The sequence below is a fragment of the Oncorhynchus mykiss genome, chromosome 1, assembly GCF_013265735.2.
Source record: "Oncorhynchus mykiss isolate Arlee chromosome 1, USDA_OmykA_1.1, whole genome shotgun sequence".
NCBI classification, from domain to species: domain Eukaryota; kingdom Metazoa; phylum Chordata; class Actinopteri; order Salmoniformes; family Salmonidae; genus Oncorhynchus; species Oncorhynchus mykiss.
This window is the reverse complement of record NC_048565.1, coordinates 41391328-41658120: the sequence shown is the minus strand read 5'-3', so window position 1 is coordinate 41658120 and position 266793 is coordinate 41391328. Positions and strand designations below refer to the sequence as shown.

The window sequence follows — 266793 nt, the reverse complement described above, 5'->3', positions numbered from 1 at the left end:
ACTATTTGTCTGAGGGTGTCACCCAACCTGGTCCTATCCAGCAGACCCAGACATACAGTATGAACAGACTGAGATAGGGAGACACAAAACAATAAAACAATAAGAGGACAGTGAGAAATGAACAAGCCACAGCTGCAGCAGAGGCAGGCAATCTACAGGTCCAAGGCAGAATAAGGCGATAGCAGAATAAGGCGTTAACCCCAACCAACCCTTCCCAGCTCTCATCGAAAATAATCCCCAACATTCCCCATTCATTCCTAGGGATTAGGGAACAATCTGGCAATCGGCTGTACTAAAATCATGCATGCCGTAGAAGCATGTAGTCTGAAATGTCAGATGTTCCCGTACAAAGAGAGAGTTCATTGATGGCTTGTCGTACAAAGTGCATATTTTCTGATCATGTCCAGTATCTACCACAATCACACAGAAAGTGGCAGTTTGTTTTACAACATACATGTTGAAGGTGCCTCATTGCAAGTACAGTCAAATATACAAAATGCCCCCATTTAAAATACATTGCTTGCTTTGACACAATTTTACTCCACCCTCCTCTGCATATTTATCTTTTTTTTTTTTAATCCCACATTAGCCCTCTGTTAAATTAAGTGTTATAAGTGTGGTGGTCATGGTATTTTACCCTTCCAACTCCAACTCCAACCAATACAAAACAGACAACTGATCTTCCAGCATGTAGCATTCTTTGAAAAAACAAATATGCAATTCAAAATACCAGTACATATTTGAGATGGGCATTGCCTTATACAGTACAGGTATTTATAACACACGTCGAAGCATTAGGTTGTACCGTCTATCAATCAGTATGGTTGGTTGTGTGTAACAACAACCAGCACAGATCAGTTTGCCTTGAGGAACAGTATATTGTGTGACCAGGAGAAGTAGTCACTATAACACCAGACATAGCATAGTCCCTGGGCTGACTTTCCTCATGAGCGATGGAGGAACTTAGGTGTCCATGTTGGGATAGCGCAACTACAATTTGTTACTAAAACCTTCTGTTTCTTGGCTGGGGAGAGAACTTTCCCCAAAACCCCCACTGTGGTGGTAAACTACAGTGTAGTCAGTTACATACATTATTTGGTAATATTTGTACTTTTTTACTTTAAAAATTGAGTTAATTTGTTAAATTCCTTACTAGCCATGAGTGGGAATCTGTACCCAAAAATATAATAAAATGCTAGATTTAAACATGGTCATTGTTAAAGCCTAGATGGTCCCATGGAGGTCCTGGATCCAGGATTAAAGAGACTGTACGAGAATGAAAAGTCATTAGTGTGGCGGTAGCTCTATGCTTCAACTATTGGTGTCCATAACAGCGCATTTGGAAAGAGTTCAGACCCTTTGACCTTTTCCACATTTTGTTACAGCCTTATTCTAAAATGGATTAAATTTAAAAAATGTCCTCAATCTACACACAATACCCCATAATGACAAAGCAAAAACCAGTTTAGACATTTTTGCAAATGTATTAAAATTGTAAAACTAAAGTACATTATTTAGTATTCAGACCCTTTGCTATGAGACTCTAAATTCAGCTCAGGTACATTCTGTTTTCATGAAGCATCCTTGAGCTGTTTCTACAACTTGATTGGAGTGCACCGGTGTTAAATTCAATTGATTGGACATGATTTGGAAAGGCACACACCTGTTGATAAGGTCCGACAGTTAACAATGCATGTCAGAACAAAAACCAAGCCATGAGGTCAAAAGGAATTGTCCAGAGCTTCGAGACAGGATTGTGTCAAGGCACAGACCTGGGGAAGGGTACCAAAACATTTAGGCAGCAGCGACAGGGTAGCCTAGTGGTTAGAGTGTTGGACTAGTAACCGAAAGGTTGCAAGTTCAAATCCCCGAGCTGACAAGGTGTCGTTCTGCCCCCGAACAGGCAGTTAACCCACTAGGCCGTCACTGACTTGGTAAAATAAAAATTGAAGAACACAGTGGCCATCATTCTTAAAATGGAAGAAGTTTGGAACCACCAAGACTCTTCCTAGAGCTGGCCGCCGGGCCAAACTGAGCAATCGGGGACGTGACCATAGCCCTTCCTCTACCAAACAGGCCTGTATGGTAGAGTGGCCAGACGGAAGTCAATCCTTAGTAAAAGGCACATGACGCTTGGGAGTTTGCCAAAAGGCACCTAAAGAATCACAGACCATGAGAAACAAGATTCTCTGGTCTGATTAAACCAAGAATTAAGTATTTGGCCTGAATGCAAGTGTCACATCTGGAAGAAACCTGGCACCATCCCTACGGTGAAGCATGGGGGTGGCAGCATCATGCGGTGGGGATTTTTTTCCAGTGGCAAACGAACATCTCTGGAGAGACCTGAAAATAGCTGAGCAGCAACGCTCCCCATCCAACATGAAAGAGCTTGAGAGGATCTGCAGAGAATGGGAGGAACTCCCCAAATACAGGTGTGTCAAGCTTGTAGTGTCATACTCAAGACTCACGGCTGTAATCGCTGCTTCAACAAAGTACTGAGTAAAGGGTCTGAATAATCAAATAAATGTGATAATGTCAAAACTGTTTTTGCTTTGTCATTATGGGGTACTGTGTGTAGATTGAGGGGGGAAACAATTTAATCCACTTTAGAATAAGGTAACAAAATGTGTGTGTGTGTGTGGGGGGGGGGGGATCAAGGGGTCTGAATACTTTCCGAACGTACTGTATGTATGAACAGTTGAAGTCGGAAGTTTACACACTTAGGTTGGAGTTATTAAAACTGTTTTTTCAACAACTCCACAAATTTCTTGTTAACAAACTATAGATTTGGCAAGTCGGTTAGGACATCTACTTTGTGCATGACACAAGTAATTTTGCCAACAATTGTTTACAGACAGATTATTTCACTGTATCACAATTCCGGTGGGTGAGAAGTTTACATACACTAAGTTGACTGTGCCTTAAAACATCTAGGAAAATTCTAGTAAATGATGCCATGGCTTTAGAAGCTTCTGATAGGCTAATTGACACCATTTGAGTCAATTGGAGGTGTACCTGTAGATGTATTTCAAGGCCTACCTTCAAACTCAGTGCCTCATTGCTTGACATGGGAAAATCAAAAGAAATTAGCCAAGACCACAGAAAAGAAAATTGTAGACCTCCACAAGTCTGGTTCATTCTTGGGAGCAATTTCCAGACACCTGAAGGTACCACGTTCATCTGTACAAACAATAGTACACAAGTATAAACACCATGAGACCAAGCAGCCGTCAGACCGCTCAGGAAGGAGATGCGTTCTGTCTCCTAGAGATGAACGTACTTTGGTGCGAAAAGCGCAAATCAATCCCAGAACAACAGCAAAGGACCTTGTGAAGATGCTGGAGGAAACGGGTACAAAAGTATCTATATCCACAGTAAAACGTGTCTTATATCGCCATATCCTGAAAGGCCGCTCAGCAAGGAGAAGCCACTGCTCCAAAACCACCATTAAAAAGCCAGACTACGGTTTGCAACTGCACATGGGGACAAAGATTGTACTTTTTTGAGAAATGTCTCTGGTCCGATGAAACAAAAATAGAACTGTTTGGCCATAATGACCATCGTTATGTTTGGAGGAAAAATGGGGAGGCTTGCAAGCCAAAGAACACCATCCCAACCGTGAAGCACGGGGGTGACAGTATCATGTTGTGGGGGTGCTTTGCTGCAGGAGGGACTGGTGCACTTCACAAAATAGATGGCTTCATGAGGATGGAAAATGATGTGGGTATATTGAAGCAACATCTCAAGACATCAGTCAGGAAGTTAAAGCTTGGTCACAAATGGGTCTTCCAAATGGACAATGACCCCAAGCATACTTCTAAAGTTGTGGCAAAATGGCTTAAGGACAACAAAGTCAAGGTATTGGAGTGGCCATCACAAAGTCCTGACCTCAATCCTATAGAAAATGTGTGGTCAAAACTGAAAAAGCATGTGTGAGCAAGGAGGCCTACAAACCTGACTCAGTTGCACCTGCTCTGTCAGGAGGAATGGGCCAAAATCAACCCAATTTATTTTGGGAAGCTTGTGGAAGTCTACCTGAAAACATTTGACCCAAGTTAAACAATTTAAAGGCAATGCTACCAAATACTAATTGAGTGTATGTAAACTTCTGACCCACTGGGAATGTGATGAAAGAAATAAAAGCAGAAATAAATCATTCTCAACTATTATTCTGACATTTCACATTCTTAAAATAAAGTGGTGATCCTAACTGACCTAAGACAGGGCATTTTTACTAGGATTAAATGTCAGGAATTGTGAAAAACTGAGTTTAAATGTATTTGGCTAACGTGTATGTCAACATCTGACTTCAACTGTGTGTGTATATATATATATATATACTTAAGCAATAAGGCCTGAGGATGTGTGGTACATGGCCAATACTCCACAGCTAAGGGCTGTTAAGTGCAACGAGGCGGCCATATACCCCAAACCCGAGGTGCCTTACTGCTATTATAAAACTGGTTATCAATGTAATTAGAGAAGTAAAAACAAATGTTTTGTAATACCCATGGTATACGATCTGATATACCACAGCTGTCAGCATTCAGGGCTCGAACCACCCAGTTTATTTTGATATATAATGACTTGGGCCAATAATATCAACTTCAAAGACCATATGCACCAAAATCTCAAATTTCAATGTAACATTAATTGGAATGTGGGGGATAGCAGATGTAATATAAATGGAAAAACATTTGTAAATCTTACAAAAATCCTTCTTTTGCCATTTCTTTTTTTAAATATACAAAAATAAAATAAGGGTACTGTCATGGTTTCTTAGGCAGTACTGTTCTGTGTTCCACAGGGACATGGAGGAGAGGAAGGAAGGAAACGAGAGGGAGGGCGGCTCAAGCCCTCGGACCCCTTACGTCCATGTCAGTTCATAGGGTAGGAGGTGAATGTTGACCTCTAACCCCTCCTATCAATAAGGCAATTGGTGGTAGATGCATTGTTTTCGTATTAGAGGGGATCGTTCATGTCACAGGTATAGGAGAGGGGTCACGCCGCTGCTGGGGGCAGTGGTCGCAGGTTGTCCAGTAGTGATTGGACAGCGGGTAGGGAAAGAAGAGCCCTCCCCATGCCCCCTCCTGCACGGTAGCAGGCGTATCCCAGTACTCCTATCACCCCAGCCTTCAGCACCGTGCGCAACATCCAGCCAAAACGAGATGGAGGCGCAACACTGACAGTCACACAGAAAAGCAAAAGAAAGAGGGTCAATATTAACTCATAAAAGTTAGAAGATGCAGAAATACAATGATCCTATTGCTCTATAATATAAGTAGTAATAACTTGGTCTAGACTGCTAAGAAAGATACACACACCTCATGATCTCCTGAATGTTGAGATCCTTCTCCCAGTTCCTTTCGATGCCAGGGACATGGCCCATCCCCACCACTCCCACCACCACAGCAGGCACTTCTGTTACAAGAAACAAAGCGAATTTATCCAGCTGAAATGGCATCCATGTTCCCAAAAAACATTGGTCTGTAACAGTCCATCTATTATGCATAGATACATTAGGAGTTGAGGATAAACTTAATTGGCATCTTAGGCAGTGTGCAAAACACAGACACAATAACCCAGCTCGTCCATCTTTCAGAGTAAGGGTCCAATCAAACTGCTGACGGAAAACTATGCCAGAAAGTAAGCCTTTTCATTGATTTAATTGCAATATTGCGGAGACTACAACCAATGATATGGTAGTGTTTTACCCACGAGCAGTGTGAACAGACTAATGGAGAAACTTGTCTGTGGACTTTCTCAGGTGAAAAGTGAAACAGGCAGATGCTGCGATACTCACTCTGGGCATTGGGGGGCGCCTCCACACAGCGTGCGGCCTGGCGGAGCGTGTGTGTGAGGTAGATGTCTCGCTCAGCTACAATGGTCTGGTGGAGAGCAGGGAACTCGCCGATCATCTCTAGCATCGTCTGCTCCAGCAGGTCCTTCTGTTTGCACTTCTCAACGTCCTCCTTACTGACACACAACAACAACAAACATATTGCAATAACAAAAGCATTGCACCAACTGGGTTTAACCAAGTCCCCAAATTAATTCCCAATAGCTTGCCATCATTTGTATTCAGGTAAATAAATTAAGCCCTATATAAATTAAATCTATTATTAAATTGGATATTACTAAATACAGTACCACCCTAATAATATTTCTGCTCTAATATTACTACATACTAACCAAAGGAAATACTGAGAGGAAGTGTATAGCGGAGTAAGCTGTGGACTTAACCTAGACACTAGAGAGGAGTAACTGTCAGGTTATTGTACCTGATGGGGTCTGACAGGAAGCACAGGCCCCAGGCCAGTCTGGCTTTCTGCCACAGACTGAGAGCAGCGATGGCCCGTTTGAATGTCACCGGGATAGGCCGGTCCCCCAGGTGGAACTTGCAGAAGGGCACTCGGCCCGCCTGGGTGGAGAGAAGAGAGAGGGAGGGTCTTTGCATAAAACGTTACTAATACTGTACCTAGTGGGTAACAGGTAAGAGGGTGTTAAGTTCAGTATGTTATGCTGTGTGAGATAAGAACATTAGTGTGTATTTGAATGTATTTGTGACCTTGACCTGACACCTTGTGCGAGAACAAACCTGTGACCCTTATCAAGATGAACTATTTTTAGTGAGTGCGTGAATGTCTCACCTGTTTGAAGGCCTCCCTAAACTCCCCTCCAGGAGCCATGCCCAGCTGCTCTGTGATGTGAGCCGACACTTTGAGCAGCAGGATCTGCATCAGGCCAGACATCACTCCATTCTGTGAGGACATAATAAAGAGGGGGAAGGACAGATAGGAGAAAGCTGTATGTAGTTCTGTCTTTGAGCTGTTCTTGTCTAATGATGTTCTATATTATGTCATTCTGTATTATGTTTCATGTTTTGTGTGGACCCCAGGAAGAGGTTACAACAGCTAATAGGGGATCCTAATAAAATACCAAATACCAATACCAAAGAGACAAAACGGTGAACTGTAAGTTATCATCCAATCTATCCTCTCTTCTAGCAGAGCAATTAAAACATATACAAGCTCAGATCTCAATATCTTGTTCTATGCTAACAGATAATAGATAACTGAGCATGGAAAGGGGTCCTTTCATTACTCATCCCCCTGGTCTTGGAATTCCCTCCAAGCCAACCTAAAAGTCTAGGACCTGGTGTTCATGGATGAGTTCAAAGGACAAATAGATGAACAGGTTGTTGAGACATGTAGTTGTTTCCATTTGTCACCCGATGTCACTAGTTTGCGTTGCCTCATGTAAGGAAGCATGCTGTGTTACTTCACACGCGAATGCCTGCACGTACGCACACACACCCACTGTTTGTTTGCTGTTGTATTTGTGCTGTTGCCAGTGTCTTCTGTCTGCGTTGTCCATTTTGTCTCACATTGAGGTGTTTAAAAAAAAAATCCTAGCCCCCCCCCCATAGGAGGCATTTCACTTCTTGTCAGGCCATAATTGTAAATAAGAATTTGTTCTTAATTGACTTGCCTGCTTAAATACAATAGCACTGCCGTTTTGTTATTTCAACAAAACTGATTCTATAGGGCACATACTGTTAACATGTTCAATATTTATTTTATTTTTATTTAACCAGGTAGGCCAGTTGAGAACAAGTTCTCATTTACAACTGCGACCTCGCCAAATTAAAGCAAAGCACTGCGCACAGAGTTACACATGGGATAAAACAAACGCACAGTCACAATAACACAATAGAAAAATCTATATACAGTGTGTGTGTGTTCACAAACTGTATACAGTGTGTGAAAATGTAGTAAGATTAGGGAGGTAAGGCTATAAATAGGCCATAGTGGCAAAATAATTACAATTTAGCAATTAACACTGGAGTGAGAGCGCAGAAGATGAATGTGCAAGTATAGATAATGGGGTGCAAAGGATCAAACAAATTAATAACAATATGGGGATGAGGTAGTTGGGTGGGCTATTTATGGATGGGCTGCGTACAGGTGCAATGATCGGTAAGCTGCTCTGACAGCTGATGCTTAAAGTTAGTGAGGGAGATAGAAGTCTCCAGCTTCAGTGATGTTTGCAATTCGTTCCTGTCATTGGCAGCAGAGAACTGGAAGGAAATGCGGCCAAAGGAGGAGTTGGCTTTCGGGATGACCAGTGAAATATACCTGCTGGAGCACGTGCTACGGGTGGGTGCTGCTATGGTGACCAGTGACCTGAGATAAGGCAGGCATTTACCTAGCAAAGACTTATAGATGACCTGGAGCCAGTGGGTTTGGCAACTAATATGTAGCGAGGGCCAGCCAACGAGAGCATACAGGTCGCAGTGTTGGGTAGTATATGGGGCTTTGGTGACAAAACGGACAGCACTGTGATAGCAAATTGGAGGCTATTTTGTAAGTGATATCGCCGAAGTCAAGGTTCGGTAGGATAGTCAGTTTTACGAGGGTATGTTTGGCAGCATGAGTGAAGGAGGCTTTGTTGCGAAATAGGAAGCCGATACTATATTTAAACTATATTTATAGAAACCAAGGCTGTTGTGTCTGCCGATAAGAATGTGGTGATTGACAGAGTCGAAAGCGTTGGCCAGTTCGATAAAGATGGCTGCACAGAATAGTCTTTTATTGATGGCGTTTATATCGTTTAGGACCTTGAGCGTGGCTGAGGTGCACCCATGACCCGCTCGGAAACCAGATTGCATAGCGGAGAAGGTGGGATTCGAAATGGTCGGTGATCTGTTTGTTAACTTGGCTTTTGAAGACTTTAGAAAGGCAGGTTAGGATAGATATACGTCTGTAACAGTTTGGGTCCACTAGCAAGCGTTAGAAAAATGCTTCTTGAAATTCTCGATTATCGTAGATGTATTGGTGGTGATACATCTTTTTTCTTTTTTTTTTACTCATTTCAGGGCAAAAAAAAAGCCAAACTGCCCCCCCCCCCATAGTCGTACCTGTTTGATGGCCTGCTGGACCTTGTCCAGATTAATGTCTTTTGCCTCCTTCAGCAGTGTCTTTTCATCCATCTTCAGCATGGACACCCTGTACTGGCACAGCTCCACCACCACCACGTCTGGCTGCACTGCACGGATCGTCTGCGGGAGGGGAAGAGATGGGGGAGAAGGCAAACAAAGGGGACAGGGGAGAAAGGGGGAGGAGAGAGTGGGAGGATGAGGAGAGGAGGAAAACAGGGAAAGGGGGTAGAAGGAGAGGACAGGAAGGGGACAAAGGGGAGCAAGGGCGGTAAGAGAGAGAAAGCCAAAGGTAGAAGTACAAGACTGACAATAGCATGGATTTTGCCTGAGGGAACAAAACAAACAGGAGTCCAGGAAACCAAGACATGTAAGGGGGATGTCATAGTAATTTGTTCTTAACTTACTTGACTGGTTGAAAAAAGGTTAAATAGATAGTTCTGATTGGCAGATTTCAAAATACTTTTTATTCAATCATCTCTGAAGGACAATCATTTAGAAAATGTATGAATCCCATGAATTTGAACGAACTCAACAGAGGCCATTCCAGGAGATACCTATGACAATCATTTAAGGCCGGTTTCCCAGACACAGATTCTGTCTAATTCAAAAATGTACTTGAATGGAGATTCCTCATTCGGCATACTTTTTTAGGAAGGCCAGACAAAATTGATTCACTATTTAACAGATTTCCCCCCCCAAAAAGCGAGGCGAGCAATTTAAAAAATATATAATTAGGTGGATAAGGAATAACAGTACTTTACCACATTGTCCTAGGCTATATGGACATGAACAATAGTATAAATATTCAATTTGACTGATTTTCAGATTATTAATGAACATTATTCACATAGGATGTATAATAGAATGCAATATTCTATCATATTCAAAAATGATTAAAAAAAAAAAAAAGTTGTATGAATGTATCAGTTCATTAATCATCTACTTAACTGTATAGCCTAACAAATTCAAGAAAGATTGACAATAAATAATTGTAATCAAATTAAAATGTTGATACATAATAATGAGTTAATTACCTGAATGCATCTCTATAGCCTAGGCGTTAACAAAATATTCATACAAATATGATTGGGCCTCTCATAGACTAGTAGGCCTTGTAGAAAGAGGGTCAATCAAGTTAGGTCTATCAAATGAATGTAGCATTGGAAAAAATGTATAAATCCAGCCATAGAGTATAACCTATCATCATCAAAATCAATCAGAAGCATACATTTATATAGATCAAGCGTGACTAAATTCGTGACTAAATTCGAGCCCAGTAAATTTGCTCACCGTATACTCCTTCAATTGTCTCATCTGGCTGCCACGAAAAACCCCACCTGCTGATCTGCACAAAGTGTGTGCGTGCCACTGGCAATGTACTTTGCTGGACATGCTCGCTGTTGTCAGCAGCGCATCATCACTTCAAACGCGTGGTGTTATCGGTTGGCCTACTACTACTACTGGTAGTACCGGTAAAATGTAAGTTATGAATCGCAAATCACCATACAGCTGATACTTCGATTTCATCAATCATTTTGACTTCAATTTGGTTGTCCAAAACACTATCAGCTTGCACTGCCTTTGCTGATGAATGCCCTGATCTCTGGCCATTCAATTAGTTAAGTTACATTGTTGTTTCGTCTATTAAATCACTTCTTATTCATCTGATAATGATGCAATAACCATGAATTTAACCAACTGTTTGTTTATAATGAGGGACGTCCCACGTTTAACCTGGACACATAAATAGTAGGAATTTATGCTGGCTTTAGCCTTGGCTGCGTGAGAGAGAAATTAAACATCTGCATGTCGCCTGCAGGTGCGAGTGTGTGTGTATTTCACTGTCCAATCAGAGGCTCAAACATGATCTGAGCGCATGATCTGAGGCTGTTTGGTCTCTTGGGTATCAACTTGGGAAAGCCTCAAGGGAGAGCGGACAGTGCATAAAGACAAAGAGACGCATAGATTGGCCAAAAAAATAACATATATATATATATATATATACATATATATATATACACATATAAACACACATATATATACACATATATATATATACACACACACATATATACACACACACACACACACACACACACACACACACACACACACACACACACACACATATATATATATATATATATATACACACACATACATATACATATACACATACATATACATATATACACATATACATATATATATATGTATATATATTTTTTTTTCAGTGTGGAGGAAAGTGAGGCGGGGCATCCGTTAAACAGTAATTCAAATTTGTCCGGCCAAACTGGCTAGGATAAGCTGTGTCAAGGAAAACAGCCCTTAATGCTTGCATGTCAGATTTGTTGTGCTCACCGTGGCCACGTCCTTCTTGCTGCTGTCACTGAAGTGGGCAGTGCCTACCAAGTAGAGCAGGCTGCCATCCGGGGCAGTCAGCCGGGTGACTGTTTCAGGGAGTTCTGGGGAAGACTGGCGCCGCTGGGCACGCACCTGCCATAGCAGCTCCACCGCCTCAGAGTCCGCTATAAAGGAACCAGCCAGGGAGAGGTGGAAGGGGAGAGAAATAGAGCAAGTAAGAGCAAAAGACAAAGGCAAGAACGGAAAGAACCTTTAGTTCCTACATCACTGAATTGGATGGCAGGAAAGACAACATACTATGCCAAAGGAATGTGATTGTCAGATATGGGTAGAGTGAACAGTGCATGTTGTAGCCTACTGAAATAAAAGGTTACAAACAAGTTAGAACAGACTTTCAAATATAACATCGCTGTGGGAGGACTTCACAGACATTAAGAGAACATGGATAGTAGTGTCAAAGCTTGGAAAGTAAAGGACGGCTCCCCCTTTTCTCACACATGGGCATTGTGAACAATATAAGCTTTTGGTGCCAAGCAGACGGAGAGAAAAGTAAATACATTTTACGTAAATAAGGGTACTCACAGAGTCCAGGGGGACGACTAGGCAGTGACTCTTCTTCAGACGCATCTTCAGAGGGACCTACCAAGTCATCCTAAAAAAAAAGTTAAAAAGCATATGTAGTCATTAAGTCATTCTAAAAGTGTACATGTCAATGAACACATTTTGTCAATGTGCTCAAGGGCTTAGTAGCCAGATTTATTGTGACACTGATCCTTAGACAATTAACATCAAGGCTAGTACAGGAGTGGGACAAAATTCTAAGAATGTTTGTTTTGCTTAATGTATTATGATCAGCATAGAGCTGTGTTCTTCAAATAACACAGCTGTATGGGACATAACAGATGTGTGTGAAGCTGTACTCTGTGTGCCTTTTTAAAATGATCAAAATAACAGCTGTCAAAGCATTATGCAGTGACCCATGTCCAGCAGTCCCCAAACTTACCTCGGAGTTGTTGTCTTGGTCCATGATTCAGTCTTTAAGAGCTGGGCAAAAACTAAAGCAATGTCCCACCTTCCTTACTGAAAAGGAAAGCAAAACAGGAGGAAAGAGTATGATCAAATGTATGAATACATTTAGCCAAATTCATCAAGTAGGTTTGTTGACCAAAATTGCTTTTCTCTGCAATGCTATCAGCTGTGATGCTTATTTTGTGACTAAGCTAAGGCCCCAATGCAAGTTCCTCAATTGCTGACGTTTGCTAACTAGATATATGTGCAGTGTACTAAACCATAAATAAACTACCCATTCTCACTAGTTAGCTACCATCAGCATATGGCGATAAAGTTAGTTGGAAAATAAAACCGTCTAGTTAACGTTACCTGTCACAGGTAGCTAATTCTAGTAGGTAAGACAATTTGTGAGCCAGGTTTTACTGTGACAGGTACGTTATAGTGTATAGACAAATATCATGAGCAAACTGCCTAACGTTAGCTTAGTGGCCCCTTTTTAGAGCCCGGTCATGGCTAAACGCTCTCCTGCTGCTGCATGTAGCTGCGTACTTCAACACGATTACATCACCTTCACACAAAAGTGTTGACATAGCTAGCTATTTTGCTAGCTAACCACATGCTACAAAGTCAAGTTAGCTAGCTAAAGCCGTCAAACCTGCTGGTTAGAGACAAAACATTAACACCCTTAGCTGATATTCCCCTCGTTTCCACATATTATATAGCTAGCTAGACAAACTAGCTAACATTATTCATTAAGTTAGCAAGTTGGCCAAAGCTAACTACTTGCCGACTAGCAGCTAGCTTACTACTCGCCGAATAGCAGCTAGCTTACTACTAGCTAACAGCTGACATATCGGTTAACTGTCTAACTGCTGCTAACTACTTGGCAAACAATGTCATATCAATTTGTAATTAACATATAATAACTACAGCTTACAATGTTATACATTAATAAAATAAAACTTACAAGTTAGCCAACCTGTGCTCTCACCTGCACTTCGACCAATGATGTGTTCGACTCGTTTGTTAACGTTGTCTTCTGGTACTTGTAGTTCAATTGAGATTTGAGTGCGTTGTGGTAATCAGTGGTGAAAAGCACCCTATTGTCATACTTGAGTAAAAGTAAAGATAACTTAATAGAAAATGACTAAAGTAAAAGTGAAAGTCACCCAGAAAAATATTGCTTGAGTAAAAGTCTAAAAGTATTTGGTTTTAAATATACTTAAGTATCAAAAGAAAAATTATAAATTATTTCAAATTGCTTATAATTAGCACAAGACATATTTTTTACATATAGCCTGGTGCACACCACAACTCACAGACCTCATTTACAAACAAAGCATTTGTGTTAGTGAGTCCTCCAGATCAGAGGCAGTAGGGATAACACGCAGACATGCTCAGTCCCCTACTGTACAGTCATGGCCAAAAGTTTTGAGGACACAAATATTCATTTTCACAAAGTCTGCTGCCTCAGTTTGAATGATGGCAATTTGCATATACTCCAGAATGTTATGAAGAGTGATCAGATGAATTGCAATTAATTGCTCACTGACAATTTTGCCTAAGAACACAGCCATGAATAAAGAATGGTACCAACACATCCTCCGAGAGCAACTTCTACCAACCATCCAGGAACAGTTTGGTGACGAACAATGCCTTTTCCAGCATACACCTTGCCATAAGGCAAAAGTGATAACTAAGTGGCTCGGGGAACAAAATATGAATATTTTGGGTCCATGGCCAGGAAACTCCCCAGACCTTAATCCCATTGAGAACTTGTGGTCAATCCTCAAGAGGCGGGTGGACAAACAAAAACCCACAAATTCTGACAAACTCCAAGCATTGATTATGCAAGAATGGGATGCCATCAGCCAGGATGTGGCCCAGAAGTTAATTGACAGCATGCCAGGGCGGATTGCAGAGGTCTTGAAAAAGAAGGGTCAACACTGCAAATATGGACTCTTTGCATCAACTTCATGTAATTGTCAATAAAAGCCTTTGACACTTATGAAATGCATGTAATTATACTTTAGTATTCCATAGTAACCTCTGACAAAAATATTAAAGACATCAAAATTTGTGAAAATTCATATTTGTGTCATTCTCAACACTTTTGGCCACGACTGTACTTCCTGTTCACTCATGACTGCATGGCCAGGCACGACTCCAACACCATCAATAAGTTTGCCGATGACACAACAGTGGTAGGCCTGATCACCGACGACAAGACAGCCTATAGGAAGGTCAGAGACCTGGCCCGTGAGGTGCCAAGACAACAACCTCTCCCTCAACGTGATCAAGACAAAGGAGACGGCTGTGGACCTCAGGAAAAGGAGGACCGATCGCGTCCCCATTCTCATTGACGGGACTGTAGTTGAGTTGTTTGAGATCTTCAAGTTCCTTGGGAGTCCACATAACCAACAAACTACCGTGATCCAACACACCAAGACAGTCGTGAAGAGGGTACGACAAAGCCTAGTCCCCCTCAGGAGACCGAAAAGATTTGGCATGGGTCCTCAGATCCTCAAAAAGTTATACAGCTGCACCATCGAGAGCATCCTGACTGGTTGCATCACTGCCTGGTATGGCAACTGCTCGGCCTCCGACCACAAGGCATTACAGAGGGTAGTGCGTACGGCCCAGTACATCACTGGGGCCAAGCTTCCTGCCATCCAAGACCTCTATACCAGGCAGTGTCAGAGGAAGGCCCTAAAAATTGGCAAAGACTCCAGCCACCCTAGTCATAGACTGTTCTCTCTGCTACCGCATGGCAAGCGATACCAGAGCGCCAAGTCTAGGTCCAAAAGGTTTAACAGCTTCTACCCCCAAACCATATGAGTCTTGAACACCTAATCAAGTGGCTACCTAGACTATTTGCATTGCCCCGCCCCCCCCCGCATCTTTTACGCTGCTGCTACTCTTTGTTCTGTTTATTATTTATGCATAGTCACTTTAATAACTCTACCTACATGTACATATTCCCTCGACTAACCGCTGCCCCCACACATTGACTCTGTACCAGTACCCTCTGTATATAGCCTTGTTATTGTCACGAACGTCGTCAGGGTGGAACGACCGGACCAAGGTGCAGCATGGTGAGCGTACATTTATTTTTATTTATAAATGTCACCAACAAACCAAAGAATACCACAACCGTGACACTTACTTTGGCTACACAGGCCACTAACAAAGTCAACTACCCACAACAAAGGTGGCAAAAGAGGCTGACTAAGTATGATTCCCAATCAGAGACAACGATAGACAGCTGTCCCTGATTGAGAACCATACCCGGCCAAAACATAGACATAGAAAACATAGAAATAAAGAAACTAGAATCCCCACCCTAGTCACACCCTGCCCTAACCAAAATAGAGAATAAAAGCCTCTCTATGGCCAGGGCGTGACAGTTATTTTACTGCTGCTCTTTAATTACTTGTTACTTTAATTTTTTTGTTTTTACTTATCTATTTTTTACTTAACACTTATTTTTCTTAAAACTGCATTGTTGATTAAGGGCTTGTAAAGTCTACACCTGTTGTATTCGGCACATGTGACAAATACAATTTGATTTGACCAGGGATGTTCTCTTGATAAGTAAGTGAATTGGACCATTTTCCTGTCCTGCTAAGCATTGAACATGCAACAAGTACTTTTGGGTGTCAGAGAAAATGTATGAAGTAAAAAGTACATTATTTTCTTTAGGAATGTAGTGGAGTAAAAGTAAAAGTTGTCAAAAATATAAATAGTAAAGTAAAGTACAGATACCTTAAAAAACTGCTTAAGTAGCACTTTAAAGTATTTTTACTTAAGTACTTTACACTACTGGTGGTAATATAGATTTGTAGTTCTTATTATTTTGTTGTGCAAACCAACGGCCATATAATTATATTTATATGCATATGCTATTAATTGCAAAAACATTTATACAAGGAACTCTTCAACTTTTATCTTAACAAAAAACTTTTATTACACAGACTACATCATCACCAGAAACACCACCCAACATTGCCTCAAGAAGTAGTTTTGTATCTTTCACCTGTTTTACTTGGACTAGGATTTTGGGTGGATAAACTGTTCATAGATCTGTGCCCAAGGAGATCTACCCAGACAGAGCCTCCAGGAACAAAACTGTTTCTTTACCCAATCTGAGGTCCCCAACCCAAAAAAACGGTGAGGAGCACTGCTCTATCGACATGCTCACACTCATAAACTTGTGCTACATATTTAAAGTGCTTTTGAATGCATTAGTGTGCTAAGTACATCAAGGGGATAGTGTGCTAACCACTGGTCATAAATAATATCTTATTAGGTAGCCTACCCAGGCAGGTAGTTTCCCAAACCATGTATTTAGTGCATGTTAGACTGTGAACATATCAACACATATCTCATTTGAAAGTGAACTTTGCATTGTCACAAACAGTGTAAGTAAAACATTTGATTTATAAGTGTTCTAAGCCTTCCTCTTGTCACATACCAGTGAGATATTCTAAGGTTTCTAATATATTTTACATGCACATCATATGGCCCTTTTATACAGAGACATGTTTTATTGCCCAAGATGACAGATTCACAGCATTAAGGAATCCTCAGTGTGTTCATTCAGAATACATGCTTGTTGTAGATTGTTCTGCCATCACTGTTCAGTTTAGGTTACCAATTGCTCAGATATACGATTGATGTTGGTTGCTACACATCCCCCCCTTGTTAACTGCATCATACCTAGTGAAAGGTGCTATTATATGCTAATAACAATTCTACTAACTACAGTACTCTACTTCTCATTCGTTAACTTCAGGGGGCATTGTTTTTGGTGAGTAATGAGCAACCACAATAACCAAGTCTTACTGACGCGGCATTGGACATGGGGTGTTGTTGTTGCTCTCAATGTGGTGGTGCGTGGCAACGTAGGCCTATGGTGAAAAGGTAGGACAGTCAAAAGCAAAGCATTCAGATGCTGTGCATTTTATTGTGTACAATGCTTTCTATATCTACGTATAACTTCCCTTATTCTTCATAACTTCCACAAGAAGAGCTGGATATGACTGTAATGTCCAGCACTCTCCCTGAATGAGTCCAGGTTTCAGTTGAAATGCAGTGCTGGCGTAAAGACCACTGCACATTGAAAGGTCATGAAAACAGTCACTTCTAATGACGTTGAGAGGTGGCAGGTTTGGAATACCTTTCGTAGATCCATAGCATGGAGATTTTAACTTGAATGTTGGCAATAATGCATATGCTTGCCTATATTAATTAAAGTGAAGGTGTTTCTGAATTTGACATTTTTTGTTAACACACGAAAATCCATCCTATGACTTCCCTTGTGGATGGATCAGCGAACCTTACCTAATAAGTGCACTAGTGGTGTGAGAGGAACCCATTAAAAGGTGCAATCTGTAACTTTCATTCCCAGTCAAAAGTACTTTAAAAGGTGCAATCTGTAACTTTCATTCCCAGTCAAAAGTACTGCCCATGCATTTGTTTGTATGGGAACTTAAACGAATGCAACCATTTGTTATTATTTTTTGCTTCCGGGCTAAATGTGCAAATGGTAAAATGTAAGTTGCATATTGCACCTTTAAGGAGCCCAGTCTTCTATAAGGTAGGTGCGTTCTCACTTTGCCTCCTCTCTCTGTCTTCTGTATGGTCAAATGACACTGATTAACTAATGGAATATTTATGTGTGAGCACACCACAACAACTGAGATAGGGCTACATACAGTCTATAGATTATTTATAGTATGTAAACATTTTTAAACTTGTGAGCGTAAACATTATTGCCACAAACAACATGATGTGATATTTTGCATATATTGCAGTGCAGATTTTTTTTAAGTATATTGCATTGGCTTTCAGTACACTTCGATAGAGGGACCATAAGCAATAGTATGAATGTTTTATAAACATATTTTCATAATGTGGCTGTTGGTGAAGCAGTCTTTATGGAATTCTATACTGAACAAAAATAAGCGCAAGATGTTAAGTGTTGGTCCCATGTTTCATGAACTGAAATAAAAGATGCCAGAATTTTTCCATACGCACAAACAGCTTTTTTCACTCAAATTTTGTGCACAAATATGTTTACATCCTGGTTAGTGAACATGCCTTCTTTGCCAAGATAATCCATCCATCTGACAGGTGTGGCATATCAAGAAGCTGATTAAACAGCATGATCATTACACAGGTGCACTTTGTGCTGGGGACAATAAAAGGCCACTCTAAAATATGCAGTTTTGTCACACAACACAATGCCACAGATGTTTCAAGTTTTGAGGGAGGGTGCAACTGGCATGCTGACTGCAGGAATGTCCACCAGAGCTGTTGCCAGAGAATTGAATGTTAATTTCTCTACCATAAGCCGCCTCCAACGCTGTTTTAAAAAAATTGGCAGTACATCAAACCGGCTTCACAACTGCTGACTATGTGTAACCACGCCAGCCAGGGACCTCCACATCTGGCATATCCAGACAGCTGATGAAACTGAGGAGTGTTCCTGTCTTAAAAAAAAAGCTTTTGTGGGGAAAAACTCTTTCTGATTGGCTGGGCTTGGGCCTGGCTCCCCAGTGGGTGGGCTTTGCTCCCAAGTAGGTGGGCTTATGGCTTCCCAGGCCAACGCATGGCTGCGCCCCTTCCCAATCATGTGAAATCCATAGATTAGGGCCTAATTTATTTAAATATACTGATTTCCTTATGAACTTTGAAAATTGTTACATGTTGCATTCATATTTTTGTTCAGTATATACAGTACATCCTGAAACTATTCAGACCCCTTGACTTTTTCCACATTTTGTTACATTACAGTCTTATTCTAAACTGGACGAAACATTTTTTTTATAGTCAATCTACACACAATACCCCATAATGAAAAAGCAAAAACAGTTATTTTTATAGATATTTTTGCAAATTTATGAAAAATAAAAACAGAAATACCGTATTTACATAAGTATTCAGACCCTTTGCTATGAGACTCAAAATTGAGCTCAGGTGCATCCTGTTTCCATTGATCATCCTTGAGATGTTTCTACAACTCGATTGGAGTCCACCTGTGGTAAATTCAATTGATTGGACATAATTTGGAAAGGCACACACCTGTTTATATAAGGTCCCACAGTTGACAGTGCATGTCATAGCAAAAACCAAGCCATTAGGGCATAGAAATTGTCCTCAGAGCTCAGAAACAGGATCGGGTCGAGGCACAAATCTGGGGAAGGGTACCAAAACATGTATGCAGCATTGAAGGTCCCCAAGAACACAGTGATCTCCATCATTCTTAAATGGAAGAATTTTGGAACCACCAAGACTCTTCCTAGACCTAGTCGCCCGGCCAAACTGAGCAATCGGGGGAGAAGGGAATTGGTCAGGCAGGTGACCAAGAACCCGGTGGTCACTCTGACAGAGCACCAGAGTTCCTCTGTGGAGATGGGAAAACCTTCCAGAAGGACAACAATCTCTGCAGCCAGACGGAAGCCACTCCTCAGTGAAAGGCACATGACAGCCTGCTTGGAATTTGCCAAAAGGCACCTAAAGGACTCAGACCAGGAGAAACAGGATTCTCTGGTTTGATGAAACCAAGATTGCGTCAAAGCGTCACATCTGGAGGAAACCTGGCACCATCCCTACGGTGAAGCAAGGTGGTGGTGGCAGCATCATGCATGGAAGCAAACCGGTTAAGGGCCCAAAAAAGTGACACTTTGTTTTTGGCACTGAAACATTTAAAAAAAATCCCTGGTAGGGGGAATGGCAGGTTTTAACTAATTAATCAACAAATAATATGATCTACATGATCAGTCTCTGTGTATAAAATAAAAAGTGGTTAATGTGAACCTAACTCACAGATTTTCAAAAAAAGGAACAGAAAGCAGCCTCCCGAGTGGCAAAGTGGTCTAGAGATCCTGGTTCGGGTCCAGGCTCTGTCGCAGCCGGCCGTGACCGAATAAACCCCCCTCACCTACACACAAGTGTTACTGTCAAGTTCAACACAACAAAAGCAATATCTTGGGCTACACTAGACGGAAGCCACTCCTCAGTGAAAGGCACATGACAGCCTGCTTGGAATTTGCCAAAAGGCACCTAAAGGACTCAGACCAGGAGAAACAGGATTCTCTGGTTTGATGAAACCAAGATTGCGTCAAAGCGTCACATCTGGAGGAAACCTGGCACCATCCCTACGGTGAAGCAAGGTGGTGGTGGCAGCATCATGCATGGAAGCAAACCGGTTAAGGGCCCAAAAAAGTGACACTTTGTTTTTGGCACTGAAACATTTAAAAAAAATCCCTGGTAGGGGGAATGGCAGGTTTTAACTAATTAATCAACAAATAATATGATCTACATGATCAGTCTCTGTGTATAAAATAAAAAGTGGTTAATGTGAACCTAACTCACAGATTTTCAAAAAAAGGAACAGAAAGCAGCCTCCCGAGTGGCAAAGTGGTCTAGAGATCCTGGTTCGGGTCCAGGCTCTGTCGCAGCCGGCCGTGACCGAATAAACCCCCCTCACCTACACACAAGTGTTACTGTCAAGTTCAACACAACAAAAGCAATATCTTGGGCTACACTGTACATTACTACTACATTGTACACTTTCTGCCTGTGGACATCTGTTCTACAATGTGTCAGCAGAGCATGATACTCTTTGTTGGCAGAAGTGAGCTCTTTCAGGCAGAGAGTACACCTGGCATACCCCTTTTTATCCACTGTATTGAAAAAATGAGAAAGAAGGAAAGTGTGTGGTGTTCCTTTCACCTCTATAGTGGCATCCAGCTTAAGCCAGGCCCAGCTCCAGCTTCACTTGATCCCTGAATGCACTTGTATAACAAGAAATGCCTCATTTTCACCTAATTCTCTCATTCTGAAAATTAACCACATACTGTAGAGAGAAAACATTAGTTCACAGATAGTAGTTAGTTCGTTAGCTAGTTAACTACTCACACAGATTACCAGGGTCCAGTGGGCAACTAACAAGTTATAACTTGAGGAATGGCAAGAAGTTGTATAACGTTACCAGTTAATACTAGAGCGAATTGGTTAGGTCACTAAAGTTAGCTCATCTGATGTTGTAACATTAGCTACCGTTAACATTAGTTGCCTGACTTTATTAGCCAGCTAATTTTCACACCATAAACTCAATGATTTGATCAGTTAAGTTGGCTAATGTTGCTCACCATTTCTCTGGCTAGCTAACAGAGAATTCGATCCAGCTAATAAGATACTTAACAATGCTAACAATACTTGTTCTACCACACTTTCTCCCTCACCTCAAACTTTCGAAATGCCAGTTGTTTTTCGGTTACAGCTCATGAAGTACGCTTCATCACATTCTCACCTACCTCTTCGTTATGGGTCAGGGGACGCGCTGGTGTAAATGAGCAGCCGTTCCGCTCTCCGTTGTCTTTCCAGAGCGCGCGCTGATGCTGTAACAAGCAAATTGGTTCTCTCTTCAGTCGCGTGCTGCAGTATGTTGTTATGTGAACGATTGGCTGAGCCTTGGATACAGCCAGTGTTGCTCCAAACGTGCATCACCCCCGCTAAAAACGTTTCTCATTGGATCTACACAAATCACGAAGGCAAACTATTTTGTATTCAAAACGGCGAATTTAACCGAAATGTGACTGTTTGGCATCCTTGATCATGCTGTGGGTATGTTTTTCAGCGGTAGGGACTGGGAAACTAGTCAGGATCGAGGGAAAGATGAACAGAGCAAAGTACAATCCTTGATGAAAACCTGCTCCAGAGTGCTCAGGACCTCAGACTGGGGCGAAGGATCACCTTCCAACAGGACAACGACCCTAAGCACACAGCCAAGACAACGCAGGAGTGGCTTTGGGATAAGTCTCTGAATGTCCTTGAGTTTCCCAGCCAGAGCCCAGACTTGAACCAGATCAAACATCTCTGGAGAGATCTGAAAATAGCTGTGCAGCGACACTCCCCATCCGATCTGAAAGAGCTTGAGAGGATCTGCAGAGAAGAATGGGAGAAACTACCCAAATACAGGTGTGCCAAGCTTGCAGTGTCATCCCGAGAAGACTCGAGGCTGTAACCTCTGCCAAAGGTGCTTCAAGAAAGTACTGAGTAAATGGTCTGAATACTTACACTACCGTTCAAGAGTTTGGGGTCACTTAGAAATGTACTTGTTTTCCATGAGAACATACATGAAATTAGATGCAAAATGAATAGGAAATATAGTCAAGACGTTGACAAGGTTATAAATAATGATTTTTAATTAAAAATAATAATTGTGTCCTTCAAACTTTGCTTTTGTCAAAGAATCCTCCATTTGCAGCAATTACAGCCTTGCAGACCTTTGGCATTCTAGTTGTCAATTTGTTGAGGTAATCTGAAGATATTTCACCCCATGCTTCCAGAAGCACCTCCCACAAATTGGATTGGATTGATGGGCACTTCTTACGGTTAAGCTTCTCCCACAACAGCTCAATAGGGTTGCGATCCGGTGACTGTGCTGGCCACTCCATTAGAGACAGAATACCCTAAATGGTTCTTGCAAAGTTTGGAGCTGTGCTTTGGGTCATTGTCCTGTTGTAGGAGGAAATTGGCTCCAATTAAGCGCAGTCCACAGGGTATGGCATGGCGTTGCAAAATGGAGTGATAGCCTTCCTTCTTCAAGATCCCTTTTACCCTGTACAAATCTCCCACTTTACCATCACCAAAGCACCCCCAGACCATCAAATTGCCTCCAACATGCTTGACAGTTGGCGTCAAGCACTCCTCCAGCATCTTTTCATATTTTTTTTTGCGTCTCACGAATGTTCTTTGTGATCTGAACACCCCAAACACAGATTCGTCTGTCCATAACACTTTTTTCCAATCTTCCTCTGTCCAGTGTCTGTGTTCTTTTGCCCATCTTAATCTTCTATTTTTATGGGTCAGTCTGAGAAATGGCTTTTTCTGCCTAGAAGGCCAGCATCCCAAAGTCGCCTCTTCACCGTTGACGTTGAGACTGGTGTTTTGAAGGTACTATTTAATAAAGCTGCCAGGTGAGGACTTGAGGCGTCTGTGTCTCAAACTAGACACTCTACTGTACTTGTCCTCTTGCTCAGTTGTGCAGCGGGGCCTCCCACTCCTCTTTCTATTCTGATTAGAGACAGTTTGCATTGATCTGTGAAGGGAGTAGTACACAGCGTCGTACGAGATCTTCAGTTTCTTGGCAATTTCTCGCATGGAATAGTCTTCATTTCTCAGAACAAGAACAGACTGACAAGTTTCAGAAGAAAGGCCATTTTGAGCCTGTAATCGAACCCACAAATGCTGATGCTCCAGATACTCAACTAGTCTAAAAGCCAGATTTATTGCTTCTTTAATCAGGATAACAGTTTTCAGCTGTGCTAACATAATTGCAAAAGGGTTTTCTATACGCCTATGTACAGTTGAAGTCAGGAGTTTACATACACTTAGGTTGGTATCATTAAAACTAATTTTTCAATGACACACAAATTTCGTGTTAACAAACTATAGTTTTGGCAAGTCGGTTAGCACATCTCTGTCTGTAAATAATTTCTAACAATTATTTACAGTCAGATTATTTTACTGTATCACAATTCCAGTGGGTCAGACATTTACATACACTAAGTTGACTGTGCCTTTAAACAGCTTGGAAAATTCCAGAAAATTATGTCATGACTTTAGAAGCTTCTGATAGGCTAATTGACATCATTTGAGTCAATTGGAGGTGTACCTGTGGATGTATTTCAATGCCTACCTTCAAATTCACTGCCTCTTTGCTTGAGATCATGGTAAAATCAAAAGAAATCAGCCAAGACCTCAGAAATCAAAATTGTAGACCTCCACAAGTCTGGTTCATTCTTGGGAGAAATTTCCAAATGCCTGAAGGTACCACGGTCATCTGTACAAACAATAGTATGCAAGTATAAACACCATGGGACAACGCAGCCGTCATACCGCTCAGAATGGAGACTAATTCTGTCTCCTAGAGATGAATGTACTTTGGTGCAAAAAGTGCAAATCAATCCCAGAACAACAGCAAAGGACCTTGTGAAGATGCTGGAGGAAACGGGTGCAAAAGTATCTATATCCACAGTAAAACGAGTCTTATATCGACATAACCTGAAAGGCCACTCGGCAAAGAAGAAGCCACTGCTCCAAAACTACCATAAAAAAGCCAGACTACGGTTTGCAACTGCACATGGGGACAAAAAAGCATACTTTTTGGAGAAATGTCCTCTGGTCTGATGAAGCAAAAATAGAACTGTTTGGCCATAACGACCATCGTTATGTTTGGAGGGAAAAGGGGGAGGCTTGCAAGCCGAAGAACACCATCCCAACAGTGAAACATGGGGGTGGCAGCATCATGTGGTGGGGGTGCTTTGCTGCAGGAGGAGCTGGTGCACTTCACAAAATAGATGGCTTCATGAGAAAGGAAAAGTATATGAATATATTGAAGCAACATCAGTCAGGAAGTTAAAGCTTGGTTGCAAATGGGTCTTCCAAATGGACAATGACCCCAAGCATACTTCTAAAGTTGTGGAAAAATGGCTTAAGGACAACAAAGTCAAGGTATTGGAGTGGCCATCACAAAGCCTTGACCTCAATCCCATAGAAAATTTGTGGGCAGAACTGAAAAAGCGTGTGTGAGCAAGGAGGCCTACAAACCTGACTCAGTTACACCAGCTCTGTCAGGAGGAATGGGACAAAATTCATCCAACTTATTGTGGGAAGCTTGTGGAAGGCTACCCGAAACCTTTGACCCAAGTTAAACAATTTAAAGGCAACGCTATCAAATACTGATTGAGTGTATGTAAACTTCTGACCCATAGGGAATGTGATGAAAGAAATAAAAGCTGAAATAAATAATTCTCAACTATTATTCTGACATTTCACATTCTTAAAATAAAGTGGTGATCCTAACTGACCTAAAACAGGGAATTTTTACTAGGATTAAATGTCAGGAATTGTGAAAAACTGAGTTTAAATTTATTTGGCTAAGGTGTATGTAAACTTCCGACTTCAACTGTAGATATTCCATTAAAAATCAGCCGTTTCCAGCTACAATAGTCATTAGCTACAATAGCTACAATAGTCAATCGTCAGGTGTGATTTACAACATTAACAATGTCTACACTGTATTTCTGATCAATGTGATCTTATTTTAATGGACAAAAAAAATAGCTTTTCTTTCAAAAACAATTACATTTCTAAGTGACCACAAACTTTTGAGCGGTAGTGTACGTAAATGTGATTTTCATTATTTATTTTTTATACATTTGCAAAAAAATTTTTTCAAACTGTTTTTGCTTAGTCATTATGTGGTATTGTGTGTTGATTGATGGGGAAAAAACGATTTAATCCATTTTAGAATAAGGCTGTAACGTAACAAAATGTGGAAAAAGTAAAGGGCCCTGATTACTCTCCGAATGGACTATAGATTGTGTGCTTTTCAAAAATGTGTTTAAAAAGCTTCAAACCGTATGTCTTCCCTATTCTCTTTCTTATATTTTTCATTAAGAGCTGCTTCCTCTCCAAGTCAAGAACATGACCAACAAATGCTCCATTCAACTGTGCAGGATCTACAAAGGTAATGCTCCTGTGTGCATTTCACCGAAGTCTTCATGTGTGGAGAGAGTAACAGCAGTCAGATGACTATGGGTAGATCAGAACACATTGAACCACTATCCTCTCTTATGCTCCATCTTGTTAAATCTTCAACACTCCAGCTAAAAATTCTGGTTCAGCACCATCAGCACTCGCACTCAGTGCCTTCACCAGAGGAGTAGTGAGGTATGAGCACAGCATAACTAGGGGTTAGGGGGACAATGTGGTTTTTGGCTATAGGTGGGATGGGATGTGTGTGTCTCCTCCTCAACACTCCCCAGCAGAGATCAGTTCCCCCCCGGGTCTCTCAGACAGTCTGGCCCCCTGGCCTCTAGCCTCCTCTTCCTCCATACTGAGTAGCTGATGCATACTGAGCAGCTGGTGGGAAGGGATCCGAGTGAAGACTGCAGGCTGGGCATCTTCAGGCTCCTCTTGCTCGATCAGGGGTTCTATAAGGTGGCGGTCAGCGAGAAATGGTGGGTTAGGGCTGGGAGTGGCACCGTTCATATAGGTGCTGGTGGGGACGGTCATTGTAGAGAAGACTGTGTTGGTGGATTCTGGAGTGCGATCTTTCTTTTCTAAAGAGAGAGAGAGAGAAAACAGAACGGTACACAGGCCCAGAATTTTTCCAGACCACATGACCTAACCCGGAAAAACATTAGACCCTAGTTATAGCCTACTTGTACACTCTTAGAAAAAAAGGTGTGATCTAGAACTTTAAAGGGTTCTTCAGCTGTCCCCATAGGAGAACACTTTGAGGAACCCCTTTGGTTCCAGGTTAAAAAAAAGGTTTCAATCTGGAACCTAAAAGGAACCCTTTTGAACCCTTTTTTCTAAGAGTGTAGCCCAGGGATCATCAACTACATTCAACCGTGGGCCAATTGAAGCCCAAACAGATATGTTTTTTTTTTGTTGAATTTTACCCCTTTTTCTCCCCAATTTCGTGGAATCCAATTGTTTAGTGGCTACTATCTTGTCTCATCGCTACAACTCCCGTACGGGCTCGGGAGAGATGAAGGTTGAAAGTCATGCGTCCTCCGATACACAACCCAACCAAGCCGCACTGCTTCTTAACACAGAACGCATCCAACCCGGAAGCCAGCCGCACCAATGCGCCGGAGGAAACACCGTGCACCTGGCCACCTTGGTTAGCGCACACTGCGCCCAGCCCGCCACAGGAGTCGCTGGTGCGCGATGAGACAAGGACACCCCTACCGACCAAGCCCTCCCGGTCGCGGCCGGTTACGACAGAGCCTGGGCGCGAACCCAGGGAGTCTGATGGCAGTACAGCGCCCTTAACCACTGCGCCACCCGGGAGGCCCCCCCAAACAGATATGTTTGACTAACACATAACCAACTCAAACCTTGCTTACATTTGTATACAATCACTGATTTCACAGGTTTCTAAGATTAAAATCACTGATTTCACAGGTTTCTAAGATTAAAATCACTGATTTCACAGGTTTCTAAGATTAAAATCACTGATTTCCTGGTGTTTTTACAGTCTTATGTCCAACAATGAAAATTATTCACACCATTATTATTATTATTTATTGAAGTTTTTGCTCAGAAAACTTGAGGGGCCAAGTAAAATCACCCATGGGTCGCCAGTTGGGCAATCTTGGTGTAGCTTATAAGGATTAATTGGTAATGAAAAACTCTGGGTTCTATATATTGCAAATAAACCTCACCATTCCATTAAGTGAAGTGTTCTGTTAGTGGGCTATTTTTCACCTTTTTCTCCTTGATCTAAAACGTCAACCAGATTCAGAGGACACAGGAGTATATATAGAATATAGTTTTGTTGCCTTGGTGACAGATCCCTCCTGAGATTAGGCATGGCAATCTTACCTGTGATAGAAGCGGAGACATGGACAATGGTGTGTGTGCCCTCGATGAACACCGAGTCCAGGGTGTGGTCTGGGGGTAGAGGCTCTGTGCTGACTGTCTCTACTTTGGTGGGCTTACGGATGGTCAGCATGTACGGGTGGACATCCAGGGAAAAGTTGCGACTATGCTTTTTCTCCAGCGTGCTCATATCTGCAGTTGGCATTCAACAGATTCAACAGATATGGTCAGCGGAGATGGAACACAACAGTGGGACTGAATCGTGCACAAATTGCACAACTTTATGAACAGCATGTGACATTCCAGAAGCAAATGTTTTAGTCAAATATACAAAATAGAGTCCTATAGCAAAATTCTGAGTAACCATAAACGTTACCTTCATTTACCCTAATTTTCTACAGTAATGTCACTGCTCTCAGTACAGTACCTTTAGCAGAGTACTGTGTGCTCTTGCTTAAAGGAGCGACGTAGCTCTCTGCCACTGTTTTCCTCCTCACCAGTTTGGGCTTCTCAGGCTTAATGCTGTTCTCCAAACGCGTCATTGTCAGAGGTTCCTTCACAATGGACATGGACAATTAGTACAATTATCCCAAGTAGGAATAGATTATTAAAGGGATAGTTCACTTTTTGTAGGTTTTCCTTACCTAAGGTTTTCCCCGACTTAGTAAGGGTTACCTCAGGTTTTAACAAACTTAAAAACAATTTGGATGAAATGACATCACCCTAATAAATTTGCAAAAAAGCTCAAACTTAAAAAGTGAACAATCCCTTTAACAGATATAATATTGTTAGTTCTGATTGAAACCGATTGGGTTCTCTGCCTTTAGAGAGTTCTAATTGAGTACACATCTCTTGCTGAGAGCCTAATTTCTCTATGGGCCTTTCAATCGGAAAAGGCCCATGTCAAGTCTTCACAATAAAAGCGGATAAGAATATCGCTGATATTGCTCTGGTCCACTGAGTACAACCCACTGTACAGTAAGTGGTACTTTGGTTTTTCAGCACAGTGGGTGAAGACTATTTTACTGCTTATATTAATTTAAATTATTATCCTCCGGTATTAATCTGAAGGAAATCCACAGGTATCTTGAGGCCGGGCAAGTTACAAGATTAACAAGTTAATTTGGGTCTAAAATCTGGAATCTTCTCTTTTCTTTTGGTGGTAATTAGTCATAACATAAATAAACTTACTAGGTGTAATTTACCTTTAGACAAACATATAGTGTTTCCAGCCTATTATAAGTGGCCAAAATATGCAGACCTTTGACAGGCAACATTTAGGCCTAGTGTATGGGGTCCTACCTTAAAGGGCTGCGGGAGAGGGTTGGAGCTGGGGATCCACTTCATCTTCTTGCGTGGTCGTTTGATGACCAGTGGCTCCCCTCCCAGCTCCCCTACCCCCAGGAGAGAGGGGTCCATATTGGGATCTAGGGTCTGGATGCCTGAGTCCCTCACTGTGGGCGTGACATCTTGGTTAGACTGGGCCAGCGCGGCCAGCAGCTGCCTCACCACGTTGTCATACATGAGGTCGCTCTCATTGGTGATGAAGTCCAGGCGGTTGAGTGACTTAATGTGGTCACGGTTCTCGTTACAGAACATGGCCAGAATGTTGATGTCGCAGAACTGGGACTTCTGCCAGCGCCTCCGCGTCTTGATGCCCACTTTGTGCAGTTTGTCGAACACAAAGTTGGACTTGCGCACCACAAACAGGTGCAGCAGGTTGACCAGGATGACGAGGTTCATGGTGCTCAGCAGGGCGATGTCCACGGCGGCCATGATCCTCTGCAGCTGCACGGCCGGCAGTTTGCAGTTGACGCTGAGCCTCAGCTCTGGGATGCTGCTGGTGTCTGGAGGCTCCCCCAGGGCACAGCTGAACTCGTTCTGGCGCTGGCGGTGCCAGTAGGCGCTCAGGTAGGAGATGGGGATAGAGCTGAGGCAGATGATGGCCAGGTGGCGCCCCAGGTACAGCTTGGCCAGGAAGTTGCTCTGGCCTCGTCTCTCCAGGTACTTCTCAAACAGGTTCTGCTCGGGGCTCTTCTCCTTCTCCGCATTCTCAATGATCTCACGTCTCTCTTTCTCAGTGATACCCGGTCCTTTAGACTGGATCTGCTTCTCGATTTTAGGGGCCCGGCCCTCAGCTGCCCGGTGGTAGCAGTTGTCGATCTCGTGAAGCAGAAAGTTGAGCTCGGAGGTAAGTCTTGTGGAGGCCATGAACTCCCAGCCGAGAGCAGGGATGTACATGATGCCAGCAAAGGCCAGAAGAGCATAGGGCAGGAACTTGTGCTCGAACAGCGAAGGTCGAAGTTCAGGCTCCACCCCGGGCACGGCGTCATGCAGCTCTGTCCAACAGTAGCCTCGCGCGTACAGGGCCTGGTCACGGGTGAAGTTGTGAGGCGTGTAGCAGTAGATTGACTCCTCTGAGAGGGAAAAGATGGAGAGAATTAGTTGTCATAATGAGACATTACAACATGACTGATGTTTATGGACGTTTGTCATCTCTACAGTAAGTGAATGAAATTAATATACAATTAGTTCAATTGAATTGCCAAACTTTTTACAGTCAGTCCTTATAAGAATGATGTTCATTCTATTGATGTTTCTTATGTGGGGGGGAAATACCATTGATCCATTTCATCATACAGTACCAGTCAAAAGTTTTGACACACCTACTCATTCAAGGGTTTTCTTTATTTTTGCTATTTTTTACATTGTAGAAAAATAGGGAAGACATGAAAACTATGAAATAACACATATGGAATCATGTACTAACCAAAAACGTGTTAAACAAATCTAAATATTTGTTATATTTCAGATTCTTCAAAGTAGCCACCCTTTGACTTGATGACAGATTTGCACAAGCTTGGCATTCTCTCAACCAGCTTCACCTGGAATGCTTTTCCAACGGTCTTGAAGGAGTTCCCACATATGCTGAGCACTTGTTGCCTGCTTTTCCTTCCCTCTGCGTTCCAACTCATCCCAAACCATCTCAATTGGGTAGAGCTCAGGTGATTGTGGAGGCCAGGTCATCTGATGCAGCACTCCATCAATCTCCTTATTGGTCAAATAGCCCTCACACAGCCTGGAGGTGTGTTGAGTCATTGTCCTGTTGAAAAACAAATGATAGTCCCACTAAGCGCATACCAGATGGGATGGCGTATCGCTGCAGAATGCTATGGTAACCATGCTGGTTAAGTGTGCCTTGAATTCTAAACAATGACACCAGCAAAGCACCCCACACCATCACACCTCCTCTTCCATGCTTTACGGTGGGAACCACACATGAAGAGATCATCCGTTCACCTACTCTGCGTCTCACAAAGACACGGCAGTTGGAACCAAAAATCTCAAATTTGGACTCATCAGACCAAATGACAGATTTCTACCAGTCTAATGTCCATTGCTCATGTTTCTTGGCCCAATCAAGTCTCTTCTTATTATTGGTGTCCTTTAGTAGTGGTTTCTTTGCAGCAATTTGATCATGAAGGCCTGGTTCACAGTCTCCTCTGAACAGTTTATGTTGAGATGTGTCTGTTACTTGAACTCTGTGAAGCATTTATTTGGGCTGCAATCTAAGGTGCAGTTAACTCTAATGAACTTATCCTCTGCAGCAGAGGTAACTCTGGGTCTTCCTTTCCAGTGGCGGTCCTCATGACAGCCAGTTTCATCATAGTGCTTGGTGTTTGTGACTGCACTTGAATAACCTTTCAAAGTTCTTGCCATTTTCCCGGATTGACTGACCTTCATGTCTTAAAGTAATAATGGGCTGTCATTTCTCTTTGCTTAATTGATCTGTTCTTGCAATAATATGGACTTGGTCTTTTACCAAATAAGGCTATCTTCTATATATCACCCCACCTTGTCACAACAAAACTGATTGGCTCAAATGCATTAAGAAGGAAAGAAATTCCACAAATGTACTTTTAGCAAGGCACACCTGTTAATTGAAATGCATTCCAGGTGACTACCTCATGAAGCTGGTTGAGAGAATGCCAAGAGTGTGCAAAGCTGTCATCAAGGCAAAGGAGAATCTCCAATATAAAATATATTTTGATTTGTTTATCACTTGTTTGGTTACTACATGATCCCATATGTGTTATTTCATAGTTTTGATTTCTTCACTATTATTGTACAATGTAGAAAACAGTAAAAATAAAGAAAAACCCTGGAATGAGTAAGTGTGTCCACACTGTTGGTACTGTATGTCTGAAGAGCTCTCAGGTTTCATTCATCTCTGGAAGACAAGGATTGCCTCGTCCATCTGATACAGACCACAGTACCCTCCAAGCTCCTCATTCAGCTCAGGGCCTTGGGTCTGAATCCGGTCCTGTCTAACTGGGTCCTGAACTTCCTGAAGGGCCGCCCCCAGGTGGTGAAGGTAGGAAACAACACCTCCACTTCACTGATCCTCATCACAGGGGCCCCACAAGGGTGTGTACTCAGCCACCTCCTGTACTCCCTGTTCCCCCATGACTGCGTGGCCACACACGTCTCCAACTCAATCATCAAGTTTGCAGACGACTCAACCATAGTAGGCCTGATAAGCAACAATGATGAGACAGCCTACAGAGAGGTGGTGAGGGACCTGGCAGAGTGGTGCCAGGAAAATAACCTCTCCCTCAATGTCAACAACCGTGTACTTCAGGAAAAAGCAGAGGAATCACACACTTATCCACATTGACGACTGCAGTGGAGAAGGTGGAAAGCTTCAATTTCCTCGCCATACAGATCACTGTCGATCTGAAATGGTCCACCCACACAGACAGTGTGGTGAAGAAGACGCAACAGTGCCTCTTCAACCTCAGGAGGCTGAAGAAATGTGGCTTGGCCCCTAAGACCCTCACAAACTTTTACGGATGCACAATTGAGAGCATCCTATTGGGCTGTATCACCACCTGGCATGGCAACTGCACCGTCTGCAACAGCAGGGCTCTCCAGATGTCACAGGAAGGCCAAACAGATCATCAAGGACATCAACCACCCGAGTCACGGCCTGTTCACCCCGCTATCATCCAGAAGGAGAGGTCAGTACAGGTGCATCAAAGCTGGGACCGAGAGACTGAAAATCAGCTTGTATCTCAAGGCCATCAGACTGTTAAATAGCCATCATTAGCCGGCTACCACCCGGTTACTCAACCCTGCACCGTAGAGGCTGCTGCCCTATATACATAGACATGGAATAACTGGTCACTTTAATAATAGAACACTAGTCAATTAAAAATAATGTTCACATACAGCTTTACTCATTTCATATTATATACTGTATTCTATTCTACTGTATTTTAGTCAATGCCACTCCGACATTGCTCGTCCTAATATTTATATATTTCTTAATTCCATTCTTCTACTTTTAGATTTGTGTGTAATGTTGTCAATTGTTAGATACTACTGCACTGTTGGAGCTAGAAACACAAGCATTTAGCTACACCCACAATAACATCTGCTAAATATGTGTATGTGACCAATACAATTTGATTTGATAGTGCTGATTCATGGTATTAAACCGAATGCAGAGGAGACTGAGGAGGAGGCATCACTTCAAGCCACACTTGTATTCCATCCACTCTTTCCCTGTTATGCTGAGCACGGTAGCAGCAAGGCCATTCGGCTGCCGGCTGCCGGCTGCCGGCTGCCGACTGCCGACTGCCAAGGTCTGGGTGGTTCAGGGGCAGATCTGTCCCTGAGGCGCACTTGTGACTTTCATTTAATGAGTGTTGGACCGAGCATGACAACATTGCACACTGAGTGCAGAGCGCTGAGTCAGGTGGCTGGGGGACGAGTACTGTGTCTGGGAAAAGGCTGTTTTTCGGGCTTGACAACTTTTATTTTATTGTTCTTTATTGTTCTTCCACCTATATTAGGAGAGTTAAATCCACCAGAATGTGCACAATTTGAGGGCACTAACCAAGTCCATCAATACAATAAGTGTGTACAATTTGAGGGCACTAACCAAGGACATCAATACAATAAGTATTGCATTGTACTTAAATGTAATATTGTGCACATTGCACTGCTGTCATCGGTTGCTGCCATGGCACTTCAGATGTGTGTGCGGCCTATCGAATGAGTCCTATGGGTGACCCATGTTTTCGAGTTTTGGGGAGGAGCAGTGCAGAAAATGCAGAAATGGGCTCCGCCCAACACTATGTGAAATGCTCAGTCACAGCTGGTTGGTGCTGCTATGCAGACAGCCTGACTCAGCATTAAGCTACGCCCCCACCTTCCTCTCCTCTCCCTCTCTGTTCACCAGTGGCCCAGCCTAATGTCTGCACTGATCTTTCTCACATCAAACACCAAATACATTGCATACTAACCCTCAACTCCCCAGGTCTCTCTATGGTGTTCAATCATTCTGACAAAAATAACATAGAGCACCCTTGCATGTTTGACATTCTGAATGCCAATGTTGTTGGGGCTTTGTCTGTGAGAGCTACCTTTGTTGTTGTTTTTTCTATATACCAATGTCATAGCATGAATAACATGAAGCTACTACAGCTGACTACTACAGTATGTGTGCTCTGGTTCAGTGTTAAGTGAGAGGCTGATGTGATGAGTCAACAACAACACATTAGGACAGAACGTTCCCAGCCTGCTGTGTGTGTTTGGGGTTTGCAGCACAGCACTGTCACAGCCCCCTCTATGGGCACTCTGCCAGACCTGGGTTCAAATACTACTCTAAATCTTAAATGCTATTAGCGTTTGCTCTGGTCTGCCTGCTGTGCCAAATGGGTGGGGTTTGTACTGTTGCAACTATTCTACTGGTTCAATTACCACAGACAAGCTCAATCAAGCACAGTATTTCAAATGCTTTCAAATAGTATTTGAACCCAGATCTGCCGTCTGGCCGACCCACTGACCTGCGAAATTCCTTGTGAAGACGAGTGTGACAAGCAGGATGGGGATAATGACGGTGCCGATGGTGACGACGCGGTCAAATGGTAGCTCTAGTTTGAGCTGGACCATGAGGCCGGCCAGCATGCCTCCCTTCTCATCCTGGGAAGAGCCAGGCAGAATCAGCTCCTTCAGCTTCTCCCCCGCCAGCAGAGCCGTGGCCATGTCTAAGTTCTGCTCGAGGATGTTCTGCATCCGGCCTGAGAAGACAACTGGCGCCCCCTCCTCCTAGCTACCTCCACCCACACACACTGGGCTACTTCCACACACACAGGACTGGCTGTCTCCGGGCCAGACCTGGTTATGTGGCTATGTAAAGTCAGTAATGGCTGTGTCTTGATGGATAGTCTCTTGGGTGTCTTGGGATTTTCACTGACTGTGAGTGGGACCTCCCACCTTTTGCCCCGTCCTCCTAGCTACCTTTACTCACACAGGACAGTCTGGGGTATGTTCACTGAGAGTGAGTGGGACAAACAACGCTCTCTGACTGTCTCTTCCAACATTGAGAAAGGACGTTAGGTTCAGTCAGTGGTTTTCAGTGTGTTCCAGTTGTGCTGTGTACATTCTGTGATTTTGTCCACACACAGTGTCAGGTTGAAGAGAGGACATATGATCTTTCTCTTAGTTCTCAACGAGTGTGGTTCCTCGCAGATGAGTTTGTAAGTTTGTACCGTGCCCAGAGCAACAGGGATACCTCCTGTCCTTCTTCCTGTGAAAGACAGATTGGCAATTAGTTTGATTTAAACATACAAAATGTTGGCCTTTTTTTTTCCAAAAAGAGACTGAAAAGATAAAACACAAGCTTAGTGAACATTAAAAAGAGTTGAAGTAAGTTATCTCGTTAGGATAATCTCTATAATCAGAGAAGCACACAGGTACACCATTTGTCTCATCCAGTGTTCATCCATATATATTTGTTATTTTATTTAACCAGCCAAGTCAGTTAAGAACAAATTCTTATTGACAAAAACAGCCTACCCTGGACCAATTGTGCTCTGCCCAATGGGACTTCCAATCACAGCCGGATGTGAAACAGCCTGGATTTGAACCAGGGACTACAGTGACACCTCTTGTACTGAAATGTAGTACCTTAGCCTGCTGCGCCACTTGGGAGCCATATTATCTATATGATATAAATAATAGTATTACTATGTGTCACCTTGTGTGACTATGTTCCTTAAATACCCACTTGGTAGTAGTAGGGGCTCAAGTACAGTGAAATGCCTTTCTTGCAAGCTCTAAACCCAACAATGCAGTAATCAATATCAATGTAGTACTAAACATAACATAAGGTAGAACAAAAAAACTGAAGAAATAAGTAAGCTATATACAGGGTCTGTTCCAAGATCATATTTACAATGTGCAGGGATACTGGAGTGATATAGGTAGATACTGTATGTAAGGTGAATAGGCATCAGGTATATGTGATAAACAGAGTAGCAGCAGCGTATATGATGATTGTATGTGAGTGTGTGTGTGAATGTGTGCAGACTCAGTATAAATGTGTGTGCATGTTATGTGTGTGTGAGCAAATGAAGTGAGTGTGTGAGTGTGTGTGTGTGTGTGTGTGTGTGTGTGTGTGTGTGTGTGTGTGTGTGTGTGTGTGTGTGTGTGTGTGTGTGTGTGTGTGTACAAGGGTCAACTCAGATAGTCCGAGAAGACATTTTGTTAGCTAGTTAGCAGTCTTATGGCTTGGGAGCCTGTTGGTGTCAGACTTCATACACCGCAACTGCTTGCCATGCAGTGGCAGAGAGAACAGTCTATGGTTTGGGTGGCTAGAGTCTTTAACAATATTCCGGGCCTTCCTTTCACACCGCCTGATATAGAGGTCCTGGATGGCAGGGAGATCGGCCCCAATGATGTACTTGGCTGTGCGTACCACCCTCTGTAGCCCCATGCGATCAAGGGTGGTGCTGTTGCCATACCAAGCAGTGATGAAGCCAGTCAAGATGCTCTCAATGATGCAGCTGTAAACCTTTTACAGAATTTGAAAGAAGTAGTCTGTAAGTAGCTCAGTAGTCTGAAGGGCAAAGTCACCCTCTATGATGAGAAAGAGGACCTTGGAAAGCCTTACAAAGCTTTTCTGCACCGCCGAGTACAAGGGCATATGTTTATTCCCAAACAAAAAAATGATTATTTTTTTATATACAGTGCCTTGCGAAAGTATTCGGCCCCCTTGAACTTTGCGACCCTTTGCCACATTTCAGGCTTCAAACATAAAGATATAAAACTGTATTTTTTTGTGAAGAATCAACAACAAGTGGGACACAATCATGAAGTGGAACGACATTTATTGGATATTTCAAACTTTTTTAACAAATCAAAAACTGAAAAATTGGGCGTGCAAAATTATTCAGCCCCCTTAAGTTAATACTTTGTAGCGCCACCTTTTGCTGCGATTACAGCTGTAAGTCGCTTGGGGTATGTCTCTATCAGTTTTGCACATCGAGAGACTGAAATTTTTTCCCATTCCTCCTTGCAAAACAGCTCGAGCTCAGTGAGGTTGGATGGAGAGCATTTGTGAACAGCAGTTTTCAGTTCTTTCCACAGATTCTCGATTGGATTCAGGTCTGGACTTTGACTTGGCCATTCTAACACCTGGATATGTTTATTTTTGAACCATTCCATTGTAGATTTTGCTTTATGTTTTGGATCATTGTCTTGTTGGAAGACAAATCTCCGTCCCAGTCTCAGGTCTTTTGCAGACTCCATCAGGTTTTCTTCCAGAATGGTCCTGTATTTGGCTCCATCCATCTTCCCATCAATTTTAACCATCTTCCCTGTCCCTGCTGAAGAAAAGCAGGCCCAAACCATGATGCTGCCACGACCATGTTTGACAGTGGGGGTGGTGTGTTCAGCTGTGTTGCTTTTACGCCAAACATAACGTTTTGCATTGTTGCCAAAAAGTTCAATTTTGGTTTCATCTGACCAGAGCACCTTCTTCCACATGTTTGGTGTGTCTCCCAGGTGGCTTGTGGCAAACTTTAAACAACATTTTTTATGGATATCTTTAAGAAATGGCTTTCTTCTTGCCACTCTTCCATAAAGGCCAGATTTGTGCAATATACAACTGATTGTTGTCCTATGGACAGAGTCTCCCACCTCAGCTGTAGATCTCTGCAGTTCATCCAGAGTGATCATGGGCCTCTTGGCTGCATCTCTGATCAGTCTTCTCCTTGTATGAGCTGAAAGTTTAGAGGGACGGCCAGCTCTTGGTAGATTTGCAGTGGTCTGATACTCCTTCCATTTCAATATTATCGCTTGCACAGTGCTCCTTGGGATGTTTAAAGCTTGGGAAATCTTTTTGTATCCAAATCCGGCTTTAAACTTCTTCACAACAGTATCTCGGACCTGCCTGGTGTGTTCCTTGTTCTTCATGATGCTCTCTGCGCTTTTAACGGACCTCTGAGACTATCACAGTGCAGGTGCATTTATACGGAGACTTGATTACACACAGGTGGATTGTATTTATCCTCATTAGTCATTTAGGTCAACATTGGATCATTCAGAGATCCTCACTGAACTTCTGGAGAGAGTTTGCTGCACTGAAAGTAAAGGGGCTGAATAATTTTGCACGCCCAATTTTTCAGTTTTTGCTTTGTTAAAAAAGTTTGAAATATCCAATAAATGTCGTTCCACTTCATGATTGTGTCCCACTTGTTGTTGATTCTTCACAAAAAAATACAGTTTTATATCTTTATGTTTGAAGCCTGAAATGTGGCAAAAGGTCGCAAAGTTCAAGGGGGCCGAATACTTTCGCAAGGAACTGTATCTGTTTGTTTAAAGTCACCAGAGAATATTATCAGATTGCGATTTATATCATGTTATTGTTTGTCATATGACATATGCTCATATTCTGGTCATTCAGAGAGCAAACCCCCATGCACATCGAGGGGGCCGCAGCGGATAGACTCAAAAGCTTCAAGTTCCTCGGTGTGCACATCAATGACAACCTGAAATGGTTCCTTTTCACACAGACAGCATGGTGACGAAGATGCAACAGCACCTCTTCAACCTCAGGAGGCTGAAAAAATTTGGCTTGGCCTCTTAGACCCTCAAACTTTTACAGATGCACCACTGAGAACATCCTGTGGGGGTGGATCACCACCTGGTACGGCGGTCATCAAGGACATCAGCAACCCGAGCCACGGTCTGTTCACCCTGCTGCCAACCAGAAGGAGGAGACAGTGCAGGTGCATGAAAGCCGGGACCGAGCGACTGAGAAATAGCTTCTATCTACGTCCAGTACCCTCCCCTGAACCTTAGTCACTATTCTAGCCTGCCCCTTAGAGACTGCTGCCCTATGTACATAGAGAACACTGGTCACTTTAATAATGTTTACATACTTTCTTCCACTTTATATGTATATGTGATATTCTAGTGGCTCATACTACATAACTTATTTTTATGTGTGTTTTGTTAATTAATTATTTATTGGTATGTATTTTTTAATTGCTAGGTATTACTGCACTGTTGGAGCCAGAAACACAAGCATTTCGCTGCACTTGCAATAACATCTGCAATTATGTGTACGTGACCAATAAACTTTGATTTGATTTGAAATTATTTCCCCTGGAGCTGTGAGGATGGATGTCAAATGTCAGACTCCAGGACACCTGTCAGGGATGCCTCTTAATGCTTTGTGTGTGTGTGTGTGTGTGTGTGTGTGTGTGTGTGTGTGTGTGTGTGTGTGTGTGTGTGTGTGTGTGTGTGTGTGTGTGTGTGTGCAGGTGTGTGTGTGCAGGTGTGTGTGTGTGTGTGCAGGTGTGTGTGTGTGTGCAGGTGTGTGTGTGTGCAGGTGTGTGTGCAGGTGTGCGTGTGTGTGTGTGTGCAGGTGTGCATGCATGCGTTTGTGTACGCCCCATTGCCACTGCTGCACTCTGCAAGTGAGGAGGGGGTTGCTGCTGCTGCATGCACACTACAGGAAGGTTACGTGAATGTCCTTCAAGAGGATTGTGATCACATTGTCCCGGCTCACCCCACCGCAAACACCCCTCCCCTCTCTTTCTCTCCATCTTACTTTCTCTACCTCTCTTTCCATCTCTTTCTCATCATTCACACAGAAGCTTGCCCATTCATTCTGCAGATATAGGGGAAGAGAGACTGTAATGATTATATTGTGAAAGGACAGAGGGACGGGAAACATGTCTACTTACTGGATTGTTTGAATCATGACTTACTCCATAAAATGGCTTCCCGGACCCTCCCCTCCCTGCCCCTAGCTGAGACCAATCATTAATATTCTAACAATTTGGTTTTCATAGAATTCTGCTCTATTATGCCCTCCAATAATAGCGTTTCTACTTTTTTACTGTTGAATGCTATGAAGCGTTACATTTTTCAGCGTATGCATGATACAATTTATGATGACAAATGGAATGTATCGGAGCGTAACATACTGCAATATGTAGAATAGAATGAAGTTCATCTACTGTAAAAGTATCTGAAATAAATCACTGTGAGATAAACTGTCAACTTGTCAAGCCGCAAGTAATGAAACATTAGTCATGGGTAGCGACAGTGCTGACTTGTAAGGATGAATAGATAACATGCTTTTACTAATTTTGAAGATACAGGTGTAAGGTGAAGTTGCCTCTAGACGCGGATCTGGGGTCAGTTTAGCATTTTCCCAACTAATAGTTAAGGTTAGGATTGGGGGACGGGAAGTTGATCTTAGATCTGTACCTACTAGAGGAAACTTCACCCCGGAGCGAAGATGCAGATGCATCACGGAAGAGAAAGCCCTGAGACAGAGGTGAAAGGGCGGCTTCAACTTGGGCACAAAAAAATAAAACAGTATTTTCTTTAGGCTACTGGTGTAGGCCACATTTATGACCTGATGATTCTTGTAAATGTTTGTCCCACAAGTCCAAATATCTGGTTTACAACCAACAGTTGCCAATTGTAAATCAATGTAGTCTTGTCGGGGACAATATCACATTTCAAACACTCAGCTTCTGGCAGTGGTGAGCCCTTGGCAAAAGTCCTACAACAGTTTATGCCCCACAGTTGAATTTTTTTTTAAAGGGATGCCCACATTCACTAGCTACTGTAAACCACATGTTTGGTTATGGCTGTCCCTGTTTTATAGACAGTCGCTGCTGGTGTAGACTCACTTTTGCTGAAGCTGTTAACACAATTCACTGTATGTTTTAAAGGAAAATGAGTGGAACTGTGTGATCTTTCAAGTACTCTCACCGGTCCTCCTCATTTTGAGCATTAGTGAACATCCATTCCGAATGTGATCCTCAATTTATAGATTGGCCTCCTTCCAAAAAGAACAAACTACTCGTCATAAAGTTGTCATAAAGTGAGCATGGGGAATGGTGTAATCTTAGGTCAACAATGTCTGCAGTATAACACCAATTCAATCTGTTATAGGCTAGCATTCTTCAAGTGCACAAATAACAGGTTGAGCCAACTTAAAAAGATAGTTATCCCTGCAAACAATAGCGATTAGGCTACCCCTACTACACCAAATGCAACCCCCTTGCTAAACGAAAGGCTCCAATAACATAACAATGAAGCCATTGTGGTTATAATTATATGCTACTTACTGGCTATAATATGATATTACAGGGTTTCCTCTACTAGTCTAGTGACATTTCCCAAGAGTTATTCTCAAACATGCCGCACTGTTGGTTTGACTAGTCCTCCACAGGCTATTGGCTACTTTACATCAAAGGAGCAGTACACGAAACACTGCTTGCTCTAAGTCACGCCGTTTCAGCGTGGAGCGGTGGACAGCTCCTGAAATGTAGATGGGATGCTGAAGAGCTGAGTGTGAGTCTGAGAAGGGTGTAGTAAGGACTCGTACTAGACTTTCAGCTCTGTGAGATTCAATAGGCTACCTGTATTAGCTGCAGTCCACCTGTCCATATTGGTGACAGGCACAGGAAATTCAGCGTCCATCTATAAGGAAAATATATCAGCCCGAGAATTTACTGTGGATTCAAATTCGCCCATTTACACAAAGAGAGGAAATAATGTACTCACCGGTCCTGTGCATCCTCGGCCTGCTAAGAGTTAATCTGCAGTGCGGGCGAGCCGCTACAGCGTCTATCAGGGCACACCGGTTTGTTCCGCCTTTACCCCTCCTCACCCTCCCCTCCCGGTTTTGTCTCTCCTCTCTTCAGAACCAAAGACGCAATAATGCATTAGGATTCAACTAATTATTGCTTCCACGCCCCTTGCCCAAATTGAAACGACAAAATACTGATTTAGATATATTTGACTGTGTTGTGAAAACCCGGACAACGGGTTGTGATCTTCAGATAGGGAAACAAGCGCGAAACCTTGGATGTACTCTAAACGGGATCCTTGGGACGTCCAAACTCTGACGTCACCCCAGTGAAGTTTAAATTTAAAATAGTTAAGTTTAGTCTCATTTATTAGGGTCCCCATTAGCTACTGCACATGCAGCAGCTACTCTTCATGGGTTCCACATAAAACGTAGGCTATAAATATATGACAAAGTATATTATAGACACGACAACATAAGATATTAAATTAAATTCAAAATATTTAAAACAAATAAGAGTTATCTATTGGAAAGACACCAAGAAACAACAAAAATACTATTTACACACAATTCCTATATTCATATTTGTATATACAGTACAGTTAAATTCGATATTTAGAAAGAGGAGAGGCGCTGTGATACAATATGTTTTTTATCTGTTTTTTTTTAAGATACACTTGCTCTCTGCCCAAGTAACATCTGGTGGCAGAACTTTCCATGATAACATGGCGCTATACAGAATTTAGCGATGCATTATCTGTTTTGTTTTGTTTTGGGTACAGTGAAGAAACCCATAGTGGCATGTCTGGTGGAGTATGTACAGTATGTTTGTTTGAAGTGCATGATTGCAGATTATACACGTGGTTAGGAATTTTCAACACATACATGTTTCTTAAAAATAATAGAAGAGAAGTAGTCCATTTCTCCTCAACCCCCAACCATGAAAGACTGTCATGCATGTTGTTGATGTCAGTTCTGTATGTGTAGTTAAGGGCAGCTGGGCTCTGTTTTGAGCCAGCTGCATCATTGCTAGGTCTTTCTTTGCTGTACCTGACCATATTGCTGGACACAGTATCAAGATGGGACAAGATTAGAGCCTGAAATCTAATACAGCTCCAACTATCGTCTTATTATCCATTTAGTTTAGCTATTTAATTTAGCCATTTAAGATCGGGGTTAAGGTTAGATAAGGGTTATGGTCAAGGTTATGGTAGGGGGTTAGGGTTTAGGGTAGGGACGTCCCAAGGATTCCGGATAGCACCAACCTTAAGGATTTCCTCATTCACCGGTAGGCTACGCTACTGTATGGAGCAGTCTCTGTCTGGCGTTTCAGGATGAGCGGGAGCAGTCAGTCAGTCAGTCAACCAATCTTTCCTTGTTATGTAGGCATTATAACCCCCCAGACTCATAATTTGAGCAGGTCTGTGTGGACAGATCGCATAAGCGCGCCGGTGGGAGAACAGCCAGCAGCTAGACAGGGGACACTGCCATAACTCGCCTCAACCCCAATCATGCCCCCCACCAGCAGCTGTGTTTTTGCTCAGGGGTGTACTGCGTCTGGATGTTATATGAAGGCAGTTTCTGGCAAGACAGGTCAGATCAATACAAGCCAGCAAGTGGCTCGGCAAACGCGCTGCGAAGCCAAAGCGGGCCACTCCAGACTCCGTTCAGCGACATGTTAGATTACTAGCCGGTTTTCGCCGGTTAGGTGGCGCTCCTCACGACTGCTTCCAAATATAGGGTTTCCTCTCCGCCACTGCAGCGTCGCAATGGTGACCGAAGAAACAAATGTGTTGTCACAAGTGGCAGTGGCTTGAGGCAATGTTCTTATTTTTTATGGATTTGGCTTTACATAGAAAAGTTTAATCTATGTTTTGATCGATCTGCTGGTGAGATCTGCATGCACGTTTGATGAATAGGCTAGGCTATCTTTCACGCACCCGCACCCTGTCTTTGGTGCTTAAACAACAAAGAGGACATCAAGTTGGAATAGGCTATGATTTATACTGAACAAAAATGTAAATGCAACATTTAAAGTGTTGGTCCCATGTTTCATGAGATGAAATAAAATAAAAAAATCCCAGAAATGTTCCATACACACAAAAAGCTTATTTCTCTAACATTTTGTGACAAATTTGTTTACATCCCCGTTAGTGAGTATTTCTCATTTGCCAAGATAATCCATCCACCTGACAGGTGTGGAATATCAAGAAGCTGATTAAACAGCATGATCATTACACCACCTGTGTAATGTAACCAAGAACACCAAGGTAACCTGCTTAAATGACTCCCGACCCTTAGCACCAACCCAAAGCACTTCATGGTCTGTAGCCATAGGTCATGGCTCACATCAATACCATCATCCCAGGAACCCTAGACCCAGTCCAATTTGCATACCGCCCCAACAGATCCACAGATGATGCAATCTCTATTGCACACCACACTGCCCCCACCCACTTGGACAAAAGGAACACCTTCATGATAATGCTGTTCATTGACTACTGCTCAGCATTCAACACCATAGTGCCCTCAAAGCTCATCACTAAGCTAAGGACCCTGAGACTAAACACCTCCCTCTGCAACTGGATCCTGGCCCACTCATGGCTGCGCCCCTGCCCAGTCATGTGAAATCCATAGATTAGGGCATAATGAATTCATTTCAATTGACTGATTTCCTTATATGAACTGTAACTCAGTAAAATCATTGAAATTGTTGCATGTTGCGTTTATATATTTGCTCATTTTAGATGAAAACAAATGGTACAGTAATTCACAGCATTTCCAGACATTAATCGAAGGAAGGAACTCAAGTGTTTTCCCACCAACACTTCCCCACCAACAACCAAATTTGTTTTCTCAAAGTCGCATATGACACCACTGTTTGCTAAACATTGTATCCCAACTTAGAAAGCTGAGTTGAGTATTTTGTGTCATTCGTATATTGTGACCAGAAAGACAAGTCAAAAGCATAGTCTTCTTGGTGCTTCAGCACGTGCCAGACAGAAAAGGGGGATTGATACATGTGATCGTTCACAAAATGTTGAAGTGACATGATGGTGTATAAATTGTTTTATTTGTCGACATGACAGGAATACAATCACCAACTGTATCTAAAGGACACAATAGTTTTATAGTAAAAAACTGAAGGTCTGTTGTATATGTAAATCTCCATGTAAATATCAATTAGACCTAAAGCTCTATATGTAAAGATAACTACATACAGACAAAGACTGAAATAATACTGTGCCGCAAATACAATACAAGGAGGCATGAGAGTACTCAATTGTCTACAGATTGTACACAGTAAGGAGATTGTTATAGCATGTTTTAAAATGTAGACCTCAGAGATATGTGAATGCTTATGACGTCACACACTTCCTACTGTATCCTTCCTCTCCAGCCCCTCACTCTTTTGTCTTCCCCCTGTCCTTGCTCCTTTTCTTTTTATTTTCTCTGACAGGGAAACTGACTGACGGTATTCATTATTCATTTTTTCTTCCTCTCCCTTGTCTGTCTTTTCTGTTTTGTCCTCCTTCTCCTCCTCCTCTGTTCACTGTGCCATTTGGACCACAACCGCCTTCCAGGCCTTGTCTTTGTCAAACTCCCGCAGTGTTCCATTGGATGCTTGTTGCTGAGTGAGCAAGATGGAGGGAGGGAAGAGGGAAGAGGGGATGGATAGGAAAGGAGAGGAGAGAGACAGTTATACAGTACTTTGTCACTGCGGTCTGCACACCATCAATGCACAACATACTGTTTTTCCATGAATGACCAGCTTAGACATAGGCATCACTCCTCCTCACACATTACTGACATTTTCAGAGAGCTGGTGCATCTCTCACCTCAGTATGTCAAAGTATCAGTGACTCTTCGTCAGTTACTCTTCATCAGTGAATCTTCATCAGTGAGTCATAGAGCACAACATCTCATCTGCTAAAGATATGTGTGTGTGTGTGTCTGTGTGCATGCGTGCGTGTTTGAGAGAGAGACAGCAAGAGGGAGAAAGAGAGAGAAAGAGAGAGAGAGACTGTATGCAGTATGATAGGAGAGTACAATAGGAGAGTGTTGGTCCTAGTTCATGTCTATGGGAGTCTGCATGGCTGTGTGAACAGTATGTGTGTGTACCTCTGAGTGGAAGGCTGGGAGCTGCAGGCTGTCATCCCACTCTGGACCCCCCATGCGGAGCTGGCTCTTGTAGGAGGCACAGTGCACCACGGTGGCCAGAGTCAGAACTGCCTGCACCAGCAGCAGCGCCATCAGAATCAGCAGCAGGATCTCATACGATTGCTAAGGACACACACATACATGTTGTATTGGTACATCATCTAAGTTACAACCACAGAATCATTCTTGAGCATGTCGCATGTTCCTTTGTCAAAACTTTGGGATTCACTCACTATCTGAGTTATAACCACCACATGAAAAGCTCTGTATGATTTTATATTTCATTGAATTTCTCGATGGTCATTAGTTATATCTTGAGCATGTTTGTCAAAAACGGACAATGACTTTGAGCTGGAGGCTTCCCCGAGGCAATCCTTCTGAGCTCATCCTATTTACACAGACTCTACCTACTGTGTCACAGAGCACTAGGCAGCTCACCTTGGCTGTAGGCACCTCATGCAGGAAGATGTCAATGAAACTGAGCACACTGCAGGAGAGGAAGCCTGAGGCTGAGAAGAGCAGTGGGGACGTCACACTGCTGATGGCAATCAGCATCTCCACCTGAGAGGCGGCGGCGGGATAAATAGTCTTCAGTGAGGTATTGGTTGAGCGTGACACCTGTCCAGAATACATAACCTTTAAAAACTCACCAGACATTTGTTGGGGTATTCTGCCACGACATGGCTGGCAATGGCACTGGGGAAACACTGCAGAGACAGGGACCAAAATAGAGGCACAAGTGATTCAGTCTCTTACCCATTAATGAGTCACAGACAGATTATTGGGTCATGAATGAAGACTGGGATGTGTCTGCAAACAATTAGCCTCTTTGGTGGGTACAACACTTTTTGGAACCACTGTTATATAGGCCCAATGTAACACCGGCAGCTTAACTCACAGCCACTAAGATCCAGAAGAAGGTGACAGACAGGTATGGACCAGGGAGCAAGACGTCCATGTTGAGAGCGATGATACCGCCAAACACAGCCGAGATTCCTACTATCACCTCAATCACCTGTCAGAAAACAGCAGTGACCATTGGGATGCCGTATCAATGCTGGTGCACTGTGCTGAACAACAATGTAGCCGGCGTACGTGTGGTGTTTCAATGTACAAACATTAGAGCCACTGTTAAGAGTACATAGTAGAATGTGTAATAATGTATCTCATTCATGAACACAGAAACTCAGTGTCTATGTGCTCACAGAGTAGGCCTTTAGAAGTCGGGTGGGAAAGACGGCCGGTGTCAGAACCACAGGACCGTCATATGTCACGGGCTGAGGGAGAGAAAGGGAGGGAGAAGGAGGCGATACAAAGTGGGGGAGAGGGAGAATCAGAGAGAGAGAATGGGAAGAGAGAGGACATACAGTGCGGAGGGAGGGGAAGAGAGAGGACATACAGTGTGGAGGGGGAGAGAGGACATACAGTTTGGAGGGGGAGAGAGGACATACAGTGCAGAGGGAGGGGGAGAGAGAGGACATACAGTGTGGAGGGGGAGAGAGAGGACATACAGTGTGGAGGGGGAGAGAGAGGACATACAGTGTGGAGGGGGAGAGAGAGGACATACAGTGTGGAGGGGGAGAGAGAGGACATACAGTGCGGAGGGAGGGGAAGAGAGGACATACAGTGTGGAGGGGGAGAGAGGACATACAGTGCAGAGGGAGGGGGAGAGAGAGGACATACAGTGTGGAGGGGGAGAGAGAGGACATACAGTGTGGAGGGGGAGAGAGAGGACATACAGTGTGGAGGGGGAGAGAGAGGACATACAGTGCGGAGGGAGGGGAAGAGAGAGGACATACAGTGCAGAGGGAGGGGGAGAGAGAGGACATACAGTGTGGAGGGGGAGAGAGAGGACATACAGTGCAGAGGGAGGGGGAGAGAGAGGACATACAGTGTGGAGGGGGAGAGAGAGGACATACAGTGCAGAGGGAGGGGGAGAGAGAGGACATACAGTGCGGAGGGATGGGGAGAGAGAGGACATACAGTGCGGAGGGAGGGGGAGAGAGAGGACATACAGTGTGGAGGGGAGAGAGAGGACATACAGTGTGGAGGGGGAGAGAGAGGACATACAGTGTGGAGGGGGAGAGAGAGGACATACAGTGCGGAGGGAGGGGGAGAGAGAGGACATACAGTGTGGAGGGAGGGGGAGAGAGAGGACATACAGTGCGGAGGGAGGAGGAGAGAGAGGACATTGAGTGCGGAGGGAGGGGGAGAGAGAGCACATACAGTGCGGAGAGAGGACATACAGTGCGGAGGGAGGGGGAGAGAGAGGACATACAGTGCGGAGGGAGGGGGAGAGAGAGGACATACAGTGCGGAGAGAGGACATATAGTGCAGAGGGAGGGGGAGAGAGAGGACATACAGTGTGGAGGGAAGGGGAGAGAGAGGACATACAGTGCGGAGGGAGGGGGAGAGAGAGGACATACAGTGCGGAGGGAGGACATACAGTGCGGAGGGAGGGGGAGAGAGAGGACATACAGTGCGGAGAGAGGACATACAGTGCGGAGGGAGGGGGAGAGAGAGGACATACAGTGCGGAGAGAGGACATACAGTGTGGAGGGAAGGGGAGAAAGAGGACATACAGTGCGGAGGGAGGGGGAGAGAGAGGACATACAGTGCGGAGGGAGGGGGAGAGAGAGGACATACAGTGCGGAGGGAGGGGGAGAGAGAGGGATGGCATGTTATAATGACATGCAGACAAACAATCCTACACAGCACAGTATAAGAGAAATAAGAGTACAGCCAACACATGCACATACTGTATATACTGTATACTGTTTCCCAGCTTTAACAATAACACACACACCTTCCTGTGGCTACAGCAGTCCTCTGCAGAGCGTGCAGACAGGATGACTGTACTGGCCATCAGCACCTCCAGCAGAATCAGCAGGATGAGGTTAAAGTTGATCTGAACAGTGGCGGGCCATGGGAGAGAAACAGAGGAGGGAAGAGAGATTGTCAGAGACAGGTAGAGAGATTCATTCAACATCTGTATCCTACAACATGCATGTGTGTGTGATTGTAATGCAATTCAGGTGTTAGCGTATCATGCAAACAAACAATGGAAGCCCCTCAAGGCTTTGCCTTAGGGCAACTACATCCAGTAGTTGTGTAGACTCACATTGACAGCAGAGGGACTCAACACCAGCTTACAGCCAAACCACACCAGGCAAGTGGTAGTCACAGCGAAGGTGGACACAAATACCACCTGGAAATCTGACACCTGTCAATCACAGATGTAATATATATTATTAGCACCTACATCAGGGACATGTTGGCAGTATTAAGGGGACATGTTGGCAGTATTAAGGGGACATGTTAACAGTATTACGAGGACATGTTAACAGTATTAAGGGGACATGTTGACAATATTACGGGGACATGTTGACAGTATTAAGGGGACATGTTGACAGTATTAAGGGGACATGTTGACAGTATTAAGGCGACATGTTAACAGTATTATGGGGACATGTTGACAGTATTAAGGGGACATGTTGACAGTATTAAGGGGACATGTTGACAGTATTAAGGGGACATGTTGAGAGTATTAAGGGGATATGTTGACAATATTATGGGGACATGTTAACAGTATTACGGGGACATGTTAACAGTATTACGGGGACATGTTAACAGTATTAAGGGGACATGTTAACAGTATTACGGGGACATGTTAACAGTATTATGGGGACATGTTGACAGTATTAAGGGGAGATGTTGACAGTATTAAGGGGACATTCTGACAGTATTAAGGGGACATGTTGACAGTATTAAGGGGACATGTTAACAGTATTAAGGGGACATTCTGACAGTATTAAGGGGACATGTTGGCAGTATTAAGGGGACATGTTGGCAGTATTAAGGGGACATGTTAACAGTATTATGGGGACATGTTGACAGTAGTAAGGGGAGATGTTGACAGTATTAAGGGGACATTCTGACAGTATTAAGGGGACATGTTGACAGTATTAAGGGGACATGTTGACAGTATTAAGGGGACATGTTAACAGTATTAAGGGGACATTCTGACAGTATTAAGGGGACATGTTGGCAGTATTAAGGGGACATGTTGGCAGTATTAAGGGGACATGTTGACAGTATTAAGGGGACATGTTGACAGTATTAAGGGGACATGTTAACAGTATTAAGGGAACATTCTGACATTATTAAGGGGACATGTTGACAGTATTAAGGGGACATGTTGACAGTGTTAAGGGGACATGTTAACAGTATTAAGGGGACATTCTGACAGTATTAAGGGACATGTTGGCAGTATTAAGTGGACATGTTGGCAGTATTACGGGGACATTCTGACAGTATTAAGGGGACATTCTTACAGTATTAAGGGGACATTCTGACAGTATTAAGGGAACATTCTGACATTATTACGGGACATGTTTACAATATTAAGGGGACATGTTTACAGTATTAAGGGGACATTCTGACAGTATTAAGGGGACATTCTGATATTATTACGGGGACATGCATACAGTATTAAGGTTAAGGGGACATGTTGACATTATTAAGGGGACATTCTGACAGTATTAAGGGGACATTCTGATATTATTACGGGGACATGTTTACAGTATTAAGGTTAAGGGGACACGTTGACATTATTACGGGGACACGTTGACATTATTACGGGGACATGTTTACAGTATTAAGAGGACATTCTGACAGCATTAGCTCAGTGGCCCCTGGACAACATTCATGCAACAAACGCACATTTGCTCATTGAGTAGCGTAAGCCTATTTGTTGTGTACTCACTGCAACATGATGGTTCTTGGCAATGGCAAAGCTGACAACTGCTGCCGGGACACTCTGAAACAAACACACACACAAATACTAATCTCACTCTGTAGCTCTCAAGCCTGGCATGCATGATTACACAAATATAGTACATACTCTCAATATTTGCTTGCCTGCAGTGCTATGCTGTTTCATAGGCACCAGGTGTTAAACGTTTTTGTAACTGGGCAGATTTGTCTTTATTTTAATGAACATGATTAGAAGCACGTGTCTCTGCTCTTGTAAGGGTTCTATTTTGAAGGTACTGTACTATCAAGTAACGATAATTATCATAATAATAACAACGATCATGAGGATCAGCCTGTTTTCAGACTCTGGTCAGCTGAGAGCCACTCACCGAGCCTGCAGCACAGCGCAGATAGTCCATGGCAGCAGGAAACACATTGCCCAGGTAGAGAGAGAAGCCTGCTGTGACCAACAGACTGCTCTGTGAACCACACACACGCGCACACACACACACCGCACAATGGTTAGCATGTAAACTGCCAAGAGGAGAGTTCACTTACCAAAAAGTTGTCTCCCCCACCCCTGTTCTCTTTTCTCTCACCCCTGTGAGGAGGTTGTACATTCCCCCTTTGAGGGATGATTTTATGCTCGTGTTTTTCTGTCTTCAAACCCGAATGTGAATGGAATAACCAGATGTATGGGCTCTCTCTAACCAATCAAGGGCATTGAGTAATCAATTACAGCAGCACTGGGTTTTTGGAATACCACATTTGTCCATCCCTTTAACTATTGACCTCCCGACCTCTCACCCCAATGAGGACGCTGTAGAGCCAGGTCCTGTAGCTGAGGCAGGGGTGCATGGGCTTCTCAGAGTGGGCAAGCTGCAGGTCACTTGCCCTCACGTCCACCGTGTAGCTCTCTGGCCGCTCCCTCTCCGCACACCCCCGCCGGCCCACCGTACCCCCGCCACCCCCCCTCTCCAGCGTGGGCATCTGGGTGTAGCTGAACTCCTCCATGGCAGACAGATCGTCCCGCTGCATCACAGTGAGAGATGAGTGACAGCGCCCCCAGATAGTCCAATGGGACGGTCACACTGGGTCTGAGGAACCTGTGTGTGTCTGGCAGAGCGGACATGAACCTGTTACTGCAGTGGGTTAAATCTTCCTGGGGTCCAAACACATTAAGGCACTTACATTACATATAAAACAAAAGATAAAACAGTACATCATATCATAACATTATTACACCACTACACATCTACAACACAAAAATGGATAATACCACCATACAGCGTTATTTCAATGTAGGTGTGTGTAGAGTACTAGCGTTTGTCTGCATATGCACGTGGCTGTACCTGTGTATGTGTCTCTTCCCAGTCCCCGCTGTTCCATGAGGGGTATTTTTATCAATTTTTTTAATCTGATTCTACTGCTTGCATCAGTTACCCGATGAGGAATAGAGTTCCATGTAGTCATGTCTCTATGTAGTACTGTGCGCCTCCCATAGTCTATTCTGGATTTGGGGATTGTGAAGAGACCTCTGGTGGCATGTCTTGTGAGGTATGCATGGGTGTCTGAGCTGTGTGCTAGTAGTTTAAACAGACAGCTCGGTACATTCAGCTTGTCAACACTTCTTACAAAAACAAGTAGTGATGAAGTCAATCTCTCCTCCACTTTGAGCCATGAGAGATTGACATGCATATCATTAATGTTAGGTCCTCCTGTACATTTAAGGGCCAGCCGTGCAACCCTGTTCTGAGCCAATTGTAATTTTCCTAAATCCCTCTTTGTGGCACCTGACCACACGACTGAACAGTAGTCCAGGTGTGACAAAACTAGGGCTTGTAGGACCTGCCTTGTTGATAGTGTTGATAAGAAGGCAGAGCAGAGCTTTATTATGGACAGACTTCTCCCCATCTTAGCTACCGTTGTATCAACATGTTTTGACCATGACCGTTTATAATCCATTGTTACTCCAAGCAGTTTAGTCATCTCAATTTACTCAATTTCCACGTTATTCATTACAATATTTGGTTGAGGTTTAGGGATGAGTGAATGATTTGTCCCAAATACAATGCTTCTAGTTTTTTTAAAATATATTTAAGACTAACTTATTCCTTGTCACCCATTCTGGTACTAACTGCAGCTCTTTGTTAATCTCTTGAAGCTAGGGGGCACTATTTTTATGTTTGGAAAAATAACGTTCCCAAAGTAAACAGCCTATTTCTCAGGACAAGATGCTAGAATATGCATATAATTGACAGATTAGGATAGAAAACACAAGTTTCCAAAACTGTCAAAATATTGTCTGTGAGTATAACAGAACTTATATTGCAGGCGAAACCCTGAGAAAAATCAAACCAGGAAGTGGCTTCTATTTTGAAAACTCCATGTTCCATAGCCTCCCATTGCTCCATTTAAAGGGATATCAACCAGATTCCTTTTCCTATCGCTTCCTCAAGGTGTCAACAGTCTTCAGACATATTTTCAGGCTTTTATTTTTAAAAATGAGCCAGAACGATAACATCACGAGTTTTGCTCGCGCAACAGACTTTGGATAGGTATTGCTTTTCCCTCTCCTACTGTGAAAGACATTTGCGGTTGATATATTATTGATTATATATTTTAAAAACAACCTGAGGATTGATGAATAAAAACGTTTGACATGTTTCTGTGGACATTACGGATATTATTTGGAATTTGTCTGCGTTGTCGTGACCGCTCTTTCCTGTGGATTTCTGAACATAACTCGCCAAACAAATGGAGGTATTTTGGATATAAAAATAATCTTTATGGAACTAAGGAGCATTTGTTGTGCAACTGGGAGTCTCGTAAGTGAAAACATCCAAAGATCATCAAAGGTAAATGATTAATTTGATTGCTTTTCTGATATTGTGACCAAGCTACCTGATGCTAAGTGTACTTAATGTTTTGTCATGCGATCGATAAACTTACACAAACGCTTGGATTGCTTTCGCTGTAAAGCATAATTTCAAAATCTGAGACGACAGGTGGATTAACAAAAGGCTAAGCTGTGTTTTGCAATATTGCACTTATGATTTCATGAATATAAATATTTTTAGTAATATTATTTGACTGAGGCGCTATGCTATTCAGCGGTTGCTGATGACAATTATCCCGCTAAAGGGATGGGTAGCGTCAAAAACTTAAGTGTTGCAGTCATTTAAGTAGATGTAGACACATTGGCTTTACTCAAAGCCAGTGGCATGTCATTAGTAAAGTGCAAAAATTTGTAAGGGGCCTAGACAGCTGCCCTGGGGAATTCATGATTCTACCTGGATTATGTTGGAGATGCTTCCATTAAAGAACACCCTCTGTGTTCTGTTAGACAGGTAACTCTTTATCCACAATATAGGGGGTGTTGGTGTAAAGCCATAACACATATGTTTTTCCAGCAGCAGACTATGATCGATAATGTCAAAAGTCACACTGAAGTCTAACAAAACAGCCCCCACAATCTTTTCATCATCAATTTATCTCAACCAATCACCAGTCATTTGAGTAAGTGCTGTGCTTGTTGAATGTCCTTCCCTATAAGCGTGCTAAAAGTTTGTTGCCAATTTGTTTACTGTAAAATAGTATTGTATCTGGTCAAACACAATTTTTTCCAAAGTTTACTAAGGGTTGGTCACAGGCTGATTGGTCGGCTATTTGAGCCAGTAAAGGGGGCTTCACTATTCTTAGGTAGCGGAATTACTTTTGCTTCCCTCCAGGCCTGAGGGCACACACTTTCTAGTAGGCTTAGATTGAAGATATGGCTAATAGGAGTGGCAATATCATGCACTATTATTCTCAGTAATTTTCCATTCAAGTTGTCAGACCCTGGTGGCTTATCATTGTTGATAGAAACATTTAAAAGGGTTCCAAAAGGGTTCTTCAGCTGTCCCCATAAGAGAACCCATTTTGGTACCCAAAGAATCCAAAAGGGTTCTACCTGCAACCAAAAATGGTTATTCAAAGGGTTCTCCTATGGGGACAGCCAATGACGTACTGGCCATCTGGAGCACCGGGAGTTTTCCCAGTGGGCCGCTTGACAATTGGGGCCCATGCAACACAAATTACCCCAGCCCCTGCTTAAATTAAAATAACCAAGTGCTGTGTGTCTGACTGGCCCATGCGACTGACTGGCCCATCTGTCAGCCTCTTTCTCCCGTGCCAATTACTTTTGGTCCAGTCCATTCTATCTTCACCTGGGCACCGCCCCTTTTCCCATCTCTGTTAATTAGGGCTCAAATCCCGTTAACGGGATCGATTTGACAACAGCCAACAATAGAAATCCCATAATTCAAATTCCTCAAACATACAAGTATTATACACCATTTTAAACATAAACTTGTTAATCCAACCACAGTGTCCGATTTCAAAAAGGCTTTACAACGAAAGCATACCATGCGGTTATGTTAGGTCAGCGCCTAGTCACAAAAAAACATCAATTTTCCAGAGGAGAGGAGTCACAAAAAGCAGAAATAGAGATAAAATGAATCACTAACCTTTGATGATCTTCATCAGATGGCACTCAGAGGACTTCATGTTACACAATACATGTATGTTTTGTTTGATAAAGTTCATATTTATATCCAAAAATCTCAGTTTACATTGGCGCGTTATGTTCAGTAATGTTTTGCCTCCGAAACATCCGGTGATTTTGCAGAGAGCCACATCAATTTACAGAAATACTGTTTTACATAGAATTAAAGATACACTTCTCCTTAATGCAACCGCTGTGTCAGATTTCAAAAAAGCTTTACGGCAAAAGCACACCATGCGATCAAAAACGTTCCATTACAGTTCGTAGAAACATGTCAAACGATGTATATAATCAATCTTTAGGATGTTTTTATCACAAATCTTCAATAATATTCCAACCGGACAATTCCTTTGTCATAAGAAAGGAAAGGGAATGGAGCTCGTGCTCATGGCCGCGCGCGTGACTAAACTAAAGGCCTCCAGCCAGACCACCGGTTGAAACAGCTCTTATTCACTCCCCTTTCACAATAGAAGCCTGAAACAACGTTCTAAAGACTGTTGACATCTAGTGGAAGCCCTAGGAAGTGCAATCTGACCCCATTTACACTGGATATTGGATAGGCAATCACTTGAAAAACTACAAACCTCAGATTTCCCCCTTCCTGGTTGGATTTTTCTCAAGTTTTTGCCTGCCATATAAGTTATGTTATACTGACAGACATTATTTTAACAGTTTTGGAAACTTTAGAGTGTTTTCTATCCAAATCTACTATGCATATTCTAGCTTCTGGGCCTGAGTAACAGGCAGTTTACTTAAGGCACGCTTTTCATCTGGACGTGAAAATACTGCCCCCTTGCATAAGAGGTTAAGTGGTGACATTTGGATAAATAGTGGAGTGGAGCAAGATGGACAAACAAAAAGAGAAAAACGTAAAGGTGGTGCTGATAAGCAGAGGGAGAAGAGGTTGAAGTCCCTTGAGGCTGATGCAGCCAAATGTTTTAAAATAACAAATTATTAATTTGGCGCCGTTACCAGTCAATCATCTCAGCCTAAAGGCACTGGCAGCAGAGAGGAGAGAGAGTAGAGAGAGCAGCCCATTGAGCCCAGCAATAGTCAAGGTTTTGCAGCTGAAGCGGTAAGACAGAAGGCAATAGGGAGAAGATAAGCAATGTTTGGGTTTAGCTAGCTGGCTATTTAGCTATATTGGGTGCCTTTTGTTAAAACAAGCGCTCGTCAATGTCACTTTTTGTGAACAGACCAATCACAGCCTGGATGGGGCTGGACATTAAAACAAGGTTGACGTACTACAGCAAACTTTCGAAATGTTGAAGTCATTGTTATGCATGAATGGTTATGATTATTGACAAGTTAGTACTTAGCATTAACAAATTAGAGACTAACCACCAATGTACAGTCGTGTCCAAAAAGTTTTGAGAATGACACAAATATTAATTTCCACAAAGTTTGCTGCTTCAGTGTCTTTAGATATTTTTTGTCAGATGTTACTATGGAATACTAAATTATAATTACAAGCATTTCATAAGTGTCAAAGGCTTTTATTGACAATTACATGAAGTTTATGCAGAGTCAATGTTTGCAGTGTTGACCCTTCTTTTTCAAGACCTCTGCAATCCACCCTGGCATGCTGTCAATTAACTTCTGGGCCACATCCTGACTGATGGCAGCCCATTCCTGCATAATCAATGCTTGGAGTTTGTCAGAATTTGTGGGTTTTTGTTTGTCCACCCGCCTCTTGAGGATTGACCACAAGTTCTCAATGGGATTAAGGTCCGGGTAGTTTCCTGGCCATTGACCCAAAATATCGAAGTTTTGTTCCCCGAGCCACTTAGTTATCACTTTTGCCTTATGGCAAGGTGCTCCATCATGCTGGAAAAGGCATTGTTCATCACCAAACTGTTCCTGGATGGTTGGGAGAAGTTGCTCTCGGAGGATGTGTTGGTACCACTCTTTATTCATGGCTGTGTTCTTAGGCAAAATTGTGAGTGAGCCCACTCCCTTGGCTGAGAAGCAACCCCACTCATGAATGGTATCAGGATGCTTTACAGTTGGCATGACACAGGACTGATGGTAGCGCTCACCTTGTCTTCCCTGGACAAGCTCCGGATGCCCCAAACAATCGGAAAGGGGATTCATCAGAGAAAATTACTTTACCCCAGTCCTCAGCAGTCCAAACCCTGTACCTTTTGCAGAATATCAGTCTGTCCCTGATGTTTTTCCTGGAGAGAAGTGGCTTCTTTGCTGCCATTCTTGACACCAGGCCATCCTCCAAAAGTCTTTGCCTCACTGTGCATGCAGATGCACTCACACCTGCCTGCTGCCATTCCTGAGAAAGCTCTGTACTGGTGGTGCCCCGATCCCGCAGCTGAATCAACTTTAGGAGACAGTCCTGGCACTTGCTGGACTTTCTTGGGCCCCATGAAGCCTTCTTCACAACAATTGAACCACTCTCCTTGAAGTTCTTGATTATCTCATAAATGGTTGATTTAGGTGCAATCTTACTGGCAGCAATATCCTTGCCTGTGAAGCCCTTTTGTGCAAAGCAATGATGACGACACGTGTTTCCTTGCAGGTAACCATGGTTGACAGAGGAAGAACAATAATTCCAAGCACCACCCTCCTTTTGAAGCTTCCAGTCTGTTCTTCGAACTCAATCAGCATGACAGAATGATCTCCAGCCTTGTCCTCGTCAACACTCACACCTGTGTTAATGAGAGAATCACTGACATGATGTCAGCTGGTCCTTTTGTGGAATGCAGTGGAAATGTTTTTTGGGGATTCAGTTAATTTGCATGGCAAAGAGGGACTTTGCAATTAATTGCAATTCATCTGATCACTCTTCATAACATTCTGGAACAAATGCAAATTGCCATCATACATACTGAGGCAGCAGACTTTGTTAAAATGTATATTTGTGTCATTCTCAAAACTTTTTGCCTTGACTGTAGACCATTTTTCTTGCACAAGGATTTAACGATGGAACAAAACCTAAAAAAATGATAAACGTTGGTTATGTATTTCTTAACAACATAGCTGTGTTCTTCCGTGAATCCTGCCAGAGGATGAACATTTGGGAGAAGGAGAGCAAGGACCAAAGACACAGACGTCTTGCTCCAATTGGAGAGACACGCTGGTGGGCTAAAGACAGTGCCTTAATTGAAAGGCTTTGGAACTTTTGGAAATCCAGATGAGGGTCTGTATGTTGATGTCCTTCTCACTCTTTCAACCATACAAGATCAGAAAAACATCAACACCATTGCATGGGTCAAGGCACAAGAATACATTGAGGGGTTGCTGAAGTATGAAACAATACTTACAGCTCAGATATTCTGGTCACCTCACCAGTCTCAAAATATCTTCAAACAAGTGGAATGGACATTCTGTCTGCGCATCGTATGGATGTGTCTACAGAGGAGCAGCTGAAAGGAACGGCAAGAGATTTTGAAAAAGTCAAGGCTGCTGCAGACACATTTGTCCAGTTGGCCAACAGAAAGTTGCAGGAACGGGATGAGGAAACAGAGCTGGAGTTAGAGATCACTCTGCCAACGTAAAGGGCTAGAAAGAAGAACCATGCCTGGAGAGATGGCACAAGATGAGACTTGGGCAGAGAGTGCATACAGGATTGGTGTCCATAATCAAATTCTGGATACAATTATAGATAGCATCCATCGGCAATTTCTGAGTAATGGCACTTTGTATGCCGTTTTGTAGTTTCATTTAAGTGATTGCCTATCCAATATGTTGTGTCTATGGGGCCAGATTGCTTCCAGCAGATGTCAATAGTCTTTAGAAAGTTGTTTGAGGCTTCTATTGTGGAAGGGTGTCAAATAAGAGCTGTTTCAACAAGTGGACTAGGCTGAGGCCAATCAGTTGTTTATTTCTCCGGATGTTTTGGAGGCACTTCTGAACATGGCATCAATGTAAACTGAGGTTTTTGGATATAAATATGAACTTGATGGAACAAAACATACATGTATTGTGTAATATTGAGTCCTGGGAGTGTCATCTGATGAAGGTCGTCAAAGGTTAGTGATTCATTTGATCTATATTTCTGCTTTTTGTGACACCTCTCTTTGGTTGGAAAATGGCTGAATGCTTTCTGTGACTAGTTGCTGACCTAACATAATGATATGTTCTGCTTTCGCCGAAAAGCCTTTTTGAAATCGGACACTGTGGTTGGATTAACAAGAAGTGTATCTTTAAAATGGTGTAAAATACTTGTATGGTTGAGGAATTTGAATTATGAGATTTCTGTTGTTTTGAATTTGGCGCCCTGCAATTACACTGGCTGTTGGCGAGGTGGGACGCTACCGTCCCGAACGACCCCAGAGAGGTCAAAATAATCGTGATTTGAAGAATACACAACCAGGACTATGGAGGACTATGGACCTGAAGGAAATGAAGACGATGTGGAGATGGTGAACAAGAGCTGTTCATCTTGCAAGGACTGTCCAGTGTGTTGCTACCGTATTCTTAGTCAGTACAACCTATTGACCGACGCATGCCTCATCCTAGGCTTTGCTTAGAAGTTCCTACTTACCCTGTCAGTAACCCAGGTAGCTTGCGAGCGGAGCTTCTCTACTCTGAAATGTATCAACAGTAGGCAAAGGAGCACTCTATCTCAACAGCACCTGGAGGCTTTTATGGTCATGGCTACTGAGTGAGAGGTTTTAACGGCCCTAGACCATGACCTGGTTATAGATGGCACTGCTGAGAGAAGTGAGCTGCTGCAGAAATGGCTAATTTAACAAGGTAGGAAATACGTTTATTTTAATTTTATTCTATGACTTGCCTACTCACCAGTCTTTTCACCCCCAAATTTCTTCCTGTATTATTAATTTTACTGGTCAGGTGGTTCCAGAGATTCTTGCCACCTTGCTGCCAATATGTGCTCCTTCCAGCCAGCCTCACCCTAAGAGCAACACATCCCCCTTGTTCTATTTCACATCTATTTTTACTAAAGTCATTGTTATAAATATTGTTCAGTAATCTTGTTTTTCATAAAGTGTGGCGTGGGTTGTGTGGATGGTGGTGTATCGCTGGGGGGTTTTGGTGGGCCGGTCTGAGTCAAAAAGTCCAGGGCCATTTTTCATTCCCAGTTTGTCCCTGGGGACAGCCGAAGAACCCTTTAAGGTTCTAGATAGACCCTTTTTTTCTAAGAGTGTAGAAACACGGGCTTTTAGGCAATTTTTTTTGTTGAATAATGTTGATTAATTATGAAAGTATGAAAAATATGACTAACATTCCACCCATGGTCATTTGACTGCAGGAAAGGGCTCCAACACTTTGTCAGAAGTACAGAATCAGTATCTGAATCAAATTATAATTTATTGTGTGACATTCAGACACTTTGAGGAATCAGAACCGGGATCAAACAATAACATCAATATCTTTGGTTCTTTAGGGAGATAAAATGGCTGCACAAATGGAAATAATAAGTTATTTCAGTAAATGATCAGTTGATAAATAAGGATTTTGCACAAAGTGTCATAAGACAAAATAGTTTTCTTTACCATTAATCTTGATTTCTTGAATCTTATTTCCAATAAAAAATATAGAAGATCAACAGGATGTATTATGAGTTATATTCATCAAAGTAGTTCAGACTAAACAACATCTGAGAGCATTATGTACCTCTGGGTGAAAATGGTGTGTAGGAAAAATAGGTATATGTTTGAGTGGATAGAAGATAAAAATGGGATATCAGGGAACAAGATCAATACAAATGGAAGTACACGCAAATAAATGTTCACATGAATCCTACAGAACTTCAAAAACAACACCCACTCCCCTCTCTCCTACAGGTCTCATCTGACTCAAACACCCCCCCCCTTTCCACCCTCTCCTTCCCCTCCTCTCATCTCCCGTTCCCTTGTCTTCCTCTCCCACTCACCTGTTTAGTTGTCCGTCTTGTAGTATCTCCCCAACTTATCTACCCACAAGATCTCTCTCAATGGACACACAGCAATTTTATAATCCCATATAGAAGACACTTGTTTTTGTCGTTCGGAAATAAGTTTCTTCCCTCTCCCCCTCTCTCTCCCTCCCTCTCCCACTCTCACCCTCCCTCTCTCTCTCACTCTCTTTAGAAGAGACAACAAAATTCTGGAGCTAGCTGTTTTCAAAGAGTGGAACAAAAACCCATGCCTCTCAGGCTGCCAGCGCGTTCTGTGCCAGAGGCATACAGCCTGTGAATGACAAAGAGGGAAGAGGAGAGGCGGAAAGGAGAGGAGGAGGGGAGAGAAACAAGGGGAGAAGGGGCTCGCGCTAGGGGCAGAGATAGATAGGGCAGACCACCTTTCCCTTCTGTCCTTCCACCCATCTACTCACACACCCAGAACATACAAACACACTTTAGCTAATACACAGTCAGGCCCAGATACTTGGTCAAACACACGGACACACACAAATTCCGTAAGGTATGGGGACAAACAGTCACACACACACACACACACACACACACACACACACACACACACACACACACACACACACACACACACACACACACACACACACACACACACACACACACACACACACACACACACAGCGAGAATAATCTCATTGTTTCAGTTAAATAACTCTGGGTTCTCCCCTCTAGAAGTTCCCCCTGCTCCTTGCCATTGCCTGACCAACAGTTGCTAGCTACACTTCACAGTCCAGTAAATCAAATTGTCCGGCAGGGCTTTAGAAAAGAGCAGACAGAGAGGCATTTGGTTCACGTGATTTCATGCCACATCTGCAACAGCTAATCTGATGGAAAGTTTCCCCATAATACTTTTCCCTAAATTACATCCTTTTGAATATAATTAGTGTTTGTTTAAAGTGTTTGTGTGTGTGTTTAAAGTGTGTGTGTGTGTGTGTGTGTGTGTGTGTGTGTTTAAAGTGTGTGTGTGTGAGAGAGAGAGAGAGAGAGAGAGAGTGTGTGTGTTCCCGCAAGCAGGGATTCCATTCAGACTCGGAACAAAGCAGTATACTCTTGGTTTAAAATTGTTCCTGGACAGCCGTTTCCATGGATACTCTTCAACAACTCCTCCACTCCTCCACCTTCCTCCGTCCCCTCTACACACACTGGACAATTCAACAAACGTAAGACACAGAATGGCTGCTCAGTCTCAGTAAAGCATAGGCCTTTAGTTCAACACAGTACCATTCTGTGTCTAAGGTCACAGCAGAGCACAGAGTTGTTGATCTATCATGTCTGAGTTTTGAAGAAGTTTGAAGCAGTGGAGAGTAGAATAGAATATCATGTAATAGAATCCTTAAATGCCCCATAGGTGAATTTGCATGGCAACATAAGTAGGCCTACATACATCTTGTGGGAGAGGACAAGTTCCTCTTAAAAACCTATCTATCCTGCAAATAGAAAAACACACAGAGGTAACTAACCTGGGGTGTCCTTATAGTCCTGCCATGTTGTACACATGAGGAGTAATGGTTTTATTTTTGATTCATTACGTTGTTTGGCAGGCCAGATACACTTGGCTGCTGCTACAGACAGACAGACAGGCAGACAGACAGGTTGGCTGGCAGACAGACAGACAGGCAGACAGACAGGTTGGCTGGCAGACAGACTGGCAGCCAGCATGGTGGCCTCAATTTGATAATAAATAACATCCAACTGCACGATGAATCTAAACAATCTGTCACATAAACAGCCAAGGGAGAAAACACTGTGGAGACGGAAAAGAGTAGAGTTGGGAGTCCATTATGCAGCAGTCCATTGATGCTATAGCACTGTTCCGTAAAGTAGAACCACAGATTCTTGACTAGAGAAGAGAAGAGCGGAGTACAATGACACGCCTGTTTCCTCTGCACTGCTGTTACAATGGCACTGATTCTCTCTTCTCCCTTTTAAACTCCATCTCTCTTCTTCGTCCGAGTGTCTCTCTCTTCTCTCTGACTGGCTGCCTCTCTCTCTCGTCTCTCTCCTTCTCGAATGCTGACTACTTATCTCTGACCACTTGTATTCTCTCCCTCTAGACACAGAGTTACTTTGCTAAGAATATCACAATCCTGTTTGTATACTGCCTTATTTACACGGTGCATTGTATGTGTTCCCAGCATTGAGTCCTGTCTATTGGGCTCCAGCAGTGCTCTGCAGACATTCTAGCACAGGATCCAAACTGATATGCCCCCTTTCGTGGAGTGAGATGATAGTGAAAGGGATCATATCACGTTGGAGACCAGGCTAAAGGCATTCACATCTAATGATCACAGATGGGTTGAACAGTTGCACAAGACAACGTTGTCAGGATTGTATTCTAAGGCTACATCCCGATTTTCCAAACTTCTCCCAAAGTGTGCACTTGCACACTCACTGTCATGGATTTAAAACCATTGGATTGGCATAAGCATTGGCTGGAGGCAGTTTCCACTACTTTTAAATCCATGACTCGAAGACTGCAAGTGCACACTGAGAGAAGGGTGGAGAATTGGAATGCAACCTAAAACTCACTCATTCTCTGTAGTACAGTGCTAAGTGTGTGGTTGTATCACAGAACCAACTCCCTAGCTGGGATCGAAGACAACCATCCAAACCTTCCGCCATGGGGGATCTAGCTAATGACAGAACACCAGAGGGCAAATCCACAGGTTCCAACAACAACTGAAAAACATTTATTTAGGTTTGAAGTTTTCACAGCAGGAAAAAGAGTTGAGATTGTTGTCGAGCCAAGAATTGTACCAGTTGAGAGAGGATTCATATAATTCTTTATATTAATCTTTATAGAGGAAGTCACACATTTACATGTGGTTTCACAATGTCTGGAAAACACAAAAGACGCTTCTCCGGTTTAAGATTTAAGACCCTGGTAATATTTTGAACCAGGCCCCTAACCATAAAATGTCTCAGAGTACGTGTGCTGATCTAGGGCCTGTTATAGCCTTTTAGATCATAATGAATAAGACGAAACAGACAGGAGGACTTGATCCTAGATCAGCACTCCCACTCTGAGACACTTTTTGAATACAGATCCAGGCCCTTCGTCGTTCTCCCCTGAAATGAAGACACCACTACACTTCTACACATTTAGAGATTCATGCTGACAGTATCAATCCTCTACCCCTCCCACTCCCTCCTACAGTCTCATGTCACTCTTAAACCAAACGGAACACAAACAAAACAGTCATTCTCGTGACATGCAACTTGAAACATACAGAACGATAACACATTGAAAAGAAGAGCGTTTTTTTTTACAGCAATATTCAATGGTGAGACGCATGAGAAGAAACATCTGTAGGATATATACATTAACTTACAGGAAGAGCCAAAGCTCTGTGTTTTATTCACAATATTTACACAGTTCTAACAGCGGATGAAGGAAGGAAATGTGTTCCTGCGTTCTCCAGCTTTCCCAAACGTAGCTTGAAGAATTTCCCAATACCTCTCTCCTTTGCATGACTCCCTTGAAAGATATGAACACATTACAAACAGTATGTCCATATATCACGTTACATTTAACAGACCTGGGTTCAAATACTATTTGAAATCGTTTTACATCCTTTTAAGAACTGGGCGATTGAGCTTCCCCGTTGCAATGGAACCAATATATTAGTCGCAAAAGTGCAAACCCCACCCATCTGACACTCCAGGAAGACTAGATTTCAAAAAGTATTTGAACCCAGGTCTGCTCTTATGTTTAGTTTGGCTAGGTCCAGTCATAAATAGACTATAAAGCTATGTAGGATTGCAGAACAATGCTAAGAAAAGTACCAACAACGATTCTGTCCAGAATACAAGTGGACAATGGCAGGTTTGACTGCAGTCTGGAGACTAATTTCAAGGAGCGAAGCAATGTTGACTGGAGCTTTACAAATGATCCCAGACACACACACTCTTCTCACTGGGTCTCAGTGATATAGTCCCACTATTGCTTTGATCAATCAGCTTTACTACAGCTCTACAGAAATTTCTGAGGTTCCAGCGCTGTCCACTTTGCCTAACTGCTCGGACCTATAGGCTCAGTAGGCTGCAGGGGAATGGCAATGACATGAGTCAGCACAGCAAGTGATTCAATAGCGTTACTGTCGATTGTGGTTCAGTACAGGTATGTATTGTACTGGGGACAATGGTGACAGATAGACAGTTCCAGTCCCAGTAGCAGCTCAATCAATCAATCAACCAACCAATCAATCAACCAATCAGACGATGGAGCCCTTGGAGGAGGACAGGTGGATGGACTGGATGCGGATGCCCAGGGTCTTCTCCAGGTCCAGCAGTACGTTTGTGGCGGGGCTGCCTGGGGGCGTGTCGTACAGCAGCGTTTTGAAGGGCTCCAGCTCGATCAGCACCACCATGTTCTTCAGGAAGTAGCCCTCGATGTAGGCAGCCAACTCTGGGGAGTCCAGGAACTGATAGAGCGAAAGGTTGGAGAACAGATGAGTGTTACCTAGTTTGAGATGTATGCCAAACCTATTCATTTTTGCTCACACGCACACACATGCCTACAGTGCGTACTGCAGCAGCACAGACAAACACAGACACCTAGCATGCAGGCAACCACAGGGATAGATTTTTACACATGATCACACGCACACCTACGGCCTCACACACACGCACACACACACACACACACACACACACACACACACACACACACACACACACACACACACACACACACACACACACACACACACACACACACACACACACACGGATAGACAGTAGACATGCACATGGCAACCCCCAAACCCAACCATCCACATATACATCCATTCTCAACTCAACTCGACCCTGTCACCTTGGTGTGGCTGTAGATCTCCACACAGGTTTCTGTGTTGATGTTCTTAGAGCAGATGACCTCACAGTGCCTCTGCAGCGCCTCCAGCTGGAAGAACTTGGCCGCTGACAGCAGCTGCACACACCAGAAAAGAGGAGTTATAGCCTGGTAGCATCTATTTGTGCTGCCTTAACTCCTGACCTATGGTCACAACGACACAAATCTGGGTCCAGGCTAGGTAAAGTATTACATGTTGTTGGACATATATTGTATTACTGCTTCTCACGAACTGTGACAAATAGAACATGAATCTTCTCATATCAGGTATCTACATTGATGCATCCATATCAGTCTAGGATTCACTGCATCGTAGAGGTTATGACTCAGCACGACTGACAATGTCCAGGAGTGAGCTACTGTACCAGTCTTACCTCCATAACCTCTGTGTTTCTGATGTGCAGATGCTCCGTCCCACCGCAGTACAGGTATTGCATCACCAGCTGTAACAGTAGTGAGAACTGACGTTTACACAACGTTCATAAAACCTAGACTCAGTCGACCTGGAAATGGATTTGTCATGGGAAATAATGTGGGTTCTTTTCTTGTTGTTGTATGAACAGTCCATTTTGAGAACGTGTCACAACATTGTATGATCTATGCAGGGCCGTGCACAGACCTTTTAAGGGGTAGGTGCTCTAACAAAAAAAAGGGCACCCAAAAAAAAGATTTTCTGCACGAACCAGACACAGACACAGCAATTATGACTTTGATTATTAAGTTACATAAAAGCAATAGATGGCCAAATATGAATGGCTAATTAAATGACCTGTGTTGGGGAGTAGTGAACTATATGTAGTTCAGCTAGTAATTGAACTACATTAGGCAGTAGCTTGGTGGTAGTTTATCTAAATTCAAATCCACTAGTGTTTTCAGTAGATAATTACCTTTTTGCCATGTAATGGTGTAGCTAACTACAGGAACTAAATAAGAGAATATGGGTAAAGTAGGTAAGAATTGACTTTCTTTTTCAGCATCAGACCTGCCTAATTCTCACTTGAAACAGAGTTGTTGTGTTTAATAGGCTAAATGGACACATTCTGTTAACATCTGACCCAAAAATGACCTGTTCATGCAATTTGTAGTCTACGACATTTCATATTTACATATTGAACATTTAAGTAGTTTGGATGTAGTGAACTACTTTTTCAAAGTACCTTTAGTTAAGTCAACTAAATGTTTCTTAAGTGTAGCTGTAGGGAATCTTAACTTCTTCCAGTGTGAAGTGATTGGTAGCTTGGTAAACTATATTTTCAGAGTAGCTTCCCCAACACTGTAAATTACACATATTTAACATCGACTTGCGGGCAGTGGGTTCAGCACAACAATAAAAGGGCACTTTAGAAACTGGAAGGGGAAAGTGGCATGTGGTCTGCACAGATAAAGCCCGACCTGTGCATGTGTCTGGATCGTTTCTGGATCTATGTATCGATATGATCAGATTGTAAGGGGAAAACAGATATCTAAGTAAACAGAACGGTCGTTTTCTCTTTGAACATACCAGGAATATGTTGTATTTGACGTGGCTGATTTCAATACATGTGTTTTCAGCAGCTGGCCTGTTCGCCAGAAGAGACTTAAACCTTGAGGAGAGGAGCGAGAAAGACAGAGATAAATGCAAACCAGATAGAGAAAATGAGGAATTAGAAACCTTATCTTGGTTGATATTACAGAATTACCGTAGTAAACATTGATTCACAATGGTTTCAATCATGGTCTTTACACTTCACCAATGAAAACCGTAATCACTGTTGTGATCAAGTCATACACTCTATGGTACAGAGTAAAACACAATGACTGAAAAAAAAACGGTGTATTTTACGGTATAGAGAAAGTAATGGTTCCCATCCATTTAAATATGATCCAGGTTTTTACAAGGCCCCTCACACATGCCACCAGATCTCCAGAACACGTCAACAGAGCATTTGTCAAGGACATCCACCATCTTGTGACAAGTCCTCACTCACTGTATGACCTATCGGGTCAATCATCCTTAATGACATGTGACAGGATCTGAAGTGAGAGTATTCTTAGGGTCCCAAAGGCCGGAGAACATGACATTATGGATCAACGCACTGACAATATAGACACAGTCTCTACACAAATCTGCAGTCAGTCATATTGTTCATCATTGTGTAGCCAATGTGCAATTGCTGTGCTTGTGTGTGTGTGTGTCAATGGTGTAAGCAGAGTACAGATGGCGCAAGTATCCAGATCTATATGGTGAAACACAAGCACATTTGAAATATAGGGATCAAATGACCTCGGCATTAATGGTTTTGAGTTATGTATGGGTAGTTGGGGACAGGAGTGTTTAGTGACCTGATCAGGAAAAGCTCTCACTTTCCCTCAGATAGATTGGGGGGAGTTTATACCTTTTCACTTACACTTATCCAATCATTTCAGATCTAGGGGCAAGGGGAAATGTAGGAATATGCCAGCATGCAGTTTAAGCCTATCCAAGATTAGAAATCATGATTGGAGAATCTCTGTTGAAAGTGTGTTTTAGTCCAGGACTAGGTTAATCTGTGTCCAGAAAACTTGCCCTGTGTGTCTGTGCCTGTCTGTGTGTGTGTGTGTGTGAGAGAGAGAGAGTGCAGTGCAGCGTTCTGACCTGCCGGAGGCGGTGAAGAGCAGGACTTTGTGGGCGTAGAAGGGCTTGCCCTCCACCAGGAAGGTCACATCTGACATATCCTTGTTGTTCAGGAAGTGAGGGTCTGGAAGGCACACAGATTCATCATGTATTCCAAGTCACTTCTGAATACCCAGTTTATTACTATCTTTAGCCACCAGATGGCACATGTCTATATTCATGTGAATCTGTGCACTATATATACAAAAGTATGAGGACACCCAGTCAAATTAGTGGATTTGGCTATTTCAGCCACACCCGTTGCTGACAGGAGTATAATATTGAGCACACCGCCATGCAATCTCCATAGACAAATATTGGCAGTAGAATGGCCTTACTGAAGAGCTCAGTGACTTTCAACGTGGTACCCTTTCCAACAAGTCAGTTCGTCAAATTTCTGCCCTGCTAGATCTGCCCCGTTCAACTGTAAGTGCTGTTATTGCGAAGTGGAAATGTCTAGGAGCAACAAAGGCTCAGCCGCGAAGTGGTAGGACATACAAGTTCACAGACAGGACCACCGAGTGCTGAAGCGCATAGTGTGTAAAAATGGTCTGTCCTCGGTTACAATACTCACTACAGAGTTCCAAATTGCCTCTGGAAGCAACCTCAGCACAAGAACTGTTCATCGAGAGCTTCATGAAATGTGTTTCCATGGCCGAGCAGCCTAAGATCACCATGCGCAATGCCAAGTGTCGCCTGGAGTAGTGTAAAGCTCACTACCATTGGACTCTGGAGCAGTGGTAACACCTTCTCTGGAGGGACGAATCACGCTTAACCATCTGGCAGTCCGATGGACGAATTCGGGTTTGGAGGATGCCAGGAGAACGCTACCTGCCCGAATGCATAGTGCCAACTGTAAAGTTTGGTGGAGGAGGAATAAGTGGCTGGGGCTGTTTTCATGGTTCGGGCTTAGCCCCTTAACTCCAATGAAGGGAAATCTTAAAGCTACAGCATACAATTAATGACATTCTAGACGATTCTGTGCTTCCAATTTTGTGGCAACATTTTGGGGAAGGCCCTTTCCTGTTTTAGCATGACAATGCCCCCGTGCACAAAGCGAGGTCCATACAGAAATAGTTTGTCGAGATTGGTGAGAGCACAGAGCCCTGACCTCAACACCATTGAACACCTTTGGGATGAATTGGAACGTCAACTACGAGGCCAAATCGCACAACATCAGTGCCCTTACCTCACTAATGCTCTTGTAGCTGAATGGAAGCAAGTCCCCACAGCAATGTTCCAACATCTAGTGGAAAGCCTTACCAACAGAGTGGTGGCTGTTATAGCAGTGAAGAGGGGACCAACTCCATATTAATACCCAGGATTTTGGAATGAGATGTTCGATGAGCAGGTGTCCACATACTATTGGTCATGTAGTGTATATGTAGAAGTCTAGCTATTGCTGCAAAGTGTCAAAATCCTAATTATAGTGCTCACCCAGGCGTGAGGTCTGTTTCCTCTTGATCTCTGTGAGTTTGGGGATGGGGTATGGCCCGTAGCACTGGGTGAAGATCACTGACAGCTGCTGGCTGATTACCTCATTCTGGAACATAACAGACAGGAGGGGTTAGACATCAGACTGGTTTTATACACTCCTACCCACAATACATGTGTATTTAGATACAACACTCCTACCCACAATACATGGGTATTTAAATACAACACTCCATACCCAGTCTCTCCCAACACCCACAATCCATTAGCTGGTCGGAGGTCAGCGCTTATGCGAGAATTTAGTTCTGGGTTCCGAGATTACTCTATACCCATCATTTAAAAGGCCTATTCATGTAGAGATATCCACTACCACATTCACTAACAAATCTTCAAATATCCCAAGTCACAAAGGCGACTAACTGATCAAGCACAGTAGCTCACAGTCAACCATTAGTAAAGGCCACTTGCAGACATCAGGTGACCCACACCCTTTATCTGTGGATGGGGTGAGTATCACACTGATGTACTGTAGCTATAATGCTGTTGTATGTGCTGTATATCCACGTGACGATGATACACATAATATGTCGGGCTTGAGTGTGAGACGTCTCCAGGGACAGAATGGGCTTCTCCTGTTGGAGGGTGTGTCTGAGTCACTGCGTTTTGTACTAGAGCCTATGGGAGAGAAGGTAGAGGGGTAGTAGCATGCACACACCCGTCTCGCACACTCGCATGCATACACGCACGCGCACACACACGCGCGCATACACAATGGACCGGTGCGCTTTATAGAACAATTCCCCTGTGTATTCAACAAATCTGCCTCCCTGCACCACGCTAGCATGACGCCTCCAACATCAATTACCAGCCACTTCACTCCACAAGGAGGTTCATGTGTTTTTTTTAACTTTCCAGGCAGAGGCTGAGCTCTCGTAGTTGTACAAACAAAAGCTATTAAAATGTGTCACATGGATACCTGATGTATACTCTCCTGAGAGACACAGTAGAACTACTGAAACATAACACAGGCAAATTCTCATATCACATCGTGAACAGAAAAACAAATGTACAAATGTTCTCTGTGTCACTCCCTCTCTGTTGTGCGTCAGCCTTCCCTTGTGTGTGTTAAACAAGGAGAACAAGGAGGTGTGAATAGACTGGCACACACTCAGTCTGGCTAGAGGAAGATGAATGTGTTCTACCTTGAAGTCACACATCATTAGCAGGGATATGACAGGACAAACAGTGACGGGGTCCCTGGGGTCTCAAAGAGATGGGGTCACTGCCTCTGCCATAGATCAACCCTGACAGGGACAAGGGCGGCTGCTGGAATGGGACAGGAGAGGGCAATGTGTGTCCATGTGTGTGAGAGAGAGAGAGAGCGAGAGAGAGAGAGAGAGAGCGAGAGAGAGAGAGAGTGTGAGAGAGAGAGAGAGAGAGAGAGAGAGAGAGAGAGCAAGCAAGCATAGGTGTGTGTGTGCTTAAGTGTATGTGTGTATTTGTGTGTGAGTGCCCATGTGCATGTGTGTATTCATCTGCTCTCTCTCTCAGCAATAATGCACACACCCTACTACATGACAGGCCAAAAGTTAAATTGGAAATGAAAGGCATTCTATTGTGAGACTCAAAATAGGAGATTCTAGTTCTAATATATTACAGAGATATTCTGTTGGATCTAATGCTGCAGTGAATCTTGAGGAGAAAAAGAGAGAAGGTGGGTTTTTCAAGAATGGGTACTAAGTTATAACCGGAGGGCATAAATCATAAATCAAGGCACTAATTGAAATGGATTGGGCCTCTGGGTGATTCTGTCAGTCACTGTGAAGCTACGGGCTGTATTACATAATCACAGGAAGACAAATAGGTTAAGTTCCAAATGGAACCCTATTCCGTATTTAGTGCACCACGTTTGACCAGGGCCCATAGAAGGAAATTAGAACAACTATAGGTTATCTCTTCAGGGTCTGGCTGTGAGGCAGAGAGAAGACATGATTATCTTCACTGTCAGGAGAGAAAAGGAGACAAAGAGGGGCACATGGAGATGGAGACACGGGACAGAGAGTGATTGTGTGTTGGGATCTGATGACAACCTTCACATTGTGAATTGCCCTTTGAAATTCCTCTAATGTGTGTATGATCTTCCTGCAAAACTAATTTCCCTACGCAACAAATTAGGTTGAAAGTTGACAGAAAGTGGAATGTGGATATGGAGAAAAGCAGAAGGCAGACAGTGACATATGCGCCCGACTCAGAGTAAGAGTGCTGATCTAGAATCAGTTTTGCCTTTCAGTTCATAATGAATAAGAGGTGGGACCTGATCCTAGATCAGCAATCGTCTGAGACACTTTTTGAATAGAGGCCTTGATATCCAGTCACCTTGCTGGCTCGTAGGATCTGAAACAAGAGTGGCAGGCCGTGGGTGATGAGCTCCTGTGTGTACTCCTCCTCCTCGATACAGCTGAACTCCTTGAGCAGGCCTTGGATCAGTGGTCTCCGGTGCTGCAGGAAACATGTCCGCAGAGACTCCAGCCAGGTGTGCAACGTCCAGGGGACTCCTGAGACACACCAAGAGGCATTATGTATTAAAAAAAAGGTTCCAAATGGGTTCTTCGGCTGTCCCCATAGGAGAACCCTTTTTGGTTCCAGGAAGAACCCTTTTTGGGTTCCAGGTAGAACCCGTTTGTAGAAAGGGTTCTACAGAACTCATTTGTAGAAAGGATTCTACATGGAAGGCAATAGGGTTCTACCTGCAACCAAAAACAGTTATTCAAATGGTTCTATGGGGACAGCCGAAGAACCCCGTAGCCCTTTCCTGCAGTCAATGACCAAAAGCGCCCTCTTTAGCCTCATGGGTGGAATGTTTAATAATTCAATAATAACGTCTTTTAAAATTTAAACTGGACGAATATCCGGTGTTTCTATGTCAAACAGTTTTGTTCTATTTCTGTCTTCTGTGAATTACAGTACCAATCAAAAGTACTCATTCAAGGGTTCTCTTTATTTTTACTATTTTCTGCATTTTAGAATAATAGTGAGGACATCAAAACTAGGAAATAACACATATGGATTCATGTAGTAACCAAAAAAGTGTTAAACAAATACAAATATTTTTTATATTTTCAGATTCTTTAAAGTAGCCACCCTGACATCTTTGCACATTCTTGGCATTCTCTCAAACAGTTTCACCTGGAATGCTGTTCCAAGAGTCTTGAAGGAGTTCCCACATATGCTAAGCACTTGTTGGCTGCTTTTCCTTCACTCTGCTGTCCAACTCATCCCAAACCATCTTGATTGGGTTGAGATCGGATGATTGTGGAGGCCAGATTGACTCCATCAATCTCCTTCTTGGTGAAATATCCCTTACACAGCCTGGAGATGTGTTGGGTCATTGTCCTGTTGAAAAACAAATGATAGTGGGACTAAGCCCAAGCCAGATGGGATGGCGTATCGCTGCAGAATGCTGTGGTTGCCATGCGGTTTAGGGGGCCTTGAATTCTAAATAAATCACAGACAGAGTCACCAGCAAAGCACCCCCACACCATCACACCTCCTCTTCCATTCTTTATGGTGGGAACCACACATGCGGAGATCCTCCATTCACCTACTCTGCTTCTCACAAAGACACAGTGGTTGGAACCAAAAATCTCAAATTTGGACTCATCAGACCAAAGGACAGATTTACACCAATCTAATGTCAATTGCTTGTGTTTCTTGGCCCAATCAAGTCTCTTCTTATTATTGGTGTCCTTTACTAGTGGTTTAACTTTGCAGCAATTTGACCATGAAGTCCTGATTCACGCAGTCTCCTCTGAACAGTTGATGTTGAGATGTGTCTGTTACTTGAAATCTGTGAAGCATTTATTTGGGCTGCAATTTCAGAGGCTGGTAACTGTAATGATCTCATCCTCTGCAGCAGAGGTAACTCTGGGTCTTCCTTTCCTGTGGCGGTCCTCATGAGAGGCAGTTTCATCATAGCGCTTGATGGTTTTTGCGACTGAACTTGAAGAAACTTGAAAGGTTCTTGACATTTTCAGAGTTTTGACTGACCTTCATGTCTTAAAGTAATAATGGGCTGTCGTTTCTCTTTGCTTATTTGAATAGTTCTTGCCATAATATGGACTTAAATAAAGCCATAAATAGGGCTATCTTCTGTATACCACCCCTAAATTGTCACAACACAACTGATTGGCTCAAACGCATTAAGAAGGAAAGAAATTCCACAAATTAACTTATTTGCACACAAGTTAATTGAAATGCATTCCAGGTGACTACCTCATGAAGCTGGTTGAGAGAATGCCAATAGTGTGCAAAGCTGTCATCAAGGCAAAGGGTGGCTACTTTGAAGAATCTCAATTATATTTTGATTTGTTTAACACCTTTCTGGTTACTACATGATTCCACATTGTTATTTCATAGTTTTGATGTCTTCACTTTTATTCTACAATGTAGAAAATAGTAAAAATTAAGAAAAACCCTTGAATGAGTAGGTGTGTCCAAACTTTTGACTGGTACTGTATCTTGTCAATAAACTACAAGATCTTTGCTTAACATTATAGACTTTAAGTGGCTGAAGTGTGAGTGATTGAAGTGAGAACACACTAAGAGAGCTCAGTGCAACTAGGAGACAAAAGGGAAACAAAACACAAGGTTGTTACACAAACAGCCAGGCCTTCATTCCAATGGGAAAACGACAACAACACAGGCAGAAAATCTACAGCTAACCTCATGTGACTGGGATGCAATGACCCCAGATTATTAGATCTCTTAGATTACAATGTATAGGGTGAGAATGCTGCTAGTACTGCACTACTGCTGCTAGTACTGCTACTACTGCTGATAGTACTGCTACTACTGCTACTACTGATGCAGTACTGCTACTACTGATGCAGTACTACTGCTACTACTGATGCAGTACTACTGATGCAGAGATGGCCGCCTCGCTTCGCGTTCCTAGGAAACTATGCAGTTTTTTGTTTTTTTACATGTTATTTCTTACATTGGTACCCCAGGTCATCTTAGGTTTCATTACATACAGTCGAGAAGAACTACTGAATAGAAGAGCAGCGTCAACTCACCATCAGTACGACCAAGAATATGACTTTCGCAAAGCGGATCCTGTGTTCTGCCTTTCACCCAGGACAACGGAATGGATCCCAGCCGGCGACCCAAAAAAACGACTTCGTAAAAGAGGGAAACGAAGCGGTCTTCTGGTCAGACTCCGGAGACGGGCACATCGCGCACCACTCCCTAGCATACTTCTCGCCAATGTCCAGTCTCTTGACAACAAGGTTGATGAAATCCGAGCAAGGGTAGCATTCCAGAGGGACATCAGAGACTGTAACGTTCTTTGCTTCACGGAAACATGGCTCACTGGAGAGACGCTATCGGAGTCGGTGCAGCCAGCTGGTTTCTCCACGCATCGCGCCGACAGAAACCAACATCTTTCTGGTAAGAAGAGGGGCGGGGGCGTATGCTTTATGGTTAACGAGACGTGGTGTGGTCACAACAACATACAGGAACTCAAGTCCTTCTGTTTACCTGATTTAGAATTCCTCACAATCAAATGTCGACCGCATTATCTACCAAGGGAATTCTCTTCGATTATAATCACAGCCGTATATATTCCCCCCCAAGCAGACACATCGATGGCTCTGAACGAACTTTATTTGACTCTTTGCAAACTGGAATCCACATATCCTGAGGCTGCATTCATTGTAGCTGGGGATTTTAACAAGGCTAATCTGAAAACAAGACTCCCTAAATTGTATCAGCATATCGATTGCGCAACCAGGGCTGGCAAAACCTTGGATCATTGCTATTCTAACTTCCGCAACGCATATAAGGCCCTCTCCCACTCTCCTTTCGGAAAAGCTGACCACGACTCCATTTTGTTGCTCCCTGCCTACAAACAGAAACTAAAACAAGAAGCTCCCGCGCTGAGGTCTGTTCAACGCTGGTGCGACCAATCTGATTCCACGCTCCAAGACTGCTTCCATCACGTGGACTGGGATATGTTTCGTATTGCGTCAGACAACAACATTGACGAATACGCTGATTCGGTGTGCGAGTTCATTAGAACGTGCGTTGAAGATGTCGTTCCCATAGCAACGATTAAAACATTCCCAAACCAGAAGCCGTGGATTGATGGCAGCATTCACGTGAAACTGAAAGCACGAACCACTGCTTTTAATCAGGGCAAGGTGACTGGAAACATGACCGAATACAAACAGTGTAGCTATTCCCTCCGCAAGGCAATCAAACAAGCTAAGCGTCAATATAGAGACAAAATAGAATCGCAATTCAACGGCTCAGACACAAGAGGTATGTGGCAGGGTCTACAGTCAATCACGGATTACAAAAAGAAAACCAGCCCAGTCACAGACCAGGATGCCTTGCTCCCAGGCAGACTAAATAACTTTTTTGCCCGCTTTGAGGACAATACAGTGCCACTGACACGGCCCGCAGCCAAAACATGCGGACTCTCCTTCACTTCAACCGAGGTAAGTAAAACATTTAAACGTGTTAACCCTCGCAAGGCTGCAGGCCCAGACGGCATCCCCAGCCGCGCCCTCAGAGCATGCGCAGACCAGCTGGCTGGTGTGTTTACGGACATATTCAATCAATCCCTATCCCAGTCTGCTGTTCCCACATGCTTCAAGAGGGCCACCATTGTTCCTGTTCCCAAGAAAGCTAAGGTAACTGAGCTAAATGACTACGGGGCGTAGCACTCACTTCCGTCATCATGAAGTGCTTTGAGAGACTAGTCAAGGACCATATCACCTCCACCCTACCCGACACCCTAGACCCACTCCAATTTGCTTACCGCCCAAATAGGTCCACAGACGATGCAATCTCAACCACACTGCACACTGCCCTAACCCATCTGGACAAGAGGAATACCTATGTGAGAATGCTGTTCATCGACTACAGCTCAGCATTTAACACCATAGTACCCTCCAAACTTGTCATCAAGCTCGAGACCCTGGGTCTCAACCCCGCCCTGTGCAACTGGGTACTGGACTTCCTGACGGGCCGCCCCCAGGTGGTGAGGGTAGGTAACAACATCTCCACCCCGCTGATCCTCAACACTGGGGCCCCACAAGGGTGCGTTCTGAGCCCTCTCCTGTACTCCCTGTTCACCCACGACTGCGTGGCCACGCACGCCTCCAACTCAATCATCAAGTTTGCGGACGACACAACAGTGGTGGGCTTGATTACCAACAACGACGAGACGGCCTACAGGGAGGAGGTGAGGGCCCTCGGAGTGTGGTGTCAGGAAAATAACCTCACACTCAACGTCAACAAAACTAAGGAGATGATTGTGGACTTCAGGAAACAGCAGAGGGAACACCCCCCTATCCACATCGATGGAACAGCAGTGGAGAGGGTAGTAAGTTTTAAGTTCCTCGGAGTACACATCACAGACAAACTGAATTGGTCCACCCACACAGACAGCATCGTGAGGAAGGCGCAGCAGCGCCTCTTCAACCTCAGGAGACTGAAGAAATTCGGCTTGTCACCAAAAGCACTCACAAACTTCTACAGATGCACAATCGAGAGCATCCTGTTGGGCTGTATCACCGCCTGGTACGGCAACTGCTCCGCCCACAACCGTAAGGCTCTCCAGAGGGTAGTGAGGTCCGCACAATGCATCACCGTGGGCAAACTACCTGCCCTCCAGGACACCTACACCACCCGATGTCACAGGAAGGCCATAAACATCATCAAGGACAACAACCACCCGAGCCATTGCCTGTTCACCCCGCTATCGTCCAGAAGGCGAGGTCAGTACAGGTGCATCAAAGCTGGGACTGAAAAACAGCTTCTATCTCAAGGTCATCAGACTGTTAAACAGCCACCACTAACATTGAGTGGCTGCTGCCAACACACTGACTCAACTCCAGCCACTTTAATAATAATAATGTTAATATAATGTTTACATACCCTACATTATTCATCTCATATGTCTACGTATATACTGTACTCTATATAATCTACTGCATCTTTATGTAATACATGTATCACATGCTAACCATGTGTATGTGACAAATAAAATTTGATTTGATTTGATTTGAATGTATATCTAGTATACTGACAAAGGCTGCACGTATCTATACTGTAACTACTGTGAAGGCCTACAGAATGTATATGTTGTTTAGAAATAATAAGACCATGGGTCTTATTAAACATCTGTAGATCGTTTCCTGTTGCAAGGTCACAGACATGCAGTTGACAACTTGACATGTTACTGATCTGGTCTATTGATTGTTTGTTGAGCCTCTATTCCAGAGGAGGCTGGTGAGGGGAGGATGGCTCATAATTATGGTTCAAATGGAGTGAATGGAAAGGAAACCATTTGTTTGATACCATTTGTTCCGTTCCAACCATTAGCCTGTCCTCCGACTTAAAGTGCCACCAGCCACCACTGATCTGTCCTATATAGATGGACTATCCCAATAAAGTGTTACCAAGTATGCACTCACCCAGGCTGCGTATGTCGATGGTGATATCCACGTGTCCGTGTTCAGAGCTGTGGTACATGGCCTCTCTCAGGGCCTTGAGCTTGGCCTTGCCTGTCCGGACCAGGTCCAGCTGGGAGGGGCTCCTCTCCTCCAGGCCCCTCTCCTCCTCTGTCCCCTCAGCCAGGATCTCCTCCAGGGACAGCACGTCCCCTTTTCCCTTCTCTGTCTGGGACAGCAACTTACGGAACACGTTCCTGTACGTGGAGGATAGCAGACAGAAATATTTGTTAGTAGTGACAGTTGTGATAATGTAGTGATAATGCAAGGTATGATGATGTCAACACAAAACTATGCAATGTGAGTGTGTGGGGAGGGGGGTGTCTGGTGTGTGTGTGTGTATGTGTGTGTGTGTGTGTGTGTGTGTGTGTGTGTGTGTGTGTGTGTGTGTTTGTATGTGTGTGTGTGAGGGTGGTTTGAAAGATGTGTTTTCTCTGTAAAGTGTTTTGATCCTACTATGGAAGTGTTACCTGTGTCCATGTGCTGCTGCTAGACTGTAGGAGTTCAAGTCTCCCTGAGGTGCTGTAGAGATGCCATTACGGTACATAGTTCCCACCATGGGGTCTGCTCCCCGCTCCAACAGCAGACTGACCAGCTCAAAGTTACCTAGGGGGAATAGAATGTTGCCTGTCAAGTTCCGGGTCAAGTTGAGCTGAGAATGTGTGTATGAGGGTGGTTTGTTGCAGATGTTGTGTGCGTGTGTCAATCATGTGCCATGCATGTGTACATGAGGCCGTAGTTGTGCTCTTGTGTGTGTGAACATTTTCGCTAGTGTGCCTACAGATGTCAAATCTTAATTTTATCACCTTTTTGTTGCTGAGAAGTGTGCAGGAAATGCAAACTTGTAGTGTATTCAAGGTTAAAAAGGCTTCAAAATGTTGTAATTTCCACTTAAAAATATCCCAATCGACTTTCCCTAATGAAAAATGTATCAACCCCTACAAGAAATGTCCATTAATTCGAATCCACATAAATATTCACATTTCCTGTTGCTTCAGGATTATTCTCCTACTGTAGCAAACTGACTCAAATTAAGATCCTACATCTGTATATCTGCAAGGTGTCTGTGTGTGTGTGTGTGTGTGCATGAGTACGCTAGATCTCCCAGAAAAAGAAAACTTATAACAGTGCTGAATTATTTCCCCAATGCAGGGCCCTAAGATTTCTCTAGGCAGGTGGTCAGCCCAAAATCCAGGACCTATTCATAACATCCCACTGCATCTTGTGGTTATTATCAGCAGGGCCATCATGATGTAGGCCACATTGGTTGTGCAAGGTCGGCTGCAGGCTGTCAGAGGCATGCTGTTCCAGTAGTGTACCTGCAGCGGAGGCCAGCTGTAGCGGGGTCTCTGTGTAGTTCTCCATGCCATCCTGTAGGGAGCCCTCTACGTTGGCCCGAGCATCCAGTAGCAGCTGTGGAGGGCAGTGGGTGAGGCAGGGTTAAGGCAAGGGGGAGAAACGGGGAGTCAGACTTATCCTCACTCTCTGAAGGGTTGGTATGAGCATCAGTGGCCCATCACCAAGATAGACTCAGACAGCACAACCTGAACCATATACTGGATAGTACAATTTTACAGCCTGGCAGAACAGATGGCTTGGGAAATGGAGTGTGAAATTATGAAACTGAAAAGCCCCCAACCAAATCTGACTGAACATTACAGGTGCTTAGGGAAAGTTCTACCCCAAAGAGCCTGAACACTAAATCTGCATTTATTCAACCACAAATCCTGTTTTTCTTCTTTCCGCCCATGTGATTTCCATGTACTTCCGAAACCCCTCGATGAGGCTATGGAAAAAGTCCTGCTACACCTTTTCATTGAACAAGTAGAGCTAATTAGTTTTAGCAGTTCAGTGGAAAGATCGTTGCGATGTTGGTCCATTGTGTTTAATGACCATTAGCAATGTGGACCAACAGATTGTCCTGTTTCCATTAAGTTAATGCAGTGTGTGCTACGTGCACTTCAGCAGGAGGAAGTAGAGAATCACACAATCGTTCAAACTAGTACATTTCATTTCAACCAGTTTCCATTGGGTTTTCAAGCTCAGGTCACTCAGCATTCAATGACATTTAATAGACATTACATACACAGGATTAGGAGAAAACACATTTTAGTTGTTATTATCACCATTTATGTCATGATAATAATAACCATGACACCAAGATTGGGGTCAGTTCCATTTATATTCAGTCAATTCAGGAAGTAAACCAAACCTCTAAATCCAATTTTTCTCAATGCTTTTCAATTAAGATTAAAAAAAAACATTTTATTCCTGAATTGTCTGAATTGAAATGGAATTTACCCCCACCCTGCATGACACTATATGATGCACAATGAGAGGTGAACAGACAGAAAACACAATGAGGTGAGAAAGGATGACATCACTACCTGCACAACAGGGACATGTCCGTGTAACACGGCGAAAGTGAGAGGTGTCCCCTGGCGCGTTTCGGGGTAGACTGAGGGGTGCTTGTGCACTGTGTTTGGCACCTGGGAAGTCATCAGGGAGGTTCAGGGAAGAGAGATATAAAGCCATTAAAATTCTAGTCTATGCAGCAAAGACAAGCAACTAAAGGAGGGTGTCTAAAGGAAGGAGAGCTGGGTCGTATTCATTAGGCACCAAACCGGGGGAGGGGAGGGGGGGTGATTGAAACAGGGAGGGTCTACTTGGACTTACAGACAATAAAAAAAGCAAACTTTTGTTTTCTGCTCGCTTTTAAAACTTTTTCCGTTGCATGCCCTAATGACTACGACCCTGAGGTAATTAGCTAGTTAGCCTGCGGCAAAAGCCGACATCCTGCAGATTTTGTTGCTAAACCAACTCAGTCGATTCTGTCTAATTCTGCTTAACAGTGTAGTACTCAGATACTTTCCACTTTTCAATCTTTTCCAGCCTTGGTCTGTCTGTCTGGAGTCCAAGGCTGACCTAAGTTGACCTAACCTCAGTAACTAGACCACATTTCCTCTCAGGCAGACAGTCAATCAGGGGTTGAGACAACAACTGGGAGCACATGAATGTGAGGCTGTGAGCAGAGACCCGTGAACGAAGCACACACAATTCCCTCGAGCAACTCTCAGAGTCTCTGAAGCGGACACTCATTTTGAGCTTTTCTCTAATTGACTTTTCTCAAATTTGCTTTGCTTTAATTTACTTTTCCTGACCTTAATTACTCTGAGGATACACAGAGGCAGAAGTAACACGTGTTTATTCTATTTGACCTGGTGTGTGCAGTTCTTCAGAAATACCGGAAGCAACAAACAGTGTCCTGTTGCTTAATCAATCAAAACAGTCACGTGCTCCATTTAACTTGATTTAGATGAATCATTATGACCTCATTGCGATGATAACGAGCGTTCAAAATAACCAATGACATAAACCATCCTCCGCCTACTGGAGTGTTGTGTTGAGTGCTTTGTTCTGGGGTTACCACTATCATGGCCGACATGAATTCTGACGTGATGGCTGGTGGGTTCCACAGTCATGAGGTGACTCAACAAGACTAGGACTAACAGGCATTGGCCACCATTACATGTAACTAGGCTACAACCAAAGATCCCCCAAAGCTTACCTGAGAAATGCCTCAAACATATAGTATTTAATGTTCTCTTTTCATTCTTTGTACCAAAGGAATAGCTAAAAGGTGAGCTTACAGTTATGTCTGTGTAATTCAACTGTAAACAGTGTGTTATTAAATTGTGTACAGTAAACAGCATGGCGGCCCGTGCCTCAAGATTATGACCGTACCCTCTTCTCACTATACATACAGCATGGCAACAGGAGAGGAGTGGGGACAGATGAGGGACAACACAATCTGGGTTTTCTCCCGTCTCACAACACATAAATTGGAATGATCACGCCAAACAAGACAATGACCATAGGAGTTTGCAAGACAACACAAACAGATCTGGGAACAGGCTACATACATATCATTCTAGACAACATGGTGTTGTCATCATCACTGACCTCACTGTTGATGTCTGCTCCAGCGTCCAACAGCATCTGGACCATGGCCTCGTCCCCTCTCACACAGGCGTACATCAGAGGGGTCATTCCCTGATGTACATCAGAGGGGTCAGGGGTCGGAAGATACATTGGTCACATTACAGTTAGGGTTTTGTTTGACAGTCCAGATAGTCCAGATGTGAGTTGAATAAAGCAGATATGAAGCAGATGTCAAGGACATCATTTTTGTATGACAGTGGATGGCTGCTTTACACTGTGAGTTTGACAATCTGGGTTCGAATACGCACAGTTTCTCCTGTGCCCCACAATACTGTGTTAGCTCGTGGAGCTAAAGCCTAGGCATTACCTCGGTGAGCTAACACAATTCTTCAGGTCTTAGACAAGGTTACTACTCATCATGCGAGCGTGGTTCACCAAACTACCGCAGATACATGAGCACAAGTCAAAGCCATCAACACATGGAAACAATCCTCAGCTTGACCTGTATCTGACTTCTTGGATTTGCTTACAGCACACTTGGACTCCATGTTTGAAATTTCCCCCTCCAGCCACTTTGATTAACTACAGTAGCGTGTGGCGTTGATCACGGAAAACTCAGAGGAGTAATGTTCTGCAGCTCCCTAAGACACTGGGAACAGTGTGTTTCCAATGGGCTCCTCAGTCAGTCTAAACATCAAAGGGAGGAGGCAGTCTGGAGGGAATGAGTTGCGTTCTTCAGCTCAGAACAGCCTCAAACTAAAAACTGAAAATAAAATGTTGCTGGTTCACTAGCAACAATGTGTGTGTGTGTATACACGTTTGACTAAATTTGTGAGTACCAGACATTTTTCCAGTCCTCACTAGTATAAAAAGGCTATTTTAGTCGTAGAAGTTGTGTTTAGGGTTAGAGTTAGAATTCTGGTTAGGGTTGGAATTAGTTGTCTCATTTGCAATGGTGCCCTGAGGACAAAAATTCCATCAACACAACAACAAAAATTTAAAAAATGATTGACAGATATACTGTCACAGCTGGTAATCGTTGTCTCTAATTGGAGATCATATTTAAGTAGCTGTTTTTCCCACCTGTGTTTGTGGGATATTGTTTATGTGTAGTTGCATGTTAGCACTCCATGGTCGTCACGTTTCGTTTATTCTTTATTGTTTTGTTGTGTGGTTCACTTATTTCTAATAAAAGATGTGGAACCCAGATCACGCTGCACGTTGGTCCAAGTATGCTTCAAACGATCATGACATATACAGTTGAAGTCGGAAGTTGACATACACCGCAGCCAAATACATTTAAACTTAGTTTTTCCACAATTCCTGACATTTAATCCAAGTAAAAAATCCCTGTCTTAGGTCAGTTAGGATCATTACTTTATTTTAGGAATGTCAAATGTCAGAATAATAGTAGAGATAATTATTTATTTCAACTTTTATTTCTTTCATCACATTCCCAGTGGGTCAGAAGTTTACATACACTCAATTAGTATTTGGTAGCATTGCCTTTAAATTGTTTAACTTGGGCCAAACGTTTTGGGTAGCCTTCCACAAGCTTCCCACAATAAGTTTTGGCCCATTCCTCCTGACAGTGCTGGTGTAACTGAGTCAGTTTTGTAGGCCTCCTTGTTCGCACACACTTTTTCAGTTCTGCCCACAGTTCTGTTCTGCCCAGTTGTGTCCTCATTATGCCATCTATTTTGTGAAGTGCACCAGTCCCTCCTGCAGCAAAGCACCCCCACAACATGATGCTGCCACCCCCGTACTTCACAGTTGGGATGGTGTTCTTCGTCTTGCAAACCTCCCTCTTTTTCCTCCAAACATAACAATGGTCATTATGGCCAAACAGTTTTATTTTTGTTTCCTCAGACCAGAGGACATTTCTCCAAAAAGTACAATCTTTGTCCCCATGTGCAGTTGCAAACTGTAGTCTGTTTTTTTTTATGGCAGTTTTGGAGCAGTGGATTCTTCCTTGCTGAGCGGATTCTTCCTTTCAGGTTATGTTGATATAGGACTTGTTTTACTGTGGATATAGATACTTTTGTGCCTGTTTCCTCCATCATCTTCACAAGGACCTTTGCTGTTGTTCTGGGATTGATTTGAACTTTTTGCACCAAACTACATTCATCTCTAGGAGACAGAACGCGTCTCCTTCCTGAGCGGTATGATGGCTGCGTGGTCCCGTGTTTATACTTGCGTACTATTGTTTGTACAGATGAACGTGGCACCTTCAGGCGTTTGGAAATTGCTCCCCTGGATGAACCAGACTTGTGGAGGTCTACAATTTTTTTTCTGAGGTCTTGGCTGATTTCTTTGATTTTTCCATGATGTCAAGCAAAGAGGCACTGAGTTTTAAGGTAGGCATTGAAATACATCCACAGGTACACCTCCAATTGACTCAAATGATGTCAATTAGACTATCAGAAGCTTCTAAAGCCATGACATCATTTTCTGGAATTTTCCAAGCTGTTTAAAGGCACAGTCAACTTAGTGTATATAAACGTCTGACCCCCTGGAATTGTGATACAGTGAATTAGAAGTTAAATAATTTGTCTGTAAACAATTGTTGGAAAAAATGTATTGTGTCATGCACAAAGTAGATGTCCTAACCAACTTGCCAAAACTATAGTTTGTTAACAAGAAATTTGTGGAGTGGTTGAAAATCGAGTTTTAATGACTCCAACCTAAGTGTATGTAAACTTCCGACTTCAACTGTATGTATATTACATCAGGTTATTACAACAAGTAATAATAGTCAATTGAAACAATTGCATACTTCAATTAAATGTAACAACAGAGTTTAAAACTGCCCTATCGGCACCGGGAATCCCGGTGTAATTTGTTTTGTAAAGTATTCCCTAACTGTGGTGCCTTAAAACTAAAGGTGGATTGACCAACTTTGTGGAGACAAGCGAGATCTCAAGAGTTAATCCAGGGGGTAAGTTAACCAACCCTGCAAACATATTTTTATATTTCAACAGCGAAGTGAGATACACTACATAACCAAAAGTATGTGGGCACCTTCTCGTTTCATTCCAAAAATATGGGCATTAATATGTAGTTGGTCTCCCCTTTGCTGCTAACAGCCTCCACTCTTCCGTGAAGGCTTTCCACTAGATGTTGGAACATTGCTGTGGGGACTTGCTGCCATTCAGCCACAAGAGCATTAGTGAGATTGGCACTGATGTTGGGCGCTTAGGCCTGGCTCGCAGTTGGTGTTCTAATTCATCCCAAAGTAATTTGATGGGGTTGAGGTCAAGGCTCTGTGCAGGCCAGGCAAATGCTTCCTCACCGATCTCGACAAACCATTTCTGTGTGGACCTCGCTTTGTGCCTGGGGGCATTGTCATGCTGAAACAGGAAAGGGCCTTCCCCAAACTGTTGCCACAAACTTGCAAGCACAGATTTCTCTAAAATCTAATTCTTTGCTGTAGTGTTAAGATTTCCCTTCACGGGCCTCCCGAGTGGCACAGTGGTCTAAGGCACTGCATCATAGTGCTAGAGGCGTCACTACAGATCTGGGTGCGATCCAGGGCTGTGTCACAGTAAAGCCATGACTGGGTTACCATTGGGGCGGCACACAATTGTCTTAGTGTCGTCCGGGTTAGGGGAGGGTTTGGCCGGCAGGGATGTTCCTGTCCCATCGCGCTATAGCAACCCCTGTGGCGGGCCGGGCGCAATGCACGCTGACACGGTCACCAGTTGGACGGTGTTTCCTCCGACACATTGGTGCGGCTGGATTCCGGGTTAAGTGAGCAGTGTGTCAAGAAGAAGTGTGGCTTGGCAGGGTCGTATTTCGGAGGATGCACGGCTCTCGACCTTGGCCTCTCCTGAGTCCGTACGAGGGTGGCAGCGATTGGACAAGACTGTAACTACCAATTGGGGAGAAAAAGGGGTTACAAAAAATAAATCAAAATAGATAATTTCCCTTCACTGGAACTAAGGTGCCTCACCTGAACCATGAAAAACAGTCCAAGACCATTATTCCTCCTCAACCAAACTTTACAGTTGGCACTATGCAGTCGGGCAGGTAGCGTTCTCCTGGCATCCCCCAAACTCAGATTCGTCTGTTGGACTGCCAGATGGTGAAGCGTGATTCATCACTCCAGAGAACGCGTTTCTACTTCTCCAGAATCCAATGGTGGCGAGCTTTACACCACTCCAGCCAATACTTAGCATTGTGTCTGGTAATCTTAGGCTTGTGTGCGGGTGCTCGGCTATGGAAACCCATTTCACGAAGCTCCCGACAAACAGTTCTTGTGCTGACATTGCTTCCAGAGGCAGTTTGGAACTCGACCGTGAGTGTTACAACCGAGGACAGACAATTTTTGCTCTCTACGCGCTTCAGCACTCAGCAGTCCCATTCTGTTAGCTTGGGTGGCCTACTTGGGTGGCCACTTCGCGGCTGAGTCGTTGTTGCTCCTAGACTTTTCCACTTCACAATAACAGCACTTATAGTTGACCAGGGCTGCTCTAGCAGGACATACATTTTATAAACTGACTTGTTGGAAAGGTGGCATCGTATGACGGTGCCAAGTTGAAAGTCACTGAGGTCTTCAGTAAGGCCATTCTACTGCCAATGTTTGTCTATGTAGATTGCATGGCTGTGTGCTCAATTGTATACACCTGTCAGCAACAGCTGTGGCTAAAATAGCCAAATCCACTAATTTGAAGAGGTGTCCACATACTTTTCTATATATAGTTTATGTTGGAAGCTTGTTGAGCAGAGCTTTGTAAACAAGAATGGAGTAATGAAGGGTTCTACGGGACTTTAGTGAGGTCCAGCTCACCTTCTGATACAGGAAGCAGTGATATGTATTAAAACTTACCCTGCTGTTCATGGTGAGGCAAGATCTATTCTTAAAACAGAAGCCCACTTTATATCTTAGCTTTTTAACTCGCTCGTGAGCATGTTTTTTAAATGTTAAATCTTTATCAATCCAGACACCGAGATATTTTTGGGCGGGAACTCACTCGTTGTGAGTGCCATGAATTAGAGAACAATATTTAGTTTTGCCCGCATTAAGTAGGGATTTCTGTAATGCAACAAAATCAGATTGCAGCTCTAACAATGCCTTGTCTACAGTTAGAACAATGGTATACATAAACGTATCGTCTGCATACAGATAAATATTACAGGATTTAATACATAGACCAATATTATTTATATCAATAGTAAAGAGAACGGGTCTCAATACCGACCCCTGCGGTACACTTTTCGTAATATTGAGGAAATAGAATTGACCCCATCAGAAAGCACACTTTGTGTCCTGTCTGTTAGAATGCTCTTAAACCATTTGCACGATTCCTTGTCCAGGCCCATTTCAAAAACTTTTTGAATGAGTAGGGAATTGTCAATGGTGTCGAATTCTTTGGAAAGGTCTATAAATAGGGCAGTACAATGTTTTTTATAATCTAGCCAATTCAACACATAATCTAAAACCAGACTAGACGCATATTTAGAATAGAGTGAGAAGGTAAAAAAATTCTTAGCTGGGTCAGGGATTCTAGTACCTTGGCTAAGCAAGATAACTTTCAGCAGTAATTATGTAAATCAGAAGGATCTCCGGCCTTTATTCAGGGGGAGGACATGTGCCGCTTTCCAAATCTTAGAGAAAACACCAGCAGCAAAAATACAGGTTAAAGGTTCAACAATGAGTTGGGCAGGATTAGGGTTAAATTTAGAGTTAGGGATTAGGGGAAATAGGATTTTGAATGGGAATCAATTTTAGGTCCACAAAAAGTCCTCACAAGTATAGTAAGACGTAGCTGTGTGTGTGTGTGTTGTCCCAATGGACTGATGTGTGTAGGAGAGAGTGGGCAATACTGAGTTTCACACGTTTACCACAGAGCAGAAAAAAAGTGGCAGGTCAAATTGAGTTGAGAACATGGGTGGGTGGTTGTGGGCGTGGGCATCCATCCATGTGTATATGAGGCCGAAGGGGTGCGTGCGTTTGTGTGTGTAAGCATCTTTGCCAGTGCTTGCCTGCCTGCAAGGTGTCTGCTTGGTTTTGCGTTATGTCTGCTCTATGTTCTGTTCCCCAGGCAGTGTGCGTGTGTGTGTGTGCAGGCGCGCGTGCATGCATGCATTTGTGCATGTGTGTGTGTGTGTGTGTGTGTGTGTATGTGTGTCTAACTAACCTGTTCACTCATGCTGTTGATGCCGTCAGGCCCCAGCAGATTGACAGCCTGTTTCACCAGGTCGGTCCGGCCACAGTTGAGCATACGGAAGCCCAGGTCCTGGAGGAACTTAGCCTCTGTAGAGGCTGCATCCAGCTTGCGGGAAGCACAGAAACAGTCATCCGTCCTGGTAGGGAAATCACAGGAAAGGAAATCAATGATTCTGGACAGAAATTATTTGTGTGTTAAATGACTTGTGTCAATGTGAGGACAAATAACAACTGTATGAGAGGTGTGTGTGTGTGTTAGAGTGCGTGTGTATGTGTGTGTGTGTGTGTGCATGTGTGTGTGTGAGCGTGCACATGGGTCCATCCGTGGTAGTGTGTGTGCATGTGTCTGTTAGAGTTCCTATTGTTGAGTGTGGGTGTATCGAGCCTGCGTGCCATGTGTGTGTGTTTCCATGCCGTACTTGAGCTGGCGTGGTTCACAGTCCACCCCTGGCAGTAGCAGCCTGGCGGCCTGCCGGATGTCGTCACTGTCCACTGAGAAGCTGCGGCGATGCTCGGCTTGAGCCACCGACACCCTGATCCACTCCATCAGGGGAGGCAGCACTAGGAAAGGCCTGCAGACACATACACACGCACGCACGCGCCCGCCCGCCCGCCCGCCCACACACACACACACACACACACACACACACACACACACACACACACACACACACACACACACACACACACACACACACACAGGAGTCATCAATATCAACTATGGGCTGACTGGTACAGGTAAAAGTTGTCCTGGTTTAGATCTAGGATCTGCTTAGCTTACACAAATCTGACATTCTAACCATTGTCATTTAAAAGTGACTTTAGATCAGTGTCTTGGAGCACAGTTATGCTACTCCTTTATTCAGAGACCCTAACAGCTGGTTCCCATTGAACTGTATTTGTTCTTTAGAGGATGGAGAAACATATGAATATGTATGTGCACCTGTCAGTCATAGACATTATTACTATTAATATGAATATGAATATACATGTAATGTTAATATTGAACAATACTGATGTGACTCTAGATCACTGCATATTATCTCACACAAGATAGCTCAATGCCTTGAATGTCCAGCCGCAGCTTCGCTCCTACATGTACAGTGCCTTCGGGAAAGTATTCAGACACCTTGACTTTTTCCATATATTGGTAGGTTACAGCCTTATTTAAAATTGATTCAATTGTTGTTTTTTTCTCCTCATAAATCTACCTACAATACCCTATAATGACAAAGCAACAACAGGATTTTAGACATTTTAATAATCCAATTTTAATAATCAATAATCAATGGAAACAGGAAGCATCTGAGCTCAATTTTGAGTCTCATAGCAAAGGGTCTGAATACTTATGTAAATCAGGTATTTCTGTTTTTTATTTTTAACAAATTAGCAAAACATTCTAAAAAACTATTTTTGCTAAGTCATTATGGGGTATTGTGTGTAGATTGCTGATGATTTTTATTTACTTAATCCATTTTAGAATAAGGCTGTGGAAAAAGTGAAGGGGTCTGAATACTTTCCGAATGGCACTGTACATCTGTCATATATTTGTCACTTATAATCAGTCTGTCATTCATCAGTAGTATTCTAGCCTGAGGGAGAATCCTGCTATTTAATTATTCAAATTTTCATCACTGCACACATGCAAATATAAATGACTCCCTTCAAAGTCCTGGGAAACATGTGACCTTGAGGCACTATGACACAATCTGTACCAGCGTTTCAAAAGGCACAACACCACATCATGAAGTAGTGTATATTTTATCGGCCAATATATTCCACTACAAAACCAACAGAAAAGCTCAGACATAGTTCACAGGCTAGCTTTAAGACGTGTTTCCGACCATTCTCTTTGAAGATTTCCAATTAAGTGTAGACCTAGGCAAGGTTTTAAAACACGATTGGAATCACGCAGCTTTCCCAATTCTGCTCTACAAATCTGTTCATTAGGAACCTTTCTTTGTGGTGCTCAGAGCTGAAGCAGACTGGGGAAGGAGACCTGGAAGACACATTAGCAGTTAGTTCTCCATTACAGGGCTGTAAAGTGTAGAGCCCCGGAGGAGGCCTGCTCTGCATCAACTGTCAGCTTATTCACCCATTTCCACTTCCCCTGACGGAGGTTTCCTCATATCCTCAGGACATTCTGGTCCTGTGAGGTTATATAATGTATAGGAGCATTTCCTCACCAGGTGACCTGGCCAGGAAAAACTCCAAGCCAGTGTAAATATGAACAGTGTAGATAGACAGCTATAGATAGCTGTTTTGCCATTTTAAGAGTACACCAAAGTCTAAGGTATAGGAGGGATCTCAGAATCGACATCATGGAAATGTTGGGTAACGCATAATAGCATTCTAAAACATGGACTCCATACAGCCTATAACTTGTATTGAAATGTAATGACTATGTCCGTGAGAGCAATTTAGTAAAGCCATACGTGTTTCAATAATAATGTCCTGCTGATTCCCCCTGCATGTGATTGTTAGGGCTTAATGTACATTAACAAGCTGTCAATTGATTCTATTTAAATATTTTTCCTCTATAGGAAAACATCTGGTTAAGGGATGTGGGAGACTTGAGGCTCACTGTGAAAGCTAAATGCAGGAGGCGTGTGTCGAGTACTTCAGAATGGCTTTGGTTCACGACAGAATGAAAGTACTACCATGACATTTGTGTCTTACCCGTCTGATGAATGGATGAATGTGAATCCTAACTGTCTATCGACACCATCAACATAACAGCCCATGTACAGCGCATACGGAAAGTATTCAGATCCCTTGACTTTTTCCACATTTTGTTACGTTACAGCCTTATTCTAAAATGGATTAAATACCCCCCCCCCCCCCCATCTACACACAATACTTCATAATGACAAAGCAAAAACAGGATTTTAGAAATGTTTTCTAATTTATTAAAAATAAAAACGGAAATACCACATTTACATAAATATTCAGACCCTTTACTTAGTACTTTGGTTGAAGCACCTTTGGCAGTGATTACTGCCTCAAGTCTTCTTGGGTATGACGCTACAAGCTTGATACACCTGTGTTTGGGAAGTTTCTCCCATTCTTCTCTGCAGATCCTCTCAAGCTCTGTCAGGTTGGATGGGGAGCATTGTTGCCCAGCTATTTTCAGGTCTCTCCAGAGATGTTCAATCGGGTTCAAGTCCGGGCTCTGGCTGAGCCACACAAGGACTTTCAGAGTCTTGTCCCGAAGCCACTCCTGCGTTGTCTTGGCTGTGTGCTTAGGGTCGTTGTCCTGTTGGAAGGTGAACCATCGCCCCAGTCTAAGATCCCGAGTGCTCTGGAGCAGGTTTTCATCAAGGATCGCTCTGTACTTTGCTCTGTTCATCTTTGTGTCGATCCTGACTAGTCTCCCAGTCCTTACCGCTGAAAAACAACCCCACAGCATGATGCTGCCACCACCATGCTTCACCGTAGGGATGGTGCCATGTTTCCTCCAGATGTGATGCTTAGCATTCAGGCCAAAGAGTAATCTTGGTTTCATTAGACCAGAGAATCTTGTTTCTCATGGTCTGAGAGTCTTTAGGTGGCTTTTGGCAAACTCCAAGTCATGTGCCTTTTACTGAGAAGTGGCTTCCTTCTGGCCACCCTACCATAAAGGCCTGATTGGTAGAGTGCTGTAGAGATGGTTGTCCTTCTGGAAGGTTCTCCAATCTCCACAGAGGAACTCTCAAGCTCTATCAGAGTGACCATCAGGTTCTTGATCATCACCCTGACAAAGGCCCTTCTGCCCCGATTGCTCAGTTTGGCCAGCTCTAGGAAGGGTCTTGGTGGTTCCAAACTTCTTCCATTTAGGAATGATGGAGACCACTGCGTCCTTGGGGACCTTCAATGCTGCCGAATCATTTTTGTACCCTTCTGCCTCGACACAATCCTGCTCAATTACGAGTATCATAGCAAAGGGTCTGAATAATACTGTAAATAAGGTATTTATGTTGTTTATGCATTTGCATAATTTGCCATTGTGGGGTATTGTGTGTAGATTGCTGAATAATTTTTTATTTATTTTATCAATTTTAGAGTAAGGCTGTAACGTAAGAAAATGTGAATACTTTGAATACCCGTATATCCCATGAGGTGTGTGAGTGTGTCCGTCACTGTGTTCCTGCTGGTTTGTGTTTGTTTCTGTGTGTGCGTGTTACCTCTCTGTCTGCAGGGTAACCTTGGAGGGTTCTACGTTGGGGTTCTCCCACTCCATCTGGGGACAGTGCATGAAGTAGCAGAGGGTATAGAGCGCCTCAGGCTCCCAGTGTACTGAGCTGCTCTTCTGGTGGATGGGCGTCCCGTTGCTGTGGTTCTTCACATGCAGCGGCTGGAGGTGGTGCATGGCCCGGGAGACCAGGTCACCTGCAGTGCACAATTAAAGGATGGGGGGGGGGGGTACGCACATCCATATTAATATCAGGAGCTGGACAAAAAGAAGGTCATCAAGAAATGGAGGGAATGTCCACCTGCACACACACGCACACACACACACACATGCACACGCACACACAACACACTGTAAGGGGCGATAGATTATACTGGGAATGTCTAGACCCCATGGTGAAGAAACACCCTGAAAACAGACAGACAGACAGACAGACAGACAGACAGACAGACAGACAGACAGACAGACAGACAGACAGACAGAGTTCATAACTATCTTATCTAAAGGAGATTTTGTTGAGTAAAAACGTAGCCACGAATGGTTTCTACGAAATATGAATATTTATATACATAATACTCTCCTTGCTATTTACTCATGCTCTGCATAATCCTCCTGTACTTTAAGGGCCTGCAGTGGCACTCAAACTCTCTGCTTAAAAAGATTTCCTCATAAAATTAGAATATTCTCCAGACGCTTAGTATGCAAACACTCTTTGCCAAAAACTGTTTCCCACAAACTTTTTACTGGGCTGAAGGGACACGACATATTGCCTTCTAATGCCACACAGACGTGGAAGCCAGACAATGAGACAGCTGGGCCCAGATACAATCCCACTGAGAATCAGTAAAACTGAACGTGGGTTTCAAAGGCTGCAATATTTAACTCATTGACACAACAAGTATTAGTCCTCGCCCTTTTGCTACTGTATAGGGCAGAAACACACATTTGATATATTACTCTGCATTAGAAACATACTGTAGGCTATATACTTCTACATCTCTATCATGGCAGGACATTCTGAAACACCTGGGCTCTATCACCCCGTACACTTCTGTTACTATATATATACAGTTCCAGTCAAAAGTTTGGACACACCTACTCATTTAAGGGTTTTTCTTTATTCTGTATTTCTACATTGTAGAATAATAGTGAAGACATGAAAACTATGAAATAACACATATGGAATCATGTAGTAACCAAAAAAGTGTTAAACAAATCAAAATATACGTTATATGAGATTCTTCAAAGTAGCCACCTTTTTGCCTTGATGACAGATTTGCACACTCTTGGCATTCTCTCAACCAGCTTCATGAGGTAGTCACTTGGAATGCATTTCAATTAACAGGTGTGCCTTGTTAAAAGTTCATTTGTGGAATTTCTTTCATTCTTAATGCGTTTGAGCCAATCAGTTGTGTTGTGACAAGGTAGGGGTGGTATACAGAAGATAACCCTATTTACAGCTAAAGAGAAATGACAGTCCATCATTACATGAAGTTCAGTCAATCCGGAAAATTTCAAGAACTTTGAAAGTTTCTTTGAGTGCAGTCACAAAAACCATCAAGGGGTATGATGAAACTGGCTCTCATGAGGACCGCCACAGGAAAGGAAAACCCAGAGGTACCTCTGCTGCATAGGATACGTTCATTAGAGTTTACTGCATCTCAGATTGCAGCCCAAATAAATGCTTCACAGAGTTCAAGTAACAGACACATCTCAACATCAACTGTTCAGAGGAGACTGTGTGAATCAGGCCTTCATGGTCAAGAAACCACTACTAAAGGACACCAATAATAAGAAGAGACTTGCTTGGGCCAAGAAACACGAGCAATGGACATTAGATGACCTGGCCTCCACAATCACCCGACCTCAACCCAACTGAGATGGTATGGGATGAGTTGGACCGCAGAGTGAAGGAAAAGCAGCCAAGAAGTGCTCAGCATATGTGGGAACTCCTTCAAGACTGTTGGAAAAGCATTCCAGGTGAAGCTGGCTGAGAGAATGCCAAGAGTGTGCAAAACTGTTATCAAGGCAAATGGTGGCTACTTTGAAGAATCTCAAATATAACATATATTTTGATATGTTTAACACTTTTTTGGTTACTACATGATTCCATATGTGTTATTTCATAGTTTTGATGTCTTCACTGTTATTCTACAATGTAGAAAAAAAAGAAGAAAAAAAGAAGAAAAACCCTTGAATGAGTAGGTGTGTCCAAACCTTTGACTGGTACTGTATACAACAGAAAAACACATCTTATGTATATAATATTATTATGCATCAGACAAACATACTGTATATTTTCCTGATATAGAATGACATTGTGCTAGTCTTTGTCAACCAAGTAATACTGTAATGGCACGTTCCATTGGTTTCACATCCACACATAAGGGTCTGTTCCCCAATCACAGCACATTGCATTCAATTAAAGACTAAAGAGTGTTCTTTCAGAAGGATCTATTTCTCACCAAACTCATTCAGTGGAAACAACAAGTAGCAGTTGTACAAAGATGCTTCTATGGGGACAGTCATTCAAAGAGACAAACGGCTTGTTTAGCATCATAATTGTGCGGCGTGACTTCTGCCAAGATTCCATTTTGCCGAGACAATAAGAGATGTGGAGGCATCACTAAAAGGGGGGAATTGGATGCTTGGAATCAACAGTCTATCTTCCAGCCAGCAGACCTGGAAGATGTCAGTGCTCGACTGATAAGAGAAACAGTGCAGCATTGTATGGAACACTATGACATTGCACATGCATGCATAAAAGCTTACACACACATGCACGCACACACACACACACACACACACACACACACACACACACACACACACACACACACACACACACACACACACACACACACACACACACACACTAATTGTACAAATGGGAATACAGTGTAATAGTGCCCTAGTCTTGGTTTTTAGCTAACATTTCACTCCTTGACAAATGACAGGAGTGGCAAGGAGTGGAATGTAATAGCTGAACAGAGATGGCAACCAGGCTAATAGTGCCCTCATGTGTAGTGGAAGGAGTGGGGACTGAGGTGGGCAGCTCAGGGCGATGGGGTAATAGCCATTCTCATCTCTTATTGACGCTGGCATGTGACATTTCCTGGAGTGGGGTGGCGGGCGGGCGGGCAGGCAGGCAGGCAGGCAGGCAGGCGTCGGGCTGAGGACTGAGATTACTAAACCCAACAACCCAACAGCAATACTGTCTGGCACAGCACAGTGCCATAGGCTTCACAGACAATGAGCTTCTTCTAGAAGTGCAGTAAAACAACCACCCATCTGCTACAGATGGCTGAAAGTGGAGGAGAGATTGACTTCATCACTACTTGTTTTTGTAAGAAGTGTTGACGAGCTGAATGCACCGAGCTGTCTATTTAAACTACGGACACTCATGCATACCCCACAAAACATGCCACCAGAGGTCTCTTCACAATCCCCAAGTCCAGAACAGACTATGGGAGGCACACAGTACTACATAGAGCCATACCTACATGGAACTCTATTCCACATAAGATAACTGATACAAGCAGTAGAATCAGATTTTTTTTAAACAGATAAAAATACCCCTTATGGAACAGCGGGGACTGTGAAGAGACACATACAAAAGTACAGACACTCGCATACGCTTTCTATACACATGTACATTGTAATATTGTTGTATGGTGGTATTATACATTTTTGTATTGTAGATGTGTAGTGGTGTAATAATGTTATGATGTACTGTTTTATCTTTTGATTTATATGTAATGTAAGTGCCTTAATGTGTTTGGACCCCAGGAAGAGTAGCTACTGCCTTGGCGTTAGCTAATGAGGATCCCTACTAAATACAAATACAGATTCAGATGGAAATAATGAAACTAGGAGAATCTGCTAGCTTTTGTCATGTCCTCTAATAAAAGAGCTACCATTTCACCATGAACACTGGACTGTCCTTTGTGTTAGCCTCAAGAGCTAGTCTACAATGCCATTAGTCTATTCATGGGATTCAAGCCACTGCTAGTAATCAATATCTCATCCAACCACGCTCATTCTTTACATCAACAATGAGCACCGAAGTAGGAGACAGACAGGCTAGAGATAGTTCTAGTCTTATTCGTAATGCTTTTTTTCAAGTGTTCTACAGGGTACCATCCCCTTCATCGACAGGCCGAGGCTCTCTCATCAAAAGATAACTTCTCAGGAGTACAATCGCACTGCTTATATTTACAAGTGGGATTTATGAGTGTTGGCATCTGAGGGGTCAGTTACCAGCTATTCAGTGCCCACATAACAGCCAAGCCCTCATTCAAGCGTGATGTGTAATGACTATTTAATGGGGTAGAGGCTGAGAACGTCTCACTGGAGCCATGACTAAACTATTAATTTACCAGTGCTAGCTAGATAAAAATTTGAAATGGCATTGGCTATAGTTTGTCTACAACTTCTAATCAGATCTGGTCTTTGCAGTTGGAGAATGTGTAGTGTAGTCTACACATTTGCACAGGTGAAATCACAGCTATTTTGGAGGATTTGCTATCAATCAGCCAAGATCGTGTTTAATTGTGAGTGGCCTGTGTAAGTCCAGGACGCTTCTCTCCAAGGCTCTGACAGAAGCACAGGAACATAACAGCTTAAACTGTGGGTTTGATTTGCCAGAATCAAGAAAACATTGCAGTACAGTAAATCAGAGCTCATCATCATAAATGGTCTTAGTCATCATGGGCACCACTACATCACAGACTACAGTCCTTCCTTAAATGCTCTTGGGCTGAGGAGTCATACTGCAGGCTTTGAGAAGGGAACAGAGTGACCTAGCGCTGGGCCTGTCTGTGAATCCCTCAGAGACCTAAAATCACCATGCCACAGCGCTATAGATTATAGATGAACACATTTCCATTTCACACAAGCTTACAATTCACACTTGTGTGAAACAATGTCAAATATAAGCACTTACCAAATGATTGTTATTATTTTATTAGTGCATGCAGCTGAATGCAGATACAGACACACCAACATGTTGTTGCTGGAGAGTTAATAGAAGCACACACAGTGCATTGAGTGCAAGCAGAGAGGGACCCAGGACATACATTCCTACATGTGATTAACCAACAGATGGTTCTGCCTATTAGAGATCAAAATAAGATTAAAAGAAAAGAGAGGAGTGATTGCTATCTTGACAGTACAGCTGACAAACATAATGATATTATCAAGATGAGAATGTTGCTGCTTATCTGTGCCTGTGTGTACAGTACAGGAAGAATGCCAGAACATTCTCAGTCAGAGCAACCTTCAGTGCTCAAGTGCACAGATTAAAAATCCTACAGTGCAATGACACTCTGCTGCCAAAACGATTTCCTTCAGGGATCTATCTACGCGTAGTAGTAAGGTCCACTGCTGACTGTTGAGGTCTTGGCTTTACATTCACATTCAGCACCCTACTGCAAGAAGATGACCCATGTCCTGGTATGACTCGTAACTCCCAACATAACACTTGCTCTCTCAATTCAATTTGATTCAAGGGGCTTTATTGGAATGGGAAACATATGTCAACATTGCCAAAGCAAGTGAAATAAATAACGAACAAAAGTGAAATAAATCATAAAAAATGAACAGTAAACATTACACTCACAAAAGTTCCAAAATGCTAAAGACATTTAAAACAGAGTGGTGTAACGATGTGCAAATATTTTAAGTACAAAAGGAAAAATAAAGAAATATGGGTTGTATTTACAATGGTGTTTGTTCTTCACTGGTTGCCCTTCTCGCTCTCTCTCTCTTCTCTCTCCCTCTGTGAAAGGCCATTAGCAGTGTGAACTGTGGACAACCTGCACTTAGGCAGAGCTCTGCTAAATCAATGCTTGGAAGACAGAGAGGACCAACATACTGATTTCATCAACTGTGACATCAGGACAAATAAAAATGATAGAAAAAGGCCTGGGATTGATATTGACGTATCTGTATGTCCTGTGATGAATTTTAAAATGCCAAACATGACAATTCCATAACGTGTTAGCAAGAGAACAGAAACAGACTGGAACCCGGGCTAGGGCAGTACAGTATATTGATTGTAAACGCCACTGCCATGATGGTTCTGGGTGGCAAACATACAATAACATTTGGATTTGATGTCATCCCAATACAATCTAGTCACTGTACTCCATGGTCAATGTTTTTTTTTATATGACAGCATGAAATTACAACTACATTAAGACATGATGACATCACACAATCAAACCAAACAATTAGGTAGAATGTTGGAATTAGAATGGTTGATAAGAGCCAGTGTTTATTGAAACCCATTGCCATGGTGATACTAAATGATAAAAACACATTTACTTTTGAATATGATGACATCAAAATTGAATACAGCATGTTTTGAATGTAGAATGCCTGGTTGGAACTCAGTTTTGGTGGTAACATTTTGCCAGCCAGTAGTGCCTACAAGCCACTGATGCAGACCTTTGGAACATCTACATTTTTAAAAGTCTAATAAATCTATGTAATATATCCTACACCTTCACAATAAATACATGATTTATTTTAGACAGGTCTAAAGAAACATGCTATGAAGAAAATGTAGTCTATTTCAGGAGAACAGAATAGCATCCTCTGAGTTGTCCTTATGTTAGGTCCTGATCTGGCTATGCCATATGGCTGTTGGCTACACTAGTTCATTTAGCAGACACGATTTGCTTAGAATTCCAAGGCATTATTTTATATTATTTTATAGTATGAAGAAAACAATTGAACAAAGCTGAATAAAATAGAAAGGATATTTTCTCCAAACAATTTGAGGGAGTGCGCACACGCGGCTATTTTGTGTTCAGTGTTTAACAAAGAAACAGGTCCTCCTATATGCTTAATTTAGAGGTATTTATGCAACTTTAGTTGTGATACAAACCTTGGGCTATATGTTTAGATTTTTAATACATTCTAAGGCTGCATGATGCGACTCTAATGATCATTTGAAAGGCATGAGCTCCGCTTTGGTTTTTTTGAGTAGGCTGCACACAATCAGTCTCTCATTCAACATTTGACAAGCACTTGATAATACCTCAAATTTCCCAGCAGCATCCCCTTTGTGTGGCCGTAATTCCCCTTAAAAAAAAATCCATGACTTTTGCAGCCAGTGGCCGTTGTGCCCTTGGGCTGAATATACGAATTATAATTCCCTTCTCCAGGCTGCGTGCTCCGAAGCCACTCTCACTCGCATGGCTCTCTTAGATAGCTACATTTTTATTAGCCAATTCCCATCACGTGATCAGGTCTTTCTCACAGGCTACGAGTGAAGACAGACACATTGGGGACGCAACTGCGCGCGTCCTTATCCAATTCAGAGGCGCATTTTGAAGATACTGGAAGAACTGTCCACATTTACTTTTCATCAGCCAACAAGATGGGTGGCTTAATGAACAGCAAAAGCACTAGCCTATGTCAATCTACTACCCCCCATAGTACAAAAGTTGACCTCTTGTATTCTGTGCGAAAAATAAATATTCCAAACATAGTCTGGGACATTTGTGGGATGCGATAGATCCCAAATGAATACAACCACCAGCATCAACAAAAACCTTTTTTAAGCAATGAGGCTGACGCAACAAATCAAAACGTTTAGCTTGAAATGGTGATAAACTATTAGACTATTTCTTCACATTACAAGTGCAGCAATGCACACACGGCAGTAGTGCCAATGTTCCAAAATGCAATCAATTAGCGGGAAAACACCATTCTCAAAAGTGATTGCAAATGCGATTATGCATGTAATGCTTTTATTATAAAGGTGTATTTTTTGGTGAAAATTATGTTCCCCAAACTTGAAACTCACATAGTGCGTATGCTTGCCAGTTAGGCTCTACACCCCTTGTAAAGCGGATTAATGTGCTTAATTTTAAGAATTTATTTGGCCACTTTAGTTATGATGCAAACCTTATCAAAACATATAGGCCTATAGGCTAGGCTACATAAGCTGTTTCTTGCCTTACTGCACACAAGCTGGGCATTATTCATATATATATATATCATTCACAAGTGATAGGCTAATATTGTCACCCCTCAGACTGTTGATTGAAACGTGTCTTTACATGTACTAAATAATATATATGTGTGAAATTTGTTTTGATTTAGAATGGACCATTATCATACACCTCTCTCGAAAAAAAAACATGTAATCTATGGACTTAAACGCTGTTCCCCGTGGTTCATTGTCATGCTAGCCAGATAGGCTATACTCCTGTTGTAAAGAGAAGCAATGTGCTTAGTATTAGGAAAGTAGGCCTAGCCTATAGAAAGCTGATGGGATCCTCCTCTTTTTAATAGAAGCCATCACTCATGAGCTCATGGGCTCTCATGATGAATTTTTTATTAGATTTGCAATCACATTTGCATTGATGTCAGAGTGATTAGAAGGCCAATAGAGTGCTGAGTACCAGGCAGGTTTTGTAGGCTACTAATGACCATCAAAAGCATTAGATCTTGGAGAAGCCTAATTACCGTGACTAAATGATCACATGGAATTTGACTGCCCTAGTCACAACAACCCTAAGACTAGCTGTGCTCTGCTATCCAAATAATCAATTTGAGAGAATCGACCGGTATGTACCATGCAGGGGACAGGGTCACCAGTACCTTCTTCGTGTGGAGGTCTCACCCCCACAGAAGCCCACCTCAACCCCACTGAGCCCACTCTCTCAGGCCTTTGCTACAGTTCATTACTCACACAGTAAGAGCCCCTTTCTACCTAACCGACTATACTACACTATTAAATCTGTCACTGTCTAAAAAACAAATATTTTCATGACTTAATGTTCTTCAGCCTGCTGCCTCTACCTGGCGTGATGCTTCACTGCAGGTGGCGGTCCAGTCACACTCTGAGTTCTCCAGTTGTGAGAAGTACTGGGAGTGCCAGTGCAGACAGCTAGCTGGGATTCAGTACTACTACATCCATCTCTTTTTTGGTGGTGGAAAAAGCAATCACTGAGGTCATTATTTTGACATTTTTTCCTGAGGTACTTTTCACCTAGTGGTTGTATCTATATATTTCCATATGAAAATAGCTTGTGTGCTGAGTATAGGATATCCTCAGCTGTCTGCTATTGACATTTCAAAGAATAGGAGGCCATTGCTGTTTAATGTACAGAATTACATGATCAATTTCTCTTCAGAGGAGGATTTAGCTAACTTTACCTCATTTTATCAATGATTGACAGATGATTCTCTGTGTTATTGTTGAATCATGTCAGAGACGAAAGCCCGTTTTGTGGGCACTTTGACAGACTGCCATTTAAAATACACTAACGTGGATTTAATACAAAATAAATAAGACAGTACTAAGAAAGAGGACAATCAATACCTCTTAAACGGACATAAAATATCGTTGGAAAAACACTGTACCTGGGATATGCAAATTGGCTTTGCTACAGTTTAGCTACATTTAAACTAATCTGAGATGCATTCATCTGTCTTTCTTCTCTCCTCTCCCTTTCCCTCCCTCTCTCTCTCTCTCTGACAGTCTCATAGCTAGTCTGCTGACATTTCTGCTTTTCTCCATGAATCATTTGGCAGATTGAACTTTGCAAATACTGTATGCTTTACAGTCATCCGGTCTATTTACAAGATAAACATCCTGCGCTAATATTATCTTTGGAAACAAGCTTGAGACGCATCGAGAGGCATCCTTAGCCGCCGCGGCTGCATCACTGTATTTGTAGTGTCAACAGAGCTGAATGAGTCCCGGAGTGAACCCATCAATAGTCCATGTACAGAGCACTGCTGATGTGGCTTAGCGCTTTGTACGCTGGGGACTGGGACTCCATTCTGATCCAAAAGAGAATTGGATCAGTGTTCATTTTGATGATGTGTTGACGCTGGACACACAGGGTGCTTTGGGTCTCTCATTGTGTCATATGCAATAACAACGTTGGCAAAACGTCAACTGAACATCTGAAAGAGACTGCATTAGAGCCTTTCTGCATGTGTTCTTAGAATGACATGGCTCTATATATCTACACTGACTAGATTAGAGGCTGCCGTACTTCTGGACTTCACAGATTGTTTCTCGGTTAAGCATTCAGCATTCAGACAAGCATTCAGCATTCAGAGACACACCGTTCAGACTGAACGGTGTGTCTCTTCAAATTAAGGGCCCACTCACTCACCCCCAAAAATGGCAGAATGACTACAGTATTTTGAAATGCCAGGGGAAGAGATACAGTACTGTGTATGGGCCTAAGATCATTATAAATGAGATCACTATTCTCAAGTGGAAAAGATTTTTACAAAAACATATACAGTGCCTTCGGAAAGTATTCAGACCCCTTGGTCTTTTCCACATTTTGTTACAGCCTTATTCTAAAATGGATAAAATAAATCAAACAGAAAAACCTTATTTACATAAGTATTCAGACCCTTTGCTATGACACTCGAAATTGAGCTCATGTGCATCCTGTTTCCATTGATCATCCTTGAGATGTTTCTACAACTTGATTGGAGTCCAGCTGTGGTAAATTAAATTGATTGGACATGATTTGGAAAGGTACACACCTGCCTATATAAGGTCCCACAGTTGACAGTGCATGTCAGAGCAAAAACAAAGCCATGAGGTCAAAGGAATTGTCTGTAGAGCTCAGAGACAGGATTGTGTCGAGGCACAGATCTGGGGAAGGATAACCAAAACATTTCTGCAGCATTGAAGGTTCCCAAGAACACAGTGGCCTCCATCATTCTTAAATGGAAGTAGTTTGGAACCACCAAGACTCTTCCTAGCGCTGGCCACCCAGCCAAACTGAGCAATCGGGGGACAAGGGCCTTGGTCAGGGAGGTGACCAAGAACCCGATGGTAGAGCTCGAGAGTTCCTCTGTGGAGATTGGAGAACCTTCCAGAAGGACAACCATCTCTGCTGCACGCTTCAACAAAGTACTAAATAAAGGGTCTGAATACTTATGTAAATGTAATATATATACAGTGCCTTGCGAAAGTATTCGGCCCCCTTGAACTTTGCGACCTTTTGCCACATTTCAGGCTTCAAACATAAAGATATAAAACTGTATTTTTTTGTGAAGAATCAACAACAAGTGGGACACAATCATGAAGTGGAACGACATTTATTGGATATTTCAAACTTTTTGAACAAATCAAAAACTGAAAAATTGGGCGTGCAAAATTATTCAGCCCCTTTACTTTCAGTGCAGCAAACTCTCTCCAGAAGTTCAGTGAGGATCTCTGAATGATCCAATGTTGACCTAAATGACTAATGATGATAAATACAATCCACCTGTGTGTAATCAAGTCTCCGTATAAATGCACCTGCACTGTGATAGTCTCAGAGGTCCGTTAAAAGCGCAGAGAGCATCATGAAGAACAAGGAACACACCAGGCAGGTCCGAGATACTGTTGTGAAGAAGTTTAAAGCCGGATTTGGATACAAAAAGATTTCCCAAGCTTTAAACATCCCAAGGAGCACTGTGCAAGCGATAATATTGAAATGGAAGGAGTATCAGACCACTGCAAATCTACCAAGACCTGGCCGTCCCTCTAAACTTTCAGCTCATACAAGGAGAAGACTGATCAGAGATGCAGCCAAGAGGCCCATGATCACTCTGGATGAACTGCAGAGATCTACAGCTGAGGTGGGAGACTCTGTCCATAGGACAACAATCAGTCGTATATTGCACAAATCTGGCCTTTATGGAAGAGTGGCAAGAAGAAAGCCATTTCTTAAAGATATCCATAAAAAGTGTTGTTTAAAGTTTGCCACAAGCCACCTGGGAGACACACCAAACATGTGGAAGAAGTTGCTCTGGTCAGATGAAACCAAAATTGAACTTTTTGGCAACAATGCAAAACGTTATGTTTGGCGTAAAAGCAACACAGCTGAACACACCATCCCCACCGTCAAACATGGTGGTGGCAGCATCATGGGTTGGGCCTGCTTTTCTTCAGCAGGGACAGGGAAGATGGTGGATCAGAAAACACATCTCCTTCGAGTTGATCAGGCTGTTAATTGTGGAGTATTGTCCCACTCCTTTTCAATGGCTGTGCGAAGTTGCTGGATATTGGCGGGAACTGGAACACACTGTCATACACGTCGATTCAGAGCTTCACAAACATGCTTAAGGGTTGACATGTCTGGTGAACATGACGAACTGGGACATTTTCAGCTTCCAGGAATTGTGTACAGATTCTTGCGACATGGAGCCAGGCATTATCGTGCTGAAACATGAGGTGATGTGCATTCAAATTGCCATTGATAAAATGCTGTTGTGTTTGTTGTCCAAAGCTTATGCCTGCTCATACAATAACCCCACCTCCACCATGGTGCACTCTGTTCATAATGTTGACATCAGCAAACCCCTCGCCCACACGACACCATACAAGCTGTCTGCCATCTGCCCAGTACAGCTGAAACTGGGATTCATCCGTGAAGAGCACACTGCTCCAGCGTGCCATTGGCCATCGAAAGTGAGCATTTGCCCACTGAAGTCGGTTACGATGCTGAACTGCAGTCAGGTCAAGGCCCTAGTGAGGTCGACAAGCACGCAGATGAGTTTCCCTGAGATGGCTTTTGACAATTTGAAATTTGTCAAGAAATTCTTCAGTTGTGCAAACCCAGTTTCATCGGCTGTCCGGGTGGCTGGTCTCAGACGACATCGAAGATGAAGAAGCCGGATGTGGAGGTCCTGGGCTGGTTCCACTGCCAATTCTCTAATAACTGCTCAAGTGGACATTCATGCAGTCAGCATAACAATTGCACACTCCCTCAAAACATGAGACATCTGTGGCATTGTGTTGTGTGACAAAACTGCACATTTTAGAGTGGCCTTTTATTGTCCCTAGCACAAGGTGCACCTGTGTAATGACCATGCTGTTTAGTCAGTTTCTTGATATGCCACACCTGTCAGGTGGATGGATTATCTTGAAAAAGGAGAAATGCTCACTACAGGGATGTAAACAAACTTATGAACAACATTTGAGAACAATGAGCTTTTTGTGAGTATGTACATTTTCTGGGATCTTTTATTTCAGCTCATGAAACACGGGACCAACATTTGACATTTTACCTTTCTATATATTTTTTTGTGCCTTCGGAAAATATTCAGACTTTGTTACGTCACAACCTTATTTTAAAAAATGTATGTATGTATAAATATCCCTTGTCAATCTACACACAATACCCCATAATGACAAATCAAAAACAGGTTTTGAAAAATGTTTGAAGAAAAAAAAAAAAAAAAAAAATATATATATATATATATACAGTGCCTTGCGAAAGTATTCGGCCCCCTTGAACTTTGCGAACTTTTTCCACATTTCAGGCTTCAAACATAAAGATATAAAACTGTATTTTTTTGTGAAGAATCAACAACAAGTGGGACACAATCATGAAGTGGAACGACATTTATTGGATATTTCAAACTTTTTTAACAAATCAAAAACTGAAAAATTGGGCGTTCAAAATTATTCAGCCCCCTTAAGTTAATACTTTGTAGTGCCACCTTTTGCTGCGATTACAGCTGTAAGTCGCTTGGGGTATGTCTCTATCAGTTTTGCACATCGAGAGACTGAAATTTTTTCCCATTCCTCCTTGCAAAACAGCTCAAGCTCAGTGAGGTTGGATGGAGAGCATTTGTGAACAACAGTTTTCAGTTCTTTCCACAGATTCTCGATTGGATTCAGGTCTGGACTTTGACTTGGCCATTCTAACACCTGGATATGTTTATTTTTGAACCATTCCATTGTAGATTTTGCTTTATGTTTTGGATCATTGTCTTGTTGGAAGATAAATCTCCGTCCCAGTCTCAGGTCTTTTGCAGACTCCATCAGGTTTTCTTCCAGAATGGTCCTGTATTTGGCTCCATCCATCTTCCCATCAATTTTAACCATCTTCCCTGTCCCTGCTGAAGAAAAGCAGGCCCAAACCATGATGCTGCCACCACCATGTTTGACAGTGGGGATGGTGTGTTCAGTCAGCTGTGTTGCTTTTACGCCAAACATAACGTTTTGCATTGTTGCCAAAACGTTCAATTTTGGTTTCATCTGACCAGAGCACCTTCTTCCACATGTTTGGTGTGTCTCCCAGGTGGCTTGTGGCAAACTTTAAACAACACTTTATGGATATCTTTAAGAAATGGCTTTCTTTTTGCCACTCTTCCATAAAGGCCAGATTTGTGCAATATACGACTGATTGTTGTCCTATGGACAGAGTCTCCCACCTCAGCTGTTGATCTCTGCAGTTCATCCAGAGTGATCATGGGCCTCTTGGCTGCATCTCTGATCAGTCTTCTCCTTGTATGAGCTGAAAGTTTAGAGGGACGGCCAGGTCTTGGTAGATTTGCAGTGGTCTGATACTCCTTCCATTTCAATATTATCGCTTGCATAGTGCTCCTTGGGATGTTTAAAGCTTGGGAAATCTTTTTGTATCCAAATCCAGCTTTAAACTTCTTCACAACAGTGTCTCGGACCTGCCTGGTGTGTTCCTTGTTCTTCATGATGCTCTCTGCGCTTTTAACGGACCTCTGAGACTATCACAGTGCAGGTGCATTTATACGGAGACTTGATTACACACAGGTGGATTGTATTTATCATCATTAGTCATTTAGGTCAACATTGGATCATTCAGAGATCCTCACTGAACTTCTGGAGAGAGTTTGCTGCACTGAAAGTAAAGGGGCTGAATAATTTTGCACGCCCAATTTTTCAGTTTTTGATTTGTTAAAAAAGTTTGAAATATCCAATAAATGTCGTTCCACTTCATGATTGTGTCCCCAAAAAAATACAGTTTTATATCTTTATGTTTGAAGCCTGAAATGTGGCAAAAGGTCGCAAAGTTCAAGGGGGCCGAATACTTTCGCAAGGCACTGTAGCAAGCCAAGGCCATGTGAATCACTGTCTGTAGGAGCGAACCATTTTCGTGAACGAGGTGGCCAATGAGTTTAGTCAGTGAAGGGAAAAAGTATTTGCCCTCTTTCTGATTTTCTCTATCTTTGCATATTTTCAGATCTTCAACCAAAACCTAATATTAGATAAAGGGAACCTGAGTTGACAAATTACAAAAAAAATTATACTTATTTTATTTATTTCATTAAGAAAGTTATGCAACATCTAATTCCCCTGTGTGAAAAACTAATTGCCCCCTTACACTCAATAACTGGTTGTGCCCCCTTTAGCTGCAATGACTGTGTGTGACCAAATGCTTCCTGTCAGTCTATCACATCACTGTGGAAGAAATTAAGCTCACTCTTGCATGCAAAACTGTCTTAACTCAGCAACATTTGTCGGTTTTTAAGCATGAACTGCTCGTTTCAAGTCCTGCCACAACATTTCAAATGGGATTAAGTCTGGACTTTGACTAGACCATTCCAAAACTTAAAATGTGATGCTTGTTTAGCCATTTTCATGTAGACTTGATTGTGTGTTTTGGATCATTGTCTTGCTGCATGACCCAGCCGCACTTCAGCTTCAGCTCACAGACAGATGGCCTGACATTCTCCTGTAGAATTCTCTGATATAGAGCAGAATTCATGGTTCCTTCTATGCCTTAAGTCGTACAGGTGCTGATTCAGCAAAGCATTGCAAACCATCACACTAGCACCACCATGCTTGACCGTTGGTTTAAGGTTCTTACTGTGGAATGCAGTGTTTGGGTTTTCGCCAGGCATAATGGGACCCATAAACACATATATTCCTAGGTATTACTCCACTGTTGGATCTAGAAACACAAGCATTTCTCTGCAAACTTGTGTAAGCGACCAATAAGCTTGGATTTGATACGTACATCTTATTTTATTTAAAAAAAATAAAAGATTTATTTTGACAAGGAAGACATATTGAGACCTAGGTCTCTTTTCCAAATGAGCCCTGAATAATACTATATAAAATACACATTCAACACAAAATGTAAACACATTAGAATTCAAAAAGACTTACAACAGATTTCAACATGGGGAAAGAAGATCCTGAAAGCATATGTATATCTCCTTAAATTGTTTGAATAATGCATCGATTTAAAATACTCTGACATTGACTTCGTTATCAGGACTTCTGTTGGTACATCTTGAAAGGCAAATCATATTTTCATGGATGCTTCATGTGTAATTTCTCTGCTTGGGTAAAGTGAGACCTGAGTGGGCTAACTCTAACATGCTGTAACACACACACACCACACACACACACACACACACGCACATAAACACAACATATGTAAAAAGTAGTGTAAAAACCCAATCTATGTCTGAGTGTACTCACTGAGTTCTGAGATGCTGCCTACGCGTGTGGCTAGCAGGCACTGCTCGATGGAGCGTAGCTCCGACTGACTGTAGGCATGGCCCTCCCCACTCTTCCCTGACCGCTGCTGGTCCCGATGCAGAGTCAGGCTCTCTGGTAGGCTTAGCACACCTGGAGGAGGGAGAGAGAAAGGAAGGGGACAGAGAGCGAGAGAGAGCGAGAGAGAGAGAGAACAAGAGTAGGATGAAAGGGAAGAAGTGGAAGGAGAAAAGAGACAGGTGGTTAAGAACAGACAAATGCGTAAAAACAGTAGACAGTCTCATGATGGATCAATACTTATTGGATCACAAAATGGAAAATAAGCTAAAACTAGAAAATTACAATAATCCTATGCAGGAAGAATAATACAGCACAAGTGGGTACTTTTTTATTGAGGAGAAGTGACTTTTCCATCGCAGGAAAGCCTAATGTTCATTAAATATGTCAGTTTGTACTGTACTGCAACAGGTGAACGGTTTGGCCCAAAGATCATGGTCAGCCATCTTTGTGGAGGGGACATTGAGGAGTGTATTGTGTTTCTGTCTACGCAAGCAGTCACTGTGTGTGAGGAACACCACCTGGCAGTCTCTGTCGATGAGATAGGGTGTAATTGTTTGTTGTTTACAACTCGAGGCATTGGAGCAGGGAGAGGATAGACAACATTTCAGAAATGTCACATTTGACTGCCGGTGCTTCATAAGAATATTATTGCGTAGAGATAAATAAATAAAAAAAGGTTCTAAGATGATTTGTTACGATGCGGGATGGTGCCTGCTTTGATTTGACTGTCTACCAGGTAAACTCTACCTGTTGCCGAATTTCTGTCCAAACATTTGCTATTATGCTTCGTACGCGCTGGATTGGGTGTGATTCATACCCAGTTTAAAGGCGCCAATTAGGACACAGGGGTTTACTTTCTTCCTATTTTGTTACTTTGATAATATGCTGTACATGTAAGAGCTCTGTTTTATTTTAAGTTGATTGTACGGCAGTTGGATTTGGAATGCCATCACATTTATTACGGCTACTGTGATGTATTTTAGAGAGATAATGTCTCCTCTCTAGTGAAGTGAGTTGGTATGACCCAATCCGGTTACCAACTGATATTTATGCATGTCTGTTTCAGGAAGGGGGTAGACTGCTGGTGATAGTTATCTCCCTGTCTCCGTCCGCCATTTTCAATTCAAGATGCTTGTTGTGAGGCATTCTTAAGCGCAGCTCAGCGGTAAATAGATGTGATATAATGTATAGAGTGTTTGCTAAACAGTTTTTTAAAATCTAGCTTTTCTTGTTTTTGTGGATCCCATTCTGGATATTCATGTCGACTTCCACCATGGCCGTGAGACAGCTTACTTTATCACGATTCCACACTTGCTCATTGTGTTCTTTATTAAGATTTGAACCATTAGGTGGCCATGTTAAATTATAGGTCCTCATTTAAAATACGTCTATTTAGCTCTGCAGATATCGGGGTATGTGCTTATTTCTATGTTGTAACCATCCCTCTTCAGTTTGGCTCAGATGGAGTATTCTACCTAAACTAATATCGTGGAGGCAGTTTCATCATGGCTGCTGCCACAAAGCACATTAGTCATTCTCTCCTGCTCAGGGGATGATGAGGCAGATTGCTTTCCGTCCCATTTCAGACTTCCACATTTTATATTTTTCCATAGCAGCGCAGTGCTATGCTCGCCCCCCCCCCCCCCCCCCCCCACTCACACCTGCAGTGTGTCAAATTTAAAAAATGGCTGTAACCAATGGCTCTATTCTCCCTAGGCAGAGGGGAAAGTAGCTTTGGTTCAAACACTTCCTCATTCTCAATATGCAGCTAATTCAATTGACTTGCTGCCTAGCCCTGCAGTATACAGTACACTAGTCATCAGTCTCCAAGGAATAAACAGGCTTTAAGGGAATTTAGTAATCCTCCTCTGACCCATTGGACATGATTAGACTAATGTGTTACACATATTAAATTATCTGAGGCCTCTGTTTTGAGAGTCCAAACATTTCTTATTTTTTTGTTTTTCTCCTTCAGGGTCGCGATGGTCAGAATATTGAACTGATCAAACTCAGTCACCATGGAGATGGAGGGCCGTGACGCAGGTAGAACAGGTGTTGTGTGATGCAGAGCCACAGTGCACTGCTCAGTATCCGTGACCCCTCCCATTGTACACCTCTGTCAGGTACACTACCTTGGACCACGTACAAACACATGTCCCTCTAACAAAGGACACTAGACCCAGTCATCTGCTATATTAGGATAGGGTCAGATGTCTGATGCAGCACCAACCAAACCTAACTTTACAGTATCAACCAATGCCTTGGTTGGTACTACCCTTTACAGGTAGCCTGGTCCCAGATCTGTTTGTGCAAATCATGACAATGACTGTAGGTGTTGGCAATAGAGCACAACCAGATCTGGGACCAGGCTACCTTACAGTAGACCAATGGCAAAGAAACAACCAATTTTCCTTCAACAACCACCTGGGCATATCATGGATGTCTCTGAAACACCTTCTTTAATATCGTTCTAGATGACAATGTGGCCCCTTTAACTGCAGCGTGTGCGAAGCGCCAGGTAATCCAGCTTTAAGCACTTAAAGCAGTGTGGGGCTGTCCTGGCATCTCCCCAGCCCGCGCCCTCGCCCTCGCCTGCCAGCACTTTCACACCATTATATACAGTACCTAGCTAAATGGGGATCTCAGGGAGAGCTGTTAGGCTACCACATGTTCCTCCAACTTTGACGTGCAGTGATTTATCAACACACCAATCATTTGTGTGGGGAGAGTAACAACAGCCGCATTTTTATGGGGGTAAGTGTCTAGTATCGTGCACTAAAACCTAGAAAAGGCAACCCCAAGAGGACTCAGGGGGATGCTATGAGTTCCAAAAACACTAAAGTATAGGGCCTTCTCGAGTGGGGCAGCAATCTAAGGCACTGCATCGCAGTGTGAGATGTGTTACTACAGACCCAGGTTCAGTCCTGGGCTGTGCCACAACCAGCCATGGTCGGGAGGTCCATAGGACAGTGCACAATTGGCCCAGTGTCATCTGTCTTAGGGGTGGGTTTGGCCATGGGGACTTTACTTGGCTCATCGTGCCCTAGCAATTCCTTGTGTTGGGCCAGGTGCCTGCAGGCTGTCACCAGTTGAATGGTATTTCCTCTGACACCTTGGTTAGGTGGGTCATTCTTGAAATTGTGGAAAAAATGTTTTTTTATTTTTTTTTATCTAATAAATTACTGGGTGGTTATACATATGGAGTGTGTGACTCTTTGTTTTTAGAGAAAAAGGGGGGCAGGCAAGTCATAAGCTTGGCTGTGCTGGCTGGCACCCTCTTCCCAGAGGACCACAACATGCAGGACATGACCTGAACATCCACTTAGCCCATGGGTGTCCAGCCTGTGCCAGACCTGAGACTGGAGGGGAGAAGAGAAGGAGAGAAAAGGGCCAGACATACTGATGAGCGAGTTAAGACTACTTCCTGTTCTCTCTCGGGTCCCTCTGTCTGTCTCTCCATCCCTTGGCCGTCCTTCAGTCAGACCAACACAGTTCTGCTGGAGCTGGAAAGGCTTTACTCAGAAGATCATTGAAAAGTCAGGATTACCAACAGGCTCTAGAGAGTTGTTTACTGTGAAACTTGGCCAAAGTAAAGACCTGTATCAATGTCCTGAAGCACAAAACCTGTTTTCCTCAGTTTTTGAGCATGTAATTTTCCAATGTATTAATTGATTTATATGTAGGAGTGTTTGCTTGAAAAACACCTTGCAAATGTGCAAATTAGCTTTTGGCAGTAACTTCCCTGACGTTACTATGACGCAGGGTGCAGAATCATGCAGTGATGGTGCAGCACCAGCTGACAGTGAAGTGTAGGCTGCTCACAGGCTTGGCTGTGGCAAGGTGACTCACTGCATTCTAATGCAAACCAGTGAAGCAACAGCCCGCAGGGAAAAACTGCTCGAGTTCTTACACACACACCAGCCACAACCACAATACAGTACCCACTTTTTCTCTCTCTGTGCGTGACAAAAAGCCATGCCAGCACTCCTCTCCTGATGATGTCCCTGTCACCGTGCTGTGGATTAAACCTGGCAATATTCAGCCACCCATCAGAGAGCAGATGATTAACTTGTATTGTCTGAAGTTGTTGTTTTACAAATGACAGAGGATTCTGTTTTGCAATGACAGAGGTCCCTCTGACATTTGGTGGCAGCAGTGGGATCCAGTAACCGCAGGGTATCACCTATCCAACCATTGAGTGTTATAGGTTTGAAAAACCAGGCATTTGAAAATATACATTTCAGCCTTTGCATCTATATGCCTTTAACTACACTCTTACAAAAAAAGGTTCCCAAAAGGGTTCTTCGGCTGTCCACATAGGAGAATACTTTTTGGATCTAGGTAGAACCATTTTTGGTTTGAGGTAGAAGCCTTTTGGGTTCCATGTAGAACCCTCTGTGGAAAGGAACCAAAAAGGTTGTACCTGGAACTTAAAAGGGTTCTTCAAAGGGTTTAATAATATATATATTTATGTATATATATTTACCCTTTATTTAACTAGACAGTTAAGAACAAATTCTTATTTACAATGACGGCCTACCTGTGATACAGCCTGGAATTAAACCAGGGACTGTAGTGACGTAGAGGTCGACCGATTAATCGGAATGGCCGATTAATTAGGGCCGATTTCAAGTTTTCATAACAATCAGAAATCGGTATTTTTGGGTGCCGATTTGCAGATTAGAAAAAAAAATAAAAAATGTATACCTTTATTTAACTAGTTAAGAACACATTCTTATTTTCAATGACGGCCTAGGAACGGTGGGTTAACTGCCTCGTTCAGGGGCAGAACGACAGATTTTCACCTTGTCAGCTCGGGGGATCCAATCTTGCAACCTTACAGTTAACTAGTCCAACGCAATAATTACCTGCCTCTCTCTCGTTGCACTCCTGTTACGCGAATGCAGTAAGCCAAGGTAAGTTGCTAGCTAGCATTAAACTTATCTTATAAAAAACAATCAATCATAATCACTAGTTAACTACACATGGTTGATGATATTACTAGATATTATCTAGCGTGTCCTGTGTTGCATATAATCTGACTGAGCATACAAGCATACAAGTATCTAAGTATCTGACTGAGCGGTGGTAGGCAGAAGCAGGCGCGTAAACATTCATTCAAACAGCACTTTTGTGTGTTTTGCCAGCAGCTCTTCGTTGTGTGTCAAGCATTGCACTGTTTATGACTTCAAGCCTATCAACTCCCGAGATGAGGCTGGTGTAACCGAAGTGAAATGGCTAGCTAGGTAGCGCGCGCTAATAGTTTCAAACGCGCGCTAAGAGTTTCAAACGTCACTCGCTGAGCCTTCTCGTAGTTGTTCCCCTTGCTCTGCATGGGTAACGCTAATTCGATGGTGGCTGTTGCTGGTTCAGGTCCAGAGAGGAGCGAGGAGAGGGACTGGAAGCTATACTGTTACACTGGCAATACTAAAGTGCCTATAAGAACAACCAATAGTCAAAGGTTAATGAAATACAAATGGTATAGAGAGAAATAGTCCTATAATTCCTATAATAACTACAACCTAAAACTTCTTACCTGGGAATATTGAAGACTCATGTTAAAAGGAACCACCAGCTTTCATATGTTCTCATGTTCTGAGCAAGGAACTGAAATGTTAGCTTTCTTACATAGCACATATTGCACTTTTACTTTCTTCTCCAACACTTTGTTTTTGCATTATTTAAATGAAATTGAACATTTTTCATTATTTACTTGAGGCTAAATTGATTTTATTGATGTATTATTTTAAGTTAACCTCTTAGAGCTCTAGGGGCGCTATTTCATTTTTGGATAAAAAACGTTCCCGTTTTAAGCGCGATATTTTGTCACGAAAAGATGCTCGACTATGCATATTCTTGACAGTTTTGGAAAGAAAACACTCTGAAGTTTCAGAATCTGCAAAGATTTTGTCTGTAAGTGCCCCAGAACTCATTCTACAGGCGAAACCAAGATGATGCATCACCCAGGAATTAGCAGAATTTCTGAAGCTCTGTTTTCCATTCTCTCCTTATATGGCTGTGATTGCGCAAGGAATGAGCCTACACTTTCTGTCGTTCGCCCAAGGTCTTAGCAGCATTGTGACGTATTTGTAGGCATATCATTGGAAGATTGGCCATAAGAGACTACATTTTCCAGAGGTCCGCCCGGTGTCCTTTGTCTAAATTTGTGCGTAATCTTCAGGTGCAGGCATTTTCTCCTGGGATTCAGGAGAGAAAGCATGTTTCCAAGAACGATGTATCAATGAAGAGATATGTGAAAAACACCTTGAGGATTGATTCTAAACAACGTTTGCCATGTTTTCAGTCGATATTATGGAGTTAATTTGGAAAAAAGTTTGCGTTTTGAGGACTGAATTTATGGATTTTTTTTGGTAGCCAAATGTGATGTATAAAACGGAGCTATTTCTAATACACAAGGAATCTTTTTGGAAAAACTGAGCATCTGCTATCTAACTGAGAGTATCCTCATTGAAAACATCAGAAGTTCTTCAAAGGTAAATGATTTTATTTGAAGGCTTTTATGTTTTTGTTAATGTTGCGTGCTGGATGCTAACGCTAATGCTAACGCTAAATGCTAACGCGAAATGCTAACTCTAGCTAGCTACTTTTACACAAATGATTGTTTTCCTATGGTTGAGAAGCATATTTTGAAAATCTGAGATGACAGTGTTGTTTACAAAAGGCTAAGCTTGAGAGATGGCATATTTATTTCATTTCATTTGCGATTTTCATAAATAGTTAACGTTGTGTTATGCTAATGAGCTTGCTGATAGATTTACACAATCCTGGATACAGGGGTTTTTTCATAGCTAAACGTGACGCAGAAAACGGAGCGATTTGTCCTAAACAAATAATCTTTCAGGAAAAACTGAACATTTGCTATCTGAGAGTCTCCTCAATGAAAACATCTGAAGTTCTTCAAAGGTAAATGATTTTTTTGAATGCTTTTCTGTTTTTTTGTGTAAATGTTGCCAGCTGAATGCTAATGCTAAATGCTACGTTAGCCATCAATACTGTTACACAAATGATTGTTTTGCAATGGTTGAGAAGCATATTTTGAAAATCTGAGATGACAGTGTTGTTAACAAAAGGCTAAGCTTGAGAGCTAGCATATTTATTTCATTTCATTTGCGATTTTTATGAATAGTTAACGTTGCGTTATGGTAATGAGCTTGAGTCTGTATTCACGAACCCGGATCCGGGATGGGGAGATCAGAAAGGTTAAAATAAGCGCTCATTCAGTATTGTTGTAACTGTCATTATTACAAAAAAAAACAACAACAACAACTGGCCGATTAATCGGTATCGGCTTTTTTGGTCCTCCAATAATCGGTATCGCCATTGAAAAATCATAATCGGTCGACCTCTATACTAGATAGCACAATTCTTTCTAACAGTGTACCTGTGCCAAGTGACTGCTATTGCTATTCAAATAATCCACATGTGTGAGCAACTGAGTCATGAGGTTTAATGCATGAGAGAGAGAGAGAGAGAGAGAGAGAGAGAGAGAGAGAGAGAGAAAGAAAGAAAGAAAGAAAGAAAGAAAGAAAGAGGGAGAGAGAGAGAGAGAGAACAAAAGAGGGAGAGAGAGAGAGAGATCCTCCAGGCAAGCAAGTCTTTACTGAAGAATGAATACATTTATGTATACAGGAGCCCCCCCATCTCTCTATGATGAATGCTTAGTACTCAATAATAGGGTTGTTTTAAAGTGGACAGTCTCATACAGCCTCATAGAAAAGATCTGGTACATTAAAAGCAATGGTTTGGAACACTGAGTCTGTTCTACTGCAACTGGGAGTACATAGTAGTTACAGTAACTTAAAAAAAACAAAAAAACGATTACTGTTTAGTTTGTCGATGTCACTGAAACATTGACTATGAACTCATTGCTGAAGTAATCAATGTTATGAGCACACATCCATCTGAGCTACTATATAGGCTTAATAGAAGAAAAACAACAACCAAAATGTCGGGAGAAAAGCGGGAACAGAGCACGGTTACTACAGTAGGCTGAGGTGCACCATTGCAGTATGCAGTTTGACTTTCCCCATCATGTGAAGAAGTAATATCACATGCCAATGCAGTCATAACTGTCCTAGCTGTGTTGTCTATCTCTACCGCCCCCTGTCTGTAGGGCTGAATGCCTAGCATGCAGGGGCAGGAACAGGCCCTGCCTCTCTGACTTTCCCAGACTTGACTGTTGGAGTTGTGACTTCGATGTGGCTTTACCCTGCACTTAAATCTATTTTAGAGGGATGCACGGAGCCTGGTTCTCCCCCAGAAAACTCTGCAGGTCCATGGGACTAGTTTCCCTAGGTTTCGCCACAGAGCAGGGACGACACTGAAATAGAGAATTTTCTGTCTGCTAGGTCACTCTGTGCTCTGTGTACTGTGCACAATGTTGCAGGGGATTTTGAAGATGAATAATGTAACTTGTAATAATGTGAATTGTTCATGTGACTTGAACAAAATAAAAAGAGATAGAGGGCGAGAGAGAGAAAGAGAGTGAGTGAAAGAGAAAAGTCTATATGTAAAAACACATGAAAAAATAAGAATAAGGTAGAGAGAGAGAAAGACAGAGAAAAGAGAGAAAGAGACAGAGTATATCCTATTCTACCTTTACATCTTTGCAGATTCAGGGCCCTATAAAATCCGTCACGCTGAGAACGCGGACGAAATCACAGAATCCAGACATTAAAACGTAATTCAACAATATTCCAAAATGTTTTGAACTTAGTAGGAAATCTACTAAACGTACTGAATTTAATATTCAAAAAGAAATTATACTACTAATAATAATTTGCCCAAGATTATGATAAGACATTGACAAAATGGATAAGTGTTTTCCATAAACTTTCTGACGAGGCAATGGCGCAGGAATGGCCCTGTCTGTTTATGCACGTTCGTCTACCACTTTCTGTAGACGTTAGTGATGATGCTTATGTGATGACTGGTAGATGGAAAAGCATTCCCAAAAACAATGTTAACTAGCTACAAAGTACCCCATGCCTACCTGGCAGAATGATATCATGATTATTTGCATCAATCCAGTGGTGATTTGTTTAGCCAATTTTGCAACCACGTGTGCTACAGAAACACCTCTAACCAAAGCAAGTCTCTTCAAGGGTATCTACACACAAAAAATAAAATTTCGTAGAGTTTTTACCCAGACATCAAAAGTCGTTTTCTGATGTGGTTTAATCATTGTTGTGGACTTAGAACATCCAATTTGGTTGTTTTTCTATTAGAAATGTGTGACTCAAACAGGGGAAAAAAACCCAGAGAAAACTGAATTCAGGAAAAAAATCGTAATCAGGCAAAAAATTTAACAGATTTTATATGGCCCAACAGATTGTACTGTATCAAGTATGTGGACACCTGCACGTCGACCACCTCATTCCAAAATCATGGACACTAATATGGAGTTGGTCCCCCCTTTGCTGCTATAACAGCCTCCACTCTACTGGGAAGGCTTTGCACTAGATGTTGGAACATTGCAGCGGGGATTTGCTTCCATTCACCCACGAGCATTAGTGAGGTCAGGCACTGATGTTGGGCGATTAGGCCAGGCTCGCAGTTGGTGTTCCAATTCATCCCAAAGGTGTTCGATGGGGTTGAGGTCAGGGCTCTGTTCAGGCCAGTCAAGTTCTTTCACACCGATCTTGACAAACCATTTCTGTATGGACCTCGCTTTGTGCACGGAGGCATTGTTGTGCTGAAACAGGAAAGGGCAGCCCCAGACCATTATTCCTCCTCCAGTTGGCACTATGCATTAATCTGTTGGACTGCCAGATGGTGAAGCGTGATGCATCACTCCAGAGAACGAGTTTCCACTGCTTCAGAGTCCAATGGCGGCGAGCTTCACACCACTCCAGCCGACACATGGCATTGCGTATGGTGACCTTAGGTTTGTGACGTTACTTCCAGAGGCAGTTTGGAACTCGGTAGTGAGTGTTGCAACCGAGGACAGACAATTTTTACGCGCTACGTGCTCCTAGACGTTTCCACTTCACAATAACAGCACTTACAGTTGACCGAGGCAGCTCGAGCAGGGCAGAAATTTGAAGAACTGACTTGTTGGAAAGGTGGCATCCTATGACGGTGCCACGTTGAAAGTCCTTGAGCTCCTCAGTAAGGCCATTCTACTGCCAATGTTTGTCTATGGAGATCTCATGGCTGTGTGCCTGATTTTATACACCTGTCAGCAACGGGTGTGGCTGAAATCCACTAATTTGAAGGGGCATCCACATACATGTATATACGTATATAGTGTATGTCAGTAAGGGGTTAACCCTGATACTGCACGTGGTCTCCAGTGGGATACGGAGCTGGCCCACTCTGGGCTCCGACATCGCCCTGCCAGAACAGATGGTGGCCATATGTATACAGAGAGGGATCAGACATGATGGAGCTAGCCTGAGAAACAGTGATGTAGAAATTAAGAGAGAAGGGAAAGCAGAACATACAGTGCAGTAGATGACAGCTTTAGTCTCTCTCATGCGTTGATATTTGTAGTGGTAGAAATACAGCTGTGAGTGAAATGTCTAGAGTTAGAGGAGAGGAGAGGGACAGATGCCTGGGATGACTGTACAAGTGCTGGAGTATGGTCTTCGCCTGGGATACCCAGCAACCACAGTACGGTCTATGACGGCCACCGACCACAAATCTTTAATGGGTTAGTACTGTACCAGCCCCAGGAATGTGTTTGGAGTTGGAGGTTACAACCACTCTAACGGAGATAGATCACACATGCCCTGGGAGAAAAGATCTCTACACATCTCTACACACTCTGCACGTGTCTGCTTGGATAAGTAATAGAACACGGTCTAGGGAGAGAGCATTTCAACACGCTATCAGTCACACACACATATTGTAAACACGCACATACTGTACATACACACGTGCACAAGCGCACACACATTCACACGCAAGCACACGCACATATGTATGCACACACAAATGCATGCACACCACACGCGCATGCATGCCAGCACACGCACAAAGAAATTTAGACTACGACACAGAAAGAATTATGCATCAAACTGCGCATAGTAGTAGTCTATACATCCCAGTAAGGAGAAGAATGTATCGTTTTTGCTTACAGTAACGCGTTCATTTTAAACTTCCATTTAAATTTCAACCAACCAGGATCTCACACAGACACACACAAAGGGACTACCTGCACATGCACAAACACGCATCAACAAAACTCATGAATTCCACCTGTCGAGGATTCAAAGCGTTCTGCCTCTTTCAACCTTGCTGCACTGGAGGAGTGGGTTGCCACCTGGAGAGAGCCATGCGAATGAAGAATACATTCAGTCCTTTGTACCCGTTTGCAAGCCAGTACAATTTCCATTACATCTGAAAACTCCCCTACTGCTCAGTGTATAAAGGGCCAGGAAAGAAACTGAATTTGGGGGAATTGTTTAGCACTGAAAGAAGGAACTTCCAATATGCCCATATGCCGACAAATGGCAAAGGAAATGAGAGTGCATACATGTGTAACAATTTATATTCCTAAGGAATATATAGACAGTCATTTGACAATACACCAGCCATTTGATTCCAATAGTCACGAACAATTGACTTAGATGGAAAGCCTCTCTATACTTCCATACTGTCTGGTCCTAGTACACCATTCACCCAAAGCATGTTCGTCTAGTCTCCTCTCTCATCTTGACTAGCCTGTTTCCACATCTGGTTGTGCTTTCTTGCCAACTCCCATGGTCATTGTCACACCAAACAACGGCCATCGCAGTTGGCAAGACGGAGTAAACAGATATGGGGGGCCAGACTACCTCTTGACAGCATGTTGATGAGATATCCTGTCTGTTTCAATGAACAACATTCTGCGAGAAGGTTATCTAATGACTTTTCTGCGAGAAATCAATACGTCATTGCATCTCCTGTAACTAGCTATTCATCTTCAAAATGAGAACACAAAACAAACGAGTTGTATCTATATTAAATGACTGGGCCTGGGTGTGTGTGTGCATGCGTAAGTAACTGTGCCTGACTGAAGGATAACTGACGGGTAGAATGAACAGAGCAATCCCAGGCCCCTGAGCAGATTGGCCACAGCCCCGGGTGGATGGCATCACACAGAGACAGCTGACAGCCTGAGATAAACCATGAGCGTCATGATACTGACACACACACACACAAAATAAGGATGAGGTCTGATTGACACACAACAGGGACACAACCCCAACCTGCATTACGCAATTCCCTCCAATCTGAGAAGAAAAAAAAACGTTTTCTGTAAGCCCTGTTATTTTATCCTGAGGTAATAGCTAAATTGCTTTCTGTTATTCACCTCTTTTTATACCATTTCTTCTGTCAAGGGTAATACCCCTGCGTGTAATATACATGAGTCGCATGCTCCCTGCAGGATGCTTTCCAGACAATACTAGCAATCAGAGGCAGCAGAGAGAGAACAAGAAGGAAGTCACTGAGCGGGTACTATGCTCCGATCATTCCTCTGTGACTGTATCTATCCCAAAGCATGCAGATACAGCTAGACCTGTCCTGGCTATTCCTTCACTTGACATAAACCCCATCTGTTTTATCAGAGTGGACAAAGGGCAGGATGTGTGTGTGTCCGTGCCTGTGTGCGTGGTGTTGAAGGCGTTGTTATATAAAATCACAGTCCTGATGACTAGAACATATGTCTTTGAGAGGACAAATGAATCGTTGACAAATGCACTTTGCAACCCATGTAACGATATTTAACACAACACTGTGCTATAGTAATTGCTCATATTGCTCCAGAGGCTCTGGTGCAATTAAAAATATGACTAATTTCATAAAATGAGATTTGCTGCAGGGGGATATTTTCATCTGGGTCATTGTACATGGAAGACATCATATCCAGACGCTTGTTAACATTGGGACCATTCAAGTCCCACTTGAATCCATGCTGCATATGAGAATAAAATACGAATGCGATTTTTTTATTATTTTTTTTAAATTCAATTTTAACGAACAATGGAAATAGAATCCTTGTGGCGGTGGAGCTTGAGTGCTAAAGTCTAAAATGACACTCAGTAGGGCTACTCATCCAACCCAGCATGAAATGAAACCAGGGCAGTAACTACAGCATGATACTAAAATATGAATGTGAACGATCCTGCTGGATTTTCTCCTAGGACCTAAAGGAGAAACTCCTAAAGGAACAGTATAATTTCAAATCAAATCTAATTTTATTGGTCGCATACACATATTTAGCAGATGTTATTGAGGGTGTAGCGAAATGCTTGTGTTCCCAGCTCCAACAGTGCAGTAATATCTAACAGTACACACATCTCAAAGTAAAGAATTGAATGAAGAAATATAGAAATATTAGGATGAGCAATGTCAGAGTCAGGAGTACATATACATATGTGTGATGGGATGTGTAGACATTATGGACATTATTTGGATAGAATATGCAGTATATCTGAAGAATACATAGGATAGAATATGTAGTATATCTGAAGAATACATAGGATAGAATATGTAGTATATCTGAAGAATACATAGGATAGAATATGTAGTATATCTTGAGAATACATAGGATAGAATATGCAGTATATCTGAAGAATACATAGGATAGAATAGTGTATGTACATCAATAGTTGAATAGGATGGCTTTGACTAGAATACTGTATTAAACATTTGTAATGAGTAAAACAGTATGTAAACATTACTACAGTGACCAGTGTTCCATCATTAAAGTGACCAGTGTTCCATTATTAAAGTTACCAGTGTTCCATGTTTATGTACATAGGGCAGCAGTCTCTAAGGTGCAGGGTTAAGTCGGTTAGTGACAGTGACTAAGTTCAGGGCAGGGTACTGGGCGGAGGCCAGCAAGCGATGGCTATTTAACAGTCTGATATCATGACAGATGTCCAACCTCTTGATTATTCCTCTTCTATGCCGTGTTGCTATTGACTAAATGTCAGAGCAGATAGCTCAGGGTCGACAATGGAGAGGAATCCCGCCAGGAGGAGATAGCAATCAGAGGGGATGGTCCGGTGACTCGCTAGAAAGACCACCATGTGCTGAAATGTGAGATTGGGACGAGCACGACAGGAAGAGATTCATTTGTTTGGTGTCAGATGCTCCTCTGTGATAGTGTCAGAAAATGGGCAGTATGGTGTTCCCTCCCTCCCTCCCCTCTCTCTCCTCCCTCCCCTCTCTCTCCTCTTCTCATGTCTCTTTTCATCTCCTTCTCTCTACCTCTCCCCTCTATCATACGCAGGCGTCAAAGGTTAATGGAGTTAGAAATGAGAACTGGATAGAGGCACAATAAAAAAGTAATTCCCTCACAGTTTCTTTATACTCTAGGCATATCCCCCTACCTCTCATGTATATGGTAAGAGAACATATAACCCCTATTCACACACTGCAATCTACATAAATCTACATCAGAATAAGCCCTCATCCTCCTGCATTTATTTTGTATTCTCACTCACACACACATCCTATCCTGCCCCTCTCTTTTTCTCATAGACACACACACAAACAAGCACATACCACGCTCCATAACATAACACCTTGCTGTGCAAGTGATATCGATAGGGCTGGAACAATTACTATATAACCACGTAAGAAACGTTTTTTGGATGAAAACGTCATGAAAATAAAATAACCGTTATGACCGTACAAAAAAAAACTGCCAAGTATTCGTGCAGTTGAGGTCATTTCTGCGATAACGTGGACTTTTAACAACGTGATGAATTTTTGTTGCCCCTTGCTGAAACAGTCATTTTCAATATTCTTAGCAATGATTAAGGAACCCATGTAAGTATTAGCTAGGTAGCCACTTGTTGTTCTCCTATTGAAATAACTAGCTAGCCAGCTACTTAACCCGGTTACCCAAAACTAACGTTATAAGCAGCCAGCTAGCTTCATCTGGCTCGAATGGTTTGACCGGACGGGGTTCTGTGTTTGTGAAGCTAGCCACAATAGTTGAATGTGCGGTTCACCTTCAAAATAAAGGTCTCTCTTTGAAAGTGATGCAGAAGGTTACAATTGGTGGAATCATGTTATTAAACCAGTTTGGAGTGTTTGAATGTGAGGCAATGACATGGGGTATCAGTCTACTCAGTGACACCCACAGAAAACAACTGTAAATAGTTTATGCAAATATTAGCATCACAGCTCTTATTGCGGGAAATCACCTGCCCAGTCAGCCTATTGTGCATATTGACATTCATATTGCACTGTACAGCCTTACCTAAGGATTGGGGATCAATGAAATGGGGTATCAGTCTACTCAATACCCAAGTGCTTTTTTCCCAAAGTCCTCCTCAAGAGTTATCAGGCTCCAAAACATCCACGCAGTATTGTTTTTCCTCTGGAATAGTTTTTAATACACATAGCAGGTTGACTGGTACAATAAATGTGGTTCAATTCACAGTGGTTTCAGAGTGGGTGTCACTGTGTAGTCTGATATCCCATGTCATTGATCCACAATCCATAGCTAAGGCTGTATAGTGAAATACGTATGCCTCCAATGCAATTCTAAAGTTTAATACATCCAGTGTGATTTCAACAGATTTTTGTCAAATTAACAAATGATTGTCTTTTGTTAAATTTATAGAAGAACATTCCAAACTCGTTTAGCATGATCTATTCCATTATGGCATGATTCCACTATTTGTATTCATTGAGAGACTTTTATTTTGAAGGTAAACCGGAAATTCCGCTATTGTGGCTAATCCTTATTGTGGCTAGTTTCACATCGGTGGGTCTGACCACAATTATTCAAATAAGAACTGTCCTATAAATTAGGGTTATTTTAGATGATGACAGTTAGCTAGATAGTTAGCTAGCTAACTATAGCTACAGAAACAGATTATGTCGTTTTGCTTTTTTGGGGGGGAAGATCATTGTTTGCATCAAGTGGCGCAGCGGTCTAAGGCACTGCATCTCAGGGCAAGAGGCATCACTACAGTCCCTGGTTTGAATCCAGGCTGTGTCACATCCGGCCGTGATTAGGAGTCCCATAGGGTGACGCACAATTGGCCCAGCATCATCTGGGTTTGGCCGGGGTAGGTCGTCAATTGTAAATAAGAATTTGTTCTCAACTGGCTTGCCTAGTTAAATAAAAAAATACATCAGCTAGCTAGCTTTTGTATGACCAGCACTGTCCAGAGCTTGGGGAAATGTGTCTGCGCTTGTGTGGCAGCGGCAGGTGCACGAGACAAAACTTTACCAGCATCATAGCATACGTATCGGTGAATCGTTGTGACATATGAAATACAAGTGACAAGTGTGATCACTGTGTAATAACTACATAAAACATTTATGAACGTGTTAAACTATTACGTGACGTGCAGTCATATTCAGGTCCTGATTGGTCAACAAGCTTATTTGACACATCAAGTGTATCTTTTTTTGCCCCGCAAAGACCCTAATGGTGTTCCATAATTGATGGGTACATTTCCTGCTTTTACTTCCTACTTTGCTCGTATGGATCAGAGATATCGAAAGCTGGGGAGATTTTAGCATGTAAATCTTGGTGGGGCAAACTCCCCCAATTTTTTTTTGATGAATGCCAGCAAAGCCACAAAACAACACACCACTAAACAATACATTAATTGCACTATAATGGTGACAAACGGTGCCCACAAACTGTTAGGGCCTACATAAAGCTGTCCGAACAGCAGAGCCCTTATTTTCAGCACCAAGGAGTGGGTGCAGCCTTGTCTGGCAGCCAAACAGTTAATTCAGCCTCATTTACTGCCTTAAAAAAAAACATAGCTGATATGGCTGACTTGCTTAAACAAATGTGGTTTATACTGACAATTGAGATGTACAAACTGTGGCATAAGGGGATGACAAGCGGATAAGAGGCAATCCGTAATTTCTATTAAGATATTAATGAGCGAGCTAGGATGGATGTAGTCAATATAACTATTGGTTCAACACCTTTGAAATGTACAGTGACAGAATTCAGAACATGGGCCGTTCTTACAGTGTTCTCCCTGTACACCAAGTCAAAACCATAGTATAAATAAAGGGGGCATATAAGCAGACAATGAAACCTCTTACAATATTCAATGATTTCTCTAAAACAGGCTATAGGCTACATGTGCACCACCAAGTCAGAACAGTAAGCTAAGTTATAAGGTGGAAATGCTTATCCTTTTAACCCTTAAACACAGACTTGGACCACACACCCAGTCCACTGAACAGCAGACTAGTGATTGCTTTGCAACGCTTGCAGTTAGCCACTGATTCCTTCCAAACCACTCATTGTTGAATATGCGATTTCCAACTTGTAGTATATTGTTTATGTCTAATAGCCAATGAGCACCGATACGTTTTATCTATAATTTATCTTCATCATTTATTTTCATATGATCATGATTGAAAAGGATTTGCTAGTAGATTGTCAACTTTATTCATGATGATGACTGCTTGTCTTTCTTGCTAGCTAAGATTTTGAAAATATGATGTTGACATGATCAGTCCAATCAAAGCTACGGTAGATATGATGTGATTTGACGTCATTTTATCTGTGACCAATGACCTTGAGCCTTCTTGGATGAGCACTTCTAATGTAACTCTATGGCAGCATCCAAGGGGCTTGAATATTTGTGCTCTCTTTGTGGTAACGTAGTGTCCCCATGAGTGACAGAACACTGAGCCAATCACGGTGCAACTATGGAACATTACCAACCCCTAAACTCCGTATTTCCGCTGGCTGCCCCACCACCACAGAAAGCACTGAGCTAGGCTGAAACACCTGCATTTGCCTTACTCAAGAAATTAAAAAAGAGACCATGTTTGTATGCAGCTTTATTAACTCAATGATTTAAATGTTTTACATTGTTTGCAAACTGATATGTGACATTTATTAATAACAAAATAACATGCAAAACAGGCAACCATTTTTAAAATGGTATTTTATTTATTTTTTAGCTAAACAGTGGCGACACTGATCATAGGTTAAATAGGGGGTGCGTATATTTGTACTGTTTCACTTCATGTATAAGTGGGTAACCTGTATGAGTGTGAGGCGTGGAAATGTGTTTTTTGATTATTCGTCCTGGGAGAGTGGGGTCACGGCCAGGGATCAGCAATTATTGACAGTGACCCTGGAGCAATTAGGGTTAAATGCCTTGCTCAAGGGCAGATTGACAGATTTTTCACCTTATAGGCTCCGTGATTCAAACTAGCAACCTTTTGGTTACTGGCCCAACATTCTAACCATGAGGCTAACTGCCGCCCATATGGATAATGACGAGATACTTATGGATTCTCCCTAACAATTCGTTGTCAACAGAGCGAAACGTCTCTCGCCTATTCCTCTCTTAGATTAATGGATACATCATGTTATTTTAATACTTTTTTCAATATTCAATGAGGGGTGTTGACGTCAACGGCCAATGGAGAATGAGATGCAATGCTAGCCTCATGAATATGCATACACCGTCTCGAATTTCAACAGGGATAACGCTGATGTAAAGTGTTTTTCTCAAAGTTGCCAGGATGTCACGTGCATCACACTTATACTGAACAAAAGTATAAATGCAACATGTAGGTCCCATGTTTAATGAGCTGAAATAAAAGATCCCAGAAATGTTCCACATGCACAAAAAGCTTTATTTTGTGCACAAATTTTTTACACCCCTGTTAATCAGCATTTCTCCTTCCACCTGACAGGTGTGGCATATCAAGAAGCTGATTAAACAGCATGATCATTACACAGGTGCACCTTGGGGACAATAAAAGGCCACTCTAAAATGTGCAGTTTTGTCACACAACACAATGCCACACATTTTGAGGGAGAGTGCAATTGGTATTCAGACTGCAGAATGTCCACCAGAGCTGTTGCCAGAGTTGTCTACCAATGTCGTATTAGAGAATTTGGCAGTACATCCAACCGGCGTCAGAACTGCAGACCATGTGTAACCACACCAGCCCAGGACCTCCACATCCAGCTTCTTCACCTGCAGGATCGCCTGAGACCAGTCACCCGGACAGCTGATGAAACGGAGGAGTATTTCTGTCTGTAATAAAGCCCTTTTATGGGGAAAAACATCCCAGATTTGCTGGGCCTGGCTCCCCAAGTGGGTGGGCCTGTGCCCTCCCAGGCCCACCCATGGCTGCGCCCTTGCCCAGTCATGTGAAATCCATAGATTAGGGCCTATTTAATGTATTTCAATTGACTGATTTCCTTCTATGAACTGTAATTGTTGCATTATTTTTTGTTCAGTATATATCCGTATACTTATAACAACCTAAGCATTACGAAACTTCTATTAGATAAAATAAGACTCATGCATCAAAATAGCAATTCATGTTTATCTTGGCTAAATTTGTCACTTTCATTGCCCCCCATATACAAAAACTCCTTATCTGATTAATAATTAAGGGTCTGCTTAACGTAGACAGATTTTGGGCAGAGATAGGGCTCTCGCTTCGCCTCCCTCTCTCTGTATGGGTACACTCACAATAGCCGCCAGTCCACCCATTATGCCATCATTGACATGCATGAGGATGCCCGTTCTATTCATTCTATTTCTATATTTTTGCTATTCCAACAGTTATTACAGAAACAGCGGTCATTTGGCTGGCCAATTACCATTATCCGCAATTCCATGACCATCACAGCCCTAGATATTGAGGAACATATCTGCTTCTTCCTTTGGGGGAAATACCAGAAATAATCACTGATAGCAGCAGCCATGCCAACAGAGCCCAACAGAGCACAGTCAGTCCCCCACTGTTTCCTGTGTCACTACAGAAAGGAGCACGCTAGCACAATACACAAGCACAAACACACACACATGCTCACACACACAGACACGCTTTCATTCCTGAATAACCTCCTGACAGAGACATGCACAATGCTGTCTTTCTCGTCCTCTCCTCCTGCTCTTTGTGGAAGAAAAGGTAATTCAAAGCTGTGTGTGTGCGGTTTGAAAAGAGACACTCCATCTATCGTCAACCAGGGAAATAAAAGAGCTCAACTGACTGACAGAACATCTAGAGGAGAGAGCGTCTTACCTGAAAGCATTATTATCATAGAGTATTATCTTTAAAGATCAATTTTTCTTTCCCTCTCAAACGTGTGGAATCATTAGTCTTCTCCGAGTTGTTTCGGGAACTGAGAGGTAATTTGTGAGGGAACGAGATCCAAATTGGTCTGTAATTGTTTAACTCACCTAGGGTAATCTATCATTTTGATTGTGTAAAATAGCTGGGTGTAATATTGTGAACAGTGGAATTGGGCCACATTGGCAGAGAGTGATGAGACTGGGGCCTTGTGTTGCCGTTCAGTACCGCAGTCGACCTCTCCAGGGAACGACCCTGACTGTTAGGGACCACTTCCCGCCCAAATCTCTGTCACTTTCATAATGGGAGAACACCATGTGAAGGTGAAAGGGTCATCTAGATTCAACACGTCTACATGGCAGAGAATTTAGGAGTCATTTCAGAGGAAGAGCCCAGGTCAACGTCACTCTTTTGACAAAGACATGTGGAAAATGTTTCCACATAGAGGAACAATGTTGTTTTCGGGGTGACTGAATGATTGTGCCGGATGTTAAGATGATGATACACATCAGCTCATAGTTTTAAGAGTGCAGTTTGAAGTTTGGCAGCTAGTTACAGTATTGACCTCACTGTCCTTCCAACAAGTATTTCACACTGACACATTCAACTGTACAGTACACAAAGTAAAGAGGGCTGGGGATGCATAGCACCAAGAGCACAACATTAAACGTCAAACAATGACCCACACCAGCTTATTTTTCTACTACTAAGGACTACTTAGTCTAATATATACAACCAAACCAGGATTATTATTAAAGGTTAAAACCATCCTCCCCAACTGGAGTCTATTTCCTTAAACGAATCGCCCCGATAATGCCAAACCAAATATTGAAAGTATTACATTTTGGGAGCCTGCCCTGCCTTGACTACAGTCAGCTGTAGCAGTAGGTAGGTAGGGTTTTTCCCCCCTCATGTTTTCCCAACCTCTCCGCCAGGGCATACTGGCTCTGCTATGGGAACCAGGTACACTGGCACAGTGAAGGCAACTGGATGGGAAGGGCCCAGGCATACCCAAACACACACTCATGCGTGCGCACACACACACGTGCGCACATACATGCATGTGCATGAACGCACACACACCTTCTTCCTTAGCCCTGTTATTGCTTCACTTTACACAGTGCACAGTTCTACTTGGACCAGAATACACACACCCAAGGAATATGAATGTCAAAAGGGAGCCATTGTTGAACTGACTGTATAGGCCCAGTGTTGGACTAGTTCATTAGGAGTGGAGCTCCTTTTAAATACTGGACTCTTTGAGACTTGCAACGCTTCTGGAGTTGCTCTCTATAGCCCAGTGACTGGATATCAACAGCAACACGTCCATTTTTCATTAAATACATTGGCTCTCCAGTGACAAAAACTTGCTTGAAAAGGATTCTGTAGTTGTACTTCAGGCCAAAAACTACTGAACTTTCCCATGGCTACAGCTTGTACACTACTAAAGTACCACTGAAGTCACACGTCTATCAACTACTATCATCATCGTCTTCTTCATCTTCATGGATGTACATGTGTAACCGGTTTGAAATGGCTAGCTAGCTAGCGGGGTGCGCGCTAATAGCGTTTCAATCGGTGACATCACTCGCTCTGAGACCTTGAAGTAGTTGTTCCCCTTGCTCTGCAAGGGCCGTGGTTTTTGTGGCACGATGGGTAACGGTGCTTCGAGGGTGACTGTTGTAGAAGTGTGCAGAGGGTTCCTGGTTCGAGCCCGGGGTGGGGGCAAGGAGAGGGAAGGAAGCAACACTGTTACACATGTATAGTCCATCATTATCATCATCATCAGGCTAAGGGTCAGTTATAAGATGTAATTAACAGTGGTCCAGACCCCAGGCTGCTCTAGGCATTGCTGGGCCATTGTGGCCTTATAGCCCTGCATGAGCAGAGACTGGGATCTGCCAGCTCAACAAAGTTAAGCATTAAAACCCGACCTTTCAAAATGAGGCAGAGCCGTTTTGAATACATGAGGCTACAGCTAAATAGTTTTTCTGTGGGTTTGAGAAGTTGGGAACAGTCTTGGGTATTTGGCAAGGTCTTTTATTTCTTCTCCAAAACATCAAGGCAGTACTACGGTATGTAGGCTATGATACTGAAGCCCTTTTGAAATAGGAAAGGTTTGGTACAGTCAAAAGCAATGTTACAACAGTACCATTGTTACTCTTACCAATAGTTCTAGCATAAATTAAAGTTGACATCATATTTGTCGTTTTGCAGGGACTGTAAAGCACTTGTATCCTCTCCAGGGTCCGGAGAGTCAGAGCTGCTTTGCCACAGCTCCCTGTAGTAGAAAAGTGCTTAAAACCATTGGACACAAATAGATGAAGCGTTAACTTGTTTTCCAAATGTTCAGCTTGCCTCATTCCACTGCTCTCGGCCAACTACCCACATAGTACGAAACTGGGTGAGGTTTATATAAGCTATAAGGATTGGAAGTTTCTAGTAGTGGCCAAGGACGGGCGTCATTCAATGCTTGGCTGCTATTATACAAATGTTATACGATGAGCTAAAGTATGATTTGACATTGATTTATTGTGAAATTAATGAGCGTTAGATACTGGTCCTTGTACGAGTAAATGACTGTGAAAAGTGGAAATGAGGAGGATATTAACTGGCACAAGATCGACAGACAGACAGACAGACAGGCAGACAGACAGACACGGAGCAAGGTGAGTCATTCTGAAGATCACTGACATTTGGAGGCCTTGAGTGGTGCAGTAATACCTGGCCTTAGATCTATCAGAATATAAAAGCACCGTAACAACTCTACTTTTAGATAAAAAGTAAAGGACTTGTGACTTTGACAAAACCGCCCTTCCCTTTTCATTGAAGGGCTTGTTGTTCTGCTTGGTCATAATGATTTCTGTAATTGATTTTCTTGTTTGTGCTATTCATTACCCTTAACCCATTACAGCAGTCTCTTGCCTTTTTCACAATAGACACACAGATGCATTATATAATGCTGAGTCGGCTGCCAGAGAAATTACAGCCAAGCTCTTGATGGAGAATTCGCTTATGAATAGAGGGCCTCCGCCTCAAAGCCAAAGGCAGCCAGCCTTCAAGAAGGGTTTTCCAAAACACTTAGCTGCCCGATCCAATCAGAAATGCATACGTGAGTGCTTGTGTGCATGCGTGTCTACATAATAATCTGAGTGTGTTTCCATTCCAATTTACAGATGCCCCCCTGTCCATGTCCAAGGTTGCAAAATGTTGTTCACTCTCCTCATGTAGATTGATACTCACTGGCCTATATGCACCATTTGTTAAGTCTCTAACTACTTTTAACTTTTTTATGAACTTGTTCACACACACTGTAGTCCTTTCAGTTCTCACAGCCATGTCTTCTTAGTGAATAGATGATGACACAGCCTGTACAACTGTCACGGCCCATCAATATGGTATCTTCTCTCTCACCGACAAATCAACCAAGACAGACAGGATGACAAGGCTTTCTGAACTCCACAATTTGAAGCAGCAAAGTTCTCTGGTGTTTTGTCTAATACACTGTCCCATTTTGGAGCTACCATACACGGCTTCAGACAAAAATAAAAACCACTTCAGACATGCAGTCAATGTGATCTGAAGGACACAGTAAAGCGGAGATGGAGGTATCGAGTAACACAGACACCTGCGGGATGGAGCTAGCTGCTAACTACAAATAAAAGCTCTAGCTGTGAACTGCTGCACTCAGTCCTCAAGGTTAAGTAGACATTCCCACAAGACCATGGAACAAATGTTTGAAATTGGCTTGAATTTACTAAAGTATTTTTAGCATTTCCCTGGCTTACTATGTGACACAGGTTTGATTGTCTCGCTTGAGGACACAGCTCTTCTTATTCTGCCCACATATATTCAAAAGCATCTGATCAAATCTATGTTCTTGAAGATCACACACATGATCCCCATTTCAGTCAATTCAACCCACTCGCGCAGGAAGGAACAGATTGTCAGTGTTTGAAAGTCGGAATATTACCTAGCGACTTTGGAATTTATCGAGCAGCTCTTTTTTCCATGTCTCTCCTCCCAATGTGTTTTATGACCATTTAGTTCAGTCTTCTGTGAGGCCATGAAGATTGAAACTCATCAGAAATCTTCCTACACAACGGAGGATCAATCATATATCTCACATATTGTTTGCATGTCATTGTTTGCATGATACTTAGGTGCCGATTCTATATGTACTGCGATTCAATACTGCAATTTTATTGCGATTCGATTTTGCAAACATATTGCTCACCGTATGTCTGCTGTTAAGTGACGAGAGAGAGCCATGAGAAAATGAGTTATGATCAATCATGGAAATAAAAGTGCTGAAAACAAATTGGCTGCCTATTTAATACGAAGTTGGAGAACAAGCTATGAAGAAAAAATACTGGAGTTTTGGTGCAGGTACAGCCAAGGAGCACAAAATTAATATTGCAACATTGCGATATTGTCAAAACGATATGATATATCGTCCTTCGACGAACCATCAAACAGGCAAAGTGTCAATACAGGACTAAGATCGAATCATACTACACCGGCTCTGACGCTTGTAGCAGGGTTTGTAAACTATCAGAGATTACAAAGGGAAACCCAGCCACGAGCTGCCCAGTGATGCGAGCCTACCAGAAAAGCTAAATGCCCTCTATGCTCTCATGTTGAGATGAAGAGATCAACAGGAGAAAATGCAGAGAGACATGTATTGATCACCTTCCTCACGGTTGGCAGTCCTCTCCACCCACTCCTAATAAAATACGGGATTACCCTGTCAGACAGACAGAGCCAGAAGACAGCCCAGATCCCTCAGAGACAATTAATGAAAACCCATGAGGCACAGGTTGATTTAAAGCACGCCATGGTGAGAAACACATGTTCTGCCTTCCTTGCTATCTGTGGATACATGTTATAGTGTGTGTGTGTATGTGTGTGTGTGCGTGCGTGCGTGCGTGCATGCGTGTGTATGTGTGTGTGTGTGTGTGTGTGTGTATATATATATATATATATATATATGTGTTGTGTGCAGCTAGACTGATCTAGCTGACAGAGCCTTTAACCCCACTCTGCCTCTCTGCAGAACAATGCTCATACAGAAACTGGTGCTAGTTCGCCAAACCATTCAGGATTAATCCATTATGGCCCACCACAAACACTCTGTTAATGGGTTTTCATTTGACTGATGAAGAAAACAACCACAGAGGGAGCAGAGAGTGAGGCGTTACTAGGCCCTCCAAGACAATTTACTCTTGATTATGTTTTGATTATGATTGAGAAGGTCTGCTTTCCAGAATGAAATAAGACTACGCACACACTGCAATGCACTGCTCTTACTGAGGAGGATACATGATCATAATGACATTCCAGCACAGTGGAGAAAAAAAATGTGTGGCTCAGTTGGTAGAGCATGACGCTTGCACCGCAAGGGTTGTGGGTTCGATTCCTGGGCCACCTACACATAAAAATGTATGCATACATGACTGTAAGTTGCTTTGGATAAAAGCGTCTGCTAAATGACGTATATTATTACCCTAGTTGTTTATTGTTTAGATGGTATATGCAGGCAACACACGGTAATGGAGAATAACACAAGCAGTTATGGGACCAGTCCCTGGTCCTTTCTCTAGTGATCAATAACATTCATTTAGAGATACTGACTCTCTAAGCTGCCTCTGTTCATCCATATCCTGAAGCAGAAGGGGAGATGGAGGCCTGCTAATATCTGTACCAGTGGTTCAGTGGGTCATGCAAAGAAGACTCTCTACAATGACTCGTTTCATAGCCTACAGAACGTATTCACACTCCTTGAATTTTTCCACGTTTTGTTGTGTTACAAAGTGGGATTAAAATTGATTTAATTATCATTTCTTGTCAACGATCTACACAAAATCCTGTCAAAGTGGAAGAAAAATTCTAACGTTTGTAAAAAAAAAAAAAAAAAAGAATGAAAAATAAAACACAAATATATGTTAATTAGATAAGTATTCAACTCTCCGAGTCAATTCATGTTAGTATCACCTTTGGCAGCAATTACAGCTGTGTCTTTCTGGATTTTTCCCTGTCCTTAGCTCCACTCTGTTTCTATTTTATCCTGAAAACCTCTTCAGTCCTTAACAATGACAAACATAGCCATAACATGATGCAGCCACCACTATGCTGGAAAATATGGAGAGTGGTACTCAGTAATGTGTAGTATTGGATTTGCCCCCAAAACATAACACTTTGAATTCAGGACGAAATGTTAATTGATTTGCCACATGTTTTGCAGTATTACTTTAGTGCCTTTTTGCAAACAGGATGCATGATTTGGAATATTTGTATTCTGTACAGGCTTCCTTCTTTTTACTCCATCAGTTGTGGAGTAACTACAATGTTGTTGTCCTATCACAACCATTAATGCTCTGTAACAACTGATAGTTGATAGATAGCAATAATAGTGTTTAACATAGGCCTTTAACATAGGCCTAAGACATGAGGTTTTACAAGATATTCAATGCTGCAGGACTGCTTTGAGAATACTGATTGGAATATGTTCAAAGATTCATCCACCCAGGACTCATTCATCAACATTGAGGAATATACATCACCAGTCACACGCTTCATTAGGAAATGTGTTGATGATTGTGAGAGGAGAAGACTCTCTCCTTTATCCCATTACTCAACAATATGAAAGCAGACCTAATTAAATGGAACAATCTTCCCATAAATCTAACAGGTAGAATAAACCTATTCAGAATGGCACAGCTCCCAATGTTTTTATACCTGTTCTCTGTACTATCAATTACCCCACCAAAGCATTCTTTAAAAAAGTATACTCGGACACAATATACTTTATATGGGGAAATAAAACTCACAGAATAAAAAGTCAATCACATCTTCCCAAGTTTGAGGGTGGTTTTAACCTTCCAGACTTGGAATTGTATCAACTTGGCACCCAAGGCTTTTACTTGCTACATACAGTGCCTTCGGAAACTATTCAGACCCCTTGACTTTTTCCATATTTTGTTATGTTACAGACTTATTCTAAAATTGAATAAATATTTTTTTTTCTTCTTAGCAATCAACACACAATACCAATTAATGTCAAAGCAAAAACAGGTTTTCAGAATTTTTGCAAATGTATTAAAAATAAAACAGAAATACCTTATTTACATAAGTATTCAGACCCTTTGCTATGAGACTCAAAATTCAGCTCAGCTGCATCCTGTTTCCATTGATCATCCTTCAGATGTTTCCACAACTTGACTGGAGACCACCTGTGGTAAATTCAATTGATTGGACAAGATTTGGAAAGGCACACACCTGTCTATATAAGTTCCCAAAGTTGACAGTGCATGTCAGAGCAAAAACCAAACCATGAGGTCGAAGGAACTGTCCATAGAGCTCCGAGAACGGATTGTGTCAAGGCGCAAATCTGGGGAAGGGTACAAAACATTTCTGTAGCATTGAAGGTTCCCAAGAACACAGTGGCCTCCATGAATCTTAAATGGAAGAAGTTTGGAACCACCAATACTCTTCCTAGAGCTGGCCGCCCGGCCAAACTGAGCCATCGGAGCCTTGGTCAGGGAGGTGACCATGAACCCGATTGTCACTCTGACAGAGCTCTAGAGTTCCTCTGTGGAGATGGAAGAAGCTTCCAGAAGGACAACCATCTAAGCAGCACACCACCAATCAGGCCTTTATGGTAAAGAGGCCAGACGAAAGCCACTCCTCAGTAGAATGACCTTAAGCACACAGCAAAGACAACGCAGGAGTGGCTTCGGAACAAGTCTCTGTATGTCTTTGAGTGGCGCAGCCAAAGCTCAGACTGCAACCAGATCGGACATCTCTGGAGAGACCTGAAAATAGCTGTGCAACAATGCTCCCCATCCAACCTGACAGAGCTGGCCACTTCCATTCCTCTGCAGAGAAGAATGGAAGAAACTCCCCAAATACAGGTGTGCCAAGCTTGCAGCATCATACTCAAGAAGACTCGAGTCTGTAATCGCTGCCAAAGGTGCTTCAACAAAGTACAGAGTAAATGGTCTGAATACCGTATTTTTTAAATAAAAATGTTAAACATTTCAAAAAATCTGTTTTTTGCGTCGTCATTATGGGGTATTGTGTGTCGATTGATGAGAAAAATAATAATTTAATCAATATTAGAATAAGGCTGTAATGTGACAAAATGTGGAAAAAGTCAAGGGGTCTAAATACTTTCCGAATGCACTGTATAGTTAAATGCACTAAAGAGAAACAATGGTTCATATTGATGTTGCGCATTGCTCATGCCCAGAATATTTTCATGTGTCTATTTTCAAAGGATAAAGCGAAGAACATTAACAACTTCATAGTTAACACCATGGAAGAAAATAAAACGTATTCTACAAGAACCAATACCACTCCCTAAAAACACAACCCTATGGAACAATCCTTGGGTAGCTTTTCAGAATTCACCAATAAATTGGTTCACATGGAAAACTGAAGGTATAGAAACAGTAAATTACTTGGTAAAGGTATAGAAACAGTAAATGACTTGGTAAAGGTATAGAAACAGTAAATGACTTGGTAAAGGTATAGAAACCGTAAATGACTTGGTAAAGGTATAGAAACCATAAATGACTTGGTGAAGGTATAGAAACAGTAAATGACTTGGTAAAGGTATAGAAACAGTAAATGACTTGGTGAAGGTATAGAAACCGTAAATGACTTGGTAAAGGTATAGAAACAGTAAATTACTTGGTAAAGGTATAGAAACAGTAAATGACTTGGTAAAGGTATAGAAACCGTAAATGACTTGGTAAAGGTATAGAAACCATAAATGACTTGGTGAAGGTATAGAAACAGTAAATTACTTGGTAAAGGTATAGAAACAGTAAATGACTTGGTGAAGGTATAGAAACCGTAAATGACTTGGTAAAGGTATAGAAACAGTAAATTACTTGGTAAAGGTATAGAAACAGTAAATGACTTGGTGAAGGTATAGAAACCGTAAATGACTTGGTAAAGGTATAGAAACAGTAAATTACTTGGTAAAGGTATAGAAACAGTAAATGACTTGGTGAAGGTATAGAAACCGTAAATGACTTGGTAAAGGTATAGAAACAGTAAATTACTTGGTAAAGGTATAGAAACAGTAAATGACTTGGTAAAGGTATAGAAACAGTAAATGACTTGGTAAAGGTATAGAAACAGTAAATGACTTGGTAAAGGTATAGAAACCGTAAATGACTTGGTAAAGGTATAGAAACCGTAAATGACTTGGTAAAGGTATAGAAACCATAAATGACTTGGTAAAGGTATAGAAACAGTAAATGACTTGGTAAAGGTATAGAAACCGTAAATGACTTGGTAAAGGTATAGAAACAGTAAATTACTTGGTAAAGGTATAGAAACAGTAAATGACTTGGTAAAGGTATAGAAACAGTAAATGACTTGGTAAAGGTATAGAAACAGTAAATTACTTGGTAAAGGTATAGAAACAGTAAATTACTTGGTAAAGGTATAGAAACAGTAAATGACTTGGTAAAGGTATAGAAACCGTAAATGACTTGGTAAAGGTATAGAAACCATAAATGACTTGGTGAAGGTATAGAAACAGTAAATGACTTGGTAAAGGTATAGAAACAGTAAATGACTTGGTAAAGGTATAGAAACAGTAAATTACTTGGTAAAGGTATAGAAACAGTAAATGACTTGGTAAAGGTATAGAAACCGTAAATGACTTGGTAAAGGTATAGAAACCATAAATGACTTGGTGAAGGTATAGAAACAGTAAATGACTTGGTAAAGGTATAGAAACAGTAAATGACTTGGTAAAGGTATAGAAACAGTAAATGACTTGGTAAAGGTATAGAAACAGTAAATGACTTGGTAAAGGTATAGAAACAGTAAATTACTTGGTAAAGGTATAGAAACAGTAAATGACTTGGTAAAGGTATAGAAACCGTAAATGACTTGGTAAAGGTATAGAAACCATAAATGACTTGGTGAAGGTATAGAAACAGTAAATGACTTGGTAAAGGTATAGAAACAGTAAATGACTTGGTAAAGGTATAGAAACAGTAAATTACTTGGTAAAGGTATAGAAACAGTAAATGACTTGGTAAAGGTATAGAAACAGTAAATGACTTGGTAAAGGTATAGAAACAGTAAATGACTTGGTAAAGGTATAGAAACAGTAAATGACTTGGTGAAGGTATAGAAACCGCAAATGACTTGGTAATAGGAAATACATGTATTTCCATGAGTGCATTAAAAAGCAATTTTCCAATGACCAATGTAGACATTTTACATGCAACTTAAAGGTTTTATATCACAAAATTAGAGCAATCTGGAGGGAATCCAATTTAAGTTCGGAAATTATTTTCATATGATAGGTAAGTTATACAAAACCTTGCGGAGAGCCTATCCAGCTGACAATGTACGCTAAATCCAGGATCAACTAATGCATAGAATTTATTATACAAGAGACAAAATTCACAAATGATACAGCACAACGGCAGAATCATGTCTTAAGTGTAAAACTAACAATGACTCAATAATCCATGCTTTCTGGGAAAGTTATGAAGTCCAAAAGTTATGGGTGTAGTTGGAAAGTTGTCTGTCAGAATTATTACAGAATTATGTAAATTAACTTTTAATCAGTCTGTCTGCATATTTCAAGACATGGCATATGAGGGTGCAGTGAGATACCCGGTGGGTATGATGATACTTTTCTCAGCAATCGTCTTGAAAAAAATGGATACAAAAAAATGCAAATCAACCAATCCTCCATCATTAGCACAATGGAAAGGTCAAATACTTTATTATCTAAATGTTGAAAGTGTGTGGGCGACAGAGAGAAACAAAATGGTGCAGTTTGAGGCCATTTGGCGGAGAGTGATGCGGGCGCTGGAGATGGGTGTGTGAGCATGTGGGTCTGGCCAGCTGTGATGTAGTTGATGTTTGTGTGATGATGTCGTTTCTATGTTTTGTATTGTTAAAAATAAATGTACAAAAAAAAACGTATTGATGATGGTGTACCTACAATAGCGAATCGGGACATACCGCAATCAAAACCCCAGACGAACATATATTCATACCATTCATACCTTACTGCAGCATTCAATGTCAGCCCAAATGAACCCTGAGGACTCTATGGCTCTTGCATACAAGGTAAGCAGGTACGAGCTCCACAAACACATCAGGGATGCAAAAAAGACAATACAGACTCAAACTTGAATTGATGTTCAACAACTCAGACTCGTGAGGTATGTGGCAAGGACTACAGACTATCACGGACTACAAAGGCAAATCCAGCTGTGTGGTGCCCACAGAAGCCTCCCATCCAGCCGAGCTTAACGCATTCAGTGCTCCCTTTGAGGCAGACAATACAGAGCCATCCAGGAAGACTCTCGCTGCTCCAGACGACAAAGTGCTTTCGCTCTCCGAGGCTGACGTGAGGAAAACTCTCAAAAGAGTGAATTCTCATTAAGTATCCACAGAGTGTATGTTGACCAGCTGGCGGGCGTCTTCTCTGACATCTTCAATCTGTCCCTGTCCAGGCTGTGGTCCCCACCTGCTTCAAGGAGACCTCCAACATCCCAGTGCCGAAGAAAAACAAGGTGACATATCCAAATGACTATCGCCCCGTCGCACTCAACCCAGTTATCATGAAGTGCTTCGAGAGGCTGGTCATAGCCTAGATCAAGGCCAGCATGCCAGGCACAATGGACCCACTCCAATTTGCCTGCCGCTCCAACAGATCCATGGAAGACGCCATTTCCATCGCTATTCACACGGCCGTAACACATCTGGACCAGAGGAACACCTATTTGAGAATGCTTGTTCATTGACTACAGTTAAGAATTCAACACTATTGTTCCCTCTAAGCTCAACATCCATCTCAGAGCCCTGGGCCTGGACACCACCCTCTGCAACTGGATCCTGGACTTCCTGACAGGTAGAACACAGGCTGTGAGGATTGGAAACAACACCTCCTCCACACTGACTCTTAACACAGGGGTCTCCCAGGGGTGTGTCCTCAGCTCTTTGCTGTACTCCCAGTTCACTCACACCTATGTAGATTTGCACAACACCAATTCCATCATCAAGTTTGCTCAGGTTTGCTGATTGCCAATAACGACAAGTCAGCCTATAGGGAGGAGGTAAGTGAACTGGTATTGTGGTGTCAGGACAACTACAACCTCTCCTTCAACGTCAGCAAAACAAAGAAGTTGATTGTTGACTTCAGGAAGCAGAGGAGGGAACATGCCTCGATCCACATCAACAGGACTGCAGTAGAGAGTCGGCAGTTGTAAGTTCCTTAGGGTCCACATCACAGAGGACTTGATATTGTCCAACAACACCACCACTCTTATCAGAGCAACAGCGTCTCTACGTCCTAAAGTGGCTGAAGAAATGTGTGTCCTCTTCAAATACTACCGCTACACCACCTGAACGGTTGCATCATGGCCTGATACGGGAACCCCACACACACCAGCCACGAGCTGTTCACTGCCTTACCTTACGGTATCTGAGCATTAGATCTGATACCAACAGACTCAGAGACAGTTTCTGTCTACAAGCTATCAGACTGCTGAACACTTGAACTGGACTGACCACCTGCACTGACTCTCCTCACATTAGCTCACATGCACTCACTCGCATAGATATACACTCATCCACTCATCCACTCATCCACACACACACACACACACACACACACACACACACACACACACACACACACACACACACACACACACACACACACACACACACACTGCTACGAGACTCTTGTTATGATTGCAAAATACGTGTAAATATTGGACTATAATTTGGAACTTCCTGTATTTTACTTACACTAAAATGTTTATTATATTCTACTGAGCAATTACTTTATGTTCATATTCTTATCTTTAAAAAAAAGTCCCTTTTTCAGGACCCTGTCTTTCAAAGATAATTCGTTAAAATCCAAATAACTTCACAGATCTTCATTGTAAAGGGTTTAAACACTGTTTTCCATGCTTGTTCAATGAACCATAAACAATTAAGGAACATGCTCCTGTGGAACGGTCGTTAAGACACTAACATTTTACAGATGGTAGGCAATTAAGGTCACAGTTATGAAAACTTAGGACACTAAAAAGAGGCCTTTCTACAGACTCTGAAAAACACCAAAAGAAAGATGCCCAGGGTCCCTGCTCATCTGCGTGAACGTGCCTTAGGCATGCTGCAAGGAGGCATGATGACTGCAGATGTGGCCAGGGCAATACATTTCAATGTCTGTCCTGTATGATGCCGAAGACAGCGCTACAGGGATACAGGACGGACAGCTGATCGTCCTCGCAGTGGCAGACCACGAATAACAACACCTTCACAGGAACGGAACATCAGAATTATCACACCTGCGGGACAGGTACAGGAAGGCAATCAACAGCCCGAATTACACCAGGAACGCAAAATCCCTCCATCAGTGCTCAGACTGTCCACAATAGACTGAGAGGGGCTGGACTGAGGGCTTGTAAGGCCTGTTGTAAGGCAGGTCCTCACCAGACATCACCGGCAACAACGTTGCCTATGAGCACAAACCCACCATCACTGGACCAGACGGGACTGGCATAAGTGATCTTCACTGACGAGTCACGGTTTTGTCTCACCAGGGGTGATGGTCATTGAAGGAATGAGTGTTACACTGAGGCCTGCACTCTGGGGCAGGATCGATTTGGAGGTGGAGGGTCCATCATGGTCTGGGGTGGTGTGTCACAGCATCATCGGACTGAGCTTGTCATGGCAGGTATTCTCAACGCTGTGCGTTACAGGAAAGACATCCTCCTCCCTCATGTGATACCTTTCCTGCAGGCTCATCCTGACATGATCCTCCAGCATGAAAATGCCACCAGCCATACTGCTCGTTCTGTGCGTGATATCCTGCAAGACAGGAATGTCAGTGTTCTGCCACGGCCAGCGAAGAGCCTGGATCTCAATCCCATTGAGCACGTCTGGGACCTGTTGGATCGGAGGGTGAGGGCTAAGGCCATTCCCCCCAGAAATGTCCGGGAACTTGCAGGTGCCTTGGTGGAAGAGCGGAGTAACATCTCACAGCAAGAACTGAAAAATCTGGTGCAGTACATGAAGAGGAGATGCACTGCAGTACTTAATGCAGCTGGTGGCCACACCAGATACTGACTGTTACTTTGACCCCCCCCCTTATTCAGGGACACATTATTCAATTTCTGTTAGTCACATGTCTGTAGAACTTGTTCAGTTTATGTCTCAGTTGTTGAGTCTTGTTATGTTCACACAAATATTTGCGCATGTTAAGTTTGCTGAAAATAAACGTAGTTGACAGTGAGAGGACGTTTCTTTTTTGGCTGAGCTTATTTCTTATTGTTTGGGACCCTGAGATCTGACCACATGACCTGACCGTGAAAAACCGTGGGCCCTAGTAATACTCTATATAAAGCAAAAAACAAATGTACTAATAAAACAGGAGAACTTCATGATCTGTCTATAATATTTATGGTCTATTTATATAATCCACTTGTATTTTCATGAGTAGCAACAACAGTAGAAATCTCTCAAGGGTTAAAACCGACAGACAGACTTCATTGGCACACAATTGCAGCAGGATTCTAAGTCTCCACCTGTGTCATCAGAGACTACTATCTCATGAATGACAGGTAAGCCGACACCTCGGAGGAAAACGGTTCTCCACCAGAAGGCAACCACATCACTCGGGGCAGATGTTAGTTTGTGTTTGTACGTGCGTGTGTTTCTACTCCTGTTCCTACCTTCTGATAGAAGGCCCTCCCAAAGCTCTGAAAGATTCACCTAGGGATGAAACTACTCTCTCTCCCCCTCTCTGAAATGTATCTTCTCTTATTCTCAAGCAAACATCATATTCAGCAGTTTGCTTTATCCAAATCCTAATTTATGCAGAGCACATATGGTTGCAAAATTCCAGGAACTTTCAACAAATTCCCTGGTTTTCCAGAAATCCTGGTTTGAGGATTCTGGATTTCCTATATATTCCCTCCTGATTCCGTGAATCCTCTAACTAGGATTTCGTAAAAAACAGGGAATTTATTGAACGTTCACAGATTTTTGCAAACCTAAATATATATACAGTGCCTTCAGAAAGTATTCTCACCCTTTACTTTTTCCAAATGTTGTTGTGTTACAGCCTGCATTTAAAATTGATTCAATTGGGATGTTGTGTCACTGACCTAAACAACATACCCCATAATGTCAAAGTGGAATTATGTTTTAGAAATGTTTACAAATGAATAAAAACTGAAAAGCTGAAATGTCTGTAAGTATTCAACCCCTTTGTTATGGCAAGCCTAAATAAGTTCAGGAGTAAAAATGTGATTAACAAGTTACATAATAAGTTGAATGGACTCACTCTGTGTGCAATAACATGATTTTTGAATAACTACCTCATCTCTGTACCCCACACATACAATTACAGTGCCTTCAGAAAGTATTCATACCCCTTGACTCATTCCACATTTTGTTACAGCCTGAATTCAAAATGTATTAAATATATTTTTTTCTCTCACCAATCTACACACCATACCCCATAATGACAATCTGAAAACATGTTTTAGAAATGTTTGCAAATGTACTGAAAATGAAATACAGAAATATCTCATTTACATAAGTATTCACACCCCTGAGTCAATACATATTAGAACCACCTTTGGCAGCACACCTGGATTGTACTATTGTTCTTGTTCTTCAAGGTCTGTCAAGCTGGTTGTTGATCATTGCTACACAGCCATTTTCAAGTCTTGCCATAGATTTGCAAGCCAAATTAAGTCAAAACTGTAACTAGGCCACTCAGGAACATTTAATGTCATCTTGGTAAGCAATTTCAGTGTATATTTGGCCTTGTATTTTATATTATTGTCCTACTGAAAGGTGAATTTGTTTCCCAGTGTCTGTTGGAAAGCAGACTGAACCAGGTTTTCCTCTAGGATTTTGCCTGTGCTTAGCTCTATTGTTTTTATTTTTATCCCAAAAAACTCCCTAGTCCTTGCCGATGACAAGCATACCCATAACATGATGCAGCCACCACTATGCTTGAAAATTTGGAGAGTGGTACACAGTGATGTGTTGTGTTGGATTTGCCCCAAACATAACACTTTGTATTCAGGACATAAAGTTCATAAAGTTCTTTGTCAAAATGTTTTGCAGTTTTACTTTAGTGTGATGCATAACATGATGCATGTTTTGGAATATCATTATTATGTACAGGCTTCCTTCTTTTCACTCTGTAATTTAGCTTAGTATTGTGGAGTAACTACAATGTTGTCGACCCAGCCTCAGTTATCTCCCATCGCAGCCATTAAACTCTGTAATTGTTTTAAAGTCACCATTGTATTCATGATGAAATTCTTGAGCGGTTTCCTTCCTCTTCGGCAACTGAGGAATGACGCCTGTATCTTTGTAATTGATACACCATCCAAAGTGTAATTAATAACTTCACCATGCTCAAAGGGATATTCATTGTCTGCTTTTTGTTTTTTTACCATCTATCCAATAGGTGCCCTTTTTTGCTAGGCATTGGCAAATCTCCATGGTCTTTGTAGTTGAATCATTATTTGAAAATAACTGCTCGACTGAGAGAAGGGGAGAGAGCAAGAGAGCGAGAGAGAGAGTGTGAGAGAGAGAGAGAGAGAGAAAGAGAGAGAGAGAGAGAGAGAGAGAGAGAGAGAGGAGATAGAGAAAGAGAAAGAGAAAGAGAGAACGGGTGAATGAGGAGTGGTGAAGTGCCAACGGAGGAAAGAGTGAGTTTAGAGCAAAAGGGAAAATCAATGAGGTGAGGGAGAGATTGATGGCCAGTTATCAAGCATATACAGTAGAGTGAGCCAACACTGGCATAGATTTGATAGAGTCACTTTCCCTGACATTATACTGTAATATATGGAGATCTAAAATGACAGGCAACATGATTGTTAATCAGTCCCAGATCTCAGTCGACGTCTCAACTCCCTCTACAAAGCGTCTCCTCTAATGACCTTGGCAAGAAACAGGCAACTGAAGAAAAGACAAACCGATACGATCTGCAGCTTGGAACTGTGTGTCCGCAGCCCAGTGCCTGATGCCCTTTGGTGGAAAATGTGATAGTCTGCCCATAAGAAACGAGGCCAGAGGCTGGTTGCAGGAGCATATGAAATATAATCAGACCTTTGTCAGCTCCCAGCTCCATGCTACTCACTATCAGCAGGTTTTACAGCCGCACAACTCAAAAATAGGCATGGGAGCAATTCCACGGAAACAGAGTGACGCCGAAACACACTTTTTTATTTTAAAAAGTGAAAAAGTAAGTATTGGCGAACAGTATAGTACAACACAGAACAGTACAGTAGAGCTCAGTAGAGTACAGTAAAGTAAAGAAAAGTAGAACAGAGTATAGTTCAGTAGAGTAGAGTAGAGAACAGTCCAGCATTGCAAACACAGTTTGTGATAACTTGTTTTGGTTAGCGTAAAACAAGCTAGCCCTAGGACGGTTTGAATATAGGTTTAACTATTTCAACTGAACATTTTACTAAAAGCCGAAGAACACCATCCCAACCGTGAAGCATGGAATGGCAGCATCATGTTGTGGGGGTGCTTTGCTGCAGGAGGGACTGGTGCACTTCACAAAATAGATGGCATCGTGAAAAAGGAAAATGATGTGGATATATTGAAGCAACATCTCAAGACATCAGTCAGGAAGTTAAAGTTTGGTCGCAAATGGGTCTTCCAAATGGACAATGACTCCAAGCATACTTCCAAAGTTGTGGCAAAATGGCTTAAGGACATCAAAGTCAAGGTATTGGAGTGGCCATCACAAAGCCCTGACCTCAATCCTATAGAACATTTGTGGGCAGAACTGAAAAAGCAAGTGCAAGCAAGGAGGCCTACAAACCTGACTCAGTTACACCAGCACTGTCAGGAGGAATGGGCCAAAATTCACCAAACTTATTGTGAGAAACTTGTGAAAAGCTACCCAAAACGTTTGACCCAAGTTAAACAATTTAAAGGCAATGCTACCAAATACTAATTGAGTGTGTAAACTTCTGACCCACTGGGAATGTGATGGAAGAAATAATAGCTGAAATAAATCATTCTCTCTACTATTATTCTGAACTTTCCCATTCTTAAAATAAAGTGGTGATCCTAACTGACCTAAGACAAGGAATCGTTACTAGGATTAAATGTCAGGAATTGTGAAAAACTGAGTTAAAATGTATTTGGCTAATGTGCATGTAAACTTTCGACTTCAACTGTACATCGAATTAAGATGCAAAGATGTCTGCAGAAAGAAAGGGGTATCAGATATGACAACTTGAGTTTGAAAACATCTCTTTTGGTTATTGAACTACAGTAAGTGAAGTGGATCAACACCCAGTAACAGAATGACGTTAACAGAATGATATCATGGGAGACAACCTCTGTGTTGTCTCCGTGCTGCTGTTCGTTGCTACTTGGCTACATGCCAAACTTTCTCAATTTTTACTTTTAATAACCGGCTTCTGGAAAGAAACGCTGTCGGCATGCTCAACCTGTGTCGCTCATTCAGCCGATAGAAATGTTCAACTGGTTTTCCCCACTAAGCAATGAGTCTGAATCAAAGCCCGAGCCTTCCTAGGTCTCTCCACCCGTTTCGGGGTCTGAGCCGCCAAAGCCTCCCACCATTAGCTCTGACAAATTGAAAAGCCTAGTCATTGGCAACTCCATTACCCGTAATATTAGACTTAAAAATAATCAGCGCGATCATACATTATTTACCAGGCAGGGCTACCGAACTAAAGGCTAATCTGAAGACGGTGCTGGCTGAAGCTAAAACAGGCCCTCTTTCTGGGACTCACCCATATGCAGGACCAAGCCTGGCCTGCTGAGGAGTGACGTGCTCCATCCTTGCTGGAGGGGTGCTCTCATCTTATCTATCAACAGAGACAGGGCTCTATCTCCTCTAGCTCAACAATGAGATAGGGTGCAGGCCAGGCAGCAGGATGTTAGCTTGGTGGAGTCTGACCCTAGCCCAGTCAGTGTAGTCAGCTCAGTTTTGCCCATTGAGATGTGTCTGTGCCTCGATCTAAGTGTGGCAAAATTAAACATGGCAGCGTTTGCCTTAGCAATCTCATCCTCATCCATTCCTGTCATTAATGAAAGAGATTGTGATAATACCTCACATCTCAAAATAGGACTACTTAATGTTAGATCCCTCACTTCCAAGACAGTCATAGTCAATTATCTAATTGCTGATTATAAACTTGATGTGATTGGCCTGACTGAAACATGGTTCAAGCCTGATGAATTTACTGTGTTAAATGAGGCCTCTCCCCCCATTTACCCCAGTTGACCATATCCCCTGTGCAACCCACAAAGGCAGAGGTGTTGCTAACATTTATGATAGCAAATGTCAATTTACAAGAAAAAAAATACTGCGTTTTCGTCTTTTGGGGTCTAGTCATGAAATCACATTTTTGGTGACTACAATATTCACATGGAGAGGTCCATAGACCCACTCCAAAAGGCTTTAGGAGCCATCATTGACTCAGTGGGTTTTGTCCAACATGTCTCGGAACCTACTCATTTCCACAACCATACCCTGGATCTAGTTTTGTCCCATGGAATAGATACTGTGGATCTAAATGTATTCTTTATAATCAGACCACCATTTTATTATGTTTGCAATCAAAACACCGTAGTGCTGCTTTTGAAACCATCAATCACCACATTCTTTTGGAGAGATTGGAAAATCTAAATTGGTCTATGTGGATAAGTTCTTGCCTGGTTTAGCTCTTATCTATTGGAAAGATACAGTATCAGTTCGTCTCTGTGGATGCTTTATCCTCTGACAAATCAATAGTAAGTTTTGGTGTTCCTCATGGCTCTGATTTAGGACCAATTGAAAACAATTGTTTTCACTATACAAGGCCAAAAGTATGTGGATACCAGCTTGTCGAACACCTCATTCCAAAATTATGGACATTAATATAGAGTTGGTCCCCCCTTTGCTGCTATAACAGCCTACATCTGGGAAGGCTTTACACTAGATGTTGGAACAATGCTGTGGGGACATGCTTCCATTCAGCCACAAGAGCATTAGTGAGTTTGTGCACTGATGTTGGGCAATTAGGCCTGGCTCGCAGTCGGCGTTCCAATTCATCCCAAAGGTGTTCGATGGGGTTGAGGTCAGGGCTCTGTGCAGTCCAGTCAAGTTCTTCCACACCAATCTTGACAAACCATTATGGGACTCGCTTTGTGCACGGGGGAATTGTCATGCTGAAACAGGAAAGAGCCTCCCCTAAACTGTTGCCACAAAGTTGGAAGCACAGAATGTAGTTGTATGCTGTAGCGTTAAGATTTCCCTTCACTTGAAGGGGCCTTGCCCGAACCATGAAAAACATCCACCAAACTTTACAGTTGGCACTATGCATTCGGACAGGTAGCGTTCTCCTGGCATCCGCCAAACTCAGATTAGTCCGTCGGCCTGCCTGACGGTCATCACTCCAGAGAACGCATTCCACTGCTCCAGAATCCAATGGCAGCGAGCTTTACACCACTCCAGCCGACGCTTGGTACTGCGCATGGTGATCTTAGGCTTGTGTGCGGCTGCTCGGCCATAGAAACCCATTTCATGAAGCTCCTGACAAACAGTTCTTGTGCTAACGTTGCTTCCAGAGGCAGTTTGGATCTCGGTAGTGAGTATTGCAACCACTTCGAGGCTGAGCCTTTGTTGCTCCTAGAGGTTTCCACTTCACAATAACAGCACTTACAGTTGACCGGGGCAGCTCCAGCAGGGCAGAAATTTTTGTTATTGACTTGTTGGAAAGGTGTAGTCCTATGACGGTGCCACATTGAAAGTTAATGAGCACTTCAGTACGGGCTATTCTACTGCCAATGTTTGTCTATGTCACCAAAGGGTGTGGCTGAAGTAGCCAAATCCACTAATTTGAAGTAGTGTCCACATACATTTGGCCATGTAGTGTTCATTCAGAAATACAATGTCAACTTTTAGTGCTATGCAGATGACACACAGCTGTACATTTCAATGAAACATGGTAAGGCCCCAAAATTGCCTACCCTGGTAGCCTGTGCTTCAGACATAAGGAAGTGAATTACTTTTAAACTCGGACAAAACAGAGATTCTAGTTCTAGGTCCCAAGAAACAAAGAGATCTGCTGTTGATCTGACAATTCATCTCGATGGTTGTACATTCGTCTCAAATAAAAACTGTGAAGGACCTCGGCGTTACTCTGGACCCTGATCTCTCTTTTGATGAGCATATCAAAAATATTTAAAAAGCAGCTTTCAGCCCATCTTCGTAACATTTAAAAAAATATGAAACTTTTTGTCTTAAAATTATGCAGAAAAGCTAATACATGCTTTTGTCACCTCAAGATTAGACTACTGCAATGTTCCACTCTCCGGCTACCTGGATAAACAACTAAATAAACTTTAGCTAGTGCTAAATACAGCTTCTAGAATCTTGACTAGAACCCAAACATGTGATCATATTTCTCCAGTGCTAGCCTCTCTACACTGACTTCCTGTTAAGGCTAGGGCTGATTTCAAGGTTTTACTGCTAACCTACAAAGCATTACATGGACTTTTTCCTGCCTATTTCTCAGATTTCATCCAGTCGTACATATCAACACGTACGCTAGGGACACAAGACACAGACCTGCTTATTGTTCCTACAATTTCTTAGCATGCAGCTGGAGGCTTTCTCCTATAGAAGTCATGGAATGGTCTGCCAATTAATGTGAGTGACACAGACTTGGTCTCAACCTTTAAGTCTTTACTGAAGAATCATCTCTTCAGTAGGTCCTATGATTGAGTGTAGTCTGGCCCAGGGGTACGGAGGTGAACGTCAAGGCACTGGCGTGACGAACCACCCTTGCTGTCTCTGCCTGGCCGGTCCCCTCTCTCCACTGTGATTCTCTGCTTCTGACCCTATTACGGGGGCTGAGTCACTGGCTTGCTAGTGCTCTCCTATGCCATCCCTAGCAGGGGTGCATCACGACTTGCCAGGCTTATTTCGCTATACTCGACTTGAGTGGGTTGAGTCACTGATGTTAACTTCCTGTCCGGTCTTGCGCCCCCTTGGACTCGTGTGGTGGGGGAGAGCTTCATGGGCTATACTCCACCTTGTCTCAGGATAGTAAGTTGGTGGTCTGTTGATATCCCTCTGGTGTTGTGGGGGCTGTGCTCTGGGTGGTGTTATATCCTGCATATCCGAACGTCAGGACTACCTGGCCTGATGACTCCTTGCTGTCCCCAGTCCACCTGGTCGTGCTGCTGCTCCAGTTTCTGCTGTTCTGCCTGCGGCTATGTAACCCTGACCTGTTCACCGGATGTGCTACCTTGTCGTGCTACTGCTCCAGTTTCTGCTGTTCACCAGATCTGCAACCTTATCCCGGACCTGCTGTTTCGACTCTCTCTCTCTCTCTCTCTCTTTCTCTGCTGATGTAAAAAGAGCTTTATAAATACATTTGATTGATTGATTTTGTTCTGTACTATACAGAAATTCAAATTATGAATGTAATTCTCTTCTTTACCCTGAATAGGTACACAAAGGTAGGCAAATGTAATATCCTCCTTTGCATGTTTTGGTATTATTCTAATGAGCTCCGCCCCCAATCAAAACCAAATTGGAACCTATCATAGACGTCTATGTTTCACAAGTTTGGACATCACACTACAGCACAGTAGATTACAGTACAGCACAGCACAGAACAGTTGAGTTCAGTACAGTATATCACAGTTAAGTAAGGTACAGTACAGTACAGTACAGTACAGTACAGTACAGTACAGTACAGTACAGTAAAGAAAGTAAAGTATAGTACAGTACAGCACAGCACAGAACAGTTGAGCTCAGTACAGTACAGTACAGTACAGTACAGTACAGTACAGAAAATAACAGCACAGTAGAGCAAAGTAGACTACAGTACAGTAAAGAAGATTAGAGTCTAGTACAGTAGAGTACAGTCCAGTCCGGTAGAGTAAATTATATTATATTACATGATACTGTGCTCTACTGTACTGTACTGAACTGTACAGAACTATAATCTATTTTCTTTACTGTACTGTACCCTACTGTGCACTACTGTACTGTACTGTACTGTACACTACTCTACTGTGCTCTACTGTACTGTGCTCTACTGCAACTGTGGTTTGTGACTACTATGATTTCCCATTGTAGCCAATTCAATTGCAGTCATTCTGTTCCTGATTTTTTGGTCACTCTTACCGATTTGGTAACAGAGTGACGCATTTTAACCACTTAATAACTCACCTCTGTGTGTCTAAGTAAATGGTGCAATGGAGGATAGTTTGGGGTATAATACAAGCTTTTCACACAGTGTTTGGCTTAGCCCAGAGCTAAGGGAACTCTAAGCCCAGGGCTAAGCGATGTATCACACAAATTTGAAAGGATAACACCAACCGTAACCCAGGGCATAGCTAGCTGTTAACATCAACTCTTTGGGCTAGCCAAACACACAGTTTGTGATATCTTTTTGGGGTTAGTGTAAAATAAGCTATGCCTAGGACAGTTTAAACCTAGTTTAAGGATTGCCCAGGACAAAAAAAATATTTAGGAACTACTATTGCTAACGTTTTGTACTTATTCTCTGCAAAACTGGTGAATATTACAAAATGTGTAACACATTACGTAATCAGAATACTTTTATGAGTAAAGGAGTAAAGTAATGCCTTACTTTTTCAAATTGGGTAATATTATTACAGTTATTAACATGTGTAGTACTTACAGAATCAACTCTACCGGACCCAAAAATTTATAGAGGTCACACCTCTGATCTTTGCCATTGATCACTTCTGTGACAGGAAAGCCCACAGAGGCAAGTGTGCCTTCTAAACATCTCTATTGGTCCGTGTAGCCTATGTGCAGTCTATAACCAGAACTGGTGGCTCGAGAGAAAGATTTTGAAAGAAAAGATATGATAGTGCAGCACTTGTAGACTAGCACAGGAAAGCAGAGCCACAGATGAAAGGAGAAACTAGTGAGCAAACCTGAGTTAGTAAGCAGCCTATCTTTGGCTCGAGTGGCTCGCCTTGCTCCCTCTGACTGTCAAACAAATGGTGAGATGTTTTTCTTTTTCTTAAATGTAACGGAAAGTAATATAACGGGTTACTTTCCACACAAAGTAATATTGCAAAGTAACTGTAATGAGAAATATGTACTAATCCCAACACTGACTATGGCTACAAAATAACATTAGTGACACCACTAAAGACACTATGACCTCACTAGCTGGAGGCCTTCCCAAGGGTTGGCCCACAGCTGTCCATTTAGAGCTAACGATCGCTCTCCACCACTTCAACCAACGCCTTGATGAACTGAAGGGATGACCTCATCACAAAGCTGACTGACACACCAACTCGCCTGGTCTCAGATCCGTATGCGCTTTAGCCAACTTCTCTATCAGAAAAGCTGGCTAAAACACCTATTGATCTGGGACCAGGCTACTGTTTGACCAGTCGTAGACATAACAACAAGGCGTGGAGCTGGCAGGGCAAAGAGCAGTTGGAGAACAACATGTTGGATGGACACGAGCGTAGGCCAGAAACCTCACCACACAGCTGATAGGTAGAGTTTGGGATTGGACAATAAAGCCCTTTATCTATTTCCCAGAGTCAGATGAACTCTCTGATACCTTTTTATGAAGTTGAGTCCCTCATCAAGGAAGTTGGAGACAGTGTCACAAGGAACTGCTAACTAGGATTAGCGCATTAACTGGATTCCTACAGGAACAGCTAGCTGTTCCCATAGACTTCCAGTCATTGTGCAAACGCTAGTTAACAATTGCGCTAACGCAAATGACGCAGAGACATAAAAAATTGTATCCACGAGCAATGTTCCTCTAAGCTGAAGTGCGGGCTGATATTTCTTCTGCACGTGAGTCCCAGAGAGCTGTGCTTCCGCGTACCAGTGCAGAAGAAATATCAGCTCGCACAGCGAAGCACGAGATTGAACTTCAGTCAACAATCAAGAGTTTTCCAACTTATTCAACACTATCAACATTTCCCTTTACTGTGGGAATTGTGATCGAATCAACGCAATATTAGCCACTTTCAATGCAACATTTCGAAACAAAACAAAGTATGCAAGAGATTTTGCTATTGCCAGAACGCATTGGAGTAGGATTCTATTGCATTGACAAGCACAGCTCAGCCCGTACTTTACAGAGCTGTGGTAGGCCTACAGTGCATTCGGAAAGTTTTCAGACCCCTTGACTTGTTTGTTACATTACAGCCTTATTTTTAAAATGTATTAAATAAAAATGTTTCCTCATCAATCTACACACAATACCCCATAATCACAAAGCAAAAACAGGTTTTTAGACATTTTGACAAATGTATTAACAATTAAAAACAGAAATACCTTATTTAAATAACTATTCAGACCCTTTGCAATGAGACTTGAAATTGAGCTCAGGTGCATCTTGTTTCCATTGATCATCCTTCAAGTGTTTCTACAACTTGATTGGAGTCCATCTGTGGTATAATCAATTGATTGGACATGATTTGGAAATGCACACACCTATCTATATAAGGTCCAACAGTTGACAGTGCATGTCAGAGCAAAAACCAAGCCATGAGGTTGAAAACATTTCTCCAGCATTGAAGGTCCCCAAGAACACAGTGGCCTTCATCATTCTTAAATTGAAGAAGTTTGGAACCATCAAGACTCTTCCTAGACTCTGCCCAGCCAAACTGAGCAGTCAGGGGAGAAGGGCCTTGGTCAGGGAGGTGACCAAGAACCGGATGGTCACTGACAGAGCTCTAACAGGACAACTACCCTAAGCACACAACCTTGAACCCAATCGAACATCTCTGGAGAGACCTGAAAATAGCTGTGCAGCGACGCTCCCCATCCAACCTGATTTGAGAGGATCTGCAGAGAAGAATGGGAGAAACTTTCTAAATACAGGTGTGCCAAGCTTGTAGTGTCATACTCAAGAAGACTCGAGGCTGTAATCGCTGCCAAAGCTGCTTCAACAAAGTACTGAGTAAAGGGTCTGAATATGTAAATGTGATATCTCAGTTTGTTTTTAATACATTTGCAAAAATGTATAAAAACCTGTTTTTGCTTTGTCATTATGGAGAATTGTGTGTAGATTGATGAGGGAAAAAAACTATTTAATCCATTTTAGAATAAGGCTGTAATGTAACAAAATGTGGAAAAAGTCAAGGGGTCTGAATACATTCAGAATGCACTGTATTTGCAAATAGACCATTGCCATACATGGATCTGTGCCATACACTTTGAACTGGACTGTGTTTACAGCATGAGTGTTTGTGAGTAGATGCGCTTGTTTTGAGATCAAAGCAAGAGCTGCATGTAGCCACATGTGCACATTTGTTCATATTCTTTGCTAGTTAGTGAGTTATTAACCCAGTTATAGATCATTTGTAGTCAGCGTGGGGGAGCGGTTGCTTCCTACAAGAGCACCAAACATGTACATTTCTAGACATCTTTGAAAAGCCAGTTGGATAAAGACCTTTTTTTTGTCTTAAAGAGGCAGTGTTGTATTTTGAGACAGGCTTGATTAAGCCAAGTAGCCAATAGGCAGCAGAGGGTAGCATCATTTGTCTGATTCTCTGTAGTAATGGAATGGGAATATTAATGCTTTTTATTTTGTAAAGTGGTTTCTTGCATCAAACAACACAACAACATTTTAAGTCACTTCATTGTCTGAAGGACACGTGGATCAACAGGTTAATGTCAAGCCCTGCATGTTAATATGTTATTTGACACATTTTTTGTTTTTGATAATAGGCCTACATTATGATCAAACAGCCAAAATAGCCTACTTGACCACGGTCTAAAACTGTAACTTAAAGCGGGTACAGTCTCAGTGTTTACAGTGAATGCACGCTGGAAGTTGCACAGAATGTTCTCAAAGTTCAGGTTTGTGCTCAGACCTGAAATTTACTCATTGCCGAAATAAATTTAGAGGGAACACGGTCCACGAGTTTGTCTGAATATGGGGAAGTAGATAAAAGGCCTCATTGCCAAAATCCCGAACCATCCCTTTAACGGGTAGAGCATGCAGACTGTGTGGTGTAGGGGGCTATCTGATCAGGGAAAATCAGGCACTGTATAGTACAGGAATCTCTGCTGCCTGCGCTCACACTGCAAACAGAGACATCTTTGAAAAGCAGATACGTTTCAGTTGTAGGCCAATCTATTTGAGAATACTTTAGAATACTTTAGAATAAATACTTTAGAATACATCTGATCTCCCCTTTAACTTTTAGCTAGCAAGCTCAATTTAAGCTAGCCAGCTAGTTGGTTTTGGGTTCTGAGTTGAATAAATGAAAGAAAATCATGCAAATGCAGAGAGAATAGTTACTGTGGCTGATAGGGTGACCTTTCAGACAGATTCTCAACTGTGAAATTGAGCATTGCAACAAAAAAAAGTCCCCGGAAAGGAGCATGATATTTGATCCTGGTCATTATAGCTACCTGTCTGGGGTAGCTACAGTGCTCACACTGAGCCAGCTAAAAGGTAAGAATGTTCTCTCAAAAAAAAACGACCAGGGAAAATAGGGCAGTTCAAAGGGTTACACACGGACTCTTTAGTCCACTTTGTAGAAGGGAACGGTTTCTGACCTCGAGGTATCCAGGGCCATAAAACTCAAATTCTGTGCATAAATCACATTTAGAAGGGAAAGCTGCCTGTTACAAGTCTGGCATCAGGAAGGGTGCATCAGGTCGTTAACACAGGTGAGAGGTAGTAGTATAGTGTACTTTCATCTGGTCAAATTAAAAACATATCACAATTACAAGTACAAACGTACAGAAAGTACACCAATTCACTGCCATGAATATGATTTTGTCACATGAGGGTCCCTTCACACTACTTGTGGTAAAAGTCCATGCCAAAAAGTAAACCAATGAATCGCAACCTTGCACAGACACACCCCATATTCTGCTGGCTAGAACCAATTAAAATGGCTTCTTTCCTGGCGTCGTTTTTTCTGCAAGCAGTGTGAAAAGACCATAAACGATAAAGCGTGTTCCTCTTTTTATATGAGTAATGGTATCTCACCCTCTGCATCAGTAGAAGTCAAATTCAACATTGTGGGTGGTCTGGGATCCTCTATTATAGTCTCCATGATTTTCTACTCTGCTCTGTTATTGTTGTTATGTACCTCACTCTGTCCCATTGTCCTGAACAGAAAGTGTTGAATGGCCACTGTCTGCCAATGCCATTTTAGGCCATGCCCATAGTGCCCTAGGATAGAGTAAGTGTACTGTTAAAGTGGCATGTGGCCTGCCTGTATCGCACATGTCCCCACATGTGACTTCACATTGATCAGCCACACTGCAATACACATGGACTGCATCTGAAGGCCCTTCGCCCTCTGGATATAGTAGCCATTTGAGTGGTTAGACATCCAAATAAAAGTAGAATCATTGACGGTGGATCAATCTTTTCTATTGGGTTTTTGAGGTATGTAGTTGGCCTGGCTGTGACTGTGTGAGAGTTTAAATGGAAACATTTAGATGAAGAGAAGCACCGAGAGCCATTAACCCAGCTGGCTGGTGTGGTATGATGCAGCCAGCAGTTGAACTCATGGCTCTGTTTGAATCCACTCCAAAGGCTCAGAGAGCGGCTCTCCGGCGTGAATTTAAAGTCAAACAAATTAAAGTTTTTATTGATTCTAAAACTACTCCCAGGTGCCACAGTAAAATGAGTCCCTCATGGCAGGGCAGAGCAGGAGAGAGAGAGAGAGAGAGAGAGAGAGAGAGAGAGAGAGAGAGAGAGAGAGAGAGAGAGAGAGAGAGAGCGCGAGAGGAAGAGAGAGATGATAGCACTTGCAACAGTGCAAGATTTCATTAGCTCCAGGAGGCTACCACTATTTCAGTAGTGTTGTTCTGTACTAGGTCTGTTGCTCAAAGCTAGTTCAGGCTATTAATGTGAGGACTATACTGCTGAACCCATAGAGAAAAAAACTGCATTGATCTCTATGGCTGAACCAGCAATGAGTGAGCACAGGATTAAGGATCATAGAGGCAGTGTGTCACATTAATCTCCTTCCCCACAGGGAACACTAAGCTACAGGTGAGAGAGGATATGAAGGCTGTGGCTCTCTTCACAAGGACAGATGGAAACTCTTTGATTACATCTGAAGCTCACTTCCTTTCTCTCTCCTAGACACTATCTCTCTTGCCATCTCTCTCTCTCTCTCTCTCTCGCTCTCTCTATCATCTCTCACTCACTTTCTTTCTTTCATTCATTCTCTCTCCATCTCTGCAAGATTTTATTTCCACATTGGCATAAAATGTAACGTGATAAAAGGTCATTATCAAATATGTTTGTGTCTGTATAGCCTAAATGTTTATTGTTTACATATAGGAAGGCCATTAACCAACACATCACCATAATGTCACAATCACACACACAAATATTTTCATTTTTTAATCCTCGCTGTATGTGTTATTTCAAAATGTGCCCATTTATTGTTGGACTGTTTTAATACCGGCCATGAAACTCAAGTATTTTTATTATCCGGACCTATAAAGAACAAAAACGGCCTGTTTGAACAATTTACCAGAGTACGACTTCAACATATCCAGTCAAACTCAATAAATACACAGCTCTGTTGTTTCTTCTAACAGTTCACATCCAACATTACAGCGCATAAGTCTGGCATCTGCAAATTGACTGCTGTCATCACGCATGTTGCCCTTTGCCTTACGTGGCTCAGTGCCATCTTTCCTTCAATATACCAAGGGCCTGAGAACACACAATGCCAACAAGTACACAAACCAAGCCACCAAGCTTGTGGGACCCCTCTGTTGTCCCCCTCCCAGATCCCAATAGGTCCAGGGGCCACTGTGCATTAGTGACTGGCTGTTTTATCCATAGCACAGCATATTCATCTGGAAGCTATCCATCTTGTCAATTATAGCAAGTTATCAACTTATCATGATCAAAGTCATACCCTAAGAGCACTGTAATCATTAGCAGTACTGAACACATAAATACACTGGTGCTTTGGAATACTGCTCTGTTTTCAGAGCAGTCAAAGAATGGGGAAGAGTTTAGTAAAAGAGCAATCTAATTATTTGACATCACTGAGCTACCATTCCTGTGAATGCCAAGTATCCCTCCCTCTTGGACAGCATTCACTATGACATCACTGTGGTTTCGGGTCTTCTCAGACTTCCCAATCCCAGAGATGGGCTGTAATACTCTTTTAAAGACCCATCATTACGAGCAATGGAGCCATTCACTTCAGAATCAAAAGCCTATTTAATGATACTATAAATATGTGTGGGGTTTGCTGAGCATGGCTAACAAGGATAAAAAAAAACATCCAAATGAGTCAAAACACTGAGGCATGCAAAACACAGTAGGATGGTCTGGAGTGGGCTACCCAACTGTGTTTGTTTTGAATGTGGCGAGAGGTGATGATGTCATTTTGTTGGGATTCCTGGAATAGATTACATTGACTGTGTGGTACTCAAAGCATGGGTTGGGCATTACCAGTGTTTACCCACTTGGCAAAAACTGGTTGAATCAACATTGTTTCCACGTCAGTTAAACCAAAAACATCAATGTGATGACGTTGAATTCACGTGGAAAACTGATTGGATTAGCAAAAAGTCATCAACATCAGGGGATTTCAGCATTTTTTTCACCCAAGTTTGAAACATGCCGATATGTTTTGCTGATTTCATGTTGGATTCAAGTTAGTTGACAACTCAACCAAATGTAAATCAAAACTAGACATTAAACTGACATCTGTGCCCAGTGGGTACATCTTAGAAGGTGATTGACTGGGCATGTTCCATATGGCAATACAGCCATGCTGTTAAACCACTTATGCATTCTGAGACTTCTGTAACAAAACACATTTCTTTCAAGGAACTAGCGTACTCATAGCTTGCTTAATATATTGTCATTAGCTTTGTTGCTAAGTGTGGCAGTATCGAAAATAAGGCAAAACACTAGAACCAGAGAAGTTAGTGGTATACTTTCCCTTCGAAGGCAAATGAAGTGGATTGAATTTTCAAATAAAGCATTTCTTAATGGCTCCTTAATGGCGCTTGAACTCCATTGAGGCTCTGCCAGTGGCACAGAGTGAATTCAGTGGAAAGTAAAGAGCTTAATGGGCCTACTGGGCATATCTTGAGTCATTCTCCCATGATGCCTTATGATGCCTTATACTTGGCTGAGGAGATACAATATGTGATCAAAGAGAGCAGCCCATATGAGACATGATTTCAGAGAGGTATTCTATATCATTAATCCTCATATGCATGCATCGTCATTCAAATTGCAATGTAGGTGAACCCCTTGCCTCTCGGAGGCAATAAAAGCTTTAGAGTGGTATATTTTGGGATGGAGAGAGACAGGGCAGCGCAGGGAAATAAAGATCAATGTAATGTAATTCACAGCAGTCCCAACGTAATGGATGGAAATAAAAAAAGACTGTTGTCTCATATTTCTCATGTTCTCTACAATGTTTCCAGGAAAGAGATTCCAGTCAGACAAGTCAAGCTGTAAAACATTGTGCAGCAGTCCTGAAAGAAAAGAATATACTGTATACCAACCAGATTCCAGAGGTCTTTGACAAGACTGCATTGATTCAGTTCATATAGGTATACTGTATCAGTCTCTCTTATCTCTGTACTGTAGACAGACGAACAGACAGGAAAGCTACAACTGAAAAACACCCTATGATAGTTACATACCCCAAAGATAAAAAATTATGAAAAAACAACTTGTACAGTATTTTCATAGAAAGCCCAACGTTTTTATTTTGTATTTTTGTTTTGACCCCTTTTTCTCCCAATTTCGTGGTATCCAATTGGTAGTTACAGTCTTGTCTCATCACTGCAGCTCCCGTACGGACTCGGGAGAGACGTGCATCCTCCGAAACACAACCCAACCAAGACGCACTGCTTCTTGACACAATGCCCACCTAACCCGGAAGCCAGCCGCACCAATGTGTCGGAGGAAACATCGTGCACCTGGCGACCGTGTCTGAGCCCGGCCTGCCACAGGATTTGCTAGTGCGCAATGGGACAAGGACATCCCTGCCGGCCAAACCTTCCTCTAACCAGGACGACGCTGGGCCAATTGTGCGGCGCCCCATGGGTCTCCTGGTCGCGGCCGCCTGCTACAGAGCCTGGACTCAAACCCAGAATCTCTAGCGGCACAGCTAGCATTGCGATGCAGTGCCTTAGATCACTGCGCCACTCGGGAGGCCCCAGAAAGGCCAACTTCCAGTGTGACTCTACCACATGTGGAGATCTGTGGTGCAGCGCTAAGTATGTACCTGCTTACGTACCTCTGAATGAACTTTTAGCTTGTGAGGTTTTTCTCTTACTAGACACGGTTGAGCATAGTGCTGGGTGAGTGCACCAGAAGTGAACTGAGCTTGGCCGAGTGTCCCAGGACACGGTGGCTGCCACTCTGATTAATTTTCACTTCATCAAACCCTATCATCTGGGACAGCATGGCTGAGCTGGGAAGGGTTTTATGCAGGCCCCCAACCACAAAATGTACTCCTGGGATTCTGAGGTGCCAGAAGAAATGTATAATAACTATCCTCCACACCACGAAGCGTAGCTACTTCAGAGGAAATGCGTTGACAATATCTCACTATCACACCCAGAAGGAAAATAATTACTGAGAAAGCTTGACCTCGATCTTATGCCGTAATGGTTATGACTGCCTATGACGTTGATGTTATAATGTCTTATGTAGTTGTTATGGAGGCTTTATAAATCCACACTTAAGCAGCGCTTTAAGTGTTACCCTACCACTTGGACTTCTGAACCCCTTATTTAGGAGTTTAACTTTGAGTCTTTTGTAGATCCTGTCTGAGTTGATTTTCAACTGTCACTTTTCTGATGAGAATGGATGGTGGATGGGACTTTGCCAGCTGGAGGGGCTGTGACGTAGAGTGATGTATCTGTATCTGAGGTCCCTGAACATATAAAAACCACAAATTGTACAGCTCATGGTCTACGCAGTAAGATTATATACACAATTACCTTCTCTGGGGGGCATATAAATCTTCCTAAACACCCTCTCAGCCTTCACGGCGGCCTTAAACAATGTCTGGAGAACAGGCAATTCGGTTATTCCTCACATCAAGAATTCAATACGCACTGTGATGATAACAGACAGGACAGTAGGCTATGCTTTCATATTTCTTCAGCCTGCCCAGGACTGACATGCAAATTATCTTATTGCACGTTGAATTGCAACCACTAACCCTCCTCCTTTGAAAAAACATGTTACAGCAACATCAGACAAACTAATTTCACACCTCCTGGGTATTGGGACTATGCTACTGATAGTTACAATGTACTTTATTTCATTGTGGCTCTCACAATGAAATTCCTATAACTTATTGGATGAGAAGCAAATAACGCCCTGATATAAACAACATGACAGTTTGGTGAGGAAGTACAGTGGGTATCATAAGTATTCACCCACCATTGGATTTCTTCACATTAAATTGTGTTACAAAGTGGGATTAAAATGGAATATATTTTCATTTTCTGTCAATGATCTACCCAAAGATTTATCAGAAACATAACACTAATATACCTTAAATTGGATAACTATTCACCCCTCTGAGTCAATACATGTTAGAAACACCTTTGGCAGTGATTACAGCTGCATGTCTTCTTGGGAAAGAGCTTTGCATACCTGGATTGTTCAATATTTGCCAATTATTCTCTTCAAAATTATTCGAGCTCTATCAAGGTGTTGGGGATCATGGCTAGACAGCAATTTTCAAGTCTTGCCATAGATTTTCAAACAGATTTTTAAGTCAAAACTGTAACTTAGCCACTTAGGAACATTCACTGTCTTCTTGGTAAGTAACTCCAATGTAGATTTGGCCTTGTGTTGCAGGTTATTGTCCTGCTGAAAGGTGAATTCCTTTTACAGTGTCTGGTGTAAAGCAGATTTTGCCTGTGCTTAGCTTCATCCCGTTTCTTTTTATCCTGAAAAACTCCCCAGTCTTTGCCAATGTCAAGCAAACCCATACCGGGATGCATTCACCACCATGCTTGAAAATAAGGAGGCAGTTACTCAGTGATGTGTTGTGTTAGATTTGTCCCAAACATAAAGCTTTGTGTTTTGGTCAAAAACTGTATTCCTGTGCAATGTTTTTTTGCAGTATTATTCTGTATATTTGTATTCTTACTTTCAGTAGGTCATTTAGGTCATTATTGTGGAGTCACTACAATGTTGTTGATTCATCCTCAGTTTTCTCCCATCACAGCCATTGAACTCTGTAGCTGTTTTAAAATCACTAATGGCGTCATGGTGACATCCGAGCAGTTTCCTTCCTGTCCTGCAGCTCAGTTCAGAAGGACACCTTTATCAGAAGGACACCTGTATCTTTGATGTGTCTGGGTGGTTTCATACCTCATCCACAGCATTATTATTAACTTAACCATACTTAAAGAGATATTCAATGTCTCATTTGTTATTGTTACCCATCTACCAATCACTGCCCTTCTTTATGAGCCTTGCGAAAAGCTCCCTGGTCTATGTTGTTGAATCTGCGCTTGAAATTAAATGTTCAATACTAAACTGAGGAACCTTACAGATGTTGTATGTATAGGGGACAGAGGAAGGAGTAGTCATTAAAAAAATCATGTCAACCCCTACTATTTCACACAGAGTGGGTCCATGTATTGTAACTTATGTGATTTGTTAAGAAACATTTTACTCCTGAACTAATTTAGGCTTGCCTAAACAAAAGGGGTGAATACTTATGCAAGGACTGTATTTTAGTTATAACATTTTTATTTATTTATAAACATTTGTAGAATTTATTTTCACTTTGCCATTATGGAGCATTGTGTGTAGATCAATGACAAAAACAAATCACAATTAAATATGTTTCAATCCCACTTTGTAAAGCAACAAAATATAAAAAAATTAAAGGGAGGTAAATACTTAAATATTATACCCACTATCTCAGTTTTCCTCCCTTGTGGCTGGGCAAGGAGGGGGTTGGAACAGCCACCTTAACCAATCCCTCTGGGATTGTCTTTCTTTAGAGGTTTGTCTTTCTCTAGTTTTCTCCAGTGTCTAGCTTTGCTTCTGATTGCCTGACAGGCACACATCACAGCGAAACCGAGCCCATCGTTCTCTCCGTTAGAGCAGGAACTGGTCTGAACATCTATTGGACCGTTCTATTCTGAGGGGTTGGAGGGGGTTACGGAACAACAAGAGAGAGTTCTCTGAATCTGATGCTGTGGAATGTTAAACCATTGAATCGAGTACGGATCCGTTCACTTCCTGGGGGCACGCGGTTGGTTACTCAACACCCCCCACAGCCCCTCAACACGTGGTAGCCTCCGTGGGTGTAATGGACACAGTGAGGTCCACCTGACAACTCGGGACCCCCGGGAGAGAGGAGAGAGAGCACAGGAGTCAACATCAATCGTCCGCCCTAAGGACCCTCCGCCTTTGTTTTGGTTTTCACACAGCTGGAGGTGCTGAGAGAGGACAGACGGGCTGAGGGTCTATCACAATGCCCTCACACCCCATTAACACAGGAAACTGCCCTGGGGCTATGACTGTGCACATCCATATACAGGGTGTCACAATCCATCACCATCCATCCATCCTATAGGACAATGTGACGACGAGATTACATAAGAAAATAAGCATTAGACTACATGGTGCTAGTATTAGCCTACAGCCATACATTTCCAATGGTCTTTTTTGCTCTCTTCTCAAGCCGTTGTTGTTGTAGAACACAACCAGTTTAGTAGCTACCGCAAGCATAAAACACCATACCACACAACTTAGAATGGTTTAACAGTCTAGGCTGGTTGGCTGTAGTACCCTAATAATAGTACTGCAATCCCTGTCTCATTTTTACCTAAGGACCTCCTCTTCTCAGTCGCAGCCCTGTGTCCTGCCCTTCCTGCTAGACCTCTTGTTCTCCTCCTTGTCAATTGCAGGCCTGAGCTTGTGCAGTCATCTCTGCTTTTAGGCATAGGTTGGCCTACTTTTAGCCACAGATTGCAGCGCAAATAGACCAAATGGGATAGATACAGATTCCCCCCGCCAGCACGTTGCAGACAACCCCAGGAGATCACTCCAGGGTGCAGGGCTTGGTGCTCTTCTTTCTGTCTCTCATTGTTTCTCTCTTTCGCTCTCTTTCCTTCTATCTCAATCATCCTTTCTGTCTCTCTCCTTCCCTCCCCCTTCTCTCTCTGTTTCTGTCTGCCTCCCCCTATTTATCCCTCAGCTATGGATCTAGTAGCAATGCGATTCATGCACCAACCAGTCAAAGTCTGTCGCTCTTAGACTAATGTTCTGAATGAGATTACCAACTAGGAGGTGTGCAAAAGGTTATGGGGGCAGAGAAAACTATTTCACCATCTATCATAGTCTTCTGAGGACCAATCAAATAAAATAGAATGGAATAGGGAACTTCAATATAGAGGAGTATTGATCCGGCGCCTTCAGATCTGAATGTGACATTTACTAGAATGCTATGGGATAGAAGTACGGCGGTTCTGACATTTCAACACAGTCCCTATTCCCTTATCCCTGGGCCCCCTGCCGTCCTGCAAGGAATAATATTACCATAAGACATTAGGAGGAACGTTCCGGAATCACTGGAGTTCCACTGGACTAGCTAAGCGCCTTCCTTCAAACCTCATAAAAGGAAGAGACACAATTGTTAGCATTCATCACCGTAATTAGCTTGCCGCTCTTCGAATGCTTCCAACACATTGTCTTTTGTCTTCACAGATGAGCCAGACAGAGACGGCAGTCAGCTCCAAGGCCCTCAGTCAGGGACTCCATGAGAGAGAGCTTCATTAGTTTAATCGTGTGACTCGAGAGTTTTCTTCCCAGTGACTGAGCTTCACTCGCATGGGGCCACAGACAGACACAGGAACAGGAAATCTGATGAAGGTGTTCATTCATTTGGGGGACGTGAGTTAGAAAGGCTTTAACAGAGGAGTTTGTGTGTCTAATTATTCAGCTGATAATTAAAACAGCTGCACTTATTATGGCTGATAACACCATGGTAGCAAATACTGTATAAGTACAAACGACACAAAGTCACTGACTGCTCCTTTTTCACTGGTTTCCAAATATTTTTTGGGCCTCTCAAGAATACCCTATATTTCATGTCACCACTGTTACTCCAGCCTGGTCTCTAGATGTGCGATCCTGTCGGTAATTTGTTCTTACTGAACTCCCTTCCTTGATCTGTAACTCTTTTGAAGAGGACACTTCAACAGTGCAGGAAGTGAGGCAGACTTTCTCACACACTCTTTCTCACACACACACACTTTCTCACACACACACACTTTCTCTCTCTCTCACACACACACACACACACACACACACACACACACACACACACACACACACACACACACACACACACACACACACACACACACACACACACACACACACACACACACACACACACACACCTGTCTGGCTCTTCTGGTTTACACAGAGCGACATGCTGAGACAAGACCTGACACACCTGTCACAACCTAACCTGTCACCTGCTCTCCCAGTCCTGGTGAATCACTGTACATATTTAGTTTCTGCGACTGTCTGACGAGTGATACTGAAAAATCATGACAATTGACACATCATCTCATCTACAGCACAGTGGTGTGTGTCCAATAATCAGAAATATCTAGGGAGCTTTGGTCGCTCTCTGTCTCTTTCTCTCTTTCGCTCATTCTTTCTCTCTTTATCTAGCCTACCTGTGTGCCAGAAATCTGGCTTTGCATGAATACCCCTTTGCAGTCTCTCTTGAGTCCAATTATTGAAATTTCTGGACTCTGCTGAATAGATTAAGTTACTACATACAACTGCACTATATTTACTTTCCTTATTGAACATGTCCATGTAAAGCACTGAGATTCTCAAATACTCTTCATTAAATGGATCCCCCGACGCGGTTAGCCTCAGTTGCTGGGACAGCTATACTGTATCTGTTCAGGGATCCTGCCAACCATCCCGCCAAAGATTGAAGACCTGCTTGGCTTAGCAGCTAGCTTAGCTGCTAACTAGCAATCAAGCTAGCAAGGTTTCCTTGACAGCTTGAACACACCCCGCGACGTGGTTAGCCCTTGTGGCTGGGTTAACCCTTTGGCATCCAAAGTCAAGGGTGGGAGTCATGGAGAGGACAGTGTTTCTCTATTTGTATTTGTATTTGTATTTATTATGGATCTCCATTAGCTGTTGCCAAAGCAGCAGCTACTCTTCCTGGGGTCCAGCAAAATTAAGGCAGTTTATACCATTTTAAAAACATTCACAGATTTCACAACACACTGTGTGCCCTCAGGCCCCTACTCCCACCACTATCACATATCTACAGTACTAAATCCATGTGTAGTTATAGTGCGTGTGTTATCGTGTGTGTATATGTGTGTGTGAGAATGAGTGAGTGTGTATTATAGTTACAGTTGGGCTATTTCACTATACAGTATAAAGTGTGTGTGGTGTGTGTGTGTGTGTGTGTGTGTGTGTGTGTGTGTGTGTGTGTGTGTGTGTGTGTGTGTGAGAAAGATGAGGAGAGGGGTGCCATTAATTATAGTGCAATAGAGAGAATAGCTGCCTGAAGGTACTGAACTAGAGCTATGTGGTGCCAACAATGGGATGTTCCATACACATGTATACAATAAATATAAACCCGTAGACTATGAAAGCTGCCAGAAAGCATGGGAACATTGCTTACATCCACTACGACAGGCTGGTAGGAATGAGAGAGCCTCAGGGTCAGTAGCTTCAGCCCCACATCACACACACACATATTTATCTATCTCAGATAAACTACAGAGGAAAGGGCTAAAAATAGTCCATATTAATATATGAAGCCTTAGAAATAAGGCTAAAGAAATCAATAACTTGCTAACATTCATATATACTAGCCATCTCTGAAACTCAGATAATTCCTTTGATGATACAGCAGTAGCAATACAGGGCTATGGATATGGGGGAGGTGTTGCTGTATATGTGCGGCGCTATATGTGACTCATTTCAGGAAACTAGGTGTATGTCGCATGCCACTACTTCACAGGAGAGGCATTTGAACATAAACATTTTGTTTTAATCAAAATGTGTTTTTGGGGAGAAATGCCTTCTGGAACATGTGAACTTTCATGTGCCTTAATAACACATTTGTATTTAATCTGTAAATACAAATAAAATTGTTAAATTACCAGCCTAGTTGGTTTAGACGCTGAAAAAGACAGGATGGGCTGGACATGCAGCAAAATGAGTTCGGATTGGTCTGCCATGTAGCACGCTTCTGTCTATAACATGAGCTGCTCAGTATATGTAGGTATGTGTAGCTTTAAAAAAAATATATCACGAAGAACTGCAAAAAAACCTGTCTCCGGATTATATCTTCAAACAAAGGACAACCATGGCATCCATGACAGAGAGGGAGAAGTGATCATCCATGTATACAGGTAAGAGTCTAGCTACATTTTCAGATATTATATGTTTCTAATTTTTCTAAGTTAAAGTGTACTGTTAGCTAGCTAGCTAACGTTCACTGGCTGGCTGGTTTGCTAGTTAACGTTGTGTATGATCTGTGTACTAATATTATTTGTATCTCAGAGCCATTTGCATTGCAAATTATAACCTAATGTTAGCTAGCTAGCTAACATTGAACCTAGTTGGTTAGCTTTAGCTATCTGTAGATTCAAGCAGGGTAGTAACATTATGATTTGGGATTGTGGTTCATTGTTTAACTAGCTAGCTACGTTTAAACAAAAGACTCCACTGTGCAAGTAACCATTTCACTGTGCCATTTACATGTTCTGTATCCTGTGCATGTGATAAATAAACTTTGATTTGTGTTTACCAGAGACGGTAATATGAGGACCAACATGAACCTGTCACACCCTGATCTGTTTCACCTGTCTTTGTGCTTGTCTCCAGCCCCCTCCAGGTGTCGCCCATATTCCCCATTATCCCCTGTGTATGTGTACCTGTGTTCTCTGATTGTCTGTTTCCAGTTCGTTTTGTCCGTAAAACCTACCAGCGTTTGTTTCCCTGCTTCTGCCTGTTACTTGCTCCTGTTTTCTATTCCTTCCCGGTTTTGACCATTCTGCCTGCCCTAACCCTGAGAATATCTGCCATTTTGTACCTTACCCCACCATCCTGGATTATTGACCCCTGCCTGCCCTGACCCTGAGACTGCCTGCTATTCTGGACCCTTTACACCCTCTCTGGATTACTGACCCCTGCCTGCCTTGACCTGTCGTTTGCCTGCCCCTGTTGTTGTAATAAACTCTTGTTACTTCAACACTGTCTGCATCTAGGTCTTACCTAAATGGGATAGAACCGCACCAAAGTCAAATTAGAATACAACATTAGGCCAACGAGACAGTGTCCAAGTTCTAAAATTCTCAGGTAGAATGCCCTTTAATTTCGTCACACTCACAACTGTAAGCTATTTTCTTTAATTAGCTCACGATTAACTTTTAAATAATACACATTTGTTGTGAGTTTATTTTCCTGTATAATGACGTTGTCAGCTATATGATATGGTCATTATTTGAACTGGCTAGCCAGCTAACCAAAACGTTGTTTAGAAAGTTGCTTTTAGTTGCCTGGTTTGCTAGATTGACATATACTAAATGACTTTTTAAACAGATGGGTTTATTGGTGTTAAAATACACCAGTTATGCTATTTTGGACCACCTGGCTGCTGATGTCATGCAGCCTGTCGTTTTTGTGTTTAAACTTTTTCATAACGACAATGACAAGTTTGATGTTAGATGACAAAAGAATGTTCAAGATGTCACTGTAACAATTGTATACAGACATGTTGATAGATGTAGTATAAACCAGCCTTTAGTCTTGAAATATTTGGTTGTTAAGTACCCTATCGTACTCACTCTGTTTAGCACATGGCCTCACATGTGAATCCTTAAAGAGATGGATGGAGCTAAAGGGTTAAGAGGTTGTGAAACATGGTGAATGGGTGTAGACAAAGAAGAGCTCTCCAGTAGGTGTACCAAAACATTCAAGGGCCATTTTCTCAAAAGTGGGGTTACCATTTAATCAACTATCTAAGCTGAATTACTTTCCCATTGTTCCTCAACTGTAGTGTATGATATACCATTTTCTAACTCCGAGTCTCTCCTTTTATCCAATGTAAAAAACACAATTTCATATATACATAAACACCGGTCACATTATTAATGTAAAGCTTAAAGAGGATCTCATGTCAAATGTTGAAGTGTTATGGTTGCAAGTTCACCTGACTCATCTAAAGTCTCTTGTATTGGGGTGCTGCTATAGGGCACCATGTGCTAAAGTCAGTATTTGGATATGATAATGTTGTGACTAACCTTATGAAAACAAGAAGAAATGATATTACCAAACAAAGATAACCTAAAATGACATAAAACAAAATGGAGAAACACTTTTGAGTTTCAAAACCTAATTCCTCTACATCATTAATTGAAGTTGATGGGTACATTTATAACAAAACCTTTTGATATTGACAATCATTTCAATGAATATTTTACTAGTTAAATGGAAAAACTCATAAGTGAAATGACAACAATGAACAGTGAACCATCATATTTCTGTATAAAATATCTAATAATGAAAGAGAAGGATTGCTGTTTTGAATTTGGTCAAGTTAGTGTAGGAGAGGTGGAAAAACTATTGTTATCTATCAATAATGATAAGCCACCAGGTATAGACAACCTTGATTGGAGACTACTGAGAATGGTAGCAGACTGTATTGCCACCCCTATTTGCTATATCTTTAAGCAAAGCCTAAAGGAGTGTGTGTGTCCAAAGGCAGGGAAGGAAGCTTGAGTAATTTCACTTCCTAAAAATAGTAAAGCACCCTTTGCTGGCTCTAACAGCCGCCCAATCAGTTCGCTGCCCGTTCTTAGTAAGCTGATAGAGAGGATTGAGTTTGACCAAATACAATCCTATTTTTCAGAGAACAAGTTAACTACTGACTTTCAGCATGCATTTGGAGAAGGGCACTCAACTTGTACTGCACTGACTTAGATGAATGATTATTGTTTAAAATAAATTGATAATAAAATGATAGTTGGAGCTGCATTTTTAGATTTCAGGCAAGCTTTGATGTTATTGATCATACATTGTTATTGAAGAAACTCACTTGCTATGGCTTTACATCATCTTCCATCACATGGTTTATTCAATAGAATCCAGAGAGTGTTCTTCAATGGAAGCTTCTCTAACATCAGATAAAGTATGTACAGTGCGGTGTCCCTCAGGGTAGATGCCTTGGGCCTTTACTCTCTATTTTTACAAATGATTTCCCAATGGTCATACCTGAAGCTAGAATAATTATGTATGCAGATGATTCCACACTCACATGTCAGCACCCAAAGCCAGTGAGCTCACAAAAATTCTAAATAAGGAGTTACAGTCAGTGTCAGAATGGGTGATTAATAATAAACTGGTCTTAAATACATCTAGGGTGTGACTATTGAGCAAGTTGAGGAAGTTAAACTCCTAGGTAAAACATTGGATGGTCAATTGCCAAAGTTGTTGTGAAGATTGGGAGCGGCATTTTTTACACAAAAATCAACTGTACTAGTTGTTCAGGCTCTGGTCTTGTCCCATCATGATTACTGTCTGGTAATATGGTCAAGTGCAGCAAAGAAAGACCTAACAAAGCTGCCGCTGACTCAAAACAGAGCAGCACGCCTTGCCCTTAACTGCACAGACAGAACTAACATCAACAACATGCCAGTCTTTCCTGGTTGAGGGTTTATGAGAGATTAGCTGCTTCCCGTCTCGTTTTTATGGAGAATATTACTGTGACAAAAATTCCAGATTGTCTGCATAATCAAATAACATTCAGCTCAGACAAACATACGTACCCCACAATAGATGCCACCAGGGGTCTCTTCACAGTCTCCAAAATGAATTCACGGCAATGCACAGTTTTAAACAGAGCCATGATTGCATGGAACTCCCATCCATCTCCAATTACTTAAGCAAACAGCAAAATGACCATTAAAAAACGGATGAAAAAACAACCCATGGCACGGCGGGGACTGAGAGCACACACACAAAAACATAGACACAGTAACTCACACCATATTTTTGATGTATTCTTCGTCATTTTTTTTTGCATTGCTTGTTTATCATTGTATTTTAAATTTGTGTGACTTTCCTTGTCTATCAGTGTTTTGTTACTTGTCAAGTTTGCTTTTTTTGTGGACCCCAGGAAGAGTAGTTGCTGCAAAAGCTAAACAAACAAATAAAGTCTATGTTAATGACTAAGCCATAAGGCAAATATAAGGCAAAACATACAGTAAGCTGAGCAGCATTATTTAGGTTATTTAAGACAATTATAAATATAATCATAAGTGTCCTTCCCTCTCCCCTAGGGGGACACATGGATGTACTCAGCTTAAATTTAAAGCTTTTGAGTTGGTTGAGGAAAGCAGTGAAGGGCAGGAGAAGCGCTACCGACTCCTATATAACTACATGAAGGGCTATGCTGTACCTGCTCTCCATCCGTTTCCTCACAATGAGCCTTTTATTCTGTCTCTCACCGATTCTCAGCAAGGGTGAAATAAGAGTCACGCAGGAACGAGCATGTGCTTGCAATAAAAAATATCATGAAGAAAAGACATACCTTCGAGGAGTAATGCGTACCATATGTCGTCGGTACTCGACAAGGCTGGGCTAAGCTACTCAATGTCTAAGAGTGAGGGGCACAAGAGCTGCCTGAATGAATAGGGTTTCTGACAGGCTTTCCCTTTTCTTATGTTGTGTGTTTGTGTAAAAATAATATTTTTTTGCCTGTCAAAGGGACAATCCACACACACAGACCCACATGCATGCAGACTCACACACACGTACATAGTAACGTACACAGTCATGCAAGTTTTTTTTCTCTCTCTCTCTCTCTCTCTCTCTCACTCACTCTCACACACACACACACACACACACACACACACACAACACAACACAACACAACACAACACAACACAACACAACACAACACAACACAACACAGAATAAGGGGATATCTGCAAAGGCCTATGTGTCTCAGTGTGCAGACTGCAGGGTTGAAGGGATGAATGGGTTCCCAGCAAAGTCCTCCATGTCTGGACTGACAGTAATAATAGACCTCTGCCAGACATCCAGGACAGGGTCATCCAAACTCAGGGTTCTATTCATTGGGGAACACAATAGCAAAACATTTTCCAATAGGAAATAAGTAATACATTTATTATTGGACAGGTTCAGGTAGTTTCTCCCTGTTTCAGTCCATTTTCTTCAGTTGGGTGCCTAATTTAATTAAACTCAATAGATCTTTAAATAATATTTCCCAGCTTTAATTAATACTCTCAATCAAAGCAATGATACAAAGGTGCCTCATCATGAATGCACTGAGAAAGGAGTCGGAGAGATATCCTCTCTTTTCAGGAGTAATCTTATAGAAGTCATCCGACTTGAGTGGAGGGAGGTTAGAGAGTTTTCTGACTAAAGCAAGGACCAGAGCTGTTATAGTCAGTTATAGCTATCCTGTATATATAGCTAGCTGTTATAGTCAGTTATAGCTACTGCTATGGGATAGCAGTCCTTGGGAGCCGAATCATCAGTTCCACTGGGCTCTAGGAAGTGACCCAGCAAAAAAAAAGTATCATTATGTGATTTATATTTTCTCTCTCAAACAAACACTCACACACACACACACGTAACAGACAGAGCATGTCTACAGTGACATCGTTGTTCCCCGTGCCCTGAACCATCTCTACCTACGATAACACTATAAATCAGAAATCACATGGGAATGTTTATATCTCTGAGATGGTGACATGCCTGGAGCGGAGATGTTTATCTTCCATATGAACCACATCAGGCCCTATGTTGTACAGCTGATGAGTAATTTATTTCCCCTCTGCGAGGGAAGCACACATAAAGTGATTTACACAGGCTAGAATAATAGTGTCCTTATACCTATTTCACAAAGCCACAAGATAGAGCCCAAGTGCCATAGCCAAGGATTACTGGATGGATAAAACATTAAGAACACCTTCTCAAAAATCCTTCTTTAACCTGTCTCCTCCCCTTCACTTACACCGATTGAAGTGGATTTAACAAGTTACATCAATACGGGATCATAGCTTTCATGAAGTAAATTATCCTAAACCTATCAGTGGTGTCAATTAGGTATCTCATCATCGTTATTTCAGTCAATTGGTTTCAACCATCTCTGTTGTTATTGGTCTGTTTATAAACTCTCTCAACCAGTCTTGAGCTCCAAAAATTCATGAAGTATAAATACAAGGCTGCAAACAGCTGCATCCTTTTAGAAGTGACTGGATGATGGAACATAGATTAAATCAAATCAAATCAAATCAAATCAATCTTTGGATAACACATGGGTGTTCTGTATGTGTTCTGCAGCGGTGGTCCGGGTTGAATGGAGTCTGCAACGTCAGCAGGTTCCACTTTAGGATTAGCACATGCTCTGAAGATTAACCTGCTCTCTACCCACTCAAAAGCAAACCATCACATAACTGGGTCTCTGATTATCATTGTGTCCACTGACACTAAGGAGACAGTGAATCGGGTCTAATTGTATGGAACTGAACCTATGGTGTATTATGTAGTAATGGGTATTGGGTTGGCATTGCAGGTCCTCCCTGTTTCTTTCAATGGTTAGAAATAGGGTGGTGAATTTGTTGTAATCAAGACGATCGGTTGGTATCCCGGAAGCAGAGGTGGGACCAAGTCACTATTATTCGAGTCACGAGCAAGTCTCAAGTCACAAGGTCAGAGTCTCAAGTCGAGTCCCAAGTAAAACAAGTTGAATCTTGAGTCAAGTCCAAGTCGTGCGTTCTAAGAGTAAGTCAAGTTGAGTCAAGTTTTTTCAAGTCAAGTCTCAAGTCAAGTAAAAAAAAAAATCTATACATGCAATGACTTGTTCAAGTACAAATCTTGTCTATTTCTTGAGGCTACCAAACAGCACTTTTCATTGTTCTGTCTACAACACGTTTTGATTATGTAACTGTAAAATAGGGACAATGTAGCAGTGGTAAGGGCATGAAATCAGCAGAAGGCAAGGCAGGTTGACACGCTCAGAGTGCAAATTTATTTACAAGTCTTGGCATTCCAATAATGAAAGTGCAGGACTACCAAGCTTTCACCATTGAAAAGCACAGGTCATACAAAATATGCAAGTAGATTTACCAAATATACATGGGCAATAGCCCAAAAGAATTAGCCTCTGTATCAGTCTTAACCTTTCCTATCTGAACGGACACAGATGGGCTGTGTTTACACAGGCAGCCCAATTCTGATATTCTTTTCACTAATTGGTCTTTTGACTGATCAGATTAGCTCTGAAAAAAATATGATGTGAAAATATCTAATGTGATTAGTCAAAAGACAAATTAGTGGAAAAAATATCAGAAATGGGCTGCCTGTGTAGATGCAGCCTTAAAGGGAAAGACCGCACAGCCTCCTCTTAAAAAAACAGTAGCTCAACCAGGTACATATGCACCGCCCAGGACCATACAATTACCCAATTGGAATCTAAAATGCGATTTCCACATCCATTGTTACATTCCTCTTAATCAGACATTGATTATTAAATATGTCATCACCATTCATAGATGGAACAATAATTTTCTCTTTTTCAATGTACTGACTCCAAGGGATGGCGCGCTATTACGTACAACCAGAATGACAGAGACAAAGGACACTTACACACGGAACTATGAACAAACTATCGACGTAACCCGGGAAACACAAACAAAGGAAACCATACATTGAATTAAATACAAATACCTCATGACTCTTACAAACGTTCAAGTGCAGAATAAATATCACACCCACTGAGACGGTAAGAAATAATAAATGAAAGCAAGGGCGCAACTTTCACTGGGGATAGGGTGGACATTAATTTTTGTACCCCCCAGTTTTAGCATTGGAATGTGATACAAAACGAGGCGAACAGTGTGCTTTAGGACCATGCGGATGACTCCGAGGGGTCGCGTAGGCTGTTTATCAGACTGGATAAAAAAATATTATCCCCCCCACTTCGAAAACCAAAGTTGTCTCCCTGAATTAAAATGTTTCATATCAAACATGCTACATAAATGCCTAAGTGTTGTAATAAACGGTACAGAGATGGAATGATGAAATGCTAGAAATTATTGATTTACTACATATGCATTTAAACGTGTGAAAGCAACAGCAAACATTTCAACAAAAGAACAAAGCACTCTCCACTGGCGGGAGTTTGGAGAGCGCAAGTGAAGAGTTGTGTCTATGGTGCACCGTAATAATTGTCCCCCACGATGAAATCGGGGACGGGACAAAGGATTTGCAGTATTTACTTTGAGAATTTAGACACTATGATTAGGAATTAGAACAGTAATACTAATTCAATAAGCTCTCTATGGTCTGGACAAACAAAAAACTGTTGCTTAAAAACTTCTTAGGGCTGCAATCCCGTTAACGGGATGATATGACAACCGCCAGTGAAAGTGCAAGGCGCCAAATTCAAAACAACAGAAATCTCATAATTAAATTCCTCAAACATACATGTATCTCATATCGTTTTAAAGGTAATCTTGTTGTTAATCCCACCACAGTGTCCGATTTCAAATAGGCTTTACAGCGAAAGCACCACAAACGATTATGTTAGGCGACCACCAACTCACAGAAAAACCCAGCCATTTTTCCAGCCAAAAAGAGTAGTCACAAAAAGCACAAAGAGATAAAATTAATCACTAACCTTTGATGATCTTCATCAGATGACACTCATTGGACTTCATGTTACACAATACATGTATGTTTTGTTTGATAAAGTTCATATTTATATAAAAAAAATCTGAGTTTACATTGGCGCGTTACGTTCAATAGTTCCAAAAACATCCAGTGATTTGGCATAGCCACATCAATTCAACAGAAATACTCATCATAAATGTAGATGAAAATACAAGTTATACACAAGGAATTATAGATATACCTCTCCTTAATGCAACCGCTGTGTCAGATTTCCAAAAAACTTTACGGAAAAAGCAAACCATGCAATAATCTGAGACGGCGCTCAGAAAATAAATAAAATCATCCACCATGTTGGAGTCAACAGAAATCAGAAACCACATTATAAATATTCCCTTACCTTTGATGATCTTCATCAGAATGCACTCCCAGGAATCCTAGTTCCACAATAAATGCTTGATTTGTTCGATAATGTCCATTATTTATGTCCAAATAGCTACTTAGCGCGTTTAGTACAAAAATCCAGACGCTCATGCAGGTCCATCCGAACGTCGGGCGAAAACTTCAAAAAGTTATATTACAGGTCGAAGAAACTTGTCAAACTAAGTATAGAATCAATCTTTAGGGTGTTGTTATCATAAATCTTCAATAAAGTTCCAACCGGAGAATTCCTTTGTGTGTAGAGAAGCCATGAAACGCAGGTCGCTATCATGTGAATTGCACACGACCAGCCCTTGGCTCTCTGCCAGACACCTGGCTCATTCAGCTCCCATTCAGCCCCACAACACAGTAGAAGCCTCATTCATGTTTCTAAAGACGGTTGACATCTAGTGGAAGCCATAGGAAGTGCAACTTCATCCATATCCCACTGTGAATTCAATAGGGGCTGGGTTGAATACCGACCAACCTCAGATTTCTCACTTCCTGTTTGGATTTCTTCTCAGGTTTTTGCCTGCCATATGAGTTCTGTTATTCTCACAAACATCATTCAAGTTGTTTCAGAAACTTCAGAGTGTTTTCGATTCCAATACTAATAATAATATGCATATATTAGCAACTGGGACTGAGGAGCAGGCCGTTTACTCTGGGCACCTCTGGGCACCTTTCATCCAAGCTACTCAATACTGCCCCTGCAGCCATAAGACGTTTTAACAACCTGTCATCAATGTGCTCTGTGGATAATAAAAGTGATAATGTTCCCTCTAAACTAGAGGTCGACCGATTATGATTTTTCAATGCCGATACCGATACCGATTATTGTAGGACCATAAAAGCCGATACCGATTAATTTGATTATTTGTAATAATGACAATTACAACAATACTGAATGAACACTTATTTTAACTTAATATAATACATCAATAAAATCAATTTAGCCTCAAGTAAATGATGAAACATGTTCAATGTGGTTTAAATAATGCAAAAACAAAGTGTTGGAGAAGAGAGTAAAAGTGCAATATGTTCCATGTAAAATATGTGCCATGTAAGAAAGCTAATGTTTCAGTTCCTTGCTCAGAACATGAGAACATATGAAAGCTGGTGGTTCCTTTTAACATGAGTCTTCAATATTCCCAGGTAAGAAGTTTTAGGTTGTAGTTATTATAGGAATTATAGGACTATTTCCCTCTATACCATTTGTATTTCATTAACCTTTGACTATTGGATGTTCTTATAGGCACTTTAGCATTGCCAGTGTAACAGTATAGCTTCCGTTCCTCTCCTCGCTCCTCACTGGGCTCGAACTAGCAACACAACGACAATTAGTGCGCGCTAACTAGCTAGCCATTTCACTTCGGGTACACGAGCCTCATCTCCGGAGTTGATAGGCTTGAAGTCATAAACAGCGCAATGCTTGATGCACAACGAAGAGCTGCTGGCAAAACTCACGAAAGTGCTGTTCGAATGAATGTTTACGCGCCTGCTTCTGCCTACCACCGCTCAGTTAGATACTTGTATGCTCAGTCAGATTATATGCAACGCAGGACACGCTAGATAATATCTAGTAATATCATCAACCATGTGTAGTTAACTAGTGATTATGATTGATTGTTTTTTATAAGATACGTTTAATGCTAGCTAGCAACTTACCTTGGCTTACTGCATTTGCGTAACAGGCAGTCTCCTTGTGGAGTGCAACGAGAGAGAGGCAGGTCGTTATCGCGTTGGACTAGTTAACTGTAAGGTTGCAAGATTGGATCCCCCGAGCTGACAAGGTGAAAATCTGTCGTTCTGCCCCTAAACGAGGCAGTTAACCCACTGTTCCTAGGCCGTCATTGAAAATAAGAATGTGTTGTTAACTGACTTGCCTGGTTAAATAAAGATTAAATAAAGGTGTAAAAAAACAAAACAGCAAATCGGCACCCAAAAATACCGATTTCCGATTGCTATGAAAACTTGAAATCGGCCCTAATTAATCGGCCATTCCAATTAATCGGTCGACCTCTACTCTAAACTGCACATGTGCGGGCACACTGGATAGGCAAACTGTTGCCATTTTGAACCATTTCTTACTGTCTGAAGGTACAAACTTTGCCTTCCCAGCGGGCCCAGAGAGCAAATCAAGTGAACTATAGGTCTACCACTGGCGAATCGGATGGCTCAAATGACTGTCTGCAGTAATGTAGCATGCATAAAAGAAAGCTACATCAAAGTTGATACTGTGAGATTTCAAAATGTTTAAAACCATAATTAGAGAGACTGTCAATGAATACAGCAAAGAGCTACTGTTTTTATGAGTGAGTTCTTACTCAACACTGTCACCACTTTGTATTCAACACTTTTATAAGCCATAAAATGTGCATTCTTCCTATTTCCACCCAGCGCTAAAACAAGCACTAGCAGTAATGACTGAGTAGGAAAGTGTATCAATAGGTATCAATAGCGTTGTTGCTATTGTTAGCGGCTTGGGTCTTTTTTAATATCGAGGAATATTTCACTTTCTCTGTTCATAGGAGTAACAACATTAATTTGTGCATGAGGCAGAGGTGTGACTCAAGTTGAGGGCTGTTGAGAGGTGGACCCTCAGTCTGCTGCTCTCTCCATCTGCTGAGACTGACCATCAGATGCAGGCACAAAAAATAAACACAACATGCAACAATTTCATTGATTTTACTGATTTGAGGAAATCAGAATTTGAATAAATAAATTAGTCCCTAATCTATAGATTTCACATGACTGGGAACACAGATATGCATCTGTTGGTCACAGATACCTGGGCGTCACAATGGGCCTCAGGATATCGTCAACGTATGTTTGTGCATTCAAATTGACATCAATAAAATGCAATTGTGTTTGTTGTCCGTAGTTTATGTCTGCTCATAGCATAAACCCACCGCCACCATGGGAAACTCTGTTTACAAACCGCTTGCCCACATGACGCCATACACATGGTCTGCGGTTGTGAGGCTGGTTGGCTTATGGTAGAGAAATGAACATTCAATTCTCTGGTAACAGCTTGGGTGGGCATTCCTAGAGTCAGCATGCCAATTGCACGCTCCTTCAAAATTTGACACATCTGTGGATTTGTGTTGTGTGACAAAACTGCACAGTGTCCTTTTATTGTCCCCAGCACAAGGTGTACCTGTGTAATGATCATGCTGTTTAATCAGCTTCTTTATATGCCACACCTGTCAGGTGGATGGATTATCTTGGCAAAGGATATAAAGAAATGTGTGTACAAAATGGGAGAGAAATAAGCTTTTCGCACGCATGGAACATTTCTGGGATCTTTTATTTCAGTTCATGAAACATGGTTCCAACACTTTACCTGTTGCGTTTATCGTTTTGTTCAGTGTATTTCAATGTATGCTCACTCAGCTGTACCTCACAAGTAATACAACAACGGATATATTACCAGTATCTCAAATTTTGAAATATATATTTTTTAAATAGCCCGAAATACAATGCATTGGTGGGGCAATTCAAGCAAAGCCAATATGCAGTGATAATATATTGGGCCTATAGCTTACTTGTCACGCCCTGGCCTTAGTATTTTGTGTTTTCTTTATTATTTTGGTCAGGCCAGAGTGTGACATGGGTGATTTATGTGTCTTGTCTTGTCTAGGGGTTTATTAGATTTATGGGGTTGTGTTTAGTAGAGTTGTCTAGGAAAGTCTATGGTTGCCTAGAGTGGTTCTCAATCAGAGGCAGGTGTTTATCGTTGTCTCTGATTGGGAACCATATTTAGGCAGCCATATTCTTTGGGTATTTCGTGGGTGATTGTTTCCTGTCTCTGTGTTTGGACCAGTTAGGACTGTTTCGGTTTTCCATGTTTTCTTGTTTTGTATGTGTACATTGTTCACGTTATCATCTTTATTAAAGATGTTCAACCATAACCACGCTGCATTTTGGTCCTCCCCTCTTTCACCAGAAGAAAACCGTAACATTACTGTACAAACCTCATTGTTACAGTGCTGTTTTTAATTGGTTAATGGTGCATATGTTTACCTTTTTAAGTCAAGCTGACTCAGAACAGGTTGGTGACCACTCTTCTAAAGTTTTCCCTGATTACACGATTAACGTTTCCCTTTACTTGTGATTGTGATCAAAACAACGCAATATTAGCCACTTTCAATGCAACATAGCAAAACAAAACGAACTATGCAAGATATTTTGTTGTAGGAAGAACACGTCAAAGTAGAATTATATTGCATTGACAAGCACTACTCAGCCCATACTCAACACAGACCAGTGCGGAATAAACAATCAGAGCTGCAAATAGGCCTATATGTAAATAGACCATTGCCATATATGGATCTGTGCCATTTACTTTGAACTGGACAGTGCTTACAGTATGAGCAGTCGTGAGTAGATGTACTTGTTTTGAGATTAAAGCGAAAGATGCATGTAGCCACGTGTGCACATTTTGTTCTTATACTTTGCTAGTTAGTGAGTTATTAACCTAGTTATAGATAATCTGTAGTCAACAATGGGGGAGTGATTACTTTCTACAAGAGCACCAAAGTGTACATTTCTAGACATCTTTGAAAAGCGGGTCAGGTAAAAAGCTTTTTTTGACTTAAAGTGGCAGTGTTGTATTTTGAGACAGGCTTGAATAAGCTAAGCAGCCAATAGGCAGAGGGTAGCTTAATATATCTGATTATCTGTAATAATGGTATGGGAATAATAATGCATTATATTTTGCAAAGTGGTTTCTTGCATCAAACAACACAACATTTCCAGTCACCGTCTTGTCTGAAGGACAAGTGGATCAACAGGTTAATGTCAAGCCCTGCATGTTTTTTTTCAAAAGTCTCATGGAATGTAGGCAAACATTGAACAACTCACATTGGCTGCATCTGTAGGCTGAATGATAGAACAGCTATTTCCATGTTAAAATGTTATGGGATGCATTTTCTCCATTGTTTTTGATGGTACGCGACCCTGGTAGGCCTACATTATGATCTAATAGCCACAGTATCCTACATGTTCACTATTAAAACTAACTAAAGCGGGTACAGACTCAATGTTCACAGTAAACACGTGCTGGAAGTTGCACAGAATTTTCACAATGTTCAAGTTTGCGCTCAGCAAAATTTGCTCAGTGATGAGAAAAATTTGAGGGAACGTTGCTCGAGTCCACAACTCTGCCTGGAAGCCTTTCTGTTGATGTTGATCTTTAACCAGATTAGAGGTCTTATCTGACTAAATCTGCTATTTGTTGAGAGAAACAAATATAGCCAAGAAAATACGAGAGAGAGTGTTTGTGTGTGAGTGTGTGTGTGTGTGTGTGTGTGTGTGTGTGTGTGTGTGTGTGTGTGTGTGCGAACATTACTGAGAACCATTGTTCATGGTTCACTTATCATGAATCATTGAGCAGAAACCTAGAGTCTTGCTCCAACATGCCACAATATCTGAGTGAATCCTACAGGCCTCACAGTAAGATGAAATACACATTGTCACTGACAATAAGCCTAAAGCAGCATTGTAGTAAAAGTAAATGATATCATAAAAAATTATATTGTTGGCTATATTCCATTTAAAAGATATAATATAAGTAAGTTAATGTCATTTATTTTTATGCAGAACACATTTTCAACCAAAATACCTGTCTGCATGCAGAACTAGACTGTGCCTCCAAGCTACAGGAGTAATCGCTAGCAGCAAGTCTATAGAGAATGAGTGTGACAGCACAGCTTTGTCTGACTAATCGGCATTGCCACTTGTGGACCCTGACTCCCACGAGCTATATTCAGAAGTACCGATCGGTTGTTTACTTCATCATGCCAAAGCCTCTCTAAAAAAACTCCAGATTTTCCACACACCATGAGCCATTCACTATGGGTCGAATCCTAAATTAGTCAATGGGTATCAATGCGATATCAATGGGAGGCTACGTCAGAATTTTACTAGGATGCCCTCCGATGTTTCAAATCCCTGGAGGATAACTAATGTGGTCTCCCTATTGCATTTACTTGCTTGCTGGTATAGCACTGCAGACTGCAGGTTTTTCATAGGATTATACACTGAGTGTAAAAAACATTAAGAACACCTTCCTAGTATTGAGCTGCGACTACCGCTTTTGCCCCCAGAACAGCCTCAATTTGTCGGAGTATGGACTCTACAAGGTGTTGATAGAATTCCACAGGGATGCTGACCCATGTTGACTCCAGCACTTTCCACAGTTGTGTCAAATTGGCTGGATGTCCTTTAGGTGGTGGACCATTCTTGATACACACGGGAAACTGTTGAGCGTGAAAAACCCAGCAGCATTGCAGTTCTTGAAACAAACCAGTGCAAACCAGTGCCCCTGGCACCTACTACCATACCCCGTTCAAAGGCAGTTAAATATTTTGTCCTGCCCATTCACCTTCTGAAAGGCACATGTCGTGTCGTTGGCTATGCCGGATTAAGTGATATGACATGCTATTCTATAAAATAATTTCTCCATAATTAATATTACCTGATTGAGCTAATCATGTAAATGTAATTAACTAGAGAGTCGGGCACCACAAAATTATATTTATAGAGCTGTTATCTTCCGAATAAACTCTGAAAGACCTAGTAATATTTTACATCAATAGCAGTCAATATTAATCATCATCTTAATTCAGTCTCATCTGAAAGTTGTAATTTCTTGGTTATCTGCACGAACCCTGGCTCACAAGTTGAATCAGCAATACATTTGGTTTAATTATTTATTTACTAAATACCTAACTAATCACACAGAATTACACATACACAGAATTAACTCATAACTTGATTACAAATTACGTCATAAAGGAAAACGTCCCTAGCGGGCGAAATAGATATGACAGCTCGTTACACAAAAGAAAAGGGGCTGGGTTTGAGTGAAAGAGCGGGAAGACTGAGGAACAAAGGGAAGAAGCTGTGCTATCGTAAATACAGTATCTTATGCATTCTAAATTACCGCCCATTTGGAAAAGGAAAATGCAATAAATATTTACTCTGAGCTGCGCTTCGGTAGGTTGGTGGTAGATGGAAGGCCGTGTGGCCCAACCAAGTCCTTTGAAGAATGTCTCTGGTTGTCAATTGGATAAGTTGTAGTAACGTTGTTGGGTGATAGACGGGATACTCTGTCTGTTCCTTCCTAACCCTCGTTTGCATCTGCTGTTGCTAACTCAACGGCTAGGAGGTATCACTTCTGTAGTGAATAAGAGTTCAAAGTTCATACCATTAACAACCAAAGCTCACGCAGATGTTGGCTTCGTTCTGTAGTTATTATCTGAACCATTCTGACATAGGACCGTCATCCTCAAGTTCTCAGAACAGAAGGTTATATTGTCGTCAAGGGCTTATATAGGAAGGGAGAGGAGGGCGTGTTTGAAAAGTTTTATAGCCCATGTCCCTTCACAGGGGCGGGCCACTGATTGAGCAGAGCCCTATCTTATGAAATCCCAAATCTCACATTTTAGAAGCTAAAATCACATTTCATCCCATCACAAATAATTTCATATTCAAACATTTAAATTGAACAACAATTCCATGTGAATCCGATAACTCTGATGTGTAGCTTTTCCACTGTATAATTTATGTTATCTTATCATTGATGAGAATGTCTCAGATGACAACCAAACTGACATCATATTCATTAAGTACCACCGCATATGTTCCATTGGTCGGATTACCAGAATATTGTTCATTTCCCCCCACCTTCGGATGTTCCCAGAATCTCTATGTTAACCAAGGGTTTGCAAATGTAACATTAGTAGGGTAGAGAGAGGAAAAAGGGGGAAAGAGGTATTTATCACTGTCATAAACCTACCCACAGGCCAACGTCATGACACACACAAACACAATCCATGTCCCAAATGTCTCAAGGCTTAACAATCCTTAACCTGTCTCCTCCCTTTCCTCTATACTGATGTGAATTTATCAAGTGACATCAATATGGGATCATAGCGTTCAAATCAAATCAAATTGTATTAGTCACATGCGCCGAATACAACAATTTGATTACATATGCTTTCTTAAGAGACCCTAACCAAAAATGCAGTTTTAAAAAATATGGATAAGAATAAGAAATAAAAGTAACAACTAATTAAAGAGCAGCAGTAAAATAACAATAGCAAGACAACATACAGGGGGGTACCGGTAAAGAGTCAATGTGCGGGGGAACCGGTTAGTTGAGGTAATATGTACATGCATGTAGAGTTATTAAAGTGACTATTCATAGGTGTAAAAAGGGGGGGGGGGGGGGTCAATGCAAATAGTCTGGGTAGCCATTTGATTAGGTGTTCAGGAGTCTTATGGCTTGGGGGTAGAAGCTGTTTATAGAAGCCTATTGGACATAGACTTGGTGCTCCTGTACCGCTTGCCATGCGGTAGCAGAGAGAACAGTCTATGACTAGGGTGGCTGGAGTCTTTGGCAATTTTTAGGGCCTTCCTCTGACACCGCCTGGTATAGAGGTCCTGGATGGCAGGAAGCTTGGCTCCAGTGATGTACTGGGTCATTCACACTACCCTCTGTAGCGCCTTGCGGTTGGAGGCTGAGCAGTTGCCATACCAGGCAGTGATGCAACCAGTCAGGATGCTCTCGATAGTGCAGCTGTAGAACCTTTTGAGGATCTGAGGACCCATGCCAAATCTTTTCAGTCTCCTGAGGGGGAATAGGTTTTGTTGTGCCCTCTTCACGACTGTCTTGGTGTGATTGGACCATGTTAGTTTGTTGGTGATGTGGACACTAAGGAACTTGAAACTCTCAAACTGCTCCACTATGGCTCCGTCAATGAGAATGGGGGTGTGCTCGGTTCTCTTTTTCCTGTAGTCCACAATCATCTCCGTCGTCTTGATCACGTTGAGGGAGAGGAGGCTGTCCTGGCACCACACGCCCAGGTCTCTGACCTCCTCCCTATAGGCTGTCTCGTCGCTGTCAGTGATCAGGCCTACCACTGTTGTGTCATCGGCAAACTTAATGATGGTGTTAGAGTCGTGCCTGGCCCTGCAGTCGTGAGTGAACAAGGACTACAGGTGGGGACTGAGCACACACCCATGAGGGGCCTCTGTGTTGAGGATCAGCGTGGCAGATGTGTTGTTACCTACCCTTACCACCTGGGGCCTGCCCATCAGGAAGTCCAGGATCCAGTTGCAGAGGGAGGTGTTTAGTCTCAGGTCCTTAGCTTATTGATGAGCTTTGAGGGCACTATGGTGTTGAACGCAGAGCTGTAGTCAATGAATATCACTCTCACATAGGTGTTCCTTTGTGCAGGTGGGAAGGGGCAGTGTGGAGTGCAATAGAGATTGCATCATCTGTGGATCTGTTGGGGCGGTGTGCAAATTGGAGTGGGTCTAGAATTACTGGGATAATGGTGTTGATGTGAGCCATCAAAGCTATGGGTTGGTAGTCATTTAGGCAGGTTACCTTAGTGTTCTTGGGCACAGGCAGTATGGTGGTCTGCTTAAAACATGTTGGTATTACAAACTTTGACAAGGAGAGGCTGAAAATGTCAGTGAAGACACTTGCCAGTTGGTCAGTGCATGCTTGCAGTACACGTCCTGGTAATCCATCTGGCCCTGCGGCCTTGTGAATGTTGACCTGTTTAAAGGTCTTACTCACATCGGCTGCGGAAAGCGTGATCACACAGTCTTCCGGAACAGCTGTTTTATATTGCACAACCTCTAACAGGTCTAAGCGTAGGTTAAGTTGTATAGAGTTTGTTTCCCTGAAAGACGGTTTTGCTAATAAGTCTAAATTTAAATCTCACGCATGTTTCAGTGTTATTTGCCTCAAAGCGAGCATAGAAGTAGTTTAGCTCGTCTGATAGGCTCGTGTCACTGGGCAGCTCATGGCTGTGCTTCCCTTTGTAGTCTGTAATGGTTTGCAAGCCCTGCCACATCCATTGAGTGTCAGAGCCGGTGTAGTACGACTCGATCTTAGTCCTGTTTGATGGTTCATTGGAGGGCATACCGGGATTTCTTATAAGCTTGCGGGTTAGAGTCCCGCTCCTTGAAAGTGGCAGCTCTAGCCTTTAGCTCAGTGCAGATGTTGCCTGTAATCCATGGCTTCTGGTTGGGCTATGGTCACTGTGCACTTATTGACGAAGCCAGTGACTGAAGTGGTATACTCCTCAATGCCATCTGAGGATTCCCAGAACATATTCCAGTCTGTGCTAGCAAAACAATCCTGTAGCTTAGCATCTATTTCATCTGACCACTTTTTTATTGATCTAGTCACTGGTGCGTTCTTCTTTAATTTTAGCCTGTAAGCAGGAATCAGGAGGATAGAATTATGTTCAGATTTGCCAAATGGAGGGCGAGGGAGAGCTTTGTATGTGTCTCTATGTGTGGAGTAAAGGTGGTCCAGAGTTTTTTTCTTCTGGTTGCACATTTAACATGCAGATAGAAATTTGGTAAAACGGATTTAAGTTTTCCTGCATTAAAGTCCCTGGCTACTAGGAGTGCCGCCTCTGGGTGAGCGTTATTCTTGTTTTCTCGCAGTCCTGATGTCCAGAAATAATTTTCGGTCATAAGAGACGGTAGCGGCAACATTACATACAAAATAAGTTAAAAAATAAGTTACAAACAAAGCAAATAAACAAACAAAAAAAAAAAAACGGTTGGGGGCACGTAAAACATCTTCCTTCTTATTCGGCGGCATTTTCACCTGAATTCACCTGGTTAGTCTATGTCATGGAAAGAGCAGGTGTTCTTAATATTTTGTACACTAAGGTCTTCTTGGATACAATGCTGCTGATGCTCAGTTTCTATCTGTCTGGTGCACAGTGACTCTGCAGTTGCACTGGCTCCCATAGACTCTGACTGAGACAGAGTGCAATGTGCTTAATGTCAGTCTGCCAGCCGCATGTGTCATCACGCAGTGTATGAGAAAGGGAGACGGCTAAATGTTTTTCAGAAATCCTCCATGGCCTATGAATAATGTCAAAGATAAACCTTAGACACTAAATCCATCTCCACCTTGGGTTCTGGGTTGGCTGGTTTTGATCACGTCTTAGTGCTTGATCATCTGAAATAAAGTTGGCAAAAATCCCTCCTCACCTCAAATGTCTGTGAAACCACAGTACCATGTAGCATTAACATTGCCTACACTCATTATTAAACCCATTGATGCTCTCTAAGCAAGGGGCTTGTGTGAGTGTGTGTGTGTGTGTGTGTGTGTGTGTGTGTGCGCGTCAAAGTCCCCACAAGAATAGCAAACAAACAAACATTTGATCAAAGGGGTTTAGGATTAAGGTTAGAATTAGTGTTAGAATTACGTTTAGGGTTAGTTTTAGGGTTAGGTTTAGGGTTAAGGTTAGGTTTTAAGGTTTAGGGGAAATAGGATTTTGAATGGGACTGAATTGTGTCCCCACAAGATTAGTTATACAAGACTGTGTGTGTGTGTGTGGGTTTGTGTGTGTTTTTCTATGCCACAGATATCCCAGCCCCAGACATTACAGGGTCTGCTATAGTCGGGTACCATAGCAAACCCCTCTCATTCCTGTTGGACCACAATGCTTACCACAGCGCATGTCATACTGTGGACAACAGGCACCAATCTCACAGGGAAATACTGGATAAGGCACAAAGCAGCCCTGAATGGAACTTCAACCTACACATTCTCTCACAGCTGCAGTCTCCATAGACTATAGAGAAACACACCCAGACATAGCATACTAAACTGTCATAAAACATCTTATTTACTTGTGTCTAAAATGAAATAAGCCTCATGTGTCTAACTTGCACTGTAGAGAAATCCCAGCTAGTACAATTGGTTCTTTGGAAGTTGTCGGAACGTATGTTTTTGATTTCACATTGGTTGTGGAAAGGAAGCTATATGCTTCCTGACAGGTAACACTGAACGTTTTTTAAAAGTTCTGAGAACAGAAGTAAAGATTTTGCCTGTTCTGGAAAAGTTTATTTTTAGGTTGCAAGTATTTGGAATTTTTTGGTATTTTATTAGGATCCCCATTAGCTGTTGGAAAAGCAGCAGCTACTCTTCCTGGGGTCCACACCAAACATGAAACAAAATACAGAATGACATAATACAGAACATCAACAGACAAGAAGCGCTCAAGGACAGAACTACATACATACCAGGGAGGTTCTGAGAACGTTTTACTCTGGTTCCTTGAATGTTTTCCTGGGAGGTTTTATTAACGATATGAGATTAGAAATTTTAGGTTAGGTTTTTGAACAACTTCCTTAAAACTTTCTTTGAATGTTTTAATGACTTTTAATAACACTGCTAGCTTATATTTTTACTCCCAGCACAGATAGGGCATCTGGAAATTAACTTCCTTAGCTTAGGCAGCCACAGACCGACCACCAACTTCCTTAGCTTTGGAAGACACAAATGTTTTAATGTGACAGTAACATTCAAACCTAGAAACTTCTATTCTCAATCTGTGGAATCAGTCCACTGTGCCACCAGCATGGAGCTAGCGTGTCCTGTTTTATGCAGACAAAGCTCTTCATTTTAGTATTTTTAAACAGACCTAATTTCAAAGGAAACAAGCACTCATTAAGATCAGGTGTGGTCAATTAGTGGGCGCGGCAAACACACCTGAACACACTTAACAAGATAGAGAGAGTTTTGGTTTTCACATGACTGGGAATACAGATATGTATTTGTTGGTCACAGATCACTTTAAAAAAAGGTAGGGGCTTGGATCAGAAAACCAGTCAGTATCTGGTGTGACTACCATTTGCCTCATGCTATGCAACACATCTCCTTTGCATAGAGTTGATCAGGCTGTTGAATGTTGTCCCCCTGCTCTTTAATGGCTATGCGAAGTTGCTGGATATTGGCGGGAACTGGAACACGCTGTCGTACATGTCGATCCAGAGCATCCCAAATATGCTCAATGGGTGACATGTCTGGTGAGTATGCAGGCCATGGAAGAACTGAGAAATGTTCAGCTTCTAGGAATTGTTTACAGATCCTTGCGACACGGGGCCATGCATTATCATGCTGAAACATGAGGTTATGGCGGTGGATGAATGGCACGACAATGGGCCTCAGCATCTGTGTGCATTCAAATTGCTATCAATAAAATACAATTACGTTCGTTGTCCGTAGCTTATGCCTGCCCATACCATAATCCCACCGTCACCATGGGGCACTCTGTTCACAACGTTGACATCACCAAACCGCTCGCCCACATGACACCCTACACGCCGTCTGCCCAGTACAGTTGAAACTGGGATTCATCCATGAAGAGCACACTTCCCAAGCATGCCAGTGGCATCGAACGTGAGCATTTGCTCACTGAATTCGGTTACGACGACAAACTGCAGTCAGGTGAAAAAGATGGATGTGGAGGTCCTGGGCTGGTGTGGTTATACGTGGTCTGTGGTTGTGAGGCTGGTTGGATGTAAAGACAAATTCTCTAAAACAACGTTGTAGGTGGCTTATGGTAAATAAATGAACATTCATTTTCTGGCAACAGCTCTGGTGGACATTCCTGCAGTCAGCATGCCAATTGCACGCTCCCTCAAATCTTGAGACATCTGTGGCATTGTGTTGTTTGACAAAACTGCACATTTTAGAGAACTTGTCAAGAGAACATGCCTGGTCATCCCTACTGCCTCTGATCTGGCGGACTCATTAAACACAAATTCTTAGTTTGTAAATTATGTGTGAGTGTTGGAGTGTGCCCCTCACTATCCGTAAATTTAAAAAACAAGACAATCGTGCCGGTTTGTTTAACGTAAGGAATTTTAAATGATTTATACTTTTATTTTTACTTTTGATACTTAAGCATATTTTATCAATTACATTTACTTTTGATACTTAAGTAGATATAAAACCAAATACTTTTAGACTTTTACTGAAGTAGTAATTTACTGGGTGATTTTCACCTTTACTTTAGTATTTTTTTTATGAAGTTACCTTTTCTTTTATTCAAGTATGACAATTGGGTACTTTTTCCACCACTGAGGAAACGTTATGCTCAAGTACTGAAATTCCCATAGAAGAACGTTTCTTAATGTTCTCAGAACAATTTGAAAGGATACCAAAGGCAGAGAGGGGAACCCAACACCTAAGCAGAATACAGAGGCAGTATCTGCTGAAATCAACCCTTGAGGTGTGTGGGAGCAACGTGGACTCAGGGGTAGACAAAACATTGACAACGTAAGTCAGGGACACTCAAATTAGTATGATAAATTACACTTCGCCTGGTATGTATTCATTTGTGGATGTCGATCCATTTCGTATGATATGTTATGAACTGCAATTTGTATGATATGTTACGAATTACAATTTGTTGTGGCTAACGTTAGCTAGTTATCTAGACAGCTAACGCTAAAGTTAACTAAGTAGCTAACACTAGCTAGGCTAGGGGTTAAGGTTAGGGTTAAGGTTAGGAGTTAAGTTAAAGGGGTAAGGTTAGGGGAAGGGTTAGCTAACATGCTAAGTAGTCGCAAAGTAGAAAAAAGTAGTAAGTAGTTTCAAAGTTTCTAATTAGCTCAAATCCGTGATGAGATTCAAACACACAACCTTTGGGTTGCTAGACGTTTGTTTTATACAACTACCCATCCACCCCGAACAACCACCCTAGTCGTTTTTGCCTTAACTAACCTGTCTTATGTAAACATACCAAACATAACATATCATACCAATTTGAGTGTCCCGGATTTACATTTACTATGTTATGTTTAGTCTATGAGACCAGGCTGGTCGGAGGGGAGAGCCAGGGTTCCAATGTGCATATGCCTGATGTGCCAATGGAGAACAGCTACCCACTGGGCAAAACCTATTGGATTTGCAGAAAGTCATCAACATGAGGGCATTGTCTTTTTTTCACGCAACCTAAATCCAATTACATGGTGACAATTTTTTTGAAAACTAACTCTGAACTATCGTCTGTGCCCAGTGGGTAGTAGCTCAGTAAACGTGAGAACAGGGGGAAGGAATAGGATAGTTAGGATAGTAGGATAGTAGTTGTGTAAGTAAAAGTAGGGTGTGGTAGGGGTAATGGTCCCTGTGGTGGTGGTGATGGTAGGGGTAATGGTCCCTGTGGTGGTGGTGGTAGGGGTAATGGTCCCTGTGGTGGTGGTGGTAGGGGTAATGGTCCCTGTGGTGGTGGTGGTGGTAGGGGTAATGGTCCCTGTAGTGGTGGTGGTAGGGGTAATGGTCCCTGTGGTGGTGGTGATGGTAGGGGTAATGGTCCCTGTGGTGGTGGTGATGGTAGGGGTAATGGTCCCTGTGGTGGTGATGGTAGGGGTAATGGTCCCTGTGGTTGTGGTGATGGTAGGGGTAATGGTCCCTGTGGTGGTGGTGATGGTAGGGGTAATGGTCCCTGTGGTGGTGGTGATGGTAGGGATAATGGTCCCTGTGGTGGTGGTGATGGTCCCTGTGGTGGTGATGGTAGGGGTAATGGTCCCTGTGGTGGTGGTGATGGTAGGGGTAATGGTCCCTGTGGTGGTGGTGATGGTAGGGGTAATGTTCCCTGTGGTGGTGGTGGTAGGGGTAATGGTCCCTGTGGTGGTGGTGATGGTAGGGGTAATGGTAACTGTGGTGGTGTTGATGGTAGGGGTAATGGTCCCTGTGGTGTTCCAATGGCTCCCATGACATGAAATGCTTACCACATACACTTCATCAATACGACTTTATTTCACACTGGAAAGTGGGAAATGTAGAGGATTATAAAATAATATATCTTTATAATAGCTCTTTCCAATGAATGGCAGCTGTTTTTCTTTTGCTATAACATGCTGCTGTCTTGATCTTGGACATTTTAATAGTAAGATGTTAATTAAAACTAGGTTCTAGTAGTATTTACTGACCACACGACCTGACAAGGGCCTCTGAGATAGGCTATAAGGCCAAGAGTTTTCCCTGATCAGATTGCATGGTCAGGAAGAACTCTGGTCCCTATAACAAATACACTCTAACTTGCAGGACAAATACCCTCTCTCTGACCAAGGAGCCCACTCTGCCAGCACAGGGGACCACTCTATGGCTTTAGAGAGAAGGGGAGGAGGGCATGGTTGAAGAGGGGAGCGGTGGGTGGGGACAGGGAGGGGGAGTCATACTAAATGCAAAAGAAACAGGGAGATTTAATCACCACAATGGATTTGGAGTTCTGTTTATGAAAATCACCAGCGAAGGAAAATAGCTCTTGTAGCAGTAGAGATGCTATAAAGATATGCATACTGAGTCTAAGAGAGAGGCCAACATTACCATAATACTGGAATAATCACCTCAATTACTCCTACTAGGCAGAGAGAGAATGGCTGGAACAATATGAGGGGTTCCGGTTAGCATTCGGTTAAAAGGTCAACCATCACTCAGATATGTTAAATATCGTTACACATTGGAAATGAGAATGCTGTTAGGTAGGCTACATAACCTTCTACAGTTAGGCACAGTGCATTTGAGGTCTCCACTTGTCACAATTGCAATGGGTGTGATGATGTGCTAAGGACCATTGGCAGTACATGGAGCCATTTGAACTGTGCTCTTTCTCCTACCCCTTAGCTCTCTTTAAAACAGCATCAGTAGGGTCCTCTCCTCTGTCTTCAACTCAGTCCCATTCACATCACTCAGAATAACCCATGATAACACTTGCCCTGGGGCTCTGTATTACATAACCTTGTTGAAGTATGGAGCCACAGAAGCACTTTGAATGCATATATCACAGATGTAATAAAGCCTGTTATTACATTAGGTTATTATTACATTAGATTACAACTGATGAAATATATTGCAGCATGGAAGACCAATTGAGAAGTCTGAAGGCAAGAGCTTATGTTGAAATTAGATTTTTTTGTTGTTGTTGTTGAGAAACAGCCATTGCGAAAGCATGTAACGTCAGTGTCTGTTGGGGCCCCTCTATGCTTGTACGTCAGCATAGAACATTTGAATACAGTTACTCAACAATGAGGTTACCCAGGATGATCCTGACACGTCAGACAGACACGGGAACAAATACATAATTCATATGTGAGGTCATGTTATCCCTCCACCCCTGTCCAACGCAAATGTTGTATGCGAGAGTGAACTGCTAACTTGATAATGACTATATTACAGCCGGTGATATCACTTCACTGTTTTTGGCACAATAACAAATAATACGTTAAAATTACGCGCAAGGTTGATGCGTCACAGAACTTAATTAATAGGTACACAACTTACCACTCGCATTCTTCCCACAAATGAGGTGTTGATATTGCTGCAGGAACCCCCATAACTCCGAGTCGTTGTTGATGGCCTGTTCGAGGGACTCGACTGTGAACTTAGGGATCCCGTTATCTTTTTCCACGAGTGCGCTGCGCAGTGCCCGCGCGTACACCTCTCGGAAAAGACTCTCCATGCACCCTGTCAGGTAGATGGCCGCGTGCTCGTGGATCCTCACCGCAACCCGGCTGTCCACCATCCACCTGAAGAACTTCCCCACGTTAAAAATTAGTCCGCACCGGAGCGACTTTCCGCGGCTGAACTTGTCCTCAGTGCTCATGTTGTACATGGACAATGCACTGAGTGCCGCTGTGATGCAGTTCACAGAGACAGACCAAGACATGACAACCTTAACTGCACTTTGAATCTCATATTTGGTGCATTTGGCATAGCGCAAACTCAGGCGCTGCGCTTCCTTCGCGACCCTCACGAGCGCACGGCTGATGAGGACCGAGAGCCTAGCCAGGATCTCCTGTGACACGACCCCCAGTCTCAACTCTTCGTCCTTGTTTAGTGCGCTCTCTACTTCCCCGAGGCTCCATGGCACGTCCTCTAGCTCGGGTAGTTTAGCGCACTGACCGAAGCACTCCAGGTTCTCGGCGTCTTCGACCAGGACGGTGTTGACAGTGTCTAGGCTGTTGTGGCGACTGTGCATGGAGTCGGTTAAATGCCAGAAATTCGCCCCATGCGCATACGGTATATGTGCCTCGGAACAGCACAGTGAAGCACTGGAAGACCTGAAGGAGTCCGCTGCTCCACCATAACCCGAATCAAGCGTCAAATCCTCCAGGGTCCTCGTAACTGACTTATTACTACTCCTTGCCATAACTGCACCTCATACTGTAAAGAGGGCTTTGGAATTAATGGCACAAAACGTCGCCTAATAAAATTAAATGAATGCAATTAAAGCCCTAGTGCAATGTATTCTGAAGATTAAACCTTTATCCTGTTGCCTTCAATTGAAAAAACATCAACTTGCTATTCCCCAGTCCAAACTAAAACTTCAAAGTCGTTGCATCGTAGCACATCGTGCAGCTACAGTGGTCTGTATTTTACGCAGTAAGAGCCTGATAGATGGAGGCGGGGCTATGGAGAATAGAGCGCTTTAAACGGCCAATAACCTCTCGGGAAAACTGAGTTTTTGAATTAGGACCGCCTCCATCTATTAATTTAGATTAGGCTACTCAGTTCAATGTACAGCCCATAGGAGAAGTGAATATTAAATACCTATAGAATTATTTTTAATGTAATATTCTTTATTTAATTGTTAGCTTATATTGGAAAATATAACTTCATAAGGTAAGCTATGGTCGAGTTCCCCTGCATTAACCAATGGTTGCGCGCTACTTCATCGATTGTGTCATTGACTGACAGATTGCTATAATATATGATGTGGGTATTTTATACCTAAATACCTTTCCAAGCGTTGTAAAATCTGGCATGCATCAGCAAAGCCTGGGCAGAGGAACACCACAGTTATTTTATTTTCTGTAATTTGAACATGTCAAACATCATTGCTAATGGTCTGATTCTAATGGACTGGATAAACTGGATAATGTGGTTATCCACATAGTGCAGCAAATGTGTCATGCTATGGATAGTAAAGTCCCTTACACATTTTTTTCTGCCAGTAATGATGGTAACATGACTCAAGACTATTAATAATGGATGACATGCATAATGTATCCCCTCTCTGTGGTCTGCGTCCCTTACATGGAGATAGCTAGAGCTCATTGATAGGAAGACATCTGCATTCTTTGTCAAGGTCGCACGTTATACTGCATCAAATGCTAAAGATGCAGCATTTGATTGACTGTGTGTGTGTGTGTGTGCGTGTGTGTATGCGCACGCGCATGTGTGTGGATAGAGCCTTAGACAGGCTGAAAATTATAATTTTACAGGCACACACAAACTGCATGTATGAGAGAGGGAGAAAGAGAGAGACCGAGAGAGGTTGGTTACACTGTACATAATATATTATGAATGTCAACATGTGTAACAACAGAAAATGTCCCTGAGCTGATTGATAGCCCTATGCCATAGATAGCTTTGGGCGCATCTTAATATCACCTATCTCCTGAAGTCTAAATTCCCACAAATGTAAAAGCATTGGATTGGTTGATGCATGGGCTAGTGGGATGTTCCACTTGTCCGATGACTCACCCTGAATTTAACTCTGCTGCTCTATCGATTGCTACATACATTCAGTCTGAAACTGCCATCCTAGAAGTCATTTGTGCGACTTCAAAATGAGGGGCGTTGTACAAAACAAATTAATCAGCGATTGGATCATCTCTAACAAATCTAACCAATCAAAGTGTCAAAGTTGACAACATCATCACAGAGTTTCTAAACCAAGAGGCCCACGATTGTGAGAATTCCAGGAACGCTTGCGAAACCAAACAGACCAGCCCGGGGTTTGAGAAGTCAATGAGAGAAGTGAAAAATGTTTCCTTATTTGTTCATTTTTTCCAAATTTAAAGGCACAACCTAGACTCCAGGCAATGTCTTAAGTAGTTGAAGTTGTTATTACTCCAACCTCATGAGTGACAAACTGACACATTTTAATTTTTTGTAAAAAATAACTTTATATCAAAGGAGAGCATTTGATTTGATGGCCTGCACATGCGCAGTTCGACGTGAGGCGACCGTTAGACACGATGATGTGTTTCTACCCATGACCTTAGCTAGCCAACGTCGCCATGACATCACCTACAAGTGTGATCGGGGATTTCTATTGGAGAAGCAGTTTTAGCCTATCTTCATACTGTACTGTCTTTGATGCTATTAGGTTTCTGGGACCAATAAGAACGGGCAGAATGTCTTTGCATTCTAAAAATCGTCGGGGAGGGAGGCAAATCCAGACTTATCGTGGAGAAGCGTCACTTGGCCGTAGCGATGTGAAAGCGTAGCCAGGCAAATGTTCCACCATATTTCTTATACCAGTCATTTCCTTTCAAATCAGCGAGGGTAAGTAAACAAGTGCACATTTTGGGAGGAAAGAGACATAATTGGAACATAGACTATTTCTCATCTAACTTTAATTGGTCCTGATATGGGGCACTGTTGACATCTGTGGGATTGAACACACACACACACACACACACACACACACACACACACACACACACACACACACACACACACACAACAGTCAACCCTGATGTTCTATTATATACTATTTATTCTACAGCGTGACCAAGACACTACTACCCACTTTATATTTCTATACAGTCTATTATTACAATGCATACTACCGCTTCTATTACTTGTTATTTTTTACTTGACTCTTTTTATTGTTATTATTGACTGATGTACTGCAGTGTTGAAGATCTAGCACATAAGCATTTCACTGCACCTTTCCCACCTGCTGTAAACTGTGTATGTGACAAATTACATTGATTTGATTTTAACTTGATTGAGGAGAGTATTGTTGGTACATTTTGTGATGAAGTTGTGTGCTGCTTATCCCTGGAGCAACACTGAACCCTGGTGCTCAGTTTGCAAACCTCTATCATTATGTCAAAGATCTAGTCTCACCATACATTTCCAGACTAGTAAGACTTAGGCTACTATAAAGAAATTCCCTTATTATTTTACATATTCAAAGTTCACACAGTCATGTTGTCATTGAACTTTTCCTTCATCAAATGATTATCAACTATACTATACGCAGCGTAATGTATGCTACTAAAAATGGTTATTGCATATTACAATCTAGTGTCTAGCTATGCAAACTGCATGTTTCCTCATCCAACTACCCACCCATCCCCTGTCTCATGAATAAAAACTCCTACAGTTTGTAATTGTTTCACACAATCATCATCCACATGATGTTTTCACACCTCATGCTTCAGGACAATGTAATTCAAGTGTAGGGCCTACTAATGCAATACTGTGTGACAGTTGGTTGCTTCTTTTAAGGTGTTTAGGCTACCTTATGATCTTTGCTGATACGTTTTTGATTGAAATCTGATCACATCTGAAATTCTGCATTGGTAGGCATGCATAATATCTAGGCAAGAATAGTTATTTGGTTTGAATCCATTTTGAAATGATGGCATTTTAACGTAAATACATAGTGGTACATAGTCTCATGACATATAGTATTTGACATTCATCACATGCTTAGACGTGTGATGGTGATGGGTTGCCCACTAGGCCTACAGATACACTTGTATAATAATTTTTTCTAGTACATGTGTTCATCCGGGTCCTGCGTAAATAATCATGACGCGGGCAGGCGGCACACATTTTTGTCAACAACATCCAAAATAAGATCGATATTCAGACTATGGTGTTTAAAGTAATCTGTAAATAACTTATTAAACATCAAATAGTGTGTTGTGTGGATATTTACCGTGTATAAATGATGCCTGTGGAAAAACACAAGATAGGAGTAAGCACACTACCGAAACGTGAGCGAGCAAACGTTACATAACTGGTGACATTGACCAATCAGATTAGTTCATTCTTATCCGCGTACCTCTTTGGGTGGAGCCGTCGTCAAAGAAAGTTCATTTCAATAGGGAACATTTTCTTAGAATATGGAAATACATTCAAGTGATACTGGAAGACAGTTTCATTTCTCATCAAAACGCTCTACCTACTGTACTTTTGTTCACTAGCTCTTTTTCCGTATCTGGAAAATAGCAAGATACGACAACGCAATTATACATTTTTCGAGCTGCTAGGCTAGCCATCAGGTCGAACATCGTTTATAACAGGTTAATATATATATTTTTTAAATAGTATAACATTACATTATAAAACCATCTAGGCGACAGAACCGAAACTTAGTTTGGGCATGCAAGGGCTATTGTTTTAGCTCCTACGCGTTTTGTTTCGACATCAGCGCTATAACCAACGACTCGAGTCGTGGACATAACTAGAATAGACAGCAGGTGAAATGGTCGGCAACACGATCCACTGGTTCAGGAAGGGACTGCGGCTCCACGACAACCCCTCTCTAAAGGAGTCGATCCGGGGAGCGGACACCCTTCGCTATGTTTACATCCTAGACCCCTGGTTTGCAGGGTCCTCCAACGTGGGCATCAGCAGGTGGAGGTAGGGGTCCTATTAGTAGAATGCACAAGGTGCAATTTCTAAATTGGGTAGTGCATCATCAGTTCCTCTTGTCATGTTAGTCATTGCAGACCTTAGAGAGATATTTACAACTTGTCAGAAATGTCCAGATCAACTAGCCCATGTCAGCTAATGTTTTTTTTAATTTAATTTAGTATTTTTGTTTAACTGCAACATTTTATTTGCACCCCATGACAACATTTATAGAATTGCAGGAAATAAGCTTTAAGCTTGCAAAATTCTCTCCACCAATGAGGGGAGTGAGCAGTTTCCCATAGAAAGCGGTTGGGAACCCCAGTTTTAGAGGACGTGTTTTAATTGAGTGGCTCCTATTGCACTCACCCAACACCGATGTGTTTACCGCAGATGTAGGTCACACAGGTCCCTGCTTTTTGCATTGCCACGTTTGTGAATTTGTCTAGGGGCTCTGATGGATCCATCATGGTTTCCTTTTCGATAGATTATGATCTTGTGGGCATGCCAGACGCCACTTATGCACATTTGGTCAATAGGTTAAGGAAAACCCAGATGTGGTTATCATAACACCAGAAGGAGGAATCCCAGTGCTGTAGGTGGTTATGAATGACATTAGTGTGTGGGTGTGGTGTACCGCTTAGGCAGGAAAGTAGGGCTTTCCTAGCACCACACTTATGCACACAGTTATAGTAAATATCGACTGTCAATTATTGCATTACAATTACATCTGTGTGCCACACAGGAAACAAGGGCATTCCAGGGCACCAAGGACTGTTGATTACTGGTTTACCTTGGATTTAGCCCACATACTATGCTGCTTTAGTTTGGCCACGTATAAGAATGTTCATGTAAGGCATAACCTCCTGTTTTAGAGCAGGAGAAGGGGAGAATGACCTGACTGCATTGCCCATGTCGAAAACATCCCTGTACGCAGGGTATTCTCAGGAGTTTCTATTACCACCGGGAGAGTAGGCCTACATTTCAGCAGGGTTTAAGAACATGCATAGCAGTAAGGATTATGTAAGTCCCCCTCCCCATCCTGGTTGAGTGCGGGCAGGCATTGGAAATGGGGCACTGTGTCATTGGGGTGGTTATGACATTCTCCTCTCCAGTCCTCGCAGCTTTGACCTACATTCTACCCACTGCTCAACCCCACTTCCTCCTGAGATCTAGACTTCTCTTATAGTAGCTGCCCTATTAGCCGGTGATTGAGCCAGGCAGCTCACATACAGTGGGGCAAAACAACTATTTAGTCAGCCACCAATTGTGCAAGCTCTCCCACTTAAAAAGATGAGCGAGGCCTGTAATTTTCATCATAGGTACACTTCAACTATGACAGACAAAATGAGAGAAAAAAATCCAGAGAATCACATTGTAGGATTTTTAATGCATTTATTTGCAAATTGGAAAATAAGTATTTGCTCACCTACAAACGAGCAAGATTTCTGGCTCTCACAGACCTGTAACTTCTTCTTTAAGAGGGTCCTCTGTCCTCCACTCGTTACCTGTATTAATGGCACCCGTTTGAACTAGTTATCAGTATAAAAGACACCTGTCCACAACCTCAAACAGTCACACTACACACTCCACTATGGCCAAGACCAAAGAGCTGTCAAAGGACACCAGAAACAAAATTGTAGACCTGCACCAGGCTGGGAAGACTGAATCTGCAATAGGTAAGCAGCTTGTAGCTTTACCAGCCAGAACAGAATGGCATAGGCTGTCCTAGCTATAAGAAAGAACACTTCTCCTCTGGGACCAGCACCAGCCTGCTAGAATATATTTAGGCCTAGTCAATATAAAGTTCCCAGTGTGTGTAGTCTGCTCCAGGTGAGTCTCAGATGGGATTTAGCATACCCAGCAATGTTCACTTTGTGGTCACCGTGCATTACCCTGCTGTTTAAGTGTATGCATGATGATGACATTGCTTGCAGGGCCGCTAGTCGTCATATGTTGCATAATAGGTTATATTACCTTTTCAGAGATCATATTGTAAACCCTGCTGCTTGTGATAAACGCTCTACCAAACCTGTTTCATTCGAGTTCCAAGTACAGCATTCACTGTGTGAATGGAGGACCGCAACACAAAACGAGGACACCATTCTCAGATAAGGGTCTGGATGAATTGATGCCTCCTTAAAGGGACAGTCCAGTCACCCAACACAGAACACAACGTTCAGACAGTCGCCCTCTCTTGACTTGGTTGATATCCAAGTTGTCATAACAAATTAGGCCTAGTTAAAGGAGTAATTTATTGGCTACATGATACAATGATGACTCATGTTATGCTTGCTTCAGCAGGAGTCAATATTATTTTGTGGTCAACACTTCCCATGTAGTTTGAGGATCATATGACAGCAGAATGAGAAGGTCTAAGGTAGGGCTGTTTGTAGAGGATCAATCAAGCAGTCCTTCCCCATTGGCCCAGGCTTGTCACTTATGCTAGTGTACCCACTACCTCGGCAGAGAATGACTGTTCGTGTTAGCCAGAGATGTTCTGTAATGTTGATACAGGCTTTGTGTTCGTGTTCGTTTACTCAGAAATGTGAGGAATTACAGTTTAACATCTCCACATTCTAATGAGGGCTTGTAGTTCCACTAGCCATGCTTTGCCAGTTGATGGAGCCGTCTATCGTTTTGTTAAACTGTGGACTTTGCTGTGAGCCGAGAGCGCCCTCCTGTTGTCATGTAAATACCTCAAGGCTGGGATGGTACAGAGACCTTATTGTTCTACATGACTTACTCATAGCGTAGTATGTTCCATTCAGTCAGACAGATCTTCCACTCAATGTTTCCACTAGGTGTTTTAAATGATAGGCAGAGGATTTGGCCTATGTACAATTTAGAGTGCTTTTATAATCTGGTGGTGAAGGACAATAGAATCTCCCTGCATAAAGCTCTCTGCACTGAGAGAAGCAGCTGACATTCCCATGATTGCAATTCCTTTCCACTAGCCTTCTTTTTGATTCAATCACCACTTTACATTCACTTCAAAGGCTTTGTTGCAATGACCTTTGATATGGTGCAACTCTACTTACCACATGTATTTGAGCCACGGATCACATGATGGATGTATGGATGATGGATGTTCACTCGTGCCTAATGAGAGCTGGAACATCCATCATGTGACCTTGGGATAACGACTAAACTAAATACCATAAAACATAATAAAAATAGGCGACAGGTTTTTTGTGAATCCTGAGCAGGAGGCCTTGTTACACCTGTAGCCTATTTCCTCTCTGATTATATGATCAGATCATTGATCATCTTCTCTGTTTGATTCCAGGTTCTTACTCCAGTGTCTGGAGGACCTAGACGCCAGCCTCCGCAAGCTCCACTCCCGTCTGTTTGTCATCCGGGGCCAGCCTACTGATGTCTTCCCCAGGCTGTTCAAGGTACAATTAACAATGTCACACTTGTACTGTAGTAGTAAACCATCACACTACCGTATCAGAGTTAACCCATCACACTTACAGTACTGCACAGCCACTGTGTACTGTACACGTATGCCTCATAAAAGTACAGTATGCCCCATAGAAATACAGTCTCGTGGGATTAAACTAGTCAGTTACTGTACTATACTTCCACTGTGTCATATCGTCTCAAATGTCTTGATATACAGTGCCTTCGGAAAGTGTTCAGACCCCTTGACTTTTTCCGAATTTTGTTACGTTACAGCCTTATTTTAAAATTGATTAAATAGTTTTCCCCCCTCATCAATCTACACACAATACCCCATAATGACAAAGCAAAAACAGGTCTTTATACATTTTTGCAAAAAATAAGAAAAAAAGAGAACTGAAATATCAAATTTACATAAGTATTCAGACCCTTTACTCAGTACTTTGTTGAAGCACCTTTGGCAGCGACTACAGCCTCAAGTCTTGGGTATGATGCTATAAGCATGGCACACCTGTATTTGGGGAGTTTCTCCCATTCTTCTCTGCAGATCCTCTCAAGCTCTGTCAGGTTGGATGGGGAGCATCACTGCACAGCTATTTTCAGGTCTCTCCAGAGATGTTCGATCGGGTTCAAGTCTGGGCTCTGGCTGGACCACTCAAGGACATTCAGAGACTAGTCCCTAAGCCAGTCCCATGTTGTCTTGGTTGTTTGCTTACGGTCATTGTCCTGTTGGGGCGGCAAGGTAGCCTAGTGGTTAAAGTGTTGGACTAGTAACCGAAAGGTTGCAAGTTCAAATCCCCGAGCTGACAAAGTACAAATCTGTCGTTCTGCCCCTAAACAGGCAGTTAACAGCCATCATTGAAAATAAGAATTTGTTCTTAACTGACTTGCCTAGTTAAATAAAAATATAAATAAATAAAAAAGGTGATCTTCCACCCCAGTCCTGAGCACTCTGGAGCAGGTTTTCATCAAGGATCTCTGTACTTTGCTCTGTTGATCCTGACTTCCCTTGATCCTGACTAGTCTCCCAGTCCCTGCCACTGAAAAACATCAGCGATGCATGGGATGGGATTGTATTGGCCAGGTGGTGCCTGGTTTCTTCCAGATGTGACGCTTGGCATTCAGGCCAAAGAGTTCAATCTTGTTTCTCATGGTCTGAAAGTCCTTGAGGTGCCTGTATTCAGTCTTCACTTGTATGTGAACATTAGTACTATTTGAATTCCATGGTATTTTCTATGCACTTCCTACGTGTTCTTGATCTTTACCAAAGTAAAGGTTCCCTGGCGTCTGACTGTGGCGTGACTGACCTTGTCTCTCTCTCAACTTCCCAGGAATGGCAGATTAGCCGGCTGTCTTACGAGTACGACTCTGAGCCCTTCGGCAAGGAGCGTGATGCCGCCATCCAAAAGCTGGCCAGCGAGGCCGGGGTGGAAGTCACGGTCAAAGTCTCCCACACGCTCTACGACCTAGACAAGTGAGTGAATCTTACAGATACACGTACACACACACCGTCAAGGAGATCTAGCTACTGTAGTCCGTGAGAACACAACCCATGTCAAAGCAATGAGAATGTTATTACCTTGTTGTTATTAAGTCATCAAGTTGCGCAAATACGCAAACATGATGTATTAGCAACATATTCATAACACTAACATTATAGTTTAATTTATGTGATGCACTAAATTCCGCTATCTCTGTCCATGCGTCTCTGTAGGATCATCGAGCTGAACGGAGGCCAGTCCCCTCTCACCTACAAGCGTTTCCAGGTGCTCATAAGTCACATGGATGCCGTGGAGATGCCCGCCGAGACCATCACCGCTGAGATCATGCGGAAGTGTGCCACGCCCATCAGTGACGACCACGACGACAAGTTTGGCGTGCCGTCCTTGGAGGAGCTTGGCTTTGAGACAGAAGGCCTGGCTACAGCAGTATGGCCGGGGGGAGAGACGGAGGCCCTCACTCGCCTGGAGAGGCACCTGGAGAGAAAGGTGGGAAGGAGTCCCTTCTTTATATCCCACCACTACTGAACCAGTGTGGTGGACACATACAGTACCTGTGTTGGAATCAGTTTTCTTCCTGAAAATGTGACTGTTTTAGAACTTAGTGTGTCATGTGCCTGTGAGATAGACGGGTTCCACTGGGGTCCTGACTCAAACCCTAACCCTCTATGTTGCAGGCGTGGGTGGCCAACTTTGAGCGTCCCCGGATGAACGCCAACTCCCTGCTGGCCAGCCCCACGGGCCTCAGCCCCTACCTCCGCTTCGGCTGCCTCTCCTGTCGCCTCTTCTACTTCAAACTCACTGACCTCTACAGGAAGGTGAAGAAAAACAGCTCTCCGCCCCTCTCACTTTATGGCCAGCTGTTGTGGCGCGAGTTCTTCTACACCACGGCCACCAACAACCCCTGCTTCGACAAGATGGAGGGCAACCCTGTGTGCGTGCAGATTCCCTGGGACCGCAACCCAGAGGCGCTGGCCAAGTGGGCCGAGGGGAGGACAGGGTTTCCCTGGATCGACGCCATCATGACCCAGCTGAGGCAGGAGGGCTGGATCCACCACCTGGCCAGACACGCCGTGGCCTGCTTCCTGACCCGGGGAGACCTGTGGATCAGCTGGGAGGAGGGCATGAAGGTAGATACTGGGGCAGGGGGAGAGAGGAGATGACAGGGGGAAATCTGATGTATGTATGACTGTTTATCGTTCTGTTTGTATCTCAGCGTGTGTGTTTCTGTACCTGTCAGGTATTTGAGGAGCTGCTGCTGGATGCAGACTGGAGTGTGAACGCAGGCAGCTGGATGTGGCTCTCCTGCAGCTCCTTCTTCCAGCAGTTCTTCCACTGTTACTGCCCCGTGGGCTTCGGCAGGAGGACAGACCCCAACGGAGACTACATACGGTAAGATCTTCCCTGCACTTAGTTGTCCACTGCTAATTTTAACCAGTGTGGTACACTGTACTAGACCTTAGTGTTTTATTTCACCATGCCTGTGACAAGGCATGTAGAACATGCAGAAAACCATGAGAACATTTTTTTTATACGACCTGCTAGACTACAATGTCTCATTATACACTCCATAGTGTTATGGTGAGTGAATGAGGACCCAAAAGCGAACTAACTTAAACAGAGCTTCTTTAATAACCAAACATAGGTAGGCTCAGATAGACCGGCAGATTCCGACAGGACAGGACAAGGTTACAGCAAACATGACGATAGTCTGGCTCAGGCATGAAACACAACAAACAAGAATCCGACAAGGACAGGAACAGAAACAGAGAGAGATATAGGGACCTAATCAGAGGGAAAAAGGGAACAGGTGGGAAACGGGGTGAATGGGTAGTTAGAGGAGACAAGGAACAGCTGGGGGAAAGCGGGGGAGAAAAGGTAACCTAACAACGACCAGCAGAGGGAGACAGGGGGAAGGGAAAGGACAGAGACAAGACACAACATGACAGTACATGACAGTACCCCCCCACTCACCGAGCGCCTCCTGGCGCACTCGAGGAGGAAACCTGGCGGCAACGGAGGAAATCCTCGATCAGCGCACGGTCCAGCACGTCCCGAGAGGGAACCCAACTCCTCTCCTCAGGACCGTACCCCTCCCAATCTACGAGGTACTGGTGACCACGGCCCCGAGGACGCATGTCCAAAATTCTACGGACCCTGTAGATGGGTGCGCCCTCGACAAGGATGGGGGGGGGGGGGGGGAAGACGAGCGGGGGCGCGAAGGACGGGCTTGATGCAGGAGACATGGAAGACCGGGTGGACGCGACGAAGGTATCGCGGAAGAAGAAGTCGAACTGCGACAGGATTAATGACCCGAGAAATACGGAACGGACCAATGAACCGCGTGGTCAACTTGCGAGAAGCCGTCTTAAGGGGAAGGTTCTGAGTGGAGAGCCAAACTCTCTGACCGCGACAATATCTAGGACTCTTAGTTCTACGCTTATTAGCAGCCCTCACAGTCTGCGTCCTATAACGGCAAAGTGCAGACCTGACCCTCTTCCAGGTGCGCTCGCAACGTTGGACAAAAGCCTGAGCGGAGGGGACGCTGGACTCGGCGAACTGAGATGAGAACAGCGGAGGCTGGTACCCGAGGCTACTCTGAAAAGGAGATAGCCCGGTCGCAGACGAAGGAAGCGAGTTGTGGGCGTATTCTGCCCAGGGGAGCTGTTCTGACCAAGACGCAGGGTTACGAAAAGAAAGACTGCGTAAGATGCGACCAATAGTCTGATTGGCCCGTTCTGCTTGACCGTTAGACTGGGGGTGAAAGCCGGAAGAGAGACTGACGGAAGCCCCAATCAAACGGCAAAACTCCCTCCAAAATTGAGACGTGAATTGCGGACCTCTGTCCGAAACGACGTCTGACGGAAGGCCATGAATTCTGAAAACGTTCTCGATGATGATTTGTGCCGTCTCTTTAGCAGAAGGAAGCTTAGCAAGGGGAATGAAATGAGCCGCCTTAGAGAACCTATCGACAACCGTAAGAATAACAGTCTTCCCCGCTGACGAAGGCAGTCCGGTGACAAACTCTAAGGCGATGTGAGACCACGGTCGAGAGGGAATAGGAAGCGGCCTGAGACGGCCGGCAGGAGGAGAGTTACCGGACTTAGTCTGCGCGCAGACCGAACAAGCAGCCACGAAACGACGCGTGTCATGCTCCCGGGTGGGCCACCAAAAACGCTGGCGAATGGAAGCAAGCGTACCCCGAACGCCAGGGTGGCCGGCTAACTTGGCAGAGTGAGCCCACTGAAGAACGGCCAGACGAGTAGGAACGGGAACGAAAAGAAGGTTCCTAGGACAAGCGCGCGGCGACGGAGTGTGAGTGAGCGCTTGTTTTACCTGCCTCTCAATTCCCCAGACAGTCAACCCGACAACACGCCCCTCAGGGAGAATCCCCTCGGGGTCAGTGGAGGCTACTGAAGAACTGAAGAGACGAGACAAAGCATCAGGCTTGGTGTTCTTAGAGCCCGGACGATAAGAAATCACGAACTCGAAACGAGCGAAAAACAGCGCCCAACGCGCCTGACGCGCATTAAGTCGTTTGGCAGAACGGATGTACTCAAGGTTCCTATGGTCAGTCCAAACGACAAAAGGAACGGTCGCCCCCTCCAACCACTGTCGCCATTCGCCTAGGGCTAACCGGATGGCGAGCAGTTCGCGGTTACCCACATCATAGTTACGTTCCGACGGCGACAGGCGATGAGAAAAATACGCGCATGGGTGGACCTTGTCGTCAGAGAGGGAGCGCTGAGAAAGGATGGCTCCCACGCCCACCTCTGACGCGTCAACCTCGACAACGAACTGTCTAGAGACGTCAGGTGTAACAAGGATAGGAGCGGATGTAAAACGATTCTTGAGGAGATCAAAAGCTCCCTGGGCGGAAACGGACCACTTAAAGCACGTCTTGACAGAAGTAAGGGCTGTGAGAGGAGCTGCCACCTGACCGAAATTACGGATGAAACGACGATAGAAGTTCGCGAAGCCGAGAAAGCGCTGCAGCTCGACGCGTGACTTAGGGACGGGCCAATCAATGACAGCTTGGACCTTAGCGGGATCCATCTTAATGCCTTCAGCGGAAATAACAGAACCGAGAAATGTGACGGAGGAGGCATGAAAAGTGCACTTCTCAGCCTTCACAAAAAGACAATTCTCTAAAAGGCGCTGGAGGACACGTCGAACGTGCTGAACATGAATCTGGAGTGACGGTGAAAAAATCAGGATATCGTCAAGGTAAACGAAAACAAAGATGTTCAGCATGTCTCTCAGGACATCATTGACTAATGCCTGAAAGACAGCTGGAGCGTTAGCGAGGCCGAAAGGAAGAACCCGGTATTCAAAGTGCCCTAACGGAGTGTTAAACGCCGTCTTCCACTCGTCCCCCTCCCTGATGCGCACGAGATGGTAAGCGTTACGAAGGTCCAACTTAGTGAAAAACCTGGCTCCCTGCAGGATCTCGAAGGCTGAAGACATAAGAGGAAGCGGATAACGATTCTTCACTGTTATGTCATTCAGCCCTCGATAATCTATGCAGGGGCGCAGAGACCCGTCCTTCTTCTTGACAAAAAAAAACCCCGCTCCGGCGGGAGAGGAGGAGGGGACTATGGTACCGGCGTCAAGAGCTACAGACAAATAATCTTCGAGAGCCTTACGTTCGGGAGCCGACAGAGAGTATAGTCTACCCCGGGGGGGGGTGGTTCCCGGAAGGAGATCAATACTACAATCATACGACCGGTGTGGAGGAAGAGAGGTGGCCCTGGACCGACTGAACACCGTGCGCAGATCGTGATATTCCTCCGGCACCCCTGTCAAATCACCAGGCTCCTCCTGTGAAGAAGAGACAGAGGAAACAGGAGGGATAGCAGACATTAAACATTTCACATGACAAGAGACGTTCCAGGAGAGGATAGAATTACTAGACCAATTAATGGAAGGATTATGACAAACTAGCCAGGGATGGCCCAAAACAACAGGTGTAAAAGGTGAACGAAAAATTAAAAAAGAAATGGTTTCACTATGATTACCAGAAACAGTGAGGGTTAAAGGTAGCGTCTCACGCTGAATCCTGGGGAGAGGACTACCATCCAGGGCGAACAAGGCCGTGGGCTCCTTTAACTGTCTGAGAGGAATGTCATGTTCCCGAGCCCAGGTCTCGTCCATAAAACAGCCCTCCGCCCCAGAGTCTATTAAGGCACTGCAGGAAACTGACGAACCGGTCCAGCGTAGATGGACCGACAAGGTAGTGCAGGATCTTGAAGGAGAGACAGGAGTAGTAGCGCTCACCAGTAGCCCTCCGCTTACTGACGAGCCCTGGCCTTTTACTGGACATGAAGTGACAAAATGACCAGCGGAACCGCAATAGAGACAGAGGCGGTTGGTGATTCTCCGTTCCCTCTCCTTAGTCGAGATGCGGATACCTCCCAGCTGCATGGGCTCAGCACCCGAGCCGGCAGAGGAAGATGGTAGTGATGCGGAGAGGGAGGCGACGGAGAGCGCGAGCTCCTTTCCACGAGCTCGGTGACGAAGATCAACCCGTCGCTCAATGCGAATAGCGAGTTCAATCAAGGAATCCACGCTGGAAGGAACCTCCCGGGAGAGAATCTCATCCTTTACCTCTGCGCGGAAACCCTCCAGAAGACGAGCGAGCAAGGCCGGCTCGTTCCAGCCACTGGAGACAGCAAGAGTGCGAAACTCAATAGAGTAGTCTGTTATGGATCGATTGCCTTGACATAGGGAAGACAGGGCCCTGGAAGCCTCCTCCCCAAAAACAGATCGATCAAAAACCCGTATCATCTCCTCCTTAAAGTCTTGATACTGGTTAGTACACTCAGCCCTTGCCTCCCAGATTGCCGTGCCCCACTCACGAGCCCGTCCAATAAGGAGAGATATGACGTAGGCGACACGAGCAGTGCTCCTGGAGTAAGTGTTGGGCTGGAGAGAAAACACAATATCACACTGGGTGAGGAACGAGCGGCATTCAGTGGGCTCCCCAGAGTAACACGGCGGGTTATTGATTCTGGGCTCCGGAGATTCGAAAGCCCTGGAAGTGGCCGGTGGATCGAGGCGGAGATGGTGAACCTGTTCTGTGAGGTTGGAGACTTGGGTGGCCAGGGTCTCAACGGCATGTCGAGCAGCAGACACTTCCTGCTCGTGTCTGCCTAGCACCGCTCCCTGGATCCCGACGGCTGAGTGGAGAGGATCCGAAGTCGCTGGGTCCATTCTTGGTCGGATTCTTCTGTTATGGTGAGTGAATGAGGACCCAAAAGCGAACTAACTTAAACAGAGCTTCTTTAATAACCAAACATAGGTAGGCTCAGATAGACCGGCAGATTCCGACAGGACAGGACAAGGTTACAGCAAACATAACGATAGTCTGGCTCAGGCATGAAACACAACAAACAAGAATCCGACAAGGACAGGAACAGAAACAGAGAGAGATATAGGGACCTAATCAGAGGGAAAAAGGGAACAGGTGGGAAACGGGGTGAATGGGTAGTTAGAGGAGACAAGGAACAGCTGGGGGAAAGCGGGGGAGAAAAGGTAACCTAACAACGACCAGCAGAGGGAGACAGGGTGAAGGGAAAGGACAGAGACAAGACACAACATGACAGTACATGACACAGAGTCTTAATGAGATTGTCATGGGAAATTTGTTTCATTATTGTTCATTTCAGAAGTCTCCGTGGTCCTTTTTTTAAAACTGTCTTTTCTCCATTTGTTTTTTCCAGGCGCTATCTTCCCATACTGAAGGGCTTCCCGGCCAAGTACATCTACGACCCCTGGAACGCACCCGAGAGCGTGCAGAAGGCGGCCAAGTGTGTGATCGGTGTGCACTACCCCAAACCCATGGTGCACCACGCCGAGGCCAGCCGCCTCAACGTGGAGAGGATGAAGCAGATCTACCAACAGCTCTCCTGCTACCGCGGCCTGGGTGAGCACAGAGCGCATGACCTGCTTAATGTACAGCTAATCGCTTTGAAGTCCGCTGCAAATCAGCTATTTTCAGACACTAACAATTTCCATGATAAGCTATTCACAAAGTGTCACGGAGTAGAAGTTTTGACTTTTAAATATAATGAATAAAATGGGGGGGATCAGCACTCCTACTTTGAAATTGATTGTGAATACAGTGACTTTATTTTCTTTTATACCTGTATTGTTACCATTATCAATGATTGTCTATGGGGCTGTGGTGTGGTAGAGACTGACTGTCCAACTCTGTCTCCATTTCACAGGGCTGCTCGCGACAGTGCATGCCAATCCTAATGACAGTGGACACGGTGCAGGGGTCATGACGGGTCCAATGCCAGGGCCCTCCCCTGAAGAAATCCAGAATGAGGGAGCCGCTCAAGCAGGTAGCAATCCTCCTTAGTGCCTTCCTTGACTGCAACAGAGAAACTGGGATTTTTCCAAAGATCAGTGTTAACCTTAATCTTATCTACACTGAGATTGACTGTGACTTCATCCATCTCTGATGTGGGCTGTGGCATGGGTGGGAAAAGTGTGTCATGTGATAGTACTTGTCAGGCTTGATGTTACTAAGGATGATAAGTGGTTGCAGATTGGAATAGGCTTTTAATTGACCTCCCTGATTGAACAAAGGGTAGATCAGAATAGTAATACCGATCAGAAATTGAAAGTATTAGTCAAAGCAGATGCGTACCAGAAATGTTTGCATTTTTCCATAACCAATTTCATAGGGAAATAATCAGATTACAGTTGAAGTCAGAAGTTTACATATACCTTAGCCAAATACATTTAAACTCAGTTTAAGTCTCTGTTTTAGGTCAGTTAGGATCACCACTTTATTTTAAGAATGTGAAATGTCAGAATAATGGTAGTGATTTATTTCAGCTGTTATTTCATCACATTCCCAGTGTGTCAGAGTTTACAACCTCAATTAGTATTTGGTTGCATTGCCTTTAAATTGTTTAACTTGGGTCAAATGTTTCGGGTAGCCGTCCACAGGCTTCCCACAATAAGTTGGGTGAATTTTGGCACATTCCTCCTGACAGAGCTGGTGTAACTGAGTCAGGTTTGTAGGCCTCCTTGCTTGCACATGCTTTTTCAGTTCTGCCCACAAGTTTTATATGGGATTGAGGCCAGGGCTTTGTGATGATGGCCATTCCAATACCTTGACTTTGTTGTCCTTAAGCCATTTTGCCACAACTTTGGAAGTATGCTTGAGGTCATTGTCCATTTGGAAGACCCATTTGGGACCAAGCTTTAACTTCCTGACTGATGTCTTGAGATGTTGCTTCAATATATCCACATAATATTCCATCCTCTTGATGCCATCTATTTTGTGAAGTGCAACAGTCCCTCCTGCAGCAAAGCATCCCCATAACATGATGCAGCCACCCCATGCTTCATGGTTGGGATGGTGTTCTTCGGCTTGCAAGCCTCCCCCTTTTCCTCCAAACATAACGATGGTCATTATGGCCAAACAGTTCTATTTTTGTTTCATCAGACCAGAGGACATTTCTCCAAAAAGTACGATCTTTGTCCCCATGTGCCGTTGCAAACCGTACTCTGGCTTTTTTATGGAGGTTTTGGAGCAGTGGCTTCTTCCTTGCTGAGCGGCCTTTCAGGTTATGTCAATATAGGACTCGTTTTACTGTGGATATAGATACTTTTGTACCTGTTTCCTCCAGAATGTTCACAAGGTCCTTTGCTGTTGTTCTGGGATTGATTTGCACTTTTCGCACCAAAGTACGTTTATCTCTAGGAGACAGAATGTGTCTCCTTCCTGAGCGGTATGACAGCTGCGTTGTCCCATGGTGTTTATACTTGCGTACTATTGTTTGTACAGATGAACGTGGTACCTTCAGGCGTTTGGAAATTGCTCCCAAGGATGAACCAGACTTGTGGAGGTCCACATTTTTTTCTGGGGTTCTTGGCTGATTTCTTCAGATTTTAACATGATGTCAAGCAAAGAGGCACTGAGTTTGAAGGTAGGCCTTGAAATACATCCACAGGTACACCTTCAATTGACTCAAATGATGTCAATTAGCCTATCAGAAGCTTCTAAAGCCATGGCATTTCCTGCAATTTTCCAAGCTGTTTGAAGGCACAGTGAACTTGGTGAATGTAAACTTCTGACCCACTGGAATTGTGATACAGTAAAATAATCTGTCTGTAAACAATTGTTGGAAAAATGACTTGTCATGCCCAAAGTAGATGTCCTAACCAACTTGCCAAAACTATAGTTTGTTAACAAGACATTTGTGGAGCGGTTGAAAAACGAGTTTTAATGACTCCAACCTAAGTGTATGTAAACTTCTGGCTTCAACTGTATATGATCTAAAAATGTATATTATCATTGATTTTGATTCAGGCAGAGGACAGGTCGTTGTGAAGCGTCGCAATGAGGACCTCACACCGGGCTGTAGCAACAAGGCCCGGAGGCAGACCAGCAACTAGTGCCTGAAGAGGAGAAGAAAGAGGGGACTCCAGCCACTCTGCTCTCCAGCAGAATTGACCAGCGCCTCAACGTTGCGTTCTCCTTCCCTGACTCTGTCAACTCTACAGGAGCACATCTACCTCAGTTATGTGAGCAGCAGCAGGAATGGAGGAGGAGAGAAGGCTGCAATCATTCCACAAACTCTGCCAGCTTTCTGTGAAGTCAGCTGGCTAAATGGAACATCCGACCACATGATGCCCAGAGAACTAATGGTCTGTGACCTTCTGTCTCTGTGGAGAATCTCAAACCCACAGCTCAAATCACAAGTCCACAGTGACACTGTCCCCAGTGTTACTAGAGGGAGGTAATGCTGTCTCACAAGATGACTCTCTTTAACATGCACACCACCAAACTGTCTTGAATAGAAAGGTTGGCATCACTATAATTAATACAAAGAACATGGATGCACAAGTTATATTTGCTGAAAGAACACTGGGTGGTGGCTGTGTTTGAGCCTGAGGGCATCCTATGTGCAGTATGATATACAGTCTTAGCCTTTGGGAATGGCATCAGCCTCAAGCTGATAACACGATTACCCAACCTGGAATTGTCAGGTCAAATGCCCCTAGTTATTCTATAGGGTATAATGCCGCCTTCAAGTGCTGTTGGATATTCAGAAATCAAAGGTTCTGAGGAGCATTTAAAGGCAGCAGAAGTGCATAATACATTTTATAAACACATTTCCTTCTTATTACCCTTTGTAAATGTTTTAAGGGAAGTATATAACCCTTTCTGTATGTAAGTATGTGTGTGTGAGTGATTCAACTCACAATTTGTACAGTAATAATTTGATATAGCATGATTTTGTTTTCTTGTAACCCAATTGTTATTTGTGTGTGAAGACTGACAAATTGACTGTTCTTTATGTATCTGTAGTAAAAGGTTAAAAAAAATGAACACTGGCTCAAAGTAAGATTTATTTTAGTGTAATGGTTTGCTTATGGCATGCAAATATTGGTTGTCTTAAGTTCAATGACCAACTCAGTGGCATTGTGGTTAGTGTCAACCCTGACATTGGAAGGTTGTGAGTTCGATACCTGGCCATGGTCATACCAAAAATGTGACCTGTTGTGACTGCTTGGCACTCAGCATTGAGATAAATTGGGGGTAAGGCCCTGCAATAGACTAGCGTCCTGTACATGTACATCATGCTGCCTCACGCTACAGAAATAGGAGCCTGGCTCCGGCTCGCACAAGCATACTTACTTTACAACTTAAGTTCAATAGTACAAAGTAAATGCAAAATAGAATGAATCTAAAGTAATAGTGGTGTAACACAGCTTTGCTGGGCCCCTGCAAAGTTTGAGCTAGGGATTTTTTGGGGGTGTGACTTCCTACAATGATATAACATTTTCTTTAGCCTATGGTAAAATGTGTATCTAAATGTTCTATTTTACACATATTTCCATAGGGAAGAGAGAAAATGTTGCTGTTTCAAAGCCAATTTCATGCTATTCTACACATTTTGCAATGAGGCTGAGAGGATAGGTTTGAAAAATTCCGGAAAGTTTTACAGCTAATTTCTCGTATTTAAACATTTTTGCCATGCAGCAAAAAAAGAAACGTCCCTTTTTCAGGACCCTGTCTTTCAAAGATGATTCGTAAAAATCAGAGTTAAACCAGAAACGCACAATCCCTCCATCAGTGCTACAACTGTCCACAATAGGCTGAGAGAGGCTGGACTGAGGGCTTTTAGGCCTGTTGTAAGGCAGGTCCTCACCAGACATCACCGGCAACAACGTTGCCTATGAGCACAAACCCACCGTCGCTGGACCAGACAGGACTGGCAAAAAGTGCTCTTCACTGACGAGTCGTGGTTTTGTCTCACCAGGAGTGATGGTCAGATTCGTGTTTATCGTCGAAGGAATGAGCGTTACACCGAGGCCTGTACTCTGGAGCGGGATCGATTTGGAGGTGGAGGGTCCGTCATGGTCTGGGGCGGTGTGTTACAGCATCATCGGACTGAGCTTGTCATGGCAGGTATTCTCAACTCTGTGCGTTACAGGGAAGACATCCTCCTCCCTCATGTGATACCCTTCCTGCAGGCTCATCCTGACATGACCCTCCAGCATGACAATGCCACCAGCCATACTGCTCGTTCTGTGCGTGATTTCCTGCAAGACAGGAATGTCAGTGTTCTGCCACGGCCAGCGAAGAGCCCGGATCTCAATCCCATTGAGCATGTCTGGGACCTGTTGGATCGGAGGGTTGAGGGCTAGGGACATTCCCCCCAGAAATGTCCAGGAACTTGCAGGTGCCTTGGTGGAAGAGTGGGGTAACATCTCACAGCAAGAACTCACAAATCTGGTGCAGTCCATGAGGAGGAGATGCACTGCAGTACTTAATGCAGCTGGTGGCCACACCAGATACTGACTGTTACTTTTGATTTTGACCCCCCCCCCCCCCCCTTGATTCAGGGACACATTATTACATTTCTGTTAGCCACATGTCTGTGGAACTTGTTCAGTTTATGTCTCAGTTGTTGAATCTGGTGATGTTCAGAAAAATATTTACACATGTTAAATTTGCTGAAAATAAACGCAATTGACAGTGAGAGGTTGTTTCTTTTTTTGCTGAGTTTATATACAAAAGTATATACCTGTTGCTGACAGGTGTATAAAATCGAACACACAGCCATGCAATCTCCATAGTCAAACATTGACAATAGAATGGGCTTGCTGACGAGCTCAGTGACTTTCAACTTGGCACTGTCATAGGATGCCACCTTGCCCCAGACAACTGTAAATGCTGTTATTGTGAAGTGGCAACATCTAGAAGCAACAACCGCGCTGCCGCGAAGTGGTAGGCCACACAAGCTCACAGAACAAGACCATCGAACACATTTGGGATGAATTGGAACGCCGAGTACGAACCAGGCCTAATCGCCCAACATCAGTGCCAGACCTCACTAATGCGCTTGTGGCTGGATGGAAATCCCCGCAGCAATGTTTCAACATCTCGTGGAAAGCCTTCCCAGAAGAGTGGAGGTTGTTATAACAGTACAGGGGAACCAACTACATATTCATGGCCATGATTTTGGAATGATGTTCGAGAAGCAGGTGTTCACATACTTTTAGTCATCTAGTGTATCTGGGGAGGGAGGGGGTGCGACCTCGAGTGCCTCTGATTGTTTCAGTGGTAAACATGGACAGTCACGTAGAAACCGGAGAGAGCGGTTCCAGATGTGGCCGCAAATTCCAGAAACTCATTCTCCACACACAAAAACGTTGGATTCAACAAGCAAAATACTTACCCTCGCCCCCCTGTCTACAGTTGCCTTTGGCTTTGGTCATACTCGGTAGAACAATTCAGTGGTTGTTATGCACTGAATTTATCCTCATCCAATGCGTTATTAAGCCTGCTTGCGTGTCTGAGCGAGTTATATAAACACTTGTAAACTCGTTAAACCAGCCTGTTCACACTGTACCATCTACTAACGTATCGACGATGTGCGCGGACAAAGTACAGAGGAAACCGTTGCGGCTCATCGCCGCTGCATGCAACAACATGGGAATAGGAAAAGATGGACACTTGCCATGGGATTTACCGTAAGAGAGAAATGATTATTTATTTTTCCCTTATGGATTTTGATTTGATGTGTGTCTTACGGTTTTAAGTTTGGACTATTTAAAAGCCAGCATTACAGGTTACATACTTGTGTGATTGTAGTATATTCAATGATAACAATTCCTTTTTTCGTTTTCATAGATTTAGGCTACTAGATCTTTCTAAACATCTATACTTGGACCATTAATTGATGCGTATACTACATTTAATTATGTCCTAAATGCGTGGCGTACTAAGGGTAACTACCCCCCTAAGAACAATGTCTTATCGCTGACACAAAAAAAACATGTTTGGGAAAATAATTGGTATGTGGATGAAGGCAATGCTTAGGCGAATAAACTATAAAAGGATATAAATGGCTATTTGATGTAAAGTTCCTCTTTATAACTCACCTGCACATACATTTTCTTTGTTATTTCATTGTTAATTTTCCTTACAATCCATTATGTACAATTGCACTAAATATTGCAATAATGCAAGATTTTAAATCCCTGCAGTCTTTGAAATGACATTCAGGAGCAAAAGTATTTCAATAGTTGTTTTTCATTAATTAAAAAAATAGATTTATTGGAATATAATATTGGAATGGAATATAACTAATAACATTGGGAATATAAAATGTAATAACAATAAATTATAGCTTAATTCATTCAGTGTAGCATTGATGTTGCACCTCTTATGCTCTGCTATTGCACAATTCTAATTTGTACCAAGGTCACAAATGAAGCTATCCCTGGTAAAATTGGAGCACAACTCAAAAACCCACCTCCTGTGCTGCTCACACCTAATCCAGTCCCTACTTGTGGCTGGAAACAGCTCCTCACAGAAAAGACACTCCGCATCCCCTTCTTTGGTGGCTGATGTGGCTTGTTGTGTTGCAACAACCTTCTTTGAGACAACCTTTTTTAAAGAACCTGATTCGTTTTCTTACTCTCTCTTTTCTTCTTGTTGATGTTTCTGTCGAGCATTATCCTCCAGCAACCTTTTGTAAGGTGAGGCTGTCAGTACAGCCGTCTCTTCCTCGGCCTCGCCTCCTGGAGCCTCAGCCTTAGGGACAACTCCAATAGAACTGCTGTTGGTGGCGGTGGAGGTAGAGCTAGTGATTGTGGCGGTAGAGGTGGCGGCGGTAGAGCTGGTGGCCGTATCGGTAGAGGTGGCGGCAGTGGCAGTAGAGCACTGTGGTTGAAAACGACAAAAACAATACATCGGTGTTAGTAAAATAAACACTTTCTACCAAGTACATGCTGCTTCTGCTACTTTTCGGTAATTTAGATGACTTTTTCTTACTGCCAATGGGCTGAGAGAGAGAGAGAGAGAGAGAGAGAGAGAGAATTCAAACACAAAGAAAGTGGACGGAATGTGTGCATTATTCACGACGTCCGCCTCTGTGACGATGAGCCCAGTGGCCCGGAAGCCATGATGAGAATCACTCCCTGGCCTCTTGCTGTCAGAACAGCCTCCAGGGTCTTATGGGAGTGGTGCCCATCGAGGATGAGGATGTGGGGTTCCTCAGGGCTGCAAACAACACTGTGGGCGAAGTGGTGGAGCCAGTCGATGGAGCCAGATGGTACTCTTGACCCAGCCTTAGTCACTCACCCTTCCAACCAGCAGCCGTTTGTTCAGCCTCTTCCGGGGGAAGACGAAGAGTGGCGGCACATACTGCCTAGCTGCACTGATAGCACAAATTACTGTGACTGTGAAGCCCCTCTCTGCGCTGGTCATCCGTGCAACCTTTTTTGCTCCCTTGGTGGCCACCACAGGCAACAGTTTCTGGACATTTTCTATTCCCGTCTCATCCATGTTCCAAATCTTCGTTGGCTCTACGTCCCTGACACTGTTTAAAATGTCCTTGTAGGCCGTAAAAAAAAACTGGTTAACCTTAAGCTTAGTAAAGCCCACTGCCCTCGCAAGACTGGTTGCTTGAGACATTCGAACTGACAGTTGACCGTTGTGCTTCATTAAGCCACTGAACCTATCCACCCCGGTATACCCCTTTCCTTTGTTGAAACTATGTTTGATTCCCATCCTCTCTGCCAGATCGAAGGCAAGTCTTCTCACATCCCATGATGTTAGGCCAAATAGAGCTCTTTCCATTTGTGGAAGTGGTTGACAAGGTCACTTTCATACGTGGAAGAGAAGACTGGCGCCCCCTGAAGCCTGGGTTTTTCACCTCCTTTCCTTTGTGATGCCGTAGGGTTCTTGGTGAAATGTTGAACACCCTGGCAGCCCCCTTTAAGGTCTGGCCATTTTCTTGTAAGGTTCTGTATTTATTTTCTTAGTCAACCTTGTGTTCTGTTTTGTTGTGTTCTTGAACATAGCCCTGTTTCTTTGTGTTCTTGAACGTAGCCTAGTCTTTCATTTTTGTTCATTGTTCTCACTTGTTAGTTACTCACCTGGTCTCATCAGCTCCTTATTTAGTTCAGTTCATTCTGTTTGTGCCTCTGAGGTATTGTTCATTTTGACTCTACTAAGCCTTTTCCTTGCTCGTTTGTGAGAACCAGTTGGAGCCTTCAGTCCTAGTTTTGATTCACCTGCCTGTTTGCCTACCTGTGTATGACCTTTGCCTGCAACCACGATTCCTGCCTTCTGCGAAGGCAAAATTAACACATTCCGCTCTCTGCACGCTAATCTACACATTTTTCTCCCTCAGTATTCATTACATTTATATTACCTTCAGGGCATGCTATATAACCTCAGTCATAGCTTACATGGTCTGTTTTCTTCTTGTATGTTCTCATCTGAAAATAGAAACATTAAATTATATGAGGAACTGACCCATAATCTAACAGATGGCCCCAAACCCTCCCTAACCACAAAGTACGTTAAGACAAGACAGTTTCTTTCAAACCGCCTGACTCAAAGTATTAGTTTTAACCTGCAGGGGGAGAGGTGCCAATTTAAAAGCTCTCTCTTAAAAACATAGCTAGATATCTAGCTATATGACATATGTGTAAAATAGCTAAAAGTCTATAAAGTAACTAACTGTAAAACTATCATCCACTAGTGCAAACATTTACAACTGCAATTAAGTCATGTATTTTACCTCCGACGATCTTGTAAGGTTGCTAGCTAGCACTGCTAGCAGTTTATGCTAACTAGCATTCACTGCTAGTGGAGGTTGCTAGCTAGCAGGTTAGTATAAACTAGCAGTAACTAAATGTCTAAATGACAGAAACACATTAATAACATAAAGGGGTAACTAGCCCCCAGGGGCCAGTCGTGGTCGCAGGCAAAGGTCATACACAGGTAGGCATACAGGCAGGTGAATCAAAACTAGGACTGAAGGCTCCAACTGGTTCTCACAAACGAGCAAGCAAAAGGCTTAGTAGAGTCAAAACTAACAATACCTCAGAGGCACAAACAGGGGAGCCGAGTTTCCCCCAAGACACTCATCCAAAATATGACTATATTTCTCTCTAAACAAGTGGATTATTTACCTTAAGGCTTTCCTACTTGTATATATATAAAAAAATAAAACTGTACATCTAACTTCATTGGACCTAACAACTTTTTGATAATAATTTTAAAAATGGATCAACTTACCACAATTGATTTGTTGTGATGACCCAGAAGACATTTTTGGATGAGCAAGAACAGTGGCAGCCAAGGATGTGCTGATAAAACAATTTGGTGAAATCTTATGGTCTTAATAATGAGAATTACAAGGGGGGGGGGCAGTTTCCCCAGGGGGCTAGTTACCCTAAATACATTTTGACCAGTTGTCAACAGGTGGCATGTAAAGTCGGATCCCATTATGCTTTTTGGGATGGACACAGTTACTTGATGACATTTAATGACAGGTATAACACTTGTCTACATGTATTTCAATATGAAAATTAAAAAATCAAGTTTCTGGTTCTTGAACTGGCTTAGGTCCATACATAGGAATATTTGGCAAGAGTTGAAAGTATTTGCCCGAATGTAATCAATGTATAAAAATATTGCGTTCACAGGACAGAATTCAAATTCTTTTTGGAAACTACAACAAATGTCTCCCTACCAGGTAATTTTGATTGATTTCCTTTCTGACTTAAAGGCTTTTAACAGTGATCCAACTCAATGATGGGAAAGTGTAGAGCACAGAGAAATGCAGACAAAGAAGCTGTTGTTGAAATGCAATAGAAAAGGTATAATAGATACTACAACCGGAGTTATTCAGCTACTGATAGTTTGACAGCATTGTTCACTATAAGTAATGAAATAGTTACTTCTTCCAAATGGTCTTTACAATGTAAGGTGAACTTGATAATCTCTTTCACAGGAAAATTTAACATGATGGTATGGGGCAGGGGCTGCTGGTTCTCCAACCCAGACAGTTTTTTCTCTATGCTGCCCAATGTCCTCCATGTGGTCCTGAGTACCACCCTGAGGTAAGCCGAAAGTTACACTACTACCAATCACACACACAGTCCACAACCTAAAAACATGTTTCATATACAGTTGAAGTCTGACGTTTACAGACACCTTAGCCAAATACATTTAAGTCAGTCAGTTTTTCACAATTCCTGACATTTAATCCAAGTAAATATTCCCTGTCTTAGGTCAGTTAGGATCACCACTTTATTTTAAGAATGTCAAATGTCAGAATAATAGAGAGTTATTTATTTAAGCTTTTATTTCTTTCATCACATTCCCAGTGGGTCAGAAGTTTACATACACTCAATTAGTATTTGGTAGCACTGCCTTTAAATAGTTTAACTTGCGTCAAACGTTTCGGGTAGCCTTCCACAAGCTTCCCATAATAAGTTGGGTGAATTTTGGCCCATTCCTCCTGACAGAGCTGGTGTAACTGAGTCAGGTTTGTAGGCCTTGCTTGCACATGCTTTTTCAGTTCTGCCCACATATTTTCTATAGAATTGAGGTCATGGCTTTGTGATGGCCACTCCAATATCTTGACTTTGTTGTCCTTCAGCCATTTTTCCACAACTTTGGAAGTATGCTTGGGGTCATTGTCCACTTGGAAGACTCATTTGCAACCAAGCTTTAACTTCCTGACTGATATCTTGAGATGTTGCTTCAATATATCCACATAATTTTCCTTCCTCTTGATGCCAACCATTTTGTGAAGTGCAGCAGTCCCTCCTGCAGCAAAGCACCCCCACAACATGATGCTGCCACCCCCGTTCTTCACTTGTGGGATGGTGTTCTTCGGCTTGCAAGCCTCCCAATTTTTCCTCCTAACAATGGTCATTATGGTCAAACAGTTCTATTTTTGTTTCCTCAGACCAGAGGACATTTCTCCAAAAAGTACGATCTTTGTCCCCATGTGCAGTTGCAAACCGTAGTCTGGCTTTTTTTATGCCGGTTTTGGAGCAGTGGCTTCTTCCTTGATGAGCAGCCTTTCAGGTTATGTCAGTATAGGACTTGTTTTACTGTGGATATAGATACTTTTGTACCTGTTTCCTCCAGCATCTTCACAAGGTCCTTTGCTGTTGTTCTGAGATTGATTTGCACTTTTCGCACCAAAGTACGTTCATCTCTAGGAGACAGAACCCATCTCCTTCCTGAGCGGTAGGACGGCTGCGTGGTCTCATGGTGTTTATACTTGCGTACTATTGTTTGTACAGATGAACGTGGTACCTTCAGGTGTCTGGAAATTGCTCCCCTGGATGAACTAGACTTGTGGAGGTCTACAAAGGTCTTGGCTGATTTCTTTTGATTTTCCTATGATGTCAAGCAAAGAGGCACTGAGTTTGAAGGTAGGCCTTGAAATACATCCACAGGTACACCTCCAATTGACTCAAATGGTGTCAATTAGCCAATCTGAAGCTTCTAAAGCCATGGCATCGTTTTCTGGAATTTTCCAAGCTGTTTGAAGGCACAATCAACTTAGTGTATGTAATCTTCTGACCCACTGGAATTGTGATACAGTGACATAATCTGTCTGTAAACAATTGTTGGAAAAATTAATTGTGTCATGCACAAAGTAGTTGTCCTAACCGACTTGCCAAAACTATACTTTGTTAACAGGAATATTGTGGAATGGTTGAAAAACAAGTTTTAGTGACTCCAACCTAAGTCTATGTAAACTTCCGACTTCAACTGTACCTCAATGAGTCTTGTATTCAAAGTTGGCCATGTTAATATTTTGACTTATCATTTAAACTTGAGTAATTTAAACAGAGTCAAATTTTGTCCGTTTACACTACCGTTCAAAAGTTTGGGGTCACTTAGAAATGTCCTTGTTTTTGAAAGAAAAGCTCAGATGACACGTTGAAATGTTCCAATGACACGTTGTGTTAGCTAATCCAAGTTTAGAATTTTAAAAGGCTAATTGATCATTAGAAAACCCTTTTGCAATTATGTTAACACAGCTGAAAACTGTTGTTCTGATTAAAGAAGCAATAAAACTGGCCTTCTTTAGACTCATTGAGTATCTGGAGCATCTGCATTTGTGGGTTCAGGCTTAAAATGGACAAAAACAAAGAACTTTCTTCTGAAACTCGTCAGTCTATTCTTGTTCGAGGAAGTGAAGGCTATTCCATGTGAAAAAATGTCAAGAAACTGAAGATCTCATACAATGCTGTGCACTACTCCCTTCACAGAAAAGGGCAAACTGTCTCTAACCAGAATAGAAAGAGGAGTGGGAGGCCCCGGTGCACAACTGAGCAAGAAGACAATTACATTAGAGTGTCTAGGTTGAGAAACAGACGCCTCACAAGTCCTCAACTGGCAGCTTCATTAAATAGTACCCAGTCTCAACGTCAACAGTGAAGAGGCGACTCCGGGTTGCTGGCCTTCTAGGCAGAGTTGCAAAGAAAAAGCCATATCTCATACTGGCCAATAAAAATAAAAGATTAAGATGGGCAAAAGAACACAGACACTGGACAGAGGAACTCTGCCTAGAAGGCAGGCATCCCGGAGTCGCCTCTTCACTGTTGACATTGAGCATAGTGTTTTAAGGGTACTATTTAATGCATATAGAAAAGTTGGGTTTTAGAAATGATTACTTATTTTGGGTGTCACTCACTCCTCACAGTACTCTCCCGGAGCATGCCCACTTCCTGTGTCAAGATTTCGACAGCATGATCAGCTTAGCCTTGCTGCAACCCCTATGTGACCTGGTGGAGACCATCTGGGTTGTGGGTGGTCCACGGGTCTATCAGGTGACTTTTGTGTCTCTGTGGATAGTGGGAAGTTTGTGGTGCAGTTTGACCTGGGCCCGTATTTATAAAACATCTCAGAGTAGGAGTCCTGATCTAGGATCCGTTTTGACTTTTAGATCATAATGAATGAGATTACATGGAAAGGGGGAACTGATACTAGATCAGCATTACTCTGAGATACTTTATTAAAATTGGCCCAGGACTTTAAATACAATATATTGGTTAGGAATAAATAAGTGGATAAACATTGATTATTATAGGACAGTCCATCCACTATATTTGTCTATACTGTAGCTCATTACAGTACCTTTCCCTTGTCATCAGGAGGCTCTGATGCATCCCTGGTGTGAACTCGTCTTCCTCACTGACATCATGGCTGACTTCGACTGTGACGTCTTCTTTCCGCAGTTTGACCGAAGCATTTTTAAAAAACAACAGAGGTACGGAAGCATATTTTATTCTCTGCTCTCCTGGCCCTAGGCTGCCGCACTGTTTGCTTAATCTTTGGACTGTTTTGATAAGTGGATCTATACTCTGTTCTGATTGACCAGGTCCACACGTCAGGCCAAGTGTTTGAAAGCTTTTTGTGTCTTTGTCAATCTGTCTAAGTTGTCCCTTTGTTTCCCTTAACTTCAAACTAGGTTTCCTGGAGTACCAAATGAGATTCAGGAGGAGAATGGGGTTACATTTAAGTATGAAGTTTTCAAGAGGGAGATCTGTAGCGCTGAGGTGATTTAAAACTGTAACTTACTGCATGAATGCAAACACGGACTGTTCTTTGTCAGACGTCGGGTGCCTTTTTTAACTATTCAGTTTTTCAGTGCAATTCTAATAGTAATCATTATCCAGTTGTACATTACACATGTCCCACTCACTCTGCTTCATCTCATCTGCCAGTGACTCAATCTGCACAGTGCCATAACACTAATGAATCAGATAAATCAATGTGTCCATCCCATTCAGATTTCTGTAGGTCTTTCTGTAGGTCATGTGTTGTCAGATACAGAAGGCTTTTCATATTTGGTACAAATGATGGATCCACTGCTGTCCCAGATAATATCCTTCCTTGTCTGATGTATCATCCTTGCTATCCTCTCCCCTCATCTGTAATTTTCTGCTAGGTCCAAACCAACATGGCTCTGTCTGAGTCAGAGATTATGTCAGATGAGTGGTCTGGGGTGACTCATAACAACATGGGCACTAAGGATGTGGGGGTTGTTCCTGATAGTGCCTACGTAACAGAGGGCGATATTTATGTCTGAAGATTTCATAACATATTGCGATTTACAGCATGAAGTCGCCAACCAAAGGCTGGAAATCAGCCTTGAATGGTTTTACATGTATAGTTATGATTCTATCAAAAGAGTATAAGAGTGCTTAATATGAGCCAGGAAATACATATTTTATTCCAGATAAACAAAACATGTCTTACTTATTCTGAATGATGTTTCTTGAAAGGTGTAGGAGAGCTGTTATTAAATTTATTGCAAATGTTTACAATTGAGGAATCTCTGCAATGTAGTGATATACATTGTAATGATACTTACATACAGTTCCTTTGGGGAAAACATGCATCTTCTATTGTAAATTCTTCAACTTGGCATGATATTGTATTTGTCATCATGGCTAATTGAATCACTTGTCAATCAGTAAATATTCATACAACTCCCATCTTTCAGTACACAATGTTGGAGTAAATGATCCACTAGATGGAGACATAAGACAAGACATAGAGAACAAAGTGCCCCCTGAAACCAATTTCTTTCCCTTTCTACAAAAATAAAAACATGATTGAATGTCATGGATGTGGGTGAATGTGATGTGTGAATCAGTCATCTTAGAACTTGACTTTGCAAAAACAGTTAGACCGATTACTGTCAGACAGAAAGACAGATTACTGTAAAACAGATTATGACCTGATGTCCTCTATACAATTGTGTATCAAAGTACTTAAGAACATCCAACCTTTTTATAAACACAAAGAAAGTGACTATGGGGAAATTGCTCAAGATATGAGACCCAAGAGTGTTTAGTCCGTGCCATATGATTGAAAGCTACAGGTCCTGTCAGAGTCTTGTCAAATCTTCTTCCCATAAGAAACAGGGTAACCTTTACTGAGGGAAACTATCTGTGCATCCCAAATGACACCCCATTCTCTTTCGTGGAGCACTACATAGGGAATAGGGTACCATTTGGGAAGCCCATTATGCCTGGGAGATCCTGGTATGATAACAGCTGAGGAGAAAGATTCTTAGCCGTGGTCACAGCCCACATTAATTCTCCAAGCCCTACTGACCCCAGACATGGAATATTTACCACCTTAATACTCTGCCATGCTGTCGCCGCAGCTGGTAATCATACATTTTAATTGCAGGTGTCATCTATTTTCATATTTTCCCTGAGTTATTCCCCATAAAAGCCATGTGTAACCCGGGCTAATAATAACCGGTGTCACGTTTGAAATGGAAAATAACAATTTATACTCCCTCTTATTAACCTCTCCTGCTTTGGGATATAATTCAGACTGACATAGTCACCGTAGAGCAGCACACAGGGATCATCATTGAGAGGGAACAAGGACAGAGAGAGGGAGAGAGGGAGGTGAAGACATCATTTGCATTTATACACCTAGCAGGGTCTAGTTCATTTCACTCAAATGGAAGCAAATCTTTTAACAGAGAACATACTGTCAGGGGTGGAAAGACTACTGAAATGTCCTTCTCCAGTAGAAGTACTGTTACTTTAATGACATTTTACTCAAATAGAATTAACATGACTGGCGAAAAAAAATACAAAAGTAAAAGTTTAATAACGTAGCTAATTTAAAAAGTACTCAGCGTAAAAGCAATTTAGTTACTTTTAAAATAAAAACATTGACCTTGATAATTAGCTACTTTCGCTATATGGGCACTTGAACGTTGTTACACATTATATTTTCCATGCATTAAATTCAAAAAGAATGAGAGGAAATGTAAAGTAGGAACTAAGGTAGTTTATTTTGAGTTGCAACAAGGCACATCTGTATAAAAAACTAAGAATGTCAAAAATATTCTATTAACGCTTGAAAATAAATGAATCATTCAAAACAAATATTTTTACAAAAATCTGTACAAATGCATAAACAAAGCTGCCACACTTCTAAATAAACATTTATAATTATTTCAACCATTCAATCCCTCATATCCCAATCTGTTATTTTTTTTTCATGAAAAGTACAGTACTTTTCATGAAAAGTTCAGGTAGTACCAATAGAGGTCAGTAGATGGTACTCTGTTTTTAAAGATTGCAGCAATTTGGAGATTACTGAATGAATGTTACTGACATTGAAACCGACTGTAGAAAATGAAGTGTACCTTTGGGACTCCAATGTCTTCAAACATACCCTTATAGCTGTCTTGTTTTGAAATTGTACATGACTCAGAAGTAGACACACCTAATATCAATTCAATTGAAACCCAAATTCATTAACATGTACTTATCATTTGGCTATTGCCATGACTACAGGCCCATGCTGTTAATGATACAGGATATGGGGGAATGATGAAGTGGTCTTGTTACAGTATTTTTGTCTCGCTTTGGTGCAATTTTCACAAGTATGTGGTACATTTTCACAACTCTCAGTACAAAACTCAACACATAATCAAAACGGCAGTTGTTACAAAAACTCTATGTGCATTTTCAATTGACTAAGTACAACACACAAAATCATGCAGTCACTTTTTTCACCAAACTTAGTCAGTGTTTCATGGAGAACTGCAATTGTTTCACAATTGCAATACATGCTCACATAAAGTAATTGCCTTCTACAATGCAAAGCTCACACTCCTTTTGACATGATTCTTTTATATTTTGTTAAAAGACATTGTGCTATTACTTCATCCGAATGCTCTCAATTGATGATCACTTAACCGTTCGGCAAACCTATACATGTAAACTGGTTTGTCTGCTGCAGATTATGAGAACTGCATCATGAAAATGTATGTTTGTAAAGTAGAAACATAAAAAGTAGGGTATATACTCAAATGTACTACTAAGATGATGACTATTATGCTTCACAGTAAGTTTTTAAAAAATTGACGATATCACATATGTGCTATGTAACACTGCTTTACTAAAATTGCATTGGCCCTTATACTGTAATATATTCCATTTACAAAGCAGACACTTTTATCCAAAGTCCACACATTTTGGTATGTGACCCCAGTGGGAGTCAAACCCACAACTCTGGTGTTGCTAGTGCCATGCTCTTACTAACTGAGCCACATACATGATCACTACAATGCAAACATACAATGTAATACTGTAAAATACAATACACGATTACAATACAGGTGGAAGATGTATGACTGCCATCCCCATGGGCGTACCACTCTTCTTCGGGCCGTGGATGAGGTATGCAATGATTTCAATCCAAACCAACGTCAGGCCTGTATTCGCCATGCCAAATGGGTTTTCCCAAGTGCATGAACAATGAGGATATTTACTGCGATTTCCATGAGAACCTATAGCCAAATGCTCAAGACAGGCTTAATTCAAACTAGTGCCTGCTTAAACATTACGTTTCTTTCATTTCTTTTATTTGATTACATTGTGAAAGATGTCTTCAATGATCACACCTAGAATGATCACACCTAGAGATGATGGACATTTGACCGAAAGTCTAAATTTAGTGTACATTATAGCCGAATGTAAAAACTAGCATAGTACATTCAAAGTGAATAGGGTGCCATTTCAGATGCTGCCATAGTCTGACCATAGAGGGGAGAGATACAGTTTACTGTTCTTTTATCACTTTGGTGCTATTTTCACACGTACGAAACTCCAAACTGGAAACACTTGTAACACAGCCAGTCTAACGTTCAAAACATTTCATTGTGCATTCATTTTGTTTGTAGACATCTTTCACCACACAACCATTGATCCAAATATAAGTTTACTTTGAAATATAGTGAGTGCATTGGTTTAGTCACCAAAACAAAATGATATCTTCTCAATGTATTTATTTTAACAACAGTTAATCCAATAGCAAAACATATAAGATACTGTACATGTTTCAAAATTGCCCTTTATAGTGCACTACTTCTAAACAAGGCACATAGTGCTCTGGTCAAAAGTAGTGCACTCTATAGGGAATAGGGTGCCATTTCAAACACAGGCTTAACCCAGTCTGTTGGTTTGGCAGTGACCCCATCATCTACATTTTATCTGAGCTGGGGACCTTGAGGCATAAAGTCATGACTTCATTAGCTGTGCTGCTCACTCCCCATTAAAATGCACTCTGAGCATGTTTCAAGGGCTCCGGCAGGCTTTAGCACATTAAGAAAGGCCTTTGAAAGAAGCTTACAGTACAGTATGTGTTGCTAAGGCTTGGGGTACATGCTTAGCAAGGCTGCATATAGATGTCCGCCTTTCAATAAACATGTGCACACGAATATAAAACCACTCATGTGTATTGTATGGCATGCGAAAAGCAGACCAAATTTGATTCTGTACATAATGAATGCAATTCCACTAATTTCAATATAAGAGAAGATTGCAGTGACATGTTTTTTTATCATTGTAGATCAACTCTTCCATAAGGTGTTGCAGTTGCAGTGTTTGCCTATTACACTGAAGATGACAGTGTGATAGACGTATACACACAGGTAAAACAAGCATTCCCAATGAAATAATACTTGATTTCAGCACTTCAAATACTGGTAATCCTATCTGCAAAGAAACAAAAACTCTGTACAAAACACATGCCTCCTAAGGGGACGAAAGCAATACTGCCATCATTGAGCCACTGAGATCAAATCAAATTGTTTTTGTCACATGCTTCATAAACAACAGGTGTAGACTAACTTATGGGCCCTTCCCCTTCCCAACAATGTAGAGAGAAAAATATAGAAATAATAGAAAAATAATAACACAAGGAATAAATACACAATGAGTAATGATAACTTGGCTATATACACAGGGTACCAGTACTGAGTCGATGTGCAGCGGTATGAGGTAATTGAGGTAGATATGTACACATAGCACAGGAGGTTAGTGGCACCTTAATTGGGGAGAATGGGCTTGTGGGTAATGACTGGAGTGGAATTGTTGATATGTATCAAAAACATCAAAACACATGATTTCCAGGTGTTTGATGCCAATCCATTTGCACCGTTCCGGCCATTATTATGAGCCATTCTCCCCTCAGCAGCCTTCTGTGACATACATAGTGCATTCGGAAAGAATTCAGACCCCTTGCCTTTTTCCACATTTTGTTACATGTTCTAAAATGGATTTTTTAAAATTATCCTCATCAATCTACACACAAAACCCCAGAATGACAAAGCAAAAACATGTTTTTAGAAATGTTTGCAAATGTATTAAAATAAATATCCCACTTACGTACGTATTCAGACCCCTTACTCTTCTTGGGTATGACGCTACAAGCTTGGCACACCTGTATTTGGGGAGTTTCTCCCATTCTTCTCTGCAGATCCTCTCAAGCTCTGTCAGGTTGGATGGGGAGCATCGCTGCACAGCTATTTTCAGGTCTCTCCAGAGATGTTCGATCGGGTTGAAGTCCGGACTCTGGCTGGGCTACTCAAAGAGACTTGTCCCAAAGCCACTCCTGCGTTGTCTTGGCTGTGCACTTAGGGTCTTTGTCCTGTTGGAAGGTGAACCTTCACCCCAGTCTGCGGTCCTGAGCGTTCTGGAGCAAATTTTCATCAAGGGATCTCTCTGTACTTTGCTCAGTTCATCTTTCCCTCGATCCCAGTGTATGCTGCTGAAAAACAACCCCACAGCATGATGCTGCCACCACCATGCGTCACTGTAGGGATGGTGCCAGGTTTCCTCCAGACGTGATGCTTGGCATTCAGGCCAAAAAGTTAAATCGTGGTTTCATCAGACCAGAGAATCTTGTTTCTCGTGGTCTGTGAATCTTTAAGTGCCTTTTAGCAAACTCTAAGCGAGCTGTCATGTGCCTTTTACTGAGGAGTGGCTTCCGTCTGGTCACTCTACCATAGGCCTGATTGGTGGAGTGCTGCAGAGATGGTTGTCCTTCTGGAAGGTTCTCCGATCTCCACAGAGGAACTCTGAAGCTCTGTCAGAGTGACCATCGGGTTGTATGGTCACCTCCCTGTCCAAGGCCCTCCTCCCTTGATTGCTCAGTTTGGCCCGGCGGCCAGCTCTAGGAAGAGTCTTGGTGGTTCCAAACTTCTTTCATTTAAGAATGATGGAGGCCACTGTGTTCTTGGTGACCTTCAATGCTGCAGAAAGGTTTTGGTACCCTTCCCCAGATCTGTGCCTCGACATAATCCTGTCTCGGAGCTCTATGAAGAATTCCTTTGACTTCATGGCTTGGTTTTTGCTCTGACATGCACGGTCAACTTTGGGACCTTATATAGACAGGTTTCCATAGCCTTTCCAAATCATGTCCAATCAATTGAATTTACCACAGGTGGACTCCAATCAAGTTGTAGAAACATCTCAAGGATGATCATTGGAAATAGGATGCACCTGAGCTCAATTTCGAGTCTCATAGCAAAGGGTCTGAATACTTATGTAAATAAGGTAGTTCTGTTTTTTATTGTTAACACATTTGCAAACATTTCTAAAAACCTGTGTTTGCTTTGTCATTATCAGGTATTGTATGTAGATTGATGAGGATTTAAATAAAAAATCAATTTCAGAATAAGGCTGTAAAGTAATAAAATGTCGAAAAAGTCAAGGGGTCTGAATACTTTCCGAATGCACTGTAGGTAGGGATAAAGTGACTAGGCAACAAGAGTGTGTGATTAGTCAAAAGAGTTTGTGCAAAAAGGATCAATGCAGATAGTTAAATAGTTAAACAATAACTACCCAAACTACCATAGATCATGTTATCCACAGTGATTCTGGCTGGTTTTAATGCATAGGCAATTCCTCACACACATTCACTTGACATTCCATTGTATTCAACGTTGCATCATATAATATCAAAATAGTATTATCAAAATAGTATTTAAATACAAGGATAAGCTCAAGTGTTGCCTCTTTCAAGGTAACCTCATCTCCAGGCTAAATGCACTTGGGGAGGAGATGTCTGCTGCATGAGACTACTTTCAAGGTAACCTCATCTCCAGGCTAAATGCACTTGGGGAGGAGATGTCTGCTGCATGAGACTACTTTCAAGGTAACCTCATCCCCAGGCTAAATGCACTTGGAGAGGAGATGTCTGCTGCATGAGACTACTTTCAAGGTAACCTCATCCCCAGGCTAAATGCACTTGGGGAGGAGATGTCTGCTGCATGAGACTACTTTCAAGGCAAGCTTTTCTCCTGACCTTAATAATACCATTCAGCATAAAGCCAAACTCTGATTCAAGTCTCCTTCCTCTTGTGATACGAGAAAGATCACAATGACATCATCACATGGATCTGCATTTTAGACCATGAAATCAAGGTCAATCAACCCCCATTTAACAGGGCCACATGGCTGAATAGTGGTCTCTCCTCCTCCACAACTGCAGTTTACCTGAACTAATATCAAAGTCCTTCTTAGTGCCTGTCCGTACATCATAACCTCTTAAATGTAATGGCAAAATGTAGATTTCCACCTAAAAAGACATACCCAAAAGTAACTGCTATTCATGTGTAATTACCTGATTCTGACATGCAAAAACATGGTATATTTGGAAAGAAGAGATCTGGGTGAATATGAGGAAATGTTCAGAAGATAGATAGGAGTTACATAGTTCAGAACACACAAGATCAAGCACACACAAAATAACCATCTTTTTATTTTTATTTATTTTGAAAGTCATCTTTCATTGACAAGCTATAAGTGAATTATTAATGTCAAGAGCTGGAAACACATCAGATGGCTCCCACAACATGTGAACAATATCAGAAAAAATGGGATTGATAGACCTAACAACTATAAATGGGCAGATGTTTTTGTAAGTGGTCAGGTGTGGTCTCAGGTGTGGTCACCAAAGTGGCATATGTCTGTAAATTAGATAATTACAGTGCTATTACATATTTGCAATCCCTAAATGCTATTTGTTCAGTTTAAAATCACAATTTCTACCATATCAACCTCACTATAACATTGTGGTGGTGTTATGGGGTATTCAGGGTCCATTCAAGTGTCCTTTCAACCTCTCTAAAGTGTCAAAATGTGGTAATTGCACAGTTTTTGCACACTGGATGTGCCTAAAAGTTATTGTTCACTATAAAAACTCAATTTCTACAACATCAACCTCTCAAAAACATTGTGGTGGTGTCGGGGAACATACAGGGGATATGGATGCCTACAGGGCGTAAACAGGCAACACCATTTTCTTATGCGCAAAGATATAGTCACTCGGGGGACATTTGATGTTGCCATTAAGTCATACATCATCAGATAAAATTGCCAATAGCCTAGATTTGTTTCTACCAACCTAAGGATTCATTTGATATCCCCATGTAGCTATAGCTCAAACACAGACCAAATCGAAGCTTACCTTGTAAGAGGTTTGGTGAAAACGTGTAAAATAAACATTTTGACTCTCGGGCCTGGTGGTCAATAATGGTAGGTCACAGGCAGACAAATAAGACATCCTCATGATCTGTGGAGTCCCGGCTTTCGGTGTGTATCAACATATTGCGTGTTTATGTTGTTTATGCTTCACAACGCTAACCGGAATGTAGGTAGCAGCCATCTTGAAATTTGGTCATCGCTCGGCCTACCCTTATAAATGTGTACATGCCCATATGTGGTAGTAAGTCATACCAAAGATTTGAAGACACCGATCAATAGTCAAAATACTCAGCTTTCCGCAAACACACTACTTTGCTGATAGGGGCTTCCGTTCTCATACCAGCAAGAATTGAATAAAAACAATCTAATAGGGTTCCCAAATATGAGAACTTTGCATACAGTAACTATATTTGTGTGGTCAGCTCCAGAACGGTTGGCCAGCTCTGAGGAGGCCTTCAAAGCATTCAGCCAGGATGGCCTCAGGGTAGTAGAGCAAGGCTGGACAGTTGGCTTCTGAGCAGCCCAGAGTCTCCTTCGAGTAAGCCAAGTTGAGACGCATGCTGTCCCGGTTGAGCTTGGTGAAAAAGGCCCCTGAGCTTGGAGAGGAGGTGGAGGAGGAGCAATTCAGCGGTGGTGAAGTCCCTTGTCTCGAGGAACAGCAGGTTGTCGCTCAGGACCTCTGAGGGCTTGAGGAGCACGAAGGGGTTCTGACTGAGCAGCTTCTGCAGCCAGATCTTCATGTTGGTCGCATCGCCCCTCAGCTCCAGGTGGATAATTTCCTCGCTCTGCCCCACAGCACACGGGGTGCTGGCCATCAGCTTTGTGATGATGCGCTTGTTCAGGTGCAAACTGGAAGTAGTCGATGTTGGCCCTCTGGTTGGCGTGATGGCTGGAGCAGGTGAAGAAGGAGGCAAGGAACTTCTCAATGATCCAAGTCAGATGGGTCAGATGGATCTCCACAGCTCTCTCTGGGCCTGCTGCTGCTCCGGGCTGCAGAGGACCACCTCGGGGTAGAGCTCAAGGACCCAGGCGTTCACGAGGCCCTCTGCCCCAATGTCTCGCAGCATGCTGGCCATCTCACTCACATAGGCAGGGCTCTGGTGCAGGACCCAACCCTTGAGCTGGTGGATCTTCTGGATGTCCACTGAGAGGTCATAGAGGGCTTCCACGGTCACCTGGTTCTCTGTTGTGCCCAACCCCCCGAGGTTGATAAGGGCCTGAGAGGGGGGAGATGTTGAACCCGCTGACAGTGAACTCATATGGAGGTTGCAACTAATCGCAACATGGGTGCACAGTCACAGACCATTGCAGATCTGACCTAGGTGTGATATAACAGACATTTTCAAGATAGCTAGGTAGCTAGTTAGCTACAGATCCTTGACCATACAAAATACACTAAAATGATATGTTGGGATTCAACACAAAGTGAACATAAACTCAGCACTAAATAACTTAGTAATAATGAAGAATTGTACAAATATCACATCGGTCATAACAACATTGGTTTGTCAGTGAATGATAGCAGTTGACCAGATAGCTGCCTTGACAGCTATGATAGGCTGCTAAAGCAGGATGAATTGTGATGATACTTTGACGATGTTTGGAGGACAAAACTGTTCTTTAAATTCACACGCATGTTCTTTCACATCCCTTGTACTTTCCAAATAGAAACAACAAATAAGTACATAACGGTATGTAAGCTAGTTAGCCAACAGTAGTACCTGAGGGTTATTTAAGCAATAAGGCCCGAGGAGGTGTGGTATATGGCCAATATACCATGGATACAGCCCTTAGCTATGGCCATATACCACAAACTCCAGAGTAATTTTTTGTCATACCATTGCTATATATGGTCTGATATACCATGGCTTTTAGCCAATCATTCATTAGCCAAGCATTCAGGGTACGATCCACCCTGCTTATAATTATAAATATCTTAGCCAGTGGATGTGACGTTTTGTTATGAAACTGAACTTTGCTTCTTTGGTGGACTGGCTGTATGGTACTATCTGTAACTGCACCACAGCGCACCCAAGTGTACATCAACGGTAATGCACAGTTGAAGAGAGATACTGCAAACATCCAAACTCATCTCTTAGGGACTCAAACTAAAAGGCAGACTAAAATGATTCAAGCTGAAAATGCACACTAAAATAATAAAGAAGGAAAATATAATTTTCTCCCTCAGAGCTTCAGTCTTGCACCATACACTTCCAGTAATTAGGGTGTTTTGGCAAATGTACATTTCAAATCAAATAGCAGTCGATGCATCTCAGAAGCAGCAGAAAACAGAACAGACACTGATCACTGTAATCAGCACAGAGCTGAATTGGAGTGAACCGAGAGAGGCAGAGTTTCTCACAGTTGGGGCTTAATCACACCGCTTGATCACCAGCTCCACAAGCTGTTCTAGCCCAGCTCAGGAAATATCTGCAGATTCCCAATCTAGTGACTGAGAGGAAATTGGGACTCATTATTGTAAGTCTGCATCAACATAAAAGGCACCTGAGGATAATGGCTTATATACAGGCAGCCAGACAGGTACTATAGAATATAAATTAGATCTATCAAATCAGCAGTACCTATTGTATATTGTATTTAGCTCATGTAATCATGGTTTTTGTAGTGAGGTCAGGGATGAGGATAGTGGCTGGACCATTTTTGGGGACCGGTGCCCATTGACATCATTGTAAAAATCACTTCAATTAGCTCTTTGATCGCACAACTTTATTTTCTATTGTATTACAGATTGATGCTTGAACTCAATGTTATCCGTCTATAAAATGTCCTTGCTTGTATTAAGAACAAAACCATTAATCAATAGCATTATGATCAGCCTCAATTTGAATGCTTCTAAATTGCTAGAGAAAATCACATGCTTCAGTGTCACAACTGAAGAAATGACAAAAATGAGATATAAGAAAATGCCTTGTGTAAAAAATAGCGAAGTGCACAATGCGCCCAGTGTGTAATGAAATCAACCTAAAATTAACAACTGTACAATGTAGCCACATGTAGCATGTTGTGCGGCAGAATGACATCCCTGCATGCCTTTCTGCCTTTCTGCCCATCCATAACCTTGCCCTACAGTTGGCCTCCCCAAGTACTTTGGCCTTGGATTTGCCTTTGGTTCCATTAAACCATGCTCACTAAATGACTACCATCAAACAACAGAAGTGATCAGCTCGAACTGGATACAGAGCAAGTTATAACCTCCAACACTTTGAACAATGGGAGGAACATAACCATGCATGTATGCACTTGCATCCATGCATTCATGCAAGAAGACAAACAAACACGCACGCACACACATACACGTCTCTCTTACAGCTGCCCTCAGAGGCCCTTGGCATGGTGATAAACTGCTCCCAATGACTGAGTCAAACCAGTCCAACCATCAGCACTAGAAAGTGACAGCAGGGAACAACTTTTCTTTCCTCACACTTATTGTTTTGTCTTCATAATGCCCTTCTCACTCACACTTTTGATGACTTTCCACCTACACCTGACACTTTTCCCATGCTCAGGTCCACCCTAGCAAGATAATGAAAGAAACAGTGTGTGTGTGTGTGTGTGTGTGTGTGTGTGTGTGTGTTTTCGTGTGCGTTTGCTTGTGTGTGTGTGCGCACACGTGCATGTGTGTGTGTATGTGTGGGGGAAGGGGGGGCAGCTGAGATATGAGCTAATGGGGAGGATCTCAGTGACAACCCAGAACAGGTTACTCTGAGCTGGCATAGTTGAAAGGCACATCTCGAGTGTGTGACAAACACATGGACAAGGAATACAATACGGCATAGAATGAACAATTTTAGGGAAATAGGATTTCTGCTGTTCGTTCTAGTTGGCACAGCCTACTCTGAGGTGCCAGAGGTAAAAGAGTCCATCTTCAGACTAGAGGGAGGTGAAATAGAAATGGGCTACTGCTTTGGAGTCGACTATATCACTGTTTTAAGATCAGCTCCAGAGGGAGAACAGCTGATTGGTAATTCCTCAGACGAAGTGGCATCCCCTCCTGCAGACTTTGTGGGCCGCGTCAGACTCACCAACCAGCTCCAGCTCCTGGGCCTCCAGATCAGTCAGCTCAGACAGTCAGACTCGGGCGTGTACAGGAGGGAATGCTGGAAGGACAAGGCACTGGCCAACAAACATGAACACAAGCTGTCTGTGTGCGACGAGGAAATCAGCTCTGTGAATATCTCTGTGCGGTCCGACGGAGGGGCTGAACTGAAGTGTAACATCACTGCCACAAGCCTGGAGGGGAAGACCATTCGATGGTACCATGAGGTGTTCCCCAACTATAAGGCTACCTTCTTCCTGGACACCAGTGTGTCTTCGGTACCCCTACAGGAGGAGCTACGGGAGGTCATTGCAGTGAAGAAAGGAGGCATCTCACTCAATGTTTCTGGTAGTGTGCTGAAGGACAGCCATCACTTCTACTGCCTGGTCATGGATGGACAGAGATGCCTCAGCTTCCAGAAAATCTACAACCCCAACAATGATGAGATCGACCCCAAGACTGTTTTCACATCTGTGGGAGAGAAAGTGGTTCTCACCTGTCCTTCTGAGGAGAAGAACCATGATCAGAGATGGGAGGCACCAATGGGCAATGTTAACTCAAAGTCAGTAAAGTCGGCCATCTTGGTCAGTGATGATAATAATGATGATGATGATAATGATGATGATGATGATAACTTCTCATTGATTGTTCATGTACTTTCTGCCAACTACTCTGGTGAATACAAATGTTTCTCTGCCTCACTACTTGTTGCTGAGTACGCCTTGGTTCTTTGCCCCAGTGGAGAGCCCACTGAGAGACAGTTTTCAGATGGAGAGGATGTTGTTCTAGAATGTGCCCAAGGCAGAGAGGAGTCTCACAGGGGTGCAATGGTGGAGTGGTATCGCAGAAAACCTCTGGAAGAAGAACACCTAATTCTGGACGCAAAGAATAAAACTATCATCCTTCCTGCGGACCTGAGGGGCCGGGTGGTTTTCTCTGAGCAGGATTCCTCTCTCCAACTGTCTGACCTTATCGAGGGGGACAGGGGGGAGTACTGGTGCGTGGTTCTGGGGAGCCCAGACTATATTGACGATGACAACTACATAGTCAGTGATGATGAAGATGATGATGATGATGATGAATACCCTGATGGCAATGATGACGATGGCAACAAGGACAGCATCTGGCAAGACTACAAGTACTTCATGGAAACATGCATTTCTAAACAGGTGACGTCTCTGACTCCAAAAGAGAAAACAGAGGATAAAGACAGAGGCATAAACACTGACTTTACCCCACCAAAGAAAAGGGACCCAGACACTGACACACCTGTGGAACAAGAGGCAGACAACACCATTTTTATTGCTGTGTGTGGAGCACTGGCTGGGCTTCTAATCGTGGCAGTGATAGCAGCTGTGGTGGTTGTACGTCGGAGAAGAGCCGCCAATACAGAGAGAGGTGCAGTCATGGGGTCTGGACTGAAAACGATGGGCACTGGGCTGAGTGAAGAAGAGAAACTGGACCCAGATGGACAAGGTCCATAACAGTCCGTCTCATCATTCCTCTATTCTGAACCAGTGGAGAGTGCCTCATGTACTCAAGCTTTTTCCTGGGGATCAATTGCATAAATCAGTGCCTTAATGCTTAGTTCAAAAAATGATTTACTGATTTGACTGACAGGTGGATGAATCAATGGTTGATCCTGTGTTATGATTCTGTTTTCATTGAAAAGCTTCACTTACTAATCAGAAGAGTTTTGTCAGGAACATATGACCTGAAAGTGGGGCGGCAGAAAAGCCTAGTGGTTAGAGAGTTGGACTAGTAACCGAAAGTTTGCAAGTTCAAATCCCTGAGCTGACAAGATACAAATCTTTCATTCTGGCCCTGAACAGGCAGTTAACCCACTGTTCCTAGGCCGTCATTGAAAATTAGAATTTGTTCTTAAATGACTTGCCTAGTTAAATAAAGTTTTTTTTTTTTTTTAAGTATGTGGGTTCAAATGGACACTGTTTCCTGCTAGTCTGTAACTCGCTGTCTTGCTGCTTTTTTCCAAATCACAAATGTGTTTTTATGGAATGCAGTGTTTTACTGTAACAAGTGACTTACAGTAGGAGAGTTACACACACTCCATACAAAATATCTGTATTTGAATGAGAGACAACATGGCAATAACTGTAAATATTGAAAACAGATAAGCATAAACAACGCTATGTTCAAATCTAATCTAAAGAATTTGAACATATTTTTTTTTACAGACAGGAAAAAACATATTTGGCACAGATACATAACTGAAATGAGGCATGACTGTAATATGAAAATGCTTTGGGCCATTTAAGACATGAAGTGATGACTGAACCAGTCAGGTTGCTCCCCTGTCAAGTACAGTATGTGCATAATGGCATCGGTATGCGAAAAATAAACAGACCTTGAAAAACTTTCCATGGTGGATGAGAGGTATTTTTCTTACCTACTATACAGTCCTTTAGGTTCAATTTGCCATTAAGTGTTAAGCTAGTGGTATGCATGAACATCATTGTGGTCTTTGTCGTTTCTCAATGTTTTAGAAAAGAGGAATTAAATGGGTGGGGTTAGGTTTTAGTCTTGTATCTGATATGAGTATTTGATTTTACAGTGGGTTGATATTGATACACTCATTATCAAAATTGAATATTTTCTGATTGTTATGTCTACAAGACTATTCATACAAATATGCATAGCATGACTGACTTAAACAACTTTACAGTTTTGCCACATATCTGGAATGAAAAAGAACGTCATCAACTTTAAAAAAAGTACAGCTCATTCTAAAAGATTTCTGCTGAAGTGATACGTGTATCGTTTTAATCAGGATATATGTTTAGTCCTATTTTTTTGCAAGGTGACCCTCAGGTTTCATAAAGGATACTATAATACATTACTTTATGACATTAAAAAACTACCAGTCATAAATACTCAGGGGACAAGCTGTACAACTCACCTTCACTAGAACAAAGGGCAGTCGCAGTGCATAATCAGGAGTATAATTCACCGCTAGATACACTGGTTGGACTATGACGTTAGGACATTCACACTGTGAGTTACAAGGTTTCAGAATTATGTTGATAATGGTTTTGAGGGTACGCAAGGGGAATTCTTATTTTTCAGCCAAATTGTACAAGCGTGCAAGAGAGAGAGAGAAAGAGAGAGACAGAGAGAGACAGAGAGAGAGACAGAGAGAGTCAGAGAGAGAGACAGGGAGAGACAGAGAGAAAAATAGAGGGGGGGGGGGAGTGAGAGAGAGAGACAGTGAGGGAGAGAGAGAGAGAGAAAGAAAGTGGGAGCAGGAGAGAGAGAAAGAGAGAGCGAGAGATTCCATATCACTGTACTAGTGGGGCGGCAAGTAGCTTGGTGGGTAGGAGCGTTGGGCCAGTAACCAAAAGGTTATAGGATCGAATCCCCGAGCTGACAAGGTAAAAATCTGTTGTTCTGCCCCTGAGCAAGGAAGTTAACTCACTGTTCCCTGGGCACTGATGATGTGGACATTGATTAAGGCAGCCCTCTGCACCTCTCTGATTCAGAGGGGTCGGGTTAAATGTGAAAGACACATTTTGGTTGAATGCATTCAGATGTACAACTGACTAGTTATTCCCCTTTCCCTAGTGCATAAAATGTATATGTGGTTGGAGAGAAAACACTAAATACAGAGTAACAAATGTGTAATTGAGTTTTTAACACAGTCAGGCGGATCCATTTACCAGTTTTATCTGTTGGTCTGCCATCACTGTTGTGTGTTGGTCTCTCAGGGGCTGATATGTATGTATGAGTGAGTCCATGATTAATTAGGCATGAGAACCAGAAGAAGCTGCTGGTCTCTAACATCTCTGCAGTTATCGAGCCACGTTCTATGCAGGCCTCCCTGTGATGATTTGGGTGTATAACGGGAAAGAAAAACTTTATGTGCCCTCTGATGTGTCGCCATTACAATGTGTGTTTGTATGTGTGTTTGTGTTTGTGCATCTCTCTGTCTGTCTGTCTGTCTGTGTGTGTGTGTGTCTGTGTGCATGTGTGTATACAGTATGCAACAATGGGGATCTTAACAGTGGGTGGTATTAAAACAACACATGGAACAGAGTAAAAGAATGATGAAAAGAGCAAAAATCTACAGTTGGAAGTGGGAAGTTTACATACATTTAGGTTTTTCAACCACTCTACAAATTTCTTGTTAACAAACTATAATTTTGGCAAGTCGGTTAAGACCTTATGCATGACACAAGTAATTCTTCCAACAATTATTTACAGACAGATTGTTTCACTTATAATTTTTGCTTTGCTTGACATCATTGGAAAATCATGGGAAAATCAAAAGAAATCAGCCAAGACCTCCACAAGTCTGGTTCATCCAGGGGAGCATTTTCCAAATGCCTGAAGGTACCACGTTCATCTGTAGAAACAACAGTACGCAAGTATAAACACCATGGGACCACGCAGCCGTCATACCGCTCAGGAAGGAGACGTGTTCTGTCTCCTAGAGATGAACGCACTTTGGTGCGAAAAGTGCAAATCAATCCCAGAACAACAGCAAAGGACCTTGTGAAGATGCTGGAGGAAACAGGTACAGAAGTATCTATATCCACAAGAAAATGAGTCCTATATCAACATAACCTGAAAGGCCACTCAGCAAGAAAGAAGCCCCTACTCCAAAACCACCAGACTACGGTTTGCAACTGCACATGGGGACAAAGATCGTACTCTTTGGAGAAATGTCCTCTGGTCTGATGAAACAAAAATAGAACTGTTTGACTATAATGACCATTGTTATGTTTGGAGGGAAAAGGGTCCTCACCCTTTGCAAGCCAAAGAACACCATCCCAACTGTGAAGCACGGGGGTGGCAGCATCATGTTGTGGGGGTGCTTTGCTGCAGAGGGAGTGGTGCACTTTACAAAATAGATGGCATCATGAGGCTGGAAAATTATGTGGATATATGGAAGCAACATCTCAAGACATCAGTCAGGAAGTTAAAGCTTGGTCGCAAATGGGTCTTCCAAATGGACAATGACCCCAAGCATACTTCCAAAGTTGTGGCAAAATGGCCGAAGGACAACAAAGTCAAGGTATTGGAGAGGCCATCACAAAGCCCTGACCTCAATCCTATAGAAAATGTGTGGGCAGAACTGAAAAAGTGTGTGCAAGCAAGGAGGCCTACAAACCTGACTCAGTTTCACCAGCTCTGTCAGGAGGAATGGGCCAAAATTCACCCAACTTATTGTGGGAAGCTTGTGGAAGGCTACCCGAAACGTTTAACCCAAGTTAAACAATTCAAAGGTAATGCTACCAAATACTAATTGAGTGTATGCAAACTTCTGACCCACTGGGAATGTGATGAAAGAAATAAAAGCTGAAATAAATCATTCTCTCTACTATTATTCTGACATTTCACATTCTTAAAATAAAGTGGTGATCCTAACTGACCTAACGACTTCCGGCGCCGACAGAGATGGCCGCCTCGCTTCGCGTTCCTAGGAAACTATGCAGTTTTTTGTTTTTTTTATGTGTTATTTCTTACATTGGTACCCAAGGTCATCTTAGGTTTCATTACATACAGTCGAGAAGAACTACTGAACATAAGAGCAGCGTCAACTCACCATCAGTACGACCAAGAATATGACTTTCGCGAAGCGGATCCTGTGTTCTGCCTTTCACCCAGGACAACGGAATAGATCCCAGCCGGCGACCCAAAAAAACGACTTCGTAAAAGGGGGAAACGAAGCGGTCTTCTGGTCAGACTCCGGAGACGGGCACATCGTGCACCACTCCCTAGCATTCTTCTCGCCAATGTCCAGTCTCTTGACAACAAGGTTGATGAAATCCGAGCAAGGGTAGCATTCCAGAGGGACATCAGAGACTGTAACGTTCTTTGCTTCACGGAAACACGGCTCACTGGAGAGATGCTATCGGAGTCGGTGCAGCCAGCTGGTTTCTCCACGCATCGCGCCGACAGAAACAAACATCTTTCTGGTAAGAAGAGGGGCGGGGGCGTATGCTTCATGGTTAATGTGACGTGGTGTGACCAGAACAACATACAGGAACTCAAGTCCTCACAATCAAATGTCGACCGCATTATCTACCAAGGGAATTCTCTTCGATTATAATCACAGCCGTATATATTCCCCCCAAGCAGACACATCGATGGCTCTGAACGAACTTTATTTGACTCTTTGCAAACTGGAATCCATATATCCGGAGGCTGCATTCATTGTAGCTGGGGATTTTAACAAGGCTAATCTGAAAACAAGACTCCCTAAATTGTATCAGCATATCGATTGCGCAACCAGGGCTGGAAAAACCTTGGATCATTGCTATTCTAACTTCCGCAACGCATATAAGGCCCTGCCCCGCTCTCCTTTCGGAAAAGCTGACCACGACTCCATTTTGTTGATCCCTGCCTACAGACAGAAACTAAAACAAGAAGCTCCTGCGCTGAGGTCTGTTCAATGCTGGTCCGACCAATCTGGTTCCACACTCCAAGACTGCTTCCATCACGTGGACTGGGATATGTTTTGTATTGCGTCAGACAACAACATTGACGAATACGCTGATTTGGTGAGCGAGTTCATTAGAACGTGCGTTGAAGATGTCGTTCCCATAGCAACGATTAAAACATTCCCAAACCAGAAACCGTGGATTGATGGCAGCATTCGCGTGAAACTGAAAGCGGTGAACCACTGCTTTTAATCAGGGCAAGGTGACCGGAAACATGACCGAATACAAACAGTGTAACTATTCCCTCCGCAAGGCAATCAAACAAGCTAAGCGTCAGTATAGAGACAAAGTAGAATCTCAATTCAACGGCTCAGACACAAGAGGTATGTGGCAGGGTCTACAGTCAATCACGGATTACAAAAAGAAAACCAGCCCCGTCACGGACCAGGATGTCTTGCTCCCAGGCAGACTAAATAACTTTTTTGCCCGCTTTGAGGACAATACAGTGCCACTGACACGGCCCGCAACTAAAACATGCGGACTCTCCTTCACTGCAGCCGACGTGAGGAAAACATTTAAACGTGTCAACCCTTGCAAGGCTGCAGGCCCAGACGGCATCCCCAGCCGCGCCCTCAGAGCATGCGCAGACCAGCTGGCTGGTGTGTTTACGGACATATTCAATCAATCCCTATCCCAGTCTGTTGTTTCCACATGCTTCAAGAGGGCCACCATTGTTCCTGTTCACAAGAAAGCTAAGGTAACTGAGCTAAACGACTACCGCCCCGTAGCACTCACTTCCGTCATCATGAAGTGCTTTGAGAGACTAGTCAAGGACCATATCACCTCCACCCTACCCGACACCCTAGACCCACTCCAATTTGCTTACCGCCCAAATAGGTCCACAGACGATGCAATCTCAACCACACTGCACACTGCCCTAACCCATCTGGACAAGAGGAATACCTATGTGAGAATGCTGTTCATCGACTACAGCTCGGCATTTAACACCATAGTGCCCTCCAAGCTCGTCATCAAGCTCGAGACCCTGGGTCTCGACCCCGCCCTGTGCAACTGGGTACTGGACTTCCTGACGGGCCGCCCCCAGGTGGTGAGGGTAGGCAACAACATCTCCACCCCGCTGATCCTCAACACTGGGGCCCCACAAGGGTGCGTTCTGAGCCCTCTCCTGTACTCCCTGTTCACCCATGACTGTGTGGCCATGCACGCCTCCAACTCAATCATCAAGTTTGAAGACGACACAACAGTGGTAGTCTTGATTACCAACAACGACGAGACGGCCTACAGGGAGGAGGTGAGGGCCCTCGGAGTGTGGTGTCAGGAAAATAACCTCACACTCAACGTCAACAAAACTAAGGAGATGATTGTGGACTTCAGGAAACAGCAGAGGGAACACCCCCCTATCCACATCGATGGAACAGTAGTGGAGAGGGTAGTAAGTTTTAAGTTCCTCGGCATACACATCACAGACAAACTGAATTGGTCCACTCACACAGACAGCATCGTGAAGAAGGCGCAGCAGCGCCTCTTCAACCTCAGGAGGCTGAAGAAATTCGGCTTGTCACCAAAAGCACTCACAAACTTCTACAGATGCACAATCGAGAGCATCCTGTCGGGCTGTATCACCGCCTGGTACGGCAACTGCTCCGCCCACAACCGTAAGGCACTCCAGAGGGTAGTGAGGTCTGCACAACGCATCACCGGGGGCAAACTACCTGCCCTCCAGGACACCTACACCACCCGATGTCACAGGAAGGCCATAAAGATCATCAAGGACAACAACCACCCGAGCCACTGCCTGTTCACCCCGCTATCATCCAGAAGGCGAGGTTATGACAGGTGCATCAAAGCTGGGACCGAGAGACTGAAAAACAGCTTCTATCTCAAGGCCATCAGACTGTTAAACAGCCACCACTAACATTGAGTGGCTGCTACCAACACACTGACTCAACTCCAGCCACTTTAATAATGGAAATTGATGGGAAATGATGTAAAATATATCACTAGCCACTTTAAACAATGCTACCTAATATAATGTTTACATACCCTACATTATTCATCTCATATGTATACTTATATACTGTACTCTATATAATCTACTGCATCTTTATGTAATACATGTATCACTAGCCACTTTAACTATGCCACTTTGTTTACATACTCATCTCATATGTATATACTGCACTCAATACCATCTACTGTATCTTGCCTATGCCGCTCTGTACCATCACTCATTCATATATCTTTATGTACATATTCTTTATCCCCTTAGACTTGTGTCTATAAGGTAGTAGTTTTGGAATTGTTAGCTAGATTACTTGTTGGTTATTACTGCATTGTCGGAACTAGAAGCACAAGCATTTCGCTACACTCGCATTAACATCTGCTAACCATGTGTATGTGACAAATAAAATTTGATTTGATTTGATTTGATTTTTACTAGGATTAAATGTCAGGAATTGAGAAAAACTGAGTAGAAATGTAGTTGGCTAAGGTGTATGTAAACTTCCGACTTCAACTGTACATAACTAAATACTCCACAAACTCGTCAATGAAATGATGCAGAGAAATTAAGCTAGCCCAACTGTTAACCCAAGCCCTTCTTTTGTTTTACTTGGGCCTGTACTTCCTCCCCAGAAAACATTTGAGAAACTTAATACAACGATTTTCTCCCCTACATCTCTCGCGTCACAATCAAGAACAGATAAAGGTGTCCGTGCTGCTTGGTGTCCCTGGTGAGTCCCTGGCGGCTGACTTGCTGGCTGAGCCTGAGGTGTTGCTAGCAACGCTCGGTTGTAATTTTCCAGGTCCATTACTCCTGCCTGTGAATGTAATGGCTGCGAGCCCTGTGAGTGTGAAATAGTTGGTGAGAGAGAGGAGAATAGTTTGGCTGGGCTGTTGGTGTCTGGAGAGCGATGTGCTGTGTTAATGGACCCAATTATGCACCAGAAGCCAGCGCTGATGGGTCCATGGGGACAGAGATAAAGATGGAGGGGGTGAGAGACCGACGGAAGGAAATAACCCAAACAATATGAGCCAGGTTGGGATCTGAACACACACACACGCTAACCATTTCTATTACTGTTCTGGTCTCTCCCGTCAGGTGTCTCGTCTGTCCCGGGGAGACAGAGATTTATGTTTGTTTTTCAATGAGAACAGAGCCTCTAAATACAGTATACTCACAATCACTTTAAATTTGCTTCTCTATAGCTTTGTTTTTTAGTATACAGTATATCAACTAGAGATGGAGGAAATGGTTAGAAAGGCTTATATTCATTCTCATCATCAGACATCAGAAATAAACCGTACCTCAGTCGACACAACTATTAGAAAAGGAAAAGCAAGTCGCAAGTAATAATTTGGTTTATAACCCATTGCCTGATTGTTATCACTGTCTTGATGTTCATGGGGTATGGCTCAGGCTGCCTCTGTGCCAGAAACTTTTTTGTTTGATTTGATGTGTCATTATGAAACACTTGCACGAGAATCCCCAGCCGAGCGACGAGAGACGCAGGGACCGGTTAGACAGGGAACGTCTTAGTCAGGTAATTGTCTCTTTTGACATGTCAGAAGTACTAGCATCTTCTTTAACTGTCACGATGGGTGCCAAGAGGAAATTTCATTGCTAGAACATTTCTGATCCCACGCATTGACATAAAGTTACCCACATAGAGTGGATTCACTGTAATTGCTATTCTTTACTCTCAAGCTGCAGGCTTGCATTTCCAAAGAAAAGGTCTGAGTTTGGTTCTCAACAGTATTCAAATGTAGACTTGAAAGATAAAATCATTCAAAGATATGAAGTATCATGCAAACAACCCACATTCCATTATGGTCAATCTATGCCTTACGTTTTATCCGGCTGAGGAGTGGCTAATGTTCCTGAACACAAAGAGAGTCAACATTGGATCATGTATATTCAAGTGAGCTCCTATTCAAAAAACTATTTTAGTCATGTTTAAATGCATCCCACATAAATAAGTACATGCCAGAAGAGAGACATTTAATGCACACAGACACATTAATACACGTATGCATGCACACACACCATCATCATCACCTAAATTGCACCAAGTCCAGCCAAGCTCAAATGAATAGACGAGACATCCAAAAATTGCAGAGAGCTGGGAGCAAATGCATGCCACTGTGTATCAGTCAGATGATTGGCTAATGCAGTCGTCACTTATTATTTGGGATTTTCACAGATAGAAGCCAGTGAATGGATCAGCCTAGGGGACAGATATGTTTATGGGTGCGTCCCAAATGGAACTGTATTCCATACATAATGCCCTATAGGCCCTGGTCAAAAGTAGTGCGCTATAAAGGGAATATGGTGCCATTTGGAATGCAGATCCTCCCTCAGTTGACAGTGGAGAGGCCAGGAGGGAGACAATGAGATGGGTGGGGTCAGGGGCTCTGCGGACACCAGAGGACAGCACAGGGCCAGATATGAAACAGGCTGTGATTAGAATTCTGATTGAGGTAAGCATTATTCCATAGAATCATGACTCCCATCTGTGACCTGAAATTTGACATACTGTAACAAAAAGTACACAATCTCTACACAAACTTTGAAGACACTCAGAACTTAGATAATAAGTTGAGACTAAGAGACTGGCCAATTAAATGAATGTCACATTATATAAAGTTGAACTATATTAATAAACAATATATATTTCAAATTATTAAATATATTTGTAGGCTATAAACTATATTTGTTTCTATATTACGACAATAGTACTGTATAATGCTGGAAACGAAGCACCAATAACATTGCTCAGGTTTTCTAATACGTTCCTAGAACAGTTTAGGAGCACACTACATTAGAGGAAAAGTCTGCCTGTGTGCCCTTGTGGTTGTTTGCTCAATCAAATTTTGCCTCCTCTGTTGGCATACTGGTAGGTTGAAATGAGATTTCCTTTCACCTGCTTATTATGTGGCAGCAGAGCCTGCTCCGAGGGGTGCTTTTTACTCACTCAACTCAGACAAAGCATAGAGGGAACTCAGGGAAGTTAACTTTCCTTCACAGATCAAATCCCTCCTCAGAAAATGTCGGAGAGCTGTACTTTCCCCTGTCACATTCTGACTGACAGCTTATCTGATTGACAAAAAACATTGCAGATAGTTACTGAGCCCCGATCTCATGAGAAAGGTGATCCAGACCTGAGAGCAATCAATTGGTGGGGAAATTTGAAAGATCCTGATAGTTATGTGTGTGTGCATGTTTGTGTTTGTGCATGTGTGTAGTGAGCTGGCACAAGCATTGTGGGGGTGCAAGCTCGAGAGTGGGCATGAGGCAACATGCTGACCCAGGGGAGTCTTACATCACACACAGAAATAAAATCCCTCTTCTCTTATTGATGGTCTGAACCCCCACTATAATGAAAGATTAAGAGGTGTGGGCGTTATGCTGTTTTGAGTTGAGGATGGATGGTACGATAGCAGGTATGCGGGAATGGAGGACCAGAGAGATACAGTTGAGTGCAAGGCTCCCTCAGTGTTCTTGGCAGCTAAAACCCCTTTCTGTATGTTTGCTTGCCTTGTACTGTACAATATAGCTTTGGCTGGGAATCTGCCTTGGCCTATCTTTGTGTTTGTGATGTTGTAGCAGGGCCCCAAAGCCCTGCTCTGGGATCACTTTTGTTTGGCTTTGTTTTGCTCTGTTTTCTGGAGACGTTTAAAGGTTAAAACAAAGGTCGGAAAAGGGCACACAAACTCTGGTGGTCATAAAGAGCACTGTCAGAGGGACAAACGTTTCTAAGATGAAAGGGCAGCTCCAAAAACAAATCCTGTACGGCAATATAAATAGGACATAACCACGGTTAACAAAATCGACCACCTGGGAGTAATTGAGCTGCTAAAGGTGAGCTCGAACCCCAAAATAACCCCCCGGGGCAAGAGGAGCTAGAGGACCCTTTACCCCACAGGCACATAGTTAACTGAGCAAGCCTGCTAGACTGCTATCAGGGCAACATAGGTTATGATAGCATGCATCATCCACAGAAAATGAAGAAAAATAGGGGTCATAGTGTCACTGTAATATCGTGGGGAGGCTGTGTGTGTCCTGCCATTGCCGCTCCATTTGAGGGGTAAGTAGGCTAGTGGGTCCAGGGTAAATCCCTGTGGAGAGCACGGCAGTGATGTATTGTAAACTGCCTCTGATGATCTGGATGTGCGGAGGCATCCCTCCTGGCTGCATTGATGAAAATAGATGTTGGAGATATTCTGCACACTGCAGAATTACAATATACTGTATACGTTCACATAACGCTAAACAAAATGGACACAGGCACTAAATACAGAATAGTTCCAATAGTTATCAATAGCCCATCAGGTTGTTTTGCTTACCATATGCACCTGTTTCCACAAATCTAGTATAGATTTACAGTTATTATAAAATGTGTGATGATTCAAAGGCTATTATATAAATACATCGAAATAAATTAACTTTGGAGTCAGCCTTGGGCATAAAATGACACTGGGGTGGCTTGCCTACTGCTTTTCCTACTCACGCTCTCTCTTGCTGCTCCATCCCTTCGCGCCTTTCTACAAGCCGCTCGCTGCCTGCTCTGACACTCAGTTCCCATTCCTCTCATCCCACACTCCGCTGCTGGACACACAGTCGAGAACAAGAACGTGCTGACGGAGCTTCTGTAACAAGGGTGCCACCAATGCATTTGATGTTACGGAGCTGATTTGGCAGAGAGTTTATATGGTAAGATGAAGCAGGGTTTTAATTGTATTGTTGTTTTGTGCTTTGCTCGCTATTCGTCTTCTTTCATACGTCAGTATTTGTGTGACTTTGAAGTGTGAGAAATTATTATCTATACTGTCAGATATCGATCGTAGCCTATCTGCCGGACCGGTGATAAATAACGATGGACTTTGCTTGAACTCACTCTTACCTGGACTACACAGGTACCGAACGGTGCACCGTAGACTCCCTAAGGTTATGTTGGAGGATGTTGGCTCCGAGTCCGCGCCACTGATAGTTTACATAGTTGTGTGATTTCTTATATCTTGAAGAAGTAGTAGGCCTATATAGACAACATGTCATAACATTGTATATTTATTTACTGTGCTTTCCACCCTGTTGCTTTGATAGGGAAGACAGATATAACGTTTTTATTTGAATTACACTGCATTTAGACATCACTTTTTTGTTTAAAATGCACCTTTTATAATGTTATGTTTTTTTAATATTTTTCTTACCTTGTAGCCTATCTATTGTCTAACAAATTGATATTGCACTTGGCTAGGGAAATGCAGGCTATGTGAATGTGTGTATGTGTTCATGCACACACCTGCCTCTTTTTGCATGTTGCATGATGCATTCATATCATATTGAATCATAATCATGTCTATGCAGTCAGTGTAAATACAGGTGCTGTAAGTACACACAAGAGAAGATCCACAATTGACCTCTCCACATCTAAAAGTGCCAGTGTGCACTTCTTTTTCCTTTGAGCTCGAGGAGGCATGTAGGACTAGATTCATCTTCTCTCATATTGCGGGGGTTCATCTGTAGCCTCTGGTTAGTGGAGCTCCCCTCTCTCTGAGAGTGCTCTCTTCTCTCTTAGCTGCTTTGCCTGTGGCTGTGCTGTGCTGTGCAAGTTTACGCTGTTCCAGATGGTACATGGCATGCTCCCTGTGTTAGGGAGAGAGAGAGAGGCTGTTTCGAGAGAGAGAGAGAGAGAGGCTGTTTCAAGTGTGATTGGACAGGAATATGTGTGAGAATGTGTTGTGAAATATTTGTATGATGTTGAATGTCTTGTCCAAACCTTGGTGTGTTGCATGTATGCTGCCTGCCCTCTAGGAAATGTACAGTACTCTGTGTCAAAGGAAGGCCAAGAAGATCATAAGGACCTCAGCCACCCGAGTCACAGTCTGTTCACTCTGCTACAATCTAGCAGTAAGCCAGGACCTTAAGTCTGATAAACAGCTTCTATCTCCAGACTGTTGAACAGCCACCGAGCCCACCACCTCCTGTCGTAAGAGGCAAAGATAGACTCACTCACACAAAACACACACACACCAGGTCATACACACACACACACACACACACACACACCTCATACACTAGCGGACTCCTGTACTCACATATACAGTACCAGTCAAAAGTTTGGACACACCTACTCATTCAAGGGTTTTTCTTTATTTTTACTATTTTGTACATTGTGGAATAGTAGTGAAGACATCAAAACTATGAAATAACGCATATGGAATCATGTAGTAACCAAAAACGTGTTAAACAAACCAAAATATATTTTATATTCTTCAAAGTAGCCACCCATATTCTTCAAAGTAGCCACCCAAAACTTCAAAGTTTTGCACACTTTTGGGATTCTCACAACCAGCTTCACATGGAATGCTTTTCCAACCGTTCCCATATATGCTAAGCACTTGTTGGCTGCTTTTCCTTCACTCTGCTGTCCAACTCATCCAAAACCATCTCAATTGGGTTGAGGTCGGGTGATTGTGGAGGCCAGGTCATCTGAATCAACACTCCATCACTCTCCTTCTTGGTCAAATAGCCCTTACACAGCCTGGAGGTGTGTCATTGTCTTTTTGAAAAACAAATGATACTCCCACTAAGCGCAAACCAAAGGACAGATTTCCACCGGTCTAATATCCATTGCTCGTGTTTCTTGGCCCAAGCAAGTCTCTTCTTCTTACTGGTGTCCTTTAGTAGTTGTTTCTTTGCAGCAATTAGACCATGAAGGCCTGATTCACACAGTGTCCTCTGAAAAGTTGATGTTGAGATGTGTCTGTCACTTAAACTCTGTGAAGCATTTATTTGGGATGCGATTTCTGAGGCTGGTAACTCTGATGAACTTATCCTCTGCAGCAGAGTTAGCTCTGGGTCTTCCTTTCTTGTGGCGGTCCTATTGAGAGCCAGTTTCATCATAATGCTTGATGTTTTTTGAGACTGCACTTGAAGAAACTAGAAATGTTCCGTATTGACTGGCCTTCATGTCTTAAAGTAATGATGGACTGTCATTTCTCATTGGGTATTTGACCTGTTCTAGCCATAATATGGACTTGGTATTTTACCAAATAGGGCTATCTTCTGTATACCACCCCTACCTTGTCAGAACACAATTGATTGGCTCAGATACATTAAGAAGGAAATAAATTCCACAAATTCACTTTTAAGAAGGTACACCTTTTAAGTGTAATGCATTCCAGGTGACTACCTCATGAAGCTGGTTGAGAGAATGCCAAGAGTGTGCAAAGCTGTCATCAAGGCGAAGGGAGGCTACTTTGAAGAATCTCAAATATAAAATATATGTTGATTTGTTTAACACTTTTTTAGTTACTACAAGATTCCATATATGTTATTTCATAGTTTTGATGTCTTTACTATTATTCTACAATGTAGAAAATAGTAAATATAAAGAAAAACCTTTGAATGGGTAGGTGTGTCCAAACTTTTGACTGGTACTGTACACTCACACATGCATACACCCATCAGTGTTGTAGTGTTATTGTTTTTTAAATGACATCATAATTTTGTCAATCAAAGTTTGTACCGACAGCCAATCAAATGGCCCATCATTATAGAATATACATAGAACACATACTTCAATTGCACTATGCCCACACATATTGTCTAAAGAACATTTTATTTTTTTAATACCCTCAAACACCAAGTTAGGTATAGGTTACCTGCTTTCAAAATAGGCCATCATCACTGTCAATCGTGAATGATAATTCTTCACATTTTACTGGTCCATGACAATCATTTGATTGATCTCAATCAGTTTCATGGGAAGATGCATTAAGATCTTCTTGAATAACTGTTTGGTGAGTGAATTAGAGCAGATGGTCTTAAACCTCTTGAAGCTAGGGGGCACTATTTTTATGTTTGGAAAAATAACGTTCCCGAAGTAAATGGCCTATTTCTCAGGACCAGATGCTAGAATATGCATATAATTGACAGATTAGGATGGAAAACACTCTAATGTTTCCAAAACGGTCAAAATATTGTCTGTGAGTATAACAGAACTGATATTGCAGGCGAAACCCTGAGGAAAATCAAACCAGGAAGTGGCTTCTATTTTGAAAACTCCATGTTCCATAGCCTGCCTTTGCTCCATTTAAAGGGATATCAACCAGATTCCTTTTCCTTTCGCTTCCTCAAGGTGTCAACAGTCGTTAGACATAGTTTCAGGCTTTTATTTTGAAAAATGAGCGAGAACGATAAGATCGTGTCATTGTATGGCTGGGTGCCAGCAGCGTTTTGCTCGCGCAACAGAGTTTAGGCAGCCATTGTCTGTCCCTCTCCTACTGAAAAAGACAGCTGCGGTTGATATATTATCAATTATATATTTTAAAACAACCTGAGGATTGATTATAAAAAACGTTTGACATGTTTCTGTGGACATTAGGGATACTATTTGGAATTTTCGTCTGCGTTGTCGTGATCGCTCTTTCCTGTGGATTTCTGAACATAACGTGACAAACAAACAGAGGTATTTCGGTTATAAAAATAATCTTTATGGAACAAAGGAACATTTATTGTGTAACTGGGAGTCTTGTGAGTGAAAACATCCGAAGATCATCAAAGGTAAAGGATTCATTTGATTGCTTTTCTGATTTTCATGACCAAGTTACTTGATGCTAGGGGTTCATAATGTTTTGTAGAGCGATCAATAAACTTACACAAACGCTTGGATTGCTTTCGCTGTGAAGCATATTTTCAAAATCTGACACGACAGGTGGATTAACAAAAGGCTAAGCTGTGTTTTACTATATTGCACTTTCATTTCATGAATATACATATTTTTAGTAATATTATTTGAATGTGGCGCTCTACAATTCAGCGGTTGTTGATGACAATTATCCCGCTAAAGGGATGGGTAGCATCAAGAAGTTTTAATTAATTAACAAACTATTAGACTTCCTGTATTTTGTTTCAATCAAAGCATATAACCTACCCAGTGGCACGCTCTGTTGAGTTTTGGAGCATGATATATATTTTTTGGACTAACCATCTTAAAATCTCATTAGAAATTAGGTGTTTTTGGTATAGCAGTAACGTTATAGGTCTACTATGCTATGGTATTATACTCGGTTCTGTTATTTAAAAGTCAAATTAATCATTATGTGATCTTGTGAGACATGAGACATAGGGCGTAGGCAACTGATCTAGATGAAATGTCGTTTTAAGCGATTGAAGCACAATGATGTTAAAGAAGTTGAACCAACTTGTGGTGCTGAAGGATAGCACCAAATCCGGTTTTAGTCCTGGACATAACACCGTTTCAGCTGCTACGCTTGTTTTACATAATGTGTTAAATTGCTTAGATTATAAAAATGAGTGTGCTTCCTTATTGATAGACCTTTCCAAAGTCTTTGACACTGTTGACCATCACACTGTCATTCAAATGTTCACTGAAATGGGCCTGGATCAGACTTCATGCAAGTGGTTTGAGAACTATTTATCAGATAGGACACAATGTGTGATTTCTGATGGTGTTAAGTCTATGTTCTGGGATATTCCCAAAGGTGTACCACAGGGGTCGGTATTGGGACCTGTTCTATTTACTATTTAAATAAATGATATTGGTCTCTGTTAAAACTCGTAATATTCCTCTTCATGCAGGCTGTTATGTATGCCATTGCCCCAAATGTAGACCAGTGTCACGGTCGTCCTCCTCTTCGTCTGAAGAGGAGAGGCGAGAAGGATCAGAGGACCAATATGCGGCGTGGTAAGTGTCCATGGTAAAATCTTTAATAAAGAAAGACTGAACACTATACAAACGAGTAACAAAAACAATAAACCAAATTCGACCGTGAAGCTACAAAATGAGACCTGTGCAGACACAAGCCACTAACATAGACAATCACCCACAAACAAACAGTGCAACCCAGGCTACCTAAGTATGATTCTCAATCAGAGACAACTAATGACACCTGCCTCTGATTGAGAACCATACTAGGCCGAAAACATAGAAATGCCCCAAAACATAGAAAAACAAACATAGACTGCCCACCCAACTCACGCCCTGACCATACTAAATAAATACAAAACAACGGAAATAAAGGTCAGAACGTGACAACCAGGCGTTGCTAGAGCGGCAAACTGACTTTGTTGCTTTACAAAATGCTCTGGTTGGTTTTGAACTTGTACTTAATGTGGGCAAGACTATATATACAGTGCATTCGGAAAGTATTCAGACCCCTTGACTTTTCCCACATTTAGCTACGTTACTGTCACGTTCTGACCTTTATTTCCATTGTTTTGTATTTATTTAGTATGGTCAGGGCGTGAGTTGGGTGGGCAGTCTATGTTTGTTTTTCTATGTTTTGGGCCATTTCTATGTTTTCGGCCTAGTATGGTTCTCAATCAGAGGCAGGTGTCATTAGTTGTCTCTGATTGAGAATCATACTTAGGTAGCCTGGGTTGCACTGTTTTTTTGTGGGTGATTGTCTATGTTGATGGCTTGTTTCAGCACAGTCCATATGATTAGCTTCACGGTTGTTATTTTGTTTACTGGTTTTGTATAGTTTTCAGTGTTCACTACTTTCTTTATTAAAGATTGACCATGGACACTTACCACGCCGCGTATTGGTCCTCAGATCCTTTTCGCCTCTCCTCTTCAGATGAAGAGGAGGACACCGCTGACAGAATCACCCACCAACCAAGGACCAAGCGGTGTGGTAAAAGGCAGCGACGGCAGCAGCAGCAGCAACAACAGCGGCCGGCTTCACAGGACTACACAACTTGGGAGGAGATAGACAGATGGGCCATCGACCCAGGGAGAGTGCCGGAGCCCGCCTGGGATTCGATGGAGCATTTCAAGGAAGGTTACAGGAGAATGAGGTTGGCGAAGGCAGCAGGGCAGTGCAACAGGTACGAGAGGCAGCCCCAAATTTTTTTTGGGGGGGGCACACGAGGGGTGAAGCTAAGCCAGGTAGCAGACCTGCGCTCACTCCTCGTGCTTATTATAAGCAGCGCGTTACTGGTCAGGCACCGTGTTATGCGGTTAAGCGCACGGTGTTGCCAGTACGTGTCCATAGCCCGGTGCGCTATAGGACAGCCCCCCGAAAGTGTCATGCGAGCTCGGGCATCGAGCCAGGGCGTATGGTGCCTGCTCAGCGGGTCTGGTCGCCGGTACGCAGTTTTGGTCCAGGGTATCCTGCGCCAGCTCTGCGTGCTGTGTCTCCGGGGTGCTGGGAGGGTGCAGTGCGTCTCCTGCCTGCGCTCCGCTCGTACCGGGCGACTGTGGGAATGGAGCCTAAGGGAGAGGTGCGTGTAGTAAGCACTAGATCTCCCGTGCTTACCCACAGCCCGGTTCAACCTGTGCCTGCACTCTGGAGGGTCCGGGCTAGAGTGGTTATCCAGCCTGGGGAAGTGGTGCCAAGGTTGCGCACCAGAGCTCCAGTGCTCCCCCACAGCCCGGTCCTTCAGGTGCCTCCTCCTAACCCCAAGCCTCCTGAAGGTCTCCCCAGCCTGGTGGTTCCTGTGGCAGCCCCACGCACCAGGCTGTCTCTCTGTCTCCTTCCTGCAGGTGGTCCTGTCTGCCCGGCGCTGCTGCCGGAGTCTCCCGCCTGTCCGGCGCCGCTGCCGGAGCCTCCCGCCTGCCCGGCGCCGCTGCCGGAGCCTCCCGCCTGTCCGGCGCCGCTGCCGGATTCTCCCGCCTGTCCGGCGCCGCTGCCGGAGCCTCCCGCCTGTCCGGTGCCGCCGCCGGAGCCTCCCACCTGTCCGGCGCCACCGCCGGAGCCTCCCGCCTGTCCTGCGCCGCTGCCGGAGCCCCTCTGCCCAGAGCTGCTGCCGCACCTCTGTCCCGAGCAGCTGTCCCTCTGTCCCGAGCAGCTGCCCCACCTCTGTCCCGAGCTGCCCCTCTGTCCCGAGCAGCTGCCCCACCTCTGTCCCGAGCTGCCCCTCTGTCCCAAGCAGCCCCTCTGTCCAGTGGGGTCATTGAGTAGGGTGGCCATGGTGAGAAAGCCACGGAGGCGGACAATAAGGCGGACTAAGACAATGATGAAGTGGAGTCCGCGTCCCGCGCCAGAGCCGCCACCGCGGACAGACGCCCACCCAGACCCTCCCCTATAGGTCAAGGTTTTGCAAATATATTAAAAAACATAAATACCTTATTTACATACATATTCAAACCCTTTGCTATGAGACTCGCAATTGAGTTTAGATGCATCCTGTTTCCATTGATCATCCTTGAGATGTTTCTACAACTTGATTGGAGTGTAACGGTCATCGCATGAAGGTGTCGACCAAAGCGCAGCGTGGTAAGTGTTCATGTTATTTTTATTTAAACTGAACACAAAACAAAATAACAAAGAGAATGAACGAAAACAAAACAGTCCTGTCAGGTGCAGAAACACAAAACAAAAAACAACTACCCACAAAACACAGGTGGGAAAAGGCTACCTAAGTATGGTTCTCAATTAGAGACAACGATAGACAGCTGCCTCTGATTGAACACCACACCCGGCTAAACACACAGATATAGAAAACATAGAAAACAAAACATAGAATGCCCACCCCAACCCACGCCCTGACCAAACCAAAATAGAGACATAAAAAGGATCTCTCACCCCCAAAAAAGTGCGGACTCCGGCCACAAAACCTAAACCTATAGGGGAGGGTCTGGGTGGGCATCTATCCGCGGTGGCGGCTCTGGTGCGGGACATGGACCCCGCTCCACCTTATGCGGCGCCTCTGGAGCGGGGACCCTCGCCGCTGACCCCGGACTGGCGACTCTGGCAGCGGGCCCCGGACAGGAGGGTGACTCTGGCAGCTCCGGACAGGAGGGCGACTCTGGCAGCTCCGGACAGGAGGGCGACTCTGGCAGCTCCGGACAGGAGGGCGACTCTGGCAGCTCCGGACAGGAGGGCGACTCTGGCAGCTCCGGACAGGAGGGCGACTCTGGCAGCTCCGGACAGGAGGGCGACTCAGGCAGCTCCGGACAGGAGGGCGACTCTGGCATCTCCGGACAGGAGGGCGACTCTGGCAGCTCCGGACAGGAGGGCGACTCTGGCAACTCCGGACAGGAGACAGGCACAGGACTCACCAGGCTGGGGAGACACATAGGATACCTGGTTCTGGGAACAGGCACGTGACTCACCAGACTGGGGAGACATACAGACGGCCTCCTCCTTGGCCGAGGCACCGGACACACTGGCCGTGGATGCGCACTGGCGGTCTCGAGCGCAGAGCTGGCCCCACCCAGCTTCCACCCGGCAAATGCGGGACGCTGGCACCAAGCACACCGGCCTGTGAATGCTCGGCCGAGACACAGTGCGCATCCCCCATAGCACTGGGCCTGACCAGTCACATGCTCGCCCCGGTAAGAACGGGGAGTGGGCTCAGGTCTTCAACCTGACTCCACCACACTCCCTGTATACCCCCAAAAATTTTTTGTTGGGGCTGCCTCTCGGGTTTCCTTGCCAGTTGTGTTCCCTCATACCGCTGGTTCCTTTCTCCTGCTGCCTCTGCTCTCCTGGCTGTCTCCACCTGTTCCCATGGGAGGCGATTCCTTCCAGCCAGGATCTCCTCCCATGTGTAGGATCCCTTGCCGTCCAGAATGTCCTCCCATATCCAGTCCTCTCTTCCACGCTGCTTGGTCCTTTGGTGGTGGGTAGTTCTGTAATGGCTGTTTGAAGAAGAGGACCAAAGAGCAGCGTGGGAAGGGTTCATGATTTACTAATTGAACTGAACACGGAATAAAAAACAACAAAGAGAACGAACAAAACTAAAACAGTTCTGTCTCGTGCAGACCCAAAACAGGAAACAACTACCCACAAAACACAGGTGGGAAAAGGCTACCTAAATATGGTTCTCAATCAGAGACAGCGATAGACAGCTGCCTCTGATTAAGAACACAAAATAGAGACATAAAAATAATCTCTAAAGTCAGGGCGTGTCATGGGGTCCACCTGTGGTAAATTCCTGTCTATATAAAGTTCCACAGTTGACAGTGCATGTCAGAGCAAAAACCAAGCCATGAAGTCAAAGGAATTGTCTGTAGAGCTCCGAGACAGGATTGTGTTGAGGCACAGATCTGGGGAAGGATACTAAAACATGTACAGTGGGGCAAAAAAGTATTTAGTCAGCCACCAATTGTGCAAGTTCTCCCACTTAAAAAGATGAGAGAGGCCTGTAATTTTCATCATAGGTACACTTCAACTATGACAGACAAAATGAGGGGGAAAAAATCCAGAAAATCACATTGTAGGATTTTTTATGAATTTATTTGCAAATTATGGTGGAAAATAAGTATTTGGTCAATAACAAAAGTTTATCTCAATACTTTGTTATATACCCTTTGTTGGCAATGACAGGGGTCAAACGTTTTCTGTAAGTCTTCACAAGGTTTTCACACACTGTTGCTGGTATTTTGGCCCATTCCTCCATGCCGATCTCCTCTAGAGCAGTGATGTTTTGGGGCTGTTGCTGGGCAACACGGACTTTCAATTCCCTCCAAAGATTTTCTATGGGGTTGAGATCTGGAGACTGGCTAGGGCACTCCAGGACCTTGAAATGCTTCTTACGAAGCCACTCCTTCGTTGCCCGGGCGGTGTGTTTGGGATCATTGTCATGCTGAAAGACCCAGCCACGTTTCATCTTCAATGCCCTTGCTGATGGAAGGAGGTGTGGAGCCAAATACAGGACCATTCTGGAAAAAAACCTGATGGAGTCTGCAAAAGACCTGAGACTGGGACGGAGATTTGTCTTCCAACAAGACAATGATCCAAAACATAAAGCAAAATCTACAATGGAATGGTTCAAAAATAAACATATCCAGGTGTTAGAATGGCCAAGTCAAAGTCCAGACCTGAATCCAATCGAGAATCTGTGGAAAGAACTGAAAACTGCTGTTCACAAATGCTCTCCATCCAACCTCACTGAGCTCGAGCTGTTTTGCAAGGAGGAATGGGAAAAAATTTCAGTCTCTCGATGTGCAAAACTGATAGAGACATACTCCAAGCGACTTACAGCTGTAATCGCAGCAAAAGGTGGCGCTACAAAGTATTAACTTAAGGGGTCTGAATAATTTTGCACGGCCAATTTTTCAGTTTTTGATTTGTTAAAAAAGTTTGAAATATCCAATAAATGTCGTTCCACTTCATGATTGTGTCCCACTTGTTGTTGATTCTTCACAAAAAAATACAGTTTTATATCTTTATGTTTGAAGCCTGAAATGTGGCAAAAGGTCGCAAAGTTCAAGGGGGCCGAATACTTTCGCAAGGCACTGTATACGACTGATTGTTGTCCTATGGACAGAGTCTCCCACCTCAGCTGTAGATCTCTGCAGTTCATCCAGAGTGATCATGGGCCTCTTGGCTGCATCTCTGATCAGTCTTCTCCTTGTATGAGCTGAAAGTTTAGAGGGACGGCCAGGTCTTGGTAGATTTGCAGTGGTCTGATACTCCTTCCATTTCAATATTATCGCTTGCACAGTGCTCCTTGGGATGTTTAAAGCTTGGGAAATCTTTTTGTATCCAAATCCGGCTTTAAACTTCTTCACAACAGTATCTCGGACCTGCCTGGTGTGTTCCTTGTTCTTCATGATGCTCTCTGCGCTTTTAACGGACCTCTGAGACTATCACAGTGCAGGTGCATTTATACGGAGACTTGATTACACACAGGTGGATTGTATTTATCATCATTAGTCATTTAGGTCAACATTGGATCATTCAGAGATCCTCACTGAACTTCTGGAGAGAGTTTGCTGCACTGAAAGTAAAGGGGCTGAATAATTTTGCACGCCCAATTTTTCTGTTTTTGATTTGTTAAAAAAGTTTGAAATATCCAATAAATGTCATTCCACTTCATGATTGTGTCCCACTTGTTGTTGATTCTTCACAAAAAAAATACAGTTTTATATCTTTATGTTTGAAGCCTGAAATGTGGCAAAAGGTCGCAAAGTTCAAGGGGGCCGAATACTTTCGCAAGGCACTGTAGATATAGCTTAACATCATTGCACTGTTTGCGAGAACAGCTCTATTTGAGAGTAGGCATTTTATTGTATTGCATAGTTTACACGCTGTTTCATGAATAAAATTGGATTGAACACGTAGTTACAATATAACCTATTACAGAACTATTCATTTATTTGCATAGACTATACATGATATCAAATCAATTGACAAAGTTGTCACGCACTGATCTGTTTCACCTGTCCTTGTGATTGTCTCCACCCCCTCCAGGTGTTGCTGATTTTCCCCAATGTATTTATCTCTGTGTTTCCTGTCTCTGTGCGCCAGTTCGTCTTGTATGTTTCCAAGTCAACCAGCAGTTTCCCCTTTCTCCTGCTTTTTGCATTCTCCTTTTTATAGTCCTCCATGTTTTGACCCTTGCCTGTTTCTGTTTGTCACTCTGTACCTCCTGGACTCTGATCTGGTTTTGACCTCTTTGCATGTCCACGACCATTCTCTTGCCTACCCCTTTGGATTAATAAACATTCTAAGACTCCAACCATCTGCCTCCTGAATCTGCATCTGGGTCTCGACTTGTGCCTTGTTACAAGTAGTGAAAATAAATCATTAGTATGTACAATTGCAGGAAGTAGTTTTTTAAAACAGCCATAAATTCAAGCCTTTGTTGTGGTGTATTCATTCATCTCAATAAACGGTAACCTACAGTAAATGCATTATTACCTCCAACTTGGCCCAAATACAAAACCTGACATACAAAGATAGAACGGGTCCTGCGTCTCAACCAATAGCCAATGTAGGCTAAATATCCTGAGGAAGGGCTACAGCAACTTCCAGAGAGGGTCAGGCTCTTGGGCTTTGCGGTGGCCACTCTGGCTTGGGTGTCACATATCATTCTGGGTTCCACTTCGCAAGAGTGGTCCATGGAGTTTTATGAACATCAAGGCAGACACACAGTGAATTTAGATTTTTTTTCAACATTCTGATTGGCCAATGTGGTCAAGCCTCCGACGGGCCTCCGCAGTGCAAACAAGTAGCAGAATAGTTCATCATTCTCTCCACCGCCAGAGGGAAGACGAGGAAGAAAACACTATTTACCTACCTCTAGGCTGCTACGTATACACATTTATTTGGTTTCTCATGCTATCGTTTTTCATGGAATTTTTGTGGTAATTAAATATAATTTATTGAGAATTTCTCAGAATTAATTTTCCAGAAATAGTTTTACCAGCTCCATGTATTCTCAAATTGAAAGAAGTGAGGGAGCGCCGCTCGTCCACACTCTGACAGCACTACACTGGATTCTCAACATAGCTCACTGTAATATATCTACTGCTGTACACATCATACTGTACAGATACACTGACTATATATTTTGGTGTATATATGCATATATTGCATTTGAATTACTGATACAGTGTTATTTTGTTTGTTCATTGGATTCGTCCTGACATTCTTCATTGTTCATTCTTCATTTCTAGTTTTAATTGAATATTATGTGTACTTGTTTGACATTTTAATACACTGTTAGGAGCTAGTAACATAAGCATTTTGCTGCACCCACTATGACATCTGCTAAACTGTGTACGTAACCAATAATTAAATTAATTCAGACTTTTAGTTGTCAGTATTGTCCATTGTCACCGCTTTCACCTGCTTCCCAAAAGCCTCTCTCCCCCCCCCCATACCTCACTTCAACGACCACCCCCCCATCTCTGGACTTTAAAGCACAAAAGCCATTATCTCCTGTTGTCCCTTTTATTTAGACTAGAAAAACACCTGCTCAGGTCCCTCTGTAATTCTTCAAAAACAACACCCAGCGTGAGACACACTGTGTCTTCTAAAACCTATCATCCCCCGAGGCATTTATCCTCTGTAATGCTGTTATGCTATGAAAAATAGATGAGGCCAACAGACAATTCAAAACACAAAGTCCGTTTTCGAGCTGTTGATGGAATGTTTGGGAGGAATCCCATAGCGGCAAAATGCCAGATCTTGAGAGGGAAGACAAGTCCCTTACAAATCAAATTGCTTTAATCCGTACACTTGGCATCTGCTTCTGTTGTCTCGGGAGGACAAGGAGCGGAGGGTCTGTGAGCTCTGATTATGAATGGCAATGAAAACCAAACTAGTCACTGAGGATTCACATGATCTCCAATATGCATACAGGCTGTACATGTACTGTCATAACGGCTGATTGCCTGTTCTTTTCTTTCCCTGAGAATCAATGGTATTAAGTAGCCTGGTCAAAGTTACTCATTATTTGATCTCATTCAATCATTCATGCTCAGATAAACATTTTTCATGGAAATCATTGACACTTCAGACAGACAGATCAGTCTTACAATTCACTACCTTTGATTTTCCTAGAGTTAAAATAATCAAATAATATTTTATTGTGCTAGTTTATTGCTCTTGTGCTAGATTATGTCTACTATGATGTGGGCAATTTTTGATCCCATTCTTTACAGTGAATGTCTATGGCAGGGAGGGATGCTGCCTGTTTGTGATGAATGGAACGTCAAAAGCTTATCTCTGGGCTGTAAGAAATGTTCCTGGGGACATTAACCTGCCACAAAAACATAAACATCATCAATGAACATGAGGAATTAAAAGGGAGAAGGGATGGTGGAGGGATGGAGAGAGAGAGAAAGAGGCGGCATTTCCAATTTCTCCTTCTATTTATACATTTAGTACTGTCAAGGTATGGCTTTGATGATATTTGCTCATGTGTGGAGCTATTTGGATCTATTTCACTAAGTGCTAAGAGAGCAATTTGGAGTGTTTGTGGAAGCATAGCTGGAAGGGGTTTTAATAATCTGGATCGGCAGGTGCTATTACCTACCATTAACCTGAAGGTGGGAAAATAGAGGCTTTTTGCTCTAATGCCTTTTATTGCTTCGGTATTTTAACCCAGGTCTCTCTTTCCCAATGGTAAACAAACTATGATTTCACTGCAGAGACTTCGGGTTTAGATGAAGACAGCCATCAGTTATCAGTGTACATATGCTATATACTGTACGGTTGAAATATTAAGGTTGAGTTATTCTGGTAATATGTGTTTAAATGGTCATTTGTTATTGTAGCTCCCTTGTATGTACTGATAATAAGCTATGGTACAAATCTGATCTAGTCAGAATGTCTGCAGAAAGATGAAAGTCAAAATGTCAAATCCCAAATGCCTACTCTTCTGCACCACGTTTACCTGAGGAGAGTGTGACCTCTCTATGTTTCCCCCGGTGGCTGCAGCATGTAGGATGTAGGGGCGGAGGAGGAGGCAGGATGGAGTGCTCCTGGAAGACAGTGCTGTTGCTGGTGTGTGCCTCTCTGGGGGTCCAGTACACAGCCATCCGCACCCTGAGGGACTCCCTGTCTGGGCCCTGCCACGGTGGCGTCTACCACTGCCAGAGCCGACAGCCCAAAGGTAGGACAAAACTCCAGCATGTAGCCACTAATGCACAACAAAAAGCACAAGTGGCTGTACTCTAAATGGCTTAGGGAGCACACATTCCACTGTTTCTACTTTGTGTGTCTACTAAGGAGTCCACTATTTCCAGAGCCCACAGCCAAAGGTAGTGTCAAAACTATGCCAAGCACACACAAAGAAAAACAAGCACAAAGTGGCTGTGCTTTATTTGGCTTAGGAAGCACATGTTCTACTGTATGTTGTAGCCTACTTTGTGTGTGTCTACCACAGCCGGAGCCTGCTGTCCAAAGGTATAGGCATGACTCTGCCAAGCATGTAACCACTAATACAGAACAAAATGGCTGGACCGTATATATAGCACATAACAACACATAACAAACACATAACAACACAGAGCAACAAACAGAAGTAGCTATAGGTTCTACTGTAGAGAAGAACTGTAGCTATATGTTCTACTGTACAGAAGTACTGTAGCTATTTGTTCTACTGTACTGAAGTACTGTAGCTATTTGTTCTACTGTACTGAAGTACTGTAGCTATCTGTTCTACTGTACATAAGTAGCTATCTGTTCTACTGTACAGAAGTACTGTAGCTATATGTTCTACTGTACAGAAGTACTGTAGCTATCTGTTCTACTGTACAGAAGAACTGTAGCTATATGTTCTACTGTAGAGAAGTGCTGTAGCTATCTGTTCTACTGTACAGAAGTACTGTAGCTATATGTTCTACTGTACAGAAGTACTGTAGCTATCTGTTCTACTGTACAGAATAACTGTAGCTATATGTTCTACTGTAGAGAAGTACTGTAGCTATCTGTTCTACTGTACAGAAGTACTGTAGCAATCTGTTCTACTGTACAGAAGTAGCAAAATATTCTATTGTACAGAATAAGCTCTCTCTTCTACTGTACTGAAGTATCTATCTGTTCTGCTGTACAGAAGTACTGTAGCTATCTTTTCTACTGTAGAGAAGTAGCATAGCTATCTGTTCTACTGTACAGAAGTAGCGTAGCTATCTGTTCTACTGTACAGAAGTAGCGTAGCTATCTGTTCT

The 266793-nt window shown here is 42.8% G+C and overlaps 8 protein-coding genes across 15 annotated transcripts in view; 3 read left to right on the top strand and 5 right to left on the bottom strand.

Moving 5' to 3' along the window:
- Positions 1–4495: 4495 nt before the first annotated feature.
- trabd (TraB domain containing) lies at positions 4496–13379 on the bottom strand. 4 transcript variants are annotated; one of them, XM_021601368.2, is made up of 10 exons: positions 13308–13379; positions 12309–12385; positions 11888–11957; positions 11303–11469; positions 8921–9061; positions 6651–6761; positions 6282–6421; positions 5804–5976; positions 5325–5421; positions 4496–5182 (listed from the first exon to the last, which is right to left on the bottom strand). In XM_021601368.2, the coding sequence occupies exons 2-10, from the start codon at positions 12330–12332 to the stop codon at positions 5002–5004; spliced, it is 1104 nt and encodes a 367-aa protein (XP_021457043.2). In that variant the 5' UTR covers positions 12333–12385; positions 13308–13379; the 3' UTR covers positions 4496–5001. The 4 variants fall into 4 exon arrangements, with proteins under 4 accessions (XP_021457043.2, XP_021457036.2, XP_021457049.2 ...); XM_021601361.2 differs by having other exon boundaries at positions 13284–13366; XM_021601374.2 differs by having other exon boundaries at positions 13296–13317.
- An 11872-nt stretch (positions 13380–25251) lies between these two features.
- On the bottom strand, positions 25252–41906 carry panx2 (pannexin 2). Its single transcript, XM_021601354.2, has 6 exons — positions 41609–41906; positions 34579–35321; positions 29027–30141; positions 28152–28278; positions 27728–27916; positions 25252–26454 (listed from the first exon to the last, which is right to left on the bottom strand). Exons 2-6 carry the CDS (start codon positions 34805–34807, stop codon positions 26144–26146), a joined length of 1971 nt encoding a protein of 656 aa, XP_021457029.2. The 5' UTR covers positions 34808–35321; positions 41609–41906; the 3' UTR covers positions 25252–26143.
- Positions 41907–44687: 2781 nt separating this feature from the next.
- mlc1 (modulator of VRAC current 1) lies at positions 44688–61142 on the bottom strand. Of its 3 annotated transcripts, XM_036977581.1 has the most exons (13): positions 60947–61141; positions 58371–58472; positions 51357–51665; positions 50939–51028; positions 50560–50613; positions 48916–49017; positions 48601–48702; positions 47000–47071; positions 46693–46809; positions 46445–46501; positions 46233–46355; positions 45756–45917; positions 44688–45264 (listed from the first exon to the last, which is right to left on the bottom strand). In XM_036977581.1, the coding sequence occupies exons 3-13, from the start codon at positions 51585–51587 to the stop codon at positions 45184–45186; spliced, it is 1191 nt and encodes a 396-aa protein (XP_036833476.1). In that variant the 5' UTR covers positions 51588–51665; positions 58371–58472; positions 60947–61141; the 3' UTR covers positions 44688–45183. The 3 variants fall into 3 exon arrangements, with proteins under 3 accessions (XP_036833476.1, XP_036833472.1, XP_036833481.1); XM_036977577.1 differs by lacking the exon at positions 58371–58472 and having other exon boundaries at positions 60947–61140; XM_036977586.1 differs by lacking the exons at positions 46445–46501; positions 58371–58472 and having other exon boundaries at positions 46233–46412; positions 60947–61142.
- A 2502-nt stretch (positions 61143–63644) lies between these two features.
- Positions 63645–195405, bottom strand: btbd11b (BTB (POZ) domain containing 11b). 2 transcript variants are annotated; one of them, XM_036977555.1, is made up of 17 exons: positions 194319–195405; positions 108936–109085; positions 92697–92901; positions 88953–89105; positions 88505–88670; positions 82386–82475; positions 80810–80911; positions 79742–79835; positions 78893–79028; positions 78387–78619; positions 72280–72458; positions 69907–70012; positions 68452–68554; positions 67339–67420; positions 66212–66280; positions 65802–65915; positions 63645–65409 (listed from the first exon to the last, which is right to left on the bottom strand). In XM_036977555.1, exons 1-17 carry the CDS (start codon positions 195184–195186, stop codon positions 65200–65202), a joined length of 3060 nt encoding a protein of 1019 aa, XP_036833450.1. In that variant the 5' UTR covers positions 195187–195405; the 3' UTR covers positions 63645–65199. The 2 variants fall into 2 exon arrangements, with proteins under 2 accessions (XP_036833450.1, XP_036833461.1); XM_036977566.1 differs by lacking the exon at positions 80810–80911.
- Positions 195406–198852: 3447 nt separating this feature from the next.
- On the top strand, positions 198853–214673 carry cry1b (cryptochrome circadian regulator 1b). Its single transcript, XM_021601333.2, has 9 exons — positions 198853–199427; positions 202708–202816; positions 204155–204297; positions 204538–204811; positions 205000–205452; positions 205563–205714; positions 211045–211247; positions 211552–211671; positions 213654–214673. The coding sequence occupies exons 1-9, from the start codon at positions 199270–199272 to the stop codon at positions 213737–213739; spliced, it is 1698 nt and encodes a 565-aa protein (XP_021457008.2). The 5' UTR covers positions 198853–199269; the 3' UTR covers positions 213740–214673.
- A 2288-nt stretch (positions 214674–216961) lies between these two features.
- zgc:153031 (dihydrofolate reductase) lies at positions 216962–226267 on the top strand. 2 transcript variants are annotated; one of them, XM_021601322.2, is made up of 7 exons: positions 216966–217327; positions 221300–221349; positions 221608–221716; positions 224326–224452; positions 224777–224892; positions 225094–225181; positions 225574–226267. In XM_021601322.2, the coding sequence occupies exons 1-7, from the start codon at positions 217227–217229 to the stop codon at positions 225712–225714; spliced, it is 732 nt and encodes a 243-aa protein (XP_021456997.2). In that variant the 5' UTR covers positions 216966–217226; the 3' UTR covers positions 225715–226267. The 2 variants fall into 2 exon arrangements, with proteins under 2 accessions (XP_021457001.2, XP_021456997.2); XM_021601326.2 differs by lacking the exon at positions 221300–221349 and having other exon boundaries at positions 216962–217327.
- An 8086-nt stretch (positions 226268–234353) lies between these two features.
- mterf2 (mitochondrial transcription termination factor 2) lies at positions 234354–235220 on the bottom strand. Its single transcript, XM_036989545.1, is given in 5 exon segments — positions 234354–234521; positions 234523–234784; positions 234786–234882; positions 234885–235134; positions 235137–235220. Coding segments are annotated over 5 exon segments (861 nt in total).
- A 15763-nt stretch (positions 235221–250983) lies between these two features.
- Positions 250984–266793, top strand: part of LOC110522853 (carbohydrate sulfotransferase 1-like) — a 23347-nt gene continuing 7537 nt past the window's right edge. Inside the window, exons 1-2 of the mRNA XM_021601320.2 lie at positions 250984–251126; positions 265562–265736. Of these exons, the coding sequence (XP_021456995.1) occupies positions 251124–251126; positions 265562–265736 (178 nt within the window). The 5' untranslated portion in view covers positions 250984–251123. The remainder of the gene's footprint in view (positions 251127–265561; positions 265737–266793) is intronic.

Excerpts from the sequence above, each read along its gene's own strand:
- trabd (XM_021601368.2), bottom strand. The coding sequence starts at position 12,332 with ATGGACCAAGACAACAACTCCGAG. Across the intron at positions 11,958-12,308 it reads ACCAAGACAACAACTCCGAG|GATGACTTGGTAGGTCCCTC; the intron begins GTAAGTTTGGGG and ends CTTTTTTTTTAG. Across the intron at positions 5,183-5,324 it reads AACATTCAGGAGATCATGAG|TGTTGCGCCTCCATCTCGTT; the intron begins GTGTGTGTATCT and ends TGTGACTGTCAG.
- panx2 (XM_021601354.2), bottom strand. The coding sequence starts at position 34,807 with ATGCAGAACATCCTCGAGCAGAACTTAGACATGGCCACGGCTCTGCTG. Across the intron at positions 27,917-28,151 it reads CACACAGTACTCTGCTAAAG|ATATGAGCACGCTGGAGAAA; the intron begins GTACTGTACTGA and ends TGCCAACTGCAG. Across the intron at positions 26,455-27,727 it reads TGTCTCCGCTTCTATCACAG|AAAAGAAAGATCGCACTCCA; the intron begins GTAAGATTGCCA and ends CTCTCTCTTTAG.
- mlc1 (XM_036977586.1), bottom strand. The coding sequence starts at position 51,587 with ATGCAGCGGGACGATCTGTCTGCCATGGAGGAGTTCAGCTACACCCAG. Across the intron at positions 50,614-50,938 it reads TGCGCTGTGCTGCAGGCTCG|AGTGTCCCGGCAGCAGTTGT; the intron begins GTGAGTGGCTCT and ends TGTTTGTTTCAG. Across the intron at positions 45,918-46,232 it reads ATGAGGTGCCTACAGCCAAG|CAATCGTATGAGATCCTGCT; the intron begins GTGAGCTGCCTA and ends GTGTGTCCTTAG.
- btbd11b (XM_036977555.1), bottom strand. The coding sequence starts at position 195,186 with ATGGCAAGGAGTAGTAATAAGTCAGTTACGAGGACCCTGGAGGATTTG. Across the intron at positions 109,086-194,318 it reads TTGTGGGAAGAATGCGAGTG|GTGTGCTAAGCCTACCAGAG; the intron begins GTAAGTTGTGTA and ends TCCCTCCTCCAG. Across the intron at positions 88,671-88,952 it reads TGTGAACCACGCCAGCTCAA|GACGGATGACTGTTTCTGTG; the intron begins GTACGGCATGGA and ends TTTCCCTACCAG.
- cry1b (XM_021601333.2), top strand. The coding sequence starts at position 199,270 with ATGGTCGGCAACACGATCCACTGGTTCAGGAAGGGACTGCGGCTCCAC. Across the intron at positions 199,428-202,707 it reads GTGGGCATCAGCAGGTGGAG|GTTCTTACTCCAGTGTCTGG; the intron begins GTAGGGGTCCTA and ends GTTTGATTCCAG. Across the intron at positions 204,812-204,999 it reads AGAGGCACCTGGAGAGAAAG|GCGTGGGTGGCCAACTTTGA; the intron begins GTGGGAAGGAGT and ends TCTATGTTGCAG.
- zgc:153031 (XM_021601322.2), top strand. The coding sequence starts at position 217,227 with ATGTGCGCGGACAAAGTACAGAGGAAACCGTTGCGGCTCATCGCCGCT. Across the intron at positions 217,328-221,299 it reads CACTTGCCATGGGATTTACC|GACAGAATTCAAATTCTTTT; the intron begins GTAAGAGAGAAA and ends TTGCGTTCACAG. Across the intron at positions 224,453-224,776 it reads GTGGTCCACGGGTCTATCAG|GAGGCTCTGATGCATCCCTG; the intron begins GTGACTTTTGTG and ends CCTTGTCATCAG.